This window comes from Pelodiscus sinensis, chromosome 5 (genome assembly GCF_052426305.1).
Source record: "Pelodiscus sinensis isolate ZL-2025 chromosome 5, ASM5242630v1, whole genome shotgun sequence".
NCBI classification, from domain to species: Eukaryota; Metazoa; Chordata; order Testudines; family Trionychidae; genus Pelodiscus; species Pelodiscus sinensis.
The window spans coordinates 124,387,254-124,630,087 of NC_143056.1; the positions used below are offsets into that span (position 1 = coordinate 124,387,254).

The 242,834-nt window shown below is 48.2% G+C and overlaps 4 protein-coding genes and 1 long non-coding RNA gene across 13 annotated transcripts; 3 read left to right on the plus strand and 2 right to left on the minus strand.

The window, feature by feature from the left end:
• Positions 1–10,999: 10,999 nt before the first annotated feature.
• SYT12 (synaptotagmin 12) lies at positions 11,000–58,897 on the minus strand. Its single transcript, XM_075928338.2, has 8 exons — positions 58,598–58,897; positions 45,380–45,447; positions 43,024–43,217; positions 39,530–39,922; positions 19,424–19,639; positions 17,262–17,382; positions 16,690–16,823; positions 11,000–12,794 (listed from the first exon to the last, which is right to left on the minus strand). The coding sequence occupies exons 2-8, from the start codon at positions 45,411–45,413 to the stop codon at positions 12,621–12,623; spliced, it is 1,266 nt and encodes a 421-aa protein (XP_075784453.2). The 5' UTR covers positions 45,414–45,447; positions 58,598–58,897; the 3' UTR covers positions 11,000–12,620.
• Positions 38,096–39,107, plus strand: LOC142829259 (uncharacterized). The gene is made up of 2 exons (XR_012903696.2): positions 38,096–38,297; positions 38,898–39,107. It is a non-coding gene; the product is annotated as an uncharacterized LOC142829259 (long non-coding RNA).
• Positions 58,898–71,843: 12,946 nt separating the features above from the next.
• On the minus strand, positions 71,844–136,346 carry PTDSS2 (phosphatidylserine synthase 2). Of its 2 annotated transcripts, none has more exons than XM_075928340.2 (12): positions 136,011–136,346; positions 114,278–114,379; positions 103,134–103,216; positions 96,445–96,512; positions 93,419–93,553; positions 92,325–92,375; positions 90,669–90,782; positions 87,604–87,722; positions 85,783–85,897; positions 83,517–83,662; positions 78,815–79,000; positions 71,844–74,309 (listed from the first exon to the last, which is right to left on the minus strand). In XM_075928340.2, the coding sequence occupies exons 1-12, from the start codon at positions 136,214–136,216 to the stop codon at positions 74,147–74,149; spliced, it is 1,488 nt and encodes a 495-aa protein (XP_075784455.2). In that variant the 5' UTR covers positions 136,217–136,346; the 3' UTR covers positions 71,844–74,146. The 2 variants fall into 2 exon arrangements, with proteins under 2 accessions (XP_075784455.2, XP_006131709.1); XM_006131647.5 differs by lacking the exon at positions 136,011–136,346 and adding an exon at positions 130,328–130,812.
• An 11,782-nt stretch (positions 136,347–148,128) lies between these two features.
• On the plus strand, positions 148,129–195,663 carry ANO9 (anoctamin 9). The gene is made up of 24 exons (XM_006131649.5): positions 148,129–148,562; positions 158,215–158,277; positions 158,731–158,847; positions 163,355–163,491; positions 166,469–166,518; positions 167,886–167,944; positions 168,236–168,318; positions 170,742–170,876; positions 171,464–171,560; positions 174,469–174,529; positions 175,679–175,761; positions 176,592–176,696; positions 179,896–180,060; positions 180,167–180,203; positions 181,017–181,128; positions 181,722–181,779; positions 182,015–182,112; positions 184,335–184,486; positions 185,436–185,588; positions 186,501–186,648; positions 188,617–188,733; positions 189,213–189,306; positions 190,583–190,695; positions 192,595–195,663. Exons 1-24 carry the CDS (start codon positions 148,557–148,559, stop codon positions 192,659–192,661), a joined length of 2,310 nt encoding a protein of 769 aa, XP_006131711.3. The 5' UTR covers positions 148,129–148,556; the 3' UTR covers positions 192,662–195,663.
• Positions 195,664–198,735: 3,072 nt separating this feature from the next.
• Positions 198,736–242,448, plus strand: SIGIRR (single Ig and TIR domain containing). Of its 8 annotated transcripts, XM_075928347.2 has the most exons (12): positions 198,827–198,846; positions 212,858–213,000; positions 213,957–214,162; positions 223,189–223,483; positions 226,954–227,152; positions 229,694–229,824; positions 230,807–230,947; positions 233,318–233,461; positions 234,083–234,185; positions 235,046–235,196; positions 239,058–239,232; positions 241,273–242,448. In XM_075928347.2, the coding sequence occupies exons 4-12, from the start codon at positions 223,426–223,428 to the stop codon at positions 241,473–241,475; spliced, it is 1,305 nt and encodes a 434-aa protein (XP_075784462.2). In that variant the 5' UTR covers positions 198,827–198,846; positions 212,858–213,000; positions 213,957–214,162; positions 223,189–223,425; the 3' UTR covers positions 241,476–242,448. The 8 variants fall into 8 exon arrangements, with proteins under 8 accessions (XP_075784464.2, XP_075784465.2, XP_075784462.2 ...); XM_075928344.2 differs by lacking the exon at positions 213,957–214,162; XM_075928346.2 differs by lacking the exons at positions 198,827–198,846; positions 212,858–213,000 and adding an exon at positions 212,599–212,818 and having other exon boundaries at positions 213,909–214,162.
• Positions 242,449–242,834: the final 386 nt, after the last annotated feature.

Here is a 242,834-nt window from a genome sequence, read left to right on the forward strand (position 1 = left end):
GTGTGTTCAGCAGCAGTTTTAAGACTCGAAGCAGCACAGCGTGCTTCACAAAGCAATCAGTCAGGGGCTGGCAGGGCCAGAACTGTGCAAGCAAAAGGAGCAGAAACACACTGTGCTCAGCAATAGCTCCTGTACAGCCTTGCCCACCAGAGGTAGGTTAGCTGGAAAGGCTCCAGTTGATATCGGCGGCATTTGAATCAGACCCTTCTTGGGAAGCAGATTGGATTGGACCTTGGGGCTATTCTTAAACTCACACCTTGGTTTTTCAGAATGTGCCAACAGAGCTTTGACGGACCCTAGCTTAGCTTAATGGCTCAGTCACAGGGCAGCCCTCGGACAGTGCATTATCCCCTTAACACGGCACTCTCAGCAGGGGGGATACATGCAAGACTAAACATGGGTCTTGAATCCAGGACCACATGGCCTAGAAGTAAGACTAATTTTCAAGTGTCTCAGAGCTTGATAAACAACTCATCACCACACTGCAGCCGGCCTTCATCGATCAGCCATTTAGCACCCATTGTGGGTCAATTAGTAACAAAAATCACGTAGCTAAGTTTCTTCTCTCAGACAGGACAACTCGTGGAACTCACCAACATCAACTGGGAATGGCATGATTGAGTGTCAAATTGACAACCAGCCTGGTTCTGGGTTGACGGGGGTCATGGAACTTTCCAGAATAGTGCAGCGATTGAGATTCAAAAGAGCTTTTAACCAGTTCCCTGGTGAGTAAGTCCTGTTCCCTGGCATAAGTGCAGCAATTCGGTTTGCCATACTCACTCCGCTGTAGCTAATGTCAACCACACTGATTGTCAAGAGTGTTGTTTCACCCAGCTCTTTGCCAAAGGGCTGGGGTGGGCTGGTCAGGAAGTATTTTTACATGTAACACCCCCTTTCCTTCCTGGGTTGCTCAGGAGTGGGCCACACGCACCTGTATGCCTGGGCGCCTGATGGTTTTAACATTAAAGGAAATCCTGAGTACTTTAGTGGTGATGTTGTATAGTTGAGGATTCCCTATCCACCCCCTTGCTGCAGTCCCTTGTTTTGAACAAAATATACAATGGCGGTGCCTCCACCTGGCTGGCCCTGTACACACTTAATGCTGTGCCTTAGGAGCCTCCAGGAATAAAATTATTCTAGCAATAATCTAGATCTAACTCCAAAACAATGATACAACTGGCATTGGAAAAGGTTCAGAAAAGGGCAACAAAAATTATTAGGGGTTTGGAACCAGTCCCATAAAGAGAGCGATTAAAAACACTTGGACTTTTCATCGTAGAAAAGAGACTAAGGGGGATCTGATAGAGATCAATAAAATCATGACTGGTGTGGAAAAAGTGAATAAGGAAAAGTTATTTACTTATTCCCACAATATAAGAACTAGGGGTCACCAAATGAAATTAATAGGCCGCAGGTTTAAAACAAAAAAAAGGATGCTTTTCTTCTCTCAGTGCACAGTCAACCTGTGGAACTCCTTGCTAGAGGATGTGGTGAAGACTAGGACTTTAACAGGGTTCAAAAAACAGCTAGATAAATTCATGGAGGTTAGGTCCATCAATGGCTATTAGCCAGGATGGGTAGGAATGGCGTCCCTAGCCTCTGTTTGTCTGGAAATGGGTGACTAGAGAGGGATCACGTGAGAATTACCTGTTGTGTTTCCTCTCTCTGGGGCACCTGATATTGGCCACTGCTGGCATACAGGATACTGGGCTTGATGGACCATTGGACTAGTATGGCTGTTTTATAAATAATATACATCTAATTAATTACATTAGAATGAACACATCTTAACTTCAAGAAACAGGTTTTAACAGACTAAAAGTGAGTAAAATCAATTAACAAAGTACACAGAAATAAAGGAAACTTAGCTAACTGGCACTTACACTGCCACCATTTATCCCACCCCAGAGTGTGTGCTCCTCTGGATCTCAGAGTGCCAGACGCTTGCGTGACGTGCTTGAGACTGCAGCTGGAGGCAGCACTGGGCAGGTTGTGTGTGTCAGTCTAGGCAGGCAGCCAGCTGCAAAATCCCTCTGCCACTGGAGCAGGCCCCACCAAATGCCAGCAGCTCTGGTTCACTGGGCAGATCACTCTGGCTCTCTTTAGACTCAGCATCAGTTTGTCTGCTGTGCTCTGTTCCAGGCAGCACTTCCCCAAACAGCCACAGTAACACACAGTTATCTTCTGTGCAGGTTTATGCAGGCCCTTCTCAGCAACAGGCACAGCCAAATCTCTCCCCTACAGGGACAATCATACCAACAGCCCCTGAAGCAGCCTGCTAGCTCCAAGCCCCAGCAGGCTCTCAGTAACAGGCTTTAGCTTCAACACAACAGCACCTAGCTTGGAAAAGGCTCCACACCAGCAATCTGGCTCCTCCCCCCAAAATGGAGCCTCGCCCTCCCCCCCCCCACCTGGAAGAGAGCAAGAGTTTTTCCCTCCTTTTTCCCAATGGCTCATGGGAGTTGTAGTCTCTAGGGCTAGACTATAGCACAAAGGATCCCCCCATTAAAAGTCAGAGGCTCCTATAGTAAAGGGAGCCTACACACACGTGCCTGGTGCACTATTCGTATTGAACAATTAATTTCACAGGAAAAGAGAGAGTGATGTGAGGTGGAGACCACTTTTTTTTCAATCCATGAGAAATCCTCTGGTTTCCTCTGGTAAGCTAAGACAGCATGGCTCTCTGTCCCCCTCTAGTGACTATTTCTGGAACAATTGATGACTTAGCTAGAGCTGAGCAATCTTCTTCAGTTTATGGAGCATGTAAGCTCTTGGGGGCACAGACTTTCTTTGTTCACCACTCAGCACATGGGGCTCTGGTTCATGACTGGGGCTACTTCTATACAAATTATTCTTAACAGACACCAAAGTTCACTCTGCTGCTGACATGGCGCATCAATATTTTTCTTGGTCTTTCCTTATTTAGAGGCAGCCTCTAGGGTGATAATCACCTCCTTGCATTCAGAGGGGACACTGACCCCACACCCAACAGTGTCTGGGAAGACCGAAGCCAGATTTGACTCTTCAGACAGTTGGGTTAATCCAAAATCACTATTGACTGCATTGGAGTGAAAGAAGTGTTTAGCCTTCCTGGTCAGAGTCTGTCAAAGTACAGCTATAGGCCCCATAGTGCCTCTCAGTCTTTCACGTATTTATCCTCACAACAGGCAGGGGAGCGCTATCATTCCCGTTTAACTGATGGGAAACTGAGGCACAGAGCAACTAAGGCCATTCTGTACCACTGCAAGGAACTGAAGCCAGGCTCCTGATTCCAAGGCAGTACTCTAACCACTAGGAAATCCTTTCTCTCTTGGAGGGACTCACAGCAGAATCTGAACCCCTGTGTCTCATCCTTTCTGGGGGGGGGGGGGGAATACTGTGGTGTTTTCTCCCTTTGGCTGATCCTGCTTTGCATGGGGATCACACTTGGTCTCAGTGGTGCAGGTGCCCAGTGCTGGCTTCTCCTCCCTCCACAGAGGGATGCCCTGACAATGCTGCTGTTTGGATGTAGCCTATCTATCTTTTTCTGGGAGCTGAGGCATCCTTTTTAGTTGCTGGCATGGCAGGTAACAGAGGGGAACTAGCCCTGAGTGTGAGAGACACGGGGGGAGGATTTGAGGGTGATGTGAGAGAGATTTTGTGGGGAGAGGAAAGACTGTAGGTGGAAGAAATGAGAGAGAAGCCACAGCAATGAAGATTTAATCCTTCTAATGAGATTCAGTTAAAAGCAGACCCAAGCTGAAAGGCAAATCCCATCCATTAAGTATCCCCTGTCCATAATTATTTTGGCATTATCCTTAATCAAGGATAAATTGATCATTCACCAGCTTTTTCCTCAATTCATTCAAACCATTCAATATCACGGCCATTAAATGCATCATGTAGTTTCCCAAGTGTCATTTGCTTGCTAGTAAATATACCAAATCCACCCCCATGCTTTCCTGTCAGGCTTCCCAGAATATGTTGCAGACCAAAAAAAAAATCTGAGATAAATGTTTAAAAGAGCTTCATGGAGAGAGACACTTCATCACTAGCTGTCTCCTACCAGTGTAAACCTGACCTCCATCGCTTATACGGCATGGCATGCACCTGGCACTAGTGCAAATGAGCAAGTCATATGCAGGGCCTGGTGAACTGAACCCTCCGGACCTGGGTCTGATCTCACTCTGGTTTTTACACCGGTGTAATTCCAGTATCTTCAATTGAGTTTCTTCTGATATTTTCTTTATTATTGTTAACTGTCTGTAGTATCGTAGCACTCGGGAGCCCTAGTCATGGGCCAAGGCCCCATTATGCTAAACACTGTACAAATCCACCACAAAAGGCCAAGTTTCCATGGGTCCCTGGGCAAGGCATGGGAGGGCCTCAGCACTGCACTGCTGGAAGGGGTGGGGCTTAGGGTGTAAGGGGGCGGAGCCAGGGCAGCCAGCCTTCAGCACTGCCTGGGGGTGGTGCTATCCCCCCCCACCTCAGCCCTTAGAGCTGTGCAGAGTTGCACTCCAATGGCAATTTAAAGGGCCTGGGGCACCAGGTACTGCCACATAGCCCCCCAGACCCCTTTGCCCCCCAGTCAGGGACCCCGCAAAAGGCTGCTCCTTGTCTGTCACAGTGTGCTTTACTCACCCCTAGAGCACCTCCTTGTGAGCATGGCTGGGCATTAGCTCTGCTAGCTTGATGGCTTTTCCCTCTCTCTCCCTCCTTGACTGTTTCCTCTTCATGGCTTGGCCTGCCGGCCAGGTCACTATAACTCCTCCCTCCAGGGGTTTGCATAGCAAGGTCTTTCTGTGCAGATTGCCCTTGGTAGTCTTCTAATTCACTGCCCCTCCCTGGTGCTACCATCCCAGTGGCTGGTACAGGAACACAGACTTGCATTCTACACTGGGATCCAGCCCAGGGACCCCTTCTCCCCTCCCCCCATTCCTGCCCAGGTGAGCATCATTCTTTAATTAGTTCTCATTGCTCCCTGGCTTCTCCACCAGGTGCAGCCTAGATGGTTAATTTGCCCACCTTGTCTCCTTCACCTCATCAGAGGTGTAGGGTGAACACCCCTTCACATAGCCCCAAGAAACTTACCATCTATGGCTATATTTACACTGGCAACTTCTTGCACAAGAACAGCTTGCGCAAGGGTTCCTGTGCAAGAATGCTTGCGCAAGAAAACATCCACACTGCCATGTGCCAGCTGTGCTTTTGCACAAGAGCATCCATGGCAGTGTGGCTGCTCTCTTGTGCAAGAAAGCGTTCATGGCCATTTTAGCCATAGGGCTTTCTTGCTCAAGAAACCCCTGCCTAGCGTCCACACTGCCCTCCTGCACAAGAGCTCCTGTGCAAGAGGGCTTACACCTGTTAAAAAAGAGCGTAGCTCTTGCGCAAGAAGCTCTCTTACCACGCCGTACTGTAAATCTTCTTGCGCAAGTGCAGGCGGGCAGTGTGGACGCTTTCCGGAAGAACAGCCGTTCTTGCGCAATAACCTGCCAGTGTAGACATAGCCTAGGTGTTAAAAAAAAAAAGTCGGGAGCTGGATACAGACAGCTGAGGGAGTACAAGGGAACTGCGTGACAGTATTGCTCAGTGTGATAGTATAGGTTGAACCCCGCTAATCCAGCACTTCCTGGTCTGGCAACATCCATGGTCTGGCATAATTGTAGTTAGCAGCATGCCTACTTGCCATGGGTGTGGCTACATGTCTCACGGTCCCATAAAGTTTGTTTACAGCCACCAGTGCTGGCTCTCAGTGTTCTGGGCTGTTATTTAGCTCTAATTTATCCATGGCCCTGTGTCTACATTGGCACGATCTTGCACAAAAGCAGCTGCTTTTGTGCAAAAACTTGCTGCCTGTCTACACTGGCCATGAATTCTTGCACAAGAACACTGACGTTCTAATGTATGAAATCAGGGCTTCTTGTGCAAGAACTATGATGCTCCCGCTCAGGAATAAGCCCTCTTGCGCAACTATTCTTGTGCAAGAGGCCAGTGTAGACAGGCAACATAAATTTCTTGCACAAGAAAGCCCTATGGTTAAAATGGCCATCAGAGCTTTCTTGCACAAGAGAGCATCTACACTGGCATGGATGCTCTTGCGCAAAAGCACATCTCTTGCGCAAAGGCACATACCAGTGTAGACACTCTCTTCTGGAAGAGTTTTTTGCACAAGAACTCTTCCGCAAAAGAGTTCTTGCACAAAATCACGCCAGTGTAGATGTAGCTGAAATGTCTTCTCACCGCCCAGTAAGCAGTGGAAGTGCTGGTGATGCTGCTGGACAATATTGACCTCCCGTGTTTCAGTAAATTCTCTGCCGAAATGGGAGCTGATCGGTGGGGTGGGGTATGTCCAGGAAGGGCTTTGCAAGTGTGTCATTTCCAGTTATTAGCATAGCAAAGGGCACGCCAGTGGTGGAAGTCAGTGAGGTAGCATGGTAAAGCAGTTGTCAGGAGAATGATTTTTCCATGAGTGAACAGAATTAGGTCCCTCAGGGCCTGCCATGAAGAGTTTACAGTCCATGGGCCTGATCCTGGGTGCAACTTTGAGCAACAGTGAAATCCGAGCAAGCACATGGCATTGCAGTAAGTTCACCAGGCCCAGGCGAGTCCCGTGGAGAAAGGGCAGCGAGTGGGAGCTCATGGAGTTACTGCTTCTGTACAGGAGACGCGATACTACTGATATAAGGGGCAAAAAAAAGCCACTCTGAGTCTCAGAACCAAGGCGATGTGCAATACTGCCAGTTAGGAAAGTCAGGCCAAATGCCCAGGGCTGGTGTCACCGACGTCAACGGAGCGATGGTGATATATTCCTGTGCAGGAACCTGGTGCCATCACTAGTGCAGCTGCATGTTGGCTGGCAGCCCCGGAGCACTACCGGCTTGGGAGACAGCTGGGCTACGTCTAGACTGGCATGATTTTCCGCAAATGCTTTTAAAGCCCAGGTCAGTGCTCCAACCACTAGACTACACCACCATACAGGCGTTATATGTGATGGTGTCTATAGTGAGCTAGGCCAGTGCTGGCGTAATGGGAACAGAAATCCAGCACAGCAAAAGACATTCCTGCGCACTGGTTTGTCACAAAATCTGGTGGCAGCAGAGGGGGTGCATGGTGTGCAAGTGAGTGCGTTTGCATTTGTGTGAATGTGTTACACACGCCTGCTGAGCCTGTCATTGGCCTCTCAGGGGCTGAAGCCATCTGTTCGCAGCAGCCAGTCAGAAAGCAGGACGAAATCTCACAGTCCTCTTTACTCCAGGCCCTTCTGTGGCCTCTTCCGCAGCTGTTGTGCTTGTGTGTCAGGGCAATGTTGGTGTGGGAAAGCTGGTGCCAGCACTGCCTGTCACAGCAAGTCACTGTAAACCCTTTGGGCTCTCTCTAGCCATCGCCTGCGTGACCGCGCGGGACACAATTCCCACGGGCAAAAGAGCCAGCAAACCTGGAAGATGTATTTGTTTATGATGTTACAAGGATTTAGAGTGGGCTCAGACTGCAGCCATGGCCCAGCCAAATGCACCTGTGTGAGGAGAGGCGTGTAGGGTGTCTCCAGAGCTGCTGAACTTTCTCCCTAAGATATTGGCACTGGAGCCAGGCCACCTGGCAAGGAGGGTGTCGGCACAGAGAGCGGACGAGGGAAGGGCCTAAGGCATTAGCATTAGAGGTGAGAACAGGTGCTGGCTAATTAGCACAGGCTAGGTAGCTTGGTGCAAGGGGAATCAGAGAAAGGAGAGGTGATGTGTGACAGAGCGATGGAAAAACAGGAAGGGGACATGGAGAACCTAGACGGGAGATGGGAGAAGAGGGAAAGAGAGAAGGCGGGGACGGGAAACAGAGATGAGAGACAATAAAGAAAGGCTGACGAAAGAGTGGGAGAGAGGTCAACAGATGGGGAGAGACCAAGGGATGACCGGAGCAACTAGACTTACTGGGACAGTTTCTGCTGCTGCTAACCCCAGTGCAAATCCAGACACGTCCCTCTGCCTCCAGCTGAATCACGCTGGGTTTACAGAGGCAGTGCAGAGAAGACTATGGCCCATCTACTGTGGCTGTAGGGCCTGGGCCTGGGGGTTCCAGCGAGCCCCCACCTGCTCCGGTAGCCGGCACTAAGGTGAGCCTAACAAATGCACAGTGGCCTTTCCATTTGCTCCCAGGAATTAACTCGCGTCTGGATGGGGTTTAAACTGCAGTGATCGCGGCTTCAAATGTCACATTTTCACCTAGAAATCACCCCGCCCTTGCCCCTCCCTGCACCCGCCTTCTGAACGTTTGACAGCCACGTGTCTGGAACCTTGCCTTCTGTGGGGCCAGTGCCTAGGGAAGGAGACGGAGCCTTTGCGTCTGCAGCATTGCAATGGATTTGTATCCTTCAAACATCTTATGCCTCTTTGGTGGCCTATGTGAAGAGATTTTTTTTTTTGAAGGGATGGCTCTACAAAAAGTACAGTGCATTGTCTCCGCAGCCCTCCCCTTGCTCCGTAGCACCTCTCAGGGGTTCTTCCTATGCTGATGAATTCTCCATTTAGAATGGTTTTAAAGGCGAGACATACAAAACCAAGAAAAAAAACAGTGATTAAGACTCCGCACCTCTGCAATGCCTTTCATCCAGAGTGCTACCGATATGCAGGAAGCTGGCCTTACCCCCCCTCCTGGTATGGATGGGGAAACTGAGCCCCCTGCCGATGGTCACACTCTCACCTCACCCACTTTACAATCGCTGCCAGGTGTTAGCTCCGTTGCACCCAAGAAAAGAACTCAGATGAAGCCATTTGCCAAGTCTCCTCGCTGTTTATTGATCTTTCAAACATGCCCCGCTGGGCGGAAGGGCAGGGGCTGTAGTGCAATCCACCGAGAACGATAAGTCTTTAAAGTGACAACATAACTATTTAAATACATAACACAGCTATGGCATGATGCTAGATACACTTTTCATATGAACCCCCTCCCACACCCCACCGCAGTCATGTTGCTCAACTCTGTTTTGCCGGAATGCTGAAAACCCAATGGCACCACGAGAGCGGAATATTAAGCATTCGAAGTACCAATTTTAACTACAGCCATTGCTCCTTTTTGCATTTTTTTGGTCCATCCCATTAAAACCTTTCACGTTTTCATTCTTCTTTGTGCCGAGATGGTCACAGCCTGCAGCCAAAGCACTTTGGCCCTGGTCTGGTGTTCCCAAGTGGGGCTGATGCTTTGCAATGGACACATTTTAAAGTCAGAAGAGACCACCCAAAGAATCTCACCCCACGACATTGGGGTACATAAGTTGGTGGCTGGATGCCAACATCTCACATAAAACACCATCCAGTACTGGGGCAAGCTAAGTGACAGACCAATACCACAGCGATGGCTCAGAGCCAGGGATTTCCCTGTTTCAGTCCCAGAGTCTTACTCATAAGACCATCTTAGCTCTGCTTCCACTTACAACTGGGACATGAGGCCAGGTAAATTAAAAGGTGTCTAACCTTTGCCTGAATCAAGACATGGAGTAGATTACTCCTGAGTCAAAGCCCACTGAAGTCAGACTTCAGTGGGCTTTGGATCAGGCCTGGAGAGCCAGCAAAGTTCATACCCAAGGTAAATTTATCCTAGAGATTTGTGAAGCACATTCAGGGATAGGAGGCAAGAGTTTCCACAAGAGCCAAGCCCAAAACTCAGCGCTAGGGGACAGGGGGCATTCCATGGGCTGCCCTGGGATTAGCAATGCAGGATCCTGCTGGAAAGTTGGTGAGTCTCGCATTCACAAAGCTGCAGCGGCTGGACTTGACAGACTTTGCCACCGTCTGAGTCACGCATTAGACAAGGGTGAGTCACACTGAAAATAAGCGCGTTTCTCTAGAAAAGGGGGAAGCCACTTGGAGAAGTGGCACTAGGTACACAGCATGCTCTGGAAGCTTGGACTTGCCTAGGCTAGCGAGTGGGCCGCAGGAGTGGCCCTCCATCTCAACGGGCTCTAAGACTGTCGTAACCAAGATGGTCTCCTGGCCTAGGGCAGTTTGGCTCACTGCGCTTGAGTGCGTAGAACCGTGGTGTCCAACCAGTTCTGAAGCAGTAGCCCCTACAATGGCTACTGCTATAGCGAACTAGCCACACTCGACCGGCCGCATGGGGCTAGTGGCTGGCATGTCGGACATCAAGGGCTTAGGATTTGCGGGGCATTTCTGATTGAATCGTAGCAGCACTTTGACTGGATGCAGAAGGGGCGCACGGCTCTCACGCTCAATGTCGCGTGCGATCAGCACGTCCCTCCCGTCACGTGCCCTTGCTTTACATGCGTGTCGCTTCAGGAATACAGGTAGGTAAAAAATGACGTGGATGGAAACCAGCAGTTTCTGGCACCCTATGGGTGAGCAACAGCAAACAAAATGCCTGGTGGGCTGCACATAGAACTCTGATGGGCCACGTGTGGCTGCCGGTTGCCCACCACTGACATAGATGCTGCTGCATAAGCACCCAGGAGTCCTGCTGGGCATTTCAGCAGGGGCCTTGCTCCTACACTGGTAAGAGGTGAGGAAAAGGGGGCTCCCTGCAGTGCACACGGATATTTGGGCCGCCTCTCCCATAAACGATGAGGCCCCAGGTTAATGGTGTATTCTGGAGCCGGGGGAGCCCTGCCAATGGCTTCATACCTGCCAAGACATGGCAGCGCTGTCTGAGAGCTCCGCAGCCTGTCCTGGCTGGCTCCTGAGTGACCACAAGCCCTCAAGGCAGCAAAGAAACTGTGTGCCACTTCTTTGATCACCTCTCCCTCAACTAGCTTGGGTAACCCTCCCTAGGAGAATACCACCCTCTCCTCATGCTATGCACTGTTGCCAGCCCCTATATTCAAAACCGAGAATCAGGCACCCTCGCCACAATCATGAGCCCATGTAAAATTTCATGGATTTTTTTCAGCCACAATAATAAATGTGGGGTTCTCTATATCTGCCTTGTGGTTTCTGAGTCCTTTAGTGCACGTTTCCAAGCTTTTCTCCATTATCATGAGTGCTACAAATGTAATGTTCTGTTTTGTTTTGTTTGGGGGGGGGGGGGGCGTTTAAGTGAGATTAACAAGTAACATGATTCCAAGAGCCGGGCCTTGCTGGAAAACACCAAAAATAATGAGACTTGCAATACAGTTGCGATAGCTGAAACCCGTGAGAGCTGTACCTTGATTAGAAAGAGTGGCCGGGATTAGCTGGCATGTGCTAAACTTTACCTCAACTTGACCTTTAAGTGGGGACTGAGTAAAAACTGTGGCCTACACTGTGGGGTGCCCAGTACGAGTGTTGGGCGCCTGTGGGCCTGGCTTCCAGAGGTACTGAGCACACCTAAACCCGGCTGACAGTCGGCAGAAGCTGAGGAGCTCTGGAAATTGGCACCCCTGTGTCTCAAGCTGGGCTCCAGAACTGGTTGAAAAACAGAAGCGAGTGGGGGGAGGGGGTAAAGAAACCAATTGTTTTGTATGTGGTCATTTTCCCCACTTAAAATAGGAGTCACCTATGTTTTATCAAATTCCATCCCCGGTCCCCATCTTTTTCCCAATCAGATTTGGGAGACACTCAGAAGTGAAAGTAAGCGGGTACACGCTGCTGCAAGAACTGGCTGAGCTGTGGCAAAAGCCAGCAGGGAGCTATTTCAAGAGCTGGCAGGGACCCGGGTTGCAATAGGACAGCACCTGTAAGAAATGTTAAGAATTTCAGCCAAACTCAAGTATGGAGGCCTCCTGAACCCAAGCATCCAAGATAGCATCCTGTGAGGTGCTGAGGGCCCTCAACTTCTCCTGGCTTCCACTAACTGCAGAATCAAGCCTTAGAGAGGATGGGCCATGGAAAATGGTGGCTTTTCTTCCTAAAGGAACTCTCCTCCCGGCTCATATTAGTGTTGAGAAATACCATTCCTTTTTAAAGAGGCTGCTCCTTTATTAAAAATTTCAATATTTGCATTCCCTCTGCTCACAGTTTAGCTCAGGATGTCCAGTAATTGGACAGGGAAGATGAGCAGCTGCTATTTTTAAAGATGCTCACTCTGCCTGAACTCAATTTTTAACAGGGAGCCATCCAGAGGAGGAATCAAAGCTCCCTTCTTAGAGACAGCTCTCTTGTCAGGGAGGACTGTATTAGCAGCCTAAATTTCTCTTTGGACCTTGCACTGAAAACACCTGGTGGTACAATGTTAGCTTGGCCATCATGTGGATGAGAATCTATTTAGCTAAACTATCCCCAGTCACTGTGTTGGAAATCTGTGGAGCTAAGCCCACCATGGGTGTAAGATCACAAATGTACCCCTAACTCTCTTAAGTCAGCTGACAGACAGAGCTCTGCTTGGTAACATTCACTGGAAAACAAAATCACAGACAACCAGGGATGGTTGGCTCCCAAGCTGGTGTCACTGGATAGGAAGTGCCAGGAAGGAAGTGTTTGCCCAAAAGCTAGTCCTTCACAATCACACTTGAGTTGCTTCCTCTCTCAGATTTTAGTCCACTGAAGTTTTCACGAGGATCTGATTCAGTGACTTCCGCTGCTACTCCTCCTTCTTGCTCAATGGAACTTGTGAAGAAAAAAAATGTATGTCCCATGTACCACTGTCCCTTTGCCAAGAATATCTGCTTATGGGAAGAGTCTAGGTACCATGCAAGATACTTTCAGAATGTAACTGTGCCCTTAGTTTCGTCGAACGGGGTGCCACATGGACACCGGCTTCCTTAAGGTCGCCAGCATCTGGTTCCAGTGCGTGATGCCCATGCCACTGGCCGATGGGCCAATGATGACGTGGCCAATGTTTTCAGCTCTTCCATCTTCGCAACACTCTGCCACCGTCACCCGGAGAGATAGGTCCTGGAAGGGCACAGGAAACGTTATCAATGTCCGACTGTATTATTTGTTTATTTATTTGTATTGGGATAGCACCCGGGAGCCCCAGTCATAGATCGGGTCCTATTGTGCTAAGTGTTGTAAATAGAGTCCTTACTACAATGTAAGTGCAACTGCCCAGCTACAGTCAGTACTGGAAGAAAGGCCAACACATATGAATAAAATTAAAACTGCTTTGCACTTTCCCTCAGAACTTAAACAGTTTTAGGGTTTGGGTAATTTAAAAAAAAATCATTTTCAGGCACTATTTGACGCCAAGATGTCAGTGAAAGGCAAGGGTCAAATATAGAGAGGTAATGCTTGAGTTATCCCTAAAAGCACAGAGTGTCCAAAATCTCCAGAGGCTCTTATGAGCTGTCCAGCCCAAATTTGGAGACTCAAGGGGCCAAACTCTGAGGAAAGTGGATTGGATTTGAGAGGAGTCCAGAAGAATGCAAGTTGGAGAAACTTGCACTAGCACGTTGTGTCTGTGACATCAATTAATCTCACTCTCGCTTCCCACTCCAGCCCAGACCAGAAGAAAAGCTCTGAGTGCAAAAGCTTGTCTCTCTCTCCCCAGTAGAAGTCGGTCCACTAAAGGAGGTTACCTCACCCACCTTGTCTCTGGAATACAACACAAGGCAGACTAGTCTCCCAGGGGGAGTGCAGCTGGCTCTGTGTAAAAAGCCATAAAGCCTTATTTTTGTCACTCAAGTCAGCATAACTGCACGCACAGTGGGAGCTGACCTGCTGAGGGATTGGGGACTAGGAATGTAAAATCCCATTCAATTGGTTAACCAGTTAAACGTGATGGACGGGGCTGATCTGGGCGGCTGGGGCTCACTGCAGACAGGAGCTGCTTCAGCCCCTTTCCATGTGGGGCTGAAGCAGCCTCCTGCCCCCACCGTTTAATCGGTTAACCTTTCATATCCCTACTGGGAACCATGGATACACAGACCCTTTGCAGAGTAAAAGCCTACTTCAATGCTAACAGCTAGGATAGGTGCGGTTACTGCCCGAGAGGCCAGCATTATGAATAATACGCACTGAGGAGCGTCACTCAGCCCTCAGCCCAGGGAATATTTCCATTGTGTGCCAAATCACAGCAGCCCCTTTCTCGCCGGAGCTAAGCAACGCAGCCGCCGGCTCTGTGTGAGCCTGCACACAAAGTGGAGATTACTCAGGTGAGTTCAGCAACCCAGCCCTGCTTTTTCAGCATGTCCTTCCAGAACAAGCACGAATTCACGATGAATCGCAGAGTGGAGGCCACAGCACGTTCTCCCATGTTGTAGCCAGCTGCCAGGAACAGACAGGGGACCAATGGGCTTCCGATCAGGCCCTTGCTGAGAGGCGCTTGAGCAGAAACGAGTCTCCCTGGAAGCTCAAGACGGGAACAGCAAACCCAGCATTTCTTCCTGGTACTCTGGGAGCTGCAGCATGAAGCCAGTGCAGTTCTGTTCGGGGGGAACCGATGGGTGCAAGTGTTCTAACACAGTGTTTCTCAACCAGTGGTATGAATACCCTTAGGGGTACTAGAAAGAAGTCGGGGCGGGGGGGTATGTCAACACAACTGAAATTTGGAGAAAACTGAATTTTTGTTTTAAGCTTTACAGTGCTTTATTATTTTTGTACTTTCTACACCCAAAAATTGCATTGCCGGCCCGGCTATTATTAATTTGTTTAAACAAATGTGTTGCAATGGTAGAAAAAAATTGTGTGTGTCTGAAAACTGTAGGTACGGGGGGTAGGTTTTTTTGTTTTTTTTTAAAGGGGTACTTTATAAAAAAACAGTTGAGAAACACTGGTCTAGCAGCATCATATCTCTCAGCACCACAAGGGCCAGGTTACTCCAGAGTGATGTGAGTTTGCTACTGATTACACTCTCCCCTTTTCAACCAGGCCAAGCTCTGAGAACAGCCAGACACCCATTCTCCGTGCACCATGCCAACTGATGCCTCAGAAGTAGCAGGAACTCAGCACCCTTCAGGATATGGCCAACAGACTTTCACTTATAGGAAGCCTGATCCTGCTGGGAGGTGCAGAGCACCCTTAGTGCTCCTTGTCTTTAACAGGGGCCTACTATCCCTGCTTACCATCCAAAGTTATGCTTTGACCCCCACTCCCCACATGAGACTGAGCGGGTCAAAAAATAATTGTGTGTGTTACGTGAAGCATTTCAAAAGATCCTTTTCCTTTTGCTTGAGGCCTTCTGCTAATTGGTTTTTATTTTCCCCTGACTGAAATTTTAAACAACAGGTCATTTTAGTAAGAAAAAAAAACCAATTTCCTTTCACTTTTAAAAAAGTGGCAAGAAAGGAAAGGAGCAAGTGGGCTTCTCCTCCACTGAAATGAAACTTGCTGGAGATTTTCAAAATGTGTTTCTCTCAATAAACAAAAACTTTGGACCAAAATGAAAGTTTTTTGTAAAAACTTCCACTTTGATTGAAAAAAGCAATTTTCCACCAGAAAAAAAACATGGTGGGAAATTTCCAACCTGTTCTAATGAACACATTTTGGATTCAGGTCTTGGTGCTTATCGAGTTCCCTTAGGTTTCACAGGCACGGCTGCATTACTGATGCTCAGAGACCCTTTGCCTGCCTAGGCTTCCATTAGCTGCCTTCACTCCAGAGCCAGGGCTCACAGAAGACAGTTGCTGGGTCTTGCTCCATCAGTCAGGAAGCTGTGGGTACTCCATTTGCTGGGCATGGCCTGCTCTCACTCACATAGCCCATCTCTGCCAATCAGTCATCCACACGCTCCCTCATCGCAGGCAGGAAGGGTGTCAGAATAAGGTAGGGGGCAATTTCCTGCAGTCTCCCCCCTACACAAAGCTCCAACCCCACGTTTGCTTCTTCCCAGCCCTCAGGGACTGTATCTCTGCCTGCCTGCGTGAGGTACTTGGATAGCCCCATCACTCCCCATCTTTCATGTACCACCCCACTATCGCCATTTCACAGTTAGGGACTCACATGGCAGAGTCCAAGGTCACAGACAGTTTGTGCTGGAATGAGGAACTGCACCTTGCTTCCCTGGGCCCCAGCCTAGACCCCCAGCCACTGACCTGTCTCAGTCCTTAGACTTACTGAAGCTGATTTTCTGAGATTTCCTCTCCCAGTTGCTTTGGAAAGTCTCAAGTGTGTTTCATCAGCACCTTTAGATGCATACGCTCCAGAGCCAGCTTTCACTGGCTGCCTCTAGCCATTATCACGGACACGTTCATTTCCCTTCTCTTTGTCCAATTCTCCCTGATCTCAGCACTATCACCCTCCCGGTGGGAGGAACAGGAGGAGCCCCCTGGAGATGTTGTTATGGCAACCACCCCTTAATAGGCTCTTTCTTGTTTCCATGCCACTGAGGAAGGCTTCCTCCTTATTATCTCTCCTTTGAAGGTGTCTCCTTCAGACACTTTGATTAGCTGCTAAAACCCAAGCCGCTGACTTGCTAAATGAAATTACTCTCTGCTTCCAAGCCATGCAGTGATCCTGGTTAGATCTCAGCCTTTGGCCCTTCTCTTTCAGTGGCAGGATTTAATTTTAATGTCCCTGATTCGCACCAGGGAACTCCCAGCCCAGATCTCTTCCCAGGTATAAGCAGCACTCAGACTCAGGGAGATTTCAGCAAAGCTGTGAATGTCCCCGAGACTAAGGCTGAGTTAAGTTTTACAGGTCACGGTGCAGTTCTAGTTACAAGCCCTGGCCCTAGTGCGCTGTAATTTCCTAGAAGAGGGAACACTGTCATTGAAAGTGAGTCCTTAATGCACCCTGTGGGGTAGAACCAAGAGGCAGGTTTGGGTGGATCTCATGACAGTTGTAAGGTTTTCTGGCTTAAAAAAAAAAAGTTACAGCTCTTCTGTCTGGCCCTGGCCTGGGAAGTTCTCACCTGGAGGACGATTGCGGGCACTGAGAAAATCATGGCCTCGTTAAACACCGGGTTTGTGTCATCTCTCTTCACAGCGGTCTTCTTCTTGCTGATTTTCCTCCCATCCTGAAGCAAGTACACTTTGACAAAAGGGTCTGGATGGGCAAGAGGAAGCAAAGAGCCATCGTTTGCCAGCTGCCCATAAGCAGAGACTATGTTGGCTGAGCCCTGGGATCGCTGGACTGCAGGGAAAAGGGGTATTATGTGCCCATTAGCACAGCGATGACATGTAGCTGTGTGACGGGGGGGGGGGACATGATTTCAAGATTATGAGCAAATGGGGCTCATAGCTGAGGTGAGTGGGAGAGGGGAGCACACCTTCCCCGAGTCCTGCTGAACAGGGCTGGTCTCATTGCTCACCGCCCTACATGTTCATCCCTGGGGGGAGGGGAAGGGGGACAGCCTGCATTTTGAAAATCTCTGAATAGAAGCTGTTGCTAAATGAAAGGCAGAAATCAGGGGAAGGGGAGACCTGTGTGACCCCTCCCATCCCCCTTCTGGCGGGAGTGGCACTTTCATGGCCCCGCACTCACCTGCTGTCATTTTGCCATCGGTCCACACGAGGTTTTTGGCTTTAACCACAACAACCGTCAGCCTCTCTGCCGTGGGCAGGTAACTAAGAGACAGCAGAATCTCTCCCACCGAGTCAACTACCTGCAGGGCACATAAGGCACCAATTGTCACCTAACTGCAAACGTCAGCATGAACGACTCATGGAGAAGAGGGGAAGGAGAAATAACTATCCGGTGGTGGGGCAAGTTTTTCTCTGAATGTGGGCAGAAGCCAGGCAGGGCTATAGCCTACAGTGGTTGGTCTAGTGGTTAGACCTGGGTCTAATTCACTCCTCTACCACAAACTTTTTGTGTGACCATGGGCAACTCCCTGGCTGAGGGTGGCTGTGTCACTGTAGCAGCCTTATAGTGCAGAGGGGTGTGATCATGGGGGGGGGGGGGGAAAATGTAGCAACTTCACCTCCAAAGTGATGGTACTGAGGTTGACAAAAACAGTCTTTTATCAACCTATGCTGTGGCAGAGCTACAGTGCTCATGGGGGTAGACTTTTCACACCCCTGAGAGCCTTAGCTGTGTTAACCTAAACTCTAAGGCTATGTCTACACAGCTACATTATGTCAAAATAACTAGTGTTATTTTGAAATAACACAATCCATGTCTACACAGCTGGAAGTTATTTTGACATAATGTTGAAATACTGTCAAGTTGGAAGACTTCTTACTCCAATTCCTGTAACCCTCATTATACGAGGAGTAAGGGAAGTTGGGGGAAGAGTGCTCTATTTCAAAATAAGTGCTGTCTAGACAGCACCAAAACTTGAAATAAGCTATTTCAAAATAAGCTACGCAATGGACATAGCTCAATTTGCATAGCTTATTTTGAATTAACCCCTGCAGTGCAGACGCACTCTAAGTGTAGACCAGGTCTTAGTCTCTGTGTCTCAATTCTTGCAGATGGGGAAAATAGCACTACACTACCACAAAGGGGTGTGGCATGGAAGATTATGAGGGGCTGAGATATTATGGTTGGGAAGCCACATAAGGTATTACCACATATCTTGTGTGACATCCAATGCTCATCGATGGTGGCAGAAGCAGAGGGAAGCCCTGATCACTTCCCCTAGTCCCCTTGCCTTCCTGCCCATACTGGGAGAAACGGGGTCACTTGAGTAAATCAAAAGGCAGGGGGCTGGTGGACATGCTGCCTCACACCTACTGAGGATCTATCTGTGAATCTAGAGCCAGAAGAGGAAACACTATTTCACCTCAGCCTGTGGAGGATGAGACAAAAACTGCTGCTGCTTTTAACAACTCAAGGATGCTTAGTGAATTGAGCTGGGCCTGAGCCAACCCCAGAACCAACCACCCCAAATGCTTGGAAGATCTGGGTCTGGATTCAACTCTGGTGCTCTGGCTCCTCCCCGCGAGGAGCTATTTGAGCTCTGCAAGCTGAGATAAGGATGCTCATGCGTGGGGGGGTCACTGATGCCCTGCAGGGAGGAGGTGACTAATTATGCAATTGGTGAGGTGCATTATAGACTCATAGACTTTAAGGTCAGAAGGGACCATTATGATCATCTAGTCTGACCCCCTGCACAGTGCAGGCCACAAAATCTCACCCACCCCTCCTAGAATAATCCTCTCACCTATATCTCAGATATTGAAGCCTTCAAATACTTTGAAGGCCTCAAGATGCAGAGAATCCTTTAGCTGTGATCTGTACCCCATGCTACAGAGGAAGGAGAAAAACCTCCAGGGCCTCTGCCAATCTACCCTGGAGGAAAATTCCTTCCCGACCCCAAATATGGCGATCAGCTAAACCCTGAGCATGTGGGCAAGACTCATCAGCCAGACACCCAGAAAGTTCTCTATAGTAACTCCTATCATCCCTCCATTGACCTATTATGGGGGGGGGGGGGAGTTCACTGCTCTGCACAGCAGGAAATATTGGTCATTGCCATTGGATGACCAGACCTGAGGTGACAACATATTCTGTGTTCCCCAATGCGCCTGCAGATTTCATGCCTCAGCAGCTGCTCTGGTTTCCAAACGCATTAGTAAGTAGGAAATTCCGTCTCACTTCAGCACTGGACAGCTCCCGCTGCAGAGGTAGCCTAACCCAGCTGTGCCGCTGGCTGACCGGGAAAGTACAGAAAACACTGTGCTTAACTTCTGTGCGCTCACCTTGTTCATGTCCTGCAGATAGAGCCAAGCATTGAATGAGCGGCTGGCCAGATCCAAATCCAACAGCTTCAGCTCTGCTACCCCCGTGCTGATGTTCCTCTCATCCTCGTCAATGCCAAAGACAGAAAATCTCAGGCTGTTTTCCTCCAGCGCTGACGGATCCAAGGGAATTGAAAACTTCTCATCGAAGAAGACAGAAAAGGCACTCCTTTGAATCTGCCCAGAGAAACAGGGGAGTTGCTTTAAACAGCTAATGCAATCACCTGGAAAGCTTTGGAAAAGATTCCCTTCAAAGGCAGTTTAGTAGGTTTATGTGGCCGGAGCCCTGGGTTTGAATTCCACAGGACTGAGCCGGCCCTTGGTGCTGTCAGAGTAGAGATAGACAGAGCTTCATGCAATACACTGGGAGAGGGGGCACGGCCCACACCAAGGTTCTCCCAGCTTGGTAGAAAACCAGGGCAAAGTTTTCCAGAGGACTGTCCACTGATGCTTGTTCTGCCAGCCTCATCGCTACCCCACAACATGCTAGTTGTGTGCTCACGGTCCCACAGGTGGAACCAGCAACCAGACCTGATCTGTGCCTGGCTTCACAGGGAGCAAGGAGGCTGAGGTAGTTCCTGTGTGTCACGTGCTTTGATGAAAGGTGCTAAAGGTGGGAAAGTCCCATTGTTAGGAGCAGAATAGCAGGCCTGGGCAAAGCACCCTTTGCAGGCCAGCTCTGGGCCGTGGACACCATGGGGGGCCTCAGGCAGATTCCCTGCCTGCCCTCTGCATGCTGTGGAGAAAACATGCAGGGCTCTGTTTGAACAACTCTGAGTCCAGGGGAGGGAAGATAGGCTTCGTGCACTGCCCCCAACCCCAGCACAATCCTGGCCAATGGGAGCTGCCTGTTGTCAACAGGCAGTTTGTGAAGCACCCGCCTCCCCGTATCCCCTCAGGCTCATAGCTGTTCAAAAACCACATGGGTCCTGCAGCCAGGGTGGGGGCGGAGCAGGCAGGGGGGATTCTGCTTTAGAAGGCAGCTGACTGGGAATCAAGCAGGTGAGTCTCCCAGACAGAGCCTGCCTCTGGCACCCCAACACCTTGCCCCCTTATCCCACATAACACACACCCTCTGTCCCTCCTCCTGCACCCATATCCCCTCCCAGTTCCTGCACCCTAATCCCTTACCCCTGGTAACAGCCCTTCCTGTCCTAGGCCACAGCCCAAACCCTCTGCCCCCTCCTGCCCCCATATCTCCTCCAAGATACTGCACCCCAATCCCTGCCTCATGTCACAACCCAAACCCTGTTCCCACCCTCCCGTCCCAATATTCCCTCCCAAATCCTGCACCCCAATCCCCTGCCCTAGATCACAGCCTAAACCTCCCTACCCCCTTCTGCACCCTAGTCTCCTCCCCCAGGTCACAATCCAAACCCCTGCACCCTAATCCTCTAACCCAGGTTACAACTGCCTCCTTCACCCAACCTCCCTCCCAGACCCCACACCCTCCCAGATCTTCCACCCCAATCCCTTACTGCAAACTCCCTTCTGCCCCCAACCTCCATCCCAGACCCCACACCTCCTCCATTAATATGGAAGGGTGCAGTCCTTGCACACTTTCCAAATTCTTGGAGTGGCCCCACCTATCAAAAATTATTGCCCACCCCGACCTAAAGGATGGCTCTTTGTTCTAGATGGCAGATGCGTGAAGTCATAAAGGATGGGAGAAGGGTGAAGATAGAATCTATCTTTAAAAAGGGGAACAAAGTGAATCCAGGGAATGATAGATCAGCCAGTCGAATTCTGCTAACTGGAAATATAGTGGAGCAAATCATATATATAGTAGCCCAATGTCTGTAACGCTGGCTGTTCCCTCTGGGCGGCGCTGTTTCCTGAGTCACGTCCTTCGCCTCCCGCCATGGTGCTCAGCCGTCTTCTGCGCCGCTCAGCCAGGCCACCGCGGGAGAGCAAGTGGCACAAGCGGCCTTTTGGGAGCTGCAGTCCCCATGCAGCACAGGGGTGCTGCATGGGGAGCGTGGGGCCCAAACGGCCGCTTGCACCGCTGGCTCCCCCGCGGGGGCCTGACTGAGCGGCGCAGAAGTCAGCCAAGTGCCACAGCGGGAGGGGGGGGGGCAGGATGGTGATGTACATAGGGGATGGGGCCTGGCTGTGTACATCACCGCCCCGCCCCCCTTCGCCTCCCACCATGGTGCTCAACTGACTTCTGCGCCGCTCGGCCGGGCCGCCACGAGGGAGCAAGTGGAGCAAGCGGCCGTTGGGGCTCCCCCACGGCAGCCCGGCTGAGTGGCGCAGAAGTCAGCTGAGCACCACGGTGGGAAGTGAAGGGGGGCGGAGCGGTGACATGCAGTATGACAGCGGCTCCAGGCCCCGCCCCTAGCAATAAACATTACTGCTCTGCCCCCCTTCGCCTCCTGCAGTGGGGCTCGGCTGACTTCTGTGCTGCTCAGCCAGGACACCACGTGGGAGCAAGTGGCGCAAGCGACCATTTCGGCTGTGCGCTCCACATGTAGCACGGGGAGCATGGTGCCCAAATGGCCATTTGGGCTCCGTGGCCCCCCAAGTGAGAGGCAGGAGGGGGAGGAGAAGAAAGAGAGAGAGAGGCAGGAGGCAGAGGAGAGCTGAAAGGGGGGGGGAGAGGCAGGAGGAGAAGAGAGAGAGAGAGAGAGACGGAGAAAGAAACCGGAGGCTCAGGAGAGAAGACCGACGTGGAGGAGAGACCTGAAAATCCCGTCTTATGACAGGCTAATTGGCTAGTTATTAAAGAATCAATTTGGAAGCACCTAGAGGGTACTAAGGTGATAACTAATAAGCAATGTAGATTGTCAAGACTAAATCATGCCAAACCAACCTAGTTTCCTTCTTTGATGGGTTACTGACTCAGTGGATATGGGGAAAACAGTAGACACAATTTATCTGGAGAAACATGGTCTAGATGAAATTGCTACAAAGTGGGTGCGTGACTGGTTAGAAAACTATACTCAGAGTAGTTATCAATGGTTTGTTATCCAACTGGGAAGATGTATCCCATGGGTCTTTTCTGGATCCAGTATTATTCAATGATTTCATTAATGACTTAGACAAGGGAGGGAAGAGCATGCTTATAAACTGTACAGATGACACCGAACCGAAAGAGTTGCTGGCACTTTGGAAGACAGGATTAGAATTCAAAGGAATCTTGATAAATTGGAGATCTGGTCTGAAATGAACAAGATGAAAATCAATGAAGTAGGACACTTAGGTAGGAAAAACCAAATGCACAGCTTCCAAATGGGAAATAAGTCAGATGACAGACCTGCAGAAAATTATCTCAGAGTTATGGTGGCTCACAAATTGATTATGAATAAACAATGTGATGCAATTGCAAAACAGGCTGATATTTTGGCATGTAGTACCAGGAGTGTAGTAAGTAAGACATGGGGGCTGTGTCTAGATTGGCATGATTTTCCGGAAATGCTTTTAACAGAAAATTTTTCCGTTAAAAGCAATTTGGAACAGAGCGTCTAGATTGGCACGGACGCTTTTCCGCAAAAACACCATTTTCGCGATCGGGGCTTTTTTGTGGAAAACAAACCTGAGCTGTCTACACTGGCCCTTTTGCGCAAAAGGGACTTTTGCCTGAATGGGAGCAGAATAGTATTTCCGCAAGAAGCACTGATTTCTCACAGTAGGAAGTCAGTGCTTTTGTGGAAATTCAAGCGGCCAGGGTAGACAACTGGCAAGTTTTTCTGGAAAAGTGGCTGATTTTCCCAGAAAAACTGGCCAGTCTAGACACAGCCAGGATGTATCTGTCCCACTCCCACCCACTCTACTGGTGGGATCTCAGCTGGAGTACTGTGTCCAGTTGTGTGTCCAGTTCTGGCCACTACACTTTGAAAGAGACGTAAACAAACTGGAAAGGGTCCAGAGAAGAAAAAAAAAAAGATAAATTATTTAGAAAATGTGATCCATGAGAAAAGGTTAGAAAAAGCTGAGCATGTTTAGTCCTGAGAATAAAAGACTCAGGGGAACCCTCTAAAAGTCTTCAAATACATTGAGAGAGACACATGATCAATTGTTCTCCATATCTGCTGAAGGCAGGATACCCTGAATGGGCTGAATGTACAGCAAGGGAGTTTTAGGTTAGATATTAGGAAAAACTTTTAAAAATTATAAGGATAGTTACCTACTGGAACAAGTTGCCGAGGGAGGTTACAGAATCTCCATCACTGGAAATTTTTAAAGAACAGATTAGACAAACACCTGTAAGGGACAATCCAGGTTTATTTGGTCCGTCCTCCGCTTGGAGGGATGGACTAATGACCTCTCAAGATCCCTTCCAGAACTACATGTCTATGATTATGTGGGAAAACTAAAGTGGACTTGAAAGGCAGCTAAATGAGCACATCAATGTATGTTTGAGCAGTGGCTCTCCACCTTCCCACTCTACTCCTTTCACAAGTCCAGTTTGTCTTGTGCACCCCCAAGTTTCACTTCATTAAAAACTTCTGGCTTCCAAAACGAGACATAAAAATAGAGATGTGCAGGTGCAGGTGCAGCAGCAGACGACTTACTAAACAATTGTTTACATTCTCATTTTTAACCATATCATTATAAAATACCATTTGTTACTGAGACAGAGGCAGGCCACAGGGCTACAGGAGAGGACTGGAGGGGAAATATATTAGCCCCAAATTAAATAGGTCTCTGTTCCCAAGGTAGAATAACAAGGGCTGATCCAAAACCAGCAGATACCTGCTAGAATCAGTCAGAGCAATCAGGCCAACTAAAATACCTGGAACCAATTAGGAGGCTTCCAGACTCAAGGGAGCCAAACTAATTAGAACATCTGGGGACCAATTAAAAACCAGCTGAGACTCAGTGTGCGAGGAAGGAGCTGATAAGAGTAAGTGTGCTGGAGAGCCTGGGAGAAGAAAGTGCAAGCAGATACCAGGTGGAATATACAGGAGAAGGCTGTGGGGAAGTGGCCCAGGGACTTGTAGCTGTCACACAGCTGTTACAGGGTCCCTGAGCTTGAACCCTTAGTAGAGGGTGGGTCTGAGTCCTTTCCCCTCCCCAACTCCCCATTTCAGGGCTAGAAAGAGACTGGTTTTGGTATGAGCGCTTGTCCTATTCTGTACTACTGGGAGGGGCTGCAAAGACTCTGGAGTTTGGTTTCCCTTCTTTTTCCCCGTGCCGGCCAATGATGAAAGTAGTTCAACAAACAGCAGGCTGCTGTCTAAACTGAGTGGTGCTCGGAGGCAAATAAATCCACCTGAAAGCGCAAAACCCACCAAGAGGAGCTCTGTCACATTACACTAATGAGCGCTAGGTGGTCCCTGTGCCCCTCACATATACGCACACTGTGATTTCACAGAGTGAGAGCAAAATCTCACACCTGCTCCACAGCAACAGCTCTCCCCATGTGAGTACAGACATTTTGACATAGGGGAAGAATGGCTGAGCAATGGCACATCCCCTGAAATGAAGTGGGCAGGGGGATGCAGTGTGTGGGACTCCGGCATGATCAGCACCAGACCTCTCCCTCTGTGCACACTGCAGACACTGCTGCTTAAGGAACTCTGGGAAGGGCAGTAAGAGAACCCCACCAGATGTAGTACTGACCCCCCCCCCCAAATGCCCTACTACTTCAAGGTTGGGGGGGATGGGAGTCTATTGGATCCTTTTGCCGGCTCCCTCCCCACAGCATGCACCCGGCTAGCTGCCTCAGAGCAGCCCGGGAACACAGTGAATCCAACCAGGATGGAAGGGAAGGGTGTACTGACTGAATATGCTTCTACTGGAATCGGTGCGGGCTGTGAGAGCTCAGAACCATGCAGGATGTGGGTTCGTGTGCAAGGGAATGTAGGGGCAGTAGGGGGTGAGTGGGAGGGAAGAAATGGGCCCCTTCCCGCTGAAGTGCCGTAAACAGGATAACCTGTCCTACCAGCTGCAGAGGGTTGGACGTGGCTCCTCAGAGTGCCACCTAGGGCTCGGAAGAATGGGCCCCGTGGCGAGAACACCCATTGCCTTCCCAATGCTCCCAGGAATGCGTGGCATGGCCGCTGCATGGTCACGTGAGAGCATGTTGGGTTCACCCCAGCCTGCTGCACTGGGCTGGCACCAGTGACACCTGCCTGACGCACCAGAGCCTTGGCCTGTGTGTGCTGCATCTGTTTCCAGCTCCTGAGCTGCAGGCCAGGGGAGTCCTCTAGTTACTATTTTAAGCCATTCCGGTGGGGGGAGGGCTCGATGGGCAGAAATGGGACATTCGATTTTTTTTTTCTGCTTCCTGTCCTGAAGCCAGGTCTGACCCTACACACCCATATCCTGGCCCACAGTCCTTTGCTCATGGGCTCGTGGCTCCGAGGAGATGCTAGCAGGAGACGGAGTCCAGCAGAAGCCTGATTCAGAGGTAATTACCGCTCTTCCAAACGTGAGCTGGGACTGGCCAACGTCACGGGGTCCATCCTCCCTGCCTCTAGCGTGGCAGAGGGTCACAGCCGGATCCAGATCCGCTCAGAACTCTGCGACTTCTCTCTCGCTCTGTGGTGAGCATTGCAAATTGGCTCCCTGCCTCATTCTGCTGTCGCGTGAGGTTAACTCTCCACCGAGGGCAGTGACGCCCTCCCCGAGTTTACGCTAGATCAGAATCTGGTTTTAACCCTGGCCACCTGCAGACTGCGGAAGGTTGGGCTCCGATCAGATTCTGCCCCCGAAGGCGGCTGAAAGGAGATCCAGCAGCAACCCAAGGGAAGGGTGCTTCTCTCTTCCCCGTTGTCAAGTCTGGAGCGTGCGGCGCTACCACTGACGCAGGCGTCCCAGCAATTAGTGACCGGGCCACATCCAGCAGGGCTACGTTCCCACCTGGACAAGCTGTTCCTACCCAATCATGAGAGAAGCACGGCAGCAGCCGCCCTGAGAAAGCGCCTAGTTCGAAGCAGGCCAGGGAAGGCTTCCTCTGAGAACACGAAGCTGTAAAACAAGCCCTTCCTCCCCCATCCCTGCCTGCCTTCTCTGTCCCAGTGTGCGTGGGAGGCTTGCCGCAGAGAGGAGCAAGCCTGCTGCAGCGCTAAGTCAGGGCCTGGTGCGCTGTCCCTGAGAGGCAAGTGCTGTCCAGCACAGGAAACCCCCTCCCTCCACTCCTCTTCCCCTCCGCTGAACTGGATTCCTGGTTCACTGGCTTCCACGTTACAGAGGCAAAAGATGCAGATTCAGGCGAAACCAGCTACAAAGCATTTTTGTGCCCAGCAGCAAGGTCATTGGTGCAACAGCCTCGTGGGTTAGCAGCTGAGCTCCCGCATGGCTGGGATTTTGCCTGGGGTTCTGCCGTTCAGCTCAAGCTGGCTGCCTGCTCCCTATTTCGCTGGAGAGACAGACTCCCCTGCTAATAGCGCACTTTCCCCTCCCTGACAGGCTAAGCAGGGAGCCTGGAACTGGAGGCCATGTCTCTGCTACAGCAAAATGTCCCCGCAGGCGGGGGGGGGGGGGGGGGGGGGGCAGGAGTCCATCAAAGTCGCTTCTCCACCTCCCTGAGAAGCAGTAGCTGGGTCGGCGGAAGAATTCTTCCATTGATCTAGCTGTGTCTGCACTGGGTGTTATGTTGACCTAACGGGTGCTTGAGGCACAAGGTTTTTCACAGCCCTCCGCAATGTAGCCAGGTTGGTCTCATTTTTAAGTGTATTCCAGGCCTGTGAGTTCCGGGCTCAGCTGCTGTTTACACGTCACTGGTTGCGTTCTGGAAGGCAGCCACGTAACAGCCTTGCGTTTTTACAAACGAGTGACAGGCAGAGCTGGGAGGAGAAACCAGGTCCGTAACAGCAGATGCTGAGGCTTTGAGCCCCAAAGAGGCCAGGCTGCAGCCCATCACAGGGAGCTGAGTTACACCTATTTCTGGCAATGCTGTCCCTTTCCTCCTGAGGCTTCAGTTAGATTTGTCAGCCGTCCGAGGGCTTGTTTTTCTCACACCTAGCAGCTTAGATTTGCTGTATTCATTCTGAGATAGGAACTAGAACTGAATGGCTGGTTGAAACAGTTTACAAAAGGAGGGAATAGGAGGCCTGATAAGCTAGTGCTGCAGAGAGTTAACACAAGGGGGGGGGGGGGAAAGGGGGCTTATTAGCCTTTTTCTCCCTATCCCTTATTCTCCCACTGATCCCATTCTAGAGGAGGGAGAAGGGGTCTCTGATTGAATAGGCTGCCATTATGCAGAGGAGGACCCGGGGATTATAGCAGATGGCAATCTGGATACGAGGCAATGGTGTGCCCTTGATGCCAAGAAGCTTAATGGCATATTAGGTTGCATTAGTAGGAGCATTGCCGGCAGATCAAGGGAAGTGATTATTCCCCTTTATTCGGCGCAGGTGAAGCCACATCTGGAGTGACATGTCCAGTTTTGGAGCCCCCACTGCAGAAAGGATATGGACAAATTGGAGAGAGTCCAGCAGAGGGCAACAAAAAATGACTAGGGGGTTGGGGAACATGACTTGAGAGGCTGAGGGAACTGAGCTTACTCAGTCTGCAGAAGAGATGAATGAGGGGATAATTGACAGTATTGCCTGAAGGGAGTTCCAAAGAAGGGTTCCAAAGGAGAGAGGCTGTTCTCAGTGGTGACGGATGGCAGAACAAGGAACAAGGGTCTCAAGTTGCAGTGGGGAAGGTCCAGGTTGGACATTAGGAAAATCGGCTTCACTGGAGGGTGGTGAAGCACGGGGATGGGTTGCTTAGGGAGTGGTGGAATCTCCATCCCTAGAGGTTTTTAAGTCCCAGTTTGACACAGCCCCGGCTGGGATGGTTTAGTTGGGGCTGGTCCTGCTTTGAGCAGGGGGTTGCACTACAAGACCTTCTCAGGTCTCTTCCAGCCCTAATTTATGATTCTATGAAGTCAGAGGCAACTGGTCAGGGGAATCCGGGGGGCCACGTGACACCCTCCCCAGTCCAGGGAAGGACTGTGACAACCCCCCTCCACCACAGGCCCTGCCTCGGCCCACCTCTGTGCCGCCCTTCCTCTGCGCTCTCCCCTGCCTTTGCTCCAGGGTGCCAATTACCCAAATAGTGTCACACCACCACTGAGACAAGAATGCTTACACCGCAAATGCAGCAACGGGAATACAGCTCCACCAGCCAACCAGCAAAGGGAAAAACAACCCCAGAACTTCTAGTTCCTCGCTCTTCAGATTGTACTTTTTGTTGCCACCCTTGGTTTGGGTTTAAAAGGAGTTAAAGTCAATGTTCCCCTCTGCCAGTGGCTCATCACTTGGATGCAGATAAGGCACCTCAGTTTCGTACCCAATGGCACAAAAGGGAATGGCGTAGCCAGTATCGCATCAGACTGCCCTAACCTGATGGATCAGGTACCATTTTGCAGCCGGCTGTACTGGAGGAAGAGATGTAAAATCCTGGTTATTCAGTTATGTGGGGGCTGCCCCTACCCACAGTGGGCCCCACAGGGCTGGAGTAGCCCCCTGCCCACAACAGATGGGGGGCCGGTTCACATCTCTAACTGGAGGTGGCCTTTCCACATGAGAGCAAGTGAGACTTGAAGCTCCAGCAATCAGGACTGAGGGGAGCATCCACTCAGCCACCAGACTTTAACGAGCGGGGCCCAGCATTTTGTGCTCACTCAGACTTCTCCCATGTGCAGAAGGGCTGGAGATTTCATGCAGGAAACATAAGAATGGCCAGACTGCGTCAGACCAAAGGGCCATCTAAGTCCAGTATCCTGCCAACGCCAGCTGCTTCAGGGAGACTGAACAGAGAAGGTAATCCTCACGTGATCCGCCCCTCCCCAGGTTCTGGCAAAGCCAAGACTAGGGACCTCATCCCTAGGAGCACTGGCTTATGCCAAGAAAAGCAAACAAGCCTTTGAACCGGCAGGCCTGATTATTTCATCTGTGAAATCTTTTCATTACTAGATTTGCAATAGTGAAAACCAGAATTACACACCTTGGTGATCTGTAGTTTCAAGCCTGACCAACACAAAGGCATCGTCATCCCGAGACTATAACACTAACACCATTGTGTTTTATTGCTTTTAATGGAACTGTTCCTTCCCCACGCAGTACCAGCGACCATGCAAAGGAGCTTTGTTCTTACTTGCCACTATCTTGCCATAGCGCCTACAGACCTCATCCTCATCAGGAAAAAAAAATTCCCAATGTCATGTGTTCTTAAAAAAAATCAGCTTCCTCTCATCTGAGGCCACAAATAATACAGTGATTGCAGGATGTCACTGCAGGGCAGCGCTAAAGTTGTTTGAACACCTGAACTGTGCACTTCTTACCTTAATGTGTTTGAACTGCTCTTTCAACGTATTCTTCATTCTGAACTTCCTGGGGATGTCATGTTTGGTTTGGGGAACATTACAATGACCTTGTGATTCCTTTTTTAAACCCTGAGGTTACTGATCCATACTCTCAACCGTAACACCATCTGAATGGAGGTTTTTGTGCGTGTAACTAGGAAATGACAGTTGCTGCTCCAAAGAATTTACACTGTAAAAACTAAGATATAGGAGGGGCCTGAAACTAGGAAACAAGCAGGGATGTGGAGGGAGCCCAGGATAACAAAAACAGGCTGGTTTAGTACCAGCTGATTCCTAACCTACCAGCAGCTCTAATTTCAGCTGCCTGGCCTCTGTCATAATTGGGCTTGAAATAGGATTTTAAAACCAGGTGAAACATGGTGACATACTAATAGCTATTGAAGATCATCTAGTTTGACTTCACATATAACATGGGACATAGAATCTCACCCAGTGACTCCTACATCAACCCCATTATCTTGGGTAGAACTCGAGTGTATTATAGTTTTTCAAAAGCCACCCAGTCTTGATGTAAAGACACTCTGCCTAACCTGGCTTCCCCAGAGGAGAGGAAAGGGTTTTGATAGCACTGGTCATTGTCGGAAGGCAGGACAGCAGGTAGATGGACCTTTGGTCTGCCCCAGGATGGCCGTTCTTAAGTTGAGTGCAGGGCTTTCTAGACAAGCAAAACTAATGGCTTATCTATGTGCTCTGTGGGGGCGGGGGAGCTGGAGGGGGATTTCTAAACCATGCTCACATGTTGCATGTTAATTGGGACATGCAGATCCTGCTACTGTGTACTGAAGGTTTCCTAGTGCGCAGGAGTCACACCCCTCGAGAGCCCATTACTGTACTATGTAGCTAAGCCCTAGCTGAAATTCATATGGCAGGCAGGCCTGATTGGATACCTGCCACTTAACATGGGCCACATTCAAGTGCTATTCAAACAGCAATCGCTAAAGACAAACTGTGGTGGTTAGTACGTACATTCACCCGCGGGCTGATTGGACATTTCCTTTTCTTCCACTTCCCAGGATGGGGTATCTATTCTCCAGCTGGCAGGCAATCACTCTTCAGTACCATTTCCCCTCCCCTCCCCCTCCACCACACTCCAGCACCTCTTCAACGTGACCAGAGGGTTCTACACTTGTACGCAAGCTTTGGGTGCTCTGACATCTGGACTACAGGGGTGCAATTAGTAAGGTGCACCAACATGGCATGCTCTAACTCCCCCATGTAGATCCTGCCGGCATGCAGTAAATGCCCTTAGTGTGCACTAATATAGTCCGTTTGTAATCCAGGGTTACATCAATACAGCATCTACACAGCAGAGTTAGAACACAACATGTTGCACCCGACAAATCACATCCCAGTAATCAGGGCTCAAGCATAATTTTTTTTCAGGCCCAATACACATTTTTAATAGGGACCCGCTCCCCCACACATGCCACAATTTGCAGCCACCTTATACCACAATTTGCAACCAGCCCTGGTAAAGTGTACCCTTTCCCTCTCCCCGCACACACACCCATGTGGAAGCACTGCCTGTAGTGCAGAGGCCAGGAAACAATCCCAAAGATTCATGTGAAATCCATGGGCCAGAGGAAGCTCATCTGTGGTCCACACATTTGATGCTTATAAATGAGATACAGCTGAACAGGAGAGTTATGAGAATATAGGTAGGCAAGAGATACTAAGAGTGCCCTCGCCAGGCACACAGGAAGACTACGTGGACTTGTTTGTAAATTGTTAAAACGCATAACGTTGTTGTTGATATTGTGCAGTGCAAATGACTTCCAGATCTCACAGCTCCTCACTACGGACCCTTAGGAGTTTCCAGTGAAAAATGGAGGAGACCCAGCAGAAGCCCACGGGGATGAAGACACTGATCGCATGCCACTGAGGTGTCAGTCTACACAGTGCAAATAGGGACACTGGATGCAGTCTGCCGGGCTGAGATTTTGCACAGACCGAAAGTTGTAAAAAAGTCTGGTTCCCCCCAGTAACCATCACAAGACTCTGCTCTGCCTGTACATATATACTCCACGCTGAAGGAGCATGGGCCTCTTACTGTACATTACTCAACACACTGGGATGACCGTCACTTTGCAAACAAATGTGCTGTTTCTCGGCTGTGGGAACACACACACACACATTGCAGGTTGCGCTGGTTTCGTCTCCCTGGAGGTTCCGGACAGATTTCACAGGTACAAAGCGTACCCAGGCCTACCAGCGAGATGGGCTGCATCACAGCGGGTGACCTGGGAGAGCAATCAGAGCTGTCAGAGCTGACAAAGGGATACAGCACGGCCCTGAAGCACTGGCTGCCTATGGAGATCCCACTCACACAGCGCAATCTGGTGGATACGGCTTCCACACAGATTACTGTCACAGAAATGGGTAAGTGGCCAAAGACTCAGCAATTATCCTGCTTCCTTGGGGACAAATGCCACGTTCCTGCTGCCTTGGCTGCATGCTACAGAGGACGAATGGGACCAGAGGCAGGCTAGGGATGACAAACCACCTCCCTGTCACTGCAGTCAGGAGAAAGGTGGAACTACAGAGGCTGCATGTATCCAGAAACGTACGCTAGGCAGAGCCATCCTGTCCACAGGACAGTTTGGGGTGGCCACCCTGGGCCTCAAGCTTTGGGGGACCCCACAGGGCCCCGGGCAGCTTGGGGGGATGGCTGGCACCAGCCGTAGAGACCAGGAGCCACAGGAAGTGGAGTGACCCAGACCCAGCCTGCTCTGCCCCTGCCATCACCCAGGTGGGTCGTTCCACTTCCCTGCAGTGGCAGGAAGCAGAGCACCCCAGCCCCAACCCTCTCCACTTCTCCGAGTGACACAGCTGGAAGCCAGGCACTGAGACTCTGCCACGGGGGCGTTTTCGCACAACAAATGCCTCCTTAAAGCCTGAACATTCCTGCCTGAGTTCTAGCAGTTGGATCTCTGGGTTCAGGGATAATAAATCACCTCTGTTTGCATTTCTTCCCTCTCTGCACCCTGCCAGCTCCCCTAATCAGTCTGGGAAGCTGCGATCCTGCAGACCATAATGCCTACTATTGGCCATCTGGCTCTCCTAACTGCCTCTCTCTCTCTCTCGCTTCACTTTGCTGATTTACAGCAAGCTCCACTGATGGTTGGTAGCATTAACGTGCACTGCTGGGCTCTTATCCCCTAAGTCCGGCTACACTCTGGGGTTATGTCTACACTGCAATTACAAGCCTATAGCTAGTTTTTGCCAGCTGGTGTGGGCTCAGGGGCTGTTGAATTGCATTGTGGATGTTCAACTTGGGCAGCAGCTCAGGCTCTGGGATCTCCCACCTCACAACCTGAGTTGGAACATCTGCTCAGTTGTGTAACAGCCCCTGAGCCCGAGTCAGCAGGCATGGGCCAGCTGCAAGTGCCTACCTGCAGTATAGACACACCCTTGCACACAGGCAGAGATCATATTGATTTAGATGGGGGCTTTGTGGTATTGCCAACCCCAAGTATTCAAAACTCATGAAATCATTACAAATAATTAGTGGGAGGTTCTTTTTCTTTGTCCAGTTTCTGAGCCTTTAGGATGCTCTGGACTCACATTTTCCAGTTTTCCCCTGCAATTGTGAACACGTATTTTCTCTTTCTGAGCTTTCATTTAATCTCCTCTGTCCCCTTGAAGTCAGGACCTGGAGCTTAAAGAAAAACCTCAGCTATTGAGACACTGTTGTCACGAATCGAGAACACAGCTCTGCTTGTGAAAAGCCAAGTGCAGTGTACTGCAGAGAGCTGCTGTTTGCTACCCAATGGCCCTGTGCAAGCCAGGTCAAAAGCACCTCCACTGAGGTCAATGGGAGATTCGGGTATGCTCTGGGACAAAGATGGGCAAAAGCCTCTTAGCAGGCCGGATCCAGCCCGCGTGGCAGATTGCCTGGGGCCGGAGACATGCGAGCCCTTTTAACTGCTTCTATTTAAAGGGCTTGCGCCTTCCCCACACCTGTCAGGCAATGCAATGTGGTAGGCCAGCAGCTGAGAGCCCTTTTAACTGCTTCTATTTAAAGGGCTCATGTGAGGCCCCGCCTCTTCTGGGTCGGCCCACGACCGCTTCCAAAATTCGTAAAGCCCCCCCCCCCCCTTCAAAAATTATTGCCATCTCTGCTCTGGGAGGAGGGGATCTCAGAAGTGGCTCTACCTCATCATGGTTGCTACAGCTCTTTGGGATCTATGAATGGAAAGATGCTAAATAAACAGTTATTTTTTCAACAGACTGCAACACACTACAGAAAAAAGACTTGTGTGTCTTATTACTTGTCTCAGGCCAGTGTCTATAAATAATGCTAGTGAATTACAAGCAGAGTCAAATAATAACTTCAGAGCATAAATTCGCAGAGTCTGGTCTTTGTGCTGAAAATTATTCTTAAAAGAGAACTGTCAACCTATTTTAAAAGATAATATTTTATACTTGCTGGGGTATTTTATACAGATCTCTTTGGAAGCCAAAAATTTGCTACTTTCTAAAATTACTTTTCCCCTTCTTCTTTTGCAATTGTTTGTTGAATTTCCAGAAAAGAAAATTGGAGAGGCTACAGCTGTAAATATACAGCAATTATTTATACCACTTTAGTTTTAAAATAACGCCAAGCCATTAAATGTTTAAGAGAGGAAATTTGGAGATAAAGTTCCACAGAGACTACCTTAACTCTGACCCTGCAATTTAGGGTTGCCAGCCCTTCAGGATAGTCCTGGAGTTTCCAGGAATTAAAAATGAATCTTTAATAGGGTTACCATATTTGAACTTTCAAAAAAGAGGACACCCCTGAGAGGGAGTGTATCTGTATCAGTATCTACCAACTCACTTTGTATTAATAATATATAACACATTAATACAACAGGAGTTGGTAGATACTGATACAGATATACTCCCTCTCAGGGGTGTCCTCTTTTTTGAAAGTTCAAATATGGTAACTCTATCTTTAATTAAAGATTAGGTCATGTGATTAAACTTCCAGGAATTTGCCCATCCAAAATTGGCAACCCTACTATAACCTTGCCCACTCACTGTGGATACCGGTACATTGTAAATAAATCTGGTTAGCAAGGCGTGGTGAAAACAAAACTTCAGCAAAAAACAAATAATAATGTGTGCAAATGTTTGCATTTCTCTCTTCCCTCCCCACTGCTCTCCAATCATTAGACTTTGTGCCTACAAACGGAAAATGTAACATTCCGTATGCGGACTGTGTAACGGAGTAAGTGGAGCTTGGAGAAGGAGTTTCATATTTCTGGAGGGATCAGAGTGGTGAAGGACCAGGAGCTCTGGAAGACAAGATGAAGATAAGCTGAGCTAGACAAACAGTAGAGACTCAGCATGGAACACTGGTCTTTCACGTGCAGTAAAGTTCTATTTCCTGCATTTCTACCTGCCTTTGCATCCCACTGCTGCAAATCAGGCGTCAGTGTGTGCTGGTGCGGGGCTCTGACATCTGCAGTCAGTTTGTAGAAAGTCGACAGGATAATGATATGCAGCAGGGGCTGAGCATCCAATGGGAAGGATGGATGACATGCTGCAGATACAATAGAGTTCTAGTTAGTCTGTGTGCAGAATGAATTTTGTTATCTGTACCAATAGGGAAATGATAGGCATACCACTAAGAATGTTAGGAAGCAAGTAACTGCCTAATTGTATAGTCGATACAATTTGTTTCGACTACACGATTGGTCGATTGGGGGAGGTGCCATTTTCCAGCTCGCACTGGGGTCCAGGAGCTGTCCCTGTTGCAGCTCTGCAGTTTAAATGTAGTAGGAGCCGGGCACACAGCCAGCCCACCTCCAACTACTTTTAAACTGCAGAGCCACAGCAGGAATAGCTCCTGGACCCTGTGCGAGCTGGGACTGAGCAGTCCTGGCTCGTGCCAGGTCCTGGACTAGTGTGCCTCTGCCTTCCCTGCCCCACGGAGATGGTGCTGGGGGGGGGGAGGGGAAAACCAGCTTTTAAGGACTGGCTCCTGCTCCCCCTACCCTTGCAGCCTCTGATACAGACACAGCCGGGGGAGGGAGGGAGAGAGAGTATGCAGTCGAGTAGTCACTTACATCCCTACATATCACCTCCATATTGGTGCGCATAACCAAATTCAATCTGCACGTGGACGATCCGTGGCAGGGATGGGGCTGCGGGTTTGGAGTGTGGGAGGGCCTCAGAGTGGGAGGGATGAAAGAACTGGAATGGGGCATTTGGGATATAGGAGGGGGCTTCAAGTTAGGGCCAAGGAGTTTGGAGTGCAGGAGTGGGCTCAGAGCAGGAGGCAAAGGCCCTGACACAGCAAAACACTTAAGTGGGTGGGTTAACTTTAAGCATGTGAGCAATTCCACTGACTTTCAACAGGAAGACTCTGGTTAAGCACACGCTAGGGCCCAATCTAACTGCCCTTCCTCTTTGCTTTTCTGATCTGACTTGTCTTCCACTGTCTCCCTCTTTCCTCCCCATCATTCCTGGCTGCAAAGTGCACAGAAATACAACCAGTAGCCAGCAGAGGTTTGCCCCACAGACTAGAGGCTCAAAGACTTCCTTGGGGAAGTCTGCATTTGATTCACGGCCCTGCCCTATTCCCTCGCCTGCCTCGTGGAAACGGCAGCAAATTAGAGCTGCACGTGTGGGAAGGGCAGCTCCGTCTCTTCATACTTGGAGGCCAAAGTGCTCCTGGGGTGATCCGTTTTCCCTGAGCCCTCCGCACCAGCGGAAGAGCACAGGCTGGCTCCTGGGGGCGGGACACCAGGTCACTGTCGGCAATAAGGGCTAGGAAGTACCTGGGACTACAAACAGCTGCCAGGAGAAACAAGATGTGAGGCCCCAGCTTGGGGGGCCCCTCATGTCTCTGTGGTGCCGTGAAGCAGGCAGCCTGGATCAGCCCAAGAGGGGGGATGCTGGAGATGTCCAGTCAAGACGCTCTCATACTCCACTGGTGAGAGTTAGTATCAATCCCCTGGGGAGCGGGTCTGTATCATGACAACTTTGGACTCTCCCTATTTCCTTTGCCAGGAAATGGCACCTCCCTGGTGCTCGGCCACGGCTCACACGCCGGCTTCCTGACAGCTCCATGGGCGCGCCGGCGGCTCGCTGACTGGGGAAGTGATTGAAACAACGCTCCCACTCCAGCCCTTTCCATCTCCTCGAACAGACTTAATTGCTCTCATTACAGTGAGTGAACAGACAAATGGGATCACAAGCCACTTCCACGGAAGAAGCTTATGAGTTATAACTGGGTCTGCCTGGAGCTTCCCCTGCGCCAGCCGAGGTGTTTTTTGGGATGAACTCATTACTCACCATCAGGAATGGGAGGGCTACTGACGAGCAGGAAGGGGGGATGATATTTTCCCTGTCCCACAGACATGCCAGGGACATTGCTCGGTGCTGCAGCTGCCTCCCTGCTCATTGTGGCACCTCGGGGGCCTTACCCAGCCGAAACCCCTGGGAGTCCTCCACTGACTGCAGTGCTGAGTCAGCTCTGAAGTGGGGAATGGGACAGAAAAAGCCACTGAGGCTGAGGAGTGGCACCTGTCCTCAAATAATTCTGCTGACGCTGCCTTTGAAGCCAGGGGGCCACATTCTCTGCTGGCAGAAGCAGATGTGGTGTCACCAACTTGAACGGCTTTTTGCCCACTAATGCCAGGGCTGTAGCACGGCTGCAGCCCCCCAGCCTGAATCCCCACCCACATTGCACCAGTGCCCCGAGCTGCGACCGGCAGGAACGGCACCCAGGAAAATGAGCATAGGGGGCACACGCTGGAGCTCATCTTCCTGCAGCTGCTCAGCAGTCCAGAACCAGGACTGAAATCCGCAGCCCCAGGCGCCCCTTCGAACGCAGGCTGGAGACTGCAAGAGCTGGACAGATCCACGCAGCGCAGCTGCCCGCCCGCCCCACTCTGACTACATTTTAAATGCAGAGCAGGGGTAGGTCCCCTGCTGAGGCCCTGCATTTAAAGGCGTGTTGTCAACAGTATTTGCTTATCGGTTAATCGACTGCTCGACTGCATCCTTTGTCTTGACCCTCTCGGCTGACGGCACAGGGTTGTTCCTTAAAGAGGATGACTATTGTTTGGATTATGGGGGCAGCTAGCAGCCTAGCTGGGACCAGAGGTCCATGGTGCTGGGCACTGTGAACACACATAGGAAGAGACGGTCTAAAACCAGGGGTGGACAAAATGCAGCCTGCAGGCCACATGCAACCAGCCATAGCACTGGATCCAGCCCACCACTAGTGTCCTGTGGCCCAGCAGGAGCCTCGGGCAGGCTCCCTTTCTCCTCCCCGCCCCGCACATGGCTCAAAGTGGCAGGCTGCAGGACCATGTGCTCTGCACACTACGAGTCCCTGGGGGGCCCTTTGCTCAGTGCCCTCACAATCTTGCAGCTCCCATTGGTCAGAAACTGGCCAATGGGAGCTGCCTGGGCCATGCTCTTGGCACAGGCAGCACATAATGCCTGTGGCTCTCTCCTCCCCCAATGGCTCGCAGCAGTCACAGAACACAGACCCATAGCTGGCCACCTCGAGCACGTGCGGGGCATGGAGCCTGCCTGAGGGTCCTGCTGGGCTGCTGGCCAGGAACCACCTAGGTAAGTGCTTCTGGACAGAGCCTACACCTGGCACCTCAGCCCCTACTTCCCCCAACCCTCTGCTCCCCCTCATACACCTCTGCCCCAGGTCACAACCTCTGCACTCCCACTCCTGCACTCATACTCCCTCCAGACCCTGCACCCTACTCCCCTGTCCCAGGTCACAACCCAAACCCCTGCACCCCCACCCCAAGTCACAACCCCCTCCCAGACCCTGCACCCCTCCTCCAGTTCAGAATCCTCTCCTGCACCCATTTCCTCTCCCAGGCCCTGCACTAGGTCACAACCCCTTCCATGAGGGGTTTGGAGCACAGGTTTGCCTGGAAGAGACGGCTCTGCCCTAGCCTCTCTCACTGCAGCAACTCAAGACCAGGTGAGAGGCGCCTCTTTGCCAGCTGGGAGAAAGGTGCCTCTCTCCTGGCTACAGCAGGTCTGTACTGCTGGGGATAGAAGGTCCCTCTCCCCCTGGCCACCGCAGCTCTGTATGCAGCAGCCTTAAGCCCTTGTGTGGGGCTTATTAGGCAGTGGCGCAGCCACACAGCTTAGAGGGAGTTTAGGACAAGAGTGTGGTTCTGCATGTGTGCACGTCTTCACCTGTAGGTCTTATGGAAGGAGCAACCATGCATTGAGAACCTACCCCAATGCTTCAACCACCGAGATGACACCGCACTGTGTCATCATCACTGCCTGCCCCGTATCTTCCTTTCGGATATTGATGCCTGCCTCTGTCATTGTCACTCCATGCATCTGACCAAGTGAGGTTTTGCCAATGAAAGTGTATGCCAAATAAATCGATTCATCTTTACTGTGCCACAGGACTCCTCGTCATCTTTGTGGCTGCAGACTGACCAGCTACTCCTCTGAGACTGGTCTCAAAGCACTAGGAGGCCCCAAGTTGCAATGGGTTATACTCACTCTGCCAACTGCTTCCAGCTACCATACTCCTCCCATTACTCCCAGCAGCCCAGCCTCGGTGACCCACCCCTCACAAATCATACATCCACCCTGAGTATATTGACTCGCGCTGCTCTATCACCCTCCTATCAGGAAAGAGGAGCAGCAGGAGATGCAACCTCAAATTTGACCCCAATGGCTCAGCAGATTCATCACGAGGAGGTTGGACATCTGGCTTGTCAGAGCTCTGTAGAGCCTGAACAATGACTAGTCCCATACAAGTTCACTTAACATGCACGTCTCCAGACAGGGAGCAAGAGCAGGTGATAGACACTTACCCTGGAAATGCCAATGATTTGTTCATCGGGGAGCAAGCTGATGCGCACAAAGCAAGACTCGAAGTTGATGTCCTCCTTCTCCAGGAGATCCTTCCCTTGCAGCAGCGTGACGTGCAGGGTGTTGGAGTACACGTCATATTCCATGTTGACTTCCACCTGGCCCACAGTGAAGTCCTGGCCAAAGTTATTCCCAATGGAGGAGATGGAGCTGAGGGAGTCAGTGGACACGGATTTCTTCAGTGGCCCGAATGGACCCAGATCTAGGTCTTTGCTCATCAACTCTAAGGTACCTAGCTCATTGATGTTCTCAAAGGTGTCATCCATCTTCAGGCTAGGCTTGCGGACAGGAGACATCCTTTCCGCTGGCTTTCGGAGATTTGAGGCTCCCCCTCTCTGCAGACATAGGAAAGAACAGAAGAGCCACTCCAGCTGGATTAACCTGTTTCCTCTGAACTTCTCTCTGCATCTGAAATGTAGCATATGGGGCTCTTGTGTGCTAAGAGGTCTAAGTATATAACTGCCAACAGATACAACGGTAGTTCCCTAACCAGAGCTACGTCATTAGGCTGTGGTATAGCCTAGTGCATATGCTATTTAAGAGAAACTAGCTAAAGCACTAGAACATATCCTGTATATGAAATTAAAACCCCTTCCCATACCTAATTTCGCTGCAAGGGTAACTTTTCATTAGTCAACTAAGTGGCAGCTTAATAATTTGTAAATAATACATATTCAAAATAAATTACGTTTTAATTGTTTTCCATTTTGGAACCAAAATGTGATGACAAGGATAAAAAAATGAAAAGTTGTTAATTAAAAAAAAAAATCAACATTTTGAAAATTTTCCACATATCCACCCCCATTTTATTTTTTTGGGCCACTTTTAACACATAACATGTACCACTGCCCCATACTGAGCAAACTTGAACAAGTGTCTAATCATGTTGCCCGGTAGCATTTAGGCCATAAATAAGAGAGAGGCTAAAATTTCCTTAAGTGCCTAAGAAGTCCTGGAGCCTAAGTTCCATTTTTAAAGTGATTGAAACCCTAAATCCTATTGACTTTTAATGAGACTTTGGCTCTTAACATAGGTACTACTGAAAAAGTTGTCAGTCGTACCACAAAGATGAATTTGCACTGCAACAGGCTCAGAGACAAGATAGGAGGCTAGTCAGTGGAATGGAGAGCCTATCTTAATGAGGGAAGACTACAAAGCACATGGCTTGTTTAGACTAGTAAAATGAAAGGATATGACTGCTCTCTAGGAATACCTCCAGGGGGAAAAGAGCTATGTAAACTGAAAGCCAATGCTGGCACAAGAACATCTGGGTATAAAGTAGCGCCATGAATAAAGGTAGGCTGGAAAGTAGAAGGTTTATAACCAGAGGAGGGAAGTTCTGGGTCAGCCTCTCAGTAGATGTAGTTGGGGCAAACAATCTAACTGATAAACTTAAAGAACAACAAATGGTCTGGTAGCACTTTGCAGACTAACAAACATGTAGATGGGATCATGAGCTTTGGTGGGCACAGCCCACTTCTTCAGATGTCCGGAGTTTTTCAGTTTCTTCATCTGAAGAAGGGGGCTGTGCCCACCAAAGCTCATGATCCCATCTACATGTTTTGTTAGTCTGCAAAGTGCTACCAGACCATTTGTTGTTTTTTAAGTTTATCCTGTTCAGACTAACTCGGCTTCCCCCTGAAGAATCTAATTGATGTTAGGATGAAGCTTTGATCAGTTCATTAACAAGTCTAGATGACAGGGCTGCCTGTAATTTCAGGGAACTGAACTTGATGACTGGAAAGGATCCACAGGGTCATATGTTCTTTTAGCGTGGGTTTGGGAAAAGTACCTTCCCACACCAGTCTTGAGGAAGGCCAGTGCAAAGCAATCATTTTGTTGCTCTGCCATGTACCCGCTCTGGGTCCAGCCAACCCACCAATTCTCTTGCAGGTTTCTTGATTCCAATAGATGTAAAAAACATGCAATTTGTTTTTACATCTTTGGCCATTAGCTTTTCACATTCATTCACTACCTTCCTAAGGACCTTTTTGCATTTTTCTGCATGGTTAATGATACTATCCAGTGACTTCCCAGGGGCTGGAATTCCATTTTCTAAAAGGATGCTCTCATCCAACTCCTATGAAGTCAGCGGGTGTCTTTCCATCCACTTCAGTGGAACTGGGTCAGCTCCCTGCCTTCTTGCATCATGGTATCAGACAATCCCGGCCTTTCTTTTTGCTTTCCTGTGCCCTTGTTTGTTTCAGCCTACATACAGCATCTCCTTTCACTAATAAACACCCCGTGTCCAGTGGCTTCTGTTTCTTGTCTCACTAAAGGGCCTGACCCAAAGCTCGTTGAAATTGATGGATAGACACTCGGACAGCAGTGAGCTTCAAAACACAAGTCAAAGTCCCTGAATCACTCTGTCTGCTCTCAACTCCCTTGTGCCTCTTCCATTTCTACAGTGTCCTCTGTAACAAGGAGCCCAGAATTGTAGCTTCCAATAGAGATGTAAAATCCCAGGTAATTGGTTAACTAGTTAAATGTGATGGTCACTTCACATTTAACTGGTTAACCAATCTGGGGGGGGGCGGGGTTAGGCTAGAGTTGCCCCCTCCCCAGTGGCCAGGCTGGAGCACCCCCACACAGCCTGCTGAGGACATGGGTTACTCCGCACACCCAGAGCAGCCCCTGGCCGCGGCATGCCCCATCAATTAACTGGAACTGGCAAGCATCACCCGTTGAAGGTTAGGCTTACCGGTGAACCTTTCACATCCCTCGCTTCCAGTCTAACCTCCCATCCTGCTCAGACTTACGAGCAATAACTCAGCCTTGAGTCTTCTTTCCTTTGTTAGTGTGAATAGCTAACCATGCGGCTTGAGAGTTTCTATTGTGAATTCCCCCTTCCTCCTGACAACAGCGTGTCTGACCGAGCCTCTATGTCCATAATCTGAGGGCATTCCCTGTTTACGAGGCAAGAGCTGCATCAGGAGCTAAGTCAGCTCCTATGCAGGAGCCAGACCCAGAGCTTATGTTCTCTCTTTGTCTATGGAAAACAATATCTAAGAATGCTGGAGACCAGGATTGGACAGTGCAGCGAGGTCAGGATATTCTTCAGAAGGCTGATGTCCTATTGACATGCAGTGAAGATCGAAGTCCGCCTCTGGCGGCTGGTAACAAGAGCATGTGAGGCTTTGGACCCAATGGGCCAGATGAATGACCAGAGTCAGGCCAACTTACACCAGCAGAGGATCTGACCCAATGTATTTAGCCCAGCTTGTGAGCCAGGGTAAGATGTTTTTCCTCCACACACATATTCCTGGCACTTAAATCACCTCTAATAATGCTTGATGCCGCTTCCTCTATTTGAGACCTTGAGGGGGAAACAAAAGGTTCGAGCGGCTTACATTCGCCACACTTATGTGTCTTCATAAAAGTGTGGCTGATAGAGAATGCGTGGCAGCTGGTCACCCTGAAAAGGAAGGACTTTTACCTTGAGTTTGAGGTCCGAATACGCAGACCCGTACTTTTGCTCCAGGTATCGGTAGTCGTAGTTGGGAAATGGAGAGGGCGTTGGATAATTCCCGGATTTCCATAGTTTCCACAGGTTCAGCGCAGTTATTCCCAGCAGAACAAGCGCGCCAGTCACATAGAGGCCTACTTCCCATCCGCGTGGGCTTCTAATGACTAGAAGAGAGGGGAGTTTGTCGTCAGGAGTGGAGTCTTGGGGCAGAGATATCAAACCTCGTGATTCCGCGCTGAAACCACTCTCTAACTATCCTCTGAGCAGGATGAGAACTAGTGTGCAGCCGACTATCCCACGTCCACCTGCTCCAGGCTCTCTCACACCTTCCACTACAGCAGCTGATGTTGGCCATGGTCAGACCCAGGATATTGCACCAGAAGTTTGGATCCAGTTTGGCAATTCCTGGACAAGAGCTCTTGTGACAGTGTTTCACTTCAGAGCAATAGGGCCTGGCTTTGCCTGGTGAACACTGCTCAGTAAACTCACGAAGAGGATTAGGTATCATCATTAAGTGAATCACGAGGGTATCTGAAGTTACATTAGACAAGGGCTCTCAATCCTCATGCTTCACAGCACAAACTAACCACCAGTTTGGATCAGGAAGGAACGCCCAACCCCAAATTATAGGCAAAAAGGGGCACTGAGTTCAGCCTTCTTCCAGAGCACGTGGCATTGGTCACTGCTAGAAACAGGATACAGGACCAGATGGATCATTTATCTTCTCCTATAAAATGGCAGTTCTTATGTGCTTGTTTCCTGAAGAGCTGGATGCTGCGTGTTGCAATCAGCACATCACTCTCTTATGAATTAATCTGTGCATGGCCACTTTCATACATTTCAGCCCCATGCATACACACAAAGCGAGCCAGAAGCTCAGCTGATATAATTTGTCGGTGCTCCATTCAAGTCAATGGAACTAGGATAATTTACTTCAATAGATGGGCATGGGTGTGGGTGCGCACGCACACACACAGAACAAACTCTCTGTGTGTATGAAATACGTTGTCCTTTCTACAAGGCAAGTTCCCAATGGGTTGGTGACACCAAATGAATTTGGGAGAAAGCTTCCTATGCCTATCTGGCAATACAGAGAAAAAAATCGGTATTCTTCACTGTCAATCTAAAAGACTTCCAGCATGGTGCATTTCACAATCGGTGCTGCATTGTGCCAGCATCCATCAAATAAAATTATTAAATCATCTCTCAATGTGCAACAAGAAATTAAGTCCTTGTCCCAGAATGTCACCATAACATCTGTGCTTCCAGTGATACAAAGAGAAAGCTGGCTTTTTCTCTCATAGAGACTCTTTTCTTATAACTGCATTTTGGGCCATTGGCAAAATCTCTTGAACAGTCTTAAAAATATACAACCAAGACTTCATCTTAGCCTGTGGATACCGTATTTGAGCAGAATAAAGATGCACCTCCATCCATGCCCAGTTTCTGACAATAATCAGTGAGGGATGTTCCAGAGGAAGCCATAATGCCTATATAATGGCTTTTATTCTGACAGGCTGGGAGAGAAAGGGAGTTTTTCCCTGACCATCGCTGGTAATCTGCTTGGGTTGTAAAGCACGAAGGATGCTGTGGCCACTGTTTCTCATGCTGACCAGTACTGTCACATCATTACCTTGTACTCTCCTTTGTCTGTGCACTTTTTAGGACAACCTACAAACCATCTCTGTGTTGTTTGTACAGTGCCAAGCTCAAGGAGACCCTGGTCCAGGTCTGGGGTGACTGGAGTATTTATTACTATTCACTATAACTTGTGTCACCCCTGGGAAACCTAACCATGGACTGGGACACCATTGTGAGAAGTACTGTACACACACGCAAGCAGCCCCAGGTACAAGGTAAGTAGTATTACAAGTTTTAGTCCTTATACAGCCCCCATCACAGTAGCATCAGAGCACCTCAAAGTATTAATGACTTATTCTCAGCACCTCTCTGTTGTGAGGACATGACAGGAGCAAACCTTTCACTTGCCAGTTCCCAGCTTGCTAAACATCGGAGGGTGTATTAACATTCCAAGCCACAGATATGAATCTATGGCCTTCACTTGACTGTTTTTTGTGGGGGAAATAACCCCATTTCACAAAGGTTCCCAAGTTAGCAGCCTCAGTAATACCCTGTCCAAGTGAGTTCTGCAGTTGTGTATACTGTGTTAGCAGTACGACGATGCCAGCCGCTCAGAACTGGTCACTGTTTTATTGATCCCATGTGACACCCAGAGAGGCAGCTGTTTTCTGTTCTCCAGCTAGGAGAATTCCAGCTCAAATCCATCCCAATGCCCCTCCCCCAGTGCTTCGTTAGCGGTACTCACCACTGATGCGGTATTCAGTTATATTACTGTCCATGTCCAGCTCTGTCACTCTCAGCTGGAGAGACTGCCTGAACAAGCAAACAAACAGCGTCAGGAGAGAAGCCAGGCAGACCTAGGGCTTTACTGAGCACACCAAGAAGAGAGAGGGATTTGATCTCTCACACAAGTGCATTTTCAACCAGTCAGTGACTGGATTTCAATTCTGCTGCATGACACTTCTATGGCTAAGGTGATTAGATGATCACAGTGAAAAACCAGGGCACCTGCCCCAGGCTGTGCACAGGGAAGGGCCTTGGGGAGTGCAACAGGGAGATGCGCTCAGAAGGGTTAGAAAAAGAGGTTGTTCATTTCTCTTGCTACTCAGCCATGCAGAGATTCCTTGGCCTGCTGCCCTGCACGTGAGGTGCTGGGTTCAAAGACTGTGTGGGGGAAGGGGAAAGGCAGGAGACAGTGGAACATGACCTGAGAGGTCAGCCCATGAAACACCTGAAGGTACAGGTATCTCTCGTGCACCTGGGCTCCGCCAGCTTATTGTCCGTTTTGCAGCTCAGCTGGCTGGCACTTTCTTCAGCTCTCTAGCACACAAGGGGCTTTACATACACAGGGACCGGCCCTGCCCACAAGGACACTACCTGATTTCAGGGGCACAGGGTACCCTATCAGTGACTAATATAGGGATGGGTTCAAACCAAACCCTGGAGTCAGATACACACATACACACACTTTCTAGGAAGTTGGAATCCAAACCCAGACCTTGATCTGAATGAAATCAAAACTCTGTGTAAACCCAGACCTTGATCTGAATTAAATCAAAACTCTGTGTATGAAACCCACATGTTAGGGAGCTCCAGCTCCAGACCTGGGTTCTCTTTCATGCAGGAAGGGGGTGATAGAGCACTAGCATTAACAGAGAGGGGGCCGGGCCCAGCAGTCAGGTTGGTGCTGTTGCTCTTCACTTAGAGCCTGCTCAACCTGGGTTTGGCTTTCTGTCATGCAGCCCAGAGAGGGACTGGATGCTGCTCACTTCACACTGATGCCCAAGAGATCCATGGGAATATGCCTGTGACCATTTACAGAATTCATCCACTTCCAGGCCTCTTCCTACCCCTTGCACAAAAAAGCTTTTTCCAGCTAAAAACTGTTTCTCAGCCACACAGAAACATAATTTTAATCGACATTTTCTTCTTTTCAATTAAAACAGTTGCAAGCTTTTGTTTTGGTGGGGAGAAAAACAATCCCACAGACTCCCCTCCCTCCCTTTCCCTGACCATAGGTTCTCTCTTTTCTCACCTGGGGAAAAATAAAACGTGGGGAGAAAGGGGGAAAAGAAGAAATAAACAGAGATGCCACGTTACCTGCCAGCACCATCAAATCAAAACTTTTTGAAAAAATAGCGTTAAACTGTTTCTTTCACTATTTTCCTATGAAGCATACCTTTTTTTCAACTACCTCTGATTATTTATATAGGGCCAGTGCCATCCAGAGCCCTTCGCAGCTCATATTTTACTCCTATTAATTCTCCATTTGTATTCCTGCATCTCCAGAGGACCCCACACTCCTTAGCAATAGCAGGCCCTCTCAGTCAGACCCCCAGGCTACATTCCCCTCCCACTGCTGATCCTGACTAGTGTCCACACACAGGGATACAACGTGCTTTTTGCTGCAGCTCATGGGAAGGACCAAGAGGTGGGAAGCACCCCAGGGCAGGACCAGGTGCATTTGGGCTTAAAGGGATACACCACCTTCTCCTGAGGCTCCCGTCTCACTAGGGAGAATCATTTGGGTTACCCCTTTATGGAATGCAACATTACCCTTCCTCTCTGACCAGCCAACACTCCCTAATTACCGTAGCACTATTAATCATGCGCACACTAGAACTGCCTCCTGGGTAGTACCGTAACACTGGTAAAACTGGGCACTCCATAAGTGGGGACTGGGACTGGCTAATTCCATGGTGTCCAACCAGTACTGAAGCAGTAGCCACTATAGCGAACTATCCACATTATTCAGAAAATGAAAAATAATTTTGAGAGCCAGCTAGCCACATTCAACCGCCAAACAGCCACAGGTGGCTAGCGGCTCTCAAAATTGGACACCACTAATGCATAGTGAGGCAGAGTCTCTGCCTACACTACATCTCCCCACCCCACCTGTCTGGCATGCAGTCCTTGCATTGCTCCAAGCACCTGGCGCTGGTGTCATGAAGCTAAGCACTTTCCAAGGTATGACACTACTGTAAGAAGAGCCATCCGAATACCCCAGATGGCTAGCATGAGGCTGGAAAAGTCATGAGCACAGGGCATCTAACCCGCCTTAGCATGGGAGTGAGCCTGGTGGGAAATTCCATGAGAATTCCATCCCATGGGGGTATTCTAGCCCTTCCTCCCCTGCACAACATGCAAGTGGTCTCATGAGGAAAGTACTGACCAAAACCTGCCTCGTGCCTTGGTCGAAGTCCAGCAACAGAGGTCATTGATTGCTCGGTACTTTGCTAAACTACTGCACTACACGCTGCCAGTCAGACTCTGATTTATCAGTCAGCGCTGAGGTCTCCTTCCTGAGCATAAGAAGAATTACAGCCACCTTCCAACAGATGGCGGTTTTGACAGGGTTCACCCTGTTTCTCTAGGGTTTAGCCTTCATCCGTCCTTGGAAAGGGTAATGGCTCTGTGGCCTTTCACAGGGGAACTCCCCTCTCCATCATCTTCACTGCTTTCCCCCGCTCCCTGGATGATGGAAAGGTGACAGGTGCATTCTGATTGCTGGTGTAGGCGTGCTTGTCACTTTTCTCTACCCGCGGGGAGGCCTACAACTTACGTCGCTCTTCCACAGACAGCCAGGAAGGAGGGGCTTGTGCTCGCACTGGACTGGGACTCGGGAGCCCAAGCCTCCTGCAGGCTCCCTAGCTGACTGCAGACTGCTGACAATCTCTGGGTCTCAGTTCCCCATCTGTAACAAGGGGATACTACTGCCTTTGCCTGAGTCTATTCAGACTGTAAGCTCTTTAGCACAGCAGCTGTCTCTTACTATCTACATGAACAGCACCTAGCACAACCAGGCTCCGATTTTATCTGCACCTCTACATACCACCAGTGGGCTGTTTTTATTGTATGAAGAAAGAGCAGTCATTTGCACTCTGCTGGTGACGTGAGCCCCTCATTCTTTTAAATCTCTTTTTGGATGGACTCCTCCAGGTCAGAGTCTGCGGGGGGCTTATTTTCCCCACACGTTTCACCCTTCCCCTTCTTCCACTGTTTTTACACATACATGGCTGTTGGACCGTTCAGCTTCCCCTCTTACTGCTAGGGTTGCCAGATACCTTCACAAAAAATCCCAAACAGGCAGGGAAAATTTGGTTGAGCCAAAAAAAAAAAAAGTCGCTGCGCCTTTAAATTACCATGCTCCTCACTCCTCACGCCCTCGCAGACGATGACGGCCTTCCGTCCAAGGAAAACAGAAAACACCAAACATTTTACATGTCCAGTATTCTCTGTTTTGTTTTGTTTTTTTCCAGACAGAAGGCCAAAATACCGAACTGTCCAGGCGAAAACCAGACACCTGGCAATGCCTACTCACTGCATCTCGTATTTCACCATTGTCTGGGTCCTTGCTAAGTCCAGAAGGCGTTGTTTGGAGAGCAGACAGCTTGCCAATTCAATAGGGTATCAGCATTATTTCTAAATCATTCCCACATACAAATTATGCCATACCTAATCCTTAGATTCTTGCAGCAGGGGCTATTTATTACCTCTGTGACCAGGAGGAACTTTCCCCACATGGTGCCTGGCTAATTTCCTGGACTCCCTCTGAATACATAGATTCTGCTACATTTAGATAGACTCTTTACAAGGCTTTGTATTTTTAAGATGCTTTATCCATCACAGCTATGCAAAAAGGCCTTTGTTAATACACTCACAGTACAAGGCCTATTGCAGATCATGAGATGATGCCAACAGACAAAGCCCCACAACTTTTTAGTTTATGCGCAGGGAGAACATTCCCTTTAAATCTCTGCTTAAGCAGGCTGAGTCCATGATCCTCCTCACGGCAGGCGACGGGTTCCCCAGGTAGCTAGTGGGGCTGGATTTGGCCTGGTCTGTTTACTCTGCCATTGCACAATGCTATTCTACATGGCTGAATAAAGTCTCTCGTGCAAACACGTTGCATTATTTTACATGGGTGCTTGGCTGCTCGGGTAGATTATTTCCACTGCCAGCGTTCAGCTGAGGAAAAGGCTTCCAGCACGGGTGTGCTGTTGTGCAATTCATCTTATTGTGTCAGAAAAGATTCAACTAGACAATGAGGAAAATTTGCAGGATGATTAGCCTGTCGGGGACTATCCACATCGCAGGACACTGCGTAGGCAGCCTCCTCCAGCTAGGCCGGGGAGCCTTCACAGAGACACATAGGCACATTAAACTCTTTCAAGCACAGAGATGGCAGAGCTAGAAAGTCCCACTAGAATATCAAGTGGATATAATTAAATCTCCAGTTGCACCAGGGTTAAAGTAAAAGCTTGACTGGCATCCCCAGAGGACTGTGTCTATAGGTGGGCTGTACACTGCAAAGCTACTCTGAAGAATAAGCAGCTCTCAAAGGAAAAAAACATACATGAAGAGCTGGAAGGAAACCGTCTGTCGCTTGAGCTGCACTCATTCAGAAGAAATAAAATCTCTCTGCCACCAAAGCCAAGTCATAATACTACTCAGCTTGGCTCCATGGGGGTAAGCAGCAGTCAAAATTTGCCCTCACATAACACTGACCCACAACACAATGAGCCCCAGTGACTCTGCCTCCTTCTGAGGCTATGGGCAAATTACTCTGCCTCAGTTTTCCTATCTGTAAAATGGGGATTTAGTGAAGTATTGTAATCCCTGGTTCTATAAAGGGCAAATCTGCAGCAAGGAGAGGGATAACCGATTTGCCCAAAGTCAGTGAGAATCAGTGTCAGCAATGGAGTAGAATTCAAGGCTTGGCTTCCAATGCTGTACTCAGACCAAGAGAGAGCATGTCGGTCTCAAAATCAACACTTTTGATTCTGGCCTGCCTCCATGTTATGGTAACAGCAGTCACACTGCAGTGAGTACAACTGCTGCTGTTGCTGGGACTGTGTCTGGAAGTCTCTCCCTAGGCTGCCTGCTAGATATGCCTGTGCACCCACTGGAAAGGCACAGAAATGCAACCAACCCCTGTGGAATGACTCTCTGACAAAGAAAACAGGCTCATCTTTCCCATTAACTTTTCAGTTTGGCAATCAGCTTCCAACTCACTGCGTGGCAGCAAAGCACCCACAATGTCAAGCTGCCAAGATAAGAGATTCCCTTTGGTAAAAGTCAAGATGAAGGACGGTCTTTTCCACTCATACCCTATAACCTGGCATGGTCCATAAACGGTTTACATTGCAACACAATCACAAGGACTAAACAGCAATGGGAGCGAGGGAAGTCTGGCTGCCACACACCTGAATGTGAAAGTCTGGTGGCACTATTCTAACACCCCACTGCAGAGCTTGTCCGAGAGGATTTGTCTCTCTCCTCTCCTGGGCAAAGCGGGCTGATCTGTGTGCAATGGACAGACACACGCTAAAGACTCTGCTAAACTCATTACACCTGTGATTTGATTTGAAACTTAGTCCACTGGGAATGGAGCACAGCATATTATTAGGTTGCTCTGTTTAGTACAGCCCTTAGTTATAATTCAGAGGGAACCTAGAATGGGTGGAATATTTTCCATTAACCTTTTTATTGGGAAGGGAGGGTAAAGGAGACCGCAAAAAAATTGCCTTTTTTCCTAAACTAGATTTTTTTTTCTCAAAATCTTTCCAGGCTTTTTAAAAGGAAAACTCAGTTATCAGGAAAAATTTTAATCAAAAATTTGGAAATTCCTGCAACATTTTTTGAAATCCCTCCCAAAGCATTTCCTCTTTCAAACTTTTTCACTGAAATTCTCACCCGGCCAGCTGTAAGCCTAAGGCTAGAAGTTCAGCAGGTTTCATATACATCTCCAGATTCCAGAAAGACTTTGGAGTTTCACTAGGAACTGGACTTTGCTGCATAAACAATGGAGTTCAGTGTATGTGCCAAAGATGCTAAAAAGGGGCAGGGGAGAATTAGTGGGAAACTTGAGCATTTTGTATTAGTTAAGCCCCTTCCCTCTGAGCACTTCACTGAGCTACTTTGTGGCTTTCCAGCTCTCCCTTTCAAATCCCATCTTTTGAATCCAGGGATTATGGAGGAGAGGAGCCTACAGAGCCAGCTACTTTACCCTGCAGTGTATACACGATTGTCCTTCCTGCACAGACAGCCTGGAGATTTAAGCGCCAAACCCTGCAGCTAGAGTAAATAGCTCCATCAACTCTAGCTACATCAATTTACTGCAGCTACAGATCCAATCCCCGGGGGGTTTCAATAGCTCAGGCTCTCCTTTGGGCATTACAGTGAAATGCCCACTCTGGGGCTTTCAGAGCGGAGTGAATTCCTGCTTTCCTTTGGGGCTGTGGCACGAGACCTCCCTCGTGGCTTTGCTGGTGGGGAAGGAATTATTGCTAAATCTTTCCATCTCCCAGCCCCATTATTTCATCTTGACAACGTGTGTCACCAGCAGTTTCAATAAAGCGCTGGCAGAGCCAGCGGAGGCTGATGACAATCTAATGAAGACAAGGCGGTTAGAGCCGGATCCTTGTTAGTTTTCTTTACGAGCAGCTGTAGACCGGGGAGCAGTGAGCGGCTGGTATGGAGAGCGGAGCCAGGGAAATCACATTCCACTTGCAACTGAGAAATAAATAGCTTCTGATTTGCAGGAGCAGGAAAACAGCCCCCGGGAGATATCCTGGCACTAAGGGGAGGTTAAATGTCTCCTTGGGAATGGAGAGCACAACCACTTCACTAGCCTGCTTTGGCTAGACCCGCTTCCTGTAAACCTTCACTCTCAGAGATGTCTCATCATTAGAAGGGTTTAAATTCTAACACATTGTGGAGAGATATTGTATTATTATTATTTGAATTGTGATAGCACAAGAAGCCAGTCACAGACCAGGACCCAGCAGGCTAGGCCCTGCACAAAACACAGAACAAAAAGAGTTCCCACCCCACAAGCTACGATAATGGCTCTCACTCCATTCCCTATGCCACGTATCAACCCCATCTGTTTTCAGTTGTCGGCCACCAGACACAACCAAACACTGCGTTCCAGTGGCCTGAGCACGTGGCTAAGAATCTGACCCTCCTTCCCAACTTTGCTATTGGCTCTCTCTGCAGTCTTAGAATAAGTCACTTTACTGCTCTTCCTCAGTTTCCCCACCTGTAAAATGGGGATAATGGCACGGGCACGTTGTGAGGATAAATACATTAAACATTGTGAGATGCTTTGATACTATGGTAAGGGCCATGAGATACATACCATAGAGAATGCAGGAAATTGCCAGACTGGACTAAAATAACGGTCCCCCTAGTCCATTCTCCTGCCTCCAGTAGTGCCCATAGTTACCAGTATGTAGAAACTCTCCCACTCTATCTGGCTATGGAAGCGATATCAGCCTGGGCCCTAGCTGCTGGTTCACTTGTGCCTTCATGGGAATGTTTACACACAAAGCTCTCTCCTTCCCAATCCACCCCCTCCTTTTTCGCAGCTGCTTGATTCATTCAGTCGTGCATTCATCTAGTGTTGGTGACCTCGGAGGGCTTCGGTGGCAGTGAATTGTGGGAAGAAAATCCACAGTCCAGAGTGAATCGTAGCAGAATAAGAGAGCCTGTAGAAAATAGGAAGCTTCTGCTGACACCCAGGTAGCTGAGTACACTGCAGCAAAGTGAAAGCCAGTGGCAGACTACTGAAAGCCTGTGTGCGCTCTTCATTCAAGTCTGCCAGAGGGATTCATTAGTAGGGACCAGATTCTGCCCCCTTTTGTAGGGAGGTAAATCCAGAGCAACTCCATTGATTTCCCCCACAGGTATGGACTCCCAGGTACTGACTCGCATTCACTAAAACCACAAATGTGGATGCATGGTAGGGATGTAAAATCCTATTTAATCGGTTAACCAGTTAAACATTACACAGCACCCAAAACTCACTGCGCCCTGCCCCCCTACCCTCCCCAGCCTGCAAAACTGCCCGGAGCAGCCATGCAGTGCTACAGTGGCAATGTAAAGGGCTGCGATAGCAGCCAGGAGCCCTGGGCCCTGTTGAATCACCAGACCCTGGGGCAATTGCTTCTCTTCCCTCACACTCCCCCCTCCCATCGGGGGCCTGGAGGCCATACACCGTCTATTCTGTGTTCTAAGCAAAATCAAGTCCATCCCAGGGCGACTATGCCTTGGCACCATTCTTAGCCTTTGCTCCCCAGTGCAGAATGTCCAACCTGCCCTCGCCTGCTTCATGAGACCCTCCTAACACCACCGGGCAAAACTCCGTGGCTAATAGGTTTTGAAGCTGAACCATCCAAAGCCACACACCCCTGCATGGGGACCCAGGCAAATCTATTAAATCCAGCTTTCACAAGCCTTTGTGAGCCAAACCTACCAAATTCTAGACGGCTCTGACACTTCTGCTACCCATAGGGGCTGTTCCCAATGAAGACTGTCTCAGCCTTAATATATATAATCCTGTGATTCTCTTTTAGCTGAGGTGGTCAGGGCCTGGGCTTCTGGAGGTGGTTCTAGATTCTATTCAGTTGATGAGACTGACATGTGTGTGCAGCCACAGGGCTGGGTGTGGTACCGTGGGTCGGACCAGCAAGGGGACTGCAAGTCAGGACAGAAGTGCATTGGTAGAGCTGGTGCCCAGCACTTACCCATTCCTTTCATGTGCACTAAATTCACTCCCAAAATTTTTACAGAAACGGGACGACTTGCAGGGAAAGTTCCTGCCTTTCTAAGCAAGGGAAGAGTGCTCACACCATGTCCCACGTATGGATTTCAACATTTCTGGGGGTATCACACCAGCTCATGCTATCCAGCACAAGTGACAGAGAGTCACCCGCGAGGGCTGCACACTGTTCCAGTGCCCTCTATGGGAATAGCCAAAACCTACTGGACAGTGACACTCAGGCTGTGTCTAGACTGGCCAGTTTTTCCGGAAAATCAGCCGCTTTTCCGGAAAAACTTGCCAGCTGTCTACACTGGCCGCTTGAATTTCCACAAAAGCACTGACTTCCTACTGTGAGAAATCAGTGCTTCTTGAGGAAATACTATTCTGCTCCCATTCAGGCGAAAGTCCCTTTTGCACAAAGCTTCTGCGCAAAAGGGCCAGTGTAGACAGCTCAGATTTGTTTTCTGCAAAAAATGGCGATTGGGGCTTTTTTGCGGAAAATCGTGTCTAGATTGGCACGGACGCTTTTCCGCAAAAAGTGCTTTTGTAGAAAAGCGTCCATGCCAATCTAGATGCTCTGTTCCGAAAATGCTTTTAACGGAAAACTTTTCCGTTAAAAGCATTTGCGGAAAATCATGCCAATCTAGACACAGCCTCAGTGTAAGAGCTTGCAGCAAGAGGCCTCTTTTTAGGGTTGCTTTGGAAAGCATTGTACAGTCTATTATGTTACTGCCACAATAGCAAAGTACAGCCAGATAGGCAGCTGAGATGCTAATGCTAAAGAAAATAAGTATTAAAATTATGTCCCCCATTGTGCTAGGTGCTGTACAAACAGAGTGAGAGCATCCCAGTGCCACAGAGCTCACTGTGTGTCACTAAACACCCGGAAATACCTAGCATCCTCAGTACCTGGGCTGCAAGAAGCAATCCAGAGGACAGTTGGTGCTGAGCTGGGCGTTGGCTGATTCAGGAGAATTCAGGTCCTATCTGAACCATCAGCCACAAGAGGAACAGCACCTTTCTTGAGGGGCATCCCACCATCAGCAACGCTGGTCCAGCTCCACACGCCAGCGAGCTCTCAGGCTCCAGGCAGACTGAAGGGCTGAGATACCACAGCTAAGGCTGCTCCCAGAGGCTAAGGCCCTCTGGAAGCACCAGAGGGAATCTACCGAGACAGCCGCTTCTCAGATTTCTAGCCTGGATTTGAGGACCCACTGAGCCTGACTATACAGCAGAGGGAGGCTCCCGTCTCATTCTGCTCCCTGACTTAGCTGAGCAGTGATGCCCCCCAGTTCCCTCTGCCTCTGGGCATGACCAGCGGTAGACTCCTTTGTATGCTCCTTCACTCCAGTAAAGGGGGTTCTGCCTGCCTGAGGGGAAGAGGGCCACTCGTCTATCCGCTCTCCTGCCGTGGGTTGCAGATAAAGATTGGCAACAGCCTCATCGCCTCCCTTTCCTCACCCTCCCTCCATCTCCCCCCTATCAACACCATATTCCCCCCCTCCACATCCCTTCTCCTATTCTGGGCAGCTCATTCAGCTCCCAAATCACTCCCCCAGTCTTGCTTTCACAGTCCCAGCAACTACCCAGGTCAGCCCCCTCAGCCCTAGGACAAAACGCCACATCTTCGGGGGATGTTCTACACAGAGATGCTCTCCCTGTTGCACCGTCCTGTTCCCTCGCCATTTCATCCCACACCTCAATTGTTATTAAATGATAAGAGAGCAAATAAAAGCAGAAGAATTGGCTACAGGAGGACTTCCCCTTAAGGGGTATTTGCAGGCTGAACCCTACATGTGTAGCACCTGCCTCAAAGCACTTCCCACATGGTTACTTAAAGAAGCTTTCCTGCAGACTGGCTCATTACTATCCCCATTTTGCTGATGGGGAAACTGAGGCACAGGGCAGTCAAGTGACCTGCCCAAGATCACCCAGTGAATCTGTGTCAGAGCCAAGTATCCTAATGTACTAGTCTCCTGCTATAATCACTAGGAAACTACCCTCTTACGACAGGAATTCCTTCTAGCCAGCAGCAGAAGTCATTGCTTCACCCGTCTTTCTCCGGGATCCGAGTTCAGCCCTTTGGGTGTTCTCCTTTCCGACTCAACTCCCTTCCTGCAATGCAGTCACAGCCCCATTTCCACAGAAACAATTCAGTCTGAAACGCAGCACTATGGTTTCACTGCAGGATTAAGTATGAAAGAGAAGACAGGCCGTGTGGGGAGCAAAGAAAACTTGTTAGATTTTCTGGGGAGCTCATGGGAGCATAAGACAGGCCTTGAATCCCAGCCAAGGCCCCAGGTGTGGTGAGTTTGCTGAGCAGGGATGTTCTGCTATACAAAGTAGATTGGGTGGGGGCCATTGAAGTGAGGGAAGTGATGTAGCCAGGAAGATGGGGACACACAAATTCAACTGCCTCCCTCATCTGGGTTCCCACTGCCCAGAGCTCCAGATGTAGACTAAAGGTGCCCTGCCCCCCAGCAGAAACCACCTGCCCACTCGTGGGATAAAACCTCCCTGGGGCCTGAGACAAATGGCACCTTCACGTGCTGAAACTAGTGAACGTAGCGGGCATGCATTTGGAAGAGGAGGCGGCAGAATAGATGAATGGTAAGTGCCAGGTCTGGAAGGGCTTTGTGAAGGGTTTATGACACCGCTGTCCCTCCCGGACAAGGAACATCAAACTGGTGGCCGGAAGTTGTGCTTAATTTGTAATGAAAGCGGAGACAGACCTCAAGCCTTTTTTTTTAAAAACTTTCACAAGTGATGTGGCAAACCCAGAGGTGCAGAGGCTGTGAACTGCTGAGCTCTGGCACAATTAAGCACTGGCTGGAAATGCACAGGCAAGCTCCCTCTGCAGGACAGTCCCACTGTAAACCAGTTCACTAGCCCTACTATGAACAATGAAGGGATATTTCCCACTGCCAACATGGTGTTTCCTTGACCAAATTCCCTAGCACCAACACCTGCCAATAGAACCCACCCCCAGGATTTCCTTAGTGGTTCACACCAAAAATCTGCATCCCAATGTGCACCCAAACAAGATGGTGGTTTCAAGCATTTCCTCTTGCATGGTGCCCAGAGTTTCAAGCACAGCTGGAGGAGTGTTTGCTTCCCATCCAGGACACCTTAAAGGCAGTAACATCGGAGAGAGCAGTGTGGAAGAGTCCACTGGAGAAGCTTCTCTGGAAGAGTTTATCTGGGGAGATTTAGGATTTTCCCTCCTTTACCCTGAGACACAAGAACCAGATAGGTTCAAGAGGCGGCGGGAGGGATTCTGTCAGGTGCACAAAGACTGGAAGTTTAACAAAGGAGAATCCATCCCTCCTGCAGGAATTTATGAGCTTGCAGCCAGTTCCCAAGAGATTCCAGGCAAGCCCCATGACAGCACAATGCCGGCTGGCCTCTTGCTTTAGAAAGATCTGCGCAACGGGTCTGCATTTTCCCCACCTTCTACAGTTGACGGGGCAATGAGAGAGACAGAATGTGACCGGCGTGCAAGAACCAGCCTGCGACATGCTAACATGCTAGTTACATACAAAACCCCCATTGAGGGGGCCAAATCTCAGCCGGGAGACATAAGGCTGTGGCAGCTTGCAGGGGGGATCCTGTGTGTTTACCTGCCCTGGGGATTTCCCCAGCACTAGGAGAATCTCAGGCAGCACAGAACTGATTTATCACCCTTTGTGGCTGCCCCTGCTGGTGAACCAGCCCCTTGAGGGCCATTGTAGCAGGAAGCAATTTACTGCCGCCTCAAGGCTGCGCTAGACTGTGACTGAACCTGTCCCCCTCCAGGCCACACAAGAGGAGACTCAATGCGGTCTGAGACCACCTTCGTCCCCCACTCCCCCGAGCTGAGCAGCGAGCCCTGAGATTTGCAGCAGGTTTCTCAGTCAAGTCCTCGCCTCTAGCAGCCTTTCTACAGCCCTCCCCACGCAGCGGCCCAGGAGTCCCGCAGCCAGACGGGGGAATGGCTTGGCCGGGCAGCATTTCTCACCTCCCTGGGGGGGCTGACACACGGCGCCGGAGCGCTCGGCAGCGCCAACGGGCAGCTCAGCCCCGACCCCGTCCCAGCTCGCTGCAGCCAGCACAACTCGCCCTCTGCCTGCACGGGCACCCCGCAGCGCAGAGCCGCGCCGGGCAGCCTGCGGTGCCCCGCGCCGACCTGGAACTTCGCCCGCCTCTCCCGAGGCTGCACCCCCGGGAGAAGCGGGGCTCGGGCGCTCTATGCGCGAGCCTGGCACCGCGGGGAAAGCCCCCCCGGGGCTGCCGGGCAAGGGCCCCTTCCTGCGGCATGGGGCACCCCCCGCGCTGCCCCGGCTCGGCGCTCAGCCCGGGAGCTGCAGCCCCGCGCAGGAGCCGGCAGGCGCCACAACGCCCCGCAGCCGGCAGCCAAGCCCGGGGGCCGCCACTCACCTCGCCCGGAGTTGGGTGCAGGCAGCGCCCGCCGGCGGCAAACTCTGCAGCGGGGCTCGGGCGCCTCACGGAGCCACCGTCCCCCGCGGCCTGGGCAGGCGCTTGCCCAGCGGCATCCTGCGCCGCTCCGGGCCGGAGGGGCAGCGGGCCGGCGGCGCGGGTCCGGGAGCTCGCCTCGCCCCCTGCTCCATCCACACGCGCGCCGCTGCTGCTGCTGAGCTTCGCCCGGCGCCGCCCCGCGTGGCGCTGCTCAGCCCCGCGCTCCGCCCAGCCCGCCCCCGGACTGCGGGAGTCCCACCCCCGCGGGCCCGGCGGCAGGGAGCCAGCCTGCGGTAAGGCCGGCCCGGGGCACGCGGACTTGGCTGCCGCACGTGCTCCTGCCCCTCCACAGCCACGGGTGACCCCAGAGCTGCCCACTCTCCTCCCCCCGAGCCTGGAGGAGGAAAGGCTCTTGTCCCCGCACAGGCGTGACCCGGGGTCGGCCTCCCTCGCTCGCCCTGCTGGAGCGGCCACCGCTGGCCTGAAGAGCGGGGCTCGCTCCAGGCTCGGCTTTTCAGCTTGCACGGTGCCCAGGGTTAACTGAGGCACCAAATGCTGCTGGGTCTTTGCAGTGCGGAGACAGGCGGGAACCAGGCCAAGCCCGCCGACACCACCTGCTGCCCTGTGGGGCAGGCTGGCAGCAAAAGAGCTTTCAGGCACTAGGGATCTGTGCCCGGATAGAGCCCGCCCCCCCAGGCCGGGTCCGGGCGGCTCCACTACCTAGGCGCCGTCACTCTCCTGGCTGGGTGCTGTTACTCAGGCAAAGCGCTCTAGCCACTGCCAACAACTGTGGAATATAGTCAAAATACACCACATAAAACTATGTCTACACCGGTAGGTTCTTAAGAACCCGCAGAGCAGCCACACCGCCCGCCTGCTCTTGCACAAGATTTACAGTAAAGTGTGGGAACTGAGGGCTTCTTGCCCAAGAGTTGCACTTGTTAGGCCCTAGAGAATTGGGCCCAGTGCAGTTATGTTAAGACAGATCAAGGAAAGAGGTTAACAAAGGTTTCTGGGTAGTCCCTGAGCAGAACTAGAGACATGGTTCAAGCAAGGAGGCCTCCCTACATACTTGCTTGAGTTGCAGAAGTAAAATAAGTGAAAGGCTGCATTCCTATACCGGTTGTGATGGGAACAGCTAGTTTGAGAACTGATAAGGTAACTCCCTGTTTCTGTTCTCACCCTGATCTTAACAAACTGTCTCTGCCCTCTGTTGTTTTAACTCCCTGTCTCCTTGTTGTTTGGTACTTGCCTTCTAGGCTGATAAAGCTGTTGACGCATTATGAATTGCTTAAGGCCATGAAGTATACGCATTAACACTGGAAGCTTCTAACTAATTAAGGGGGGCTGAGATGCTTGGGCAAATGTTTTATGACGCGACGGAACTGTCTATATAATCTTACTTGTTACTGAAATCAGGGCTGGTTCACTTGGGAGACGGGCCGCTCTCTATTGTAGTGCGCACTATTCAATAAAGAGCTTGTGATTGGATCTTGCTGGTGTTGCCTCTTTGCGGTCAGACAACGAACGGAGGCCGTCCGGGTTAAAGTCCCTGACACACTCTTTTCTAACAAGTGTAAGGCCTCTAGCGCAAGAGCTCTTGAGCAAGAGGGCAGTGTGGACACATGGCAGGGGTTTCTTGCGCAAGAAAACCCTATGGCTAAAATGGCCATCAGAGAATTCTTGTGCAAAAGCACATGGCAATGTGGATGTGTTCTTGGGCGTAAGAGTTCTAGCACAAGAAACCTTGCGCAAGATGTTCTTGTGCAAGAACCCTCAGTGTAGACATAGCCCAAGTGTATTGGCATAAGTGGTCCAAGTGCCACTCCATGGGACAGTGCACCACACACACCCTCTTAGGTGTGTGGGTTACACTGGGTCAGACCAATCTTCCATGTAGCCCAATATTCTGACTTCCAACAGAGGCCTATGCCAGCTGCTTCAGAGGGAAGGAACAGAACAGGACAATTATCAAATGCCCCATCCTCTGTTGTCCATGGCAGCTTTGTCAGTCAGAGATGTAGGGCATGTCTAAACTACATCACTCTTTCGAAAGAGGGATGTAAATTAGACAGCTCAAAATTGCAAATGAAGCCAAGATTTGAATTTCCCATGCTTCATTTGCATAATGGCAGCCACACATTCTTTCAAAAACAGGTATTTCGAAAGTGAAACCACCCTCTAGACATGGTTCTTTTGGGGGGAAAAACCCTTTTTCAAAAGATCCTGAAAACCTCACTTTTGAGGAGTACAGGATCTTTTGAAAATGGGGGGGGGGTGGAGGTTTCGAAAGAACCACATCAATATCCACTGGCAGAGTCATCCCATCCATAGGACAGTTCGCAGTGGTTGGCCCCGGGTTCCACACTTTGGGGGGGGGGGTCCCCGTAGGCCCAAAGTGGCCTGAGAGACTTAGTGGGGGTCTAGGCCTGCCACCACACTCAACAGCAGTGGTGGAAATGCAGGAAGTAGAGCAACCCAGCAGCCTGCTCCATTCTGCCAGCTCCCAGTCCGGTTGCTCTGCTTCACCACAGCAGGGGAAGACTGGGGATATAAAATCCTGTTTAATCAGTTAACTGCTTTGGCCAAGCTGGACCTGACACAGATGGGAGCTGCTCTGGCCAGGTGTGGGGGGCCATGTCGCTTGGGGGAATGGGTGCAATGGGGATAGGAGGGTGGCAGCAGAACAGGGCAGGCTTGGGGAATGCGGTGGAGTGGGGTTGAGCTAGGGAGGTGGAGCAGGGGCAGGAAGAGGCAGGGTCTGGGGCTGAGGGGGCATGTGCGGGACCCCACAGGTTTCTAGGGATGCCGCTGTCCCCGGCAACAAGTTCCACAGATTGTGAGGTGCATGAAGAAATACTTCCTTTGTTTTAAACCTGCTCCATATTAATTTCATTGAATGACCCCCTCACTCTTATGTTAGGGGAAGAGGTAATATTTCCTTATTCGTTTCAAAACATCATACGTGATTTTATAGCCCTCTATTATATCCTTTCTTGGTTGGGCCAAAACTTTGAAAGGTCTCAATTCTGCCTTTTTCCTGTTCTACTCTACCACTATCTCTGTGCAGCAGACACAATTTTCTACACTCTGGGTGTTTTTTCTTTTTTTTCCCTCTCTCTCTCTCACAGTCTGGCAGCTGAGACAGCCACCTCAGTTCGCCTCATGGTAAGGCCAGCCCTGTATTTAAAGCAGGACTGGTCCAGACCCAGAATGGTGCCCATTTCACTACAGGGGCAATGTAAAATAGCTTTGGTTAAGCCAGTGCAAAAGGCTGCCTGCGTCTTCTTAAACTGCTACAAACCTGGCTACTATCAACCTAGCTCCAGTTGATTCAGCTGCTGGAAGCGGGGACTGGACCACTTCAATTGTCCTCTTCTGTCCTTTCCCTCTAAAGCTTCTGAAACTGGCCACCGTCAGAGACAGGATACTGGGCCACAGGTCTGACCCCATCTGGCCATTCTTACTCTCTTATGGTAAGAAGCAGGTTTAAGGGAGAGGGAGCAAACAATGATGGTCATCAGCTGGATTTTGAAACTGCCTCCCCACAATAAGAACACCTAGGAAAAAAAACTGTTAGGGAGAGGGCAGAGGAGCATTGCTGGGCCCAGCTCAGAGAAAAAGCACTAGCTTGGGAAGAACAGCACCTGAAATAAGAATGAGGGTGAGAATTACGTGTAACAATTTCTCTTCATGTATGAGGCTCAGATGGTGTTGTGTTTTGTTTTGGCTTTGTAACATACTTCGATCTGTCTGTTTTTTCACTTGCTGTCACTTAAATCATTTTCATACTTAATAAAGACATTTGCTTATCAAGCCCAGTGTAAATAATTGTCACCAGGGGTGCAGGGTGAGGCCTGTGTGACCAGAAAGTACAAGGATTGCTAAAATTTCCTTCCACTATTTTCTCTGCTCCTTCCCCCTAACTCGCTTCATTCCCTGAGATATTCAGAGGGAAAGCCCTGGAGCAGGGGGGGGGGGGAAAACCTTTTTTGGGGCAGGGACCGCTGACCCACACAAAAAATCAGTTGAGGGCTGCACACAAGTGAGAAACAAAAAACTCTCATTGACGTGGCCCCCAACTGAGAAGCAGAAAGACACTGTCCACTTTCCCCTCGCACACCAGAGCCTAGTGAAGCCCAGACTAGTAGATTTTGTGCACTCCAGTTCCACACGGAGCAGCAGGCTGGAGCATCAGCAGGGGCTCCCCAATACTGGAGAGGGGGAGCTCATTCTCAGGGGCCAGATCCAGGCAAATGGGGGGGTTGCATCTGGCCTCTGCATCTCCCCCCTCCCTTGCAGCCCTGGAGATTTCATTAATCCACCCTCCCCTTTACAGAAGTCATGTGCAGCCCGTTAGAGGAGAGGGTAGAGAAATGATACTATGTGACCCACCACAATCAACCTTCCCCTCCCCCCACATTAAATGTAGCTTCACATAGGCACCGTAAACAGTTTGCAATCAATCCATGGTATGTGTGGGGGGAGCGGTGTCAGAGAAGTGTCTCTAATAAGTGGAAGGAAATCAATATGCTCAGGGACTTTACGCTGGTGGAAAAGGAGACTAAATTCACCTAATAAATTATTTGCTGCAATTTATCCTCTCTGTTCTCCTCACAGAGCCTGGCTTCAGGGCAGATTTTAGGATCTGGATTTCAGCAAAAACCAGGCCATCCTGTAAATAAATGATTGTCTCTAGGAACTACAGCCTTGCTCCTGGATAGCCTGTGGAAACGGTCTCAGTATGTGCAACTGATTCAAAACCCAGTTAGTATAATGGCCAGATGTGACACTAGTGCTTTTTAATTTACACTTACTTGCTCAAAAGGGTCCTTTCCTGTGCAGTTCAGAGTCCCTAATTCCTGATCTACTAGTACCCTCTTGTGGCAAAGAAGAGCATTTATCTACATGCAAAGCAGGGTTTTAAATCCTCTATGCAAAATATTTTTAGTAGTCTTTTAGCAAAGTTACTATTAAGAACAGCATTTCTTATGCTGGCTTCCCTTTTGCTGGCATCACATCTTTGTATGAGTGTAACACGCAGGAATAGAAGTCATTTCATTTGGATGATTGTAATGCCTAAGAGCCCTTTTCACAGACTAGTACCAGGCTGGAAAGAGACAGAACAAAAGGTACCACTGAAGATGAACAACTTTGGACAGAGAGGATGACTAAGGAAGAGATAGATGCTCCTAGTTATGTAGGAACTACACTTAAAGGTCCACTGGTTTAACTAACCATGTTGTTCTAAATTGATTTGGCTAAATTGGGGAATTGTCTGGACATAGAGAGTGGGTTGGAAAGCCTTTAAAAGCATAATTGAGAATCGATAGGTACAACACATACAATCAGTGGACCACGGGGGCGTCACAAATATTTATGCATGTAAAGGGCGCTGGAGCCCAAAAAGTTTGAGAACCGGTGCGCTAAATTGACAAATAGATTTAAACCAACTAAGGCAACTTCTTTTGTAACTAAATCAGGTTGGGAGGCAGTGTTTGCTAGAGGGCAGAGCACCGGACTAGTAATTCAGGCAGAGTTCTATTCCTGCCTGGTCTACTTCCCTACCTTTATTTCAGTGTCTGCGTCTGTAAAATGGGGATAATGCTGCTGCCTTCCTTTGAAAAAAAATCACTGGAATCAACTCCTGAAGATGACCATAAAGGTGAGTGATTATACCCTGACTGTGTTTAGACAAGGCCTAGATGACCCTGATGACTAAGATTCTGGTTGATAATGGAAATAAACAAAGTATCGAATGGAAAAAAATTAACAGCAAAGCCCAGAACTGCTGACCACCTCTGGAAAAGGTTTGGCTGCTGACAAAGGTGGCCAGATTACTAAAGCTACCACCTATCTCCGAGAAGGTGCTTTTCACCCATAGCTCCCCAAATAGCACTTGACAATGGACACCCATAGCACTTGACAATGGGCAGTAGGCTGCATACTTCATTTGAATGAGAACTTGCTGCCAGTCCAGAGCATTTTAGAAAATTCAAACCTGCCCTCTTATGCATCACAGTAAAAATACCCTCACCTCAGCCAGCCAACCTTAAGCAGCTCATCCAAGCACAGCTAACATTTGATTTCCTATTTTAATGCCATGTGGGCAGCATCAGGGTTGGCTTTCAGGTCACTGATTGTCTCGCAGAAGGCCCTGTGCGAAGGAAATGTCAGTTCTGCTGCTGAACCTGTAACAATTCTAAGGAGAGGATTGCGGGGCAACTTGGCAATGCTGTCTCCAGAGTATATCACTAGTTAATTAAACTAGTCATCTGAGAGCTGCTCTGTGGCCTGGGTGAAGTCTCAGCCCAGTACACAGAGTCCTGCACAAAGACCCCATGCACTGCCACTGCCACTCCAGCTAACAATATCAAACTATCACCAGTAAAAGTAACTTAAAACGTGTCTCAGCTACTGTTCTATTGAAGCCCGGGGCCCTACCAGCTCTTTAAATAGCTCCCTGATGGCTTTTGCTGTAGCTCAGCCATCTCTTGCCAGAGCTGCATACTAGGGCACACCTGCTTACTTTCACCTCTGCATACTATAGAGAATTCTCTCACACACCCACCCACCCACCCCGAGAGCTGGTCGACACCAGCTTGACACAGACACACACAAGGGGACAAATCCAGTGGGAAGTTTTGCACAGATGGTCTCAGGTTTTGCAATTCTTCTTTGGTGACTTAAAAAGACTCAGGAGCTGTGCAGGCCTTAGGATACAGGGGAACCACTGAGGCTAGGGAACCCCAGCTTAATCCTTGTTTACTTTCCTCCTCTGAAGTCCTGGATGGGAACAGGTCTCACACAGACACAACACTTCCAAGATCGGCACCCTGCATCCATCCTGCTCCTGGGAAAACTCATTCCTAGCCCCTTTGTTTCTCCTTGATCAGTTAAGTAGAGATCAGATTTGAAAGCTCAAACTGGAGCAGAGTAAGAGTGAATGGCCCCGTGGAGAAGGTGGACGGAAGCCAAACTTGAATGGGTAGGGTGAAGATAGTGTGCTTTACAGAATGCACTCTTGTAGGAGTTGCCTTCCTTGGTCTTGCATATCCTCAGCATCCCACAGGGTTGGGACCACCTTCTAGGATCACCTTCATGTCTAAGAGCAAAAGTAAGCCACACACAGTAGAGTCTAGTCCCTTCATAATCCTGCCTTTGGTGGCTAGAACTAAGTCAGGGCAGTTGTTCTCTGTGGCAACACACTTCAACTCACTATTTAGGGGGTGGGAGATGGGTGTGTACTTACTGCAAGTGCATGCTAGTTCCTCTCCCCCCACCCTCTGTATAGAGTGGGATTCCTGATGCCTTCTCATATGACAGTATCCAGATCTGTGGTGAAAAGCAATTTCTTTACCTTCCCTCACTATGTAGTCAGGATGATCACTCGTCGGGATGCAGCAGGATACACTGTAGGCAGGCATAAGGAATAAACTAAGGAATGGACTTGATTGGTCTTCTAGTTCTTGGATTCCAAACAGCTTCAGACACAAGTCCTCCTCCTGGGCTGCAATTAACCGGAACAGAAGTATCAGGGCAGCTAGTAGATTAAAACTAAAGCAGGGGTGGGGAACCTCAGGGAAAGCAGCACTGGTGGTGGGATTGCATTGTCATGCAGGTGTGGGATGCAGAGCAGGGCTGCAGAAATTTGGAACGTGTAAAGCAACTTTCTTGGCGCTGTCTGTGGAGTCAATCCCCAACGTGTGACACGAGGACACCACAATGAGAGCTGCCCTCTCGGATGAGAAGCGTGTGGCAATTGCTGAGGGAAGCTGGCGACTCCCAATTGCTACTGGTCAATTGCAAATCAGCGTGGAGCAGGGAAGCCTGTCAGCGGAGTTGTACTGCTGCCAGTGCACAGGGCAATACATCACATTCTGCTACAGAGGGCCAGGACTCTAGCAAATGTACATGATACAGCGGCTGGCTTTGAGGACATGGGATTTCCCAACTGCGGGGGGAGGGGGCAATCAGTGTGCACGCATTCCGATTTTAGCCCACCTTACTGAGTACATCAATAGGGACACTTCTTGATGGTGCTGCAGGTGCTTCTGAATCACTGGGCATTTCACAGACAGCAATGCGGGATGGTCTGGAAAGGTGCATGATGCCTGCATCTTCAGAAACACTGACCTGTACAGAAAGCTGCAGGCGGGGACTTCCTTTCCAGAGCACAAGATTACAGTGGGAGACATGGAAATGCCCATAGTGATCCTGGCAGATCCGGCTTACCCCTTGCAGCCTAGACTCATGAAACCGTACAAGGGGAACTTGGCCAGCAGTGAGGAGCGTTTTAACAAGAGGCTGAGCAAGTGTCACATAGTGGTTGAATGCACCTTTGGGAGATTGAAGGTGACATGGAGGTGTGTCTGTGGTAGGCAACACCTCAATGAGGACACTTCCCATGGTTATCGTGGCTTGTTGCACATTGCATGTAAGTGTGAAATGAGGGGTAGAGCACTTCAGCACAGCGCTTGGCTGCAGAGTTTGAGCAGCCAGACACTAGAGCTGTCAGAGGAGCTCAAAAGGCTGCTGTTAACATCAGGAAGGCTTTGAGGGTGCACTTTGAAAATGAGGGGTGCTGGAATAAACCTCTAACAGTTGCTTCCATGCAGCACCTTCCCCACCCCATGCAGCACGTGTCTGGGAACGTGCCTTTAATACTCAGGATGCCAACCTGCAGTTGACTAAATGATTAACCAATAAGTCTGGGCTTATGACTTAATCCTACCTATCAACTACATGCACTCCCTCCCCGCTTGCTACCTCTATATCAGAGACAGCAGGAGATGGGGGAAGGCAGGAGCCGGTGCCCCTGGACAGTCAGCTTTTAAGTTGGCTCCCCACAAGCACCGGATCCCACGGAGCCACCTGTTCCCTCCCCTCCTTCCTCGGGCTCATCACAGAGAAAGACTACTCTGTGGGATGCCAGTGCAACTCCTGTCTGGCTCCCTGCACAGACCAGCTCCTGCCTCCCTGCACTGCTGCCTCTGATAGAGGCTATCAAATAGTCGTGTAACCACTAACATTTCACATGGTTACACTATTATTCAATTAATCAACATCTAACATCCCTATTTAATACCTAACCCCTGGGATGGCAGTGACTAGTCTGAGACATTGTTAAACAGTAACTCAAATCATAGAACTGTTATAGAAGTGCGCCTTTGTTCGTCACAAAACGGTGCCCTGAAACACAAAGCATCCCTGAGAAGTGCTGGCAAAGAGTTACAACTCACAAATGTATATATGTCTAGTTATCCTAATTAAAGAGATAGACTGCCTGGGAAAATGAGGACTCCCAGAGAGGGAAAAGAAATGGGAGGGAAGAGAGTATTGGACACAGAATTTTGAATCTGCTGGGAGGGGACCAGTGATCAGTGTTTGCCCAGTGTGCTGCTTCACAATGCCCTTCAGGATCTCAGTCTGTTACTCCAGGACTCTGACCGTGTCTTCTGTGGCTTGCCAGGCAAAGGCCTGGCTGTCCTTGTGGCTCCTCAGCTTCCTAAGCATTACTTCTGATGCCTGCATTCACCTGCTGATTGACTTAACACTTGGTGAACCCAATCCTCCTGGTTTTTTCCTAGGACATTTCCTTATCCGTTGCCATTTCTCTGACCTAGCGCACGGAGAGGCTGCCAGTCGCTTTCAGCATAAAGCAGAAAAGGAAGGCTGTTTATATAGACGCCTACATTGTAACATTTCACTTACAAATCCCTTTTCCAACATTGCCACTCACTGTCCCATTGACCCTTGCAAGGGACATCTTGGCAAGCACTGTGATCATGGAGAGCGAGGCGGTGGGAGTGGCGGGCCGCTGTGCATGTGGGCAAAAATTCCAACCGGGGCTAGAAGATTCCCTTTGCAGAAATATAGCTGATTATGCCGCACTTCTCCACAGGCAGGCATCACCTTGGCAGACATCTCTCGGCTCTGGGTGAGCAAGGAAACGAAGGCATGACTGCTCCAGGCTTGTGGCTTTCATCTTGCTCCACATGCTGCCCACCTCGGTTCTGCTTTGGTTCCTGCACCAGATTGATGAACGGTACTGGACAGTGTCCCACAATGCAGGAGGGGACAAAGCTGCTCTGCCATGGAGTCGGTGGCAGAAAATATAAGTATCCAGAAAAGTTCCAAAAGACTCTCCCAGCAGGATTCCATTGAGATCAGGACATCAACATGCTGCTCGGCTGTATCGATTAGCTACCAAGAGATACATGCAGCTCGCAAACACAGGCAGCCTCCCACTTTCCATGCCCTCAGCCCTGCACTCCACAAGCAGGGAATGTGACTCCGGCATCTCATCCTCCTGATCCCTGGAAAGCAGTTGTTCAAACTGGCTATGTCCGTCAGCAGTGGAGAACAGTTCCTGGCTGCCAGAAGCACTTGGTGACTCAGGGAGAGAGGTTCTGGTCCCTGCCTACTTCAACCTCCTCATCTACAATTTCATTCTCCAGGATAGGCCCTCTGTGTCTGTCCTGCCTCCTTGCCCTACAAAGTATCCCTGAGGCTCTTGGCGGTGGAGTCAGGGATCATCACCAAGGAGAGCATCCAGATCTTTATAGTAACACATCTTCAGTGAAGCACTGGAGCATCTGTTGGCTTCACAGGACTTATAATAGAGTTCTTTCCATTTTCTAATCTTCACTGCAGCACGTCCCACTCATACCCTTTTTCACACAAGGATTAAGAAATGTGCTCATACGTGTCCCAGTTTCTATGGGTCACTCTCAGCTGGGACTGGATAGACTCCTCTCCCCATACACTGATTGGATCCAGCAGCTCCGCAGCAGTCCAAGTGAGGGAAAAGTTTGGTGCGATAGCCAGGCATGGGCACCTGGGAAGACACCAGGGCTACGTCTACACTGGCATGATTTTCCGGAAAAGCGTCCTGCCAATCTAGACGCGCTTTTCCGGAAATGCTTTTAACGGAAAACTTTTCCGTTAAAAGCATTTCCGGAAAAGCGCGTCTAGATTGGCAGGACGCTTTTCCGGAAAAGCACTTTTTCCGGAAAAGCGTCCATGGCCAATCTAGACGCGCTTTTCCGCAAAAAGCCCTGATCGCCATTTTCGTGATCGGGGCTTTTTTGCGTAAAACACTACTGTGCTGTCTACACTGGCCCTTTTGTGCAAAAGTCTTTCGGAAAAAGACTTTTGCCCGAACGGGAGCAGCATAGTATTTCCAGAAAAATCACTGACGATCTTACATGAGCTCGTCAGTGCTTTTCCGGAAATTCAAGCGGCCAGTCTAGACACAGCCCAGGAGACTACTGAACACTGAGCCAGCCGGGGAGGGTTGGGGGTCCAGGTGCTCAGGCAGCAGGAAATGGGATTTAAATATTGCGGAGCTTGAAAACGGGCTGGGCAGGTAGATGGTCACCTGACTGCAGGGCAGCCATATCCAAACTCATGATCAGTGAGGCTGCCTGGGAATTGTGGGCCACTTCTTGAGAGTGGCCAAAATCAGCGATGCCTCGATCTGCCTGCAATGCACGTTTGGCTAGCCAGGGAGGGGGAAAAAAAAAGTCCCAGCAGGGGGCCTGAAGACCTGGTGCGTCTCGTCACACTGCCTGTATGAACAGGCCACAGAATTTTACCTAGTTACTCCTATAGGGAGTGAATAGTTTGACTAAAGTGTATCTCCCAGAAAGGACTTCAAGTCTTGATTGGAAGGCTTCTGAAAATGGAGAATCCACCACTCTTCCATGGTTTATCACGCTGTTGGATGTGTCCGCTCTAATGTGACCATGTCTATGAGCCTGCTGCAAAGCTTTAATTCAATGGCTGGAAGGCTGGGGAAGAGGGAGCTATTGGGCACTGAAAGGAAAGCACAAGGAAGAACAAGGCATCAAAGATCTTTAAGAACTGGGAGTTCCAAGGGCCCCATCTTGAGGCGCCAACAGCCAGCAATGAGAACACTAGCAGATGGGACCTCTAGAGGAAGCTATTTGTGCCACACATCCCAACCTTGCAGAGTCCCACAGGTACTTAGTCCACTTCGCTGTAGTCTTGGGGAATGGGAAGAAACCCCCGATTCTCTAAGTTTCTAATGGTAAATGGGAAACTCTTGGCAGTACTGCCAGTAGTGTCCACTTCCCAGCTTGCACATCATTCAATAACATGGGCTCAACATGTTTGCACAACCACCCAGCCTTGCTGTTACTCACCTGCATTTTTTCCCTTCTGGAGACAGCATCTGGTCCTAGATACCTGATTTCCAGGGCAAGCCACAGTGAATCATTAGACAAAGGAAAAAACACATATGTAGGTTCTCAGAGGATATCAAAGTTCTACAAGGGACCATCAGACTAAGTTATGGGATAAGATGGGGATGTATAAAGGCAGTGGAGGTAGGTTTTTCCCTCCTCATCTCCATAGGGGCAACCAGCCTTTCTTATTTCATGTCCCACTTCGCTTTAGTGGACTTCTCAGAAGGGCCTAGCACCTCTCCTTCCCTCTACATGCCAGCTCCTTTGCAGCTGGGCAGGTGGAGCAGCAGCAGAGCATGAGTGGTACGCGGTCTGCCTGCCCCGGCAGCACCATACTTGTCGCACTGCTGCCTGCCTGCATGCTTCAGGGGTATAGCCGCTTACTTTATCAGGGATTCCTAAAACCAAGTTAGACTTCCTAGCCAGAGCTCACCAACAGTGCAAAATGTCCCCCAAGGGAAGCAATACGAAAATGAAATAATTTTAGCAAGCTTAAAGTAACGCAGGTTGTTTCACCTTGTGATTAAGATCTTTTAAGTCAGAGCCCTTTCATTCAATGTTAGTTACCTTTCAGGGAAGGTGAGGGACTGCCATACTGAATGAAGTGTGACCAAGAACATCAGTTTATGCTAAGCACCACTTGTCCAAAATCCAGTTACATGCAGCAGTAAATCTAATGGCACTTTTTGCTGAAACAAATGCACAAGACGTGTTTGTATTTGGACATTAGGAAAAACTTCCTAAGGGACAGGCAATTTATTTCAGAGTTTAACCACCCTAGGGAGGCCATAGACTCTCCATCACTGGAGATACTTATGAGCAGGCTGGATAGATATCTACCAAAGATGGTCTAGACAGTGCTGGGTCCTGCCATGAGGGCAGGGGACTGGACTTGATGACCTCTTGCAGGTCCCTTCCAGTTCTAGTGTTCTATGATTCTATGTCCTATTAGCTATACAACTGCATAGCGAGAGTGAAAGTAAAACACAGACAGGTTGTACCAAGAATACACCAGCAAACATTTTATTTGTTCAGTTATCCAGCCTGTAACTTTAAAAGCTCTACGTTTAAGTTAACGTAGATAGACACCAATTAATGTTTTGACTAGTACACCAGCTTCAGAATTAGGAAGTGGGTATTTTCCATAATTCCTTCAACTTTGCATATCAAAGTCCTTGGGGAAAAAAAGAATAAAATGCCAACTTCACCCCACTCCACCTGCCAGAATCATGAAAAGGAAACAGGAATGTTTATGCACTCAAAGACAAGTTAGAAAAGGGACAATGGTGTGACCAAGCACAAACACTGAATGAAAAGATACACATCTGAGCCTGGCACACCTAGGACCACACTACCACATGTACACTAATATTACCCACTAAAAGTCAGTTAGCTGTTAAGACTGGTATGGATACATTTGAATGTGTAAAAATATTACTCGGGGTGGAAAAAGTTTTACAAATACATGATCTGCTCAACTCAGCATTTATCCATTTAAGAATCTGTTAACATCTAGTTACACAGCCATAGCATTCATCACATGACAGCAGATAAATCCTAGAGTTTGACAGCAGCTGAGAAAGGGCTCACAACAGTACATTATGCACAATCAAGGAAGCAGCCTCATCTGACCCCTCATACTGATCAACCTCCCCTCAATGTACTGCTCACCATCATGAAGGGCAGTCTCTGTATTCCACCGACCCTGCCTCCTTTGCCCGTAGATTCTGCTTCATTTGTTGCACTTTTTAGGTGCACACACTGGAGAATTTTCCAAGTAGATTCTACTCTGCGCAGTGTTTAAAAGTATATTACCATCAACATGGGAGAGAGACACATTTTGCTTGTCATTCAAGTATGAGCCCAAAATGGGTCCAAGATTTGTGCTTCGCTGCAGACAGAAGCTTTAGCTTGAGCGTCTTCAGCTACCATTGAAAGTTTGAGAGCAAAGCTGTTTAAATTCAGACTTTTCACTCTGTTTTTGTATTTATATTATTTTCTTGATAAATAAGCTTCTCTTAAAAGTAGTGTTTAATATGATTAGTAAGCGGCTATATTTTTAGAGTAAAAATGATGTGGTTAAAGTTCTCAGTTACATTAGAGGCCTGTGTCCAGGACAATAAGGGACAAACTGATGTTGTACTGTGATTAATACATTTTAGGAGCAGCCACATTAGAAATGAACACCAATTTTCCAATTCTGTTCTGAGACATAGTATTGCTGGCAACAGTAGGTATATGCAGCACCATCACTCAGGAAAGGGCCACAAGTGACCAAGGTAGCCTGATTCTTTTGTCAGTTAGGACAGCAAATGTTTGGTGTCGTTTATTGTGCAAGTGGTTTGCAGAATGCACATTTCCCAGTCCACTTACAGTTACTAGACCATCACCCTTAGAACTGGAAGGAACAGGACAGCTCTGAAAGATGGCAGAACTTTACCTGCCTTCACAGCGGAAACCAAGAGTGCAGCTCTCTTGGCAAGCTCTGAAAAATAATGCAGGTAACTTAAGACCTTGATGGAATTAAGTTTTCTGTTTGTAATACACTTTACTCCATTAGGTAACGAAAGGAGGTTAACATTCTGATCTAAACTTCGATTATGTTGAGAGATGACCTGGATAAAAAAGAACCAGCAGGAGGGGTTTTCTATATAATCAGTGCTATGATGTAGTACAAAACAGTCATAGGTTGCATCATGGTAATGCAAATTAGCTTTGAGAAAGGCAGCAAACCCCAGCATTACAGGGGCTGTAACAATGGTATACTGAATATATGCTGTGCAAGTTATGCAATTTGTTCACACACTCCAGTCACATCACCAAGTTCATCTTGCTGCTGTCCCTAAACTTTTACTAATAGGTGGATGAAACTAACGTTACATAATTACTTCACAGCTCAAGGTAGTTTCAGCAGAAATACAAAACTGTTCAGTGCCATGTATATTTAGTCCACACAATGAGTGTTCCTCATGCCCCACAAACCAGTGTTAAAACTGAAATATCATGAAGCATTGGAAATAGAATCACTGGATTCCCTTTGCATTTAGTTTTAAAACTCCTCTAAATCCTTGATTTTGCAAGGAAGAGACACATTCATAACACACATGCAAAGATCCCTTCTTTTTCAGTAGTGTAGGTTCTGACTTCTGTCAATTGTAGTCTTTCTCCACCTTTCTCCATGGTGACATCTTTCCCCAGAAGATTTTCAGATTTGGGTAAACAATGGAAGCTTTTTCGGTAGAATAAGGTTGACAGGCAACTCAAACAAGCTGATTTTTACAGGTTATTCTTTTAGCACTTAGTCTGTTGCTGGGATTAAAAATTTTCTCTCCCTCAGTTTGTTCCCATTTTGTTCATCTGGTACTGGAGAATGTCCATCACCATTGCTTACACATTTGTCCTTTTCATATTTGTGCTCTTGCTTTTGTCGTCTGATCTCCTTATACCGCAAGGTAATATCACTAAAAACAAAACAAAATTGTGTGTGTTGAGTTAAACAATCATTTCAGTTTAGATTTACAATACAAATAACTGGACAAATACATCCTGGTATCATGACGACACAGATAATTTGGCTCATTTTGATTAAACTACAGCACTAAGTTTCTAAGGACTTCCTTTATTCTGTAAGGGCAGGGATTCAGTTGATAAAGAGTTTAACAACATTTATTGCTAGTTCTTACAAATTGCTATCACCTGTCCAGAAGCATAATGAATACAGGCTGCATTCTGTAAAACTGTAAAGGGGCAGCTGCCATGTAAGACCTGATGCACAGGCTGGTCTCATTCCTTTGACCACATGCACTGACTGGTAGAGTATGTTGGGATATGTAAAATGAGTAGGGGTTTAGGATAGGGGTAAGGAGTTCAGCCACAGTAGGCATTACCCTTGAACATGCTATTTCCCTTCATTTTTGCAGCCTAGAAAAATAGATAAGCATGCAACTGCTCTTCTTTGTTGTGTCTTTTACCTACACTCATTGGCTCCATATAAATACTTCAGGGTTACTTTTCTTGTAATCTCTGTAACCTGCTGTGACGTAGTGTGGGTACCTTGCTGGTTGCTTTGCTGGGTGGTGGGCTATGGATGACCTCCGTTGGCTGCTGTCTGTAGCACGGCCCAGCAGGGCAGGGGATGAGTCATGCAAGGGGCTCTGAACCTGTCCAACCAGTTACCTCCCGGGGAGCGGAACAAAAGAAGTAGGGCGAGGTCAGCCCTGGCTGGGGGGGCAGGGCTGGAAGAGACGGGGAGTCTTCCTGGCTGGGATCATGAAGGAGGCAGCCTAGGGAAGGGTCTGGAATTTAGGGGACCAGTCTTCCCCATCTCTAGGGGAGCTGAGGCATCCTAAGCCTGCCTTGTAACCAGATTACATCGATGCTGTGCTGTATCCTGGAGAAGCAATAAACTCCCTCTATTCTACTGGCTGGTGGAGTCTGTCACACTCAAATAGTGCCCAAACTGAGCAAATGTCATTAGATTGTGCGCCAGGGAATTAGGGGAAACTGAGCCAGGATAGCAGCAAAATAGCACAGTTCTTATAACTAGGAATGTAAAAGGTTAACTGGTAAAGCCTCATCCTTAATGGGTGAGGGTTACCTGTTCCAGTTAACTGCTAGAGGCTGGAGCAGCTCTCCATCTGTCCTGGGCAGGGGGTTATTCCAGCCTTGTGGGGACCACCAGAGCAGCCTCTGTCTATGGCAAGCCTGGGCCACTCCCTATTCCATCACAGGTTACACACCGTCTCATGGGAGCAGGGTCAGAAAGTGCTTCCTGTCCCATTCTTAGGGAGCTGGCTGCAGAGCCTGCAGCAAAATCCCTTGCTGGTCCCACTCCCAGGGAGGCTCTGCAGTATAAAGCTTATTGAAGCTTCATACTGCAAAGCCCGCAGCGCATGTAACTGCTACGATTTTTAGCAGTTACAGTGTTACATTTTTAAATGCATTTTTACATCCCTATTTATAAAGGCATCTCTCTCTTTGGTCTCCTCACTCCTGGGCTAGTTAACTTTTTGATCTTACTTACCATCTTCATTTCCTCTGCCAGGGCACTATACCAATAGGCAGTTATGCACCTTCAGATGTTTAGTGACAATACTAGAGGCTAGTTCCATGGAGAAAATACAGACTATGTGTTTTTCTCCAGACAACACACAGGAAAACTGTCTGCCGGGCCCACACAGTAACACATCCCTGTCTATTTGCCTGCTGGAAGTACTTGCGAACTAGTCTGTCTTGCTTCTGCATTCAGATATTTTAGCAAGAACATATGGCAAGAGAATTCTTGCTACTAAGGTAGATGCTGAGGGAATTGCCCATTATGCTTAGAAACAGTTCAGCTTGGGTTACCTTCTGCCCGCTAGTGAAAATGATTGTAGCCTTTTGAAAGGGGACCCTACCACCTAGGCAAGTGGTCAAGAGCACATAAAACAGGGGTTGGCAATAATTTGATGGGGGGGGGTGCGCCCCACTCCAAGAATTTGGAAAGTGGTCAAGGGCCTTACTCTTCCATGATATTAATGGATCAGGTGTGGGGTCTGGGATGGAGGTTAGTCGCAGAAGGGAGCTTGGGGTAAGGGAAGGAGTTTGGGTGAAGGGGCACTGGACTGTGACCTAGGGTAGGGAATAGAGGTACAGGAGGGGGTGCAGGGGATTGGGTTGTGAGCTAGGACAGGAGGGGACTGATCTGGGGCAGGGAACGGGGGTGCCAGATCTGGGAGAGGATACGGGTGCAGGAGGGGGACAGAGGATTTGGGTATGTGGAGCAGGGGACAGAGGGTTGGGAGAGAGAGGGGCTGGGGTGCCAAAGGCAGTCTCTGGCCAGGAGACTTACCAGCCAGCAGCCCAGAACTTTCCTGAAGCGGCATCCCTGCCTGTCCCATCCCCACACAGGCTGCAGCCATGTGCTCTGTGAATAACTACGAGTCTCGGAGAGAAGGGAGCATGGTGCTTCTTGGCTGCCTGTTATTGAAACAGACAGCTCCCATTGGCCAGTTTCAGGCCAAAACCCGACCAATGGGATTGTGTCGGGGGCAGGAACAGTTCCTAAAGTCTTCCTCTCTCTGGCCTCTCAGATTTTAAAGTGAAACTGCCCGGCAGCTGTGTTTCTGAGCGTTGTGTGGCTGGGGCTCCCTGCTGCATCTGTGGGATGGATCTGGTGGCTTGGTAGGCTGTATCCTGCCCAGGCCTGATATAAAATCAATATATCATGTGTACACACCTGCTACTGTCGTCAAAGTTACGTTTATCATCCTGAAAATTTTAAGTCTGCCAACCACCATCTTTACAACCACACTCCCTTTATGTTTCATACAATATATTTTGCATAGGCATATACAGAGTCTGGGTAAATATCTTGGGTATTAAGCTAGTGGAGTTTTTTGTTCAGGTTGAGATTGTACTTTTAAACTAACACCCTACTTTCAGTAGCTAATTCAGCAACTTCTCAAATTACGTATAGGCTGAAATTTCCAGTGGTTGATCACCACACAATCATTTATTATTAATTATTATTATTATGTTTCATAAAAATCATTTGAGCCATTTTTGCATTTTGACCATGATGGTCTCATCACTTAGATTTCAGACAATATTTGCATTCTGATCATCCAAATGAGACTTTGTGATTAGTGTCACAAAGTAGTTGTTGAAACAGAGCTGAATGGTCTAAAATATAGGCCAACATTTTCAAAACTCATCAGTGAATTTGGGTACCCAACTTGAGAAGTCTTGAAGAGTCCTGATTTTTAGAGGGGGTTACTTTTAAAGACTCCCAGTTTTCAGAAAGTAGAGTATCTCAAATTGGGAATCCAAATTCTCTAATGACTTGTGACAGTTGTGGCTATGGGATACTGAGCATCTGATATATACAGCTGGCTCTCACTTCAAAAATACACACCAATGTGTAAGGGTCATCTAACCAGAAATCTGAAATCTAGTCCAAGTTCTTTAAAACAAGCAGTTATATGTTGGCTGTCAGGATTCTGTTTACATTTATATTTAAACTGTACTAAATGGAGTCAAGCATTGCAGATAAAGTGCACTGAAGACTAATAAAATCTTACAAATAGGCTTGATATTACACATTTTCAATAAGATGTTGGTAAGAGATGTGTTCCCCTGAAAACGCTAAATCTAGTATATATATTTTAGAGAGTTTGTCTGTTCAAGAATTCCTTCTAAACAGTAAGAACCAGGACCACCAAATTTGGTATACAGCTTAGTCTTATATCTTAAAGCAAGGTCAGGGTTTGGTTGTGCCAGGAAAATGGGATGTGCCTGGAATGGGATTTCTTCTCATAAAACCAAACAGAAAAGAGACAATTACCAAATCAAGTGCAGGCCTCAAAATTGACACAACTGAGCAAATGTTGAAAGAGACTGAACCAAGATGAAGCAGAATAATTGGGTGTACCTGGAAAGGCATTGTTTTTCAATAAACCTTATAGAAAAGGGATAAAATGGAGAAATCTGGAGTATTGCTGTTTTGGTTCAGCTAAATCAACGCTTAAGATTTGAAAACTAGAAGAAAATGTTATTAGAAATGAAACTGATTATAGCCCTTTTATTGTTAAAACAGAGAATGATAAGAGTTTATAGGAATGAAGAAAAAACTACATTTTGATGGCACTCATTTTACAAAATTACTAAAAATGGAAAAAATTTTAACAATACCTGTTTGAAGATATCAAAAATAAAAGTTAACTTCATACATATAACATTGTATTTTTCAAAAATATAATCATTTAAATAAAGTATGTACTTTTTCCTTTTATTTACAAAAAACAAAGCTTAATTGCGCTATGGACCCAAGCTATGCCAGGTACATCCGCTAGTTATATAGAGTTTGAAAACTACACACTTTGAAAGTCTCTCGTTCTACAATAAGCTTCTCTTCATGTCGTCTGGCTAAGCCTGGTCTTGGTACTATGGTGCTCACTGTAATCAGAGCTCTATCACCTTTGCTTACCGAATGAAAAAGCGCCATATTGTCCAGGTGAGCACAAGTAGGATTCCCAGGATCCAGCACTGGGTAATGTAGAAAGGAAGGGACAGCGTTAGGGTGTAGGGGTCATACTTCACAACAATCAGGAACTCTGTGACTGTGATAGTAGCAACTAGCCATGCCTGTTGACCCAACTTCTTATGGAACTTACTGAAACAGAGAGGTTAAGTGATTAGTATTTTAGTAGCAAAAGTGCAGTGCAATATACCTTTTTAAAAATACGAGGGAGGACAGGAATACATAATCTTAAATCTAACCCATTTCACGTGCAGAAGTAGTATTTAAGAGACTGGAGTGAAACCAATCCTTGACTGCTGTGAAGACATTTTGCACTGGATGTTTTAGTCTACAATCTAACTATCCTGAAACATTTCCTAAATATCCTTTTAAAACACTTGTGGGATTATTATCTGTATCACCAGAGAGCCTAGAAACTCAAGGAAAGGATGAGGATTATGCGAGGCACTGTACAAATTAAACAAAAAGACTATCCCTGGTGTATGAGACAGCTACAGACACTGCCACTACACATTTCTAGACACCTTCCTGTACCCTTCTACCCCCAACAGCTAATCTTCAAGCCTTCTATCAGCATCTTCTATAGCCTCTCTCTAAACAGAAGTTTCTCTTTGTGACCCACAACACAAAGTCAGAACTTAATTTAACTAATGAAAGCCCTAACAGAGATGACTGAATTGTGCTTATGACACCTTCCCACTCTGACTCTTGTTAAAAAGCAGAGGCAAAAATCATACAAAGAATCAACCATTATTCTTTATTAAATCATGCACTGGAGAGCTGTTTCTTTGAATAGCCTCTCTCACTAGATTTTTCCCTTATTCTGTGTTCACTGCCCTACATGCTCCCTCCCTTTGCCCAGACCTCCCATGGTCATCCACTCTGAGCGCATCTCAAGCTGTTATGTGAAACAACCAGGGAGCACAGCACAGAGTAGCAGAAGATGGGAAGCCGCCTGGGGAAGAACAGGAACTAGAAAGCTACAAAAGTCTGAGGGAATGACAGGTCAGGATGGCTACAATGCTCCCCTCAGCAATTCTTTTCAAAGCTGATGCCTGCTTTGGGACACCTGCCCAGAAGGCATTTCTAGATTGGTCATAATATCTACCGTGCTGGGGCTCCTCTGGAGCATCTACCTTGCTGGGGCTCCTCTGGAGCACTAAATGTGTGGAAAAAGGACAAAGCTCAGCGGCCACACACAATACTTTGGGATGGTCTCTACCTTGTTCTGCTAGGCAGTGCACAAGGAGCAAAAGTCATCCATAAATCTGACTGGCCTATAGGGCTGATGCCTTCCTCCTGTAGCTTCTGGTGCAGGTGGTATGGTATGGGCCAGAGTGTGGCTGGAGCTCTCTAAACTCTTGCTATTTGTACATGGTGCATGGTCCCTTGGGACCGTTCCCAGCTAGTGAAAGTTAGAATACCTCTAGGTTGCTCTCCTCTGTACTGGGGCAGAGAACTTAGGAACCATCACTAGATGTTCATTCACAGCTTTCCATTTTCCCCTCCCCTGGGCTGCAGTTGGTGGCTGTATAGGGAAGGGGAATCTATCCTAGAACAGCCTACCCCAGTGATGGGCAACCCAGGCAAGTGAGCGGGCGGCATAAGTGGCCCTCCTCCATCTTAGTCAGCCGCAAGTTTGTTGTAATCAAGATGGTCTCCTGGGATGGGGCAGTTTTGCTAACTGCACTTGCATATCTAGAATTTGTAGGGTGTGCGTAAGGTGTGCCGACTGAACAGTTACAGAGCTTTTACTGAATGCAGAGGAAGCACACAGCTCTCACAGTCAATGTTATGTGTAATCAGCACACACCTCGCTTTATTTGAATGTCATTTGAGTAATACTGGTAGGAAAGCCACTACATGGATAGAAAGCATTGGAATCGGGCAACCCTGCTCATGGGCCACACGTAGAACCCTGATGGGCTGTATGTGTCCTGCAGGCCTCAGGCTGCCCACCTCTGGCTCACCCCCTTTACTCAGGTAAATCCAATCAAAACTATCATGCTCCCTTAAGACCAAAAGGTTGACACCACCACTGTGTCTCAAGTTAGGCAGAATGGCCCAAGTATATTGGGGAAAACAAAATCGGGTAAATGGAGCAAAAATTACTGTTGATGCAGATGGATTTGGAAAGATATCCTTCAGTTTCGAAAAGTCTCCTGACTCTAGAAAAATGGGACTTTGGAGCTGAAGTATAAGGTATTGCCTGATGAGACTAGCGGTAAATAGGCTAAGATGGAAATATGGTCTAACAAATGGGGAGAGAGAGAGAAACAAAGTATTTCAAGAACCTGGTTCCGATCTAGGAGACTACATGAGCAAAGCAGAAAGCTGGCTATTTTCATATGCTTTGATTATAAAGCCATTATTCAGGAACTTTGCTTATATGAGAGACCTAAGAATCCCAGGTGACCACTGATGCAAGGGCCACGCTCAGAGTGTTGAAGGAACACAATCGAATTACAGGCTCTTTGTTTGGTAAAGAATTTGAAAGGAAATCACTCTTCTGCTTGAGGACCAAGAATAAAATCCAGGGCAGTACTCCAGGCTTTCTGGAGAAGGCCTGACAGCTGAGACAGGAAGATACAGAAAGGTGATGGCATCTGGAATTACATTCTAACAGATAAGACCACACCACAGTAGAATCCTTCTGGATTCAGAGCTTTTCTGCTCTTAACTATGGCAATCCTCCAATTATGATGAGATATGTGGGATATTGGAAAGTCTCATGGCCCATTAATGCAAATTGTAGATGCTCTATTAGGAAGACCAGAAAGTTCCAGAGACACAGACACTAAATTGTTGAAAAGATCACAAATGATCCTGAATCAGAAGAGAAGATGAATATTTTTTGTTCAGCTTTATTGCACCCTATGCTGAATGCTATAGCATTATGGAAGCTGGTTAGATCTTTGGCTAGCTCTGCAACAATTTTGTCACCTAGGAATAAGGCATCTTGATGCTGATTTAGGCAACAGGTGGGCAATGGAACATCCTAGGCTTTCTTTTTTTTTCGAGAGTTAAGAGGGTTTTCAAAAGGAACAGATGGATGTGTTTGGAGTGTACCCTAGGAAGTAAGTATCCAGAACAGCCCGTTCTTCATCAACAGCTACTTCTTACAGTCCAAAACTGGAAGACTTCAACCAAAGGTTCTTGACTCAAGGTGATTTGGAGTGAAACAAACACCAAGAGAGGCGGGGGAAAAGAGAGCAGACTGTCATCTCTGGTGTGATGGCAGGGGAGGAACTAAAGAAACAGACAGAGGATATTAATGAGATACCAGTGGCATTAGATTCCTCAGCCTTCCCTAAAGATCCTACGGAGGTTAGGTCTGCTGATGAATCAGAAGAACTGAATCTCAAATGTGCCAACAGTGGTCACCTGACCTACCAAGTGAAACAAAAAGATAGGCACAGATGGTGGCGTTGATATGATACTTGGGATGAGTTTGCTCACTAAATGAATTCCTCATTTATGCGACTCAGCTCACTGAAAGAATGGCAACATGCTGACTCAGCAATGAGACACTGGTGACTGATGATTCTCCTAAGTCTCAATGTTATGCCATGTAGTTGAACAGAGGGCAAAGGAGTTGCTTTCTCAACTGAAACACAGGGAGCAGAAGATGGGGTGTGCTGCTAAGGAGAGGAACTCACCAATAAGAGGTAGAGACCTCGTCTTACCTTTGAGGTGGAGGCATGTCCCAAACCAGTAGGTCCAACACCAGGGGACACTGGGGAACGTCTTTAAATCCGACTAAATAATCTGAGTGACCCTTCTTTCCAGTTATACGAGTCAAAGCCTTGCAAGTGAAACTGATCTTCAGAGTGCTGAAACCCTGAATTCTGAACACAGACACTTTTTGTGTTGGTCAGTGACAGACAACGAGCATCCCTTGAATCCAGAGGTAGTGTCAGCCTTAAGAAGCGGGGTCAGCCAATGTGTGACATTACCACTGTAAATTAACAGAAAAACTGAACTTGAGAACTAAGCACTCTCAGATCTTACAGTGTGCAGAAAGAACAAAAGCAGCAAGGTCAAATAAGATGCTTAAATAGGAGCAATCTGACAGAGTGCCTAGTATATGCACTGTTGTGGGGGAAAGGGTTCTTTGCCCTAAAAAGCATCACAAGAGGGTCCTCCAATTTGCAAGACGGTGCCGCAAAAGCTCCAGAGGACCAGAAAAATGTTGGAAAATAGCTTAAGAAAGAAGCATCTTTCAGAGAAAGGGTTTAGGGCTACACCATGCAGTCCTTAGAAGCTAAATCTTAATACTGTAGCACCAGGCTTGTAAATGTGAAAGAGGAGTTCAGTGTTCCCAGACACAAAAACCCAATAGTGATCTAGATCATTTAAATGTTTATAGAACATTCTCAAATAATATAGTAATTTTTTTGTTCAAGAAAAAATGAAATTTAATACTGCATATGTAAAAAGTTCTACACTGACCCCTGCTATCACCACATGTAGCCTACAAGAGGGGATATGTTTTACATTCAAGGTAAATATTGGAAAATAAAGCAAGTGCAGGGGTTTTTGCCCCAACAGACTGATTCACTTCTACTGTGCTTTCACCAACAAGCTGCAGCAAGGCTAAAAAGAAAGTGCTTGAAGCTTGACACTGTATAGATGAGGACTGGCTTACGGGTCATCCATGAAGTCGTAGATCTCCCTCATGCCCACACCTCCCACGTTGACAAAGAAGACAAGTCGTAACAGGACCAAGTAGTGTTCAGGTGGCATCCACAGGACAAACTTTAAGTAAAACGTGTTCAGCTCTGCCAATAAAAACTGAAGAAAAAGCCCATTAAATTATTACAATTAAAAAAGGGTCAGTGAGTAAAGCCAGGGCCAACCTAGGCATGTAAAATCCCATTTAATTAATTAACCAGTTAAATTTGAAGTTTAACCGGTTAATGGACTGAACAGGGGTGGGCCGGAGCAGCCCTCACCCTCTGCTGACACAGTTCCACAATATTTTACTATGTCCCAGCTCACATACTCTACCCTCCATCAAGATATGAGCACTTGTCATGTGCCGTAAGAACATTACAGAGTTTTATGGGGTGGAGCTCATAGAAGCAACTGGAATTTTTTTTTTTAAATAATGTTTTTCTAAGGCACATGGTGAGACATCAATGAAGTATGGCAGTGACCTTATCTTTAGTTGTAGCCAAGTTTATCTGGGGATTTTAAGTAGCGATAGTTCTAAAATGAATGAGTCCTAAAAGCATAAATGTTGTCCTTCCAATGGCCACCGAGGAGTCTGATTTTAGAGACACAAAATATCAGGAAACAGGCACAAGATCCAGTTTTGGGCAATAATTACATAAGTCTCACTGACAAGACCTCATTGAGCAGCTGTAATTAAATATTTACTTAGTGAGTTTGTAGATGAACTGAAGTTTAAAAGTGAGAGCAGCAGTAATTTCAGTTATGTTTATTATGGTAGATTAACTGGATTGAAGGATGTTTCTTGCTCTAGACTATATATAATGAAAAATGTTAGCAAGTTATGAATGGAATCAACAAGATGGAGCTAGTTTAACAGTTGCAAATCAGATGCAAGCTGTTTTTGCCAAGAGAATCAATCACTATGACTTGAGTTTGCCTATGGCTAACATGAACTTGACAGCTTCTTTGTATTTGGCAATAGGCACTGCTAACTAATGGTTAGATCTTTCTACTGTGCATGTAAGTTACTTTTATGCTGGGTGCAAGGATCTCTTCATAGATATGCAGACTGTTTTAATTAACATTGCTGTTTATTTCAATGCCCATAAAAATTGTATTATTGGCACAAAGCAGTTGTAGTTTATGAATCTAACATATAAGACAAATTTTACATTATAGAAAGTTTGGTAGTCTGAATTTTTATTCAAATTGATTAGCATCTATGTGTTTGCAAAGTGCCCAACATATGTTGTAGGTGTGCCCACAAGTTGTTAATTACAACTATCACTTGCTCCAAAAGGACAGTTTCACAAACCTGTAATTTATCTTTTCCAGTAAGTGTGAATTTAGAATACATGTCAATCTAAGACATCCCACAAAACAAATTGTATTAGAAAAATATGCTAGATGACCCTTCAGCTAAAAAGGCCATCAGATTTTCATAGCAATCATTCATCCTTAACTAATTTGCAGAGTGAGTACGTAGCTGTTAGAACACTCTGCTTATTAAATGTACAGATTACATGTATAGAGCTGGATGATGCTTGGTCCTGCCGTGAAGGCAGGGGACTGGACTTCATGACCTCTCGAGGTCCCATCCAGTTCTAGTATTCTATAATAGCATCATGCAAACAATCAATACAGTATCTAGAGAAAAAAATCAAAAGCATTTCAGTCTGCTGAATTTTGGCACTTCTCTGTTTACACTAGATATATATTTATATAGCTCTCAGAACCATCATGTTTTTAGTCACACTAGTAAGCAGAGCCAGACAAAACTGAGTGTCCAGTATGATCATCAAATTCTTTGGTTGTCTTTTTTTAGTTGATATTTTAGTTCGAAAGTATTGAGCCCAAACACTGTGCTCTAGATGCATACTGCCCAGAGCCTGAAGTGCTGAGCTCCAAGGTTCTGGTTTGGAGCTCTCTCCAACTTGTCTGTAAATGGGGAACAATAAGGATATTTTCATACAAAATCTGAATTTTGGGCAGCAGAATTTATTAATTTAATGATGATTAGCCTGCATGTTAAACTACTTATGAGATATAGCATTCAAGATTAAAAATATTTTTGAAAACCAATTTAGAGACAGAAAGATAGACAGTCCCAATTCCAGGGTGCCACATATATTACAGCTAGAATTGGCAGAAATCAAAACCAAAAATACTATTAACACATCTATGACTGTGGTAAACAAGTAATTTTATCACTTAAGTTTAAAGAGAAGTTTCCTTACTACAAAGATGATGCCACAAACTGCTAGCCATCTGCGCAGGCTGGATGCTGGCTTCCACTCGAATTTGACCCAGCTATAGGGTGTGAACTGGAAAGCGATTCTCTTTATTTTACCTCTGAAAGAGAGCCATCACACATCACTCTTACACCAGATTTAAGAAACAGAAAATATTCATTCTTTATAAACACATTTTTAAATTGTTTAAAATCAGGCATCATTTCAAGCCACTAAGCTTTTCTGCACTTAGCTAGGGGACTTCTATTCACCCTGTATTATACTCATGTTTAAATGAAAGCTGCAGGGAATCAATGTACTCCTATTTAAAAGCCCATTAAACACATATAAATTTAATTTTTACAAATCTAAATCTACATTAAGTAGGTAGCTTTTATCCTAGGTTCATCAAGTAAGAGCAGCCTCCACAAACCTAATTCTATACCAGTAGCACATTAGAGACAATTATCAAAAGATATTTTTAAAACACAGGAGTTGAAGGAATAATGGTGTAACTATACTGAAGCTTTTAATGTTCTTGATCTGGACACAACTAAATTAGAGGACACCCTTACTCACAAAAATATTTTCTATCCTCAGATAAGAAATTCTGTAGTTCCTGTCTGTATTTATTTCAGCTTGATTTATAAACATGCGTGATTTCCACACAACTCAATGTGAAATCTAGAAATGGCAACATGGAAGATGCCATTATGGAATGATGAATTTTCAGAAATTCAAGTCACTACATGAAACAAAGTCTCCATTAATATTTAACTCCGTGTCAGCGGTCACAAAATAACCCACTATTATTGCATATGCTTCAATCTTCACTGAATACACTTTTCAGTGACACAACCACAATGCATAATTTAGATGGTTAGATGATGGGGAAGAGCCAGGAATCTTTCTGTACAAATTGGGAGGGGAGGGGGGGCAGCGGCAGTGGATACCCCCTCTCCTTAGCTATCCCACACTTCCCAATCCCCTGCCCTGAGCCCCTCCTCCCCTCCAACAGTGACTCCTACATGCCCACACTCCCAGCACCCTGGCCCTGAGCCCTCAATCATCTCCAAGCCCGTGTCCTGACTCCTGCATTCCCCACACCCACAATCCCCTGCCCATAGCCCCTCCTTGACCCAAGCAAAGGTGGGTAAATTTGCTAGTCTACTATATGTTTGAGAGCGCTTTTATGTGCATCTGTCTTTCTGAGTCTGTTTGTTCAAGAACTCCTAAATTATAAGAGCTAGGACCACCAAATTTAGTAGGCAGCTTCCTCTTATCATAACTTGAAGCAAGGTCAGGCTTTGGCTGTGCAAGGACAATGGGACGTGCCTAGAATTTGATTATCTCTAATCAAACTGAAAAGGAGGGGTCTGCTAGCAGTGACTGTCATGCTGACAAATGACCACGGGGGGCAGCCGCATCAGGAACAGAGACCAGTTGGGAGCATGGCTCTGGCTGTTGCCAGCCACTGTACCTGGCAGCCCCAGACACTCCAGCCAGCCCCAGGGGACAGCAGAGTTCCTGCCATCCCAGGGGAACTGCTGCCCTGCTAGCTTGGGCTACTCCCCTAACACAATCCCCTCTTCTGAGCCTTCCCCCATGCTCAACCTCCTACGCTGACTCTTGCACCCACCATACCTTACCCGGAGTCCCACCCCCACCCCCAACATCCTGCCCTGGCCCCCACACTCCGCCCTGACCCCCCCTCCCCACACAAGTACCCAAGCAAGACTGGGTAAATCCTCTAGTTTGAAATAAAATCCCCAAACTCATTTGAGTTCTGCTACTTTTGGTTACAGAAGACTTCTAAAAGTAGCATACTTGTAGGTAGGAATGTTCCAAAGTCCTTGCCATTTATATGTTTTCAAAGAAAGCCATCCCAAAGTCTTCATTCCACAATAAATCCCAAATCCATTGCATAGGATTACGTCCATTATCCACTAAAAGGGGGGGAAGAAAAGTATTTTAAGCAGGAGAACCACGCACACACACACACACACACACACACACACACACACACACACACACACTTAAGCTTAATTATTTAGTGACAATTGTAAAAGGGAAATGCTCACACTGTTACGTGCCGGTATGTGTTTTCATTGAAAAAAAGGAATAGCTAGTTCATCCAATCCTAAGATTCTTAGGACACAGGCCTCTCACTTCCTGCCAGCCTTGCTGCCTAAATACATATTTGATGGGCACCAGATTTTTACGCAGGGAGAATAGTAAACATTCTTATCATCTGTCCTATTACTGTAAAATGATCTCCCGTTGCTCAATGTGGTTGTGGCTCTACACGTCCCCTCTCTGGTGGAAATGTCTTAAAGAACATAGGGTGCTGGAAAGGACAATTAACTGTTTTCATAACTGCTGTTCTTCAAGATGTGTTGCTCAGGTCCATCTTCCACCCAGAATTGAAGACTGGAGGATGAATAAATTTTGTACCCGAATAAATCCAAGTCTCCTCAAGTCTTTATTTTCTGGGTTTCCCCTGGGCCGATGGCCTTCACAACCAGGAAACTGGGAGTTAGGACAGAATAGAAACACCCATGCCCCTTGGCAGGAACAAAGTATTTGCATTTCATCTGCTTGGAAATGGGGGGAATAGAGATGTGTGTTTGGCATAGGGCAGTAGCAATCATGGCCACCCTGTTGTGGAGGGGTAAGGCCACTCTGGCAGGGGCTGCCTGTCCTAGCACCCCAAAGAGGGTATACTCCGGCCCGTTGAGTTCCTCCACCTGAAGGTTCAGGTTGGTGGCCACCTCTTTAGGAATTCTTGATGGGGCCGTGTGTCATCCCTGGGGACCTCTGGAGGGTACCCCACAATGGCTGCATCAGGTGAGGAGGAGGAGGAGAAAGAGGCCTGCATCGGAAGGACCTCTTTAGGACCCGAAAAGGCTGAAGGCTGTGCACCTCCAACTCTTGTTCCACTTGCAGGGTGGCAGCCCTTGAGACTTCTGATACCAGAGGGCGCTTAGTGGAGGATGCTGCCAATGCCACAGACATGCTGGCTACTGAGCATGGTGTCTGGGACAGCACAGGGAACTCCCCATAGGCTCCAAGGATACTATTGGATTGGCCAGGCCTGTGGCCACTGAACAATCTGGAAATCCATCTGTGGTTTCGAGGGTGTCCGATGAGGTGCTTGAGCGAGAGGCATCGAGGCTTGGTCCGAGGACAGGCCGACAAAGCGCGCAGTGCTGGGCAACCATAAATGAGAGCTGGTGTCAGTGCAGTACCACACACAGGCCACTGGTGCCAACACCCAGCATGCGGAGGAGCGATGGGAATGGTTCCGATAACCTGGGGACCTGCAGTGCAGGCATCAGTGACTAGTCGGCTTGTAATGGGCTTGAGAGCAGCTATGGGAGGGCTGCCAGTGGGCTGAAGAGAGATATAGGCAGCCCCTGACTTGCAATGTGATTGGTTTCTGGGGGTGTCGTACCTCGAACTCTCATTTACAATAGGTGTTGTGTGTCATTGTAAATGAGGGCTGAGGACGTAAGTCGGAGGGTTTCAGCTCCTTTCACACTTACAAAGGCCACCTGAAAGGCCTCCAATGTCAATGGCACCTGGAGTTGTTCAATGCCACTCTGTAAAGGTACTGCAGAGGCAAGAGGGGAGCCACAGGTAGAGGGTTCTGCTGTGCTGCACCAGAAGGGCCAACAGTATTTGCCTCTTGGGCTTATCCTTCTTAGACCCTGGAGATTTGCCCCGCCGCGTCTCGGCTTGTGGAGAGTCGGAGAATGGTGCCGAGAGGCCAACAGCATCAGTGGACTGCTGTGCAATGAGCAGTCCCCACACAAGAGCAGGGACTCTTGTACATTCCAAAGGCGGAATGAAGACGTGCCTATCGACTAGTCAATGGAAATTCCATCGACTACTTGACTAGTAAATTAACCAATATTTAACATCCTTAGGCCAGACTAAATTACATTAGTGCCATCTGGTTTTAAAATCGAAGTGTTATGAATCCTTAAGCCATCTCTTGGAGGTCTGCATAATTGAGACATTGTACAGTCTCATCTATGCTGCAAAACTAAATTTTTAAAATAGCACTGGGAAGACTTTCTAATTTGAGCAACAGATGGGACCTGGTTAAGATAAGATTTTAATTTACTGCAGCAAGGGATAACTCAGTGGTTTGAGCATTGGCCTGCTAAACCCAGGCTTGTGAGTTCAATCCTTATGGAGGCCATTTAGGGATTTGGAGCAAAAGTTTGTCAGGGATGGTACTTGGTCCTGCTGTGAAGGATTCGATGACCTTCAGGTCTCTTCCAGCTCTAGGAGATAGGCAATCTCCATTAATTTAATTTAATTTAAAGTCATCTGAAAAGCACCTATGTTTGTTGTCAAATGAACAGAAACCTTTTCTGGATTCCTCAATTTTGAAATATTGTGATTTATACTGTTGTCAGAAAGATGTATCTAAAGAAGGGTATACACTGAGAACACATTCATGTGAAATATACAACATATGCAGGAACAAAGAAATATGAATGAGCACGTAATTGTGTACAATAAGGCTACCATTCCACAGAATGAAAGCCACAAAATGTTTCTCAGTAAAGGTATTTATACATTTACTGATAGTTGGGCAATTCTAAAACAAGGAAAGGATTTTGTACTAAATAACAAACACAGTTTTAATCTGTTAAAGAAAGGGGAAGTGGGTGCTGAGCTAAACTCAACAATCACCTGCATGTGCATAATACACAGCTGAATAAGTTTACATCTGAGAGGTGGTACATGTATGCTCACCAGCTACATCAATCCAATGCCAGAGAACAGTATCACTAGATTGACATGTCTATTTGGGCCACAGATAGGTGAGCTAATCAAGTCGTTTTCAGCACTGAAGGTATACAGAATGCAGTACATACATGATCCCACCAACATTCACTGAAGTTTGGAAGCTGATGTTCCAGACTATACTCCAGAAATTCAAACATTACACTGATGATCATACACATCCACCAGTCCCGAATCATTAGTGTCTAAAAGAAGAAAAGGAGGTAAAGTTATGTTGGAGAATACCTTGTAAAGGTATAAAAGCAGGCAAGCAAGACACAGTAACAGAAGGAAATGCAAGTCAAATGCAGGAGTCTATTACTGTGTGCCTCTGCCACCAGGTAAAGGTGGTAGCAGCCAGCAGTGTTTTGGGGCTGCTCAGAAAAGACTCTTCCAGCTTGCTTAACGCAATTATCAAAGCAGCCAACTGTCCTCAAGTCAGCAATATGGCCGTGTTCACCCATACTCTCCAAGTGACCCTGCTTAGGAGGCATTAAATGGAAATTTCCTACAAGATCGTCTCAGTGATGCACTTAATTTATGGGGTGCAGCTTTGATCTTCCTCTACACATCTGAATAGAGCCCCCACTTCTCACCTATCAGGAGGGAACTGCCGTTTTAGATTTTTCACATGTAAAAAACAAACCTGTTTCCTACCCTAACTCATGTTAGCTCATATAAAAGCCTTGTTATTATTGGCGCTATGTCTTTTCATCCTCACTTTTCTAGGTAATTACACTAAGTTTTGGTTAAATTTGTTTTTATAAAGGAAAATATTACATGAATGCAACAGGAATCTCATTCTGAAAATTGTCTAGATCTAGGAGTATCAGACTGACACAAATATTCCTCTGATATCCCACATATACATTCAAAAAGGTCCAATTATTTTGCTATGTTCAAAACAGTCTTATATAGGTTAGCAAGCTCTTCTCTATTTGCGGCAAATTAATACAGCAGCATCAACTTTTGCATTTTTGAATGGGAAGTAGGAAGTAAAGTGAAAACAATTATCTATCTTATAATTAAAGTTTAATCTTCTGTGAATGATGTTGATCAGGAGAGGACATAGAATTTAACATCAACAAGGAATGCTAAGTAAAGTAAAACTTGTTAGTCAATTCACTTGAACAAAAGAGAATCAAACTTAGACCTAAATGTTCAATACCCCATGTATGGACCATGTTCTGCTATAAACAAATTCAGCTCGCACTTCTATGTTTGGTACGTGCATGCTGACAATCACAGAGACTAAGGTATTGCTCCTTCGAAGTATTTCTAAGTTATGAACCAGAAGCTTATTTGGAAATTATGAAGTGCTTAACATGTGTAATTATATTGGTATATAATGTATCTGGATGAATGATAATTTTTCCACAGCCTACACAGTATATATCTTTTCCACAGTTTATATTCAGATCACTCAAATATTTAGGGTGCTGAGAAAATAAAGGACTTTGGTTTTGCATACTCTTCATTTTATCCACCTGACCTTCATATGAATCATCTCTGTGGAAACAGAAACTTATTAGTGGAACACTATTCAGAAAAGAAATTAAATGACCTACTATAGTCAGAAAAAAATAAGTCTTTTATTATTATGAAAACACTTATTTAAACTAGTTCACGGATGACTGACTAACATAATTGATTCTGAACACTGGTAACATTGAAGCAGAAGCAGTCAAGCTTTAAAGGCAGAACAACGCTAATGAAAATATCTGAACACAGAAGAGACAAATTCTTACTTTTAGGTACCAGCCAAGGAAGTGAGCAGGAACAAATCCATCCAGTTTGTCCTATAAATCAAGCAGAAAAGTTAGGTTGCTTGGTTACAAAGAAGATGAATATTTATTCTCAAGGCCTCCATTTTTCTCTAGGTAATATAGCAATGGAACTTTTTAACAGCCTTAGCTACTATTTGAAATATATGGAAATTCCATATGTATCACCTTACTCAGGTAATGTGATATAAAATGAAATGCAAAGTCCAAGGAGGGGGGAAATGGAACTACGAAGGGTGTAAAGGTTGAAGTAGAAGGCCCATGGAGACCAGCAAAAGAGTCTGTGCTCACCAGAGCACACTCCTCTCCAGAATCTGTAACACAACCAAGTTTCCCAAGTTCGCCGTTGCTCTACTGTCAGCAAATAGATGTGAAATCCACTGGCAAAAGGTGTCCCATCCCAATCTATTATTGGTGCATCTAGAGTATAACTTGCTATTGGTATCAGTTACTCCATTAGCTCACATGGCAGAGAAGCAGGCAGCGGATCTAAAGTTCCAACCTTGTCCACTGCACAGCCACTATAACAGCGTGGACAGCGTGTACAACTGGCACCAATTCCTATAGTTTCACATTCTGTGACTCTGGTTTATGGAATTAGGAACAAAAATTCATTTGGCTTCTTAAATCTCAGATGAAGATACAAAAGGGTGCAATTTATGGCACGTTAACAACATTTAGACTTCTAGCTTTGTGCAAAAAGGAGCTAAAGAAGCAAATTCTAATTGCAAACAGAAGCTGACTAGCAGGAACACAGAAATGGGTATGGATTTACATCAAGAGTACTTTTGGAGAAGGGGAAAATAATTTAGCTGTTGTTCAATTTGGTTACGTAGAGCTATGTATCTTGACCTGATCAATACTAAATGTCAAGAGAGGGAACGGAAAAGGAAAGTGGTGAGTAAGAGTCTAAAACTAAAGATAAGGCATAAAAAGATTATGGATTCAGCAGTAAAACATATTCAGAAGATTGCACATTAGAGTGATCAAACAGGCAATATTTCACACGAAAACATCAGGACTCACTCGGCAAGGGCTTTTTCATTTCAATTTCTTACCCAGACATTGTGAAATGGATCAGTCTCATTGCCTGGATCATAAATAAGGCAGTTTCCACCATAGTCTCTTTCTGGCAAGGCAACTCCTAAATTTGGATCGATATATTTCATGAACTGTCTGCCATCATGTACAGTCTGTAGAATTAACACATCCATCTGTTAGAAATTGGTAGATAATAGGCAGGAGAATCTGAAGGATACTAATTCACGATTCCCTATCTTCAAATGATTTTTACATTTACATTTCAGAATGCTTCAGACACATAACCAAGCCTCCTTAAATGAAGGCAGGATGGTTATTAATTTATACTCTCAGCTCTTGTGACCTTCAGTACCAGGTGCTGAAGAAGATTGAAATTACTGTATTAAGATACAATCCTACAGTCTAGACTAGGAAAACTAGAGACAGATTTCACTGAATTTACTAAAGAATTTGCATGCCCCATTTTTAAAAAAAAGCATACACATATCATAACGGAAGAGCTGAAGCATAACCCACCCTCTTTCCTTTTCCAATCACCTCGGGGAGGGGGAGGAAACAGCCATAAACTTATGGCAGTTCATTCTTCAAGAGCTACAATATCTATTGTCCTCATATCAACTGTTCATTTTGGTTCAGGTTTCCTAGGATAGGAAACATCCAGCAGCATTTCAAACTAGCTATAGTTCATATGTCAGCTAACTTTACTCATGCTAAATGCAGATTTCAAGCACAAGATTAAACAATATACAAAGAGGTGCTGTCATTCACAAATGTTACTTCAGTTTCTGAAAGGACAGAATCAAACTAAATTCTATGGTTACAGAGTTTAATAGAAGTCCTCATCAAATAAGAAATAAAAATTTAGTTTTCAAATTAAGATCAGGCTAGTATTATGAACAACAGGACTCTTCGAGGAAACTGAAGGAAAGTCATTAGCAAGAAGATTAGTTCATGTACCATCAAACAACTCCCATTACACGTGGTGAATTTGCTAATGAACAAGTATTTCGTAATAGAATCAGAAACACTGTCACAGCCAATGCTTTGCATTAGCAGCAATATGATAAATAGAGTAATGCTTGTTATGACAGGTTAACGATCAGACAAGTAGGAAACAAACCAGCAAAGTGTAATGGGGAAAAGAAAAACAAGTCTATATAACCAAAGGCAGTAACGCAAAATAAAGTCATCAAGTAGAACTAATTTCTCATTAACACAACAGAAACGTTTGTTACACTAATGAACTTGTATCGGCTTTTAGGAGAGTCAATAATATTGATCTATAGAGAATGGATTAAGTCCAAGAAAAATGTATGTTCAAATAGTTACAAGATAAATATCTCATTTATACTTGAAGGATTGGTCAATAGCTAGTAAACGTCTGCTTTGGAAATCAGTGGATGAGCAGACGTAGAAGATGACAGAACACACACCCAGAGGAAAGAAAAGCAATTATAAACAAATTGTTATCCAAAAAAGAAAAACTACAGCAGTATAGCTCAGCATATGCAATCAAACTGAAGCACACAAATATTGATAGCAAGCTGCAACAATACGGTCTGAGAAAAAAAAAAAAGATAATGAAACCTAGTGGAGACATGAGAATGAATGGAAACCGAGCACCAAGGGGAGGGGGGGATACAAGCTACTTAAAAAGGAGGAACAAAATAGGCTCAAGATCTCCAATACAAGGGGGCAGAAAGCTTGTAAGAGACCTGAAGAATGAATTTTGTTAAGATCTAATAAGCAAGTATGTCAGAACGGACCAAAATATTAAGCCTGACCTAGGGGACTTGCTCAGTGGGCATTACTGTAAAACTCCAATTGTCCAGCATCCAGCGGTCCGGCACTCCTAATAGTCCGGCACCAACTGGAACCCAGAACTGCTCCGGACAATTGGAGCTGCTCTGCCCCTGGCTTCCCCAGGTCTGCCGCTGATCAGTTTCAGCGGCGGTGGACTTGGGAAAGCTCACACCAGCCAGTGAAACTGACCAGTGGCAGATTGGGGAAGCCAGGGGCAGAGCAGCTGGAGTACTGCTGGGTTGGTCCCGCAGCGCCGCTCAGGTGAGGGGCGGCGCTGTGGGACCAACCCAGCAGCACCCCAGCTGCTCTGCCCCCAGCTTCCTCAAGTCAGCCACTACTGAAACTGACCGGACAACTTGGGGAAGCCGGGGGCAGAGTAGCTGGGGTGCTGCTGGATTGGTCCCACAGCACCGCCCTCTCCCACGCTGCGCAGTTCCCCGCTGACCTCCACCCCACACCCCCATAGCCCCTCTTCTGGCACTCTGGCATATCTGAGAATCCGGCACCTCCTGGGTCCTAAAGATGCCGGATTATCAGAAGTTTACTGTAGTACAAATTAATTTGGACAAGCCAGTAGAGATAATAATTACTGACTGCTTTCTTGCTCATAAAGCTTCTGATACTGATTTTTGGGGAAGTAAGAGGAAATACTGGCAGGCTGAATGAGGGAAAAACGTTCTTACACGATTATGCAAATGAATCCGCACTTCATTTGCATTTTCGATAGGGCTCATTTACATTCCCCTTTCGGAAGAGGAATGTAATTTAGACATAGCCTTTCTGGGAATAAGCTCCAAGACTGCAGCCATGTGCATACTGCAATATGAGAAGCTGCAGGCCTGACTCAGAAGATCTGTGCAATGCAGTGTGTCTGCATTAGCACTGTTCAGACACTTGAGGTCCACAAACTGTAAGCCCAAGATTACAACACAGTATGCTAAAGCAAGGACTTGAAAACATCAACTCTGCAGTCCCAGGTGCCACTGAACTTGACCACATCCAATGTACCCCAAATATACTGCTCCTAGTCATCTTATGCAGCCACCAGGGACCACTGCCTTCCCACCATCTCTGGTAGCATCTTGATGTTTTCAACTCTCAGATTTTGAACGATGTGGTATGAAGAGATAGGAAAGGGGGTAATATAAGTAGTATTGCCACCTTTCCTCCATGCCAGAAAAGAACTTTCATATCCAGAGCAAATCCCCAGTTGTTAAGAGCCAATTCTTAAATTCCTTACCTGAAAAAGTATAAAGATGAGGAAGAGCTCATACACAACGCTGACACAGAGCCAAAACCTCCAGTAAGCTATAGAAACAAACAAGATTTTATCAAGGCTTCTGGAATAATATATCAGTTGGCGAAGTTAGTTTATCAGTAGCACAATTAGCACACAGAGCAGGGCTCCTCCCTTCACAAAGAAATACGAATGCCCAGTTGTGAAATAAGGAGCTCCAGCAATAAGCTTCTCAAACAGTGCAAGTGGGAAGTATATTCAGACAGTATTCATAACGGCCCATTAAATCAATCCACTCACAGAACTTGTGGAATTCCCATTTATCTCCCAAACCAATCCATATGTGAGGTAACGCTCATCTACATATTTTCATAACGGTCACAAGAATGTATAATGCAAGTCATTACACTTTTAATGCACATTTAAGAGATAAAGCCTACTCTCCCTCAAAAACCCCTGGATTTAATCTCTCTTGCATTACTTTCCCTATGAAAGATTTCTCAAGTTCCCTACCACACTTTATGACTCCTAAAAAGCAAACCTGTTTCTTACTGAACCAATCCCTTCTCCACTGTCTGAAGTTACTTGACTCTTCAGCTTACTTTTTACTCAATTCCTAGTACATCTTGGCAAACTTCTTTTTGGACACCTCTGAAATTAGTGTCCCATTGCAGTCCCAATTACTTAAGATCACTAGGCAAGATTGCGGTTTTCATTTTTAGAAGCCTATCTTCTTCTCTGTGAAATGCTACATTTTCTTAAAGATGAGTATATGGCTTTTTCAAAGTTTACTGTTAAAATGGTATTACAAGCAGGTTAAGAAAAGAAAGCAAAGGGATTAGCATAGGGATGAAATAATGTAGTTGATTAATCGAATAGCAAAAACTTATCGGTTAATGCTATAGACTACACAATTTCGACCTCCTCCCCTGCCAGTAAATTTTTTAGCAGACTAGCCATCAGCCCAGCTTAGTCCCAGCTTGCACTGGGTCTGGGACCTACCCCTGCTGTGACTCTGCATTTAATGTGTATTAAGAGCCAGGCAGGAAGGCAGCCTGGCTCAGTTCCAGCTTGTGCTGGGTCTGAGAGCTCAGACCCCTTCCCTGGACAGGGGTTGCTGTCACCTCATGCTGCCGCCTTTGCGTCAGAGGTAGCAGCACAGGGCAGCAGGCTGCCAGGCTGCGAAGGGAGCTGGTTTTTAAGCTGGCTCCCCTCACAGATCAGCTCCTGCCTGACACCCCACACTGCTGGCTTTCATATGCAGAGGTAGCAGCATGGAGTGGAAGTGGGCTCCTCAGAAGTAGGGCTGGAGCGAATTGGCTGCCAGACCAACTCCCAGGGACTAGAGAATAGTCAAGTAACCAATAAGGTTAATCGACTATTCAATTAACCGATATTTAACATCCCTAGTTTAGCAGTAACTACATTACAAGATCTATGGAGACGATGCAAACTATTAAGACGCAGCTGTTTCAGAAGAAAGTTTTAACCCCACACTTTTTTATGAAATACTGTTGTGATGATGTATGATGGAAGATGACCGTTTGTATCATTGTTGCTATCACTGGTATACAAAGTATGTCATGCAAGGTGTCAATGGAAAAGTTGCAGGCTGTCAACTATGACTATCCTGAGTAAATCCATTTAACTTCACTGTATCTGAAGATATGAATATAAGTTATGCTTTTGCATGTCAAATGTGGTTTATTCTTAGGGTGACAATGTATTTTCATAGAATTCTAGGACTAGAAGGGACCCTGAGAGGTCATCGAGTCCAGTCCCCTGCCCTCATTTTATACCGCTCTCGTTAGCTCAATATGAATGAACTATTCAAGATTGACAGGCCATTAAGAAGAAAACTCTCTATATAACTCTTGAAGATGCCTCAGAGAGCAAAGAAGTCAAAGCTGTGATTCAGCAAAACACCGAAGGGCACATGATGCAGAGATGCAAGCCCTGACTATATCTTTGTAAGTAACTATGGGCATTGTTTGGCATAGTGACTTTCCAAGCACATGGCAGAGGATATAAAAGATACCCGTCATCTCCATTTTGCCTCATCTCTGCTCTAATTCCATGGACTAAAAGGAGTATTTTAAACAATAGACCGAAGTTCTTCCAATCTTTGAAAGTTAACAGAGAGACTTTTTACAAGCCAAGAGATTATTCCATCACTGCTACCATTATAAGTACATGATTTTCTAATTGAGAATGCCATTCTTTTATTAATAAATTCCTAGTTAGTTGACTAAGGATTGCCTGACAGCATGATATATGGGGAATATATAAATATATTGACCAGGAGATAAGTGTCTGATCTTTTGGAATTGGTTAGAACCTCATATATGGTGAACTGGGTTTCAAAGTAACCTCTCACTATGTTAGATCAGTTTGTCTGGATGGGAATGAACTACTGGCATGCCAAATGGAGACTGTGTCTGGTCTCTTGGTAATTAGTGCGGTGTTACAGAAGCTCTTCTGTTACTGGTTTGGTAAATCTAATTATAGAATAAACCACCAGTTTTGGATGTGTGCCTGCCTTTCAGCATGGTTCATTCTAGGTAGCTGGATACAAGTGTTCCTCTCTGTTCTACCCCTTGCGTCCCCTCCATCAACAGGCACCTTCCCACAAGAAGGACATAGAAATGAGGCCTAAGGAGAGTAGGGGCCCCAACTGTTTATTACATGTTTGTACAGCATCTAACATGATGAGGTCCTGGTCTATAACTCAGGCTCCTAGGTTCCACTGCAACACAAATAAATTAATAAAATCAAAACCCTAGTCTTGAATGTCAACTTCCTCTAATGAGCAGAGCCAGACCAGATACCTTGAACCTAAACACTTGGGAGCGTTCAATCTGTAGGTAAACTCTTCCATATGTCAGGAGTTTGGATTAGGGCCTTAGAAAGTTCCATGCTGTGAACGACGATCCAGAGTTTCGGCTCAGTCCACCTCTATGATGAAGCATCCACTACAGGAGGTAAACAAGCTCCAAGTAGTATGTGACCAATTCATCCTAGCAATGTTTGGCTAACCATGTCCACTAATTTACATAATGGGGAGCAATTTAAAGAACTTTTGATTTGGGATTAGATAACACTCAAGTCCAATCATTCCTGGGAGATTTTCTTGAGAGCACTAGCACACTACATAGAACTATAAACACATATTTCCAGGACTACACCTGGATATTTGGCCTGACTGGTTCTGGACAAACAGGACTCTAAGGTTACGTCTAGACAGTAGCATGTACCTCAAAATAAACTATGCAGTTTTCGCAAATTGCGTAGCGTATTTTGAAATTTGGTGCCATCTACACAGCACTAAATTTTGAAAGAAATTGCTATTCTAGCATTGTCTTTAATTCTCATGCAATGAGATTCACAGGAGGCCAGAATAAGAAGCCCATTATTTCACATGTATTTCAAAATAAGAGGCTTCTTGTGTAAGAGAGCACAGAATGCTATTTCAGGATAACAGACGTTATCAAGTGGAAAGAATTAGCTATTGCATGACATTTTCTCAACTTCATAAAAAAACAAGCAGTTTAGTCCTTAGCTCTAGTGAGGATAGGTAAAATATTCTAATATTACAAATCAGACATTAAAACCTCTACATAAAAAGGAAACTGGAGGAACTTTGACACAAGTACACATATTTCGAATCAGTCACTTATCAGTGTTTCACTGTGGACAAAGACTGGATTTTTAGAAGAACACACAGACTTTGCAACCAATACATACAAATATCAAATATTAGTCCTACGAACTTTGTGCACTGTTTTTTAAGACTAACTGAACAAATAAAACCCATTGCAGGGCTAAAAAAGTTGCCTAACAGATTGCTCCTAACACTATTTTAAAAATAGTTTCAGATGTGAGAGGCTGTGATTATTTTCAGCAAAACTGCCAAGTAAAGCTTATCAGGATGGCCTACTTTATATGCTGGGGACAAATAAGGTAGCAGCTCTGACCTGGATAACTGGGAGTTCAGAGCTTTTACTCTAACTTCCAAACAACTCAGACTGAAGGTTAAACATCAATAATTTTATTTTCAAGTGTTATCCAACTAGCATTTGAAGAACAATCATAAGAATTGTCCAAAATTACTCATTGTCCTTTTTCTCAGTTACACAACACTACGAAAACAACCATACCAGAGAATCTCCCCTCAAGGAAAAACATTAATATGAAATGACATTTGTGCAGTGCAAGTTGGTTTTCTTCCTGCTTCCTACAGCTAGTTCCCCTTCAACAACTCTTGGTGAACCCTCACTAGTCTGACATTACCTTTAGAAAGGAACAAAGTATCAGATACATATCGAATTTCTGTTTTTGTGCATTAGTAAAGCAAAAATCACTTCCAGGATAGTTTTAGTGAGGGCTACAAGAGTTGGCTCCCTCCAGTGAATACCTTCTAATGCTTACAAGTGAGAAGCGTGAAGGAAGGTGTCTTGCCTCAAGAATCTAGACTATAAATACTACCCAACTCAGTAAACGGTCAATGCTTTGCCAGGAGAGAGAGATTTGGATTTTGCTAAATGGGGAATCTAGGGGAGGGAGCTAATGGAACCAGCAAGATTGCGGTTTTTAAACTATTTGACAGATTTGTGAAGTATTAAAAAGGAATCAATTAGTCTGAGTATTAACAGGACTATTGTTCAAATGATCAAATTCACATAGAAGCTTCCTTAATCACCCCTGTTTCATAGATAATTTTCACCAGAATCAAAACTATAAGCTTCATGATAGACCCTTGAAAGAAGGAGAGCTATCATTTATAAAAAGGTAGAAAACATTTTTAGAGGCTATAGATCTGAAAATTCTAAGCAGCATATGGCCAAGAACATCCCTGCAGTCCTTCAAGGTAACAATATCTTTCATAAACAGAATAAAAAAAATTGCCATGTAGTAGGCTGCCCAAAAAGGGAGATTTTAAACTTAAAAATGTTCAAGTTCACTGCTGTATTTCTCCTTGCAGAAGACAACTTTCAACTTTCTCTCCCCAAGGATTCTTTTTAACCTGCCTACCACTCCCTAGGACAAACAGGATTCCCAGAATGGAAGATTATAATGAAATAAAAGAAAACTGTAACCTAAACTTGAGAGCAATGAGAAATGCTTAATATGCAAGTCTATAGAACTATCTCCATTCTTATAATCTATCATTACCAAAATATAAAAATAGCCAGGAGAAGTTTAATTACTTTCACAGTTCACCAGACTCAACACAGAAGTTTTATTCTGCTGTTTTATAAAGACTCCCTGAATTCTTACAGGATTAATTTGGGAAATTTTGCAGGCAAAGTAGAATAATTTGTCAGATTACTTGTAAGAGCAGTCCTATACCCAAGTACTTTGTTTAAATCTGTGTCAATTAAGGAGCAAAAGTACACTCCATCTGGGTTTTAGGGGACAATTTGATTACCTTCTCTAAACTAGGGACCATGTGAGCCTTTTTGCTAGCAATGTGATATGCAAATAACATGCAATTAGCTGATTTTAAAAAGCACATAGTAAATATGTATGTTGTTTAGAATAATTGTTAATCTCTCTTTTTAAGGGGTTGTTTTCAGACAACAGAAAGAGGGAATGTTTAGGGGAGGAGTGAGCAAGAGGCAGTTAACTGGCCAGTTTTGGCCTGGGGCTACCTAGCCAGCACCCTCACTAAAGAGCAGCAGCCACTTTAAGCAGCAAGCTGCTAATTGCTATGCAGTCCCAGCAAGGAGCAGAAAGCTTTGCATGCTGTCTCCACCCCCTAGTAAAATCCCTCAGCTCCCATTGGCTAGTTTCCAGCCAATAGGAGATGAGAAATTTTGCTGAAGGCAGGGGCAGTGAATGGAGCCTCTTCACTTTCTCCTCCTCTCCTCACTCCCTCCTTTTCCCTCTGTGTTGAAGCAGTGCCATGTGGAGCAGGCCACCCAGCATACCAGCAGGGAGTCTCAGGTTCCTACAGAGCTGCTGGCTGGAAGCCACCTAGATTGTTATTCCCCCTCAGTCACAGCCTGCCCTCTGGCACCCCACCCCCTCTCCTACAACCACCTGCCCAGGCCACCACCCAAACCCCCTGTATCCTCTTCTTCCCATGTCCTCCAGGTCACAACTCCCTCCTAGACCCTGTAACCCCTCTTATACCCCTCCCCCAGGCTAGAATCCTGCACACATACCCCTCCCTGACCCTGCACTCCATTCCTGTGCCCCAGATCATAACCCCCTCCTTCACCCAAACTCTCAGACTCCACACTCCTTCCTGCACTTCAGTCCTCTTTACCAAGCTCCCTTCTACACCCCACCTGCCATCCAAATCCTTGTGTCCTTGACCACTTACTACAATCTTGGAGTGGCCCCACATTAAAAATTATTGCCCACCCCTGGTTTAGGGCAAGGATCTCAAATTTCATTTAAGTGTTCAAATAATAAAATAGGTGAAGTAGTCTTGGAAATACCTGCTGGCTATAAATAAAGGAGAGGTCTCGCAGCATAAGGCAGAAGATGTGGGATTAAGATTACTGTGTAGTTGCATCATGTTGATGAATTTACATTGCATACAAAGGAAGCATGCCATGAAATAAAGTTACAAACACAAACACGTACATCATTTAAACTTAGAAGCTATTTATAAAACACTAAAATTATTGCTACAGAGTTAGCATTTTATTAGACACTTCGAAAAAATTAAAGGATTAAATTACCTGGATGAGGTCTTGAAAATGGTCCATCTTTAGCTTGAGTGACACCAAAACATAAGAAAACCAAAATGCTGGCAACAATCCCTCTGAAAATAAAGAACAAAACTCAATATGTATTTGCTTCACACCTCGCTCCAATAAAGAAAATCATGACAAAAAGAATCTTGGTTTAAATCCTTAAAAGTCTAGAACTTCTTGTCTCTTTACACTAGCATAATTTCCACAGATCAGTTATGCATCTCACTGGAAATGTATGGTGGGGTGTGGGTTTTTTTTTTTTTTGGCGCAGTTTTTGTCAAAGGGGAAGCAGATACAAATCCATACAGTTAGGGTTCCTAACAATGCGTATTTCTATTATAAAAGATTTATGATATTTTCTGAAAAGCTCTTAAAACTTCTATAATTTAGAGAGGTTTTTTTGCCCCATTAAATTTCATGCAAGTTTTGCTGAGAGATAAATGACTGAAAATAATAATTTCCCTTCTCCCTTGTGTTGCTTAGGAATATTTTAGCTAAAATAGCTGAACATGAACATTCGAAGACCATGCCCACACAGCTTCCAATTCAGCAACACACACAATGCACTGGAACTACAGGAAACAGCAGGGCTACGTCTACACTGGCCCCTCTTCCGTAAGGGGCATGTAAATTTCAAGAGTCGTCGTAGGGAAATCCGCGGGGGATTTAAATATCCCCCGCGGCATTTAAATAAAAATGGCCGCCGCTTTTTTCCGGCTTTTAAAAAAGCCGGAAAAGAGCGTCTAGACTGGCCCCGATCCTCCGGAAAAAGCGCCCTTTTCCGGAGGGTCTTATTCTTACTTTGAAGTAAGAATAAGACCCTCCGGAAAAGGGCGCTTTTTCCGGAGGATCGGGGCCAGTCTAGACGCTCTTTTCCGGCTTTTTTAAAAGCCGGAAAAAAGCGGCGGCCATTTTTATTTAAATGCCGCGGGGGATATTTAAATCCCCCGCGGATTTCCCTACGACGACTCTTGAAATTTACATGCCCCTTACGGAAGAGGGGCCAGTGTAGACGTAGCCCAGGAGTAGCCACATTGGGGGTTGAAGAAGACAGCCAGGCCACACTTCCTGACTACACCAGAGATCTGACATTTGGCCCAGGGCCTCAATCCCATTTCAGATACCAACCTTCTGCAACCAGCTCATGTTTAGTTTTATAGCTCAACTGGTAGACAATTGGGTCAATGTGAAAGATTCAGTTTCAAACTGCTGATTATATGATAGATTATTGTAGTTGTAAAGTACAGAATTTGTTTTTACCTTTTAAAAACTAGGGAACTATATGCAGAAAGTAATAAAAGGACATTCTTGAGGTTTATCTGTTTGCACTTTTTATTCTTTAGGTTATAATTGCTTCAAAAGTTAGGAAATGCCAGGTTTTAGGTTGCTTGCGCTTTGAAGAAAAAAAAAATGATGATGATTCTCTTGGGCTATGTCTACACAGCTTCCCTCTTCCGCAAAAGCCTATGTAAATGAAGCGCAGATTAGCATACTGCCATGCTTCATTTGCATAATTAAGTAGGCGCCATTTTTGCGCAAGAGCCATTCTTCCTGAAAAAATGAGGATTGCACACTACAATTAACTAGAGAGGATTAGAGAAGCATAGTCAGAGAGGTTCCACCAAGCTTTTCAAATGGTGAAGAAAGCAATTAGCTATTCTCTAAGAATCTAACTACATTCTCTGAATATTTGATTCACCCCCCCCCCCCCTTTGCATTTGAAATTATGAAACTTGCATGTGAAATTAAGGGTGTACATGCTAGTTTCATAAGCTAAAATGATCACTCTACACTTTTTTTTTATTTGCACCAAATTTCTTATATTTATCATAATTTGTTTAGGCCTGAGCTAAGAGCTCCAAGGCAGCATCTTAAGTTTCCATCATGTCATATTATCCTGGGTCCATCTCCAAGGGAACCTGGAGTTATTTACATCTTTACTTAAAAAAAAAAAAAAAAAATCCAATTAGTAATATCAGCTGGAGATGAATGAAGCTGATTTTTTTTAGAATTCCCTTCTAACTTTAATGAGCTGAAAGAAGTTATGCAACACCAGCATTTTCCCCAAAACACTCAGATGGCCGAAGCATTCTTCCCAATGGTCACATTTATTTTCCAGTTGCCACTATACAGACAGTCCCCAGGTTACGTACAAGATAGGGACTGTAGGTTTGTTCTTAAGTTGAATCTGTATCTAAGTCGGAACTGGCGTCCAGATTCAGCCGCTGCTGAAACTGACCACCAGTTCTGACTTACATACAGATTCAACTTAAGAACCCCAAGCGTCCCCAAGTCAGCTGCTGCTGAAACTGATCAGCGGCTGATTCCAGGAAGCCCGGGGCAGAGCAACTCTGCTTCGGGCTTCCTGTAGTCAGCGCTGGTCAGTTTCAGCAGCGGCTGACTTGGGGACGCCTGGAGCAGAGCAGCTGGGGTGCTGCTGGGTTGCTCCAGTAGCGCCGCTCCTCGGCGCTACTGGACCAACCCAGCAGCACCCCAGCTGTTCTGCCCCAGGCGTCCTGATTCAGCCGCTGCTGAAACTGACCAGCAGCGGCTGAATCAGGACGCCTGGGCAGAGCAGCTGGGGTGCTGCCGGGTTGGTCCAGTAGTGCCCAGAGCGGCACTGCGGGACCAACCGGCAGCGCCCCAGCTGCTCTGCCCCAGGGTCCACAACAAAAGCCTGGTCTGCTGGGGGGGGGCACACTAGCTGCGCCGCTGCCCCCCCCCCCCCAGCAGACCAGGGACATGGGGAGCAAAGCCGCAGCGGCAGCGGGGTGCCGCACCTTTGAGGCTTCTCCCGGTGTCCCTGGTCTGCTGGAGACGGTCCCCAGCAGACCAGGGGCACCGGGAGCAGCTTTTCTCGCCCCGGAGGTCAAGGTGGCGGGACCGCTGCCTGTGTGCTCCGGGGCGAGAAAGCCCTGTTCGTAAGTGTGGATCCGACGTAAGTCAGGGACTGCATGTACAGTGTTCTAATGGGGAAAATCCGAAACTTTTAAAGTGCAACCCGTTTTCATCCCTCTGTATAGTGTCTTGGCTTATTTTGGGATGAACAAAGGACTTTACTGGGCACTGGTGGTCTATTTCACACTTAGTCTGATACTTAGCTTAGAAAGGCATGGCTAATATGTCTATTTTCCTGGACAGGCAGGCTCAGCCAATGCAGGATTCAAGCATGAGAGATTTGGGGGAGGGTTCATGTATGGCTAATGTTTTTTTATGGGGGACAGTCTGGATGCAGGAGGCTCAGTCAGGAGTCCAGGAGAGGTCAGGAGACTTGGATGCACAGGGGCTTGTTGGTGGGTTTTAGGTACAGAAACAGTGAACGCTGTAGAAAGGTCTAGGTGGTTGAGTCTCAGCAGGGGAGGGGATGGGGGGTCAGCAGGGTGGGTTCTATGTGCTGGGGAAGTGGGACTTGATGGGGTGGGGTTTGGTGCTCTGTGGTATGGGGAGCCAGATGTGGGGCCTCGTCAGGAAAGCCCATGTGCCTAGGGGTGGGACTCATTGATGTGGAGGCCTTAACGGGAGAGTGTGAGGGGTTGATGGAGGGGATCCAGATGCAAGGAGTGGTCAGGTGCAGGGAAAGCTGAGTGGGTGCTCAGATGCATGGGGTTGGACAAACAAAGGAGCAACTCCCAGTACAATGACCCTTCTCACCAATTGCTGAGGATCAATGGGGGCCGAGAGCAGGATAGGGATGCAGATTCAGGAGAGGTTTCTGAGGGTAAGTCTGACTAGGCCACTCCCCGCTCCAAGCAAAAGACATGTGTTATAACCTTCCCCCTCCTACCTCCAAGCCCAGACAGACAGAAAAAGAAGCTAATTCCAGTGCAGGTTTGGAATCAATAGCAGGGAATGTCCCCAACCTTGTGGTGGGGGGGAAAGGCTTAGCAGGGTGAGGGTTCAAATTCTGGATATGAGGGAGTGAGGTGAAGCAAGAGAATCTAGGTATGGGGGGCCAGGATGTACTGGCATTGGGCAGACAAGGGTAGATCAGATCCAGCATTGGCTGGGGCATTCCCAGCTCACTTCCTGTAGTGCTGTATGCTCTGAGCACCCGAAATCAAGCACCTGCACTGCCGGAGAAAGGTATGTCAGTGCTCTTTGGGTTCCCTTTGCTTACTTGTCAAAGTCATTTTTCTGGAGGGAAGAAAGAAATCTACAGGAGACATGAACTCTGCTTGTGCATAATGGGTACAGAATTTCCTCTAAGACTCTGTGAATTACACTCTTTTCAAGGAAGTGTCCCCTTGTCGGCAACACAGATGCTACTCTTCTGGTGGTAGCAGTGACAGCATGATAAGGCACTGGTTGATGCTGGTATTTTAAACACCCACCGTGAGCAAAGTTAGAAGAAACTAGCTAAGTGTTAGGGGCTATCTGCACGCTTATTTTTGAAGCACTGTTGCTGTGATGAGTGGACCTGCACTAGCATTCATAACAGCTGAAATTTTTTTTCAGGAAGGGGAGTAGGGAAAAAGGTTAATATAAAATCAAAAAGAGCCAACAGGTACTCTGCCCTCATCTTGCAAAGGGTGGTAATTTGTTAGAAAGTCACCTTTTCAGCTTCCACTCTGAATAGATTTGTTTACATAAAAGCAAAAATGGAAATGGATGGAATACAGTTCTAATCTACAAATCATGCAACTTCCACTATTCTACAAGTTGGTCCTAGAGTTGCAAGCTTAGGAACTGCCTCAAGATGTGTCGCATGGCAAGACTCAAAGCATTCTTCTTTAAGGAGATACTTGTCCTGTCTCAAGTCCCTCATGAGGCACTCAAAGTGCAACACTTGTGAAGTGGGATTAATCTGCTGCAGGATTTATAGGAATAAAGTGCCCTTCATCACTGATAAGAAATTTCAACACTGTCCTTTGGTTAGCAAGACACTTTAAAATTTCCAACATTTGAGAGGTAATATCTGGTAGCAGATTATAACACCATAGTTCTGTGCTGCAGGAAGTGTAATGAATAGCTATATTTAACCATGAAACATTTAATAGCCTAAATGGTCTTTTTTCTTTGCTGATTCTGAAGTGTTCCACAGCAGAAATTGGTGTTTGATTTCCAGCAGGCAGAATACACCTAGAGGATGATTGTGTGCTCTACTGTTGTGTTAGGATTGATGTATGGATGACAACAAGTCTTACCAGCTGATGGAAAACTGTGCTGACCTCCTCTACTCATTCATTTACTGTGATCAGGATACAACCAATGTCAACATACACCATACTAATCACTAAAAATGCAAGTGATTTATAGTCCAAACTATTTCCAACCTCAGCTCTTTCCACAAGAGCAGAGTTGCTAACCAGAACACAGTGATGTGAAGAGAATGTACTAGAAGATAAATTCCAGCCATAGCAAAAAGCTCTTTTGGATGACTCTCTTGCTTTTTAGTCTCTTTTTTTTTTAAAGTACTGATCACGGTACCACACAGACTAAACAGAGCTCTAAAAATTAGAGTTTTAACTGTGTTGGGCTTATGCCCACTAATGGCCGCTCATCTTTCTCCTCAAATTTTTCTTCACAAACGTTTCCCCTGTACAGATGACAGAAAGGTCCATTATGCTGATGGCCACACATATTTGAAAGAAGGAAACTGCAGTGTAGACTGAAGATTGCAGTCTTTATTTACCTCCACCAATAGTGTCTAACTTCTGTAAGTCACTGATGCAGGAACTACAAAGTTTCTCGCATGTGTTCTAAAACAGAGCAAACGGCACAGAGATGGAGTTCAAGAAGTATCAGCAGAACTCCTGGGTAGGGTGCTCAACACTGTGGCTGCGTCTAGACTGGCAAGTTTTTCCGCAAAAGCAGCTGCTTTTGAGGAAAGACTTGCCAGCTGTCTACATTGGCTGCTTGAATTTCCGCAAGAACACTGATGATCTCATGTAAGATTGTCACTGTTCTTGCAGAAATACTACGCTGCTCCCGTTCGGGCAAATGCTTTTGCGCAAGAGGACCAGTGTAGAGAACGCAGTATTGTTTTGCGCAAAAAAGCTCCGATCGCGAAAATGGCGATTGGGGATTTCTTGCGCAAAACTGTGTCTATATTGGCACGGACGCTTTTCCGCAAAAAGTGCTTTTGTGGAAAAGCGTCTGTGCCAATCTAGACGCTCTTTTCTGCAAATGCTTTTAACAGAAAAACTTTTTCGTTAAAAGCATTTGCGGAAAATCACGCCAGTCTAGACATAGCCTGTGTGTAAAAAATAAGACTGTTTTCTTCGCACCTCACCCCACAATATCATAATCAATAAAATAATGAGCACTAGGCACCTACATTCATCAAGGGCATTTCTTGCTGCTTTTTGCAGCAACTAGCAACTCCCAATCTAGTTGTACAGAGATGAAAAAACTAATAAGAGACTGATAGCAACCTTACTCCCAGGAGACCTATGTACTGTTAAGCACCATCTGCAAGTCAAGCATAAAAAGTATGTCCAGCTTTAGGGTTCACTGTTACTTGCTCGAGATCTTAAATGAGCCTTTTTAGTGCACCTTATTCATTCTATCAGCTGTTTCTTCCACATCATCAGCGAGTATGGCCCGAGTGACTAGTTTTACCTAGTATGTGACAGCCTGAAGGTTCCTAGCATCTAATGATACAATTGTCCCAATATGGCCAGCAATGCTATCTTGCTAGGTAATAAGGCATTCAGTTCTTGAGAGTTATGGTTCCACACTAATGAGTCCCTTAAGGACCAGAATAAATCTCTGGCTGTATACAAATTGAGCCTTAGCTTCCTGGCTCTACATCTCAATCTCTCCTACAGCTTCAGCTCCCCAATATATCTGATGCTTAAAGCCAATTCACCATTCAGGTCTCAACTTAGAACTTACTAAAATATCTGCAGATTCATTCCTTCACTAAGATGTAGAAAAACAACTAGTATTTATACATCTTAATACACTATGTAAAAAAGGTCTAAACATCTTTAAATCAAAAGGCATGATTAATCTACTACAGAGTTAGTTTACCAGCCTCTATTTTCAGAAAGCTATTTTACAATAAATATGACCAAGATAACTTGTGAGTTAAGTTTGTAGTATTAATCATTTGTGCATTAGATAAACTTATTAGCACATGCACGAGTATGATACACTGAATGGGCGTAGAACCAAACTAGGAAGTGATTTGTAGGCTGGGACAGAAGTACATTTGTAAAGATGAAACAGCTGTCTGAAAGCAGGCCTCAAAAGCACTTCTGAGACCCTAAGATTTTTTTCCTTACAAGAAAAAGTAATGTTGTTGGGAGATGCCAGACTTACAGCTCTGAAGATTCCAATCTGCTTTTTAGTAAAAAGACAAGGACAAGCTCACTGCAACAGCTTATTATAATGACATAAAACCGACTGTTTTGGAGGGTTAAAAGCAATTCAGAATCAGTATTTAAGCTCAGTCCCTTTTCAGAATCTACCTGATCGAGTGCCAGTTGTGGTGGTGTTTGTGATGCTGGCCCTCCAGTGATCAGAAAATAACTAATCTTGGTCAGTTCTGTCTTCTTCTAAGTTGAGTTATGTTGAAGCAAACAGTCCTGTACCCACTCATCAATGAATAACCATTCAGTCGCTCTTAGTGCTAAACAATTGAGAGGTGCATGAAACCACATACCTGGAACTGAAAGAGCCTTGATAGAGGCCTTAAAAGGTAAGACAGAATGCCTTTTATGGCTTTTTAAAAGAGCTTGTCAACATAATTTCACTTCACCACCCTAAATTCCTTCTCTTGCTGTACTCCTATTTCACAAGATTGAGCTCTTGCCCAAGCTAGTTATTTTCATGATGCAAGTGAGAAATATTAAGGTTGTTGATTTATTTTACTGTGTATGTGTTTTTTTTAAGGCAAAAATCTCACACTTCCCCCCCAAATCTGCATATAACTGGAGGGGGAATCGGGTGAAAACATGCCTTGCCTCTTGTAGCATTAGTATTCCAGTCACTAATTTCATTCCCCATTGCGTATTTTCCCCTATATTCATTTCTGGCAACCCTTACAGAGGGTAAACCCCGTATGGAAATACCATTATTGATGGCAATAAGCTTCTCCCAGAGGCACTGTCATCCTTGTTACCCTTCTCTTCAGATGACAAATAGGTATGGTGAACAGTTTTACTAGTGAAAACACCGTTTCTACCCAAAGAGATCCAGAAACATGTCACCTAACACAGACACTCTGGATACCAAAAAGTGTGCCAGTGTGATAGGGTTCAAAACAATTATTTCTATATTTGAGTTGTGGGGTAAAAGAATCTGGAGTATTTCAGACTGGTAGAGAAAGTAACTACAGGCAGTCCCCGGGTTATGTACAAGATAGGGACTGTAGGTTTGTTCTTAAGTTGAATTTGTATGTAAGTCGGAACTGGTACATATTGTAGGGGAAACTCTAGCTAAACATTTCTCCAGAGCTCAGTTTTATTCTCCCACACCTCACTTCCCTCAGTCCTTTATTCTCAAGCTGAGGTGTCTGCTGAGAAAAGCCGCTCCGCGTCCCCCTGGTCTGCTGGGGGGAGGGGGGGAAGAGCGCTAGCTTTGAGTCTCCCTGGTCTGCTGGGGGGAAGCAGCTAGTGCGGGGTTGCCTCACCCCATTTGTAAGTAGGGATCCGATGTAAGTCGGATCCATGTAACCCGGGGACTGCCTGTACTCACGAACAGTTACCGGTAAATAACCTCTTCTTTCATAGTCTATATGCATTCCCCTTGTGGGAGATTAGCAAGCAGTGCTGTCCCAGGTAGAGACCGGGCTACATGTTCACAGCTAAATATGGACTGTAGCACTGCCCTCCCAAATCCCAGCTGGAGTGCAATGCTGAATACAAACTGCAGCTGGTGAAAGTGTGCACCAAATTATAAGTTGCTGCTCTGCATATCTGCAGCAAGAGAACATGCTGAGCACTGGTTTCTTAGCTGACCTATAGATATACTCTATACATCTACTAATCTGGACTCGGAGAGAAAGTCTCTGCTTGGTAGTGGGCTCTCCCTTGGCATCTCTCCCCACATGAAACAAGATATTTTATTTTCTCAAGGGCCTGGTCCTTTCCAAGTAAGAACAGTGTGCCCTTAAATCTACAATATTGAGACAAATTTCCCTCAGTGGAAGTGGAGTCTGGAAAGAAAACAGAGAAAGAAATACACTGAGAACAACATCTTAGACATGAAGCTGGTATGGATTTATGGTGATTTTTTTCCATGTGGACCACAATATAAAGTAGAGTGAAAGCACTAAGCTCACTTAACCTCTCCCCACACAACTTATCAGGATGGCTGTTTTGATTGATAGATGTTCAAAAGAGACTTGTAAAGCCCCCTCCATCAATTTTGTTTGGAAAAGATTTAGGTCTTGGAGAGTGTCTCCCTAAAGGCTGGGGAAGGAATGCTTTTGTTTGAGTACTCTTGTGCAATACATATGCACACGGTTCACTCTCTTATACAAAGGAGACAAAAGTTGTCATGCAAGATCTCTCATGCACTTGCAATAAACACTCCAGAGCAGTTCCACAGCTCAATGCCCGGGTGCAATATCCCACACTTAGGACTGCAGTAGCTATCCAACATTTATTCCCCATCACTGGATGAGACTATCATAGAATACTAGGACTGGAAGGGACCTCGAGAGGTCATCAAGTCCAGTCTCCTGCCCTCATGGCAGGGCCAAATACTGTCTAGACCATCCCTGATAGACATTTATCTAACCTACTCTTAAATATCTCCAGAGATGGGGATTCCACAACCTCCCTGGGCAATTTATTCCAGTGTTTGACCACCCTGACAGTTAGGAACTTTTTCCTAATGTCCAACCTAAACCTCCTTTGCTGCAGTTTAAGCCCATGTTCATCACAGAGACACTAGAAAAAAGCTTAATGTAGTAAACAGAATGAAATATTTGCAATGGAAACAGAAAGAGTCAGATTAATTTTCTTCCACATCTGTGTGTGATATTACCAGGATTAAATTCAGTATCAACATATTCTAATGCATTATGTTACTGGGTTTGTGTGTGTCAGCCTCTAATCCAAACACCTTTGACGTGTCATAGCTTCCCCTTAAGTTTTTCCTTCTCTATTTTAGGAGACACACTATTCTGTTCTCTAAATTGGGTATAGCCGTCACCAAAATGCCATTTCACCACAAGTTTTGAAAGGCTGCACTTTCATTTCACAGCTTCTCACTGGGGCAGAGCACTTTGATCTGTCCATTTCTCTGCACATCAATTAGTTCATATCTATGAAAAACACTATCAGCTTTGCACACAAGTACATGTATTGATTTCACCAACTATGTGTACCATACACCTGATGGAATAATGAACAGAAAGAACTTTGTTAGAGGGGAGACATCTGCCATCACAATGGACGTAGATTCTTAACATTCATTTGAATGTAAAAAGTGCCCCTTTGTAAAATTTTTCCTGTAATAAGAATTTTAAAAAAATGTGTGTCATAGTTAAGAAATCACATGTGTGGAAAAGGCAGCTTGATGTTCTTTGGGCAATCTAATTTTGTTCTCATAATTTATGGCAGTAGCACTTACAGCTTTGAATAGGCACTATTTTTGTATAAACTAGTAAAACTTGAACAGTCAATCAAAGAGTACATTAAAATCATGAAGTTTTGCATGAGGGTAAATCATACTTTTTTCCCTGCTCTATTTCTAAAGAGGAAAATGTTTGATGAAGATTGATCAGTTTGAATGTAATGTAATTGTAGAGATGGAACACATTCAATTAAGAAACAATTCTATACTTGATTTTCTAAAAGATGCTATTTGGGGTGCAAGTTATGTTCACTCACAGCCCAAAAGTGCATTTTCATTAAAACTTCCAGCAAAGCCTTGCAAAAGCATACAATAAATTAATATAAAGTTCACACAGCACACTTGTTTAATTAAATATAAAATGTAAAAGACAGGCCTCAACATATCAGCAAAGAGGCAGAATAAGTTGCAGTGGGAAACCGAACGCATCAACAGATTTTACAATTAGTTTGATTTACACAGAGAGAGGCACATTCTATACTTACTAGAGACTAAATGCAAAGACTTGAACCACACAAGTCTATAGGTTGTAGTTTAGTTTTGCTGGTTTCACACTGACAGGACAAATATACGGCATCACTTCTGCAAAGGATAGTTACCTCTTTGTATTGTAGGCTGTATCTTGTGGAGTTTCTTCAAGCAAGGTTACGTATCCCAGTGCACATGTGAGGATGAACAGGACTGTTAAGGTGTGAGCTCTCCTGCAGTTTAGAAAAGAGTCAATTAACACTAGAAGATCAGAATGCGGGGGGGGGGGGGGGGGGGGAGAGAGAAGAGGAGTGGGGGGAGAGAGGGGGACAGAAATCTTACAAAAGACAAAGTATTGGGATATTGTGTTGGCCAGGCTAAAAGCTCGATAGATGCTGGTAACACTTAAGGCGCTTTACATTTCCAGTGCACAATGCAGCACAGAACACTGTCGTCACTACACTTACATCCGTTTCTCTCAGACAGGGCCAGCCCACAACATGCTCAAATAAGACCCCCATGCCTCCTCACCTGGGCCAAAATTTTGAAAGATCTCAATTCTCTGGGTACTAGTGGCACCCCCCAAAGTCTGGCACCTGAGGCAACCGCCTCATGGTAAGGCCAGCCCTGGTCTCAGGCTTATAATTTAAAAAGTTCTCAAACCTACCTTTTAACTTTTCACTTGTAATGCTTCTACACTGGAGGATTTGTAGAAGCAATTGAAAGTGAAGGACACGGACTTGAAAAACCAACTTGACTGAAAATGTTATACCAATTGTTGTTTCACATACATAAGTTTACAAAAAAAGGCCTGACATTCTTCCCTGATTTCTTGGTATATTTACTTTGTGTATCTGAGAATAGTGCTTTCATTTTTACTAATTCTCAGTACTGTGCACCATTTGTTGGCAACAGAAAAACTGACTAATTGAAGGGACTTATAAACATCAGAGGATTAAAGACCATCTAAATTCTTTTGAAACCATCAGGACCTACTATCGAGAGGTTGCTTGACCCAAAAAAAAAAAAAAAAAAAAACCAAAAAACACCACACACACACACACCCCTAGAAAGAAATTTTTTGTGGACACATTTTTACAGAGTTTGGTTTAGAGGCAGGGAAAAATCTCAAAATTACTTTACGTAAAAATGTTGAAGCAATGTATGAGCCCTAATTAATCAATTTGGAAAAAAAGGGAGAGTGGATTTTAAATTTCTGCAATGTACAACCTGAACAGTGAGTTCTTTTGCATTTAAAAAGATTTTCACTTGGGACTGAGAACCCATTTGTTTAGCAAGAAATCCATTGACACCATAAATTAAACACCACAAGGTCATGTACATATTGATAACTACAAGATGGGTATTTTGGCATTGAATTTGCCACTAAAATCCCATATTCAACACTATTGTAGCTACAGGTATAAATAATACAGCAGAGGAGTGACCAGAAGAAAATCCCTAGTTTTCAATGGAATTGTCTACAGTGAGTATATTTTATAGCCACTCATGTGAGTTAAAACAATAGCGTCAGAAGTTGAGGCACAACATGCCTGCATTATTATTATTGCATACACATCTGCTGATCTCAAACCTCAGAAAAATAAGGTATACAATAAAAACTGCAGTGTTGCAGTAGCAATGGAATCTAGTTTGAAGTTGACAACTTTTCCTTACAAAAACCACACTTTCATTTAATATCATTACCTTGAGTTTCTCACCCTAGCCTCAGCCATAAATTGATTTTTTTTTAAAGTTTGATGAAATTATTTGAGATCAAGCCATAATACAGAAGTGTTTAATTTTTCAGAAGCCTGTATAACACTATTTTGCTACTAAATCTTTAAAGTAATTTAGGTATAAAACTTCAAAAACAGTACAGAATTATTCTAATAAAGGCTAGTGCTTTTGGGAAACTTTGGCTGTGGCTCGCTCTTACATTTCCATACTGTGCATTCATTTCCTTAAAATGCAACTAGTCCCACTCAGAGAACTAAAGCAATTCCATCAAAATTCCCTCACCACTTTGAAAAACCAAAGCAACAAATAAAATTACCTTATACTTCAGTGTTTATAAGACAAGTTCTACTCAGAAGCCAATTTTTCCAACAATTCAAGGTGCAAAACATAATCAGCACTCAAACAGGTCCATTAATTCTGATGGAAAACATGCAATACCTCATAGGCAGGTGTAATCCTCTTCTGCCAGTGTTAAGTAGAGTTCAACGTTTAAAACTATCCTTTCACATAAACCAAAAAAGCACAGATGAACTCCAGAAATGCAGAGTAGTTGCTTAAGAAAAAAATTCTCTATTAATTTTGAAAACATCACATTTTATTCACAGGATGCAAGAAAGCAAGCTTCCTGCTAATCAGACGTATCTACATTTTGTCCAGAGCCTCTCTCAGAACACAGGAAAAAAAAACCAGATGATTCAGATATCATATACTTAACATTCATTGGCCAGTCATACAACTCTACTCCTACTTTACACAGCACTAAACTAGTTTAAAAAACCTAGTTAAAATCCCCACATAAAAGGTATTATGCAGTAGGATACGGTGTGTGTTGATCTAATTCAGTTACCCTGAACATAGTCTATTAATTACGGTTAATCGCTGTAAACCAGAATGCTGCATCACTGGAAGACGCTTCAATCTTTATCTGAAGTTTTCAAGGCAGCAAATTCATTTTCATTTATAAAGATTTCATTCTTTGTTTTATTTCTTAAGTGTTCCTTTTATGAAGCAATCCAAGAGGCAGTTACAATGCAGGCATGACTGTCCCCATCAACTACTCCAACTTCTTTAAGACATGTACCTCCTGAAAACAATTTCTTCTCAAAAATATTTTTAGTTCCTCACAGCTTGCTAAATAAGATGTACTCAGCTTTAAAGTATATCCTCATTTGAATAAATAAATGTAGTCAGTCATCTACAAGAACATACTGATGCTCTAATTTCACTCATCCCCTTAGGGAAAGAGCATCACGGTGAAAATGCAATGTTCCTGAATGTTTCATGTGCTCTGGGAACTGTTCCTATGGTCTGTTAATCTAGGAATCACAGCAATATCTTGAAATTTCAGCTATTAGGGTTTCTTGTTTAAAATGCACAACAAGAACTTTTATGTTCATCACTTCCCTTTCAGCTTTTTATGAGTTTTCATTTGCAAGTTGAAATTATAACCTAATGTCTTTAGTACCACTCTTTTAAATAAAGTTAGATTAATCACAAATACTTCAGAAGGACAGAAATTCAAAAACTGGAAATAGTCAACTAGTGGTTTGCATTTTTCTGGAAAGCTGGGGCTGGGAAATTCACAAATCTGTCCACTGTGGACATTCATGTTGACAAAGTGCCAATAGATGGTGTGTTATGCACTTAGGAGACATGGTAGTGAGCATCACAAAAATGAGTAGGCAGATATAGATCCCTGACACACCAATTCACAAAAGCCAGCATACTAGGAGGAGAGCCAGAATGACTTTAAGGTTAAGGCACCTATCAAGGAGGTAGAGGGCACATCTAGACTACGTTTTACTTTCAAAAGATGATATGCAAATTCCACTGACTTTGCGTATCTTCTTCCGATTGCTTTTTCAAAAGTTTTTTCCGAAAAAGCAAGCAGTCTGAAGGAGATATAGAAATTCCTGCCGAATTTGCATATCTTCTTTCAAAAGTAAAATGTAGTCTAGACGTGCCCTCAGGATTCAGTAGCCCTTGTGATGCTGACATACCTGGTGCCAGCCACTCTTGCCAAAACTTTAAGCTGCAGCTGAGCACTGAAAGATTCATTGTTGGAAACCAGCCCATGTCACATATGTGTTAGTATGGTTAAGATGGGTATTGGATCTATAATAACGTGTTTAGGACTTAGATTTAATGAAATGCTTGTAAGTTGCTACATGCATTAATTTCACTTAAAATTTCTTTATCACATGCTATAAGGTAAATAATATTTAAGTTTTTGCTTTGGAACATAAAAAAATGTTTACTCTGAAACCTGCCCACCAACACGGCCTATCAAAACTAAATGGGCCACTAGAGGACATTACAATGCAAAGACTTTGTTAATTGCCTCTTTACCAACAGGAAGAGGTTACCTGGGGGAAGGAGGAAAGGACTCATGAGGAGCTTGAATTCTGGAAGATGGAAATGAAAATGTGTGTCAGTTACGGTATTTTTCTCTCTCTTTTTGCTCTCTCACAAGGCCTGATCCTCAGCATCAACCTTCTCAAGGTATAAAAGATTCAGAGCAGACAGATTATTGCAACTGTAACCTGAATATTATTGTGGGGTTTTTTTGGGTGTAAAATGCCCATCTATCATTAAGTCCATCTTGACTGGGATAGACTGGAATGCCCAAAGGAATTATCAGTGACTCCATGGTAAGACTGTAACTATGCTGAACAAGTTCACACTTTCTGCTGGCTTGGTGAAATCTCGACAGTGCCCGGAGCGTGGCACTCACAAGCATGAGCCACTCAAGAAAATGTGAAACCCCCCTTATTCCACTGATTAATTATCCATAGTGGAACAGCTTTCACGGGAAGGTTGGAGGGAGCCCTGCATCAAATTATTCCAAAGAGATCATTGGTTAGAGCATGTTCCTAAAAGGTGGAAAGGAGGCCTGTTCAAATAATTTTTCTTACCTCTTACTTGAACCTGTGATTCCTAGGCTACGTCTACACTACAAGGTTTTTGCGCAAAAACAGCTGCTTTTGCGCAAAAACCTGTGGAGCATCCACACCTCAAATGCGCTTTTGTGCAAGGAAATCAGCAGTAAAAAGGCAGAACAGAGGGCTTTTGCCGGTGTAGATAAACTTCCTTCTATGAGGCATAACTGCCTTTTGCGCTACAGCTATTGTGCAAAAAAGCAAGTGGACGCTCCAGAGGGATTTTTTTGTGCAAGAAACACTTATGGGAAAAAGCACAGGTGCTCTGATGGAGCTTTCTTGTGCAAGAGCATCCATGCGGTGTGGATGCTTTCTTGCACAAAAGCTCATCACTTTTATGATGCGCTTTGAGATGTGGATGTGCTCTTGAGCAGTGTAGACGTAGCCCTACATCCCAAGTGAGTGCTCTAACTACTCGGCTAAGTTTAAAGTTAGCATAGCACAGAGCATGCACCATGACCAACTAATTTCGAATGAGACCCAATCCACTAAGATGTCTCACAGCATGCCCATTGGACTGAGCTCCATATGTAAGAGAGGCAAACAAAGACCCCCATTCATGAATCATTCTTGGGTTAAGCCAAGAAATAGGTGTTTAGATGCTTACAGCAAGGTAGCTATGCAGATACCCAAATACAAAAATTTAGACACCAAAGGAACTTTTACCAGGAAAATTTAGACTCAAGATGAGTTTAGGTTTCTAGAGAGCTTAGTGGGATTTTGGGCACCATATGCAATCTACAAAAACACCTTTGTTATTCTAGTCCAAAACACCAACATTCCTCAAGAGTAAACGAGGGACATTATACATGAAAAAGAGCTGTCAGTGGTTATAAGATAAAATGACAAACCAGCCAAAGCGACGAGGAGTCCTGTGGCACCTTATAGACTAACTGAAGTGTAGGAGCATAAGCTTTCGTGGGCAAAGACCCACTTCGTCAGATGACATGCATCTGACGAAGTGGGTCTTTGCCCACGAAAGCTTATGCTCCTACACTTCAGTTAATCTATAAGGTGCCACAGGACTCCTCGTCGCTTTTGCAGATTCAGACTAACACGGCTACCCCTCTGATACTTGAAACCAGCCTAAGTTTGGGTAGTTATAGTATATATGGATAGCTAAACACAAAAGGAAAAGATTCAGTCAGAAACTTACCTTGAAATATCAAAGTAAAAATAAATTATTCTATAAATGTACATAGACCAAAGAGGTCAGACATCTTTTATTTTGTACACAGGGTTATATGCTTCAGTTTACAAAGACATAAGCAGTATATCCAAGGGTAACCACACTAACACAAGAACTAAGGGAAGTATGCAGAAGGCCTATTTTTTTCTAGCTAGTATTCTTTAGGAAATGAAATAATCTAATGACATACACAATTTGAAAGGAAAGCTAAATACAAACTACAAGAGTTTGATTTATATACCAGAAACATGGAATATAAACAGGAGTTGGGTCTCAAAAAACTTTGCTATAAGAATATACACCCAAGTATACATAAGGCAGAGATTCATGGCATAGGGACAAACCAGAAGATACAAAACAGGGCTCACCACAAGCTTACGTGATACTATAGCCATAACAGATAAACTAACATCTTTCTTACGTTGTTTTTCCATCTTTCTACCCTTCCTGTACTTTATGTTCCCCATTCCTCTTGTTCAATACATCTGAGTAAAAACACAAGCCAGTGTAAAAAGTGCTTGCCTCATCAGCCTAGTTAGATGTTGAATGGGTTGTTACAATTTAATCACCTCTCCCTCCTCTCTAAATTAACAGAACTGTGCAGGCAATTCCCAGAGAAATACAAAGAACTGTAAGAAATACACACATTCCAAAATAAGTTGTCAAGCTTTTTTTTAAAAAAAAAAAAAAAAAAAAAGTACGATTTTTAAATGACAAAGTATTTTCATGTCACATTTACAACCACAGGCATTTAAGGAAATGAAGGGTGATCATCAGGTAGCTTACCATTTCCCACAACACATTTCTTTAAAAAACTAGTACAAAGAAATTCATACTTCATAACCAAAATTCACAAGGCAGTTGAGGTTGTTCCTTTGATTTCAGTAGTTAAGTATATTCTTTTATGGGGTAGTATTAAATGAAAAATATCTGTATCTCTACAATTTGGCAGTAGCTTTTGATAAAATATTGTATTTAATAGCAATGGCATCTATTTATTTTAGAAGTTTAATGGTACTAATTTAGAATAATGGTGTATGTGCATTCGGACCTGATTAATGTGCCACTTCATGGGTACATGTGAAACTCAGGCCATTTAGCGTGTTTATATTTTATGATTGCTGATGGAGACATATTTTAGATTACAAATGCAATACCTGAGCGGTGCCGAATGATGGGGTTTGCCACACTAGGGGAGGTCATGGCTCCCCTCCCGGCTGTCAGTTCTCCCCCCCCACCCCGCTGTACCCAGTGCTGCTGACCCTGCTCTCCCACCTGGAGATGGGGCTGTGCTGAGGGCACCAGGCTCCGCTGCCCTCTGCCTGTGCTGCCTGTTGTGCTGGCCCCGATCAGGGCTATGCTCCTGGGCACTACCAGCCCTTCTACCTGCAGCCCAGGCAGGGTTGGGCTCCCCGCTCTGCCAGGGCTGCGCTCCTGGGTGCTGCTGACCCTGCTACCTGCATCCCAGGTGGGGCTACTGGGGTTGGGGCTGGACCACAGATGTTGCTGGACCAGAAAATCATGAATTTTAGAGGTTTAACATGTATAAGATTTACTATGTAGCTTGTTCCCCCCCCCCCTTTTTTTTTTAAGTATTTGAGTTTTGTACATGATATGATTCTGCACATTTTTAAAGTTTATGCAACTTCAAGATGGTTTTAAAAACATCTTGTGTTTAGTTTTTAAATTAACGAAATGGAGGTAACAAGATTATTAGATTGGCCAATGCCATTAGTTCCTTTATTTTCACAATTTCACAATAGCTTTTCTGTGGGAAGAAAATATCAAAAAATGTGTTCTCTGTCCACATTGCAACCCTCCAGTGTATTTATAAGGCTCATGGAAAAAACCTGTTGACAAGGCTGCATTATATAGAAGTAATGCAGTCACTCCAGTCTCTCTGCCTTTGCTTAATGAAAAAGTAGTTGAAGACAGAGGTTATAAAGTATTCTCCATCAGCTTTTGCTTATGACAGTTTCCGTGACAGAATCATGTCTTGCTTTCAAATAACTGCAATCCTTTTAAATTTTAATAAGCTTGCCCTGAAAACGTTCTGACTAGCCAATGGAAAAAAAAATGTACCTAATGTATCTGGATTTATGGATCACTTAATCTGTGGTATATGTGTAAAAACTTTGATTTTTTTAAAAGTGAATTTGCTTGTGAGTACTCAAAATCTGTTACTTGATATAGTAAAATTCCATTGGGTTGATTGGGGGGAGGAGGGTATCAAAGAGTAAACGCTTCAAAAAATTAAAAAGCCATTTCTAATCCTTATTTCTACCCTGTATAAAGATAGCTACGCCATGTATTCAAAGCCAGAACAGTTTTAATTAATCAAAAGTTTCAAGGGTATCTTCACAACAGTAAGTCAACAGCTGATGCTCTCCTGTCAACTCTACCTATGCTTCTCGTTCTGGTGGAGTACCAGAGTTGAGGGGAGAGCACTCAGAGGTGATTTATCATGTTTATACTTGATATGATAAATTGACCCCCCACTGGATTGATTGCTGCCCTTTGATCCAGTTGCTAGTGAAGACATGACCCTAGTCAAAAGCATGTTAGCAAACGTGTTGTTGGGTAAATGTGTAAACTGCTGAATGTTTCAGTGGTCACACATTTACATGCAGGGAGGGAAGGAAAGAGCTGGTGCTTGTGGGGAGCTGGCTCCCGCCTGCCGCACTTGTTGTCTCTAATACAGAGAGCTGGGACACAGAGAGCTGGCTTAAAAGCCTTGGATAGAAAGGCAGCAGTGGGGGAGGGAGGAGAGACAGGAGCTGGTACACATAGGAAGAAAGGACGTTAAGCACTAGATAAGAAAATGCTTATTGAATAGTTGAGTTGACCAGTTGCTTCCCTCCCCTCCTGACTTTTGCTGCCTCTGATAGAGGCAGCAAAGGAGGGGGAGAAGAAGATGTATTTCAAAGCAGCAGCACCGCATGGAGACTGGGGTACAGGCGAAATGCCCCGGCAGCATTTCAAAGGGGCAGCACTGCACAGCTGATCCCGAGCTCTCTGCAGCGCGGCCCCTTTGAAACACTGGGGCAGTGTTTCAAAGGGGAAGTGCCGCACAAAGCTCAGGATCAGCTGTACAGTACTGCTCTCCTTGAAATACCACCACGGAATTTCAAAGTGGCAGCGCCACACAACACAGAGCCCGAGGTCCCCAGCTGACTCCGGGTTCTGTGGAAATGCTGTGTGGAGCCTGGGATCAGCTATGGAGTCCAAAGCTGACCCTGGGTTCCGCATGGCATTTCAAAGCAGCAGCGCTGCATGGAGCTGGGGTCAAAAAGGGACTCTGAGTCCCCCGCTGACCCCAGGCTCCTTGCAGGCACTTGCTCTTGTGCATTTCAAAGCGGATCTGCTGGAGCTCTTGTACATTTCAAAGGAGGAATGCAGAAGTGTCCATCAACTACTTGATTAGTACATTAATCGATATTTAACATCCTTAATAGGAGGCCAGCTTGAAAGCTGGCTTTCTGTGCGAACTGGCTCTGACAGAGCTGCCCACCTCCACCCCCACTTCTCACTCCTGCCCCTACATATATGTAGAGAGCTGACTGGAAAGCCAACTTCCTGCATGTGGGTATCAGTTCCCGCTTCTCCCCTTTTGCTGCCTCTGATACAAAGGCAGAAAGGTGGGGGCATATGTGTGTGTGTAGTTAACTGATAAGCCCAGGCTTATTGGTTAACTGTGTTAACAATTACATGCTAACATCCCTACTCAGTATCAGTAACTTTGTTTAGTTACAAACCATTTCCTTCAAATACAGCCAGCGCACAAACTTTCAAGGAGATTTTACTATATGTAAAGTTTAAAGCAGAAACAAACTTCTGAGTTAAAGGGAGAGACAGTCAAGCTTCTAAATCCCCAGCAATGGCTAACTCAAACAGTTCACAGGTTTGCACAAAACTTTGCATAAATATCATCTTCAAAGTATGGCTGGTGGTTTAAGCTAACCCAGTTTTCCAGTCCACCGTTACTGAGGGACAAAATACAGGGTTTCAGAATGAAGGCTGACTGCAGACTATTGTTCAAACTACTGCTCTCCAGAGTTCAGTAAAGGCATGAAGTATATAGTTCTACTGCTTTTTTCCAGCTGCTTTGTTTCTATTCTTTTTAGAACATGAAACAGAACTGTATCCCCTTCCTGATTTATAATCCGCCCTCATGTATCTCTCCATATTTGATGCTCTTTTACTGCTTTCTCTCTCATCTACCTAAACCCCCAAAGAATAATACAGAACAGCCACAATGGGACAGAACTGTTTTTATATATTTTGCAGCAGTGCCTGATGGGCCCAAGTCAATTCAGCACCCTGCTGTGCTTTCTAGACAGCAGCAGATACAGTACTTGCCCAAAAAAAACTTTTAAAAAAAATCTAGGTTAGAACTTCAAAACTTAGATCATTTAAAGCTACAAAAATAGTACAATCAAAGAGCACCTGCTTTCAAGGAAGTAACAAACCTGAGTACATTTGTAAAGGCACATAATGTTCTTATTTAATATCATATTTGTGACACTTGAAAAGGATATAAACAGCCATTTTTCTTGCCAAAACATTCACACACAAACTGGTGACTCCCACAAAACAACCATTCAATAATGTCATCTGTCCAGTGGCATTTGCACAGTAGCATCAATAGCAGCAATTTGAAGATGGGCTAAGGTTGCAAAACGGTGGGAAAGGTAAACACAGATTCAAACATTTTCACAAAATATCTGAATCTGTCCCAGTGATTTACAATAACTGATTTTAAAATCAATATATCTAACAATCAAACTCCTAATGCAGACCCATGTAAAACAAGGTTTAAATTTATATAAGGTGTTTGCATCACAGGTCCATGAAAATGTTAATGATTTAAAATTAATTTAGTTAAACTAGTGTTATTTTCTAGTACAGATAAGATTAAAAGGAACTAAGGATATAAAATTACATTTAATCAGTTAACTGCTTAACCATTACATTTAATCTGTTAACCAATTAAATGGGCTCCAGTAGGTGGGGAGGCGAAGCCTAGTTGGAGCAGCCCCCAGTCCGTGGGACTGCGGGTGAGGGGCTGCTTCCAGATGTCAGTTAACATCACGCAATAAGGGTGATGCTTACCGGGTAACCAGTTACCTGTTCACATCCTTGAAAGAAACATAATTAAAATACTAAAAGAAACAAACTACATTCTTAAAAAATGAACAGAACCCTCAGGTAAGGAAAAGGAGAAAGAATGCCAGTGGACAAAAGATAGGTTAGTCTTCTAACAGCATGAAACTGATTTTTTTTTCCAAAATGCTTCTCTCTCACCTCTGGATTCCAAAGCAATTAACAAAACAAGTCTGAGGACAGTGTTTCAGGGATCTGAAGCAGGAAGGCTGAGGAAGCCCTTCAAATGCCAATACCTCAGATACAGGCTCCTGCCTTATTGGATCACAGGACAGACACAGCTCACATCTCCCACAGCCTCTTCACCCTCAAGAGCACAGAAAAAGCTCTAATGCATCCCAATCACCTCCACCTCCTAGCAGAGATAATCCCATACTCCCTTCCTATATGTGAAAGAGATTGTGATTTATTTGCGCTATAGAATGGCTATCAGTTTTAATGCTATTTAATACTGTCCCCAGGAGACAAACTGAAGTGCATACTAACCAGTGCTCAACTATACTCTTCTGCAGTGCCAGATACAGCCCTTTAAAGAAGTACCTGTAGTACAACGTCTAGGATCTTATGTTTAGACATTTTGGGGAGCAGCAGCAGGGGAGATGCAAGTGACAAAGAGATTGCAACAAGTCAGGCTTGGTGAGCATACTTTGTTATGGATCACTGAAAGCTCTCTGATCACTTGGATACTGTCTAGGGCAGGTATTCTCCACCTTTTTCTTTCTCGGGCTCCCCAACATGCTGTAAGAATTCCACTGTACACTTGTGCCACAACAATGGCTGTTCTGCATTTAAAAGCTAAGGTCAATGTTAGGGGGTAGCAAAGCTGTCTGGGGCCTCATGCCACAGAGGCCCCGGTGAAGCTCAATTGTTCAGGCTTTATCTTCAGACTCAGGGCCTTAGACTTCCGGCCCCATGAATAGCGCTTCGGCTCTGTGCCCTGGGCCCCAGAAAATCTAATGCTAGGCTTCCTTGGAAGACCCCCTAAAACCTGCTCATGGCCCTCAAGATGACCCGGACCCTTGTTCAGAAACATTAGTCTAATGCATTCTTCAATATACACTGGCTTGCTGAATGCAGCACCAATCCGTGTGGGAACTCCATGTTTTATACACACCATAACTGAATAGTAGATACTTGAGGGCAGTGTTCCCTGTAAGCTGTGCGCTTGTATGGTTGCTAAGGAAAATTCAAATGCAACCCAGCTGATTAGCAGAGAGCCCACAGCTAGGTTTTTGGTTTCCAATGGTGGTGCACATTTGTACATGCCTCAATGCACATGAAATTTATTCTGCGTATGGATAGAAAAGATCTTCGAGAACATTGCTTGAAGGCTCTAACATCTGAGAGAAAGGCATAATAAGAACAAATGTGAAAAGTACTTTTTCTTTTTCTTTTTCTTTAAAAAAAAAAAAAAAGAGGGGGATTAACCATTGTAACAAACTTCCCAGGGAACTGATTGATTCTCCATTTATTGATATCTTCAGAGAATGTCATTCTGCAAGATGTGCTTTCACCAAAAAAGTAACTGAGCTCAGTACAGGGTTAAAGGTTTGAAATTCTATATAAGACAGGATGAATTAAGTTAAACCAGATGATGCAAGATTTCTGACCGTAAATCTATGAATATCAGCTATGCAAGATCAATGTAGGACCCTTGAAATCCTTGTATTCAATCCCTTCTGGCTGGCGGAAGGGAGAAGGGGTATTTATCTTTTGTTCCCAGGAGTCCCTCAGCTACCCTGAGAATGGGAATTTTCAGCACACATCCCCAGCCTACTGTAATCAGACATGCCTGTTCTACACTATTCCTCTCAGCTTTCCTGCAGCTCAAGGAAGTTTTAGAGCAGGGGTGGCCAACCCATTAGAAACAAAGAGCCAAAATAGCGACGGACAGGTGCAAAGAGCCACATACAGGGGGGAGAGGGGGAAAGTTATCGAGGAAAAAAAAAATCAGCAGCCACATGGGGGGGGGGGGGGGGGAGAAATAGGTGCCGGTACACCATCCCAGAGAGGGGGCTCCAGGCTGGAGAGTGTTCAAGTCAGGGTGCTGATGGGGGCAGAGGACATGGTGCTGGTTGGGGGGGGTCTGGCCAGGGCAAGGGGACAGGGACAGCTTGGCCGGTACCTAGGGATCTGGGTTTCAGGAAGCGCTCAGGATGCTCTTCCCCTCCCATTCCCATAAACAGCTGGAAAGCTTCCTGAAATACTGGGTCTGTCGCTCGGCCAGGGACTTCCTTCCTCCTGCTTGGTTGGGGGTGTGTGTGTATGTATCTATCTCCCAGGACTGCATGCCTGCTCCAATTTCTCAGGAAGTGTGTGCTCTTCCTCTGCTCCCCACGACAGCCGCGTGCTTCCTGAGAAGTTGGAGCAGGCATGCAGTACAGGGATTCCTAGACCCTCCCCCCACCCTCACCCAATCCCCATTCCCTTCCCTTCCCTCCCCTTCCCCAGAGCCAGGAATCCCCCTGCTCTCACCCAATTCCCCTCCCTTTCCCCAGAACCAGGCATTCCCCCCCGCTCTAACCCAATCCCTCCCCCCCAACCTTATGCCCGGGTCCCAGAGCCAGAGCCGCTGCAGCCGCTGTTGCTACCGCTATGCACCTTCTTCTACAGGCGCTGAGCGCGTGCGCTGAGCGGCTGGCTTTAAGCATGTGCTCGCTGGGATACCATGCGCAACCCCGGTCCCCCTCCCCTTCTCCAGAGCCAGGCATCTCCTCCCCTTCCCCACTCTAACCCAATTCTCCTCCCCCCTCTAACCTTATGCCTAGGTCCCAGTGCCGGAGCCACAGCCGCACCTGAAGCTGGAGCCAGAGCCGCCGCCTGAGCTCAGCAGCCAGCTGCTAGCACATGCAGGCTGGGATGCTGAGTGCGACCCAGCCTGCACGTGCAGGATATGATGCAGTGTGCTGGGGGCTGTGAGCAGAACAGTGCAGGCCTTGAGCACACATGCAGCTCAGAGTGGCCCGGCCGTGAGAGCAGCTGACCTGAGGAGTTCCAGGTTCCATCCCGAGCTGCAATTTTTTTCTTCAGGAGTCGCATGAGGCTCGTGGGCCACGGTTGGCCACTGATGTTTTAGAGGCTGTCTACCCCTGTTTTCATGCACTTCCAATAGGGATGTCAAATGTTAACTGGCCAGCATCACCCTTACTGGGTGATGCTTACCGTTACTGGTTAACAGGAGGCACAGATGGTCCAGATCAACTTTCTAGCCCAGTGTTTCTCAACCGTTTTTTATAAAGTACCCCTTTTTCAAACAAACACAAATTATAAGTACCCCCAGTACCTACAGTTTTCAGACACACAACATTTTTTTCCTACCATTGCAACACATTTGTTTAAACAACGTAATCATAGCTGGATGGGCAATGAAATTTTTGGGTGCAAAAAGTACAAAAATAAGAAAGCACCATAAAACTTAAAACAAAAATTAAATTTTCTCTAAATTTCAGTTGTGTTGACATGCCCCCCAGACTTCTGTACCACTGGTTAAGAAACACTGTTTTAGCCAATATAGGCAAGGGGCTGATCCAGCCCAGCCTGGTTGGAGCAGACCCCACCTGCCTCTTTTTAAGCAGTTAAACAGAACATTAAACCAGTTAACTGATTAAATGGGATTTTACATCTCTAACTTGCAAGCAAATGCACTCAGTTATCCCAGGCTACATCAGAATGAAACAATCCAATTTTTGTTAATTTCACCTCCTCCCACAGTGAACTGAGAAAACTAAAAACAGACTTTTCTGCAACTTGCAGAAACTGAGCTGCAGCTTGGCACTGGAGCTGTATGCCTGCAAGCTTACAAAGAGAGTGCTGCTTTAGTTATTTGTATAGTGGTAGTCCCATGACACTCAGCCCCTTTGTGCTAGGCATTACACAAACATACAAGAGCCAGCCCTTGCCACAAAAACAATTTGTATTCACATTTTGGATGGCTTTCTTCACAATCATAAGAGCAAGAAAACACCAGACCATTTGTTGTTGTTTTTTTCTGTACAGACTAACTCAGCTACCCCCTGTAGCTAATGAAAGTTTAGAATCTGTAAGAGACAGATGCGCTTGCCATGGGTGACCAGGAAGTTTTCCTGTTCAAATGGTATTCCCATCCTTGCTCTAAAAACAACAACATGCCTTGAAATGAACACAAAGGGCAAACATTTAATGTATTTTCAGGGAAAGTGAAAAAGCTGTCTTCAAGTCACCAGCACCTGGCGAAATACATCCTAGAATACTCCAGGAACTGACTGAGGAGATATCTGAGCCTTTAACAATGATCTGCATTCTGGTTATAAGTAGCACCAGAAGAATTACTTTTTGTGATCTACTCTTCGCTAATTAGAACTCAATTGAAGTAGTGCATTCGGTTATGACAGTAAAGACATGCAAATTAAGTTGTATTATTTCTAGGAAGGGCTTCCTTTTAATCGGTCCATAAGTATATTCAATACTTTTCATTTCTCACCCTGGATAGGCAACACCAGTAACTTAGTTCAAATGATGGTGGACTTCAAGGGCAGCAGCTCTGGGTCCTATGTAATTCACAGTCACAAATACAAAAGACCATAATCTTATTTAAGTAGTCAGTGAAGCAAAATCCAACTTCCTGCTAAGTGAAAAACTAGATTGCCATATCAATATTCACTGAAACCTCTATGGACACTTTCTTTGGGAATTTTGGCTGTCAGTGCTGATGATAATAGGAACTATAGGAAAAAAAAGTTATCATTGCTTATTACACTAACTCTACAACACTGAAAAGTTTCATTGAAGTTGTACAGTTTGCCCTCACTGTTCTTCTAGTGAAGACCAATCAACACACAGGAAATACATTTAAAAAAAACCTTTCTTCTAAAGACAACCATTGAGATAGCATATTTGGGTGTCAATCTAACTCTGCTAAGAGTGGCAGTTTTAAACATAACCTTGTTATTTATTATGGCATTTTTGCTTACTCTAGCATATTCAGATACTAGCTCTAAATCTAATATAGACTTAATGACAAATTCAAAGTCTTCACATAAAGACCTATGAAAATGGCAGAACATGTCACTATTTGTACAAAACATAATCAGGAAATAGAGAACAGTATTAGAATTTTTAAACTTCAAATATAGCAAAAATGACATTTAAAACACAGTAAGTAATATTTTTACCCATTTTCCATTTACAAGGTGGCACTATCTGCAGACCTCAGCGAGATCCAGTCATTCAACCTGAATGTGGCAAATTCCCAAAGTGTTCTCTCCCAGATAGCTCCTGAATCCTGTTTTTTCCTAGCTAAATATACTTTTGGTACAGCAGGCTCCCAGTAATTTCCTATTGACAATTCTGGGATCTAGCCGAATCTGGATATTTTCTTATTAACTGAGCTTTAAGATAGCAGCAATGCATCAGAGGAGCCATCAAGATCAACACACCCCCTCTTTAATGACTGCCAAAACCTGCAGGGCCAGAGCCAGGAGCAATGCAAAGCTCAAGACAAATCAGCTCCTCCTCTGTTCAGGTTTCCCCCCTTTCTACTAAGCCTCTCCTTTCTAGTGTCAGCACACTGTGTTCTCAGTTCTATCTGTAGATCAAACCAATGAATGCATTTCTTTTTAAAACAAAATTCTAAAGATACCTGGCAATTTGGTTTCCTTTTCCAGAAAAAGATGGCATGCAGCTCAAAAACATCCCAGAGAAACAATAGGAACTTACCACACAGAGAGACCCAGATTACTCAAAAAACTTTAGAATGGAAGATTTTTAAATATTTCCCTTTGAGGCTTTCCCGGTATAAATGAGTCTGTCTCAGGTGACAAAATTCAGCAAAAATGGAAAAATGAAGCTCAATTTAATCATTAGCACTAAGATGGACTACTGACACATTTCAGATGAAAAAAATTTTTTTACCACACCTTGTGGAATTGGCATGCAGTAAATCCAAGTGAAGCAAGTTCCACCAGTCAAGCGGACTAAAGACACATTGGTTTCATGTTTCTAGACCAATAAAGAGGCATTGTTTAAAAAAAAAAAGCTCTATGAAGGGGAATCCCCTTGCTGTGAACACATACAGCTCTTCTGATAACCATGTACATAGTGAAGAAAAAACAATACATGGAGATGGAGTATGAAACTCCACTTTCCCAAGAAGAGATGAGGCAATTCATTTACAGAATCACTTGGTGAAATAGTGGGAGAGAGATGTCTTGGTGAAGAGTGAGGCTGCCACTCCTAAATGCTTTGGAGGAACCAGTAGACAAAATACTGTTACATAGTAGCGATGTTAAAATGAATGTAATTGATTAACCATGTATTGGCTGAAAATTTCAGCAGTTACACACGGCAGCAGCCAGCTCCCAGTACACAATGGCTCCCACCTGCTACGCTGCTCCCAGGGAAATGGTTGCTGCCCCGATACAGAGGCAGCAGTGTGGGGTGGCAAGCAGCTCCCCATACGTACCAGCTCCTGCCTGCTGCTCCATATCAATGTGTAGCTGTCTGAGTAACCAATAAGCATGGGTTACCTGTTTAAATGGCTATACTCTTACAACCCTATTACATAGTAAGTTCTACTAAAAGGGAACAAGGGTTAATTAGAACAGAAAAAAGTTTAGTGATTTAATGTTGTTAGTAACTGGATTTTGAAAGGACCTCAATGCCACAAAACCCAAAGAGCCAACACTAAGCTTCAGGGGGCATTTATCTATGAGAAGAGAGATTGTCATTCCCCCAAAAAGACGGAAGGAAACAGAAAAGAATTATGTAAATTAGAAGTGTTAAAGAACTAAAGAGCCATCTTGTTTATCTTTCCTCTTTTCCTTGGACAGAAGTTATTCTCTATTGCTCCATCCTAAGGACAGGTTTAAATCCATGTCTGCTACCCTTTAACTAAATCAATTAAAGCAATTTAACTGAATTAGTGCAAATCTCTGTATGGACATTCTTATTTTGAAATAAAATGGCTACAGTTTTTTTTTAAGCTAGATCAAAATTAGCCATTTTTATTTTAAAATAAAGAGTGTCTACAGACTTGGACTGCAACTACTACATCTGTTAATACACTGAAATGAAGTCTGCATATAGCTCATCCCTAAGGGATCCAAGCAACAAGACTTATGCATCTAGTTCTTGGAAGACTTTAATAGCCCAATATTTTTCAGTGCCAGAAACTGTGTCTTGATCCTCTGCCTAAAGTACCCTTTGTTCAGCTTTATGCAATTACTCTTAGTTATACCCTTCTGGTTCAATTCTCTGATTCCCTAGTATTACTCTATCATATTGGGACACTAGCAAGACAAAATATGTCAAAAAGATTCTGGTGACAGAAACCACATCCCACTATTGCATCATAATTCAGAACCTTTACTGTAAGGCAGTGGTTTTCAGCCTGTTTCTGCAGGTACCTGGGAGTCCACAGACTATGTGATGAGTTAGTTCACAGAGATCTCATTGAGACAGTTACCCACTGGGCTGATCATACCACTGAGCCTTCCTACCTGCCCTCCCAGGTGCCTCACCACTTGGCCCTGCAGAGCCAGATGTTCTGGTCTCCCCCAGCAAAAACAGAGAGTTGGGGAAACAGCAGAGTGACACAAACATTGTGATAACAGTTCAGCTCCGGGAGAGCTCAGTTACAGGGACTTGTCATCACCCAGGAGCACAGCCCCAAATAAGACCAAACCCCCGAATAAATCCATCTCATTTTGTGTAAAACAGTGGTCCTTAACCTGGGGGCAATTACCCCTCAAGGGGTAATTTGGCATATTTCAGGGGGTAATAAGTTTAAAATACAATAGGTGTTCAATTTTGTTCAACATAATGGATGAGAAAACAAAATACAATAAAAATGATTAACTGTAATTTTCTTTTTGTCTATTGCCATTTAAAAAAGGAGGAAGGGTACTTCTGGATTATTGGTTAAGATTAAGGGGTAACTGCCACAGAGGTTAAGAACCACTTGTGTAAAAGATTTACACAGAGCAACCTCATGAAGTTTGCTCTCATTATCAATGAGAGATATGCACAGCTATAGTTTCTCCCCATAACAATTATTTACACTGGGTTTGATAAACAAAAATATTTTAAGTATAAAAAGTAGGATTTAAGTGACTGCAATAAAAACCAGACAGATCCAAGTTACTAAGTAAAAATTTTTAAAAATGCCTCAAACACTAAGATAAGCTGTTACAAATCATATTTCTCACCCCAGTTCTTATTGCCAATGCAGTTCTTCCCAAATCAGAGCTTTTTTTTTTTTCCCTGACCTGGGCCCAGCAGTGCTCCTCCAACCATTCTCAATATAGGTTCTCTTGTCCCCCTCCCCCCAAAAAATGTTCTTGTTAGAGATGTAAAATCCCTTTCATCAGTTAACTGGTTAAACATTAAGTTAACCTAATGTTTAACCAGTTAACAAAGCAAGATGCTAGGTGGGAAACCGCTCCAGTCTGGCTGGGACAGCCCCCAATGCTGGGGCTGCCACCCGCAAGAGGGGGGGCCATTCCCAGTAGCCAGTTATCCATTCACATATCTAGTTCTTGTGTATCCTCACAGGGTGGGGAGGCAGTTTCAAAAGCCATCTGAAGACAATCATTGTTTTCTTACCCTCCCTTAAATAGAATTTCCTGGGGCAGGAATCCTTGGTTTAATTCTCTCCCCCCCCCCCCGCCGCCCCCGAAAGAGTACAAAATTCAAGATGGATTCCAGCACTAGGTGGCATGGTCACATGTTAAGTTCCCTAGGGTGAGCACCTTCACAGGCACACACAATTTTAGTCCCATCCACCTCCTTAGCAGAGCCATGCAGCAGCATGCCTGCAGCCCTGCACTTGCTGGCCTACAGGTGGAAGATAAGCTGGTGGTGGGAGAGGGGGGCTTGGTGTGGATGTGGGGGCTGTCCCCAATTCCCCAGAGCTGGAGCTGGGGCCAGGGCCATGTGGTGGCTGCCTGGCTGCTCCCAGGGTAGGGCTGCGGGGCTTCCCTGTGTGCCAGAGGTGGAGCTGCAGTGCAACTCCTCCTGAGGCTAGGACCCCCTGCATCTCTGTTCTCCCTCCCCCCCCCTTGCACACTCCTCTTCCTCCCCCCTCACTGCCCTCTGGCCCTCAGAGCCCCTGCTGGTTTCCCCCTGGCTCTCCACATGTTGCTGTCCCATCCGCATATTCCCAGCAAACCCTGGGGCAGATAGCAGCTTCCAACTGCTTCAGTTAGGGACTAGCAGTCAGCCCTGCAGGGAGCAGCCTGGGAACTGCCTGCCCCACACACAGTCTACCCAGGAAGCAGCACTCGGGGGGTGGGGAGAAGGGAGGAGAAAAGAGAATTGGAAGGTCTCACTTTCTCCCTATGGGGGGGGGGGGGGGGGAAGACAGCCTGGAAGCAGAGCCTGGGATCACAGCAAGGGGGAGGCATGAGCTGGGGTCTCTGTACTGGGAGTCTCTCTCAGGGAGCAGCAGCAATGTCCCCCTCACTAGGAGCCTTCCCCACACGGTGGCACACCTGAACCAGCGCACCTGACCTCAATATTGGTGCACAAGACAAAACTTACTCCACTCATGGATGGAAAATCTTAAGCAGGAACACTGGTCACGTGTCTTTGTAGGCCAAATAGAGTTTGGACTTACAGGAAAAACAAAACTATTTACAGCACATTGTCTTGAGCACTGCATTAAGTTTGTTAAGCACCACTAATGGCTTTCATTAGACCTAGATTAATAAGCAGGTTTACACTTCATATTTCTAACTTCACATATAAGAATGATATATGTGCATGAACAGAATATGCCACATTATGCATGAAGCATATTCAAGTTATGCATCTTCATATCCAAAAGCTTATTTCCATAAAAATAATGGGGCACAGCATCACAGACTACGTTTAAGGAGTCCACAAAAGGCTGTTGTTACTGTAGAACAGTGGTTTTCAACCTGCGGTCCACAGACTATGCCTAAGATTTCCAAAAGGGTCTACACCATCATCTGAAATTGTTTCGGAGTTCATTAATGAAAAAAGGCTGAAAACCACTGCAATGAATCCCAGATCTGATGGCCTGGTTCTCTGAGAACTGTAGAGAACTGTGCAGGAGCTACTTAAGTTATGTTTAAACCTAGCCATGACTGGGAGGTTAAAGCATTGAGGCTATGTGCATACTAGCAAGTATATAGTGGTACAGATAGATGCAGCTGTGCCACTGTAAAATCTCTGGTATTGCAACTTTATGCTGACAGGAGAGTGCTCTCCTGTTACGGTAATTAAGCCACCTCCAACAAGTGGCATTTTCACACTGACATAGTGCTGCGCACACTCTACCACTTATACTAGAATAATTTACATTGCTCGGAGGGGAAGGGGGGAATATTCACACCCGTGGGAGACATAAGTTTTCCTGACACCAGTGGTGGTGGTGATGTAGCCTGAAATTCTCCAGGTGTGTATTGGAGAAGAATTCGTCAGATCTCTAGGCTTAGGAGCTGTATCATCGACGGGAAAAGGAGCCAGTAGAGAGAGCATCGCTAGAAGCGCAGAGAATATTAGCATCCCTGCTAGAAAACACTGGGGTGTCTTCGGTGTTGCGTCAGGTACCCCCCTTCCCCACACAGCCCAGGCACATCACCCCCATGCCGGGAGGCAGAAAAGGCGGTTTCACGGGGATTCAGTGACCCAGCGCGGAGCAGCCGGGATGAGGGCAGCGGGGGCGCGGACCCGACCGGGCAGCAGAGAGGGGCTGAGAGGTAGGGGCGGCCCACGCAGGGGAAGCGAAAGGCGCCGGGGGCTTCCCGCAGGAGCGGGGCGCCGGGGCCCTGCTGGCGGCGGGCTGGGGCCGGAGCGCAAGGTCGGCGGGCCGGGCCCGGGCCGCGCTCTCACCAGAAGAAGGTGTTGGTGCCGTCGTCGTACACCTCGGACTCGGTGCTGCGGCGGAGCGCGGGGGCCGGGCCGGGGGCCGACAAGTCTCCGCGGGGCCCCGGGGGCGCCTCCAAGGCGGCCGGGGCCTCCCCGCCGCCGCCGCCCGGCTGCTCCTCCAGGGCGGCCTTGCTGGGGGCCCCGCCGTGGCTCCTCTCGCCGCGCCGCATGGAGTCGGCGGGGCTCAGGCGGCTCCGCGCTCGCCCCCAGAAGCCTCGGCCGGTCCCATCGGGCCGCGCCACCTCACAGAGGCGCCCCCTGGCGGCCCCACGCGCGTAGGTCACAACCCGCGCGGCCTGCGTCCGCCCCGCCCCGCGCATGCGCGGACCCCGAAAAGGGCGGGTCCTGGGCGGCCCGCTGCGCTTCCGGTTCTCAGGCCTGCTCGGAAGCTCCAGCAGAGTGACCTGGGCACGCGGCTCTAGCGGGGCCCCTCTCCTGATTGGGTGCTTGGTTGAGGGAGGGGGCGCTGTTTCCCGCGGGAGAGTCGCTTTGGTTGCCATGGCAACCCAACTCCCCTGCAGAGTGGAGGTGGCAGCAGCTGAGCCCCAGAGGCTGGGGCAGGCTGCACGGTGTGTTGCTCTGTGCGCCAGCCTGTGGCCGGGGATGTGCTGCTGCATTGTTGGCTGCCCTATGGCATTCCCCTAGGTCTCTGCATTGTAAACCCCAGGGGAGCCCCTGGCCTTGCCTGGGCCACTCATGCAAGGTGGGGTTGCCAACCTCCTACTGGTGCTAAACCAGGCTTGCCCCAGCCTCTTTCTTGCCCCTTCTCTGAGACCCTGCACAGGCCCCGCCCCCCCACTCACTTGGTGCCCCCTCCATCACTTCTCTCCACACCCTCACTCATTTTCACTGTGCTGGGTCGGGCAGTGCAGGAGGGGATGAGGCAGTGGTGGGCAACCTGCAGCCCACTGAAGTTCTACGTGTGGCCCGCGAAACATTTTATTTACCGTTGCCCATGCACAAGGTTGCCAGATTCTTTTGGTTCTTCTTCGAGTGCTTGCTCATGTCCATTCCAATCAGGTGCGCGCGCGCCGCGTGCACAGTGTTCTGGAGCTTTTTCCCTAGCAGCAGGGGCAGCCCATCCACATAGGCAAACTAGGCGGTCGCCTAGGGTGCCAAGTTAAATGGGGCGCCAAATGGTGGTGCAATATCACTGAGGGGTTTGGAGGTGGGGGTGCCGATTGCATTGTTCGCCTAGGGCGCCAGTTGCTCGCAGCTAGTCTAGGGCCACCCCTGCCTAGCAGTATCCGGAGGGCCAGCATTTAGGGAGCCCCCTGGAGTGGCACCAGCATATCAGTGCATATATACCCCTGCTGGCCCCTCACCCCCTCAGTTCCTTCTTACCGCCAGTGACGGTAGGTGGAGCACTTTAGACAATTAGTCTACCCTAGCTCATTGTAATTAGTTACTGTTCTGATAGTTTGTTTCATTTGTAGTGTAAATAGTTGTTAAGAATTCGTGATCAGAGGGGCTGTTATCCCTCGTTCCTCTCCCCGGGCCGAGGAGGGGATGCCAGGAGAGGCACTTAGCAGCAAGGACTCCTAGGGAGCCGCACAAGGAGAGGGGATCCAGGCTGAGGCAGGAGGTTGGAGTGCAGAAGATATGGGCTCTCGGCTGGAGGGGTTCAGGAGTGGGGGAGACTTTGGGCTTGGGTATAGGCTAGGTCACAGATGGGCTAAGGACTAGTGCGAGGGCTGAAGGCTCTGAGGTGGAGCTGGCAATGAGTATTTGGCTGTAGGAGGGTATTCCAGGCTGGGACTGAGGCGTTTGGAGGATGGAAGGGGGATCTGGGCTGGGGTTTGGGGCCTGGGCTGGGGTCAGGATGCAGATTCTGGGTGGTGCTTACCTCAAGCAGCTCCTGGAAGCAGTAGCATGTCCCTCCTGCCACTCTTACATAGAGGCACAGCAAGGCAGCTCTGCATGCTGCCGCGTCCACAGGCTCGACTCCTGTAGCTGCCACTGGCCCTGGTTCCTGGCCAATGGCAACTGCACAGGAAGTAGAAGTTCAGAGAAGATCTCAAGCCGCAGGCCAACCTTTGCATGCAATAACATGTTGAAGGCGATATGTAGAAAGACAAAATTGCCATTTTCATTCTCTTCATGGAGATGGTGAAGAGAGAAAAAGAAAATTGGAAAACAGGAATTGGGAGACTTTTATCAAAGTCTGGGAGTGTGGGACAGTGGTGATACACTATGGTCCAAGCTGCTTATATGTTGTGAGGGACAGAATGATTCATGGAGTTCAGATATAAGAGTGTACACCAAAGCCTTAATTAGGGTTATTGTGTATTCTGCTTTGTAAAAACAACAAAAAGCAGCAGTTCTGGCATTTTGCTCAGTTACCAGCAGTTTTAATTTGCACATGAGACAGCCTAATCAGTACTAGGACAACACAGCTGCTTTGGTGACACCATTGTGTGTGTGGGGGGGGGGGGGGGGCGGAGGTAATTAAAGCATCTAGAGATGGGGTCCTGTGGCCCTGTCTGCCCCAAAGTAATTATTCTGCATACTGCACCATATTTTAATACATCTCCACTTCCTTCGGAGGAGCTGTACATTCGAACAATCCAAGAGTTTCCTAATCAACGTTCTGTGTCATGCTCTCACTCAGGATCTGACCTAAAGCCAACTGAAATCAATAGAAAGGCTCATCAAATGCATTGAGCTATGGATCAGGCCCTCAAAGCTTTGCAAATACAAATATGGGACTAATGTAGATTCTCAGCCTGGAGTTCCTGACCCTCCTGCAGGGCATGGGCAGGTAGGTTTCCACCACTTGGTCTTCAGGCTAGTGGGGAGGGAAGTCCTCAAAACCTTCCTTCATCATCATCACATGATCCCTCTCCTGTCATCCATTTCCAGACAGGAAATGGTTTTATGGTCTTTTATGGTTAAACGGAAGAGGGTCCTTAAACTTTTTTCATATACCATTGTCGTGGGATGATCATATGGAAGAGACTAAATTAATGGAAGTTATGCCAAAAGATAAACACATCTGAGGCATTAAATGAACGAAATGGCCACGTGATGGCAGCACATGATAAGGAGAAGAGACTGTAGCAGTTTTTAACTATTGCTGAAACTTTGGCTATGTCTAGATTGCAGGCTTCTTTCGGAAGAAGCTTTTCCAGAAGAGATCTTCAATAAAACCTTCTTTTGAAAGAACATGTTCACACCGCCAAAGCGCATCAAAAAAGTGATCTGCTTTTTCAAAAGATAGCGTCCATTCAGTGTGGATGCTATCTCGCATGTAAGCTGTGATTGCTATGGATGGAGTGGCCACCAGGGCATCTGTGATTTTTCCTCTTTCCTCTTCTTCTGAAAGAACTCCCTCTTCCATGTCCACACATGCCTTTTTCCAAAAGCAGTCTTTCGGAAAAAGGTTTCTTCCTCGAAGGGCATGTCTAGACTTGCTTTCACTTTCGAAAGAAGATATGCAAATTCAGCACGAATTTGCATATATTCTTCTGATCGCCTTTTCAAGAGGTTTTTTTGAAAAAGAAAGTAGTTTAGACGCGGTTCTTTCGAGAAAAAACCCTTTTTCGAAAGAACCATTCTTCCTAAAAAAATTAGGTTTCTTTCAAAAAAGGGTTTTTTTTCTTGAAAGAACCACATCTAGACTATTTTCTTTTTTGAAAAAACCTCTTTCGAAAAAGCGATTAGAAGAAGATATGCAAAGATGTGCCCAAAGAAAGAGGATTACCAACACTGGAAACTCCCCTCTGTTCTTTCGTTTTCTTTCAAAAGAATGTGATTGCGGTGTGGATGTAATTGATGGTTTTTTTAAAAAACGGCTGTTTTTCCGATAAAAACTCTGGAGTGTAGACATACCTTTTGTGACACAAGCTGTATTTGACTCTAGAGCTGCAATTTGAATCAAACTCCAAGGAGTGTTCTAAATCATTCCCTTATGTGAAAAATGAATTCTGACAAAGTGAGCATAGCCACACTTTTCCTTGTTATTTTATTAGCAAAATCCATGTAATTCTTTATATGTACTGTGTATTTTGAATAAAAGGTTGCAACATAGGCTTCTATAGTAAGTGGATAATATCTTAATGCTCCTTGTTGCTCCATAAAAATCAATTTCACTTACTCATAATATGACAGTTCTAAATACTGCACAACCCCGCCCCCAATCTGAAAAACTGCCCTTTTTTCTGGCTATCTCTAGTGTCATAAGGTATAAAGAATCTTTCACTTGGTACAAGAAATGCCACTGCCAGAAGTTACAATATATAAGAACCATTACATTTCTGAGAAAAGCAACTCAAACATGTTAATGGGACACTCTGCTTTGAATGGTCCCTTAGAATATGAGCTAAACACTTATGCTAGACAATCTGTTTTACTTTGCATTTAGCTTTGATGCGCGGAGTACCTTTCCCAGACCTGATGAAGATCTCTGTGTGGCTCAGAAGCTTCTCTCTCTCTTTCACCAATAGATATTGTTCTCATAAAGAAATTATCTCACCGACCTTCTCTATTTACTTATCTTTCTTTGTATATATTTATATGGATATCCAACATCATCATAGCTGACCCCAGTGACAGATTCAGATTCTAAGCTTTCTTTTCATAAAAAAATAATTCCTTGTGAATAAAACCTTCAGATTTGAGCCAAATGTAGAGCTCTTTCAAGCAGTCTGAAACAGCACTAAGTTATGTGTGAATTTATTAATCGTAATGACATGTAAATGACCTAGAAGGTGATTTGTTCACATTGATTGTGTACACAAGGACTAATCTGATAGCTATGACTTCAATAGGAAATCTCCCTTTGATTCAATGGGCATTGGCACTTTCTCATAGTGGGCATGCAAACCAGGTAACTGCACTTGCAAATGTCAAACAAATAAAGGACAAAATAAACAGTGATTTTATCAATCCTGAATAGTTTTTGTTCATTGAGTGCTGCTGAATGCAACGGGGACTTTATTAATAAAAGATTAGCTATTCCATTGTTATCTGAAGTCTGTTTATTTAATACAATATATTTTTCACAACTTGTCAAGGGTGTGAAGAGCTTTTGTGGAGTAATTAAATTTGGAGTTGTGTTGCTTTAAATGGATTTACTCTGAATTTACACTGTTGTCATTGCAAACAGAATTTGGGCTGCGACCGGGCAACACAAAGACTCTTTCTTCTTCCTCAAGAAATTGTTTAATCCTCCCCAACTGCCCAGCATTGTTTAATGCCATAATCTCTGCACAGGCTAGTCCAGATTCTGAACTGGTGTAAATAAGCAGCATAACCCCATTCACTTCGGCAGCGTTAAATCAATATGCCCCTGCAGAGGATTTAGTTGTCTGTGTTTAAGTCAAGAGGCAGGGCCTAGTCCCACTTCCATTAAAGTCAATAGAGACGGTGGTTGGTTTCAGTGAGGAGAATCAGGCCCTGGTTGAGTACATTAACGAAAGAGAAAAGACTCCTGAAACAGAACTGCTTCTATGGTGCTATCATTAAGCACGCTAGATGGCGATGTAAGGCTGAACCTTAGATTGGAACTAACGCTATAGTCTATTTATTGTTTTAAGTTTGTGGTCAGGTCCACACTGTTGTAAAGGGATCTTCTCTAGCGGCTAAGAAACACTTTTGACAAACAGCATTTAAGAATAATATTGCTAAGAAATATTAGTCAGACTCACAGCAGTACCTCGACATCATTATGTAAAGTTGCATTAAATAATAGTTTTGGTATATATATGGATGTAACTCTCTTCACTCATCTTTATGATGGATTGTTCTGGCTACAACGGTACTTGAAATCAGATCGCTTCAAAATATACTCATTAGTATTAAGAAATAGAAGAAAAAAACCCTATAGGACCCTATGCTCTTTTCTGGGTCCACCCATTTCATGCCACTCAGCAGAAAGTAGTAGAATCTGGCGCTGTCTGGCTAGCTGACAATTCTTCCCAGTTAGGAGAGCTCTCAGCTGGAGCAAAGGAGTGAAATTGGTTTCTATACTAACTGCCCCAATGCACATACTCACTTGGGCTACGTCTAGACTACATTCCTCTATTGGCAGAGGGATGTAAATGAAGCACTTTGAAAGTACAAATGAAACGGGGATTTAAATATCCTGCACTTCATTTGCATAATCACGTAATGGCGCTCTTTCAAAAAAACACCTTTTCGAAATTGAAACCACAGTCTAGACGCTTCAACGGGGCCCTTTTTTGAAAGATCCTGTAAACCTTAGATAAGAATAAGGGAGCCTAAGTTGAGAGTCAGCTGGCTTTTAGCTCAACCAGTAGAGGCTCCTACACTAAGCGCTAGAGGTCCCAAGTTGAAATCCTCCCAGTGGAGGTTGCACATGGACCATTGGGAAGATATGGCATCTCCACATACAGACCTGCTTCACCTCCCTGTGGCAATGCTGGTGCCCCAAGATAGCTTAATGGCTTTTCAGACACACCTGGACTTTGTTCTTCTGATGTCTGGGAAAACAGGATAATTTCTAACAAGTGAAACTGCTGTACCATTCTTTATCAGCTGCCTGAAACTGTGCAAACACACACACCTTTTCATCCTTGCTCCCTCTGCTACTCTGTGGTTGCACACAACAAAGATTTCACGCCCTTCAATTCCCACAGATAGCTTCTTGGAAGATAAGTGCCTGCCCTGACTATACACACAGCAGGAAATCTGGAACTCTTCTCTTTTAAGACTTGCAAGCCTGATTCTGGTCCTGTTAGAGGCATTTGGCAAAGATATTGAACTAAATGGACTTTGTTTAGTGTAGAGTCAGGCTCTGTAAGTTTTGGTTGTCTTGCAAGTGCATCTAGAAGTCCCTAACATGACTCAGGCCTGGTCTATGCTAAAAAAATTAGCTTGATCTAGCTACAGTACTCAGGGCTGTGAAAACTGGTGCACTGCTCACCATACTTAGCTCCACTTAATCCCGGGTGCAAACACAGCCAGTGGAATACAATCCTCAGAGAGGAAAATTAATGGCATGGGTGGAAAGTAGGATGGGGTAGGGCTGGGGCTGAGGGCTTTGGATGCTGGAGGATGCTCAGAGCTCAAGGTGGGGAACGGGGTTGGGGCTTGGGTTTACTTGGGTGGCTCCCTGCTGGGGACAGCGAGGAGGGGCCCCTTTCCTCTGGCCACAGCAGCTCGGTGTAGGGGGCCAGCAGGGAGGGGCAGTCCCCTGCCATTCCTGGAAGCTCCATGCTGGGGCAGGTGGGAAGGGCCTCTTCTCTACCGTTCCCAGCAGCTTTAGGGCTTGGGGAGAGAGATCTCTCCTCGCTGAAGCCCTGGGCCCCAGTGCAGGGTGTAATGGGCTGTGCAGCTTAGGGGGAACTTAGCACTCAAGTCACATTTTCAACTGTATTCTGCTGCCTTGGGTAAAAGACATTCACTTTTATAAAAAATTGATATTTTCATGTAATCCAAATGACTCCAGGAGTTTGGGATTTAAAAAACATTCTAAACATGACGAGACTCCTAATAAAATTACAAGAGCTGGCAGCCTGCACACACAAAGGTGGCTTTATTCAATCAGACACTTTCTCTAAAGTCACCACTGTAACTCTTCAAATGCTCAGATTCTGGCATATTTCTCCCTCCTTTGGAAAGACAATGCTCCTGGTGCACTGAGGTCTGCCCATTACCTAAGCAACACAGTATCAGTTCACAAAGGATCCTCCAAATCCTCATTTAGTGAGCTGTTAATCAGGCCTATATCAAATGTGATCAGTCATGTGCAATCTATATGCTGGCTCTTGCTGGAATTTGGACACTGGACTGTAGATCATTGCAGTTCTTATAAAGGAGAAATGTGCAGTGGAACTTGAGCTCACGAGTTTGGCGATGCAGGCTGCAGAGATGCACACTACATGCATCTTACTTCAAAGAGACTTTAGCACCAGATTACAGAAAGAAACTTCAGAACTTTCTTTCATCCTTAAATTTGACACTTTACGAATGGGCCTTAACAAAGATGCTAATTACCTTAAGCATTACAAAAGATAGCTTCCCACTTATCACCCCTGATTAGCCATTCATTGACTCAAATAGCTATTCCCTCCCTCTTTCCCCCTCACCTCACCTTCTGTACTAAATCTGATTTGTCAGTTGAATAATGTGTTCACTTTTTTCATTGTATTCCTTTGGTATATATGGTCATGCCAATTCTCTTCCAGAATATGATCTGAGGAAGTGGGTCTGACTCACGAAAGCTCATCACCTATTAAACCATCTTTGTTAGTCTTTAAAGTGCTACATAGTTTTTCCTTTTGTTTTAGCAAGATCAGACTAACCTGGCTACCTCTCTATTGCAGAGATGAAAGTTATTGTTAGCTCACCCTCTTTGAACTAGTATTCACATTCAGACTGTTTGTAAACCTCCAATTAATACTCACCTACAAGGGAAAAAACATTACACCACGATTCTACAGAGCTCTCAAACTCAATTTACCTTAGGGCCAGTGCCAGTCCTCAAAGCCTCCTGGCGGGACAGTGGGCAACCCCTCTGGCAAGACTCCAGGAGGGCGGCAGGAGTCTCTTGCACATGTCCACACCCCCACGTCTCCCCACGCATTTCCCAGCCCCACCTGCTACCCCCAGGTGATTTAACTCCCCCCTCCCACCTGCCAGCGCAGCAAGTCTAGAGTGGCTACTGGCTGCTAGCTCTGTGCTGCTGCCACATATCCTTGTGGCCTGGGAGAGGTGTGTGCAGAGTTGTCCCATCCATAGGATGGTTTGGGGCCAACGTCAAGGGCACGGATCTGTCAGGGGGCCCCACAGCAGCCACCCCAATTGTCCCATGGATGGGATGGTTGCCCACACTCAGGTTAGTCCGCGGGACCCTTGGCAAGCTGGGGCTGGCAGCGGTGGTCAGACTCCCCTGCACTCACTGGAGTGGCAGGAGCCAGGGAAAGTGGAGCAACTGGGCCAGTCTGGAAGAAGGCGGAGGAGTGAAAAAGAAGTTGCTGGGTCACTCTGCTTCCCTGCAACTCCTGCTGCCATGGTGAGTGTGTGTGTGGAGGGTGGGGGCTGACCTTGCTGCCAACCTGCACTAGCCTCCCCCCCAAGTAATCCCCAAGACCGTGCCCCTTGGGAGAGGGGGCTTGAGGGAAGGGATTCAATGAGACGGGGAGAGGCGTAGTGGGGCTAGACCAAGGGGCTGGTCTTGGGGGAAGGGTACAGTCACCTACCCCAGAGTTGCAGGAGCTCATATGCCAGCAAGCCTGATTGTGGAACTGCCTGGGCCATAAAGGGCCCACAAGCTGTGAGTTTGAGACCCCTTCTCTACAGTGAGAGGTGCCAATGTAAGACAGATGGACTCAAAGGGGTTTTTTATTATTTTGTTTTTCTTGAAACAACCTGACACCTGTTGAGTTTTATCAACACCCCCATTTGCATTCTTGATGTACTGCACAGTAGAGCAAGTATGTGTGTGTCTACAGTGGCAAACCTGTGTCCTATAGACATGCAGAGCAGGAGGTGACTGGCAGCGCCCTTGCAAGAGAATACACTCGTGCTAGCCCTTTGACATAGGAACATGCTGGAAGGGGACTGGAGTCCCTTGTTAAAATTCTGCTATTAAACTGTAAGGAGCAGTTGGAATGATTTCCCTGCCTCTCATGGGTTACTGGAAAATCAATGGGTCACAAAAATACTTCTGATGAGGAAATGCATTGCCTACAGAATGCAATAGACTACGGCAAGCTATTTCGAAAGTAAGACATTTTCCCAGGCAAGACATCCCCATCCCTTCCACCTGAGACCTTGCCGGTTCAGCAACCTCCCAACCCCAGCCATGAAGCCTGATCCTTCCAGGAGGCCAGGGAACATAGACAATTTGGGGAAGGCAATTCCTTCCCTTGCCTACATTACACACTGCCCATGGGTAGGGGCCACTGTTGGTAAAGACAGGGGAGCACTAGGCAGAACCAGCAGGAGATGAATCAGGAATGCCAGAAGCATCTAAGAGTAGTAGCTTGGATTTGCCAGCAGCTTTCTGATTGTTTTTGATCGAAGTTCCATGTAAACTTAAACCCCCACTGCTTTTCACAGGCTAGAGGAGGAACGTTTTGTGGGAGCCTCTTGTTACAATATTGTCAGCATGTTCAGATGTGACTACACGCGTTGAGAACGATTGCTTTAAACTGCCCTGGATAGCATATCAAATGAAATCTGAAGGCCTACAGTAGGAAGCAGCCAGATTGTCAGCCTAGCTATGTCAAGGTGATCAGAGCTTCAGAGACATGGGGAGCAACAGGAGATTTCCACAGCTTTTAAGGTCTGTAATTTCTCACCTTACTCCAAATAGTCCCATAAAAAAAAACCCACACAGAAAGCCAGATTCTCAACTAGCACCAACCCGCAAAAGCCCACTCAGTTCAATGAGCACTATGCCGATGTAAATCAACTGAGAATCAGGCCCACGAGCCATACACTAAAAAGAGCTGTCAAAATGTGCTGCTTTTCCCCGTGTCCCCAGCTGCAGCTCTGGGGTTTGTGTTCTGATGCATGCCAACAGGCTGCAGCTTTGGTGGTCGCCCAGCTGCCTGTTGATGGTGGAGCTTCGGAAACATTTTTGACATGTTACTTTGTAATTTCCCTCTTGAGAAAGTGAGCAGATATTATGAGCTTTTCTTGTGTAAAATTTTTACACAAGGTAAGACAGATTTATTTGGGGTTTGCAGGCCCGTATGCATCCCCAGGGTTCTCCAAGTCAGCATGCTTCAGCCAGTCAGGGGAAGGCAGGAGTGATGCACTGCCTAAGCTTCCCTTCCCTCCTGCTCTGGCCAGCCAGGGGAAGGCTGGGGCTGATTTCCCTGCTTACTTGGGGGACCATGGAGGGTGCATTCACACCTTTGCAGTCCACATTTCCAAACAAAATCACACACACACGCCAGAAATTCCTGCATACGGGCCTGGCTTGAAGGTTGGTGTCCTGAGTGCTGAATCCTGAGAGCTGAGATGGTTCAGTGTCTGTGTTGCTCTGCAGGGGAGTGGTAACTCCAACTCTGTGCCTAGTCTGGGGGAAACCAGAGGATCTGGCACAGTAGGACAAGATAATGGGGATCCCTAGAGAGCAGGAAGGCATGATCAGCACAGCAGGGGACAACCCTCAGGGGACTTCTGTGATTCAACCCCCCACAACCCTTTTCCCCTCTGCCCAGGGCTGGTCCTAACCAATTGGTGGCCCTGGGCCACCATCCGGCTTGCCAGATGTTTTCAGAAACATACCAGACAAAAGAAAAGGGTCAGGGAGTAAGACCAGCTCTGTCGGCGCCCCCTTGAAAATGGCAGCCTCGGGTGAACCCTCGTCTTGCCCACCCTTAAGACTGGCTCTGCCTCTGCCCTCCCTTGCAGCTGGAAGCAGCTCCAATCCCTTCTCTGCTGCACCACCCTGAAAGGCTGTTGCTGTCCACCTTCTTGTGTGAACCCTGGCAGAAACCTGTGTGGAGGGGCTTATGTGAGCCCCCTGGTACTGCCCGGGGAAGATATGGTGCCTGGTATCAGGAGAGGTGAGTCCAGCCTGGGGGCCCAGCCAGGCGTGGAGGGCAGAGAAGGTCAGATAGGGAGGGTCCATTCAGGCAGTCACCTCTCACCCCCCCCCACCTTGTAAGAGAGGGGTGTGTGTGTGTGTCCCCACTGTGTAAGAGAGGTGTGTGTGTGAGACCTCTCTGGAGGATAGGGGGGTATGTGTGTGACCTCTATGGGGGTAGGAGTGTGTGTGTGTGACCTCTCTTGGGGGTAGAGGTGTATGTACGTGTGTGTCCTCTGTGGGGGTAGGAGTGTGTGTGTGATCTCTATAGGGGTAGGTGTGTGTGTATGTGTGTGTGTGTGTGTCCGTCCTCTCTGGGGATAGGGGTGTGTGTGTGACCTCTCTAGGGGTAGGAGTGTATGTGTCCTCTTTGGGGGTAGGGGTGTGTGTGTGATCTCTATAGGGGTAGGTGTGTGTGTGTGTGTGTGTATCCGTTCTCTCTGGGGATAGGGGTGTGTGTGTGACCTCTCTAGGGGTAGGGGTGTATGTGTCCTCTTTGGGGGTAGGGGTGCATATGTGTGTGTGACCTCGCTGTGAGGTAGGTGTGTGTGTGTGTCCTCTCTGGGGGTAGAGGTATGTGTGTAACCCCACTCCCTGTGAAACCCTAAAGCCCACCCCAAGACTGGGGCCACTTTGGAAGAGGCAGGCGGGCCCATGAGCCCAGGGCTCCGGTGTAACGACAGAAACACTAACTTCTCCATCGCAAAAACGGAGAGTTTCACTTTCTGTCGCTACACCGGCCTAAGGCAGCCACCCGCCGGCGAGCGCCACTCCCCGGACTCAGCGCCCCAGCAGGTGAGGGCGCGGGTGCGGGGACAGCGCCCTTCCTGTGCCAGAAGCCGCCGCCGCAGCAGGCTCCTGCCGGGCCGGGAGGAGGAAGCGCCTCAGTCCGGTGGAAGCGGAGCCCTGGGACGCTTCTGAGCCCGAGGAGGGGGCAGCAGCAGCAGCAGCAGCGCCCGGGAGGGGCCGATCTCGGGGGAGAGCGGCTGGTTCTGCTCCCCACCATGCAGGTAAGAAGGCGACACTGCTCAGCGCCTGTCCAACCCAGGCACCTAAGTGAAGTCTGAACCGATTCTCATTCGCGCTTCAGACGCCGTGTAAACAGCGCGATCCTCTTTGGAACGCGCTCCGCAAACCGAGCCTGCCTTCGCCGCGGGAAACCGACTCAGTCGGGGTCATGGCCATTTCAACGATCTCCCCTGGCATCTGCCCCAGTTGGCTCTGCAAAGTGCTTACAGCCGCCGCTTCGGTTCAAATGACGTGTACTTCTGTGTACTGGGGGGGAGGGAGGGTGTCAAATCAAGAAAGGAGAGATGGGAAGCAACTATTTGACGATGGAGAAATAATTTTCATTGAAACTTGGACTCAGATCTTCTGAAGGGCTCTGCCGATTTCTGTGGAGAGTCACTTTTTTTTTTTTTTTACATCAGCTAAGAGGCTCTTAAGCTTTGACAATTAGAGGTTTTGAAGAAAGAAAGAAATCAGGCATTGATTTTCCTGAGTCCAAACAGGATTCTTGGAATCTCCCGGGAAGGCCGGAGTGAATAGGAAATATAGGCATGTATTTTGTGTCAATTCAGTTCAAGTTTCCTGCCAGATTGGAATGTCTGTAGGCTGAGCAGAGAATCTGTGGAGATGAGCTGCTTGTTGCAAATGGTTCCTGAAGATCAGATAGATATATGAATGCTCATTGTGGTAGGTCTCCAAACAGCTGCGTTAACCCTATGGGGGTGGAACCTTTTTTGGGTCCAGGGCTGCTGACCCACAGAAAAATCAGTCAGGGAGCCCACACAAGTGAGAGGCAAAACAAACAAACCAACAAACCCCACCTCACTGATGTGGCCCCCAACTGAGAAGCAGAAAGACCCTCCCCACATTCCTCATACACACCAGAGCCTAGGGGGTCCCATGCTAGTATATTTTGTGTGCGCCAGCCCCATGCGGGGCTCCCAAATGCTAGGGTGGAGCCTCAAGCCTGGCAGGCTGGATCCTGGCAAGCCGAGGGCCAAATTTGGCCCCCAAGCCTTAGGTTCCCCACCTCTGCCCTATAGACTTCACTCAAGTGAATAACTCTCGTGAACAGTCCCATAGCCCTACTCACAGGCGCTTTGTGGCCTATAGCAATGATTCTCAAACCACGGGACGTGACCCAGTACTGAGTCATAGGGCACTGGGTTGGTTTTGCTCATGAAAGCTCATGAGTCTCTATATTTTGATTAGTGTCTAAGGTGCCACAGGACCACTTGTTCCACATGTGAGGGTTCAGCCTGAGATGCTTTAGGACTCTCTGGAGGGGGCTTGTGCAGGCTAAAGCTAAAAGTGTGGCAAGGAGACATAGGTGCTGGAACTAGAGGTGAGGGAGGGGTGCTGCAGCACCCCCTGGCTCGAAGTGGTTTCCATTATATACAGGATTTACAGCTTGGCACAACAGCTGCCAGCACCCCCTCTAGAGGGGGATGACATGTTTCCTCACCTGGCTTCTCTCACCTGGTGGAGCTGATTACCTGCTCTCCCAATATGGGGCAGGGAAGAGATGGGATAACTTGTCAGTTAAAGGCAAAAATTAGGGGCTGACATTTTACACAGACCATAGCCAATTCAGAGACATAATTGCCACAGTCACCCTAATTCAGCCTCCTTGGCTGCGCACAAGGCCAGCTCTGTGGTCCTTCTCTGGCTGCCTTGTGCTGTTCCAGACACACTTTGCAGCCCTAGAATTAGTTTAACCAACTCTTGAGGATTCCCCTGGGCAAGGACTATACCTGGTGGAGTAGAGCTATGTAGTAGCTCCCCGGATGTATTTTGTCCTAAAATTGGACTTCCAGTGATGTCCAGGGAAAGGATTATAGCAGCCCCTTAGCCAGGCAGCACAAGTTAGAACAACCCGAAGGCTGCCGTGACTTGTGCTGGAGATCCAGGCTGGTGCAGGATAGCAGTGTTCCTTGTAAGCTGGGTGCTTGGGTGGCCCCCAAGAGAGATTCAGGTGCCACCCAACTAATTAGCAGAGCACCCACCGCCTACTACAGCCAGCAGCATGTGTTTCTAGAGGTGGTGCACATGTCTTGGTGCACATAACAAAATTTATTCAGCCCATGAACGTAAAAAAATTAGAACACTTCAGTATGTGGTGCTTATAGCCACCTTTGTGTTTGCCTTGGTCTTGTGCTAGGCAGAGCTTGGCTGAAATAGGAGGCATTGGGAAGACATTTTTCCTATGAATCAGCCAGTTCCCAAGAAGCTCAGGTGCAGTGTTAGTGAATAGTTTTCAGCAATCTGGGTTTAATTTGTTCATATATTTTTTTATCTGCCAGGTATGGAGTTCTCTTTAATGCCATTGAATATGCATGTGTGCACTGTGACCAAGTTATGGTTGCTGTGGAAACAATAATGAACACTCCCCATAGAGCAATAGGCAGGAAGTAGGTGTTAAATGGAGGAGGGCAAAAAGCAGCGTGGAAAAGAGGATTGTTGGGACCCTGGAGGGGGCATGTTGGAGACAAAGTACAAGGCACCAGCCAGTAGGGTGGTGCCTCTACAACTTAATTCTTCCCACAGTCTTCCCTAGCTGGCTATTCCCAGCTCATCTGTTCTGGCTGGCAGTGCGGCTGGAGTTAGCCCCGGAGGACACATCACATTTTATTTGCTATTTAATGGTTATTTCTAAACTGATTGACATTGGCGGGAAACGGATGCCTGGGGCATTTCCCACTCTGGCTGCCTGAAAGACGGGTTGGAAAACACAGGTCTGCCTGAAGCAGGGAGGAGTGTAAATGACCTGGAGAAGTTCCCTGGTCCAGTCCTGGTAATGTAAAGCTGTTCTCTGCTGCTACCCTTCCCGTTTGGCTCTGGGAAAGCAAGCTGATTGGAGTAGTGCTGGCTGTACGCAGGGCTGTGCCATTACAACCATGTCTACCCTGTGAAGGTCTGGTGAGGAAAGTGCTGCCAACATGCAACAGTCACCAAAACTGAATATCGGTCACACCAGTTTTTCTCCTTCCCACGGTCGACATTTAGTGGCCACATTGCTAGCTCCCTGTGGACAGACAGAGCAAAGCACCGTGGGTAAGCATCCCACAGTGCAGTGTTGTGGGAAGGCGGAGCTGATCCCTGCGTTTCTTGGGATTCCCTCATAGACATAGCCTTAGAATACGTCTCACATAGACAAGGGCCAGAAGAAGGGGATGGGAGAGAACCAGATAGGGTGAGCCTTAGAGAGGCAACAGGCCAGATGCACCAGGGCACTTTCAAATGGTGTGAAGCCACTATCATGCTCCTGTGCCACCCTATTTCTTGTCTGGCAGAACAGAAGAAGCAGAGTGGTGCAGAGCAGCCTGAGGATCAGAGAGGCACAAAGAGGGCTTGAAGCCCCTCTCATACTTCCCTTGTGTGTCTGCATTTTCTAGAAGTTGAAGTGGAGGGTGGGATCATGTCAGCTCTGTTCCCAGCTGGGCCACAGACTACCTGTATGGCCTAACAGAGGGGTGCAGTAGCAATTTCAGAGCTCCACGGGCTCTGTGTCAACACTGTGGGAAGACAGGAGGTGGGGGAGGGAGGGTGGGGCTTTCAAGCCAGTAAATGCTGGGGATGGGCACATATCTGGTTATAGTCAGGTAGTGCCCTCTTGTCTACTCCCCACATACTGGAGCATCAGCTGTGTTCCCGGGCACTGGCTCAGTTAAGAATCTGCGACTGTGGATATGGGGGGCAGACAAGTTCTTCTGGTTCTAGCGCACAGGCTGAAAGCTACTTATACAAGCAAGTTGTGATGTAAGATTCCAGGCTCCAATCACTCACGGGGAGACCAGGAAGTTAGAGAGCATTGACAAATTAAAAACTGAAAGTCTCATATGGAATAAAAGAAGGAACGTCAGTCTTTGTACAGTCGAAACCTCCCTTCTATTCAGCTGAGCTGGGTCACATATCTGATCATTGGCAACTTGAATTGTTTGCACATGGATCCCAGTTGTGAGTGACGGTAGCAGCAGGCAAATCTGCTGGCCCATACTCATTGTGAGAACAGATATTACAGATCTGTAATTAGTCCAGCAGAAGCCACTGGGTCTGAACCTCGTTAATTTGCTGGATGTGTAACAAGCCACCACGGTTTAGCAATTGCTGACAGTAACGGTGAGCGACAGCCTTTGATGGATATGTTTCACTGCTGGGTCTGCACTCCTCGCTGTCAGACTAATGCCTCCTCTCTGACTGGCTCCCTCAGCCCTTTGAGTCTTAGTCTCTGGGTGCTCTTTCAATGCTGATGTTGTGACAAATGAGCCGCTCAGCATACACAAGAGATATCAGCAGAAGCCAGGCCAAGCCTTTCATGTCAATGGAGCTGCCCTTGCTCATACCAAGTCTGGATTTGGTCCACACATTTTTGCGGACGCATTCCTCAAAGTATCAATAGTTCAGGAAAAGGCGAAGTTCTTCTCCTTACCATGGTGTGATCATGCTGAGGCTAGTGGGATTGCAATGGTGCATGTGAGAGCAGATTTAGACTCTCAGGCTATGTTTGGACTGGCATGATTTTGCGGAAATACTTTTAACGGAAACATTTTTCCGTTAAACGTATTTCCGCAAAAGAGCATCTAGATTGGCAAGGATGCTTTTGCCAATCTAGACGCGCTTTTGCGCAAGAAAGCTCCAATGGCCATTTTAGCCATCGGGCTTTCTTGCGCAAAAAATTAAGGTGCCTGTCTGCATTGGCCCTCTTGCGCAAGTATTCTTGTGCAAGAGGGCTTATCCCTGAGCGGGAGCATGAAAGTGTTTGTGCAAGAAGCACTGATTTTGTACATTACAAAGTCAGTGCTCTTGCACAAATTCAAGCGGCCAGTGTAGACAGCTGGCAAGTTTTTGCGCAAAAGCATTGCTTTTGCACAAAATCTTGCCAGTCTAGACGCACCCACAGTGTAATAGAGAGTCGTAAGGCCCATCAGAAAGAGTGCAGGGCCTGAGAAATAGGTCTGACCCAAAGTCCCCAGTTCGGAACATTCTGGGGGAAGTTCTGAATCCAGATCAGAATGTAACAAGTAAGTAAGTGGCTTCTAACTTTATATACACTGACCCCAAGCCCTAGATCAGTGGCTCTCAAAGTGTGGTCTGTGCCCATCTTGCAGGTAGGCTGCAGGCTCAGAGCTTGCCCCCTCCAGCTGTGGGGAGCCCCCACTGGCACTCCAGCCCTGCAGCCCCCCATGTGAGGTTGGAGCGCCAGCACTGGCTTCCCGCTGTGGGAGAGGGAGCTTCGTGGGCTGGATCTGGCTTGTGGGGGAAGGAAGTGACTCCATGTGCTCCCGCTCTCCCTGGCTAGGGAAGAGCAGTGCAGGAAACCACTTGCCTGGAGGCTTTCACTGCTGCTCCTATTGGCCAGAATCACGGCCAATGGGAGTAGTGAGGAATGGTGTCTGGGAGCAAAGGGAGGCACAGAGCCAGGTAAGTGCCCCTATCCCCCTTGTGTCCAGATCCCACACCCCCCATCTGCTCATGCACGTCTTCCCACTGAGACCTTGCACCCTCCCACCGACTCCCTACACCCACCCCGCTCCACCCCTCCCTCTCACCCACATCTCCCCACCCTCAGCCTGCTCCTGTGCCCTACCTTTCCCATCAGACCCCACATCCCACCCCCTCTGGCACCCAGTCCATCATCATGGGTGGTTCACAGAAAGGTCTGTATTGAGTGGGGTGGGCCATAGGTCAAAAAGTCTGAGACCCACTGCCCTAGATCTAAACCCTGCTGAAACTTGGACCACTGGAAATTCAGATCTGAATTTTGCCATCTGAGCCCCTTTCTAGTTAAGAGCCCCTTGGCCATACTCCTATCAAACGAGCTTTGGTCCACTGCAGCAGTAGTGCGTATGGAGTAAAGAATATCTGTATCACTGAGCTGTAAGACACTGGCTGAACATGCAGCCCGTCTTGGTTAATCTGCTCCTCTTGTATTTCCTGCACACTTCCAGAAGTGACACTGCTTTTGAAGACACTGAATGTAAAACAAATGTACTTTGCATTGGAAGGCATGAATGTGATTGATTGAGTTTACCTCTGAACTGATTCATCCCCTGCTATCCCTAATTAGGGATTTGAATAGTGATGCTTAAATTACTCTGCAGAGGACGCTGAGCAAATACCTGTTTTTCTGCCAAGCATGTTGTTAGTGCTGTCACTTGTCAATACTTCACAGTGCCTTTCAGAGACGGGTCATTGACTCTTAATGCTGAAGCGGTGTAGTCAGCAATCTGCCTGTTCTGCTAGATCCCATTGCTTATTACTTTCACAACTTAAAATAAACAGCAAGGACTGTCTAGCTGCACAGGGTTGTTGACTCAGTGAGAAGAGAGCCTTAACCCTGCCACTGTGCTCAGAAGTTTGTTTGCAGATTTCCTTTTGCACATCACAGATAATACGTACCTCACTTTTTAGCCTTGTGTCTTGCATGCAGACCAGTTCCTCATGTCTTGCTGTGAACAAGCACATGCCCATGGAACTTGACCTGTTTACAGCAGCTGAAAATTTGGCCTGAAGTCTGAGCACCACTCCTATTTTCAAGTGCCTGTAAGTCAAAGGGATGGGTGAAGTTTGCTGAAATAATGAGATGTTAGATGAATCGGATCTACTAGGGGCAAAAGTCTTCTCTCAGACCAGGGTGGCAGTACTCAGCCTGGGCATACTGCTCTCTGTACAGGCCTGATCCAAAGCCCAACGGAGGGCAAGGAGACTCTTTTCAATTCCTCTGAGGGGTTTTGGATCAGGCTGCACATCTCACAGAGAGGTCTACTGTGAATTTCTTCTCGCCGCACCAGCCTGGGGCGGTTGTGGAATCTCCATTACTGGAGATATTTAAGAGCAGGCTGGATAGACATCTATCAGGGATGATCTAGACCAGTGTTTCTTAAATTTCTTCAGATGGAGGAGCACCAAACAATAATTGTTTTTATGAGGAACACCAAGGACTTTTTTTTTTTACGCTCAACAAAAAGAGAGTCCGGGGAAAAGTTATTGAGGGGGGGAAAAAAAGTCAGAGGAAAGTTAATGGGGGGGGGAGGGGGAAGTTGCCTGTCCCTTTAAGGGTGGCCATTTTGAACTCTGTTGGTCTCCATGTCACACCTCCGACTGCCTCGTGGCACACTGGTGTACCACGGAACACAGTTTAAGAAACACTGCTCTAGACGGTACTTGGTCCCGCCCTGAGGGCAGGCGACTGAACCTGATGATCTCTCCAGGTCCCTCCCAGTTCTATAATTCTATGCAGAAGTCCAGCAGATCAGAAAGGAGAATTTTTCCTTTCCTCTTTGGAACAAGTGATCACAGATTTTCTCCAAGGTTGGCCCGGGGCCCTTATCAGAAAGGAGCCACATGAGCCTTAGACTGGGCTTCACTCTGTTCTTTCCTAGAGATTTACAATGATCTTTCCAACTTGACTGAAGACAAATGCCTTTCCTCTGGCTGCACACTCTCTTTCTCCCTTCCAGCTACTAAGAGCAGCAACACTCAAACACTCTTTGCATCCACATTTCCTATGGCCACGGGCAAACCCAGGCTGGGCTCTCTCTCTCCAACCTCACATCTAAGCTGTCTGCCCAGCCTGAAACACTGTCCCAGTGACCATGCTGAGGCTGTACTGGAAAACAAAGGTAGGGCACTAAAAAACACGGATGGTTGCAAGGGTCCACATGCTGTTAGAAGACATCTGGGGCCAGAGCTTCATCAGGTATGCATTGGCATAGTTCATTTGAAGCAAACAGAAAACAGCTGATTCACACCAGCTGAGGAACCAGCTGTTCCTTTCCTCATTTGCCCAGGTTGCCCCAGGAGGGGCTGCATCTCCACACCCCTGCTGGCCTTTTCAACATTATTCAAGAGTTAGTTAATGAGCTGTCATGGTTTTCACTTTCCCTGCTGTGTAGACTCATAAATATCTCAGGACAGAAGAAGCAAGAGCCCTTGGTAGCGTATGCTAATCATCACACTATTACCTAGGAGTGCTTGGAGCTGGTTCTCTTTTCCCTAGAGACAAAGAGGTGCTGAATGCTTGCAGTCTTGAAGGGAGCTGACAAATGTAAAGTCTACAGGACAGAGCACACACAGTGTGAGTGACTGTTTCTACTACTGGTCACTAGCCCCTGAAACTACTCTTCCCCACCCTCCAGAGGCATTAAATATATGAGCATACTTAGCCTCTCTGCAGTGCTCAATGCTTCAGGAAGTTCTGTGCAGCCACGAGCTCCTCTTCCTCATCATTACACCCCTGTGGTGTGGGAAAATAATATTGCAGTTGAGAGAAAATGTGAAGTGACTTCCTCCAGGCCAGCTGCCGGTCAGTGCCAGAGAGCTAGTAATAAGACTCAGAGGGGTAGCCATGTTAGTCTGAATCTACAAAAGCAGCAAGAAGTCCTGTGGTACCTTATAGATTAACTGAAGTGTTGAAGCATAAGCTTTCATGGGCAAAGACCAACTTCGTCAGATGCATCCTTTATCTCCTAATTTGTACTCCGGGCTATATTCCTTCCTCCCCCTGACTACCACATAGGATGTGACCGAATTAAAGCCGAGCCTTTAAGGTCAACTATATCCCCAATCCCACCTGTACAACCTGATTGTCTTCAGATTATGCCCAGTCATTGCTTCCAAGGGCTTTTTTCTGCATATGTTGAAAGTGGCAAGCAACTCTCTTGATACACACACAGGAGGAGAATCCACCTCACTCCTCTCTCTCAGCTGGGCAGGGCTAACAAAGAAGAAACAAATCAGCAGGCATATTGGAAATACACACAGTCAGCTGATCTGCTGGGGAAAACCCTGCCCTCTCTTACCCAACCAGGGTTTGAGGAGAAGTGAGCTTTCTGCAGTGTTTGAAGAGGCTCATGCACAAAGGGCAATCTAAGACCTCTTTGTCTCCCCAAGCACTCTGTAACCACTGCCTGCCTGTAACCCTTGTCCCTCTTTCTCTTCTCCCCCTCAGCCAACAAGAGACTGAACCAAAGACAGAAATATAAATAGCTCCTCCCTTGCCTCTCTGCTTTGTTTCTATATACCGTAGTTTAATTAGATCCCATGTGTTCCAATAGCACCTCTATGCAATCAGCTCCTCACTCTCTCCTGATCTTTTCCCCTCCAGTTCAATCACATGTCTCTGCCAGCTTCTCACACATGCCCTCCTGTACCTTGGCTTATACTTCCTGGGCAGGCCCTGAAATACTTCCCAGCTGGATTTTTTTTCTCTGGAGTTGCAGTTCAGATATATTATTTGTTCTTCCCTTCCTATCTTAAGCTAAAGTATAGTGCTGCTGGGTGATCTTAACCAGCTCCTGCAGTGTCTCATTTTGGGAAGCTGTTAGTGTAAACTCTTTGTGGTGTCTGCAAAGTTCTCAGGATGGAAGACTCTGTCCCTTGGTAAGATGTTATTTCGGTGGTTAAGGGAGAGGGGCCCTCACTAAGCTACAATATGGAATGAAACCCTGGATACCTGCTCTTCCCAAGAGGAACTAGTTCAGTTTCTCATTGAAGAGGTGCCCCTCCCTTACTCACAGCAGAAGGAGGCGGGTCCTCCCCCAGGAGATCTTGGTTACTATGGGGACATTTCCTGTATTCCCACAGTCCTGAGATGATGTCAGTCCATGGAATGCTTCATGTCCCTCCTTTTTTCATTCTCTCCCTCTCCACTAGGATGAAATTATGCTGCCTCTTTGGAGAGATGCTCCCTCAGAACACTTGGAGACCTTGATTCCGGTAAGTTACAGCTTCCCCAGCTGGTGCTGCAGCAGCATTTAAATTCAAGCTGTGGTGTGGGACCTCCCCACAACCCATGTGACCTCAAATTGCAAATCCCACCACAATCTGATTATTTCTCCCTCTCTGCTCCCTTAGTGCTGATAAAGTCCCCCCGGGTGTCCTCTCCAGTCCTGGGAGAGAGCCCCCGTCCTGACATCCTGCTTTGGCTTTGCAGACAAAGTATCCAGTAATCCCAGCAACAATGGGAGCCTCCTCACAAGCCAGTTGGAGTGTGTGTGTGGGGGGGATGTTGCTTCCTCACCTGTTCCCACTGGGAAGGAATCCTTAGGGGCCTGCTAGACTGGCCTGCTGAGATGGAGTCTGGCCTCTGCACCCAGGGAGGCAGCTGTAAGGATCTGCTTTTCAATGCCACTGCTAGCTGATTTCATTGGGCTGTTTTTCTTTGGCCAGAACCAAATGCAGTGGGACTTTGTCCTAGTATGCGACAAACACAAGCCTGGCAGCAAGAAGGATGATAAGAGGAAGGAATTCTTGGAAGAGTTGAAGAACAAAGGCTTTCAGCTCAAGGTGAGATTAACTAGGGGAGGATAGATCACCGGATACATGGGATTCCTGGCTGAGCCACATCACTCAGCCCCCTTCTTGCTGTGAGCTATTGCATCCCAGAACCCAGGAAAGATCTATGGGTATGTCTACACTGCCACCCTAGTTCGAACTAGGGTGGCTAATGTAGTCATTCGAACTTGCAAATGAAGCCCGGGATTTAAATATCCCCGGCTTTATTTGCATGTTCCTGGGCGCCGTCATTTTTAAATGCCCGGGTAGTTCTAACTACCTGCCCGCGGCTAAAGCTCTTAATTCGAACTACCTAGCCCATGCCACGTGTAGCCACGGGCAGGTAGTTCGAACTACCCGGGCATTTAAAAATGGCGGTGCCCGGGAACATGCAAATAAAGCCGGGGATATTTAAATCCCGGGCTTCATTTGCAAGTTCGAATGACTACATTAGCCACCCTAGTTCGAATGAGGGTGGCTAGTGTAGACATACCCTATGAGATCATCCAGTGCTGGATTGCTCCTGGCACTGGCAGCACGTTCTCCTGGTCTGTGGCCAATCTAGTGGCCAAAGACCCAAGTGGTGGGGCTTCCAACGCTTCCCTCGGGGAGATGTTTCTGCAGATGGACCTCGTCCTGAGGAAACTTGTGAATGTTGAGCCCACTTGTGTGTCTTCTCTCTACCTATTTTCATCCCCTTACTCTAGGCTTAGCTGCTCCTGGGTTGTCTTATGTAATCTTCATAGAGCATGTGCCAGTTCCCAGTGCTACAAGGCAGCTGTGTGGCGGCCCCCATGGAGGGATTTGGGGGATTTGGCTGAGGGAGTGCAAGGGAAATAGCCCGCATGAAAGACTCACAAAAGCTTCCCTTCCCCTCTTGCCCTTGAGCTGGCCAGGTCATGGTTCCTCCCCCAGCCCCGTTCTTTCTTTTAAAACATCAAAGGAAAGCCCATCGTGTTATCACAGTCCCACATCCCGATGGTGCGTGTCACAAAGTGTAATCGGCCTGTTCAGAGCTGCAGACGGGAGGCTCCGCCTAAAATGATTTCCAGCCAGATGTTGTGCAATTTTCTTCTGATCATCTGTCCCCGGCAGCCTAGACCCTCCTCCGCCTGTAAGCTGAGCCACCGGCTGGGTTTATAACTCTACAGGTAGAAAGCCAAAGCTTCAGCTGATCTAAAAGTCCCCACAGTTCCGCTGTGATCTACAGGGCTGCATTGACTTAGCTGAGGATCTAGCCTGTACTTAGGCAGTTCCAGGGCTCCTCGCCATGCAGACCACGGGACACCACCAGAGGCTTCCTTCTTGGAGTGACAATTCAGGGTTCCGTCTCCACAGTTCTAAGGCTCTTGGGTGCTCACTCCCATCAAACATATGTGGGGCTTGGTTCCCTGCATAAGGCAAGACTTTCCTTTTGTGCTTGTTAGTGCGCAGTAAGCTCCTCCATATGAGATGGGCTAGCTTGGCCCCATTCTGGTCGCAGCAGTGGTTGAGGGCATAAGGAAGGCAATTCACAGCTGTATAATAATTTGTTCCTAGCTTTCTCAGCAATCTGTTGCCTTGCTGTTCATTCAAAGCTGAGTTTTTTCCTCCAGGAAATCGTAGTGCGGCCACCTTTTCCAGAGATGAAGACAATTCGGCCTCCTTGATCATTCAGTCCTGGGCTTTCCCTCTTTCCCAACCCTTTCTCACCAGTGGACCCTGTGATCCTGTTCTGGATAGACCCAATTCCTGCAATGCAAAGAGTTACTGATGAGTTGACAGCTAATTTTTTATATGATGGACCCAAATTCAGAGGAATGAAAAATATATCACAGACCATGAAATCTGGTCTGTTGTATGCTTTTACCCTATACTATACAGATTTCACAAGGCAGACCAATGTTTCTCAAATTGGGAGTCCTCACCAATGTGCCCTCTAATCTTTTCCCTTGATGTGCAGAATAAATTTTATGTGCACTGAGGCATGTGCGAATGAGCACCACCAGTAGAAACAAAACTTACCAGTGGGTGCTCTGCTCATCAGCTGGGCAGCATTTGAATCTCTCTTGAGCTGCCACACAATTGCCCAGCTTACAGGGAATTTCTGAGTTGTCTTCTGAGCTAGGTGGCTGGAAAATAACAGCTGTTGGCCGAGAACCCAGCTCTGAAAGCAGCACCCTGCCAGGAGCTGCACTGAAGTAAAGGTAGCAGTACCATAACTTCCCCTACAATCCCCCCTCCACAGCTCCTTTTTAGGTTGGGACCCTACAATTACAACACCATGAAATGAAATTTACAATTTTAAAATTCATATGACTGTGAAATTGACCAAAAGGGACCATGAATTTGGTAGGGCCCTCTTTCTATGGGAGGCCAGAATAAATGATCTAACGGATTCTTCTGGCGTTAACATCTATTTATCCCCAAGACCCAGAGATGGCTTTCTTCCCTGAGAGGCAACATCCACCTTTTCCTGGATGTAGTGTCCTTATCTAACCCTGTCAAGTTACCAATATGACAGGTTGGATCACAGAGGTCCTCTTGAGGCTATGATCATACCACTGAGCCCACCTGTCTGCCCTCTGGGGCACCCCACCAAGCTGTCCTGCTGGGCCAGAAGCTCTGATCTCCCCCCAACCAAGGCATAGCATTGGAGTGAAAGCCCCCCAGCAGAGCAACACAAGCACTGGCAACAGCTCAGCTCTGGGAGGGCTCACTTACAAGAATTTGCCAGCACCCAAAAGCACAGTCCTGAAAAGGGACCAAAATCCCAAATAAATCCATCTTACAGCTTACACAGAGAAAACTCATAAAGACGTTCCCTCTCAATGAGAGATGAACAGCTGTAGCTCCCTCTTGGTAATAATTATTTACACTGGGTTTGCTAATAAAAGTGTTTTTATGAAGTATAAAAAGTAGGATGTAAGTGATTGCAAGTGAAAACAGGCAAATCAAAGGAAGTTACTAACCCAAAATAAACAAAACAGGCTAATTACGCCAAATACACTAAGATAGGTTGTTACAAATGTATTTCTCAGCCCTCTGCTTATTCCAGATAAATTCCTTCATGTCAGGGCTGATCTTTACCCTGGCCTGGGTGTAACAGCTTCTTAAGTATTCCCTTAGGGTGGGGAGGCAGTCATCAAAAGCCAGCAGAAATTATGTTCATTGCTTTCCATTCCTTAAATAGAATTTCCCCATGGCGGGAACCTTTTGTTTAACTCTCCCTGTCCCCATGGGAAAATACCAGATTCAAGATGGATTCCAGCACCAGGTGGCAGGGTCACATGTCTAGGACCAACCAGAGTTTGGGTTTGCAGGAAAAACAAAGCCATTCACAGATTTACATTTACCTTGAGCACCAAGCCATTAAGCCCCTAACTGCAATTAATGGCTCTCGCTCATATTTCTAACTTCACCTACAAGATTGAGACATGCACACAAATAAAATATACACATTCAGGGTACCACAGGCTCTTGATTAATCAGTTACTTGACCTGTTTTGCCTAGAGCATATTCGAGATACACATATTTATATTAAAAACATATTTCCATAAAAATATAGAGGTGAAGTGTCACGAAACAGTGAAGATGCTCACTATGGTGATGGGACGGGTCTCCTGACATTGGAGTTAATCTGCCTCACTGAGGGGTGATAGCTCAGTTGAGGGAAGAAATCTTCCATTGACCTGTGCTTGTCTACACCAGTGTTTCTCAACCTTTTTTTTTTTTATAAAGTACCCCTTTAAAAAAATTATAAGTACCCCCAGTACCTACAGTTGTTGGACACACACATTTTTTTCTACCATTGCAACACATTTGTTTAAACAACTTAATCATACCCAGGTAGGCAATGAAATTTTTGGTTGTAAAAAGTACAAAAATAATAAAGCGCTGTAAAACTTAAAATAAAAATTCAGTTTTCTGTAAATTTCAGTTGAGTTAACGTACCCCCCAGACTTCTCTCAAGTACCCTAAGGATACTTGTATCACTGGTTGAGAACCACTGGTCTGCACTGTGGGGTTAGGTTAGTATAGCTGCATCCCTTCAGGAAGGTGGAATTTTTTTTTTACACCACTGGAAGATATAGCAATGCTGTTGTCACTTTTCAGTGTAGCCCAGGCCTAGAGATGGGAGTAGGGAGGAAGCACTCCAGGAAGGAGAGAAGGCGTTGAAGAGGGAATTTGAAGAAGTGCAAGCACTTTTGGCTGATGGGAAAGAAAGAACCATCATGCCCAGGGAAGTGAAGTGTGGAAGGAAGAAGGGGAGGGACAGAGGCATGAAGTGGGGAGTTAATGGAGCAGAAGGACAGGACTCTGAAGAGGATGCGAGTTTTTGGACATGGCTGTTCCTCTGCCTCTTGGCTCTCTGTTTTGCAGAGGTTTGCTCCGGAGCTGAGTGCCCTTTAACGCTCTCACTGACCTGACCTCTCCACCGAGCAGCTCTTTACCGATGCTCCAGTCATGCTGGATACTTCCAAGGGCTTGCTTTCCCTCTCCCTTGCTAATCTCCCTTCTCTCTGATCCTGCCCCCAGAAAATCGAGGACAAGAAGCTATTCTGGGGGATCCGAGCCCCAAGTGAAATCTTCCCCAAATACCAGTGGCTGGTGGGGAATCCAGACAAGGGGTGGCAGAATCAAGACAAGCAGGAAGGTGTGCCCATCACCACCAGGTGAGCGTTTCCTTGATCTCAAAGGGTGTGCCTAGACTACAGGGTTTTGTCGACAAAAGTGGACTTTTGTCAACAAAACTATACCTGCGTCTACACTGCCTTTGAGTTATGTCGACATAACGTCGACAAAACTCAGCAGTTTTGTCGACGTATGTAAACCTCGTTCTACGAGGAATAATGCCTTTTATCAACAGAGTTCTGTCGATAGAAGACATTATTGCATCTACACTGTCCTTTGCGTCCACACTGTTATGTCAACAAAGCGGCTTGCTTTGTCGACAGAACTGGATGTAGTCTAGATGCTCTTTGTCAACAGAAGCTTTGTCGACAGTATCTGTCGACAAAACCCTGTAGTCTAGACATACCCAAAGGCAACAGGGTGCAGGGGTTTGCTATTTCAGCCTGTGATGATCATGTCCCCTAGGGTGAGAAGCACCTGTTAGCTAGATCAAAGGCCCCCTTCCTTGCATCCCTATGGGGAATTACTGTGCTGTGCTTGGTATCCTCCCTAGAATAACACTTCAAATCAAAGAGTGATGCTGAGCTCCTGTCCTCATGCATTGTGCCTCCCCAATCTGGTCTCCACCGATTCCCCACAACTGAATCAAATCCTCATTTCCTCTTCCTGCTCGTCTCCTTGCTCCAGGTCTCTTAACCCATTCCTGAATCTGTGGGCCTTGCTATGGTACTTTAATATAAGAACTGCCATAATGGGTCAAACCAAAGGTCCATCTAGCTCAGTGGTTACCAACCTGTAGATTGCGATCGACTGGTCGATTGTGGGGGCATGAGCAGTTGATCATGAGGCATTCCAGACCCCCCCATTTCCTCCCACCCCCAAGAAGGAGCCTGCGCAGACAGAACCTCCCACAAAAATGAAAGTAGTGCCAGCTTCCTGTGACAGGGGGGAGGGGAGAGTCCCGCAGCTGCGAGCCAGGTCTGGGGTCTTAGGAAGCGAGCAAGCTGCTCTTTCCCTCCCCCAAACAGCTGGCACACTTCCTAAAAAGCCAGGTCTATTGCACCCCCAGGGACTTCCCTCCCCCTGCTTCCTGTGGGGGGTGGGAGGAGGGAGTAGGAGTCCCAGGACTGTGCATCAGCTCCAACTTCTCATGAAGCACATGCTCCTCCTCTGCTCCCCACTACAGCCAGCGCGCTTCCTGGGAAGTTGGGGTTGGTGCACAGTCCTGAGACTCCTACTCCTCCCCAACCCCGTGCAGGAAGGCAGCAGGGGGAAGGAAGTCCCTGGCTTTTCAGGAAGTGTGCTGGCTGTTTGGGGAAGGGAAGAACAGCCCGTGTGCTTCCTGAGACCTGGACCTGACATGCAGCTGTGGGTTCCCCAGATACCTGCTGAGCTGTCCTTGTCCCTTCCCCCGACCAGACCCCCATGAGTTCCCTGCCCCAGCCCCCACCAGCACCCTGCTCCTGCCCCCTGGCCAGAACCCCACCAGCACCCTGCCCTCTGGCCAGACCTCCACCAGCACTTTGCTCCTGCCCAGATACCATCCAGCACCCTTCCCCTGCCTTGTGGCCAGACACCCACCAGCACCCTGCCCCGCCTCCTGGCCAACACCTACCAGCATCCTGCTCCTGCCCCCCCATCCCCACCCCAGCTTACTCCTGTACCCTATTTTCCACCCAGATTCTGCACCCCTATCCCTATCCCACTCACTGGCAGCCCTGTCCCGCACACTAGATCCCTCATTTTTGGCCCCACCTCAGAGTGTAGAGAGGCCCACAGATTCCACTAACTCTGGAACCTTGAACCTCAGTCCTGCCTACTCTTCCCTTACATGGGACTGGAGTGCCAAGAGAGGGAGGTGTCTCAGTGGGGGCCACATTAGTGAGGCTCTGGGGGGGCGTGTGGGTAGAGGAGTTGCTTTTTTGCATCTCACTTGTGGGGCCACAACTGACTTTTCTGTGGGTCAGTGACCCCTGACTTAAAACAGGTTCCCTGCCCCTCTCATAAATAAAGACAATGCTGAAACCTTTTGTGTTTGACATAATATTTTACTTCATAATGAGTCCTGGCCAATAAACCCCCAACTGGGGCCAAGCCCCCATTTGGCTACAGCATCATAACACACCTGCACCCCCCCAGACCCCAAATCTGAGCCTATCATACAGTGTAATCCCCTGTTCTGAGCCCCTCACAGCCCCAATTCCTGCACCCCCACATCCCCAGTCTGCCACAACATTCCTGCACCATCCACACACTGCTACTCTGTGTCCTGAGCCCATCATACTCCCAGCCTCTCTGCTCTGAGCCCCTCACACACCTTAACCCAAACTCCTGCACCCCCACATCCACAAGCCTGCGGCTTGCTCAGCACCCCAACCCTCCACCTGACCCCAACACTCTTCAGCCTGGAGCCCCCTCCCTGAGCCAGCAGTCCCTTCTCTACCTCCTCCCACATCCTACACCCACAGCTTGCACCTCTCCCCCCTTCCCACACCCAAATCCCTCATTCCCACCCCAGAGCCCGCACATCCTGTCTCAATCCATTGAGAGTGAGTAAAGGCTGGGGAGAGCAAATGATGGGGAGGAGGGGAACTGAGAAGGCCTCAAGAAAGTGGGGGGGGGGGTCTTGGGGAAGGGATCGGGTAGGTCTTGGCTTGCCCTGACATTTAAAAAGTGATCTTGGGGTTAGAGACCACTGCTCTAGACCAGTATCCTGTCTGCCAACAGTGGCCAATGCCAGGTGCCCCCGAGGGAATGAACAGAACAGGGAATCATCAAGTGATCCATCCCCTGTCACCTATTTTCAGCCTCTGACAAACAGAGGCTCGGGACAACCCTACCCATACTGACTAATAGCCACTGATGGACCTAACCTCCATGAATTTATCTAGCTCTTTTTTTGAACCCTATTAAAGTCCTGGTCTTTATCTTTATTTCCCATTTCCCTGATAATCCCAGGCAATTACACTGACCCGTGCTCACCATTCAGTGTTTAATTCTTCCCATTTGGGTTTCCAGGATCTATGTCGTCAACTTTATTCTGCAGCACACAAGGATTTCTTCTGGAGGTAAGGAAATGCTTTCCCTTTTCTAGTTCTCTCTTGCAGGGCCCATGTGGATAGTCACAAATACTCACCTCTAGTGCAAATCACACAATCACTTGCATTCCTAGCTCTGCCCATGGGCACACTTGAGCTGGCACGTGACCTCGTGCGCACACCAGTGTGACAGTTGCTGTACAGAAATCTTGGCATACTTGTGGGGGCAGCAGGACCAGTGCCTCTGCTGAGGTTGCCATCATCAGCACCCTGTGTACTGACCGGTGGGGGATGTTCTATGTCAGGGGTGGGCAAGAATTTTAGATGGGGGAGAGGGTACTCCAAGAATTTGAAAAGTGGTTGAGGGCTGCATTCTTCCATGATATTAATGGAGGAGGTGTGTGGTCTGGGATGGAAGTTAGGTGCAGAAGGGAGCTTGGGGTAAGGGAGGGAGTTTGGGTGAAGGAGGTGGTTGTGACTTGGGGCACTGGACTGAGGCACAAGGGGTTGGATTGTGACCTAAAGCAGGGAATTGGGGTAGAGAAGGGATTGTGACCTAAGGCAGGGAATTGGGTTGTGAACTAGGGCAGGAGGGGACTCTGATCTGGGCAGCAGACTGGGGTGCCAGATCTGGGAGGGGATATAGGTGAAGGAGGGGGGCAGAGGATTTGGGTATGTGGATTACAAGGCTGGAGTGGGGGGGGGTAGAGGGTTGGGGGAGGGACTGGCTCAGGAGCCAGAGACAGGCTCTGTCCTGGAGACTTACCAGCTAGCAGCCCAGCACTTTCCTGAAGGGGCCTCCTTCCCTGCCCTGTCCCCACACAGGCTGCAGCCATGTGCTCTGTGAATAACTACGAGCCCTAGAGGAGAGGGATGTGGTGCTTCTTGTCTGCCTGTTACTGAAACAAGCACCTCCCATTGGCTAGTTTCAGCCAAAAACCAGACAATGGGATTGTGGGATTGTGCTGGGGGACAGAGCAGCTCCTAAAGCCTTCTCCCCTTCCCTCCCCTCCATGCTTACAGATTTTAAAGCAAAACCACCCAGCAGCCACGTTTCTGAGCAGCATGTGGGTGGAGCGAGGAAAGCAGGGAGCCTGCCTGGAGCTCCCTGCTGTGTCCGCGGGCTGGATGCAATGGTTTGGTGGGCTGAATTTGGCCCGTGGGATGTCTTTTGCCTAGCCATGTTCTACATGCTCTGTCTGCAATGGCCGTGCCCATTCCTCACTGCCCATTCCTTTTGAACATCTGACCTCCAGTTGTCTGCAGGTTTCACCCACAGCCTTTTCTCTTAAGGGGAGTTTGGATGCAGGGTCAGCCTGGGTTCTACTGTATGCATGGGGCTGGGGAATTGTGCTGGCCTGTCATTGCTAACTTTCCTGTTCCTGCTTTGCTGCTAGAGTGTCTCTGGAAGCTGATAAAGGAGAAGGTCTTTGAAGCAGCATTCCCACTGCACGAGGTGAGGAACGGGCAAGTGCCTCCAGGCTGAGAGTATATATGCACAGGCAGAAACGGGTATGGACTGCAAATGCAGAAGAGGATGTAGGTTAGTAGGGGAGGAGTGGCTGGGAAGACGGAGGAATTGGTCACGGTCCTACAGCTCCTTTGGCTAGGTGAGGGTGTGGTTGGCTTGTGTTTGGAAAAAGCCCTCGCTAACGTCCTAGTAGGAGTGCGTGGGATGTGCAAAGGGGGCGGCTGGCAGGTGTCTTGTCTCTCTCTCTGTGTCTGATCTGCATGCTGCTGTTTCCAGTCAGAAGAGAGGAGAAAATCCCTGAAGATGTTCTGGGCTCCATGGAGAAGGAAAAAGTGCAAGGAGGAAATTGAGACTTCCAGGTAATCCACGCCCAGAGTAGAGCCAAGGGGACCACACAAAGCCACAGTGTAAAACAACCAGCTAGCACTCAGGAGTCAGAATAACTTCACAGTCCATGGCTCTGAGCACCCAGCTCCTTCTGCTCCTCTTAGTTCTCCAGATGACTCCAAGCTCAAACTGCAGCTGGGCACACTTGTTTTGCTTCCCTTTGAGCCCACCTGGCTGCTGTGGGTTTGGGAGAATAGGATTTTGTTAACACTAGATCAGACTCTTGGTCCTTCTAGTCTAATATCCTTTAGCGGCCAGCTGCATTGGAGGTAGGTGCAGCAATTCTGCAGCAGATAATTATGAGACCTGCCCCCCAAGAAATGGGCCTTTTGTCCCCCTACACCCTTCTCCCAGACATCTCATGTTGTGACCAAGAGGGCTAAATCCCTTTCAGACCCCCTGGATATATTAACCCTTACAGATTGTAGCCCTGGATAATCTGGTCTTCCATAGAAATATACAGCCCTTTTTTTTCAATCCTGCTAAGCTCCGGGCCTCTCTTGTATCCAGTGGCAATGAGTTCCTCATGCTCCTTTGCTCGGATTAGAACTGCATTTCCTTTGACTGCGTTTTCAGTTACCATGTTTCATTTTTATTCTTGTACTGCATGAGAAATTCCTGACCTACCTTCTATGGGCCATTCAAGTATACAAAGTAATGACTGTCTCATTTTATTAGTCCCCTTGCTAAAATAAAGAATCCCAGTCTTTTCAATTTCTTCACCACAGGTTATTTTCCCGCATTCCCCCAAACCCTTCTCACTGACCATCTCTGAACCCTCTGAATGAAGGATGTTAAATTTAGATTAACCAACTAATCGAACAGTCGATGCAAATTGCTCTGTTCGATCAGTTGATAAGGGCACCTCTGCCTTTGAAATGTAGCAAGAGTCCTGCTAGCTCTTGCTACATTTCAAAAGTGGAAGCGCTGCAGGGAGCACGGGGCCAATGGGGGACTCAGGCAGTGCTCCACTGGCCCCGTGCTCCCTACTTTTGAAATGTACAAGAGTGGGGGCTTAGGGTTAGGCTCTTCTGCATTTCAAAAGTAGGGAGCGCAGGGCCAGCGGGGGACTGCTTGAGTCCCCTGCTTGCCCAGTGCTCCCACAGCCCTTCTGCTTTTGAAATGTAGCAAGAGCCCCACTCTTGCTCCATTTAAAAGGCAGCAGCACCGCTAGTCCCCACTGTGCCCCTACGGCCCCCATGGAGACAGTGCCGGGGAGAACTGGCTTTTAAGCTGGCTTCCCCTCAGCATCCTTTGCTTGCTGCCTATCTCTGTGGGTATGTCTACACTAGCCCCCTAGTTCGAACTAGGGATGCTAATAAGGGCGACCGAAATTGCTAATGAAGCGTAGGATTTAAATATCCTGCGCTTGATTAGCATAGTCCCAGCCAGTCACCATTTTGGAAACTGACTAGCCCAAAGTAACTGCCTGCGTCTACACGCAGCGGAGAAGCAGGATTCTGAGATAAACCCCTTAGTTCGAATTAACTGTTAAACCTCATTCCACGAGGAGTAACAGTTAATTCGAACTAAGGAGATTATCTCGGAATCTCACTTCTCTGCTGCGTGTAGACGTGGGCAGTTACTTCAGGCTAGTTAGTTTCCAAAAAAAAAAAAAAAAAATCCCACGCTTCATTAGCAATTTCGGTCGCCCTTATTAGCCTCCTTAGTTCGAACTAGGGGGCTAGTGTAGACGTACCCTGATAGAGGCAGCAAGGTGGGAGGAAAGCAGCTAGTCAAGTCACTAGCTACTCACATCCCTACTCTGAATCTGTGCTTTCCTTTTGGGGATGGGGGGGATCAGGACAGAACACAGGGTTCCAGATGAAGCTGCACCGTTAGCTCTATATGGAGGCATTCTCCTTCTGGTGTTAAGTCTCAGATTTGTTTACTCTGACTACAGCTGCACGTCCCAGAGGTCTTCAGCAAACTCCCTGACAGTGATGCCTGGGTCTCTTACAGGCTCACTGAGAACCCAGGAACGAGCAACTCCAATCAGTCCCTCCCACGGGTTATCTGGTTGCTAAATCGCTCGGCTTGGTTACTCCCTCAGAACTTCCCCACGTTCTTCTCTGGCCTTGACTAACCTGAGTGTTCAGATTTGTGTTCTCAGGAGACATTTGCCACATCATTGTTCATCCTCCCTCTCTTCCAGATCATTAACGCCTGTATTATCAGGGCAGGGGCCAGTGACCTAAGGAGAACAAGATTATGGGGCTCACAGATATATGGGGACAGCATCTCCCATCCTGAGGTCCTGAGGGGAAAATGCAGAAGGGATTTCCAGAGTGGAGACCACTGCCAAAGAGCATTTGGCTGACATTGGATATAGTCACTGCAAATCTGGAACTAGAGAGGGGGGGTACCTGGTTTCATCTCCTGCCTTGTCTTTCAGGAATTACTTTGGGGAGAAGGTGGCCTTGTATTTTGCCTGGCTAGGCTGGTACACCTACATCCTATTGCTAGCTGCTGTGCCAGGCATATTCCTCTTCCTATATGGGATCTTCCATTTTAATTCCAGTCAGGTCAGGTAAGTGCACTGAGGGGACACTATGTGCACGTCATGTATCGATGCGTGATCGACTGCAGGGAAATGGAGGTGGTCACATCGCCTAGACATGGCATCCAGTTTTGGGGGCCCCAGGCTGAGAGGTCTTTCTATGGGACTGCCTCTGACTCCTCCAGAGGGCCTGCCGGGTCACTGACCTCTAACAACTGCTCCGCTTCCTGGAACCACAGCAGGAATCTCCCTTAAGGGCAGCAGCTCTCCCACCGCAGGACAGCAATCGTAATGGTGCGTGTTCCGCAGTCACATGACCCCACATTCTAGCACCTAGTCTGGCCCTTCTAAGCCACCACGGACCAAACTGCTGTGGAGAAGGGGGATGCATCGCAGGCAGAGAGCGCCACATTGTCCAAGCTGCAGATTACGTGCTTGCAAGACCCCCACCTGGCTCTACCATAGCACGGATATTAGGTAGCTGCCATGTAGAGCTTTATTCCTTCCACTAGCAGGGAGTACCTCCTCTACCTGGTGAGTGTGATAGATGGCATAAGCACCCATCTGGTGAGCTGGCAAAGCAAACACTGTTCTCCTTCCTTTCTTTCCTGCTCCAGCAAAGAGATCTGTGAAGCCAACACCACCATCATGTGCCCGCTCTGTGACCAGAAGTGCCCGTTCTGGCAGCTGTCGGATACTTGTACCTACGCCAAGGTAAATCAATGCTCCCCAGAGAAACCTTCTGTTTCCCCACTAGGCCCTTGTTTCCAATAGATGCTGTGCCTATGCCTCCTCAGAATATCCCCAGCAGCACGTGGCTGATGCAAATACATTAGAAACAAGAAGACGACCAAGCATAAGGTCAGCCCATTACTCAGTAAAGAGGGAAAAGCAATAACAGAAAATGTAGAAAATGTCAGAGATGCTTAGTGACTTCTTCGTTTTGGTTTTCACCAAGAAGGGTGGTGGAGATTGGACACCTAGTGTAGTGAATGGCAGTGAAAATGGGGGAGGTTCAGAAGCTATAATAGGGAAAGAATAAATTAAAAATTACTTGGACACATTAGATGTCTTCAAGTCACCCAACCCTGATGAAATGCATCTTAGAATACTCCAGGAGTTGGCTGAGGAGATATCTGAGCCTTTAACTAAGATCTTTGAAAAGTCATGGAAGGCCGGAGAGATTCCAGAAGACTGGAAAAGGCGAACAGAGTGGCCATCTATAAAAATGGAAAAAAGGACAACCTGGGGAATTACAGACTGGTCATCTTAATAGGGCCCTGCACGGATACAAAATTTACATCTGCAAAAATGATCTGCGTATATCCGCATTCACATCCATGGATGCGGAGACACACAGATACAAAGTGGATAGCTGCAGATTTGTAGGGCTCTGCAGCTTAAGTTCTGTACTAGGAAAGATAATGAGGCAAATTATTAAGCAATCAATTTGCAAACATCTAGAAGATAATAAGTTGATAAATAATAGCATGGATTTGTGAAGAACAAATCATGTCAAACCAATTTTATAGCTTTCTTTGATAGGGTGACAAGCATGTGGATGGAGGGGAAGCCGTATATGTGGTATATCTAGACATTAGTGAGACTTTGAATGCAGTCTTGCATGACCTTCTCATTAACAAACTAGGGAAATACAACCTAGATGGAACTACTATAAGATATCCTAACTGGTTGGATATCTGTTGGATATTTGGTTCATGATCATACTGGAAGGGCATAATAAGTGGGGTTCTGCAGGGATCAGTTTTTTGGGTTTAGTTCTGATCAATATCTTCATCAATTTTTTATAAAAGAGGAGACTGATAGAGGTCTATAAAAGCATGAGTGGTGTGGAGAGGGTGCATAAAGAAAAGTTCTTCATTAGTTCCCATAATAGAAGGACTAGAGGACACCAAATGAAATGAATGGGTAGCAGGCCTTCAAACTAATAAAAGAAAGTTCTTCTTCACAAAGCAAATAGTCAACCTGTGGAACTCCTTGCCGCAGGAGGCTGTGAAGGCTGGAACTATAACAGAGTTTAAAGAGAAGTTAGATAAAGACATGGAGGTTGGGTCCATGGAGTGCTGTTAGCCAGGGTGTAGGAACGGTGTCCATAGTCTCTGTTTGTGGAAGGCTGGAGATGGATGGCACGAGACAAATAGCTTGGTCATTGTCTTCGGTCCATCCCCCCCAGGGTAGCTGGTGTTGGCCACTGTCGGCAGACAGGCTACTGGGCTAGATGGACCTTTGGTCTGACCCAGTACGGCCGTTCTTAAGTTCTAAGCTCAGGGCTCAGGGTCGGGGGTATCACCGGACCACCTTGATTTTCATGCAAACCTGCTCCTGGGTTTGCATGTGGCTTTTGGTGGTCAGGCTGGCAGCTATACTGCCCTAGACGGCCACTTTCCTGTGCCTAGTGCGGAGGTCGTGGACGTTGGAGGCCTCCCTCCAAACCTGGATGAGGTCTACGATCTCCGCACTAGACCAGGCGGGCGCCCGCCTCTTGCGGCCCCGGGCAGGCTCCTGGGAGCCGCCAGCCTGGTCCTGGGAAGAGGCGGAGGGCTGGGTGGCAGTGGGTGGCTGGCTCATGCCGTGCCAGGTGCAGGGTCTGCTAGCTGGGTGCTTGCAGGCTTGCACTTGGCACGGGCACCATCGCCAGACCATGCCCCTTTAAGGGCTCCAGGCCTGGAAGGGGGGCAGAAGAGTTTCCCTGGTTGTGCCCAGAGTGGCCACCGGGCAAGCTGGGAAGGGCTAGCCTCCCACTAGTTCGAATTAAGTGGCTACACAGCCCTTAATTCAAACTACTCAATTCAAACTAGGCGTTAGTCCTCGTAGAATGAGGTTTACCTAGTTCGAATTAAGTGCTCCGCTAGGTCGAATTAAGTTCGAACTAGCAGTTTGCATGGGTAGCGCCTATTAAAGTTAATTTGAACTAACGGCTGTTAGTTCCAATTAACTTTGTAGTGTAGACATACCCTCAGGAGGTTAAGCACTGGAATAAATTGCCTAGGGAGGTTGTGGAATCTCCATCACTGGGGATTTTTAAGAGCAGGTTAGACAGACACCTACCTGTAAGAGATGGTCTAGACCAAGGGTTCCCAAACTTGGGGGCGTGCTCCCATGGGGGTGTGTGAAGAAATTCCAGGGGGGGGTGCGAGGTGACCCAGCCCTCCCCCCCTCCCCCCGTCAATCCCACCCTAAGTTTTGCTGCTATTTTTTTTAGGGGGCGGGCGTGATGCTGAAAAGTTTGGAAACCACTGGTCTAGACAGTGATTGGTGCTGTCATGAATGCAGGGGACTGGGCTAGAAGACCTCTCAAGGGTCCTTCTAGTCCTACAATTCTATGAATACCTTTCCTCCAGGAAATGAGTCAGTTACTGAAGGTGGCTGCAGGGAGATCTTGCAAGAGAATTGTGTCCAGCTCTGGTGTCTTGCCTGTGGGGTAGGGACTTCCCAGGCCCTGGGTGGAGTCCTAAGAACTTCTGGTTTCTCTTAAGTGCCATGGAGCTGCTCTCCCTGCTCTCCCAGTGCCTTTTCCATGGTCCTTGCAGAACCCCAGGGGCTTCATCCATCCGCACCAGCCAGAGTTGTGTCATCCCTGTCTCTGTCTCTCCTTTTCCAGGTCACACACCTGTTTGACAACGAGGGGACGGTTTTCTTTGCCGTGTACATGGCTCTCTGGGGTAGGTTTCTGTCTCTGTGTGCTGAGCATGAGGCCTTGAAGCAGGAAAGGGCTCAGGGGACAATTTTTATAACAGGAAGTGCTGAGAACTATTGAACCAAACTGTAAAGACAATAGAAACCACTTCACGTCAGGGGATGCTGCAGCACCCCCTGCATCCCTAGTTCCAGGACCTATGAAAGGGCCTGCCAGCTGCAGCCTGATGACAAACAGGATCCAAGGCTGTTGATTCAGAACCGACCTACTCCCTCTCTGCCTGGCAGAGTGGTGTAATTTACCAAGGGGAGGAGTGGGGTTGGGCAGCTTGGGAAGGGGGGAGGGTTGGTGAAGTTTCATGAATTTGGGGATGGGTTTGGGTACTTTGTCACTTTAGATCATTGGTTCAAATCCAGTTCTGGACATTTCCCCCCCTGGTGTCTGCCCCGTGGCCTATTGTGAATTGAGTTCGGTGGCCCATCTCCCTATGGGTTTTCTCTGTACGCATCTGGGTATCTAACCTGGTTCCCTTTCAGCTCTGAGGTGACCAGCATACGCCTTATAAAAGCATCGCCATGGCTTGCGCTAACTGATAGCCTCAAGGTCTAGCTGGGCAATCGGGGTTGGAGAAGTGGAGACTGCCTGAAGTCAGCTGTCCCTGGGGCTACCCCGAGCTATACAGGGGCCGGGTGGGCCTCCAGCCCCAAATTCTGGCATTAAGCCACACTTGGATCTCCACGCCTTCCCTCTCTCCTGCAAAGCCTGGCACAGGATCTGGCCCAACGCTCTGCTAGCAGCTCACACAGCAAAGATATGAGAAATATGCCCCAGAACAGAGGGGAGGGGCAGCCCGTGAAGCTGGGGATAGGCATCTCTCAACACTGGCTACTACAGACTGGCCACCAAGTCCTGGAAGTGCATTCAGACCAGCTGGGCTCCTCATCCTGGATTGTCCCCAGGACTCCCAGCAATACACACCCTCTGTTTGGAGGGCTTTTCTGCAGAGGGTTCCAGGCGACTGCCCTCCCTCTTGGACGAGAACCTGGATGCTAAGCAGCCCTTTCCCGCCCGGGCCTGCAGAAAAGACTTGTGCTCCTGTGATTCCGTTGCTAAGTGGGTGTCTTCATGGGGCAGAAGGGTCTCTGCTGCTCTGACCATGCTGTTTCACCTACAGCCACCGTGTTTCTAGAGCTGTGGAAGAGGAAAAGAGCGAAGGTGGTCAGTGGCTGGGAACTGTACCGGTGGGATGATGATGAGGTGAGAATAAGTCTCTTCTTTGCACTGTCACCCTCTTTATAGACTTTAAGGCCAGAAGGCAAAACCGTGATCATCTAGTCTGATCTGTGTGTTGCAGGCCTCAGAACCTCACCTACCCACCCACTCCTGTCATAGACCCCTAACCTCTGGCTCAGTTACAGGTTGAACCTCTCTAGTCCGGCACCCTCGGCTGAACCATAAAATTTGCCAGACCACAGGAGGTCTATCAGCATGACCAGCACTTCCACTGCTTATTGGGCTCTTTGAGACATTTAGGGGTAAATTAGAGCTAGATAACAGCACAGAATGCTGAGAGCCAGTATTGGTGGCTGTCAACAAACTTTATGGAACCACAGGAAACTTGGTCACACCTGTGATAACACCTGGCTAATTAAAATCCTGCCGGACCACAGATGTTGCCAGATCAGAGAGTGCTGGATTAGAGAGGTTCAACCTGTACTGAAGCCCTCAAATAATGGTTTAAAGACTTCGAGTTACAGACAATGCACCACTCATGCTAGTTTATACCTGCAAGTGACCTCCGGCCCACGTTAGTGGGGATTTGGAGGGACTTTTTTGTTTGTTTGTTTTGCTCCTTACTTGTGTGCAGCCCCTGACCAATGTTTCTATGGGTCAGCAGCCCCGTGACCCAAAAAAGGTTCCCCACTCCGCTCTACAAGTCCTGTTCCTATTCTGCTCTGCCAGAGCATGCCATATTCATCCCAGGCTTCTATCTCATATGTTCATCCCATGCAAAGCAATATACTGCCCCTTGGTTCACTTTCCCTGGTGTACAGCTCTGATGCATGCTCTTTCTCCCTCATTCCCAGGAAGAGCTGGCCTTGCAGCTGATCAACGACCCCAACTACAAGCTCAGGAAGTACCAGCACTCTTATGCTGGCAGCACTGCCGTGCTTCTCTTAGTCCTGCTCATGGTACGTGTGCTCTCGGTTGTCCCGGACACCTCTGACCATGTGTGGGTTTCTATCGGCGTTGGGGTGTCGGTGGAGTGAATGCAACAGAAAGGGGCATGACAGCGGACAGGGGACTGCATAGCCTAGGGTCTGTGGGTGGCCTGTGGAGCCTTTCATCAGAGGCCACGTGGATTCTGGCCCAGAACGGTGGAGATTTCAAGCCATCGCCATTGTGTTGCTGCTTGGTGGCCAGTGCGGTGAGCTCAGTCTGGTTCCTAAACACGCCCCTCCCCCCAATGAGTCTGCATTAACTGGCCCAGCTTCAGAGTGGACATATATTGAGTGGGCCTGGGGACCGAGCACCCCTAGCCTCTACTACAGGGGAGTAAAGTCTAGGGTAACCAGATCGCCCATATTTAAAGGGACAGTCCCATTTTTAAGCCTTTCTGCAGCTGTCCCGACTTTTTCTTAAAAACAGGCAAATTGTCCTGTATTTTCCATCTCCCCCACATCAGTTCTGGTGTATGCTGCCAGCTCCCTCCTCACCAGCCCCTCCTCCCACCAGCAGTGAGTGAGGAGGTCCAGTGGCTGATGATGGAGGTGGGCATGCTGGGACTGATGACGGGGTGGGGGGAGGGAGGAGATGCAGTGCACAGGGCTGGCCCCTCCCCCTGCTGGTCCATCAGCACGGCTCCCGCTGCATGCCAGCTCTCAGCCAGCAGGGCCCTGCCCCCTGTCCTGTTTTGGCTGCCGTGGCTGGTGCAAATGCCAGGCCGCAGCCAGTTATATGTGGCCTCTGCTGCCCACCCATTGGCCCTTTTCTCTTGGTCCTCTCCCTGCTTTGCCCCTTCGCTTCCTAGCTCCGCTGCTCCTCCCTATCCCCACCGGCAGGGCTCGTGCCACTCCCAGCGCTATGTGGAGAACCAGCCCCTGTCGGAGCGCTCGGCTCAGCAGCTGTATGGCCAGCTGGCTCCTTCCTCCCCCCACTGCCTCTGGCACCCTGGGAAAGCTCAAGGCCCTCTGGCTCGAGGCGCTGGCCAGGAGGTGCTGAGACCTGCCTGGGCCAAAGCCCTGCAAAGGGCTGGCACGGGGAAGCCTCACCACCCTTTGGCTAAGCTCTGGAGTGGTGGGGTTGGGGGAGGGAAGGGGAGAGCGATTTTTTTTCCAGCCTGTTCACACCCCAAACCTGCAGGTTCCACAACAGCCCCCATGGCAGGGCCTTAGCACCCTTTCTACCCCCATCCCAGTCCTGCCCCCAGGGATGAGCAAGGGGCTACCCTGTCCCCTGCTGAGCCCCCTCTCTGGTCGGGTTTGCGGAAGCCCCTGCAGTCCGGTTCCTTGGGCCCTGGTGCACAGTGTAGCCTTCATGCTTAACCCCTTCCTGCCCACGCTGTAGCCTGCAGGGAAAGAAGGCGGATGGGTTTTGTTGGTGGCTAGCAGTAGCCTGGAGGGGTCAGCTGCCTTTTGACACCACCTGGGCAGGAAAGAACAAGCTACATCTTTCAGTTGTGGGGAGGAGAAGAGGCAGGGGCAGGAGAGAAGAAGAGCTGAGATCTGCAAAAACATGGGCCAGGTCACCCTTTCCTTCTCCCTCCTCCCCGTGACTGGAAGCAGCTCCCGTCCCATCCTCCCACACAGTGCCAAAAGGCTGCTGCTGGCCCCATTCTGGTGTGAACCTCGGCAGAAATCTGGGGGGAGAGGGCACCCCTTGTGCCCATCCACCTGTGGCCTCAGGAAGACGCGGCACCAGTTATCAGGAGAGGCAGGTTTGTCTCAGGGGCCCAGCCAGGAATGGAGAATAGAGAGCGTTAGAAGGGAGGTTTGGGCCGGTTGGATGGTCACCACCTTTGCCCCTCCCACCCATGTGAGAGAGTGCATGGGAGTGTGTGTCACGCTTCCCCATGAGTGTGTGTGTGTAGAGGGAGTGTTGTGTGTCACCCTTTCTTGTGCAAATCCTAAAGCCTTAAAGACAAAAAGGCAATTACAAAAATCCAATTATGCAGTATTTCTTTTCTGGGGGGACGGGGTCTCGGTCACCTTAATGTTAACTTGAACATTTGTACTGCACAGTTCTGATTGACTGCCATTGAACGGGCAGGAATATGGGCCATTTTACCAGGTGTCCTGTATTCATCATAGAGAAATGTTGTCACCCTAGTAAAGCCCGTCTGCAGGGCTGTCCCTGTGCTGGAAACATGAATTGCTGCTGGACATCCTCCGCCTTTTCTTTGGACAGATGTGTTGGGCAGGGGAGGGGGGAGTCAGGCTGCAGGGCTGACACTTGGGCACTACGCTCCCACAGACACAGCAGGGAGGCAGCTGTTTGCGTGGAAAAGGCCAGTTTCTTTCCTGAAAACTCACTGGCCCGTGCCAACTGCCTGACTCTCCCCTAGGCCCCTGCAGACAGTGTCCCAGCAACAACCCCCCCCCCCCCCCCGTGTGACAGGGAAGATGGTTTAGAAAAGCCATGTGCAAACTGTACATGGGGGCAGGGGGTCAGCAGGGGCAGGATGAGTAACTGATGATTACTCTGCTCATGAGAGACGGTGGCCAGGGCCAACTTATCCATTAGGCACAGTAGGCACAGTGCCTAGGGCCCAGGATACTTTTAGGGGCCCACAAAAACATTTTAAGTTCTTTTAAAATCAGAAGAAAAAAAATGAACTTTTAGGGTCGAAGAAAATGTTTTATTTTTTTCTCACGTCAGAAAAAAATGAAACTTTTAGGGCCCACGAAAATCTATTACGTTTTGCCTAAAACAGAAAAAAAATGAAATGTTGAAGTATTTAAAGTTATATCAAAAATAATTTTGAACATTTTTTTTTAATGGAGGATGGGGCCCATGAAGGCAAAAGTGCCTATGGCCCACGAAAGTCATAATGTGGCCCTGATGGCGACGTTAACAATGAGAATCAGACTTTACTTGCCTCCCCCTGCCCCCCCAACCCCACATGCACGCTCCTGGCCAGTGTGTCTGTATTTACCCACCTCCCTGCTAGGAACTGTGCTGGGCACAGGTGTTCTGCTCTGCAGGCCGTGCATGGGCCTGGATCTCAACCAGCAGCAGTTGAGCATCCAGAACCTCTCTTCACCTGGCCACATTGCGGTCTGTTGTTCCCCACACGCACCCCAGTTGGCTCAGTTTCCCCCTCTGCCTTTGCTGCCTGCTCCCCACCCCCAGCTCCTCCTGTCTCTAATCCCCAACCTGCTGTCCTCCCAGATCGCCGTGCTCATTGGCATCGCCCACGCGCTTGTCATCTACCGAGTGATGGCCACGGTCATCTTCACCAAGAGTGACTCCGAGTTCCTCCGAGAGCGGGCCGACACCCTGGCGGTGGTGACGGGGGCCGTGCTGCATTACGTCACCATTGTCATCATGACCAAGGTACAAAGCACGACAGGACTGGGGCCCTCCTTGCTCCCTGCCATCAAACACCCTTCCAGTCCCTTCTCTCCTTTCACCCTCCCTCCCTGTCTCTCCTCAATTGCAGGTGAACAGGCGTGTGGCGCTCTTACTCTGTGACCTAGGTAAGGCAAAGCTGAGATGGTTTGCCCCCTGCCTCTAGCATCCTCCAGCGCAGCCAACTGGAGTCCTCCTGAACATTGGCGGCAGAGCACGAAAAGGGCTCGCTCTGTGCCTGGGTCTTCTGTGTGGCCCAGGCCAACGGAATGAACCTGCACAGAGCTCTAATGAGCACAGTGGGCTGGAAGCAATTCCAGAGTTAAAAGTTTTCCACTGGGGCACTAGCTTCAGATGGTTAAAAGGAGGGACTCTGCTCCAGTCCCAATTCTGATCTCTGTTGCTACCAAGGCTCCCGTAAGGAGAGTTAAGTCTGGCAGATAGCCAGCAATCCAGTCAGCATGTTGGATGGCACCAACAGGCCTGTCTTTACTGCCACGAAGTAGTGACACTCCGCCAATCAATCTTCTGGTTTTCGATTTAGCAGGTCTAGTAAAGACCTGCTAAATCGAACGCTGATGGTGCCCCCCTTGATCGTGGTACTACTCACAGTCACAGGGAATAAGGGAAGTCAACTGGAGCATTTCTCCTGTTGACCTCCCGCTGTGGGGCTGCCCCAGAAAATTGATGTAAGGAACATCAACTCTAGCTATGCAGTTGTCATAGAACAGAGGCCACACAAGTGCATGGATTGCTGTGTACATCCTGGATTGCCGAGGTTTACTCGAACCCGGGCTACACATTCCAAGGAACTGTGTTCAGGGCAGTAAAAGGACGGAGTGCTTTGGAATGGAAGCATGATGGGCTGAAGGAGCCTGTCCAGGAAGGAACGGGGCTCCCACTACCAGGACTAACCCACTTCCCTGTGTTTCCGTTTCCAGAGGAGCCGCGGACATTCTGCGAGCGCGAGAAGATCTTCACTGTGAAATTCTTCACCTTCCAGTTCTTCACCTACTTCTCCTCATTGATCTACGTCGCCTTCTTCCTGGGAAGGTGAGCGCGGCTGCGCCCGGCCCAGTCTCCAGCTGGTGTCATTCGGCACAGAAGGAGCTGGGCGCATTCACCCCAGCCAGAGGTCTGCATTAATACTGACACGCACAGCCAAAGCCAGTCACCCTAGGGGAGCCCCTAAACCCAGGCAAGCTTGCCCCAGGCTTCTAACCACTGGTTGCTGGGAGAAGAGCTTGTCTGCTCCCTTGGGAAGGATAAAGAAATCTCATGAGTGAGAGAAAGCCCCTGCAGCCTGACTTTTGGGATGAAAACTTGGCCCCCAGGAAGTCGCTGGGAATTTTGCCATTGATTCCAACAGAGCCAGGATTTCACCCATGTTTTTTCGGGAGGGGGTGTAGTTTGCCATCTTTTTCAGCTTATCTGTCTTGGTTTCTGCCTGTCCCTTGCTTGCTGGGTTGGGGCACTTGGTTCTGCTTGTGTTTGGCCCTCACTCCTCTCTTTCAGTCTCCGCATACTACTTTTCACTCCTTTTGGTGTGTCTGCCCCCTGAGGAGTCCTCCCAGTTCCCTGCTTACAGAGGGAGCATCTGGGAGCACCAGCTTCAGACCTACTTAACTCTGCCCTCTCCTGGTCAGGATTAATGGCCGTCCTGGGAACTATGTGCGTGTAGCTGGCAAGTGGAGGCTGGAAGAGGTAAGTGATATGTCCACTGTGTACTAATGCCCCACTGCTGTTTCCTGTAACCTCTCTCTGCACCTTTCCCACCCCACTTCCTGGTACTGCCTTGGTTAAAAGCATTGCTTCCTTTCACTCAGAATAGCCCTTCCATCACTCCAGGTTCTTCTTGGACCATGCCTCTAGCACTCAGCCCTTTGTCCCGACGCCAGCCCATTGTTCTGCACGGCACCACTCTCTCTTCTCTTTGCAGTGCCATCCCAGCGGCTGCATCACCGATCTCTTTATCCAGATGGTCATCATAATGGGCCTGAAGCAGACCCTGAGTAACTTCGTGGAGTATCTCTCCCCGTAAGTCCACGTGCCGTAGGCCACTCATGCCAGCAGGATGTGCTCCCAGGTCGGAGCTGTGTATTCCTGCTTGTGAAATGAATCGTCTCTTATTACAAGCTCTAGCTGGCATTCCCCCAGGCAACGTCTGGGGAAGGCAAATGTACGGCCTGTTACTGACATAAGTTCTGTCAGCAAATTCTCTTCAAGATAAAAGGTAGATCTGGTCAGGGGACGGGAACAATACCAAACAACACTGTGAGGAACAACAAAACCAGAACAGTCCATCCGAATACAAAACAATGGACTGTAAGGACCGCACACAGAGTTCAGCTTAGATTTCATCCTAAAAATGATTCGAGGAAAGAACAAATAAATCCAATAAATAAATTGCTCCTGGACAAGTCAGACAGAAACAGGGCTGAAGTCACTGAACAAGTTATTCCCCTGAACAGCTTGGCCTAGCTCTAACTGGCACCTGTGGGTTTGGTTTTTTTGGGGGGATGTGGCTACAGGCTTAACAAAAAATTCACTCTAGTTTGAAAAGTGAAATAATTGTCTTTGACATCTGGGAAGGCCCTGCTAGCTTGCTGTTGTGTAGGCTAGCCACCTCTTGTATGGTTAGGCCCTGACTTTGCTCATCTTGGGGACCAGTTACTCCAAAGTAGCCCTGTTGACTCTAGTGGGACTACACACGAGTGTGTGATTGTCAGTGTTAGAAGACTGATAGGCCATAGAGACACTACCGCTATTGGGCCGTCTTGTAGATGGAAACTACTGTCTGCTGTTGGTAAGAATTCCCTGAGTAGCACTAGCAAACGGAGCTGTGTTTGAGAGGGGGAGGGGAATGTCTATGTTAGACCTTACAACAGAACTGACCAGGGCCACCGACTTATGGGGTGGCAGCTGTCATGGGGCCTGGCAATTGAAAAGGACCCACGGCTCCTGGCTACTGCCACCCCTACTGCAGCAGCAACAGCGGCCAGAGCTCCGGGCCCTTTAAATCGTTGTTGGGGTTCCACACGGTGCACTCTGGGCACCCCTGAGGAGCTGGCGGGGGAAGCTACTCAGCTCTGCGCCTTCTGCCTCAGGCCCCACCCCTTCCAGGGGCTCCCCCTTTGCCCAGGAGCCCAGCAAGTCTTTCTGAATCACTGGAACTGATTTTCAAGCCAGCTCCCCACATGTATTGGCTCCCGCAGACCCACCTCTTCCACCTTGCTGCCTTCTACAGTGGGGAGCAGTCAGGAGCCGGTGCTGAGGGGGAGCCAGCTTAAAAGCTGGTTCCCCCCAACACCAGCTCCCCAGTGCCACCTGCCCTCTCCTCCCGCCTGATGCTGCTGTCTCTGTCGGCAGCCAGAGGCTGCTCTTTGGCAACAGCCTCTGTCCATGGGGAGCTCAGACTCCCCGCGGACAGAGACTGCTGCCACCCAGTGCAGCTACCTCTCAAACCAGCTCCTTTCAAAGACCAGCTACCGACTGCCACCCCATGCTGCTGCCTCTGATACAGAGGCAGCAGCGCAGGGTGACAGGGCGCTCCCCAGGGGGCGCCTGCCCTGGCTGCCAGCCCCACCTCCAATAGGCTTTGCCTTCCAAACCCACCAGGCAGGGCCCCACCCACACTCTGCCCCCAGAATGCCTGCTGTAGGCATACTGGGGGTAGAGGTTGCTGCCCCTGAGTGCCCGGCCTCCCCAGTACTTCAGGGACAGGGAGGCTGGGGCCGCATGGTGCTGGGGAGGAGGAGCCTGGGCAAAAGGGGCAGGGTTGGGGGCTTGGCTTCCCCAACCCTACCTTCACCCACTGCTAAGAATAGTCTTGTAACCGCTAATATTTCATGCAGTTACATGACTACTGGTTGAACCTCTCTAATCCAGAACTCTCTTGTCTGGAAACATCTGTCATCCAGCATGATTTTAGCCAGATGTCCACTTATCAGGGGTACGGCCAAGTTTTCTGAGGTCCCATAAAATTTGTTTACAGCCCCCAGTCCTGGCTCTCAGTGTTCTGTGCTGTTATTTAGCTCTAATTTACCCCCAGATGTCCTCTGCTGGCCCAGGAAGCAGTAGAAGTAAGCTGCTAGACAACATTAACCTCCTGTGGTCCAGAGAATTCTCTCGTTCAGAACTGGTCAGGTCCCGAGGGTGCCGGAGTAGAGCGGTTCAACCTGTATTCTATTACCCGATAACTAACATCCCTATTTAACACGTGTCCCTCACCCTCTGCCCTTGTGTTACTATTCCTGCAGCTGGGTAATGCTCAAGTTCCGAATGTGCTGTGCCAGCCCAAAGAGCAACGGCGAGGAAGAACAGCAGGACCCCTGCAAGGAGGAGTGGCTCAGGAACTATCAACTCAACGACGTCAACATCTTCAGCTTGTTCGATGAGTTCTTGGAAATGAGTATGTAGCGCACGGGGGTCACGGGCGTAACTTGTGGGCAGCAGGGACCTGGGGTTCCTGAGGGAGAAACGGCCCAACCCGGGACAGCGCGGTAACACCAAATGCCCATTCATGTCCCTGCAAGTGGGGACAGGCCGGCCCTGTGTCTGCACCTCTGGGTTGTGGAACACGGTTGAGTTTGGCGAGGCCACAGGCCCTGTTGAAGGGAAGGTGTGAAGGAACCAGCCCTGCAGCTCAGCCAGTTGGCAGCACATCCCTACACTGAGACTGCAGAGCCCAGGAAGCCATGGGCATGGGCAGTAGGTCTAGGTAAGGTTGGGGGAGCCACGCCCCCAGCCCTGCCCCCAACCCCGCCCCTTCTGCCCAGGCTCCTCCTCCCCAGCACCATGCAGCCCCAGCCTCCCTGACCCTGGAGCACTGGGGAGGCCGGGCACTCAGGGGTAGCAACACTCCACCTACAGCAGGCGTTCTGGGGGTGGAGTGTGGGCGGGGCCCTTCCTGGTGGGTTCAGAAGGCAAAGCCTTTCCCCCACCTGTGATTCCCACAACGGGCACAGACTGGGCAGATTCAGCAAACACCTGCCAGGGGTCACTCGCACATATCTTGCCCCTGGCATGTAGCTCCCCCACCCCAGGAAGAGGCCTTGGAAGGATTTGTGGCCAATTGCTTTCCTGCCCTGCCCTTGCTTCTGGCAGTTGGGTACTGGCTGTGACCATTGGCAGCTACTCTTCCCCCCTCCTGCCAATCTACACTTTGGGGAACAGGTGTGACCTCCCTGATCTCCCACCCTCCCCCCGTCTCCCCTCCATTGCTAGAGCCAGGAAGCAAGCAGATCATTTGGAAGGGGAGGGGGAGGTGTCTCACCCTCTCATGCTGCCTGGCCGTTCAGGCGTAGTTCACACCGTAAGGACTTGGGACTCATGGGACCTGTGCCTTGTCCTCTTCTCAGTGATCCAATACAGCTTCACCACCATCTTTGTGGCTGCCTTCCCCCTCGCCCCGCTCCTGGCCTTCTTCAACAACTGCATTGAGATCCCGCTGGACAACTACAAGATGGTGTGGCTGCAGAGGCGCATGGTGCCTCGGAGAGCCAATGACATCGGTGAGCTGGTGCCAAGGGAAGGGGCTTCCCCTGAAGGTCATGGGCTCACCAGTGGGGGTCAGGGGAGAGGCTGGGCTCATCTTGCCCCAAGACTTAACAACGCCATGAACTATTGTCATGGTCTCTCGCCCTAACTCCTGGTGCTCCTGTTGTGGCTCTGCCAGGGCAGTTAGAGACAGAGGGGGCAAGACTGGGACTGTAGGGGGGGCTGTAAGTCAGGACGGAAGCACACTGCTAGAGGCCTGCTTAGAATCTAGAGCCGGGGGTTTCAAACTTTTTTTTTCTTTATGACTCAGTTGAAGAAAAGTGTTGATGCCCAGGACCCAACGTCATGTGACTGGAATGTGGGCTGCAGGGTGGGGCTCAGGGCGAGAGCTTTGGGGTGTCGGAGGCGGCTCCGGCTTTAGGGCTGTCAGGGCTGAGGCAGGAGGGGCTTACCTTGAGCAGGGTCAGTGCACAGAGTCCTGTTGGTCAGTGCACAGAGCCCTGGGCCTGCTGCTGGCTGCTTCTGGGGCGCAGCACAGTCTGTGGGGCCAGGACAGGCAGGGAGCTGCCTTAGCGCTCTCACTGGTCCCCTGATCCCTCTGCAGCAACGAGACCCAGAGCCTGACATTGCATGACCCGTAGTTTGAAATCCGCTGATCTAGATACTCTTTGCTTCCTCAAGTTGCTATGCAGCCAATGTGCCCAGTGCCAGGGGAAGCTCATCTCTGTAGTGTTCTGGCTGATACAAGGCTGCTGTACTGGGCCACCGTGCTGTGCCCCTCCCCACCCAGAACGCAACTCCCGAGATCAGCTTGGTCAAGCCCAGTCCTCCTCCCATTCATGGCAAAGGCAAAGCTCCCGGAGCAGTGTCCCAGCCGGGGTGGGAGTGCCTCACTGGGCAGGCCTCTGAGTTCTGTTTTCTCGCAGGCATCTGGCTGCAGGTTCTGGAGGCGATTGGCATTTTGGCCGTCATTGGCAATGGCCTGGTGATCGCCATCACCTCAGACTTCATCCCCATGCAGGTCTACAAATACGCCTACAGCCCTTGTGTGCTGCAGAACCGCACTGATATCGAGTAAGTGTCACCCTGCAACGCCCGCTGCTCTGCCCGAGCGAGCTGGACTCGGTGTCCCCCCCCTTTTTAAAGGGACGGTCCCATTTTGAAGCCCTTCTGCAGTTGGCACGACTTTTTCTTAAAAACAGGCAAATGATCCCATATTTTCTATCTTCCCCACATCAGTGCTGGCGTAGCCTGCTGCTGCTCAGAGCCCGTTTTTTTGGCAGGGCGGGAGCAGTCAACTTGATGTTAATGTGAACATTTGTACTGAATAGCTCTCAGTGACTGCTGTTGAACTTGCTTGAATATGGGAAATATGGTCCCCTTAGCCTGAGACACCGCCATCTTGCTCATTTTCTGTGTCTCTATGTGTGCCTCCCTGCAATGGGGAGAAACCCATCTCTCCCTGTGCAACTGGTCGGCAAAGCCCAGCCAGGATAGCTGGTGCTCTGCCACTCTCCTATGCTCCCTCTTGCTTGCTGTGGCTCTTGTCGGGATGGGGGGATGAATTTGGGGGAGCTGCAGCTCCCCGTAGTGAGTGAGGCTGCATCACCTTCTTCCCAGTATCCCTCCATGCACTATGCTGCACAGTTAGCAAGGCTATAAAGCCAGCAGAAGATCTAAAGAGCAGCCAGTTTTGGCAGGAAGTGAGGCAGTGCCTTCTAGAGGGCACAGCAAGAACTACAGCCAGTGTTATTTTCCACTCCCATTTGCAGAGCAGAGCAGAGCAGATCTGTGGACAAGCTGGCATCTGCTTTGTACACAACCCATGGAACTCCTTGCCAGAGGATGTTGTGAAGGTCTGGACTTTAACAGGGTTCAAAAAAGAACTAGATAGATTCATGGAGGTTAGGTCCATCAATGGCTATTAGCCAGGACGGGTAGGAATGGTGTCCCTAGCCTCTGTTTGTTAGAGGCTGGGAATGGGTGATAGGAGTGGGATCACAAATCATGCAAACACTGGCTAATTGTGCTCAGATGACTACCAAAAAGCTACCCGCTCACTAGCTGTTCTGCATTCTGGCTATTCAAAGTAATTAACGCCTACTTTTGAAATGGACACTAGAGTAACCCATACAGAAATCCTTAGGAAAGCTCTTACATTTTGTGTAGAATAGCTGCTACCTCTGGCTATTAGCACTGCAAGAATGCACTCGGGGGACTCTTTCACTCTGCTGCCCAGTTCCGGCTGTCTGACCAAATCCTTCACATGTAAAGTCAATATTTGGCTGTGTGGTCAAGCAGTAAAAGTGGATTAGTCTGCGCCCCAGCCTGGGACTGTCTCTCAGCCCCTCTCTTCCTCTCCTTCAAATCCCTCTTAGACAGCACTGCCCCATGAATCTGCTCCCTCTCCCTTCTCACCAACAGTCTCTCCTCACTGTTCATTCCCTGCCTGGTCCTGTCTCTGTGCTGGAACCTGCACGGTGTAATGGGAATTCAGGGTGCTGGGCATCACCGAGGATCAGCCCTTTATATTGCCCTCTGGGAGTGGGATGCTTCCTGAGCTGTAGGCTTATTCATGCAGGGGCCTGAGCATGTCTCAGAAGTTCATAGGAGCCTTCAGCCCTCAGAGAGTTATGGGGACTCACTTGGGTGCCCTTGTCTGGATGACCTCAGTAGGGCATTAGTATGGCATTGTCTAATACAGGTTGAACCTCTCTAGTCTGGCATCCTCAAGACCTGACTGGTGCCAAGCCAGAGAATTTACCGGCCCACAGGAGGTCAATATTGTCTAGAAGCATTACCAGCACTTCCACTGCTTACTAGGATCTGAGAAGACATTTAGGGGTAAATTAGAGCTAAATAACAGCCCAGAACACTGAGAGCCAGGACTGGTAAACAAACTTTATGGGACCATGAGAAACTTGGCCATATCTATAAGTGGACACCCATCTAACTAAAACTATGCTGGACCACAGATGTTGTCGGACCAGCGAATGCTGGAACAGAGAGGTTCAACCTATACCCTGTTTTTTCCCTGTGCAGCTGTTTGACAGGTTACATCAACAACAGCCTCTCAGTGTTCCATATCAAGGACTTTGAGTGGCAGATGAAGCTGCCTGAAAAGCTGCCGGATTTTATGAATGGGATCACAAAATGCAGGTAGTGAGGGCTCCGTACTTTTGTCCCTTATCCAGTCCCACATTCTCCCAATAATATCCTTCAGCAACAAGATATTTTTGTAGATGATATTTGCATGTTTTAAGGTAGCCTGAGAGGCCTCCCTTCTGCCACCCCACTTAGTGGGAGAACAGACAATAAGATGCGTAGCAGGTGTAAACTAGTTTGGCCCCCAGAATCAATGGATCAGTATTGCTTTCTGCCAGCTGGAGCGCTGGAACTATGAGTGGACGAGAAGTGGGTCAAGAGAAGGAAGCCCTATTACTAGAGTCATCTAAACCTGAAAAAAAGTTGCCCTAGGGCCAGGCAGGAGCAGGACTAGAGTATATGAACTCATAGGCGCCTTTCCCACTAACTCCTGTAACTCACGGTGAGAGGGGGCCCAGGGAGATGGGCTGTGACCAATGGGGGATGGGATTTGATGGGCAGTGCACACAGTGCTGACCGGTGTTGGCCTGTAGGTACCAGGATTACAGGAACTCTGATGACTACAGCTACTCGGTTCAGTTCTGGCACGTCTTCGCAGCCCGGCTCGCCTTCCTTATTTTGTTTGAGGTGAGTGCTGTGGAGGGCAGCCCTGCAGTCAATGCCCCGGCTGCCCAGGGAGCCTTGTGTGGCGTGGAGAGGGAGACAGAGGGGGCAGAGAAAGAGAGCCCTGTGCCTTCCCAGGGGGGAGTGGGCATGCCTGGGCGCTCTGAGGGTGCTGCTTCTGCAGTGGCCTGGGTAGGAGCTGAGGGCATAGACTCTTGCTCTGTGGGCGCTCGGAGCTGGAGCACCCATGGGGAAAAATAGTGGGTGCTCAGCACTCACTGGTAACCAAGCACTCATTTTCCCCCATTCCCTCTCGCCCACCAGCAGCCTCACTGACCTGCTCTTCCCCTGCCCTCCCAGCACCTTCTGTGGGCCGCAGGTGGCGTTTCTGGGATGCTGCAGGAGGGTGGGAGAAGAGAGGGGACTGGTACACTTGTGGGGAGGAAGCAGAGTGGGGGCGGGGTGGAGTCTGGGTGGAAATGGAGGGAATCAAGTATCCCTCCCCTAGGCTAGGGGGGAGTCAGCCCCCATGCCTGAGGGAGTTTACTTCTCACCTCTCCAGCCTGACCTCTTCAGCAAGGCCATTTAGCTCCTTTATTCCAGGACTGGCCATTTGCATCAACTTCCTACTCTGTTACCTGCCTCTGTGTTCTCCTGTGCTCCCCCACACCGGCCATCGCTCTCCTTCCTCCTACACCTGCTGTTAGCCCCCTTACCCACCTGCCGTATGCCCTTCAGGCAATGCCATCCAAAAGTGACTGGCAGAAAAGCTGCCCCTGCCTTTGCCTGGGGCGAACTAGGGCAGCCTGAGAGAGGCAAGCTGTGCTGGCCATGGTATCTTTGCAAAGCCAGCATTTTCAAGGGAGTATGATATGCAGCTAGGGTCAAACACAAAGGTAAGAGGAACCAGGGACTGTGGCTTGTTCTGCCACCCCTTCTGGCCCAGCGTTCCCAGGACTGGAATGAGAGGGGGTTGATGTTTGGGGGCCCCAAAGGTGGCCTGTATTTGGGGCCTTAAGAGGAGGCATTACCCCAGAAACCATGCCTGGAAGCAGCACTGAGTGTGTGTGTTCTGGCTGCCACTGACGTCAATGGGTGCTCAATCGGAGTCTTGATTGATTTCAATGGGAGTTGGATTGGGAGCAGGATTGGCCTGTGTGGTTGGTATATGCTAATGTAGCAGTGAAGCATCTGAGCACAGCTATTACTCCTTGCTAATTGCTGCTGGGCTACTGATCATAGCTACCTCCCCCGAGGCTGGGGCTCTGACTGCATGGTGGGCTCTGCTTGCTCGTTCCAGCATGTGGCTCTGTGCATCAAGCTGATTGCAGCCTGGTACGTACCCGACATCTCCCTGACGGTTAAGAATAAGCATCTGGAGGAAAAATATAAAAATCTGCAGAGCCGACTCAGGTGAGTGTTTTCCCAAGAATAGCTGTGAAGGGTCCCATGGGGCTGTCTCTCCCACAAGGCAGTGATCTCCCACAGGAGACCTGGCTTCTTGTCCTGACTGGCTGTGTGACCTTGAAGTTACTCACTGCACCTTCCCTGCACCACGGCCAGAAATATTAGTTGCCCTCCCTCCACCACTCCCCTGAGGGCTGCTCTGAACTAAGGAAGTACAAGACTAGTCCATTAGTCGACTATCCGATAAGCATTTGCTTATCAGATGGTATTATGACTAGTCAATATTCCCCCCCCCCTTTGCTGCTTCTATAAGATAGAGGAAGCAAAGGGGGGGGGAGGGGTACTTCAAAGTGGCAGCGCTGCCACTTTGAAACCCCAAGGCAGCTTTTCAAAGGGGCAGCGGCTGCACAGCTGATCCACGGATCAGCTGTGCATCGGCTGTGCCTTTAAAATACCACCTGTGCACCGTTCAAACCTAGAGCCCGGGGACTCCATTTCAAAGGACCCCGGGATCCACAGCTGCTCCTTTGAAAGGTGCAGTGTGGCAGTTTCAAAGGGGAAGCCACCGCACAGCTGATCAGCTGTGCAGCGGCTTCCCCTTTGAAACTGCCACCTCCACCCTTTTTAAAGGGGCAGTGGAGCCCGGGGTCACCTGACCCCGGGTTCCGGGGAAGTGCCGCAGGGAACTCAGGGTCAGCTTGGGACTCCTCAGCTTACCCTGGGCTCCTAGAGGCATGCAGAGTCCCCTGCTGAACCTCCATGGCTTTGAAAGGCACAAGAGCCCCCACTGGGGACTCTTGTGCATTTCAAAACAGGCATCCACGTGCAGCCTGGAGTCAGGGCTTCCTGCTGACCCTGGGCTGTACGCAGAGTTCCACGTTCCCCCTTTGAAATGTACAAGCGCTCCAGCAGGGGCGTTTGTACATTTCAAAGAAGGAATGCAGAAGTGCCTATTGACTAGACAATTAACCACATTTTAACATCCTTACTCTGAACAGGAGTGAGCAGTGCAAAAAGGGGGAACAAGCTGGTGGGCCTTGACAACATCTTATATTCTGCCCAGGTTGGAGTCAGTGTAATGAGTAACACATGGTCTGTGTTGGCTCATTGTAGTCAAGTCCTGACAGGTAACCTTTCAGTAGGGGAAGTGTGACTTCTGAGAAGAGAGTCCTACAAGCATTGGTTAGCCTCCCACTTTAGTTCCACTTCGAGTGACCCACCTGCCCTCCCAGTCCCTCTGCCCTAGTGCTTGGCTGGCCACATTCTTCATTCTACAGGCTCCACACCCCTTTACTGATCCATAGACCACAGCCTGAGAATCCCTGGATTAGATGTCAGAAAGTGAGGGCTGGAGGGTGGATTGGAGAGGGGGCTTCCCTCTCCAGAAAACTTCCACAGAAATGAAAATGTGTCAACTTTCCATGGAAAAAAATAGACTTTTTTGGTGAAAAGTCAACATTTAATCATCTAAAAACTGAAGAAATGCTGCTTTGATGCCTTGTGAGAGGTATAGTTCAGATGCTTCCTGATGCCATTTTCCTTTGTAGGCTGGACTATATTACAGGCTCCCTCTGTTAACGACGGGAAGTGGTGCATCTTGGGAGTCCCTGACCCTGTTGCATTCTGGGAAGTGTAGCCCAGCTAAGAAACCCAGCCCATAGAGGGGAATGGGGACATGAGGGAACAGAACTTCATGTTCCAGGATGGTTTATCCAAAACAAAATCTCTTGGCTTTCCGCCATTTGGAGTTTTTCTCAATATAATTTACTGAGAATGGCAGGCTCTTTCCACAAAAAGGCTTTTAATAGAAACTCTACATGCCCTAGTAAAATAGCTTTGCTAGAACATTTTCAACCAGCCCTTCCCACTAATTTGGACTCTCCTCAATTTTGTTTTTCTGTTCAGTGATTCTGCTGTTGTCACTGGAATTACCTGGATTGTATCTTCTAGGGATCGCTCTACAGAAGTGTAGCGAATCACTGAGCACATGGTAGGGGTCAGAAGCAGAGATCTCAGACCCAGGATCCAACAGAACAATGTTACGGGCATTGGAGGCACCTCCCACAAACTCTGCAATTGCAGCTCGTTCTCTCCTATTGTTTTGGACTTTGCCTCTGAACGGGATGGGGGTAGGGGATGGGGGGAACAACAGATTGTTAACTTTGCATGAGCAGATTATTTTCGATCTCATTGTGGCAGGAAAGAACGTGGTAGCTTTAAGAAACGCTGCATTGCAAAAGTCTCTCAGAGCTGGGGAAAACTTTTGCACTATTGGCCAAATGTAGCACTGGGAGATTCAAAGAGGGCTAGAAAAGGATTGATTTTTGCTACATTGCTCATGCTTTTCCACCATAAGTGGCAGATACAATTTACCCCTGAATCTTCCTCCCACACTGCTAAGAGGACATACTCTACAAGGCTCATGACTACTGACATGAGTGGGGCTACCCTGTCTGTTGTATCAACATTGCCCCCTGCTGGCTCTCCCTTACTCCTGCCCCATATCTAAGACCTATTTCTTGACTAGATGGAATTGATCTGAAAAGACCAGATTCCTGACCAGTGGTTCTTACTGTATTGATGTGTGACATACTGCAAATTAACCTCTTGGTGCCCCAGTTTTATGAAATGGGGCAAATACCTACCTACCTCACCTGGGTACCGTGCAGCTTAAAATATTATTAGCTAAAGCACTTTGAGGCCTTGTCTCCATGGAGAATTTGCCTGCATTCAATCATGCAGTGACCAGCCACTACACACTCCAGATACACACAAGGAAATCTGTGACTGACATGGGTAGATGCTCACTTCAGTCTCAAACAACAGTTAGTTCCACTGAAGCAGGTTGGGGCTCTTCTCAGCCATGTGTATGATTTGCTTTGGTGCTGCCAGTGATGCCAATTGCTGGCCAATGTGGATCAGCCCTTGATTGGAGATACTGCCTGCTCATTGCGTTAGCATTTCATCCAGCCAGGCAATCTGAGGCTAATCTATGGCAGGCTACCGGGCTTTATCGTCAGTAGTTCATTTTAATCATTTGCTTGTCATTTAAACTGGGCTAAACGAGGAAGGCCTTGCAGGCTGGGCTGCAGAGTGGATTGCTTACCTTCTCTCTCCCTTTGTGTCTCATACTTCTTACAAGGCTTTCTCCATACACTGGAGTCCCTCAGTGCTCCTGTACACCTCTATCACTCAAGAATCAGCTGTTCTCTTGCTTTTACTTAAGCGATCACAGAAGTTCTTGCCATAGGTAAGGGTGTAGAACAGGGCTTACCCTAAATCTTCTGCATCTCAAGTGAGCACCCTAAACCTTGGACAGTAATGGGGGAAGATGGCTCCTTCTCTTAAGCCCTGCGCTTATCACCACTTCTCTTCTGGCTAGTTTAAGCCACTCTCTGCTGGCTTCAGTAGATCCATCCCATACATACCTAACTCTTCCCAGGTCTTGTATGGGGAGCAAACAGGCCAACAGCAGTGGTAACGGCAGCCAGGAACCCCCGAGTCCTTTTGAATTGCTGGGCCCTAGGGCACTTGCCCCCTGGCTAACAATTCCATTAGGTGGCAAGCTGCCCACAAGCTAGGCATTACAATGCTTAAGTACTGTTGTGGACTGAGCCCTTGTCAGTCTTCAATGAGGCCTGACAGGTAGGTGTGAGAAATATTAGTGTCAGTCACAGTAGAAGACACTCTTGAATCCCTTCACATGAAGTGCCGGAGCAGGCTGAGATCCACCGACCTGGAGCCTATTGTAGGATCAGGGTCTTAGAGCACGGAGGGGTGTGAGCCACACAGAGACCTTTTAATGCGGCCAAGCTAAGCCTACGTGAGACAAACTCATGCCACAATGTTTCATTGGTTTAATTCACACATAGGGCTTATCCACATGAGGGGTTTAAAATCACACTCACTTTCACTAGCCAGCACTCAAATGACCTTCTCAGCCCACATATGCTGCAGTTCTTCCAGGTGGATAAACTGGCCTGGTAATACTTATCCTACAATCCACTTTGAAAGTTCATTGCACATTGACATGGAGCAAACTAATGTTCACACTCAGGCACTGCTCAGTCACAGTAGGCTGGCAGTACGCCAGCTTCTATCTCACTGTACTTCGCCAGGACCAGCCTGTCTGTTTACCTGGGTGTTCTCCACTGCTCTGGGGTCATGTTGCCCAGATGTTCCCTCCCTGTTCAAATGCTGGCAAGAGGCCAGGATCAGCCCATGTGTTCCTGGAGTACAGCCCTCAAGCTTTCCAGCAGTGCAATTGCTGCCATCTAATGCCTTGTGCGGCAGCATGGAAGCATGCAGAGGTTTTTGATCAACTTGCCACCTGGGGAAGCAAAGGTACAGGCAGTCCTCTAAAAAATCAAAACACTGTAGTCTATGTAGACGTCTCTAAATAAATAAGGTCACAGAGAGACCCTATTCAATACCATAACACTAACAAAGCACTCAAAAACCACTACAAGAAACAAGTTACAAAAGATAGACCTCTAGCAATGCTCACATGACCTATCTTTACTATGAGGGTTTTCTGGTTTTCTGCTGGAATGCCATTCCTGGTACAAATTCTGTATTTAGACAAGTCCTCAATGTGTAGTTTAAGGAGTAAATTGAGACTCTTCTAGTTTTCTTAAATAATCAAGGTAATTAAATGCAACCCCCCCACCATCCATAAAGCATTAAAGCTGAGCATCAAGCACTCAGGGCATTCCTGTTTTCCTTGCTTAATGTCAACTCTAAAGTATGTATTTAATCTATGTCAGAAAGTACACTGATTCAGCACAGTAACCAAATTAATCTGGCAGTCAAAAGAATCTTAACTTTTCTAACACCCTGATTTGTGATTTTTTTTGTCAGCATTGTGCTTATACTAAGTTTTACATTCACAATGTACATCTAAGGGTACGTCTAGACTACATGCCTCTGTCGCTAGAGGCATGTAGATTAGACTACCAGACATAGTAAAATGAAGCGGCGATTTAAATAATCGCCACTTCATTTAAATGTACATGGCTGCCGTGCTGAGCCGACAAACAGCTGATCAGCTGTTTGTCGGCTCAGCACGATAGTCTGGACACGCGGGTGGCGACATCCAAGGTATTTGTCGACCACTCAGGTATGCCTCCTGGGATGAGGTTTACCTGGGTGGTCGACAAATACCTTTGATGTTGCCACCTGCGCATCCAGACTATCGCGCTGAGCCGACAAACAGCTGATCAGCTGTTTGTCGGTTCAGCACGGCAGCCATGTAAATTTAAATGAAGCGGCGATTATTTAAATCGCCGCTTCATTTTACTATGTCTGGTAGCCTAATCTACATGCCTCTGGCGACAGAAGCATGTAGTCTAGACGTACTAAGTGACTAGATTATGTAATATGACAAAGGACTTGAGCCCTGATGCTTCCTGGAATGCAGGCACATGTGTAACTTTAAGCATGTGACTAATCCACTGAAGTCCTATGTGGCCATTTAAAGTATTTTCCTGGCCTCCTTCATTTTGAATACCAGATATGTTGTATATAGTTTGAAATGCTCAGTGATGGTTGCTTGAACAATTGTGCAATAATAATGAAGTTTTTAAAAATAAAGGCAATTTTATATAATAAACTTTTTTAAAGAAAAAACTGTTGCTTTAGTTTATTAAACAAAGAGTTGAGCTGGGTTTGGATGATAAATGGTTGAAATGTGAAGGCCATTTTAAATATTGGCTTGTGGGAGAGAGCAGCAAACTGGTTAGAGTTGTTTGTAGTTAAGGCATTGGCATGGAACACAGGCCATCTGGGTCAGTTTCCAGCTTTGTATGACTGGGGTGATTTTCAAAGCTGCCACAGACATTTGGATTCATGGTGTCCACATCTCTTAGCCTGTTTTGAAAAGCTCACCCTTAATCCTGGTGTGTGTTTGCCCATCTGTAAAATGGAGATATTACTTCCTATGCTGCTTAGGCAAGTTGTGAAAATGTGTGTTAGTATCTGGGAATGGCTCAGATTACCTAGTATGGAGTGGAAATGCATATAGTGCATTAGACGTTGTACAAACTTGTAAGAGTAACATTTTCAAAAGCACTTGTAACTTAAACCTGATTTACACACAGATTTTGTACCATTAACTATTTCAATGAGTAAAAAAACACCTGAAATAGTTATACCAGTACAATCCAGTGCTAAAAGGTACCTATGCTGGTATAGCTATTTCTACATGAGAAAGAGAACAAGTTCTCTGTGTGAAGCATTTTTCAATCTATATACCTGTCCTCACTAGGGCTGTTATACTTCTTTATATCTGTACAATTAAGCAGTACAACCTGGCTGTGTTGTGTCATAGCCTCTGTCCTGTTTTCAGAAGTGATTTAAGTGCTTCAGACTTCCTCTGAGAAGGGGAACCCTGAGGACAACCATAATAATTAAACTACTTTTTATTGTACACTTGTATACTATATCCTACTGTGGTGATACTTTTGGATTTGAAAGGGAACTCTGACACGTTTTGCACACAGACATGCAATGCTCTTGCTGGCTGTGGTAAAAGCTGTTGTCAGTAGCTTTATTGAATTGACTTCATACCATAAAATGCAGTATGTTGGCTATTAATACTACTCTCACATTTAAATAGCAATTTTCATCCCAATGCACCTTCCAAGCTACACAAAGGCAACCCTTCTTGCACCATTGAAATGCAGCCCCCACTGAATTGGAACACAGAAGCTGTTATATGCACAGTAATGCCATAAGCTTAGAACAGAAAGTAAGGAAGAATCCATTAGCAAATATGATGCCAGATCATTCTGCAAGCTTGGAGTTTCAGTGGAATTGCATAAGAAAGCAAAATTTGTCCCTAAAAGCTTTTTTCTTTTCATTAGGCTAAGCTGATGGAAAGGACTTAAGTATTTCATTCCCTCCTCTAAGGAACATTATTATGCAGGGTGAGATGTTGGCAGCAAGCACTTTAGAAGAACTCATCATTTGGAGTGGGGAGGGATCTGACCAATCCTCCTCTTTGCCTTTCCACACTTATGGATGGAAGTACCTCCTCCTGGCAGAACGCCAGTAATCACATGACACGGAGAAAACAGCAACTATTAAAGAACCCATTTACCACAGCTCTAAAAGTTTAGCTGAACTTGTTCAGTGGGCAGAACAGCCCATCGCACCTGCTGCTCAAAGGGACACATGCTGCTTTGTGTCCTCTAATGTTCGCTATGGTGCTGACAACTTCACACAGTCAGAGGGGTGGATTTTGGAACACAAGGCCTTCAGTGTTGCAGCAAATGTTCTCTGCACACAGGCTGGGGTTTGGTGGCCTCATTATCCAAAATTACTGATGCTTAGTTATCATGCTCAGGCGCATCGGGCATTGAAAGGAAAATTACACAGATCCAGGATGCTGGTTCAGAACGCTTGTCTCCTGTCATCTGGCAATTCCCTTCCTGCTGTTGACTCAGCCCAGCTGGGTTCCCATGTTAATTTTTATTTCCCCCTGCAGATCCGTGCCTCTGGAAGTGGAGAGGCTCAATTTAAACCAGGCGGGTCCCCCTAACATTTCAAGGCTCATGGTTTTCCCTCGACACACAAAGCAAGGCTGATGCAGCCCATTCTTTAAGGGCATCTATTTAAGCAAAAAAGGGGAATCCTGCTCCCGACCCCACTGACTGCAGAGGCAGGTCTGCCCCTGTGCCCATGCAGCCCCCAAGGCTCAGCACTCCTACCGAGGTAGGTTTTTAGAGCACGCCCATCCCCGTGGACTCTGGGACTGCGGCAGGAGGCGCCTGACCCGCCCTGCTGCCAGGGGGTCGCAGGGCTGAGAAAGGGGCAGGGGTGGCCATGGCCACAAGAACCTTCCCCCGCCCCCACGGTGCGATGGGGACCGAGCCTCCCCCCCCCCCCAGGTGATTGGCACCTTCACCGCAGGCTGGGCGGTGTCCAGGCTGAGCCGCTGCGCGGGGCATGCTGGGAGCTGTAGTCCCCTTCCCTCTGGGACTCCTAGTCTCGGGGCCGCCGCGGGACTACTAGCCCAGAATGCCCCGCGCGGGACGTTGGCTCCTGGGGGGAGGCCCCGCCCCTCTGCGGGCAGGTTTCCATGATAAGGGGGCAGCGCCTGGGTGCAGATGCCACGAGGCCTCTGAGCCCCGGGGGCGGGGCCTCGGCTGGCGGTAGGTAGGTGTCACTCGAGAGACGGCCCCGCCCCCAGCACCGCCCGTGTCCCCGCCCTCACATCCCCCGCCCCTCTCCCGTCACCCCCAGTGCCCCCCCGCCCTCACATCCCCCCAGCAGATCCCCCGCCCCTCCCCCACTGCTCCCCGCCTCTCCACAGCGCCCCCTGCAGCCCCCGCCCCTCCCCCACTGCTCCCCGCCTCTCCACAGCGCCCCCTGCAGCCCCCCTCCCCCACTGCTCCCCGCCTCTCCACAGCACCCCCTGCAGCCCCCCCTCCCCCACTGCTCCCCGCCTCTCCACAGCGCCCCCTGCAGCCCCCCCTCCCCCACTGCTCCCCGCCTCCCCACAGCGCCCCCTGCAGCCCCCGCCCCTCCCCCACTGCTCCCGCCTCTCCACAGCGCCCCCTGCAGCCCCCCCTCCCCCACTGCTCCCCGCCTCTCCACAGCGCCCCCTGCAGCCCCCCCTCCCCCAGTGCTCCCCGCCTCTCCACAGCGCCCCCTGCAGCCCCCCGCCCCTCCCCCACTGCTCCCCGCCTCTCCACAGCGCCCCCTGCAGCCCCCCGCCCCTCCCCCACTGCTCCCCGCCTCTCCACAGCGCCCCCTGCAGCCCCCCGCCCCTCCCCCACTGCTCCCCGCCTCTCCACAGCGCCCCCTGCAGCCCCCCGCCCCTCCCCCACTGCTCCCCGCCTCTCCACAGCGCCCCCTGCAGCCCCCCGCCCCTCCCCCACTGCTCCCCGTCTCTCCACAGCGCCCCCTGCAGCCGCCCCTCCCCCACTGCTCCCCGCCTCTCCACAGCGCCCCCTGCAGCCCCCCGCCCCTCCCCCACTGCTCCCCGCCTCTCCACAGCGCCCCCTGCAGCCCCCCGCCCCTCCCCCACTGCTCCCCGCCTCTCCACAGCGCCCCCTGCAGCCCCTGCCCCTCCCCCACTGCTCCCGCCTCTCCACAGCGCCCCCTGCAGCCCCTGCCCCTCCCCCACTGCTCCCCGCCTCTCCACAGCGCCCCCTGCAGCCCCCGCCCCTCCCCCACTGCTCCCGCCTCTCCACAGCGCCCCCTGCAGCCCCCCTACCCTCCCCCACTGCTCCCGCCTCTCCACAGCGCCCCCTGCAGCCCCCCTACCCTCCCCCACTGCTCCCGCCTCTCCACAGCGCCCCCTGCAGCCCCCCGCCCCTCCCCCACTGCTCCCGCCTCTCCACAGCGCCCCCTGCAGCCCCCCCTCCCCCACTGCTCCCCGCCTCTCCACAGCGCCCCCTGCAGCCCCCGCCCCTCCCCCACTGCTCCCCGCCTCTCCACAGCGCCCCCTGCAGCCCCCCTCCGCCACTGCTCCCCGCCTCTCCACAGCACCCCCTGCAGCCCCCCCTCCCCCACTGCTCCCCGCCTCTCCACAGCGCCCCCTGCAGCCCCCCCTCCCCCACTGCTCCCCGCCTCTCCACAGCGCCCCCTGCAGCCCCCCGCCCCTCCCCCACTGCTCCCCGCCTCCCCACAGCGCCCCCTGCAGCCCCCGCCCCTCCCCCACTGCTCCCCGCCTCCCACAGCGCCCCCTGCAGCCCCCCCTCCCCCACTGCTCCCCGCCTCTCCACAGCGCCCCCTGCAGCCCCCCGCCCCTCCCCCACTGCTCCCCGCCTCTCCACAGCGCCCCCTGCAGCCCCCCGCCCCTCCCCCACTGCTCCCCGCCTCTCCACAGCGCCCCCTGCAGCCCCCCGCCCCTCCCCCACTGCTCCCCGCCTCTCCACAGCGCCCCCTGCAGCCCCCCGCCCCTCCCCCACTGCTCCCCGTCTCTCCACAGCGCCCCCTGCAGCCCCCCCCCTCCCCCACTGCTCCCCGCCTCTCCACAGCGCCCCCTGCAGCCCCCCGCCCCTCCCCCACTGCTCCCCGCCTCTCCACAGCGCCCCCTGCAGCCCCCCGCCCCTCCCCCACTGCTCCCCGCCTCTCCACAGCGCCCCCTGCAGCCCCTGCCCCTCCCCCACTGCTCCCGCCTCTCCACAGCGCCCCCTGCAGCCCCTGCCCCTCCCCCACTGCTCCCCGCCTCTCCACAGCGCCCCCTGCAGCCCCCGCCCCTCCCCCACTGCTCCCGCCTCTCCACAGCGCCCCCTGCAGCCCCCCTACCCTCCCCCACTGCTCCCGCCTCTCCACAGCGCCCCCTGCAGCCCCCCTACCCTCCCCCACTGCTCCCGCCTCTCCACAGCGCCCCCTGCAGCCCTCCCTCCCCCACTGCTCCCGCCTCTCCACAGCGCCCCCTGCAGCCCCCGCCCCTCCCCCAGTGCTCCCGCCTCTCCACAGCTCCCCTGCAGCCCCCGCCCCTCCCCCACTGCTCCCGCCTCTCCACAGCGCCCCCTGCAGCCCCCGCCCCTCCCCCACTGCTCCCGCCTCTCCACAGCGCCCCCTGCAGCCCCCACCCCTCCCCCTCTGCTCCCGCCTCTCCACAGCGCCCCCTGCAGCCCCCGCCCCTCCCCCAGTGCTCCCGCCTCTCCACAGCTCCCCTGCAGCCCCTGCCCCTCCCCCACTGCTCCCGCCTCTCCACAGCGCCCCCTGCAGCCCCCCGCCCCTCCCCCACTGCTCCCCGCCTCTCCACAGCGCCCCCTGCAGCTCCCCCTCCCCCACTGCTCCCCGCCTCTCCACAGCGCCCCCTGCAGCCCCCCTCCCCCACTGCTCCCGCCTCTCCACAGCGCCCCCTGCAGCCCCCCTCCCCCACTGCTCCCGCCTCTCCACAGCGCCCCCTGCAGCTCCCCTCCCCCACTGCTCCCCGCCCCTCCACAGCGCCCCATGCAGCCCCCCTCCCCCACTGCTCCCGCCCCTCCACAGCGCCCCCTGCAGCCCCCGACCCTCCCCCACTGCTCCCCGTCTCTCCACAGCGCCCCCTGCAGCCCCCCTACCCTCCCCCACTGGTCCCCGCCTCTCCACAGCGCCCCCTGCAGCCTCCCTACCCTCCCCCACTGCTCTCGCCTCTCCACAGCGCCCCCTGCAGCCCCCCGCCCCTCCCCCAGTGCTCCCTGCCTCTCCACAGCGCCCCCTGCAGCCCCCCCCCCTCCTCCACTGCTCCTCGCCTCTCCACAGCGCCCCCTGCAGCCCCCCTACCCTCCCCCACTGCTCCCGCCTCTCCACAGCGCCCCCTGCAGCCCCCCTACCCTCCCCCACTGCTCCCGCCTCTCCACAGCGCCCCCTGCAGCCCCCTGCCCCTCCCCCAGTGCTCCCCGCCTCTCCACAGCGCCCCCTGCAGCCCCCTCCCCTCCTCCACTGCTCCTCGCCTCTCCACAGCGCCCCCTGCAGCCCCCCTACCCTCCCCCACTGCTCCCGCCTCTCCACAGCGCCCCCTGCAGCCCCCCTACCCTCCCCCACTGCTCCCGCCTCTCCACAGCGCCCCCTGCAGCCCCCCGCCCCTCCCCCAGTGCTCCCCGCCTCTCCACAGCGCCCCCTGCAGCCCCCTACCCTCCCCCAGTGCTCCCCGCCTCTCCACAGCGCCCCCTGCAGCCGCCTACCCTCCCCCACTGCTCCCCGCCTCTCCACAGCGCCCCCTGCAGCCCCCGCCCCTCCCCCTGTGCTCCCGCCTCTCCACAGCTCTCCTGCAGCCCCCCTCACCCCATTGCTTCCTGCCTCTCCACAGCGCCCCCTGCAGATACTCCGCCGCTCCCCCAGTGCTCCCCGCCTCTCCACAGCTTCCCTGCAGCCCTCCTCACCCCAATGTGCCCTGCCTCTTCACAGCGCCCCCTGCAGATCCCCCCCACCCCAGCCACCCCAGTTCTCAATTTTCTCCACCAGTGCCCAATGGCTGTCTAGTCATCCCAGCTCCCCCTGCTGCCATCCCCACTGCCCACACCCACCCCTCAACATCACCTACAGTGCCCCCTGCAGCCAACCCTGCCTCTCCACCTCCACCCCAGATCCCTCGCCTATCACCCCCAATCCCTACCCCTCCACATCCTCAGCGCCACCTGCAGCCACCCCAGCTTCTCACCTGTCACCCCCCAGCCAGCTCAGCCCCCCCTTCCCAGTCTCCAATGACCCCCTGGTTACCACAGCCCCTCTTGTAGCCACCCCAGCTTCTTCAGCCCCAGTACTATCTGCCCCAGGAAGCCCCCTGGACTCTGCTGGGCCCATAATGTTTAGGATTCCCTGCTTACTCCTCCCCACTGTTTTCCTTGCTGCCTGCTCCATAGGATCTCTGTCTGTCTGCTCCTCTGCCAATATCATGCACATCCAAGGGGTTCTCCGCTGCTCCTTTGATTCTCTATCACCCGTCGAGTTACTAGCTGCTGCCTCTCTGCCCCTCCCCAGTGTTCTTTACCACACCAGGCTGCCCTACCCATTTGATCCTTATGCTAGGAAGGAAACCTTCACTTTGCACAAGACCATCCTCCATTGATGGCATTATGCAGGCACCTCAACCTGGCAGTCACCTTGCAGAGATGCCCAGTTTATATTGGGATAGATCCCAGTTATATCGTGACCAGTGGCAAGTTTATGATACCAGACCCAACAAGCTATTCTCCACTAGCAGCTGTAGAGGTGAGGCACAACATGCTAGAAACTGGGCTTTTCTCAGGATATATTTATGTATTTAAGTTGATGGTGGCACAATCAATGGCTCCGTGGTTTGGAACAGCTCTGGTGTTCCTGACAATGTTTGGATTAGGGATGTAATAGTGTAGTCCAATGTTTCCCAATTTTATTTGGCCATGGAACCCTTTTAAACTCAAAAGAATTTTGCAGAACCCCTAATATAAGTCTTATATATGGAGCTGAAAAAAAGTATACCGCAAATAAGTAAGGGTAATAATAAACAAATGCTAAACAAGGTCATGAGATCAGCATTTAGTTTAATTGCACATATTTAAAAACAAAAATCACATTTAATGTGTACAAAAAATAAAGCTCAAAAACGAATATGTATTATATTGGCAGTTTTCAATGCAAAGAGTGGTTTTTCTTCTTTTCTTGGCAAATTCTTTTTATATTTGGTTTCATACTGGAAAGATATGTAGATTAATCTATCATAGTCAATTTATATTTGTCACGGTTACATTTTTAAATACAAGAAATCACGCAACTATACTGAAGTAAAGTATTCACGAGAGCACTGCCTGTGCACTCCCATACAAGCAACTGGTTTGATAGCTGAAGCTTCGACTTTGTCCGATGCAGTGCTAGTATATTCGTATTCAGTCACCCACGTGATCCATGCTCCCTGAGAGTGAGTATGGCGATTTACAGTGGTATATAACAGGTGATCGCACCATTGACTGACTTTATTACAGGCAGCTGCACAGGGCGAAAGGCAGCTAGTCTATGAAGGGAGCTGGTTTTTAAACAGGCTCCCCTCGTGGACCATTTCTCACCTGGCACCCCACGCTGCTGCCCCTTGATACGGAGGCAGCAGTGCGGTGTGGCAGAGGGCTCCTCGGGAGTGAGGCTGGAGCTCACTGGCTGCTGGCCTCACCCTCGGGGACTATAGAATAGTCCACTAACCGATAAGAATTCATGAGGTTACTCAACTATTCAATTAACTGATATTTAACATCCCTAGTTTGGACACCCCAGATTAAAAGTACACATAGTAATTAGAGATGAGCCTGATCCAAAAGTCAACATTCAAATGGTCCAGATATTGGGAAAATGTGGATCTGAATCCAAACATCATATCTGGCTCCTTTCTTTTTGTGTAGAGTGTGTATGTGTGTGTGTATGTGTGAGGGAGACAGAAAGACACACAGACACTAAACTGCTGGATCAGAAAACCCTCAAACTTGGAGAGATCTAGAGATTTGACATCCATTTTTTTGATTTAATCTTATTTCTAATCATGGAAGCTAGTGAGCGCTCATATCCTGGCACCAGTTTTTTAAAAAGAAAGCTGATGAGCATGTGGTTCTATAGTAGAAAATGATCAGGCTATACAGGGTGATGGGAGGGACTGACATTCATCTCTCATATTATGCTTAGAAAAAAGTGAAAGATGTAAAATAGTTTCATTATTTCTTTTTGTTAAAGGGGAAAAGATACAATACCAAAAATTTTGGAAAAAAATCACCCATTGAAACTAGAATGTCAGGGTATGACGAGCTTGGTATTACATGCTTAATGCTGACATTTTGTGTGGAAACTGATTTTACATTGAATTTCAATGTAAGTTGCTATAAAATGAAAGATTGGAAATGAAAATACCAGGTGGAGGATTGATTAATAAGGAAACTGCAGAATCAAAATACAACTTTTTGCAGGTGGGTAGGATAGTATAGTATGGTCAGGTTGCTTAGAAAATGGGTTTAACTTTGTGACTAGGCAGATGTGAGGACCTTTGTGAATGCATCCATGCCTATAGCCAAAGTGCACATTCAGTCATGCGGATGCCACCCACCATTTTTTAAATGCTGTGTGTTGTTAAATACAACATTTGTTAGGGAGCTCTAGAGGCACAAAGAGCACTTCCTTAATAATCTTCTAGCCTTTGGAAAGCAAAGTGTGTACTCTTTGCCCATTCCTGCCATTGAATTCCCTATACTTTACTCTCTTGAATTTCCTCTGTGTTTCATTCTTCATTTGTCTTTTTAAGAACAGAAATACTGATTTCCAGAGACATAGGAAACTTAGATTTTTGTGAAATCTTTTTAATAATTTTTTCCTAATGCAAAACCAAAAAAAAAAAAATGCACAGCTTGGATACTGTGGCAATTTGCATTATAAGTAGCATTATGCAGTTTCCACAGGTGACATTTTTTAAAATGTCATGAGTTAATTATTAGCATGTTTACAACCAGTTTGATATGACAATATCAATACACCCTGCCTCAAGCAGCAGAGCTGCACAAAACTTGACAACTATAAAGGCTGACATAAGGACAATGCTAGCCACTCGTAGCCCCCTGTCTAGTGGTCATGTCAAGGAGAGAGAGGTTTTGTCATGCAGGGGACATGACTTGAATGCAGCATGGTACAGATACAGAGGAGGTGGAAGGCAGAGCTCTCTAGCGTTCATGATGCTGGGATCCCCAGATGTTCTAGAGCAGTGTTTCTGAAAAGTGCTCTGCGAAAGCACTTTGAGAAACATATTAATTGGCCGCCCCAGTTTGTTTATTTACTGGTGCTATGGCCATGGAGCCTCACGGCTCCCATCAGCTCCGTTTCGCTCTTTGCAGCCAAACGGAGCAGCGGGAAGTGGTGGCCCGGTCCACTCCGCTTGGTCTTGCTGGATCACATGGTCTTGCTGGATCAGAGAGCTGGGAGGCTGCTGGAAGTGGAGTCCAGGACCAGCAGCTGGGAGCAGAGCCCGAGATTGGGATCAGAGCCCAGCAGCTGGGAGCAGATCCCCAAAGCTGGGAGCTAGAGGTTGGTAGTGGAGCCTGGAAGCAGGCAGCAGAGGGGCCAGTACTGACCTTTCCAAGGTTAGCAAACTCCCTGGCTACGTCTAGACCGGCATGATTTTCCGCAAATGCTTTTTACGGAAAAGTTTTCCGTTAAAAGCACTTACGGAAAAGAGCGTCTAGATTGGCACGGACGCTTTTCCGCAAAAGCACTTTTTGTGGAAAAGCGTCCGTGCCAATCTAGATGCACTTGTGCGCAAAACAGTACTGTGCTGTCTACACTGGCCCTCTTACGCAAATGATTTGCGAAAGAGGGCTTTTGCCCGAACAGGAGCAGCATAATATTTCCACAAGAACACTGACAATCTTACATGAGATCGTCAGTGTTCTTGCGGAAATTCAAGCGGCCAGTGTAGACAGCTGGCAAGTTTTTCCGCAAAAGCAGCTGATTTTGCGGAAAAACTGGCCAGTCTAGACACAGCCCCTGAGTTCAGGACCAGTAAGGTCCTGAGGGTGCCGGACCAAGGAGGTCCAGTCTATACAGAGAGAAAACATAGAAATAAACAATCTGCAGAAATAAAGGGAAGATTTTCAGCATTGTTCTGTTTTTAATAATCTACCACATACCTTTATCTGCATTACCAAACAGACACTGACAGTAAATGCATTCATTGATCATGATTTCACTGGGCATGAATTAATACAGTGTTTCTCAACCTTTTTTTTATAAAGTACCCCTTTAAATATATATATATATATGAATATCCATAGTACCTACAGTTTTCAGACACACAATTTTTTTTCTACCATTGCAACTCATTTGTTTTAACAACTTAACCATAGCCAGGCAACGAAATTTTTGGATGTAAAAAGTGTAAAAAATAATAAAGCGCTGTAAAACTTAAAACAAAACTTCTGTTTTCTCCAAATTTCAATTGTGTTGATGTACTCCTCAGACTTCTTTTAAGTACCGCTAAGGGTACTCGTACCGCTGGTTGAGAAACACTGAATTAATACACACTGCTCTTTCATACTGCCACTGAAGCAGGAAAAAGTGTGCAGGGTTAAAGTCTTTGAATGAGATGTAAAGCTAAATGCCTCATCACTGGTCATTAAAAAATATCCAAGGGTGCTTTTTTGCAAGAGCAGGCATGTTACTCTAGTGTGTTATCAACGTTTAAATTGGAATAGTTACAATATACCTTCTTAAATTCCCCCCTTAGTTACATTTGCCACTGTATTTCCCTTACTTTCTGCCCTTAATTGTTGTGTAAGGCTGCTGAATGCTGTTAAACACCCGCTGTTTTTAACCCCACCAAAGGCTGCATTTCAATAGTGAATAGAAGGATGTATAAATAGGGCAGCTGCTGAGTGCACTCAATTCCCACTGACTTCATTGAGAGGATTGGGCTCACAAAGTTTGTAAAATACTTTGAGATGAAAGACATTGTGTAAAAAGTGAGATGTAGGGCTACATGCTCTGTTGATGTAACTTCTGTGAAGTCAGGGAGCTACACCACAGAATTTGCCCCCTCATTTTACAATTTATTTGAAGCACCTTCAGTTTCTTCAGAGGTTCTCTCCCCTGAGATCCAAAGATTTAAGGAAGGGACATCCTGTTTTGTGGTTTGAGAGAAAAGCTGACATGTCATCCCAGCTTCTCTGAAAGAAGACACAATGTAGGTTGCAAACAGAAAAGAACAGTAGGTGTAACAAGTCTGACCCTGAGCTTCAGAGCTCTGCAAAAAGCCAATCAAAGTTGCCTTTGAAAAGGCTGGTAAAGGCATACAAACTGCAGTGTCATCTTTAATCCTTTTCTTTTTGATTATTTTTGCCAGGTGCATAATTCACCTGCTTTAACCATATCCCATCATGTTTTGTACAGTGATGCAGGATCTAGCCACATGGACATGCTGAGGAGTTCTTTTGGAGATCACAGGCTGTCTACATACATATCAGTGTTCCAGAATAAAAGATGGGACAGAAGAAATTTCACTCAGGACAGAACCTATTGGGGAAGGGTCCACAGCATTAAAGCTACCAGCCTGATTGGCCTTAATTGGCTCCTTCAGCAGAGTGCATGGTGGACACTCAGCTATCCTCCCACTGTGGAACTGGACCTTATATGAGAGGGTTGAGGCCCAATGTGTGGGAAGTTTGCTGCCTTAGCCAAAGAAGATGTCTCCTGAGCTGTCAACTTGGCAGCATTTGCCAACACTGTATTCACTAGGACATAATCTCAGAGGTGAAAGTAAGCGGGTGCGTCCTAGTACGCGGCTTCGGCAAGAACTGGCTGAGCTGTGTGGCAAGAGTCATCAGGAAGCAATTTAAGAGCTGGCAGGAATCCAGGTTGCAATAGGATAGTACCAGTAAGAAATTTAAGTTCCTTTCACCCCTGCATAATCTTAACCAGGAATGGAATCTTAACCTACCAGCTGCTCTCCACTTTCCTCACTTCCTCATCATGCCGCTTTCCAGAGCCTATCAAATGTTCAAACTGACAGACCACCTCTTCTCCCCACTATGACAAAACCTACCACATTCTTCCGCTCCTTGCCTACACCTTGATCATTCAATGTGCCTCTGTTTTAAAAGTACCCATCTTAACACTTAGGCCCTGGTTTCCACAGATGCCACAAAACCTATGAACTTCAGATCAGGGCTCAATGACACAGAGGTAGCACCATTAGTGTCTGGTTTATGTTGGCATTCCCACCAGTGGCAGGCTAAGACTTGCTCCTAGAGGACAGTGCTTACATGGCTGGACTAGCTTGCTGTTTTCCTATATATCAGTCTTTTTTTTTTTTTTTTTTAAGAAAAATGGGTTTACACCATTAGTGTCATTCCATATCCCTATATATTAAATGACTTATGGACCTACCTAACCCCAGTTTGTATTGCTTGCTTCCCAGCAGTGCCGGACCGAGCCCTACTTGTGCTCTGGGCAGTGGGTGTGCGGCGCATGTGTGGCCCCGCCCCCAGGTGCCAACGTATGGGGGGGGCGCTTGATTAAAGTGGTAAGGGCAGCCAAGCGCCTGGTTGCGTGGCGTATGCGCGGCCCCACCCCCGGGCGCACGGTGCCCCTTATCACTTCAATCAGGCACCCCCTATAGGTTGGCACCCTGGGCAGCTGCCTGGCTAGCCCCTCCCTTAATCCGGCCCTGCTTCCCAGTAGAGTTGTAATGTCTGTGACACACATTATAGTCAAGTGGGATGGAAAAAATATCCCGAGTGACCTTATTGCTTAACCATAAATGGTTTGTTGCTGCATGGCTAGGGAGTTGGAACCCAGGGAATAGGTTATTTTCTCAATATTCAGTTCAGAGTGTTGAATAACAGATTAGCAAATACAGATGTGTGTGAGAGAAACGTTTTGCAAGCCAAGGAGCACAGTGCAGTGGAGTAGAAACTTCTGTCTTAGAAGCTAAAATACCATAGAAGAGACACACATCTATGTCTAAAGCCTGACAGGCCATTGGAATGCAAAATCACCACGTAGGCTAACATTTATTATTACGTACACAGTGAAAGCAGGGTCAGCTGAACCTGTTTGCTGTAGCTTGGCAAGATAGCCTATTTCCCTGTGACGGCTTCCATCTTGGGCTTCAAAATCCAAGCAATTCTTTTTTTTAAAGATTTAAAAGGGCAGGATTTTAGAGAGTTTTTTAGTATTGGTGCAACTATTCCTCACTGAAGTCAGTGGAAATTTTACAAAGGACTGCAATGCAGACATCAAACCTGGATGTTTTTGAAAAGGCCATCCGTAATAGCCATTTGCAGTGTAGTAGCCTTGTTGGTCCCAGGATCAGAAACACAAGATGGGTGAGTCAGTATCTTTTATTGAACCAACTTCTGTTGGTGAAAGAGACAAGCTTCAAGCTCACACAGACTTGAAGAATTGCTGAGTGTAAACTCAAAAGCTTGGCTCTTTCACCAACAGAAATTGGTCCAGTAAAAGATATTCTCACCCGCCTGATGTAGTTAATTTCTGTCAACTTTCATGATTGCAAAGATAACCTTCAATGTGTGACCTCTGTATAACTGATGTAGCAGTATCTGTCTGAGGCTGCAGAGAGCCTGAAACAATAACACTGAGAAATGTGAGCTCAGTTGAGTCTGAAGTCTAAAAAGACTATATAATATAGCAGCATATTTGCTTGTCAAATCTTGCATGAAAGAGGGACGATCATTTAATGCACAATCTTGCACTGAGGTCTTTGTGAGTTTTACCATTGGCTTCAATGGGAGCAGATTTGGGCCTTAAATGAAGATCTGTCAAATAGCTGTGAGTGAAGTCTAGTGGAGATTGTAAATACCACCACTACTACCATCTAAGCTCATTTCTGTCTGAGAGGTTGTGTTGCATGCTTCCAGCATCAAGACTTGCCATTGTTACAGCATAGCACATACTCTGTGGAATGTTAATAATTATCTACTATGTGCTGTTTATCAGCTAGCATGGTTCACCTCAGAAGTGGTTGCATTTCACTGCTGGGTGAGTGATCAGTATAGATTCCCGAGAACTCTGGCCCCTGTAACTTCTGATAGCAAAGCAGAGGCTGAACTATAAATAATTCTGGGGAACACACTGAGATAACCACTTGACTTCCGTATGCACCTTTTAGAGTCCCTTGGAGTGGGCTTAGGGGTGTTAAATATCGGTTAATTGAATAGTTGATTAACCTCATGAATTCTTATCTATTACTCGACTATTCTATAGTCCCTGGGTGCAGGAGCAGCAGCCAGTGAGCTCCAGCCCCATTTCTGAGGAGCCCCCTGCCACTCCGTGCTGCTGCCTCTGTATCAGAGGCAGCAGTGTGGGGAGCCAGGTGGGAGATGGTCCATGAAGGGAGCCAGTTTAAAAACCAGCTCCCCTCATGAACCAGCTGCCTGTCACCCTGTGCTGTTGCTTCTGATACAGGGGCAGTAGTGTGGGGTGGCAGCAGCCCTTGTCCAGGGTGGGCATGTCTGAGCTTCCTGGGCTGCCTGCCCGGCCAGCTGCTAATACACTTTAAACTCAGAGCTACAGTGTGGGTTGGTCCCAGACCAAGCACAAGCCAGGAATGAGCCAGGCTGCTGGCCAGCCTGCTAAAAAATTTACTGGCAAGGTGAGGGAAGGGGAAAGTTTGTGTAGTCTATGGCATTAACCTATACATTTTTGCTTATCGATTAATTGGTTAATCTACTACACTATTACATCCCTAAGTGGGACAAAGTCAGCAAACAAACTGTCAGTTTAAAAATTGTAAAATGCTTTTAAATCATCGAGGGGAAATATGGACATTTTAGATATTAGTGTAAAAAAACTGTGATGGATTGGGCACTGTGTAAGGATATCTACTAATAACGATTTCATACTGGCTCAGTTCAGTGCGCTCTCAGAATATTTCTGTCACTGGCCTTCATGATGGGTGATGTGATTGGGCTGCTCTGCCTTTGAACCTGTGCTGTTGTGTTCTACAAGCCAAGATATAAACAGTTGGACCCCAGAGCTAAGAGCACTGGTAAGTCTTGATGGCTTTGGTGGAGCTGTTGATTCTCAGTGCCTCTCAGGATTAAAGATGTAAAAGGTTAAACAATAAACTGCTTATTAGGTAATTGGTTAACCTTTGGGCCACCAGCAGGAACCTGCACAGGTCAGGGCAGTAGCTGCCGTGGCTGTACCCACAGTGGCAGCCCCTGCCTTGGATCCCAATCCTGTGCAGGAACAGGTAGGACCCCAGTCCTGGCTATGCCTACAGTCCTGAATCCTGGGAGCAGGAGGGACCTTGGCTCTAGCCACGCCACAGCGGCCCCGGGACTCCAGCCGCACCACAGTAGTCCTGCCTTTCCTGCTCAGAGTCCCATAAGACCCCCATGCTGGCTTCCATCTACCCCCAGCCCGCCACCCGTTAACCAGCTAATAATATAATTTTAAACGCTTAACCGGTTAACTATCTTGAATGATTTTTACATCCCTACTCAGGATCAGACTGCTTAGCCTGTGGGATAGGAAAGGGGGAAAAACAGTGTGTGTGATTGGCCAGCCATTCTAGCCGCAGCCCTGGGCTTGGAGCGAATGTTACTGATCGCATCATCTGCTGTATGCAGGTTTAGTCTTGTCTCCGTATCTCCATTTGCTGCTTCTGCATTGGCAAGCAGGGCTCCTTGGGGTATTTTTTCTTCTTCCCCTGGGGTGGCAGCTTGATGTTTGCTGGAGAATCATGCGAGTCGGGGATCATGGGCTGTGCTCCACGAAGCAGCCATGTTCCCACAGTGCCAGAGCCTTCGCAGGGATCTCTTGTGCAATCTGCCCCCACCCGTCCCAGCTTTGCGGACAGCAAATTCCTTGTTGCTAACAGGTTGGGTGGGTTTTGTTTTATTCAGTGCGTGGAGGTTTCTTTTTCCCTGTACTGTTCAGGTGGAAAGGTAGGAGGAGCAATAGCAGCAGGTGGGAGGGGACTTGCTGTCCCTAGTGCAGGCCTGGAGGCTTGTGATTGGGGGGAGGGTGGAACAAACCCTTAAAGCACAAAATGAAGGGCATAGGTTGAACAATGAAAAAAATTACATAACTGGCAGGGCCAGCCTGTGGGATGGTCACATGAGCAAGGTGACTTGGATCAGGGAGTGCGCAGCATGGGCAGTGGCCCCGTGTCTGGGTCTGGAGGCCTCTGCCTAAAGCTGGAAGAAGGTTGCTGTGAAAGGTAATCCTCCCCCCCTCCCGCCCCCGTGTATCTTTGCAGAGTGAGCGTGAACCAAGGTAGAGGGGAGGCTGGCCTCTGTTCGGTCTGTAACAGCTGTGCTGTCAGCCCTCTGCCTTCCCAAGGCATTGGCAGGCAGCGAGCAGGAAAGGACCACAGCCCCACCAGGGGAGGATCAAAGAGAGGTAATGTAGAGCAATGTGGGAGCTCGGGGTTGGGGGTTGCTTTGTACAGTGCTTGATGATAAAGGCAGACGCTGCTCCTTTGGAAAACAAAACAGGGACAATTGGCTGCACAGGCTTTCTAGCCCCATTGGTCCCTGCTGCTCTCCTCTAGCCTGCTTGGCCCTGTGGCCACTCTTCCATTCCTGCTGTGAAAATCTACAGGTTCTGTTACTGCTTAGACCCATGAGACCAAGCCCTATTGATTGGCCTTGAGGGGGGCTCCCCTCCTTTCCCTCTCTTTGCCATTTGAGCCTATGGGCTCCTCTCTAGCCATGTTCCCTATTGCTTGATTTTGTGGTATCTCAGTCTGTGATTCCCTCTGGATGATACTGCTGGTCTCCATTATTCCCCTGAATTATTCCCACCAGATTCCCACCCCTGCTTCTGGATACTCTGACCCCCCTCCTGCGTGACTTCCTGGATCCCTCTCTCCTCTTCCCCGTGCTGTCCCTGCCACCTGCCTCTCCGAAGCGGCAGACCACCACTGACACTGTCATTCCATACGTCAGCAGTGCCATCTTAGTTGTAATATGCAATACTGGGTGTAACTCCTCTCAGTAGAGTGGGGAACTGCAGCATCGGTCAGTAAAACTGTTGCTGCACCTCTGACTTGCCAAGAACTCTGGCCCTTGAAACTCCTGGCAGCAAAGCCGAGGCTGAGCTGTCATTCTGGGGAACACACTGAGGTAATCCCTCCTCTGGCTCTTGCACTTTTTGGAGTCCCTGGGAGTGGGCCAGTGCCAGCAGCAGCTAAGTGAGTCTCTTGGGGCTACCAGATTCAGGATGGAGGGGCCCTGCTGCCTGCCTAGCAGCAAATGACAACATTATTATTATAAAAATACATAACGATGTGTGTGTTCTCGCTCCAGAAAAATCCAGCTGTCACCAGCCTCACCTGGGACTTGGCCTCCTTGTAGGTTTCCTCTACATGAGCTGATCTGACTGTCCTAAGCTCTTGCCTGCTGCCTTGCTTATTCCCCATTGAACAGTATGGGGAGCATCCTATGCCCTTGTCAGGGTCGTCTGTTGCTTGTGTCCCACTTCCTGTGTGACAAGAGGGGCATCTCCAGAAAGCCAAGGCTGCTACTAGGTTGACATTATTGGTCTCCAGCATAACGGAGCTGTGAGCATTTCTGATTGGGATGGAGGGGCAGAGGGTTGGGTTCTGACTGGCTTATGAGGCTAGCTGCTCAGCTCTGTAACCTGTCAGCTCTGACCTCCCACACATGCGGCGTGATGGCTGGTAAGAGTTGTGAGGAGAGATGTTCACAAGGCCGGGATTGGCTGCTGCCTCCTCAAACATCCTTCCGCTCGGTCTTTCTGCAGCAACGTTTCATGCTCACTGTGAAACAGGAACAAGGGGGCCCTGGCAGTGACTCAGGAGGAAGGGGCTGAAGGGACAGTGGGACCCTCCTCTGCGGGGTCGGAATGATTTCACACTGGCTTTTAGGAAGAGGCTGAGCTCTCAGAGGCGGCTGTAACTGTCGTGGGCTCTCTCATTCTGACGCACTGGAGTAAAACGGTGTTAATCATCAGCTCCTCTAACAGGCCTGCCTGGACTGCGTCTGAACAGCCACAGCTATGTGGAAAAAGGACTCCCAACCTTGGGTTTACCCTGCCTCAGCAATATCCGCCCCAACACATGCCCCTTCCATGCACCCCATGCTCCTTCCTAAGTGACAGCCACTTAAGTTCCTGTTTCAGCACTTTCCCTCCAGGTTTCTTGCTATCCCAAAGCTGGACCTTCTCTCCCAATCCCAGGGGATTTGTGAGAGGAGCACCTGGCTGTGGGCGGGCTGTTATGGTCAGGTGACAGAGGAGTCTGTTTAACCTTTTTCTTTGGAATTTACTTTTTGTTGATAAGGCTGCACCGATTAGAAGTGTCTTTGGGTGTCTTTGAACCCATAATAGAGACCCCTGTGGTATGGAGAGCTGCAGCTGCTGTACCAGCCAGATGAAAACCTGAGGGTCTCAGACCCTGAGTTCTGTAAACAACAGATCCTATCACTTCCCATCTCGAAAGAAAGGCAACTGTTTTTGGAGAGGAAAGATTCTGCTTCAGGCAGCTCTGTTGAGAAGTTTTTGGGCTCAGACACAGTTCAGTTCTGGGAAACATTATCTAAGAGCCATCGCACCCCCAAGCTGTAATTTCAGAAGTTGTTTGCATCAAGAGTGCCATGTCCTGGGGCGCACTAGAGGGAAACTGAGATAAGGTTTATCTCTCTGCCCCTCCCTGGTATGCAGGATGTGTTTATGGTGGTAGCGGCCCTGGGAAAATCCTTGACAATGTCACATTGCGTTTGTTGGTCCAGTATTACACTGTAATCTTTAAGCTTTTGCACTAAGAAGGTTCTTTAGGTCAGTGCAGATCAGCTATGCCACCTTGCCTAGACTGGTTTTGTATGGATTGTTTACACTCTGTATACTGTGTGGGCCTGAAACTCTGCGTATGCGTTGACCCAATGCCTCTCTTGCCCCACCTTTATGTAACTTCTCCGTCCATTCACACATGAAGAGCAGTTTGCTGACTTAATGGAGCGACATTGATTTTCACCATTGAAAGATTTGTCCCAGTCGGTGAGGGGGCAATCCAGGCTAGAGAGTGGGCCACATGAGTAGCCCTCCTTCATCTCAGTGGACTGCAGGATTGGCACAACCAAGATAGTCTCCCGGAATAGAGCAGTTTTGCCAACCACGGTTGCGTGCCTCACGCTCCTCACTTCACATGCCCTTGCTCTGCATGCGTGTCCCTTTAGTAATACCTGTAGGCAAAAAACTATGCAGATGGAAACCAGCAGAATTTGGCAACCCTGCTCCTGGGCAAATGTCTCGTGGGCTACACATAAAACCCAGATGGGCTGCATGTGGCCCTCCGGCTGCAGGTTGCCCACCACCAGTGTTTGGACCACACCTCTCTTTGCTGTTTGTGTGAGTGTACTATTCCTTTGCATGTACGCTCTCCCACCTCTTTCCTCTGCAGTCTGGCTGTAAGTTAGCATGCGTGTACACACCATCTCTTTATTTGAAGTGAAAGCTGCACCCACTCTGCTTAGCTCAACAGTCTGAAAGGTCACCGGGTGTGCAGTGCTCGTTACTATAAATACATTGCACAGTTTAATTAATGACTTCAGTTACAGTTGGCAAGTCTAAGCTCCATGCTGGAGGCAGTGTCTGGCTGGAAAGTGCTGTCCTTGTGATGCTAGAAGCATGGGAGCTCCAGTGGGGCAGCTGGCAACCACTTTGTGGCTGAGCTAGCCATGAGAAGGAGCTCTGGCCAGCTGTAGACTAGAAAGAGAAGGAACTGTGCCCAGCTATGTTGTCCATGATGCAGAAAATCCGCCCCCTTGACCAGTGTAGTTAAGCTGCTAATTCTTCTGTTGACTTAGCTACAGCCTCTCTGGGAGGTGGATTGACTACAGCAGGGATATGCAATAATTTTTGATGAGGGGAGCTCTAAGAATTTGGAAAATAGTCAAGGGCTGCACTCTTTCATGATGTTAATGGATGAGATGCGGGGTCTGGGATGGAGGCTGGATGCAGAAGGGAACTTGGGGTAAGGGTGCAGGATGGGGTGTGGGATGTGGGAGGTAGTTTGGGCGAAGGAGAGGATTGTGACCTGGGCAGAGAACTGGGGTGCAGGGGATTGAGGTGCAGCCCTACAGAGTTGTAACTAGCCAATTAGGTGCCTGAGGCAAGACCGTCCTTGGCGCGGGTGGGGGTACTGACGTGGCACGAGGCATGAGCGAAGACAGCATAGTAGCTGTCTTTTCTGTGCCCCCTCAGCTATGTGCCTGAGGCACGTGCCTCACTCACCTCGCCCTTGTTAAGGCCCTCAGCCTCTGGAAGGGGGCATGAGTGGGGGGGAGTGGGGGAGCGGGCAGAGGGTTGGGAGGAGGAAGGGGCTGGGGTGCCAGAAGCCGGTTCTAACTGGAAAGTGCTTACCTGGGCAGTTCCCAGCCAGCAGCCCACCAGATTCCACAGCCAAGCTCCCTGCCTTCCATAACCCCGCAGGCTGCTCAGAGCAGCTGGCTGCAGGGGCCATGTGTGCTTCTCTGAAGGTTGCAAACCCGAGGGGAGAAGTACTTCATGCGTGGCAGTTCCCGTTGGCTGGAAAACGGCCAATGGGAGCTGTGCGATTTTTCTGGGGATGGGAGCAGCACATGGATCCTCTTCCTTTCCTCCCAGGCTTGCAGAATTCACAAACACACCTAACCCCCGCAGTGGATTTTTCTGAGTGGTGTGTGGGTGGGGCAAGCCAGGAACCTGGCTGAGACTCCCGATGGGCATGGGTTGAATTCAGCCCACTTGGCCGTATTTTGCCCATTCCTGAACTACAGTACAAGACACTCTCCCATCACTGTAGTGAGAATCTCCATTGAAGCACTCCAGCAGCTGCAGCATTTTCAGATTAGGCATAGCCTGTGCATCGTTAAACAGCGAAGCATTTTGTGTCAAGATTAAATGATCCAAACTTATGAGAGTGGAGAAGTATGGAAAATGATGATTCTCCACTGGGCACCTTTATTAGCTTGTGAAGTAACAGTGCTTTATAAACCATGACTGTCCCTGTTGTACCTCAGCAACCTTCTCTAACTGGCTAGAAGCGGTTCCATTATATAGAGAGCTTAAGGTTTGGTTCAGTTCTTATCTTTGCACTTGGTGTCCGATTCTTTGAGCTGGTGGTTGCAGAAGAGATGCAGGAAGGAAAACCAGTGCTGCGCACTCTGTGAATAGCATCCTCTGCAGAGGAGAAGGCAGTTTTGCAGCATCTGAGTTTCATGCCACACTCTCTCCTCTCCCGCAAGCAGCGATGCTACAGCAGCATCCGGCTGGCTGGGGAAAGGTCAGGGCAGCCGGGGTCTTGGCTCAAGGTATGAGGAAGAGTTAAAGCTTGCGTAGGTTGGCTGAATAGGGCACCCTCCAGCCCAGGGATAGGCAATAATTTTTGATGGGGGGGCTATTCCAAGATTTTGGAAAGTGGTCGCGTGCCTCACTCTTTCATGCTATTAATGGAGGAGATACAGGATCTGGGAAGGAGGTTAGTGCAAAAGGGACCTTGGGGTAAGGGATTGGGGTGCAGGAGGGAGAATGGAGTCTGTGAGGGAGTTTGGGTAAAGGAGGCAGTTGTGATGAGGGCCGGCTCTAGGCACCAGCAAAACAAGCAGGTGCTTGCGTGGCACATTGCCAGGAGCAGCATTCCGGCCTGCAGGAGGAGCAGGGCGGCAGGGAGCCGCCTGGAGGCCTCCCTGAGCTGGGAGCCCCATACCCGGCTGCTTGGAGCCTGTGCCTGGCCCCGTGGCACTGGGAGGGCAGGGCAGGGTAGGGCAGGGCGGGGCGGGGTCCTGGGAGGGCGGGGCACCTGGCCCCGGTGCAGGGCAGCCATGGCTGGTGACGCTGAGCCCGGTGGGGCAGGCTCCGGCCATGATGGCTGCTCCTGGCAGCTGCCCCACTGGAGCGGAGTTCAGGGGCTCGGCGGGCGCTGGGGCTCAGCTGTGGTGGGGCCCCGCGCTCGGCTGCTTGGATCCTGCGCCTGGTCCCAGGGCACTGGGAGCTCTGCGTGGGTAGCCCCGAGGTGTGGCCCCTGCTGGGGTGCTTCCTGGGGGGCAGCCATGGCTGGTGAGGCTGAGCCTGGCAGCCTCTTCTTCGCCTTTGCAAGTGCGGCCTCCCCCCTGCCCGTGTGCCCCCCCAACCCAGCCAGCCACCCGCCCCCTCCCGTGTGCCCTCCCCGCAACTTCCCCGCTCCCCCCCGCCTGTGTTCTCTCCCCCGCAACTTCCCTGACTGTGAACCCCCCTTGCCTGGCTGTTCCCCCCACCCTCCGGCCTGTGTACCCCTGCCCACTGTCCTGCTACCGTCCCCTCTCTTTGCCTCCCCGGGCTTGGCCTCTGTCCAGCAATCCCACCTTCTGGCCCACAGCAACCCTGCTGGGATCCCGTCTCCTCTTCTCTCCCCTCCCCCCCCCCCCACCGCTGCCTCCCACCTGGATCCCCATCTCCTGTCTGGCTCTCTAAACGATCCCCCTTTCCCCTACTCTCTGGGCCCTGAACACTCCCACCCACACACACACCTGCCCAGGAACCCAGCCCCCTTTTGCTGTGTCCTGACAACCTCACACCTGCCTGGGACCCAGGTGATTCTCTCTCTCCCTTTGTCTGAGGAAGGAGAATTCTGGTGTTCCCGGTGCCCATGTCCCCAAGTCCCTTCCTGTCTGGGGCAGGAGAGCTTTATTAAAATTGGAATTATGATCCCATTTAAATAGGCTTTGCTTTAAATAATATACCTTTAAAATTAAATTAAAAATTGTTATGGCCTAAATTTATCATAACCTATTTAAATAACTTATGAATTAAATTTAAAAATTAAATAGAACATGTCTCCTGTCAACTTTTAAAGATATTCTACCAGTTCACTAGTGTAGGTACCCAGAACCAGTGTTTACATCAGCAGTTGTTTACATCAGCAGTGTTTACATCAGCATCACCTCTCTTCTGCAGGTGAAGAGAGAATGTTTTTATCACTTTGGTTTATTCAGCTAGTTCAGTCCAATGATTAGTTCATTCATCATTGCAAAACCGAGAGTTGACAAAGCAGAAAAACTTGTTTTCCTCTTCTCTAAGTAAAAAAATGGTTATGAGAGTGTTCTAACATCTTGAAGAACATGATGACTAGATTCAATCTGTTAAATTCACTATGGATATTTCCTTTGTTTAATAAATGAATTTTAGATTCAAAATGTGTTTGGATGCTCTTTTGTTCTGTGTCCTTCACATTTAAGGTAGTTTTATTTCATACAAAAATTAAATGCTGGTTTTGTTTATTTTAAATAGAATTTCCGTCCAGACAGAAGTAGATGCAAATCTTATGTTTTAAAAAAAGTAGCCACCACTTAGCAAATAATAAATGGGGTAAAACCTGTCTCTTAAGTGTTCCTATTACACACCATTTTGTAATAGAATAAAAATGTAAAAATTAAGAATCTGATTACATGTAAGTTACACAATTATTTGGGCATTTATTTAGTTGGTAGCTGTACTGAGTGTGTTCTCCTGGTTAGTAAATAGAAGCACCAAATTTGGCATAAAGATTATATTTATTTGTAAATCAACATGTTTTAAAGGTTGCTAATCAATAACACTCAACCATCCTCTAGGAAAATATTTTAAAAGTATAATTTAAATGATTAATTGCTCATTTAAACCTAAGTTTTCTGCTTGCCAGTTTAAATCATGATTAAAATTAGAGATTTAAATCAAAGCTGTTTAAATCAATCCACCCTGCTTCAGAGGCTGTTTGGTTCGTCCCTGAAGGAAAAAGCACAGGGCTGTGCTCATGGAATAGGTCCTAGGCTACTGGGGTTTTGTTGTCTGGTGCCTGTCTTGTTCTGGACAGTTGAGCTGGGGAGTTGAAACAAAAGTTCTCTTAATCCCTTTGAACTGTTTCATTGTATAGGGAGGCTGATTCTTGTCCATGGACACCAAGAGTTGGACAGCTTATGTATTGGTGTTGGAATCTGAGTGATTATAAGGCTTCTAATAATAAAATCCCTTTGCAGAGTGAGGAGTGGGACCGGGAGTCCAGCACTAGGTGATGTGAACAGCTGCATGCTTTGGAAGTCTTTAACTGGCTTACTGTGGATGAACCTGCCCTCCCATTGTCCTCACGTGGGGAGTCCCTGGCACTCTCCTAGGAGATGGAAAAACCCCTGGGTTTGGGCTCCCCCTGAAGCACACGCTCCACTCCCCAGGAAGCCGCACAAGCTGCATTTGTGCAAGCACCCCCAACAATCCGTGAACGCTGCATTTGCATGTAAACCCTTCCCAGACAAAAAAAGGGGAAGAGGGCGCAGCCAAAAATTTTTTTGCTTGGGGTGGCAAAAAACCTAGAGCTGGTCCTGGTTGTGATGTAGGGTAGGGAACTAGGGTGCAGGGTTTTGGGAAGTGACATGTGTGATCTTGGGCAGGAGATTGGGGTGCCAGATCTGGGAGGGGTTGGGTGCATGTGGAGTAGTGGGACAGGAGTGGGGGGCAGAGGGTTGGGGAAGGGAGGGTGCCAGAGGCACGTTCTGGCTAGGAGACTTACCAGCCAGCAGCCAACCTAGTCCGCCTGTCTGCCTGTAGGGCTGAAGGCTTGCAGAACTTAAATGTTTCTGCCTGCTCAGCCATGTGCTTGAGTGAGTAACTGAGCAGGAGGGTGACTGCCTGTTAGTCAAACAGGCAGCTCCCATTTGCCACTTTCTGTCCAGAAACCAGCCAATGGGATTGTCCTGGGGGCGGGAGCAGCATTTGAATCTTCCCGTCTCCTCTGGACTCATAAGGGGAAAGCACCCTGCAACCATGTTTCTGATCAATATGTGGGGCTGCAGGGCAAGCCGGGGAGCCTGTCTGGGACTCCCCACTGCCTCCGTGGGCCAGATCCGGTGGCTTGGCGGGCAAATCCAGCCCACAGGCTGCATTTTGCCCAAGTGTGCTCCAGTCAAATCTTCTCCTGCACTTGCTGGTGGGATATGGAGGGCCCGTAGCTGACAATTAGCTGCACAGCCTACTCATCTCACATGTTTTGAACAGTGATGAGAGAGAAAAAACAAGAGAGAACTGGAATGTGCAGCTGTTACCCACAAATGCAATGAGCTGACAGTACTCTGAGCATACACAGGGATTCTCCTCCCCCTTCATTAAGGGGCAGAGGTGCAAGTGGGGTAGCTGTGAGGGCTGAAAGAACCAATTAATGCAAGAAAATGGAGACTAGGGAGCTTGGTCAGATTACAAAGAGAATTTATGCTTCCTGGATCGGGTGCAATCTGCTGGCATGTGAAGGGTCTAACAGTCCAGGGGAAGTGAAATGGTTTGGGGTGGTTGGAGGAGGGAGGAGCATAGAGGTCAAAGGGTAACAAGCTAGAAAGTTTCTGCTGAAGAGCAGCCGGTATGTCCTTCCAGTGAGATCCATTGGAGCATGGTGCAGCCTCCTAGGCAGGGAGTGGCGAAGCCTCAGTGAGTAATGAAAAGTGGTCTGGCCAGAGACCTTGCAGGGGATGGCTCCCTGTTTGCTTCAAGGGTAGTGGGATTTTTTCCCCTTAACCTCCTCTGATTTCTAGGAGGGGATCGGTCCCCAGACTATAGGAAATATGAAGCAATATAGCTGAGCTTAGCCAAGTTAAATGGGGAGTCTAGGCCAAAAAGCCATGGGGAGAAGCAGCTTCCTTTGGGGAAACCCTGCATTTGAATAGAATGACTAGCTGGCCCAACTCCACCGGGGAGCACAGTGTCCTCAGCCCAGTGCTGCAGCTCAAACTGGTTCTGCTTCAATTTGCTCTCTGACCACCTCCAAGCAGACTGGGCCTGTGTGATACTTTCTTCTGCAAGCTCCTGGCTCCACAGTGTTTGCACAGCAAGCAGGGATAGCAGGTATCTCCCCTGCCAGGAAACCAGCTTCAAAGAGTGCTGCTTTGGAAGTGTGTGGGTGGGGGTTTTACTACTGATGGAGACAAGGCAGAGGGCTTGAAGGTCAGCTGGAAGACATGGGTCTGAGAAAGCTTGCACAAAACAAGCCTGGCTATGCCAGAGACTGGGTCAGCAAAGGCCAATCGTGTAACCTGCGGTGCCTTTGAGAAGCCAGTAGATGTAGCTTTAGCACCAGCAATTTAGCAATTTCACTTGCTAAGCCTTTCCCTGCCAGCCATGCCCCTGCCCTCTTCTTGTGGCACCTGCCTCAGCTCCTGCCAAGTGAAGGTTTGTTCTCCACTCCCTGCAGTGCTGTTGATAGCCAGTCCATGGGAACCTAGAGCAGGGAGCAGAGCCCACCCCCCCTGCCACAGGTTTCTTTCATGGACTTGGGCAAGTCATTTAGTGACAGCGCCTTAGTTTCTAATCTATGAAAAGGGACTAACCAGCCTTTGTTGGTCTGTTTTGTCTCTTTGCAATCTGCGCTCTGCAGCAGGCCTGTCTCCTCTTGTATGTACTGTACCAAGGACACTCTTGCTTGGGACTTCTAGGTGCTACAACAAGACAATACCGAGTTTCAGCCAGCCCAGCAGACATTTGTCATCTGTGCAGGGTGACTGGTGGTGGGGAACACTGTGCGCCAGTCACTGCATGAGTGGTTGCATTTCAACCTGGTATAATTTAATTTCTAACTTATTCCTGTGTCATTCCCAGGACCTTGACCGCTCCTATGGTCACGAGGTATGGAGCCAGCTGGAGCTTGGTAATCACTGGTTCTGTCCACTGGACGAGCTGAGCCTCCAGCAACTCTGGTCCAGCTCACACTTTAGCTTCCTGTGGAGCAAAGACCCCCGCTGAACCCCTCTGCACAGGCCACCTGCCCAGCACACTGCACGCCAACGGGACCGCTTACCTCACCTGCCGGCTGGTGATGCTGGGAACTACGCCTGCATGCCCCACCTGAACAGCCACACAGACGCCTTCTTCACCATCAGGCTGGCCATGTCAGGTAGGGCTGTGGGAAGTGCCCCACATGTATCCTTGCAGAGCTAAGGCTAAACACCTGGCTTGAAACACTGGTGCCTCCTGCTGGCTGATGCAGAGAGTAAGCCTCTTCTGACAGCAGTGTTGTTTGGCTGCTTATGCTGCTTCTGGCTTATTAGACACACAAGGTAGCCTAGGCTATTTTGTGCTTCTGATATTCAGCAAGCAAAGCTCCAGGAGTGTATATGGGGTGTGTGTGTTTGTGTGTGTGGAAATTTTAGGCATAAGTGCCCTTGGATATCTAGGTTTGCTTTGACTGGAAATTTTAAAATCATATTGGTGGTGTGATACAGCTCCCCCAACTAAATACTCCCCCATTTCTGAGCATCTGTTCACTGAATTTAGAAAGAAACAAGGGCAGAAGTAGTAACCACTGGAGGGGATAAGGAACAAGTATACAAACACCAGACTACTCACTAGTATGGCAGCATAGTGGAGGGGAAAGCCGAGGCAGTGCCTGTGGCATTTCAGCAAAGCCCGGAGTCAGCTGGGGAGTCCCCAGCTGACCCTGGACTTCACGGCACTGCCTCTTTGAAAAGCTGAGGCAGTGTTTCAAAGGGGCAGCTGCTGCACAGCTGATCCCCGGCTCTGCGCAGCATTTCCCCAGAATCCGGGGTCAGCTGGGGAGTCCCCAGCTGACCCTGTGCTCCACGCAGCATGCTGACCCCATGCTTCAAGGTCCCATGCTGTTCCCAGGCTCCAAGGCTTTGAAATGCACAAGAGCCCCCGCTGGGGATTCTTGTACATTTCAAAGTAGGCACCTGCAGCCCATGCAGCCCAGAGTCAGCAGGACTTCCTGCTGGCCCTGGGCTGTATGTGGAGTTCCGCATTCTTCCTTTGAAGTGTACAAGAGCTCTAGGGCTCTTGTACATTTCAAAGGAGGAATGCAGAAGTGCCTATTGACTGGAATTTAACATCCTCAGTCCAGTCCCCTGTCCTCAGGGCAGGACCGAGCTCCATCTGGTTATCCCTGCTCTAACCTGCTTTATCTAACCTGCTCTTAACTATCTCCAATGATGGAGATTCCATAACCTCCCTAGGCAATTCATTCCAGTGTTTAACCACCCTGACAAGAAGTTTTTCCTGATGTTCAACCTAAACCTCCCTTGCTGAAATTTTAACACATTGCTTCTTGTCCTATCATCAGAGGTCAAGGGGAACCAATTTTCTCCCTCCTTCTCCCTCCCACTTACAGCCCCTCCCAGCTTGGTATCATCTGCGAACTTTATAAGCGTACTCGCTATGTCATTATCTAAATTGATGAAAATATTGAACAGAACCAGCCCCAGAACTGACTTCTGCAAAACGCCGCTTGTTATGCCCTTCCAGCATGACTGTGAACCATTTATAACTGGTTGAGTTACCATTCTTGGAGAGTAGTTATGCACCCACCTTATAGTAGCCCCATCTAGGTTGTATTTCTCTATTTCATTAATAAGAAGGACATGAGAAACTGTACCAAATGCTTTACTAAAGCCTAGGTATACCACGTCTACCGCTTCCCCCTTGTTATCCTAACAAAGAAAGCTATCAGATTGGTGTGACATGATTTGTTCTTACAAATCCATGTTGGCTGTTACCTATCACTTTATTATCTTCCAGAAATTTTTAGATGAATTCTTTGATTATTTGCTCCATTATTTTTCCTGGCACAGAAGTTAAACTGACTGGTCTGTAGTTTCCTGGGTTCTTCTTATTTCACTTTTTATAGATGGGCACTATATTTGACCTTTTCCAGTCTTCTGGAATCTCTTCTGACTTCCATGGTTTATCTAATATGATAGTTAATGGCTCAGATACCTCCTCTGTCAGCTCCTTGAGTATTCTAGGATGCATTTCATCAGGCCCTGGTGACTTGAAGACATCTAACTTCTCTAAGTAATTTTTAACTTGTTCTTTTTTAATTTTAACTTCTAAACCTACCCCATTTCTACTATCATTCACTATGTTAGGCATCCAGTCACTACCAACCTTCTTGGTGAAAACCAAAAAAATGAAGTTGTTAAGCACCTCTGCCATTTCCATGTTTTCTGTTATTGTTTCTTCCTCTTCATTGAGCATTGAGCCTCTCTGTCCTTGCTCTTCCTTTTTCTTCTAAGTAGAATGTCTTCTTTTTACGCTTCATGTCTCTAGCTAGATTGAGCTCCTTTTTATGCCTTCGCCTTTTCTATGCCCCTACATAATTGTGTTATTTGCGGTATTCATCCTTTGTACTCTGACCTAGTTTCCACGTTTTATGCAACTCTTTTTTATTTTTAGATAATTTAAGATCTCTTGGTAAGCCATGGTGGTCTCTTGCCATATTTCTGTTTTTCCTATTCAGTGGAATAGTTTGCTCTTGGGCCTTTAATAATTTCCCTTTGAAAAACTGCCAACTGTCTTCAATTGTTTCTCCTCTTAGTCTTGCTTCCCATTGGACCTTACCTACCAGCTCTCTGAATTTACTAAAGTCTGCCTTCCTGAAATCCATTGTCTCTATTTTTCTGTCCTCCCTTCTACCATTCCCTAGAATCATGAACTCTATGATTTCATGATCACTTTCTCCCAAGCTGCCTTCCACTTTCAAATTCTGAACCAGTTCCTCCCTATTTTTGTTAAAAATCAAATCTAGAACAGCTTCCCCTCCGGTAGCTTTCTCAGCCTTCTGGAATAAAAAATTGTCTCCAATGCAGTCCAAGAACTTATTGGATAATCTGTGCACTGCTGGATTAGTTTCCCAACAGATGTCTGGATAGTTGAAGTCCCCCATCACCACCAAGTCCAGTGCTTTGGTTGATTTGGTTAGTTGTTTAAAAAAAAAAGCCTCATCCACCTCTTCTGCACCCCCTGTGAAGGGAGAAAAGCCTCAATTCCCATTGAATTTAAAGAAATATTACTGACTGCAGTGGGAGTTGGGTTGGGCACATAGAGGAGGCCAGTGCTTAGAAGAGGAAAAGAAGCAGCGGCCATTAGGAGATCGGGGGCTGAGCAATGAGCAGCACCGTGCCCTAAGACATTTCTTCTTTTAGAGGGCAAGTAGCTCTTTGCCATGGATCTACACTAGTCTTTAAAAGTGGAGAAGTGTCAAATGTGGGTGAAAATGTGAATGAAAATTGCTTGCTCTGTATGTATCACTGACATTTCAGATGTTAGGCACGTTGTAACCAACTTTCACTGCACACACAAACGAGAGAGCTTACTTCTCTGTGGGGAATGGAGCCAGGATCGTCTACACAAGCCTCTCAGCCTTATGCCAGCAAGTAGGAGGCTGTTATAGTCATTGAGGATCAGCTGTTGGGGGAAAGACATAGCCCCGCACTACACCAGTATGTGACAGAGGGTATGGCTGGGCAGTTGGAGCATTTTGCACGTTTGCTTTCTCTGCGATGTGGATCTGCTCCTCATTCTACTACTCATGCAACCAAATTCTTGGTATGTCCTTCCTCTCCCCTGCAGATCTTTGCAGCATGTCCCCCGAAGTCCTCTTCCCATCCCGCAATCAGACTTTGGAGCCTGCCTTGGGAAGCCAGGTGACACTGAACTGCACCATGCGGCTACCCTTTGAACAGGACTGCCACCCTGTTCTGCGCTGGATGAAAGATGGCGATGGGCTAGGCAATGAGAGCAGCCAGTATACCTGCAAGTTGTTAAACTGGTAAGAAGTCAGGCTCATCTATAAATAAAATGTGGCACTGATGTGGCTACTGACAGGCAGGACAAAGTGCTTCAATCATTGTGTAAAGGTCATTCACTCAGCTAGTTAGCCACGCCTCAGTGAGGGTCTTGGACCCACCATCAATTTCAGAGTCTCCACTGAGCAGTACCCCAAATTCCAGCACTTCCTATTGATAAGCTCAACTTCACAGTACTGGAGTTCTGAGCCCAGCGTGCCAGTGCTCAAAACTCAGCAAGACACCTTCTCAGCCAAAGTACTGCCCTCCACCACTTCCCGTTCTGGCTTTGGGCTCCCCACACAGCTCTGCTCTTGTCCCCCAGACCTCATCTTCAGCACCTCTGTTCTTCTAGGCCCTCTCACCACAGCTCTGCCAGGACACTTCAGTCCTGATCCAGAACACCTCCTGCTAGTCTTGTCCCGGGTCCGGCACAGCTCTGTCAATGCACCCAAGGGCAAGTCTACACTCCAGCGCATCACTTCAGCTCAGAGCAAAGCTGAAATGCTGGTGGGGACAGCACAAAACTTGCTTCGCACATCGGGGGAGGGAGGAGAAGCTTTTTCATCCCTGAGTGATGTAAATTATATCAACTTAGGCTGTAGTGTAGACCTCTCTCCAGTCTTGATCTGCAGCACCCTTGCTATTGCAATCCTGGCCTTCCCTCTATGTCTGAGGGCACGTCAGTCCTCCTGACTCTCCACTTCCCATCCTAGGCCTCTTGGGGAAATATGTCAGTCATACCAGCCTTTTAGGTGGAGGTTTTGTACAATTAAGAAGTGTCTAACATCACCCAGCATCTATTCGTTGGTGACTGATGCAGGGTTTGAACTCGCGTCTCTGGAATATAAGCACAAGCACAAGTGTCTGAGTTATCCCTTTTCGTATGCTCTAAACATCATCATTCCTTAATCACACAGATAAACAATGAAGCACAGTATGAGGAAATGCCCCCCCCACACACACGCACAAAGCATGTAGACCAGCTGATGTTTCTGTCCATTTTATATTATGGCTCAGGGAACTAACTAGACTCCCTACTAGGGATGTAAATACTCATTTAAAAAGTTAGCCAATTAAATAGTATAATTTTAATTATTTAACTGATTAACCGGTGCCGCGCCCAGGGTTGCTGCTCCCACCCAGCCAGGCCCACTGTGCTGCCGACAGCCTTCCTCTTAACTGGTTACCAGGTAAGCATGCCAAAAAGGCTAATGCTTACCAGTTAAACTTTTATATCCCTACAGCACAAAACCAGGGGTCTGAGGGCTGCTATACACCCTGGCTCACATCTGCCACAAGGGTAAAGTCACTGTGATCGGAGAAGCTCCTCCAAGTAGGTACTAGAGTCACTGAGAGCCGAATCTGGTCCCATCCTATGTTTTCCCCCCACAATTACAGAGGCACATCTGCCAGCTAAGCTTCTGCTGACCCTCTGTGAAAACCATAGAGCTTTCAACAGGTCTCCTTGCTCAATAGCAGTTAGCCTGAGCTTTGCGGCCTTTCACTGGCTAGACACTCTTTTCTACCAGAGGCATACTACTTTGAGAGCACTAAACACACAAAGCTAGCACGTTGCACCCTGCACCACTTCTTCTTTGCAACCAAATGCATTATCCCTGTTGCCAGCAGGAGTTGTAGGAAAACTGCACCTATGAGGGGTGTGACAATGGCGGGATATGAATGGAAAGTAGGGCCAGCAGCTTAACCAATCTGAGGCAAATCATCTGAAGTTCTTCTTTGTTGGAGGTCAAGGTGATCACGCCTGTGAGTGTGTGTAAGCACATTTATCCATCCACTTTGTTGGCCAGGCAATGCAGAGTCCATTAGAGCAACTCCTACAATTTGAAGACTTTCCTGCCACTAAAAGATTCTTAATTGTAGATTTAGGAACCTGACCTTAGGTGCTATTTTGTCTCTAAAGGCTTTGGTCTCTAAAGGTACGTCTACACAGCATTGTTATTTTGGAATAACTGATGTTATTCCGAAATAACAAGGTGAGTATCTACACTACAAGTCATTATTTCAATATAATGTCGAGCTGGAGGATTTCTTACTCTGACTCCTGGTAACCCGCATTTCACGAGGAATAAGGGAATTCAAAGGAAGAGTGTTCTTCCTTCGACTTCCAGCACCCAAAGCCGAATTAAGCTATTTCTACTTAAACTATGCAATTGACATAGCTGAAGTTGCGTTGCTTAATTCGACTTTAGCCTTGCTGTGTAGATGTACCCTAAGAGAAAGGTGAATTTCCACTGAATGGCTAATCGTTTATTGTGTAGAGGACAAAGGTTCTCCAAAAGAATCTTCTCAGAAGTTAGAGATTGACAGCCTCCATCCTTCCATCCAGGCCTTTTCCCTTTCTGGGAAATGACAAAGCAGAGTTCCTATAGGCTACATTTAGAGGAGGAACAAAAAGAAGCTTCTAGTTAGAGTTTTTCAGTCCCATAGTTTCAGTAGGACACCATTTCCCTGAAAGAGTCCACTGTAGCAGTGCACTAATGCTACTCTTGTATGTCCCCCAGGTACAGTGACAATGCAACAGAAACTTTTGTGTCAAGCGTTCTAGGGGTGAACCTGACAAGCGATGAGGACTATGGGGTGTTTGCCTGCGTGGTCAGGAACACTACAGCCACTTTCACACTACACAGATCAGGTAGCCATTTGGGCATTTACACAATATTAATACAAATGCAAAGAAGGGGCTACGTTGTGGTAGGGTCTGCTGAATAAGGCCTTTCACCCAGGTTGGGCCAGTCTATGGCAGGCCCTACTTTGGTTAGCTCTTGGGATTAAAGGAGCATGTCATGCATGTTAACCCTTTCAGTGACCTGCTGAGGCACGTCCTGAACTGATTGCTGCATTTTCTTAGCTATTGCTGTTTTGAAAGTAAACCCTGAGCCAGGAGACTATTAGCATGGGGGAGGGGAGGAGGGAAAAGGAGGCTTTATGAAATCAAGCTGCTCTTTCAATATGCTGACTGAATGTGGTGCCATAGGATGGCAACATAACCTGTAGCGGTGGAGATGGGGCTGCCTCGCAGAGGCTAGCCACCTCGGTCAAGGCTTCTTTGTTTTCAAGACCCCCAACAAGGAGCTGATGATAGGGAGTCTCTGGAGTCAGCCCTACTGAACTCTAGACAGGCACATGCCCTAGTGAAGGGATTCATCGGCCTCATGCAGAAGAATTCAGCTGGATAGTATGGCTTTGTAGCCAGGAAGCACCAAGTACCCTGGATCCCAAACCCACTCATCTGTTTCTAGGCTGCTGTCACAGAATTTGGGGGCCCCTTTATATCACAGAGCCTCTATCATCTGCTCTGTGTGATCCTTCTTTAAGCAAATGCAGCTGAGCCCCTCTTCACACTGGTGGCTAGAGATGTAGAACTCCCCCTCCCCCACGAGATCAGAGTCCATCCCATGTACATGCAGGACAGCATCCACAGGCAGACACTACAGCTGTCTTAGTAGTCTGACAACAGGAGTGGTTTTAGCTAGAAGCTTTGAGGCCAGTAGCTTCTGCTTGGGTCTTCCCCCTGCAGACCACTACCTACCTCAAACCCCTCATTTACCAAAAACGTAAAATTCCTTTAAGTCAAATACCAAGTGTACTGAAAATGTTCTTCTTGGTAATTGCAGAAGCTGCTGGACATGTGAGTGCAGTGGTGGCAGCCCTCCTGGTCCTGGGGCTGCTGCTGCTCATGGTTGTGATCTATGCCAAGTGCCACTTGAATATGCTGCTGTGGTACAGGAACCGTTACGGGGAGCTGGAGATCAATGGTAACCCAATGGGCTTTTGTGAATCCTGTTTTCAGTCTGATTTGCACTTTGGATTTGAGGGAGACGGGGAAAGACTCCGTGTTCCAGACATTCCTGGCTTCTGCTGCTCCTGTAAAGATTGCATGAGAAAAGGATTGGAAAGCAGAAGTGAACTAGAATTCCCCTGCAGCCAGAGGGTCTTCCTGCCCCCAGCAGCCTAGAGGGTGACTCCTTCTCAAGGGCCAGCCTACCCAGGGTGTTTGATTTAGGGCTTTAATTTGGAATCCCGTTTCACTGCTGCGTGTAGACGTGGGCAGTTACTTCGGGCTAGTCAATTTCTAAAATGGCGACCGGCTGGGAACATGCTAATGAAGCGTGAGATATTTAAATCCCGCACTTCATTTGCAATTTCAGTTATCCTCATTAGCCTCCCTAGATCGAACTAAGGGGCTAGTGTAGACATACCCTAAGTGATTCTGTGTTCCTAAAAAGAATCCAGTGGCATTTACTTTATAGAGTTTCTGTATGTGTATGAAAACCTGCACTATTTCTTTACCTCTTATGAAAGACACTTTTAATTGTTAGCCCTTATCTATGCACCTCTACACCAGTTTAGATAAACCATACCTTTCTGTAGATAGAGATTTCAGTTTAAAACTGGTGCTTCTAGCACATCCTAACCCTCCAAACGTTGTACAGTGCAGCCTCCATTTTCCTCCCAGCTGTTTGTCCACTGCTCTGCTCGCTCTTCTGGGTTTCAGAGACTTAGTCCTCTGGCTAAGTTACTTGCCATTCTACCCCTTCTGGGGCACTTAAAAATCCAAAATTAGTCTGAAGTATTATCAAATTAAACCTCGTTTCTGTTCCATGAAATGTGCTAGACATCACACTTCTCAGTCCCTGGCCTTACCTAGCCTTCTCTCCCACACTGAGAGCTTAACATCTGCCCTCTCTGTTTGTTTCTCATCTGCCCTTTTGCTCCAGTGGAACTAAATTGTGCTCAATGAGTTAAATCAGCGCAGCTCAGCTTGACGACAAAGCCTTTACGATTATTGTCAAAGTTAAGCTGGTAAATTATTCTGTGGTAGAAGTTATTACAAAGATTAGAAATCCTAAGAATTCCACTCTACAAAAACACCTAAACAGTGGAAAGTACACAGATACATAACTCCTCCAGACACCCTTAACTCTGCCCCGTTATGCCATCCGGACACAGATAACCTTTACAGTTCATCTCAAAAGTTCAGTATGATGAATTTTTTTTTTTTTTGCAGTCATTGAGTTGTCCCTGAGTAATGGATGGATAAAGTGTTCTCCAAGTTTATATTTTTGGTACAGTGGGGCAGAGTTAAGACAGAGTGACCTTAATTCTGAATTATACACTATCTTAGTGTTTTGAAGCAGAACTTTTAATTCTGTATTTCCAGGCTAGCTTTTTATTTGGGACTTTTTGTTGTCATTTCCTTAAAACAGCAATGCTCTTAAAGATTTTTTTTGTTCAAAATATATGATGGATTTGTCCAACATTAACTGAAATTATGGTTGTTTTCAAGATTGCTGTAGCCATATTTGGTCCCAGGATATGAGAGAGACAAGGTAGATGAGGTAATGTTTTTTATTAGACCATCTTCTGTTGGTGGGAACCTTGTATCTCCCACCAACAGAAGTTGATTCAGTAAAAGATATTGCCTCACTTACCTTGTCTCTTTAATTATGGTCTTTTTAAAATCTGGAAAGTCTAGTTGTGTGTGTATTTTTATCTCCCATTTCTGTGTATTTAAAAAGCCCAACAGTGTAGAGATGGCGAGAACCATTGCCAGGGTTGCTGTGTTACTTGTCTTAAAGTTGCTCCCAAACCAAAGCAGATGCACCTACCATCTCCATAGTGCTCTCCAAAACATCTACAGAAGAGATGGTTCTTGTCTCAAAAACGTGCAGTCTGCTAGCACAAAGCACTGGTGATAACTATCAGTGCAGTCCTCTTTGGCGAAAGCATTATAACAATGACACCAGGACACACTGGGTTTAAGATCACATCCGGCTCCACTCTCTGCCTTGCTCCTCTCAGGGGCACAGGGACATTTTAAAGTCCATTCCCGGAGCTCTCTTGGTCCTTGTGGGTGGGATGTTGGGTTCCCTACCGGGTGCATTTTTCACTGTCATTACAAATCCTGGAAATAGCACCATCTATTACACAGCCCTTCACATGCAGATTAACACGGGTGCCCTCCCCCAAGGAGATTCCAGCCCAAGGGCTCAGAACAGTGCCTTCCCCTGTTGGGGAGCTTATAGGGAACTGACTGTCAGTGCTGCCAAACTGAGTGCTGAATCTGCCATGTGGTCATGTTGTATCGTTTGCCTCTCTTGCGCCCTGCTGGGCACTGTTCGCAGATGGGAAGCTGTATGATGCATACCTGTCCTATGCAAACTCACCGGACGACAGAAAGTTTGTGAATTTCATTATGAAGCCACAGCTGGAGAACCGTCATGGCTACAAGCTCTTCCTGGATGATAAGGCCATCCTGCCCAACTCAGGTAGGGCCCAGACCGGATGCTGCCTTCCATCTCACCTTTGCCTGCAGACAGACACACTCCTGCTCCTGGAAAGTCAGCCTTGACCTCTGATTATTGAAACTGCTTTTCAGGACACAGGAAGCCACACCCTGCACAGCAGGTCTGCTCTCTGGTGTGACATTTCCCTTTGCCCTCCTAGACACCTTGCCCTCAGAGATTATAAACACTAACTGATTAAGAGCACTGAGCTGTGAATAGCTGAGTATTTTAGAGATTGCAAAAGAGAGGAACTGAAGGGTTGTGTGTTCCCTCCGACATAACATAGCAATTCAGAGGGAGAGTTTGGAGTGGAACCCAGGAGTCCTGACACCTACTCCTGCTGTAACCACTGGAAAACACTCTCTTCAGCTGCAGCAGTGTAACCTGAGTCTGAGAAAAAAGCACTTAATGCTGCAAGACAGGCAGGGTTATGAATTTAACTGTCTGAAGACTGTGGGGGCCCCCTGTTGCCCTCAGTTCGGCTTCAAATGCTAAGGCAGCCTGTTCCCGGAGGAGGAAGAAGAATAGAGAGCCGGTGACCCATTCTGGCTCTGCTTCATTTTTGCCATGACTGTGAATCTCATTTCTATTCTACTCCACTAGAGCCTTCGGCAGACCTGATCATGAACGTGAGCCGGTGCCGGCGCCTCATTGTGGTTCTCTCGTATGCATACCTGGAGCAAGACTGGTGCAACAACAGTTTCAGGTCAGGGGCTGGCCACTGAACCGGGTGCTGGGCTGCTGCTTTGCTGCCCTGGCAGCACAGAGCTAGACCTCCCTTGTTTGGCAGAATGGCTGCATGGCAGACTGCACCCTGTTGTCCTTCCCCCTTTGCAAGCCCGTCATGTCGTTCCTCCTCCACACTGCCCAGGCCCAACAGGAGAGTCCCCCTGCCCTCAGCTCTCTGTCCAGTGCCACACCAGCCTGTGGTGGCTATGAGGAGCAATTGCAAGTAAAGCCCTGCTCAGCCTCTGCATCTCTGGCCTAGAGCATGCTCCGGGCAGACAGAGTCTTGAGTATTTATCAAGCAACCTTTTGTACGTTTCTACTGAGCATGTGCAAACTGCAGTTTTCCCCAGGCCAGACTTGGGTATGTTTTCATAGAGGCAGCAAAGGGCCAGGGTGACCACTTCCCCGTCCCACCCAATTTCCAGTCTAGTGTTCCAAAGCCAGAGCTTCTGAATGAAACTACTGTAAGATTTTTTTTTTAAAAGATAAAAATAATTCTTCCCTAATCTTGTTCTCTGATATGAGTGAACTTTTCAGTTCAAATTTTCCACAACATTTGCTAGACATCTGCCATGAGAAATTTCAGTCCCGACAGTGAAAGTTTGCCAAAGTTACAAGCAAATGACTTCTCAGAGAGAGTACTGGGCAATCTTAACTAAAGGCATCTCTTCCGGTTCTTGCCTCTGTTCCCCTTGCTCCCAGGCCAATGCTCACTGAAAGTCAATGGGAGTCTTTCTGTTGCTTTGTAGCTGGTCAGGGTAATGACGAGGTGGGTTAGCTGAGCAGGCGTGATTCATTGCTCTCCTTACGCCCTGCAACTGTTGCCTTGTATTGCAGGGAAGGGCTCTGGCGACTCTTGGAGCTGTCCCAAAGACCCATCTTTATTGCCTTTGAGAGCCAGTACCGGGAGATAGAACATCCGGCCATTCACCTGCTGAAGCAACACAAGAACGCTGTGACCTTACTGCTCTGGCGGACTGGCTCAATGGTAAGTGGCGGGGGGGAAGAATAGGGGGAGCAGAAGGCTCTGGTCAGGGAGGGGTCTCACAGTACTGCTGGGATGCTTTTGGTACCCCTAGCCTTGGCAAGAAGCCCTGCATGGCAGACATGGTTCCCTGGGTGGAGGGTCCCAGACACTCCCCCTGCTCACTAACCCCACAATGGTGTGTGCTGAATGGTCAGGCCAGGCCTATAGCTACTCAGGGAGAGCCTACACTAGAAGCGCCACAGTGGCGCAGCCGCACTGAGGCCGCACATCTGGCGAAGATGCTCAGTGCCCACAGGAAGGAGCTCTCCTGTTGCAGAGTAAAATCATGAGCGTGGGAAGCTACATGGTGGAGAGGAGAAGCTCTCCCGCCGACAGCGCTGTGCACACCGGTGCGTAGGTCGGGGTAACTTACGCCCCTCGAGGTGGGGCGTGTTTACACCCTGAGGGAGAGGACTTAGACCCATGTGGGTGGCAGTGGGTACAGGCCCTCAGACAGCCCTGCTGGAGGGGTCCTGCAATATCAGAACTAGTAGCCTTTGAGCAGACTGGACTGCAGCTCTCCCCAGCAGGCCTCTTGGCTGCTGCCTTGGGCCCCCTGCACCGCAGCTCTCCTTGAGAAGCCCTCCGGCCCCTGACACATTACCCGCATTAAGTGCTGGCCGAGTTTCCCACAAAGAACAGTAAATCCTGTAAGCCGCATAATCCTCCCTGGCCTGGCAGCTCCGAGGAGCCTGGAGTTGTGTGGTAGTGACACAGAAGGCCACCTGGGGGCACCACAGCCTGAGAGATGGTAAGACACGTCGCCTGCTACCAAGGTGGGGAAGAATGATCCTCTCCAGACAGACGCAGCCTATGGGGCAGGCTCTCAGAAGAGCTCAGCTCCCATTGAGGACAAGGAGGGCTGCAGGGAGCTGAGGACTTTCGAAACTCGGGACGTAAATGACTTGCCCAGAGCCCGAGTCTGTGCACAGAAATGACCCCACTTCCCCAGGTTGCCATTGTGGACGTGGTAATTGGCCAGAGACATTGGAGACCCAGTTGTGCAGGAGACTGGACGTGCGTGTGAAGAGCGAGGCCCACAGTGGCAGCAAAGCCTTTTCAAACCCCTCCCTGCTATTCACACCCTTCCTTCCCCACTCACGTTCCAGAAAGCTGTGTTCCCAGGCACGCTGCCCTCCAGAGACGAGCACCGACTCCCTGAGTGGAGCTGGGCTCCCCCGGCGCCGCTCACTTGGCTGTAGCCTCCTTGCCAGTTCTGTGGCAGAGGCTGTTTGTGTATTGTCCACATGTAGGCGCTCTCATTAGACTAGCCACATTCCCCTGGGCGTCTGGCTCAGGGTGACTCATAGGGTGGGAACACACTGCTTTTCCCAAGTGGCTTTGACATGGGCAACTGCAGCCAAGTTCAATGCTGTTTTTCACTAACAAGCATTTTATGGCTGGCTTGTCCCTGGCCCTTTTGCCCCCCAGTTAGGGGCAGGAACAGCCATGCCCCACATTTGGGGAAACGCTGGGACTCCTTTTTCTGCCCTACAGGGGGTGCAGTCTGAAGGGGGGCGGGTAAGGATTGGCAGCCCTATGCCCTCGCCTGCTTCTCCCACAGACCCACTGTGCATGCTCCCGGCAGCTCTGGGGCCATCAAGTCTCTAATTTCAGATTAGAAGGGCTCCGTTCACAAGTCCAATGTGAATTCTAGCAGCAACCCCAAGCTCGGACTGGGCTCTTTCCCTCCCTGCACCACCACCAGCAACAGGGGCTCTGCAGGCCAAACCCTGCCCTTAGCAAGCTTGGCTAATCCCCCTGCCTTCCTCTCCTTGGCTGTGCCAGTGCAAATCATGGCAGCTAATGGGCTTGCACAGACACAAGCAAGGGACGCATCCTGCAGCCTGCAGAATCCTCCTCCTGCATCGTCACCAGGAATAAGGAAAGACCCCATTGTCGGGTCCCAAAGCTCAGGCTCTGGCAGCGACAAGAGGCAGGTCCGTGGCTTTGAACTTAGCAACACCCATTGGATCTGGAGCCCCATTCTGTGCAGGGGAGACCTGCACTTTATCCCTCTCCAGAGCAGCGTGTTTGGGACTAGAAAGCTGGTGTGGCAAGTAGGGATATAAAAGGTTAACCCGTTAACCCCTCAGCATGCCCCTTACTGGCATGCGTACCTGGGTAGCCGGTTCATCGGCAAAGGGCTGCTCCGGCTGGGCCCAGTGCTCCCACCCCTCATCTGCATCACGGTGTGGCGGGCTTGGCCATGACGTGGTGCGGCGGGAGCAGGCAGGGGGCTGTTCTAGCCCAACCGGGCAAACTATGCCGCAGGCAGATGTTCCAGGAGATGAAGCAGTGGTTGGACTGAAGTGGCCCGTTGCCACAGTTAACTGCTTAAGCCCTTTGTTTCACTGGTTAGCCACCTAATCGGGATTCTACATCCCTATGGAAAGCTGGACTGAAGCTTTCTCCTGGGCCCCCAAGGAAGCCCTACCTACGGCTTTGCCACAGCTGTTCTTTTTCAGAGCCACACCTAGATCTGCAGCGTCTAGCTCTATACAGGCTCAGCAGTTCTGCAGGGATCTCCACCCAGGCTCGGCTCGTTTTTCCTGATCCCGGCTTGGCGAGGTGCCCTCTTGTGAGCACAGCCTTGTTGCCAGGGCTTCTGGCACGTGCAGGGACAGGCCCTTGCTGACCTCAGGGAGCTGCATTGCCAGAGTGAAGCAGCCCCAGCAAATGCAAGGCCCCCTCCAGCTCCATGAGGCAGGCAGTGCAAGTGCCAGACTGTCAGTGTCTGGCAGGCCCCATCCGCGCTTCCCCTGTTGGAAGGGGATTGGAAGCTTCTTATTGCTGTATTTGGTCAGATCCCTGGAGCTTCTGTGCGGCATTGTCCTCCAGCATCGGTCCTGGCACTGCCGCTGAGGCAGCCTGTGTCCTCCTTGGTTCAGATAACATGACGTTCCCAGCGAAGAGTCGGGGTTGCACCCTGCCCTGCTCTCTGGGGGGCCCAGGAGTGTGGCGAATGCCACCAAAGGGACAGAAGTTTGTGGAGGAACATGCTCTGTGGATGTTGCACAGCACAGTGCTAGTCCCAGCTCTCTGTTACGTGACGGACCTGCCAGGTGCCTTCTCTGGGCAAGTCACCTCCTGGGTGCGCTCCTTTTCTCTGTCCAGCCTTTGTCTGCCTGGTGTGTCTAGAGCAGTGTTTCTCAACCTTTTTTTATAAAGTACCCCTTTAAAAAAATTATAAGTACCCCCAGTACCTACAGCTTTCAAAGACACATTTTTTTCTACCATTGCAACACATTTGTTTAAACAACTTAATCGTAGCCGGGCGGGTGATGACATTTTTGGGTGTAAAAAGTACAAAAATAAGAAAGCACTGTAAAACTTAAAACAAAAATTCAGTTTTCTCCAAATTTCAGTTGCGTTGACGTACCCCCCAGGCTTCTCTCGAGTACCCCTAAGGGTACTCGTACCTCTGGTTGAGAAACACTGCTCTAGAGCATATACTGACTGGGGCAAGAACTGGCCCTTCCTGCAGCTACAAATGGGACTAGCACAAGGGGGGCTTGGTGGCCACTGGGACCTCTCGGCTTGTTCAACAATACAAATAAGAAAACAAAAATCCCCTTGCCTCTGATTTTTGGCCGAGTTTCCAGCTACCTCTGCAGCAATGGGAGTTCTGTCTCCGTGCACGTCCCCGCAGCCAGACCTGCTACACGTGCTTCCCAGCTCACATGCCCCACGCCCGCGCTCAGCAAGGTGCTGAGACTTGTTCGGGGGCGTGCCAGGGATTGCAGGCCTGACGCATGGCGGAGGAGCTGGCGTGAACCGAACTCAGGGGAATGTGACCAGGGTTCTTCCTCTTCCTTCCAGACCCCCTCCTCGGATTTCTGGAAGGAGCTGTGCCTGGCTCTGCCACGGAAGGTGTCCTACCAGAGGACCATGGGGGACCCTCAGACCCAGCTCCAGGAGGACAAGGACCCCATGCTGATTCTGCACAGCAGCTACCTGGAGTACAAAGGAGACTCCCATCTGGAGGGAGACCTGGGTATAGTCACCATCTGTCCATGTTCTTATCTGTTTTAGCCTCATTCTGTCACAGGGGTGGCCCAACAAACTGGTGAGGCTGCAGCCACTTACTCCGTTAACACCTTGTGTGTAGAGCACATGGGGTCAGACTCCCCTGTGGCAAGTGCCCCTCCTCTAGCCCAGCTCCATGTGTGGAACAGCAACGTCCCACCCGTACAGCCCTCTTTGCAAAGGCCAGAATCTGCCCCTCTGAGGTTCCAGCCAAGATCAGTGGGATAACCAATGCGAACGGACCATTGATCGACATCTCAAAGTTTCCTTGTTCCCCTGCTCTCCGCAGCTGCCTGCCTGAGTCTTGTGCTCTGACCCCACCTCGCAGAGAGGTTTCCTTCCCATGTCCCCAAATCTATCCCTGCCATTGTCTCCGGATTGGGTTTGATGTTAAGTTTCAATTATTTGATCAAACCCAGATCAGCTAACCACTCGTCACACAAGATGTCCATGTCTGGCAGTAATTAATAATCACCCTGGACAGACACCAGTCCCAGCTCCTCCTTGGTTCCCCAACATGGCCACACGTGTCACCTTCCCTTCCCTTTTTAGCCTCTTGGGAGAGCTCCACAGTTTTCTACAGGTTGAACCTTTCTGGTCCGGCACCCTCAGGACCTGACCGTTGCCGAATCAGAGAATTTGCCGGACCACGGGAGGTCACTATTGTCGCGCAGCATCACCAACACTTCCACTGGTTATTGGGCTCTTAGAAGACATTTAGGGGTAAATTAGAGCTAAGTAACAGCACAGAGCACTGAGAGCCAGGACTGGTGGCTGTAAACAAACTTTATGGCACCGCGGGAAACTTGGCCACATCCATGATATGTGGACATCCGGCTACCTAAAATCAGACTAGACCAGAGATGTTGCCAGACCAAAGAGTGCCAGACTAGAGAGGTTCAACCTGTAGCATGGAATAAGTGGAGCCCTCATTTTCGGAGGGGGAGCAGCAGCCGTGCGCTCTGGGACGTGGCCACTTTCCTCCCCGTTCCCTAGACGCTAAGGGAGTGAGGGGAAAGTGCTTGCGTTCCGTGCATGCCTCTCCCACCTGGCTAGTGAGCGCCCTTCCCCAGCCATGTGTGAGAGGCATGCACAGAAAACAAGGACTTTCCCCTCGCTCTCTTGGTATCCGGGGATGGGGATAAAAAGTAAGCCCCATCCCAGAACACATGGCTGATGCCCCCCCTACATGCCCAAAATGGTGCCCTCGCCCCATCCCTTTCTCTGCTCAGGATGGAGCAGTCGGGTGGCCTCCAGTCAGCACTTCAAGGAGAGCTCGGGCTACGTCGAAGGGAAGGGTTGCACCAGTGTCCGCTTGCCTCCTTCAGAGACCCCTGCTAAGCCTTGTCTCTGTCCAAGCCCTGAAACAGCTGCTGGGAGGGAGGGGCATTGGTACCCGCTCCAAAGGGCTTGGAGAGAGACTCCGGGATTCGTTAGCACCTGCTGAGTTGCCGGGAAATCTGCTTTAATGTTAGTAGCAGGGATAATGTAAGTCCTGTGCTTATCAGAGATTTACAAGCAGCTGGCCACAAAGCCCAGCTTGCTTGTGCCCAGTGGTTCGACTGTCTGGAGGAGACTGGAGAAATGATGGTTGTTGCAGAGAGGCCAGGCGGTGTGTGCAGCCTGGCACTGCAGCCCAGCACAAGGCTTGGCAGCACCTCCCTTCCAGCTAGTGCAGCACGCCGGGGTCTGGGGCCAGCCTTGGCCTCGAGCTTTTCAGGGCATTGTAAGGAGTCTGGGAGACAGTGTGACCCGCAGACAAGTCTACAGCTCTTCCCTAAGAGAAACAGTCTCTGGTTTGTTTTTATTTCCTGTTCTTCTGCTCTTGGCTGGTGTTTACTGAGCCTGGACTTGCTATTCTATGGTAGAAAAGTCCTGTTGAGGCTCTCTCCAAAGGCCTCCCTCTGTCTCTGAAGTGAACCGGAACTCCTGGGATTCCACAGACCACGAGCTGCTGGGAGTCCTGTCCCCACCCCCACCAATCTGTACTCTTGCTCCATCCCAACAGGTGTCAGTGGGTCCGTTTTAAGGGGCCCTCCGCCCCCTCGAATGATGGGTCCTGAGGGGCCACCCGCACTAGCCGCTGGCATCCTGGAAGAAGTGCAGCTGGAGGAGGGCCAGAAGAATGAGATTGACATCTCTGACCTGGGATCACGCAACTACGGCGCAAGGACAGACTTCTACTGCCTGGTGACAGAAGACGACCTCTGAGGGGGCGGGATTGTCGCTCCCCCAGGACTGGCTGTCTCGGTGGCCTTGAGAAGGACGACGCTCTGCTCAGCTATTTTCTTTGACCCAAGGCATGGGCAGTCTTCAGCACTCCCATTCCTGGCTGCTCGCTGTGGGGGAGTCAGGCAGGGAAAGGACTGACCTTGTACCTCCCACTGAAGCTTCACACTCCCACGTGTATGCTGGGCAGCTTCCCTCCTAAAACCCTTCTGGGCCACGAGAAGCTGTTAGGAAAGAAGGATTCAGCCTTTTGCCTGGAACTTGGCTTTGGAGCAGAAACATCCCAGGGGAAGCGGGTGCTGCGAACCAGGCGGTGGCATTGCAGAATTGGGAGGCGGCCGCTGGTGGGTAGAGCCACTGGGCAGGCATTGCCGTAACAGATGCCAGTGAGGTGTCGGTGGTGGCCGCTAGGTACCGAGATCCGTGCTGTAGTGAGCTCCTGGCTGCACTAAGGCACTAGGGCTGAGCTGGAGAAATGCCACGCCGCACTGCGTGTGCTGTCACCTGACAGGTGCCTGGGATTTGTAAAGATAAGTTCAGAGATCCATAGTGTAGCGTAGCCTGTTGCAGCAAATGCCCACGGAGGCCTCGGCCATCAGCTGGAGCTAGTGTGTGTGGATAAGAGCCCAGACAGTGCAGAGTTCTCATGGGGAATCTCACCTGGGCACATGACTGAAAAATTCAGCATGAGGGCAGACACACCAGGAAAGCCCCAGGGCTTGACAGCAAAGGCTGGTCTCCCCGATCCTGCAGCACTTTGGCAGGGGCCGGTGGCTCTCCAGGAAGTTCCCTGTGGTGGCGGCACCAGACTTTCCCTCCCGGTTTGTTAGTGACCAATAGGACAGCTCTGGAAAAGGTTTCCTCCTTTCACAGTGGTGCGGAGCTGCCCGAACCGTTCCCAGAGCACCTCTGCCCTTTCTTCCTTTGGAACCACAATTAAAATAACTTGTTTCAAGCTGGGCTTGGCCTGGTTTTAGAATAGGAGGTGGTTGCGGGCCAGTCGGTTCTTTGTGTGAGGAGGGCTGGGATCCCTGTTAGGCCAGGGACCCACAACTCTGTGAGGGCTAGGCCTAGGCCAGTGGCTTGTAGAAGCAGGAAAGGGGCAGAGCTGAGAGGGTACTCGGGACTGGAGTACAGGGGGGACGCAGGTCAGGACTGAGGATACACTCGGAGACACTGGCATTTTTCTACACCCTTGGCCCCAGACACAGCGCTTCTCCCAGGTTGCCTATGACAAGGCATGGAAGTGCGCAAGAGACTCCAGAAGCCAGTGCCAGACACAGATGCAGTATAGAAAATGGGGCCTGTCAGGAGACAGTGCTCCCTTGCATGCCTGTAGAT

Coding starts and splice junctions, on each gene's coding strand:
- SYT12 (XM_075928338.2), bottom strand. CDS start 45,413: ATGGACAGTAATATAACTGAATACCGCATCAGTG. Junction 39,923..43,023: donor ATTCGGACCTCAAACTCAAG/GTAAAAGTCCTT, acceptor CTATGTCTGCAG/AGAGGGGGAGCCTCAAATCT. Junction 17,383..19,423: donor ATCTGCAGGACATGAACAAG/GTGAGCGCACAG, acceptor TGTGCCCTGCAG/GTAGTTGACTCGGTGGGAGA.
- PTDSS2 (XM_075928340.2), bottom strand. CDS start 136,216: ATGCGGCGCGGCGAGAGGAGCCACGGCGGGGCCCCCAGCAAGGCCGCC. Junction 90,783..92,324: donor TCCTTGGCTGGTACCTAAAA/GTAAGAATTTGT, acceptor TTCTTCTTTTAG/ACACTAATGATTCGGGACTG. Junction 85,898..87,603: donor TGGAACATTCCTACCTACAA/GTATGCTACTTT, acceptor GCTCTCTTTCAG/AGGTAAAATAAAGAGAATCG.
- ANO9 (XM_006131649.5), top strand. Junction 166,519..167,885: donor CACAAGGATTTCTTCTGGAG/GTAAGGAAATGC, acceptor CTTTGCTGCTAG/AGTGTCTCTGGAAGCTGATA. Junction 189,307..190,582: donor CCTTCCTTATTTTGTTTGAG/GTGAGTGCTGTG, acceptor TGCTCGTTCCAG/CATGTGGCTCTGTGCATCAA.
- SIGIRR (XM_075928349.2), top strand. CDS start 223,426: ATGCCCCACCTGAACAGCCACACAGACGCCTTCTTCACCATCAGGCTG. Junction 233,462..234,082: donor GGCCATCCTGCCCAACTCAG/GTAGGGCCCAGA, acceptor CTACTCCACTAG/AGCCTTCGGCAGACCTGATC. Junction 234,186..235,045: donor TGGTGCAACAACAGTTTCAG/GTCAGGGGCTGG, acceptor CTTGTATTGCAG/GGAAGGGCTCTGGCGACTCT.